Below are 263,999 nucleotides of genomic sequence, written 5' to 3'. Positions count from 1 at the left end.
ACGAAAGCAAAGAAATATTGCGTTTAATATGAGAAGTACTGTTCACAGCTTTTCTGTGCTCCTTAAGAAATATTACAGAGCTGATTTACTGGCCTCTTCCACTGAGTTGGCCCCAAGGCCCAGGGTGGAGGGGTGGGGACGGGCAGCAAGGACAGAGAAGGTGGTGGCAGGGGCGGCAGCAGCGCGCTAAATTGCCTGTTGCCTGTTTCCAACGTTCTCTCTCTGCAGCAGCAAATTTATCAATCTTTTCGTCTGACAATACTTGGAAATATATCATTGTCATCCGGAGTTGTTTGATAGATTATCTGCAGGCACACAGCCTTTTCCAAGGTCAAGTTGAAGATTCTTGTTTGCTGTTTAACTGGGTTGTTTAAAAACTCTGAACAATGCCCGCCTGTTAAATTTTCACTTGTTCTCATGGGCATTGGAAAACAAGTTTTCCTGTTGACCAGGGATGAGGGTCTTTCATCCTACTGAGCTTCAGCAACCAGGACTTGGCAATGAAATCCATAGGAGAAGAAATGAGATTTAACCTTAGCACTTGCAGATGCCAAGGAGATTAAGCCATCTTCACATCTCCTCAAAGTGTGTACTAATTTTTCTCTGCATGTCACGGGCTGGTTATAGCCACATGCATCTCATTTATTCCAGTGGGAAGCCTTTATTCCAGTGGGAAGCTGCAGACACTCCCCTAAAGTAGAAGTACAAAGAAATAGTCACTGCTGTCTTTGTCAGTGCTTTTAACCTGTTGCTCTAAGGACACTTTTAAAAATAAGGTCAGCCTCTAAGTTGTCATGTTTTCTGGACATATTTACTTATGTTTTTAATGGAAAGACTGGTTTCACAGTTTCCTCTATATCTGCGATGATTGATTTTTTTTAATTCAGCCAACTTTTATTTACCTTGCAAAAATGTTCTGGACCAATGTGATAAATTACAGATATGCAAATTCCTTTGAATGGTGTTGTAAGTGTGTCTAGCTGGAGCTGAATAACTCCTTGCAAGTCAGTCTGTGCGTGCTCAGGACCCCAGGGAGCTGATCAAAGCACCCATTCTCTTTCATCCCTGGTATTCTCCTCCAAACTATTTCGATACAATATGTTTCCATGATGCACTTAATGTGCTAGGGACATAGAACTCATTACAACCTAGCTAGTTCTGCCGACCTCTTTGTTCCGAGGCAGAAAGTCAAAGAAAAAAGGAAAAGCATTGCCAGTTGCCAGCTTTCTGAAATGCTAAAGCATGCGTCATTTTTCACCAGGTCTCGTCTTGATATCCTCAAAAGACAAACTATGAAACCGGCCTCAGCCCTTTCTGGCATTAATTACACTGCTGTCCAGCCGATCTGTTTTTCCTATTATATGCATTTCTCAGCAGGGACTTTTTTTTTTTTTTTTTTTTTGCAAGACTAATGCAGCTGCAAGTTAAACTATGAATGCATTTTTATCACTATGGAAAAAATTAGTGAAAAGGCTGAAAAACATACAACTAAGCCTTTTAAAGGCTTCTGGTAGATGATAGATTTAGTGAGAGACTCGCAAGATTTTTGCAACTTTTCTAAAACCTGAAATTGACTAAGAGCCCCACGCGTTTCCAATGCACCCTCAGTGTTTTGTGGCGACACTCTGTTGTGTCATTTGCAATTCTGCTTTGGTACCCAGAGGAATCTTGAAGGTGGAACCTTTCAAGGTTTGTGTGAAATTTTTGAAATGAAACAGCCTGTCCTGCACCCAAGCAGGATGCGGCTTCCAAGGGATTTCTAGGGATTTCTTGTCTAGGATAAGAGCACAGAGAATATAAGTTCTATTTCATTTCCTCTCTTGCTGGTAGGGTTGATTGGTTGGTGGAAATGGCTGGCAGCCAGTTCTGGGAAAGATTCCAGACCTGACTCCGATTAACCCTCTCTGGTGAAACTCTGCTGGAAACCAACTCACCAGCAATTGCCATTAATCTACTTACTAATTAAGCCAATTCATTTCTAAAGGAGAAAAATTCCTTTCTTTAGCCAAACTGATGGGAGGAAATTTGAAAGAAGCGCCAAACTGTGTAACTGTAATTCAGCCAAGGACTGCTAAAACAAGGTGTTGATATATAGCAGCAGATTTAAAACAAGTTTCTAGGGCAACACTCCTTTAGAGACGGTGGCATATAGTGCATAGTAGATGAAGCTCGAATAATGCTCCAGGGCGCCATGCCACCCCATGTACTTGCGTTGAATATAGCACGTTTCTCTCCAATTAAATCTTGTGTCTTTTACGCACAAATAAATCGCCTCTCCAGCTTTCTTTTGCACCAGAGTGTAACAACTTTATGTGACAGCTACCACAAATATATTTCTTGGGACTTAACAAATAGCTTTAGAAATCTGTAACCCAGGACCTATGATTCTGAAACTAGTCTACAGAGAGGACCTAACTTGTAGTTGGGGGAACTTGCCGGAGTTGAACATTACGCACGCGCGGAAGAAAGGGAAGCTGCCTCTCAGGAAATGGGTACCCCACATTCCAGAAAGAATAGATACCCGAATCTTCATCTTGAAACCTTCCGGAAAGCAAAACTCCAAAGAGTTTTCCCACTTACTGAAGAATTGTTTATGGCTTTTAAGATAAGGCCAGGAGCCTATGTCATGTAAGACAAGAGAAGACCTCTTTAGAGAACATTCTAAATCCCTTTCCAGTCTTTACCGTTTGCCTTCCTGGGGATCAGTGGACAGGCGAGACAGCCTATCAGTTTGCCTTGTGTTACAGAAAGACCGGAGGGATTCAACAGTTTAGTGCCCCAAACTTTTTAATTGAAGTTCATTCCTTCCCACCCTAAGGTGCCTGGGCACTCCGCTGAGCCCAGCAAACAAACAAACAAAAAAATTGCCAATCCCTCAAGTCTGTGTCGCTCCAACACCAGTGAGCAGTCTCCTTCAAGGGCTGGGAAAGGTGAGCCTAGCCCGAGCATTTCGCGTTCTCTTCCTGTTAGTAGACATAATCCCGAGAGACAGTAATTTTAGAAACATCGCGGAGATAGTATCCTTTGCCAGGGAGACAGCCCTCAGGCCAGGATGGTGAGGGGCCCCTTTCTGTGGTCCTGCTCTGGGCAGCCCAGTGGTCTACTCAGTAGCATCCGTATCCTTCACAGGGGTTTTCTGGATGTCGTTGGCCTCGCCTTTGCCACAGGGGCGCTCTGGGGTATGGAAGGCCTCTCCAAAGGGGCGCTCTGGGGTATGGAAGGCCTCTCCAAGGGGGAGTCCTCTGATGTCGATGGCCTCTCCAAGGGGGCGGCCTCCGGTGTCGACGGCCTCTCCAAAGGGTCATCCTTCTCCAAAGAGGCTTTCTGGGGCATCGAAGGCCTTCGCCAATACTCTTCTCTCTGTGACAACCTCGCTAAAAATAGGGAAAGAGGAAGAGACATTTAATTTGTTTTAATTACTATACACAAGCTGCTCCCCACTTTTCACCCTTTGCTTTGTGCATCACTGTGTGTGTGTGTGTGTAGGGGTTGGGGTTGGGGGCGGGGAGGTCAGGTGCTCAGATCCACCACTGCCTTCAACATAGCATGTGTCAGTCAAGTTTTCTGAGGCAGTTTCCCCTGCCCCAGGCCATAGAAATGGTCTTAGGTTCCTGTAAGTAACTTCTGCTGAGAGTGCCCTCCCTAGAATTAGGGGCCACTGTAACAGATTTTTTTTTTTTAAAGGGGAGGGGTTGTCTTGTGTTGGAGTCCAAGGAATCGAAGATTTAAATTTCCATTTGTGTACTCAATCTTCCCTTCATATGAAATAGAAAATTATGAATGGGAAGGAAAGAGACCAGATTGGCAGAGTTCTGAAGTTGAGGAAGGGGGGAGGTTTGGCCCTCCCCCCATCCCCACAGGCTGGGCTCCCTGCTCCGTAGGGAGGAACATTTACCTGGTGTGTAAATTGTGAGGAAAGCGTTGGGGGTCTGAGACAGGAAAGCCACAACATGGGGTGTGATGTTCCAGCTTTGAAGGGGAACAAAGGCCCTGAGCTAATCCCAGTGAAAGCCAGAGGCGTGGAGAAGGCGACAAAGAATTGCAGCCTGCGGTCACCGGTAGGTGTCAATGTGGACACTCCCAGCCTGGGTAGTGGGAGAGGGGAACACAGGACCAGGCTGTCATTTCAAGGCTTAACATGAACAAAGATAAAAACGTGACAACCTCGGCTTTCAATGGTTGGGAGGTTCAAAGTGGAACGCTAGGAGACTATCTGGGTTAAGTCTTTTCTGAAGCAGGGACTTCCTTTTTTCCAGTCAAGGATCAACCAGGCAAGTTTTGAAGGCCTTTTCTCAAGGTAACTTTTCTTACGAAAAGAAGAATTCTTTAAAAAATGATGTCCAGGTCCACCCACTGCCTAAGGTGAAGCGATGGAGCTTTGAAGATTCTGGACATCGTATAAAAGGCATTGTTTTCTGGACCCCCGAGACCCAGGGGGCTGCATTAAGCCTTTATGAACTTGGGCAGCCTGCCTCAACTTTTTGGATGAAGTTCATGTATTATTTACACATGAAATGAATAAGAAATAACCTTTCCCTTTTATGAAATGATGCCTACATGTAGACGAGTCTAATGGTACCATGATTTAGAATATATTCATCTGACAAAAAAGTTGAAAGAATAATGGAAACCTGGTAAGATTCAGCATGCCTGTGATTTCAGACTCACTAATAGAAATCAGCAGACAAGGCATTTACCTGCAAATGAAACTCCTTTATAATCTGGAAAAGATAACTGGAAATCTTCTGCTAATGCAACTGATTAGCGAAGACTCTCTTAGAGAATTAGTAGATGGAAATGACAAACCATGTTTATCCTAAGAACTCAGACACATGGTTTTCCTTAATTTCTACTATTAAAACCAAAATACATTTTATAAAATCATAATGTAATAAAATTCTAGTTTTCCTTAGTTGAAATAAGTCTCCTAAATAATTTTTTAAAAAAGGATGTAAATATCCTTAAAAGACTAATGACATTTCACAGGTAATGCAATTTAGAAAGAAACACTTCCATGTTTTCTTTTCCAACAATGTGCATTTTTGTAAACTGCTATAAATTGCAATTCAAAAGCACTGATCTCGCCATCCCCAATCATTTTTTATACTGATCAAATGAATGCAGATACTCCCATTTGGGAGGGGCGACATGACATTTCACTTGGCTGTTCTAAACAGGTCACAGACCTTTCACAGACCCTAAGGCAGTGGGAGGGAGCTCTTTACTAAACCGTGTAACCAAATCAAACCAATGGTTACCCCTTTTCAAAACCATTGGAATGGTTTGCACAATGCTATTCACATAGCAGCACAGAAACTGAAAGGATGGTCATCCAATGGAAATTTCTTTCCTTTTGTTTAAACTTGCAAGCTCAAAAAAGTAATACTTGAAGGAAAACAATTACATTTGCTATGATCAAAATCAACAATAAACATGCTTTTTTATTGACACCACACGGCATAGCTGTAGCCAACCATTGGTATGTATATATATATGCACACGTATGTATGTATATGTATGTCTATTTATTGGAGATGTTGCTTTGTTTGAAACCTTAAGCACAAAGACACAACATGGCTGCCCTGGAGATGACCTATTGCTTTCAAGTTGCTTGAACACATCAGAATTTCCATTGTTAAGGTTGATTAATTGAAACTGATAAGTTACCATGAATAAAGATTGTTTTTCTGTTTAATGTGGTGGGCCTGATTTGGTAAATGCCTCATTCATGTAGCTTTGCAGTGCAGCATATGGGCAAGAGTCATTCAGTATCACAAACATATACAATTTATTATGCTTGTATGGGCACAACCAAAAGGCCTTTCTATTTTAATGACAAAGTTTCAATGAAAAATTCCATTTAAAGAGTCACTAGTACATGAAATGTGATTTTGTAATTTACTTTTAGAGTTTCTATCTCTGCATTTCTGTGAATAGTTTAAAAGGTATACTATTTAAATACAGTAAGAAAAAATTCATATATCCAAATCAGACCTTAGTATTAGTCATGGGGATACAACAGACTTTCTTTTAAACGTTGGCAGACATATGAAGGAAAATACTTTATCATCTAATGCCACCCTGAGTGCCATACTATTGATAAAGTTACTATAATGATAGTTCGCACTGCCCAGTTTACAAAAGAAGTAAATAAAAACATGAAAGAGATTAGTGAATAGCATGTCAACTTCCTGGCATTTTTTTCTTAATGAAATCTGAAAACAATATTTAAAAATTATTTAGAGACTATTAAATGAAAAAAAGAATAGGTTTATTAATTTTCCCACAGTTTAATTATTGTTAGGCTCCTTTACCTGAAAACTGATGTCACATTTTAAAGACTGAACTACACAAAAACTGTCATGAATATTTACCAAAAAAGTAATGGTTATAATTTGTCATAATGATGTTGTACTGAAATGTTTTTCCCTTTCTTAAGCTGCTCATGTAATTACTGGAATAGTGATAACAAAAAATATGAAAGACATGCTAATTAACTAAATAAATGATTGTATCAAACCATCAAAGAGATAGTTACCATATTCAGCCTTTAATGTCTTATCAAATAAATTCTCTGGTTATTCATGTCCATGAAGTAGTTCAAGTTCACCCAACATTTCTCAATTAAATTAGATGGGTATTCTCAGTGCAGCTCTTCTGGAGAGTAATAAAGCACATTGGTCACAGCTGACCACAGCTAGTATGTGTTTCATAAAGGACTGGATGTCCATTGGAAAGCTAATCAGTGCACCATCACTTGTAAAATTCCCTCCTGTATTTTGAAGTGATAATCTGTATCTAATTTTTAAAGAAAAATTTACTCTCCTTTCACTCTTCTGAGGCCAATTTCTTTTCTAGACCTGAATAGAGATCATTGGTGAAACACTACCAAATAGCTTTGGTATGTGTATAACAAAAACCCACCTCTTTGTAGAACATAACAAATTATGCAATGTTCACAGATGCGTTTCACATTGTGCCTTTTGTGAGAAAATGAAGGCCCAACTCTGTTCCCTACCCCCTTCTCTATGAAAGACTAGGCTCCCAATGCAATCTGTTTTAATCATAGGGAAAAATAAGTAGACTTTAATATGAAAGTTTCAGATAGTTATTCTTAAGGGGATTTTAATTTGATCTATGTAATTTGCACAAGGATGAATTTGAAGTCATAGCACCTATACATTCCTATAAGCAAACAAACAACTTGTGTCCTAATGATTAAAGTTTTAACTGCTAACTGTAACCTACCTTTGATGTTTGAATATTTTGTAGAAGTGCTGTTTTTACATAATTTCATATTTGAGTTTATATGTTACCAAAGAAATACAGTAATTTTTCAGGTACAATTTTAAAAATATACACAATCAAACATTTTCGATTTTTGTTTCTACATTTTCATTTTTGATGGATCTTTCCCAGTTTTATTAAGCTATAATTGGTATGCAGCAGTGTGTAAATTTAAATATAAAATATAACTTGATTTACATACATGTGACATGATTACCATAATAAATTTAGTTAACATACATATCATACAAAAAAAGAGAAAAAATTTTTTTCCATTGTGATAAGAACTCTTAATATCTGCTCTCTTAACAACTTTCAAATATACCATACAGCAGTGTTACCTGTAGTCATCATGTTGTATATAACATTACTTATGTAACTGGAAGTTTGTATATTTTGACCACCTTCATCCAATTCCCCCACCTTCTAATGGGGGAAGAGGCTATTAAAAGATAATCCTGAGTAATGAGGTAGCAATTTCTGCAGTAATGTGAACAATGCAGAAAGGCCTCAGGCCCACCCTACTCGGAGACCTCTGTAAATCCTGGTATTACTTTTATTGAATGTGCTAGTCTTTGAGGGTCCATCTTAGAAAATAATTTCCAAGAACTGAGAAGTCTATCTTCAGTGCCTAGTGCAGGGCTTTGCTTCTGGTAGGTGTTCATAAAGTCTGTTGAACGAGTGGATGGATTAATAAAGAAAAGGTGAAACCAGAAGGTTATGTATTGTGGCCCTTTAGTATACATGACCTTTGCAATTCCCTTCCACAGGCTGAAACCACAGGCTGTTTGGCTTGTTTCAGAAATTCATACTGAGAGCCAGGAATAAAGCTCTTTGATAACAGAGGCTAAGCATGCTTCATGTTGGGTGAAGAACAAATTCACTCTTTGAAGCCAGAAGCTGAAATTAAAGGAAACTGAGGTAGGGGTAGCAAGAATAGTTTCTAATATGGGGCTATGGTTTTATAAAAAGCTATGAGACTAGGGAGGCTATAGGGCAAAAACTTACTTTACATTTAGGAACTGAGTCAAGCCCCTTGATGGCTTGGGGACTTCAAGACCCTAATGTTATAGCAGATCAGGCACCTTCAAGCTTATAAGAATGGGTTGTGGATTGGGAGTGAGACTGGCACAAAGAAGCAGTCACATAACTGTATTCAGGAGAGAGAGAGAGAGAGAGAGAGAGAGAGAGAGAGAGAGAGAAGAGAAGAGAAGTATATATTTAACATACATATATACTAAAACATATAGAATAGAATGAGAGATATTTGAGCCTGTAAAACAAGGTTTTAATATAAACAAAATAATAGAAAGCTTGGAAACACAATAAGATAAGCCATTAGAACATGAATTCACTCCAAATAAATGTAAGTTGATGAAATAGTCTCACTAAAATTTTTAAATGTCTGTGTTTAGTACTCAAATAAATAATTGATAATAATCCATTAAAAAAAGAAACATAAATTTTATATATAACAGGCCAGAATAAAATAAAGACTAGTGGCTATGAAAAAGAACCAACTAAAAAAAATCATTAAAGTAAAACATTAAAACATAGGATAAAGTGGGTACAACTGAAAAGAAAATTAGAAAATTAGAAGGTAGTATTTGAGGATTAATTTAGAAAATTTAGATTAGAGGCATAGAGAAGCTGACAAGAAAGAAGAAAATAATGTAGAGAATGTTGTACAAGCGATACTACAAAGGCAGTAGCTGAGAGACTTCTAGAAGTAAACTAATCATTAGATGCAAATTATACTCTGAATATTAATAAAGATAAATATACCATTGAATTCACTGTAATAAAACTACAGACATCAAGAATGAAAACTAAACTACTACTACTTTAAAAGCTACCATAAAGAAAACATAAAATGTTCACAAGTGATTGAAAAATTGATTTTAAACTTCACATAACCATGAGCAGAGGCTCACTTAATGGTACAATAACAAAATATGGAGGAAAAAATAACTGCCAATTTAGAATTTCATATCTTGCTAAACTACCATAAAAGTGTGGTAAAAATTAAAATAAACAATTTACCAATGATTGGTCCTCACTAAGCAAATTATCAAAGTAACAATATTTTTAACATACATATATACTAAAACATATACATATACTTATACATATGCACTAAAGGAACTAGAACTTGTAGCTTTCAATCCAGCAGAGGGGAAAATAAAGAAATACAGAACTAACAATCCAAAAGAAAGCATGAAAGAAAACAATAAGAAGTAAAGCTAAATATCAGAAAATAAAAAATGATGGCAAAAATAAGTCTAAAGTTATCAATAATTATAATGTTGTAAATAGAATAAATTCATATATAATAGAATAAACTCAGATAATTGTAAATTGAAGAAATTGTTGTAAATAGAATACATCATTATAAATAGAACAGTTAAAAATGTAGATCTTATCAAAGAGAACTAAAATAAAAATATCTAGTTTTAAGTTGTTAAAAGAGAAAAAGCAAATATAAAGAATCATAAAAAGATTGAAAATAGCCTGGCCAGGTAGATTAGTTGTTTGGAGTTTTGACCTATACACCAAAAAGGTTGTAGGCTCAATTCCTGGTCAGGGCAAAGATTGTTTACAGCAGAATTTAAAGCATTGAGGAATTACTAGAAATAAAGAGGAACACTGCATGCAATGATTCACCAAGATAAATATAATAAATTAGGATGCATTTATAACCTTAAAATAGGTAAAACAAATTTAGTTAACATACATATCATATCATAACAGTTACTAAGAGGAGCTGATAAATTCTTACACATAGTGAGATAGTTTTACATTCTTTCAGAAAATAAGATATTAAGGCAAAATAGTTTAGAATAATAGAAAATACTCAAATTAATACGATGACCTAATAGATGTGAAAATATGCACTGAAAACATAGAAAATAAAACCATTTTCAAGGTAATATAAATACTTACAAAATACTTCACAAAGGAAGTCTGTACAAATTTTCAATGTCTTACAAATCACAGCCTCTGACTTAAATGCAATTAAATTAGAATTTGTTAAAAGTAAAGCAATCCAATGGACCCGAATAGTGTTCTGCTTTCTCTGAGTAAGCCAGTCAGAGGAAGACAAGTACCATATGATTTTAATGAACAAAATGAGCTAACAAGTAAAATAGAAACAGACTCATAGAGACAGAGAACAGACTGACAGCTGTCAGAGGGGAAGGGGGTTGTGGGGGTCTGAGTGAAAAAGGTGAAGGTATTAAGGAAAAGAAAAAAAACTCTCATAGACACAGAAAATAGTACACTGGTGATTACCACAGGGAAAGAGGATGGGGGAGGTAGAAGAGGGTAAAAGGGGAGTAAATGGTGATGGAAGGAGACTTGACTTGGTGAACACACAATACAGTATAAAGACAATGTATTATAGAATTGTACACCTGAAACCTATATAATTTTATTAACCAATGTCACTCCAATAAATTCAATATAAAATAAAAAATTAATAAAATAAAATACACTACAAAAAATGTAAATCTATCTTTTTAATAAAGACAGTTTAAAAAGCTCACATGCTAAACAGGCAATCATGATGGTAATAAAATATTCAGAACTAAGCAACAATTGAAATACCATATGTCAAAATATATGGGATACAACTACAATAGTTTTTATAGTCATAAATGCATTTATTAAAATATAGTAAAAACAAAAAGAAATTAGTAAAATAGAGAAAAAGAACAGAAAAGTCTTTCAAAATAGAAGGAAATAATAGATAAATACATAAATTAAATCATAAAACCAAAAATATAGTAGATCAAATAAACCCAAAATTAGTACTTTAGAAAAACTAAAATTTATAAAATCTTTAGCTGGCATAAGAACAACAAATGGTAAATATATAAAATAATGTTAGGAGAGTAACCAAGATGGTGGTATAGGTAAATGCCTGTACCCAATGCCTCCCACAACCACATCAAAATTACAACTAAAATACAGAACAATCATCATCCAGAACTGTCTGAAAACTGGCTGAATGGAAGTCTTCCAACTAGAGAAGTAAAGGAGAAAGCACACTGAGACTGGTAAGAGCAAGGGGTCCCAGCCCCACACCAGACCCCCAGCCCAGGGTCTCATAGCTGGGAAAAGAAGTCCTACATGCAGTAAGAACTACAGAATGTAAAAACCAGTTCGGATTGGGGCTCAGTGACACAGAGGCTGCTGGAGACTTAGCTGTTCCTCTTAAAAGGCTAGCTAGTACCAGGAACTGAATTTACAAGGTCCCACTTCCTCCGAGCTCCAGCACCAGGGCGAGGCTAGGGAACACAGACACATACAAGGAGGAACTGGATTGTCTGGCATTGGGGCATGAATTAGAAGTGGATTTCTCCCAGATGGAGTTGCTTGCAGGGATCATTGTTCCTATGCTGGGATCTCCCCAGTCACAGGGCTGACTAGCAGCCATTTCTGTTTGCTCTGCCTCAGGGATTCCCTAAGACCTTACCTCATCCAATTTACAACCCCACCCAAGCTGTATGCAATGGCATTTGCATATAAATGGCCTGTCCTTGATCAGGCTAAAATCTCTCAAACAAGCTGCAGCTGGGTCAGGGAGCCACAAACCTATCAATAAAAGACCCAAGACCCAGCACTAGCACCAGCCTGCCTTGCTTCATTGCTGGCCCTCATCTGGTCACCTCCAAACATGATACAAAGAGGAGGAATCTGAAGATCTCTCTGTAGCTCCTACTGGGTGGTCCAGGCAGTGGTTGACTTTGCATCACCTTGGAGACCCAAGAGCCAGTGTACCCAGTGGTCAGTGTCAGATCATACCAGACATATCAACTCTAAACATCCATAAGTGACACACTCAAGGGGCAGACTCAGTGAGCAACAAAGTTCCACTGAAGCAAGTCCTGCTCCATAGGGGTGTCTCTTGCACAGCAGCTCTCCCACTGTAGTTGCAGGTGGTCCTCACAGCCAATTAGCCTGGAGGTCAATTCCTTCCAGTGACACCAACAGCAATCAAGTCTCAACTACAACAAGACTGCGCTTATAGCTCACCAAGGGGTGCACCTAGAGCTCCTAGCTCTGGTGACTGGTGAGGCTGAGTCACATGCTCTGTAAAACACCTACTACACAAGGCCATTCTACCAACTCAAGGAGACATAGCAGCTCTACCCAATACATAGAAACAAACACAGGGAAGCAGCCAAAATGTGGGGACAAAGAAACATGTCACAAATGAAAGAAATGGAAGAAAGCAAACCACTGGATATAGAGTTCAAAACCACAGTTATAAGGTTACTCAAGAATCTTCTAGAAACCTCCAAAAAAAAAAATGGAAAAGGACAAGTCAGAAATTAAACAAACACTGACTGAAATAAAGAATAATATACAGGGATTTAACAGTAGAGTAGAGGATTCTGAGATTCAAATCATAATTTGAAATATGAGGAAGCAAAAAACACCCAATCAGAAGAGGAAAAAGAAAAAAGAATAAAAAAATATGAAGATAGTGTAAGGAGCCTTTGGGACAACTTCAAGCATACCAACATTTGCATTATGGTGCTGCCAGAAGAAGAGAGAGAGCAAGATATTGAAAACCTATTTGAAGAAACAATGACAGAAAATTTCCCCTACCCAGTGAAAGAAATAGACTTACAAGTCCAGGAAGCACAGAAAGTCACAAACAAGAGGAACCCAAAGAGGCCTCTATCAAGACACATCAAAATTAAAATACCAAGGGCTAAAGACAAAGACAGAATCTTCAAAGCAGTAAGAGAAAAACAGTTACCTACAAAGGGAATGCCCATATGACTGTCAGCTGATTTCTCAACAGAAACTATGCAGGCCAGAGGGAGTGGCAAGAAATATTAAAAAGTGATGAACAGCAAGAACCTACAACCAAGATTACTCTACCCAGCAAAGCTATCATTTAGAATTGAAGGACAGATAAAGAGCTTCCCAGACAAGAAAAAGCTAAAGGAGTTTATCACCACCAAACCAGTATTATATGAAATGTTGAATGGTATTCTTAAGGAAGAGAAAGAAGAAGAAAAAAAATAAAAAATATGAACAACAAAATGGCAACAAATATATACTTATCAACAATTGAATCTAAAAATCAAAATAAATGAATGAGAAATCTGATTAACAGAATAAACTGATAAATAAAATAGAATCAGAGGCATGGAAATGGAACAAACAAGATTCTCAGAGGGAAAGGGTGTGGGAAGGCAGGAAGAGAATAAACAAAGAACTCATATGCATATATGCATTACCTATGGACACAGACAATAGGGTGGTGAAGGCCTGGGGTGAGGTGGGAACTGGGTGGAGGGGATAATGGGGGTACAAAAGAGGAACATCTGTAATAATCTCAATAATGAAGATTTAAAAAATATAAAACAAATTAAAAATAATGTTAGGAACAGAAAAGGGGACATAATTGCAGAGATTATCAAATTCATATCTGCAAATCGAAGATATCTTTGTTGACTTGATAAAGAAGAACTGACAAGCCTATATCATATTTAACGGTGACACTTTAGAAACTGCCCTACTATGAGAGAAGCAAGACAAGGTGCCACTGACTGCTCTATTCAGCATTCTACTGACAATGGTAAGCCAGTGCAACAAGAAAAGAAAAAATAAGCTGTACTTATAGATTGTAAGAGACAAGTGTTTTAAATTATAGAAATGACAAGAGACTTTTCAGACAAGCTATTAGAACCAATAGAGCTCAGGAAGTTTGCTGTAACCAAGATCAAAATACAAAATCCACAGTAATAGATATTTGGAATGTCATAGAAACACATTACATTCATAATAGTACAAAACTATGTTACTTATACCTAAAGTTACTTAGAAACAAATCTAATAAAAGATGTGCAAGACCTTGATAAAGATATTACAAAACACTGTTAAAGAAGATATAAGAATCTCCAAATCAATGGAATGTTATATTCATAGATGGGAGGACTCAATGACTTAAAATTTTTAATTCTTTCCAGATCAATCTTTAAAACAAAATACTGACAGATTTTTTCCATGGATCTTAAAATGATAAACCTAAAATTCTAAGACAATTTTGAAAAACAAGATGGAAGGACTTTCTATGCCAGATATCAAGTTTTATTTTATCTTTAAAAATTTAAAATTATAGTTGACATACAATATATTAGTTTCAGATGTACAATATAGTGATGACATTGATGTACTTTATGAAGTTATCACCACCATAAGTCTAGTAACTATGTTATATCATACATAGTTATTCTATTAGTGACTATCTTCCCTATATTGTACATTACATTCCTTTGACTTACTCTATAACTGGCAGGTTGTACTTTTTAATAAATCTTTATTGTTCAGATTATTACAATTGTTTCTCTTTTTCCCCCCATAGCTCCCCTCCACCAGGTTCCTACCCCACCCTCTGCCCTTACCCCCCCCCCAGTGTCCTCCTCCATAGGTGTACGCTTTTTGTTCAGTCTCATCCCGCAGCCCCACTCCCCTTTTCCCCCAAGAATTGTCAGTCCACTCCCTTTCTATGCCCCTGATTCTATTATAGTCACCAGTTAGTACTGTTCATCAGATTTTTTATTCCCTTGGTTTTTAGATTGACTTGTTGATAGTTACCTATTTGTTGTTCATAATTTTTATCTTTATCTTCTTCTTCCTCTTCTTAAAGAATACCTTTCAGCATTTCATATAATTCTGGTTTGGTGGTGATGAACTCCTTTAGCTTTTTCTTATTTGTGAAGTTCTTTATATGGCCTTCAATTCTGAATGATAGCTTTGCTGGGTAGAGTAATCTTGGTTGTAGGTTCTTGGAATTCATCACTTTGAATATTTCTTGCCATTCCTGTCTGGCCTGCATAGTTTCTGTTGAGAAATCAGCTGACAATCGTATGGGTGCTCCCTTATAGGTAACTAACTGCTTTTCTCTTGCTGCTTTTAATATTCTCTCTTTGTCTTTTGCTCTTGGAATTTTAATTATGATGTGTCTTGGTGTGGTCCTCTTTGGATTCCTTTTGTTTGGGGTTCTGTGTGCTTCCTGGACTTGTAAGTCTATTTCTTTCATCAGGTGGGGGAAGTTTTCAGTCATTATTTCTTCAAATAGGTTTTCAGTATCTTGCTCTCTCTCTTCTTCTGGGACCACCATAATTCTTATGTTGGTACACTTGAAGTTGTCCCAGAGGCTTCTTAAACTATCTTCAACTTTTTGTATTCTTTTTGCTTTTTGCTTTTTCAGAGGAGTGTTTTTTGCTTCTTGGTATTCCAAATCTTTGACTTGATTCTTGTGATCCTCTAGTCTGCTTTTAGGTCTCTGTATAATATTTTTTATTTCAGTCAGTGTATGCTTTATTTCTAGTTGATCCTTTTTTATGTCCTCGAGGTTCTCATTTAATTTATCGGCCTTTTCTAGGAAATTCTTGACAAACCTTATAACCGTGGTTTTGAACTCTATATTCAGTCTTTTGCTTTCCTCCATTTCCTTTAATTGTGGCCTGCCTCTTTGTCTCTGAATTTTAGCTGCTTCCCTGAGTTGATGGAGTTGCTTTGTGTGTTTGGTGTCTTAGCTGAGCCCAGTAGCTCAGCCTCCCCAGTTACCTGTGGTGGATCCTCTTGGTGTACCCCTTTGTGGGCTGTATGTGCAGTCTTGTTGTAGTTAAGCCTTGCTTGTTGTTGGTATCACTGGGGGGAATTGATCTCCAAGCTAATTGGCTGTGAGTATCAGCCGTGTCTCCGCTGGGAGGGCTTCTGTGCTCAGCTTGGATGGGGCGGAGTCTCAGGGTGGTGCAGACAAGCTTTGGTTTCCCGTCAGCCCTGCTCTAAGAGGGCCTTGTTTTCTGTATCCCGCAATAATGGCTGTGCGCACCTCTGAGAAGGCTGCTCTCGATTTTCACCTGCTGCCAGACAGGCTGGCCTCTCCCCGACCTGCGCTGGATATCAGTGCAATAGGGAGGCATTGTTTTCCTCCCGAACGAGAAAGCCAGCCGCGCACTTGGTGCCCACCCTCTCTGCGCCACAAGCAAGCCAGTGGTGTATTCAGCCGCCCACCCTCTCCGCGCTCACAGATCTCTGCACCTCCACAGCTCCCAAAGCTCAGCATCCCTTTCTCTTTTATTCTAGTTGTAGAGCATCTGCTCAGCCAGCTTTCCGGTGGTTTTGGACGATGTCTGCTCTGTTTTCCAGCTGTAGTTTCAGAATTGTTGTGGTAGGCAACAATTAGATGTTTACCCTATGCTGCCATCTTGGTTTCTCTGCAGTTTGTACTTTTTAGTGTCCCCCATCTTTTTCACCCATCTCCCAGTCCCATTTGGCAACCACAAGTTTGTTCTCTGTTATCTATGAGTTCGTGTATGTTTTGTTTTGTGTGGGTTTTTTTTATTCCACATATAAGTGAAATCATATGGTATTGGTCTTAGTAAAATACCCTCTACTCCTTCATATGTGGCAATATTTCATTCTTTTTTTTTTATGGCTGAGTAATATCCCACTATATATATGTATCACTTCTTCTTTAACCATAGATGGACACTTAGGTTGTTTCCACATCTTGACTATTGTAAATAATGCTGCAGTGAACATAGGGATGCATACATCTTTTCAAATTATTGTTTTTTTTTATTTCTTCCAATAAATACTCAGAGGTGGGATTTCTGGGTTATATGGTTGTTCTATTTTTAATTTTTTGAGAAATCACTTTACAGTTTTTCATAATGGATGTACCATCTTTGCAATCTCACCAAAAGTGCACAAGGATTCCTTTTTCTCCATATTGTTGGCAACACTTATTCTATGTTAACTTTTTTATAATAGCCACACTGACAGGTGTGAGGTGATCTTATTGTTGTTTTGATTTGCATTTCCCTTATTATTCAGTAATGTTCAGCATGTTTTCATGTGTCTGTTGGCCATCAAGTTTTATTTTTTAAAAAAAGTAATTAAAACTCTGGTATTAGAGCAGAAAAGACAAATAGGTTACTTGCATAGAATGAGAATGACAAGCCTGGAAAAAGTCCATACTGGCATGGAATCTTGGCATATGACAGAGATAGCATTTCAAATCATGAGGTGGGAGACATTAATGGTGCTAGGATAATTGGCTGTTCTAAAGAGAAGAAAAGTTAGGCTCCAAAAAAGCTTATAACATACAAAAACTAATTTCTGATGCAAACACAAAGTAGCTAAGTATGAAAATCAAACTGGTAATATTCTGAAAAGACAATGTAGGATGATATTTATAAGCTAGCGTAGGAAAATTTATCTAAAAAGGATAATAAAAGTATAATTCATAAATTAAAATATTGAGAAACATAACTTTATACAATGATTTTATGTTTGGTTAAACTAAAGACATCAAAAGCAAAGTTAAAATACATACTGCAGACAGTGAGAAGATATCTGTGAAATGTATAACTGACAAAGGGTTAATATCCTGAACTTATAAAAATTCCTACAAATTGATAAAAAAGAACAACTAAATAATATAAAAACCATCAATTGCTAATAATAAGCTATTCACAGAAAAGAAAACAAAAATGATGAATAAATATAAAAAATTATTTCACTAGGCACCAAGAAATTTTAAATATGAAAATGAGATAGAATTTCATACCCATCAGATTGGCAAAAAGTAAAAGTTTGGCTACTTCAAGTGTTAATAAGAATATGGAACAATTCAAATTCATAAACTACTCTGAGTGTAAATTAGTGTAACATTTAGTAGCACAATTTGACAGTATCTAGCAAAGTTAAAGATGTATATACTCTTCAACTCAGCAATTCCATTTGTAGGTATTTACTAGTGAAACACTTGCACATATGACTATGAGAAACATACAGGGATGTTTATAGCAGCTGTGTTTATGACTGCAAGAAATTAAAAATATTCTAAGTTCCCATCAACAGGAGAATGAATACACTGTAGTATATTCACGCAATGGAATATATTATACAACAGGCAAAATAAGTGAACTCAGGCTACATATAGCAAAATACTGTAATTAAACTTTAAGATGTAATATTTATGGGAAAAAAGTATATATATATTGCATTCCAATAGCATTGATATAATGCTTAAAAACATGCCTAATGATGTTATATATGTGTTATATAGCATAATTATACATATACTAGAGGCCCAGTGCACGAAATTCGGACAGAGAGGGGGTGTCCCTCAGCCAAGCCTGCACCCTCTCCAATCTAGGACCCCTAGAGGGATGTCTGACTGCCCATTTAGGCACACCGGGATCAGGCCTAAATGGGCAGTCAGACATCCCTCTCATAACCCAGGACTGCTGGCTCCTAACTGCTCATCTGCCTTCCTGATTGCCCCTAACCGCTTCTGCCTGCCAGCCTGATCACCCCCTAACCACTCCCCTGCCAGCCTGATCGAAGCCTAACTGCTCCCCTGCTGGCCCGATTGCCCCTACTGTCCTCTCTTTGCCAGCCTGATTGCCCCCAACTGCCCTCCCCTGCAGGCCTGGTCCCCTCCAACTGCCCCCCCTACAGGCCTGGTCCCCCCCAACTGCTCTCCCCTGCAGGCCTGGTTCCCCTCAAAACTCCCCCCCCCAGGCCTGGTTGCCCCCAACTGCTCTCCCCTGCAGGCCTGGTCCCCCTCAACTGCCCTCCCTGCTGGCCTGATTGCCCATAACTGCCCTCCCCTGCCAGCCATCTTGTGGCAGCCATCTTGTGTCCACATGGGGCTGGCCATTTTTGACCACATGGGGGTGGCCATCTTGTGTGTTGGAGTGATGGTCAATTTGCATATTACTCTTTTATTAGATAGGATATACATATGTCTATATGTATGCAGTATGTATGTGTGTATGTGTTTATGGAAATATTTAAAAATATGCAAGATTGACAAACACTAAAATCAGGGCAGTGGTTAACTCTGGGGAGGGTGGGAAAGATATGGTTATCAGGAAGCTTCAACTCTAGCTTCACTGCTTGACTTTTTTATGAATCATGGATGAGAAAATCTAACAGAGCCAGGTGGTATTCAAAAGTTTATTATGTATTTTCTGAATGTTTGAAATATTTCATAATAAAAATAGTTTCTACATTAAATATGTCTTTAAGGAAATTAAGCCTTTTCTCAATTTACTATTACTGATATAAAAACACAAATAATAAAATTATTTTATTTTTTTTGCCACTTCTAGCTTACATTTGTGTAGAATTTAGTAGTAGACAATGTAGTTCTTCCAATGACCTACTTTTTTCTATGTGATTGTTTATTTCAAGTTGAGAAACCTACATTAAAGAAATTGAACTAGCCAGGAATATGATAGGTAGAGGATTAAAGTCCAGTGACATTTCTGCACACTGAAATTTATAAACCCACTTTTATAATCTCAATTTATTCCCACAGGTTCCAAAGTTGGGGTTCCTCCAGTTGAAAGAAATAAATATATGGTATCTTTTATATACAAGGATGTCATTTCCAGCTCAATTAAGGATGCACTTGACATGTCCATGAATTTGCATGAATCCATACACAATAAATTGTGACATCTTGCCATTTCTAAAACAGAACCATTGCTAAATTTAAAAATTAATACCTACTTGTCTCTACAATAACTAAAACCTCTCTCAATATTTTGTTATCACCATAAAGGCTTATATGGTTTATGGTGCCTCTTAAATGAGTGGGCAGCAACAGGGAAGCTAATGTCTGGGAAGAAGTCAGTGGCTGCAAGATTCAGAGAGTCTACTGGATTCCAACTCATGGTCCAACAACTGAATAACAACATACACTAGAAAGCATTCTTCTCTCATTCTTCATACTTTGGATCACTCTAAGTATCAGTTATGAATATTGCTACCCCAGATTTTCTTTTTCATTCCCATTTGCATGAAAAAATATTTTTTCCATCCCTACACTCTCATTCTGTGAGAGTCTTTTGTTTTAAGGTTGGTCTCTTGTAGGCAGCATATATATGGGTCATGTTTTCTTATCCATTCAGCTACATTATGTCTTTTCATTGGAGCGTTTAATCCATTTACATTTAAGATTATTATTGATAGGTACTTACTTGTTGCCATTTTAATTTTTTATGCTTGTGTGCCTCTCTCTCTTGCTCTATTTCTTCATCTTATAGCTGCCCCTTTAGCATTTCTTGCAGTGCTGGTTTGGTGGTAATAAACATTTAGCTTTTTTTCTTTTGCCTTTATTTCACATTCCATTTTAAATGATAGCCTTGCTGGATAGAGTAGTCTTGGATTCAGTCTCTTCCTTTTCATTACTTTGTATACCTCATATCACTCTCTTTTGGCCTGATGTGTTTCTATTGAGAATTCAGCTGACAGTCTGTTGGGAACTTCCTTATAGATAACTTTGTCTCTCTATTGCAGCCTTTAAGATTCTTGCTTTGTCTTTAATGTTTGCCATTTTAATTATGATGGTCCTGGGTGTGGGTCTTTTGAGGTTCTTCTTGATTGGGACTCTCTGTGTCTCCTCAACTTGAGTGAATTTTTTCCTTCACCAGGCTAGGGAAATTTTCTGCCATTATTTCTTCAAATAGGTTCTCTATTCCTTGCTCAGATTCTTCTCCTTCTAGTATCCCTATAATGCAAATGTTGTTATGTTTCTTGTTGTCCCAAAACTCTCTTACATTCTCCTCCTGCTTTAAATTTTTTCTCCAATTGCTGCTCTGAATGGGTGTTTTTTTTCTGCCTTGTCTTCTAATTCGCCGATTTGGTCTTCTGCTTCTACTAATCTACTGTTGATTCCTTCCAGAATATTTTTATTTCAATTGTCATTCTTCATTTGTGTTTGATACTCATTGATGGTTTCTACCTCTTTTTTTAATGCTGCTGTAGTTCTCATTAAGTTCCATAATGTTCTCATTAAGTGGCTTGTAGTTCTCACTAAGTTGTTTGAGTACTCTTATAACCATTAGTTTAAATTTTTCTTTTTTTTAAAATATATTTTATTGATTTTTTTACAGAGAGGAAGGGAGAGGGATAGAGAGTTAGAAACATTGATGAGAGAGAAACATGGATTAGCTGCCTCCTGCACACCCCTTACTGGGGATGTGCCCACAACCAAGGTACATGCCCTTGTCCGGAATCGAACCTGGGACCCTTTAGTTGGCAGGCCGATGCTCTATCCACTGAGCCAAACCGGTTAGGGCTGTTTGAATTTTTCATCTGTCAAATTGCTTGCATCCATTTCATTTAGTTCCTTTTCTGGCGATTCCTCCTTTTCTTTCACTTTGGGGGTTGTTTCTTTGTCTCCACATTTTTACTGTCCCTTTGTATTTGTTTCTATGTATTAGATCAAACTGCTGTGCCTCCCAGACTTTATGGAGTGGTATTATGTAGTAGCTGCTTTGTGGGACCTGGTAGTGCAGTCTCTTAGATCTCCTGAGCTGGATACTCTAGGAATGCCCCTTGTTTGAGTTATATGGGTTCTCCTGTTTTAATTGGATCTTGAATGTTGTTGTTCTCTTTGTAGATGGAATTTTCTCTCAGGCTGGCTGACTATGAGGATCATCCCCAATCACATCATGAGAGCTGTTGTGGAGGTTCTGACAGAACAGAACAAAATACAACACAACAAAACACGAAACAAAGAAACAAAACATAAATGAGACCCATACAACAACAAAAATAACCACCAGAGAAGAGAAAATTAGGAAAAAGAGAGCAAGAATGATAGAAAGGAAAGAAAGAAAGAAATATGAGGAGAGAGAGAGAGAGAGAGAGAGAGAGAGAGAGAGAGAGAGAGAAGCCAAAAATAAATGGTATGGGGGAGGGGGAGGGAAAAATAAGAATATGAAGGGGCAGAGATAAAATAAAGAAAATAAGAAGAATAGGGGAATAGGGGAAGGAATACAGTTTAAAATAAAAGAGGAAGAAAATATTTATAAAGGAGAATAGAGGAGAAAGCAAATAGACCCAAAATAATAAAAGGGAAAATAAATATGAGAAAGCAAGAGACAAAGAAAAAATAAATGAGTAGGAAAATGGGAGAGATAAATTAAATATATGAACGAAACAGTAGAGATTAAAATAACAACAGATCAATGAAGCAGGTTAATGAAGATAAATGAACAGAGAAAGGGAAGAATGAAAAAGGAAAGAATACAGTGACATGGCGTTTGTCTCAGCAGAGTTTAGTGCCTCCTGGGAGCTCCATTGGATCTTGCTCCTCTGATGGCTGAGGCTGACTGTTCTGTCTGCCGATTCTGGGCTTCCCTGAGGTACCCAGCCATTAACCACCGTCAGGAACTGTCCTCCTCTGGCTCTCAGCAACCTGCTTGAAGCTCCAAGCGACCAACAGTGTGTGACTGTCTCCACAGGACCTGACTGCGTGTGGGAGGGCCCTGGGCTGGGTCAGTAAGCTTCCCCAGGTTCCCTGGGCTTTGCCTCGGCGGTCTTTACTTGCCAGCCAGCTGTCAATCTTAACCACTCAAACGTCTGTTTCTGAAAGGGCTTTAGATGGAATCTGGAGTCTAGACCCCTGTGTCTCCTTGAGGGGGAGGTGCTGTTCAGATTTCAGGGAAAGTGGTGGGTGAGTTTCCCTTCCCCGAGCTACTCCTCTGTGAGTGGCCCAGAATATTACTCTGCCCTCAGCTAGGCGGAGATCCTCATATGCAGTCCAGTGGGATCAGCTGGAAACCTGGAGTTTCTACCAGCTTTCCCGGTGCAAGGGAGGCACGAGTTAGGTTCCCAGGATAGTGGGGCAGACAGCCCCATCCGCAACTCAGATGCACTCTGAGACTGTTCTAACAGGCAGGCTTGGCCTCTATGGCTGAATCCTTTGCAAAGGTCAAGATGCCGGGTGGGCAGGCAGGTCTCCTGAGTGTGTGGTGGTCTGTATTACCGAGGGCAGGGTTTTTTCCTTTTCCTGAGCTGTGACTTCTGGGAGTGGCTAGATCCTCTCAGGACAAATGGCCGTTTCAGTTTGGAGGTTTACAGCTGAACCCAGGACTCCCAGCTGCTGCCTTTCCACAGCCTCCTCCAATGCTTCCCACCCCGGCCTCTCCTTAGGCATCTCGAGCCTGCACCACCCTCCTGCACCAAAGCCTCGGGTGAGTAGCTGCAAATGAAACTCCTGTGCCCTGGGTTAAAACAACAACAACAACAACAACAACACACACACACACACACACACACACACACACACACACACACACACACACACACACACAAACAAAAACCAGAAACTGAGGTTTTCTCTCCAACCAGCTCCAGTATACTGGCTCCAGACTACCTGATGGCAAACAACCCTGCCACCTTTCATGGCTGGATGTTATGTGTGCTGCTGGTCTCAGCTCTGGTTTCATATCTCATAGATGAATGTGGTGCCCAGCCTGGGTTCTAGGCCTCAAACTTTCTGAGGGAAAAGATCTTCCCGTAGCCAAGAGTTCCCTCCTCACTCTGGGCTTGCCGCCCGTGGAAGTTGGGTCAGCCCCTCTCACCGCCTCACCCTTCTTACCAGTCTCCAGGTAGTTTCTCTCCTTCCTGGATATAAGTTTCCTCCTCATCTGGACCTCACTTGGTAATCTTGACTCTTTTCTTTGCCATTGAATACTCCCTGTATTTGGAAAGGCATACTATGAGATATGGTGTTGATCTTCCAGGTTTTATCATCTAATATTTACATCTAATATTGTAAATTCCATGCCTCAAGTAGAAAATATCTTTAGAGATAAACGTATCCCTGTGTTCACTGCAGCATTATTTATTCATGGTAGCCAAGACATGGAAATAACGTGTCTTATGATGGAAAATCAGATAAAGAAGATGTGGTACATATATACAATGGAATACTATTCAGCCATATGGAAGAATGAAATGCTGCCATTTGCAACAACATGGATGAATCTTGAGAGTATTATACTAAGCAAAATAAGTCAAATGGAAAAGGATAAAAACCATATGACTTCATTCATCTGTGAGATATGAAACAGAAAGCAGTAAACAAACAAGCAAAACAAACTCATAGACACAGACAATAGTGTGGTGGTTACCTGAGAACAGAGGGCCAAACATATGGTAACAGAAAGAGACTAGACATTGGGTGGTGATCATATAATGCAATATACAGACAATATATTATAGAATGTATACTTGAAACTTATATAATGTTATTAACCAATATCACCCTAATAGATATAACTTAAATTTCAGAATTAAATGTTGGAAAATATTAAAAAAGAAAATATTTTTTAGAATCCTATATAATAAGATGTAATATGCAAATGGTCATTATGCTGTGAAGTGTAAAGACAGACCGTGTAATGACTGGATCACGCATCAGCAGGAGGGTGGGGCAGTGAGCTACAAGCAGGTGGCAGAGAGCTACAAGAGGGGCAGGGCAGTAAGCTATGAGGGGAGATGGGGGGAAGAGGAGATAGGGACGGGGGTGGGGGAAGCTACAGGAGGGCAGGATAACAGGTGGAGAGCTACTGGAGGGGGGCCAGCGAGCTACTGGTGAGCTACTAGCGCATGGATTTATGTGTAGGGCTAGTAGTATAGATATATAAAGAACAAGGAAATTCTTAGGAAAAGTTGGTTGAGAATCATTTTAAGTCTCAAAGACAAAAATGACATATATAGCTTAGAAATATACCATTTGAATAATAGGTAGTTGGTGACAATAAAAAAAGTAATAGACAAGTTGGTGGCAGTAATATTAACATTTACAAACACCTTAATAAATTGTATTTAGTCAATCAGATTAGTCCTGGTACTTAACTCATAATTCATTGATTAATTCCTTCTTCTATCATTTTTATACCATCAATTGCATACTAAATAATGTTATATATTATAGTATATGTAGTAATATTATTAAATATGCATTTGGATATGAATTTGAAAACCTTACTACATTATATTGATTATAGTTGAAGTCTAAAGCAATATGTCTTTTTCTTTTTATCTGCTAAGTTCCAATTTCTTGTTATTGTTAAAATTATTTTTGTGTTTAAAACAAAAACACTTTCAATCAATATTTATGTTTATACATTTTTAACTAAACTTAGTAAAAACAAAACAAAAATTTTCAGGTCCAAAATTTCAAAGGATGAAAAGAAAGAATTTAAAATGCTTTCATATATATTGAGATTGTCCTACTATTCTTTAAAAGCCTTTAAATCACCTCTTGGATGTTTCTTCCCTAATGTCTCAGAGAATTAACAACACAATGTAATCTAGGTTTGAATTTGGGTTCCTCCTGTGTTTAAGATATTTATGTTTGAGCTTTCCCTCACAGCCCAGCTACTTAAAGAGTCACTGTTACTTTGAGGTTTTATCTATGAGATTTGTGTCTTTGGGGCTCATTAAGGACATTTACAAAGATTACAATGTCAATAGCACCTAATTTCTGGACTGTGAGAAAGGTCTTCTTGAGTACATAAAATCTGTGGCTGTGCACAGTACACAATGGGCAGCTCAGATCCCAAATTTTATCACACTTAAGTAGCAAACAAATTAATAATGTTACCTGGGCTCTTTCAGGATAATTACGACTGAGTAAAAAACTGCTTTGAAATTTTGCAGATAGTATTGTACCTCATTTTTTATTCCCTGTGATTAACAAAGATTTATTTATCGCTTTATCTCTTTCTGTGTTGCATGACTCTCTGTTGTTCTCTTTAAAGATTTTTGAATTAGAACTTGTAACATACAAAGTTATTTTCAATCTGCTTAGGAAAGATATATTACCTGGTATAATGTTATTTTAAAATATATTTATGTTTTATTTCACTTTTTGCATAGCTACTATATGTATTAATACTAATGGTGTATTTTATTTTTATACTTACGTCTGGTGAAAAATTAGTTATTGAAGAACTAACAGAGAGAGTAGCTCCTTTAAATCATTAATCTACTGCTTAGGTCAAAACATAGACTTTATTTTGGGGACCGGGGATTCTATTATCAATAGCTTAGGGGAAAGGTAAGTGGTTAGCTAGGCACATCACGTATTATCTCACTTAATCCTCATCACAAAGCTGGGGTGAGGTCACCATCTCCATTTTATGCAGCAGAGAAAATTGAGCTGAAGTCACCCAGTGAGTAAGTGACTGGAACTGAGATGGGAACCAAAACTGTCCACTGTCGAAGCCTGAAAGGCATTTAGAATAGGACCTACACTTATTAAAAGTATTTTGTGAGGCCCTGGCTGGGTAGCTCAGTTAATTAGAGCATCGTCCCAATATTCCAAGGTTTTGGGCTCGATCCCGGTAAGGGTGCATACGAGAGGCAACCAATCGATCTCTCTCCCTCTCTCTCTCTAAACATCAGTAAAAACTTATCCTTGGGTGAGGATTAAAAAAAAATAGAATAAAATATTAATATTCTCTTTACATATTCTAAAAATGGAACTTAATACAATAGTGACTTTAAAGAGCTCAATTGCTTCTGTCACAAGATGGGTTATAGTAAACCATGCCCCTTACCCCTGTCTTGTAATAGAATGTAATGAAGATTTGTCTATAAGTCAGGTACATACTAACCACATTACTAGATACCTCTTTAATAATGTATTTGTGAATTAGTGCTTTTAATACATTTGTGAATAATGTATTAAACTATTTTCTAGGGGCCTAAGAGGGTACTCAATCTTCCCAAATATCTGAAAACCTTCCAGTGACTTGTGTAGTGAAGATAATTTGGTTCTTTGAATGTCTAGTGTGACTACCATTCAGTAGTCATAACCACTAAAAGCTGTGCTTTCTAATAAAAGATTCATTTCTCCACAAATTAGTAAATTTACAATTTATTTATTCCCTAAATTGGTAAATTTATAATAAAAATGTCCCCTGGAATTCATTTATTTGTTTATATTTATTAAGAACAAAAAAATTCATTTCTAGTAAACTTTAGATTAACTGGGAACCCAATTAACCAGAAACTTTTATTAACTGAGTTATTTCCTCTAATTTCGGAGGGAAAAACAAGACCTGTCAAAGTTGTATGTGAGATTTGGTAGAAAGAAATGCCAGGGTTATGTTCAGAGGCCATTGGTATGAACATTGTCACCTATGCCTTCTATGCAATGCTGATTCATATTCAGAATGATGAGCTTTGAGTATACTGCAAAATTATGAATCATAGAAATATTTACATTCAGTTTAATTAGTAAGGCAAAAAAGTGGACAAATGAATTTTAGGAGGGTTTTGAGTAGACCAGGTAGAAATAAGTCCACATTTTGCATTTTCAGGACTGAGAAAAGGGAGTGATATTTGTTTCAGCTATCGATTTGTACTACTTCAAATGAACCTTTGAAATATGGTTTGCTTGGCTGAAGAAAAATCAATTTTGGATGCGAACTCCTCAATTGATATTTTTGTGGGATGAAATGCTGCATTTAATTAAATTTTGTAATTAAAATTTCAGGCTAACCACAGAAATTTACTGTATGATTGGAATTTCCAATAACTCAACAGATCTAATAATTTATTTACATGCCAATACCTTTAAAAGGTAGTAGTCATGCACTATAGAGTCCAGCCTGAGCTTTACTGTAATTTAAATGCCAGCCCAGGAGGCAACCAGTGATTGCTGAAAGAGTCCTATGTAACCGGAGCCGGCACCTCTGGAATAGATCCTGCTGATACAATATAAGCACTACAGAAAATGCCTCTCCATTGCGTAGAGGCCCAGAATTAATCTCTAGCAGAGGTTTCTCTCTGCTAAAAAATAATTTAGCATACAAAAAAAAAATAGAAGATTTTAAAATTGGTGTCCAGGATTTAAACTCATATCACACACTTCTACCTTATATAAAGATTTACTATGAAAGCCCAGCTGGCATGGCTCAGTGGTTGAGCATCAACCTATGAACCAGGAGGTCACCGTTCCATTCAGGGCACATGCCCAGGTTTTCGGCTCCATCCCCACCCTTGGGGCGTGTAGGAGGCAGCTGGCCAATGATTCTTTCTCATCACTGATGTTTCTATCTCTCTCTCTCCTTTCCTCTCTGAAATTAATAAAAATATATTTAAGATAATAATTATTTGTATTCAGACTAATAAAGCCATATTTTGTTAACCTAACTTGTTTAATAGAGCATAGTAATACCTTTAAATGATGAATTTCTTTGATTTTACTTAATCACCCTGCCACTCAACACCCTCAGCTGGACTGCTTATAACATAGACAATTAAGGAAAGATGTAATCTTAGGGTTTGTATTTTGGTTTCCAAGTTTAAATAAAAGGAAGTATGGTTGTACCCTCAAAGAACTATATAAAGTTATGGACAAAACATACTTCCATTTTCAAAAGACTCCCATTTGAAGCCCTGTAAGGACTGAGGGGAGATAAAGTATGCTAGAAATAATCATATATTTTCTTAATTATTAAGTTGGAAAAATAGAAATTTAACAAGAGCATTAGGTTGTTGGGAAGTTAACTAATAAAAAATAAACAGGATTCCAATTGAGACAGTTTCTAGTTTTGAAATATGACAATCCATTTTCAAGTAAGAGCAATCAATATTCAGAAATACATACTAGCATTTTTCATTCAGCATATATATGTATTAGTTTTATAAATTATCTGAAAAAGTTATACATTCACCCAGAATACCAAACACCTCAAGTTAACAAAGAAAAACAATGTTATTCTAGACTAAGTAGCCATTCATTCTATGTGTGAAACTTTTTTCCAACAATAAAGATTTTTACCTTTTGATGATCTTGGAAAGGATCTCTGATAATTGCTTATGTCCATGTTTTCTGTCTGAAGAATATTAAACCAAAAAGCTTCATTATTGCAGCTGAATATTGACTGGTTAAATGTTTAATAGGGGAAAAATAATCTACCTACCGAAGAAGGATTATCACTTCCAGAAGATGTAGAATCTATTACCAAGTTCGTTTTAGACTGCACAAATAAAGGTTTTAATTTCTGAAAGACACAAAGGTATGTACTATGCTGTCAAAGGGAAATAATTATAAAATAAAATGAATGTAGAACGTTCTTCAGCTCTTAGTTAACCAAGATATGAAAACTATGTTCCTAACTTATTTGCTCAAATTATAGGTGAGAAATCCTTTATTTTAAGCCCATAGAATAGACCTTTTTCCTTATTCAGGGTCCTCTGAGAGAAAATTCAAGAAAATATTTAAAAACTCAAAAATAATTAAAAACAGACAAATTGATGGGGGTTGGGATTTGTTGTTTAATGGGCACAGAGTTTCAGTTTTATAAGCAAGAAAGGGTTTGGGGGATCTGTTCCACAACAATGTGAAAGTTCTTAAAATTACTGAACTGCACACTTAAAAATGGTTAAGATGGCAAATTTTATGTTATGTACATTTTACTACAATTTAAAAAAAATGTTGAATAGGCTTTTTACAGAAGAATATCCAAGAATGGCCAATAAGCACACAAAAAGATGCTCAAGAACATTAATTATCAGAATGTTAATTTTAATTTTTAACTTAATTTTAATGTTAATTTTTAACTTAATTTTAAGTTAAAACTTCAGTAAGATAGTGTTTTAACATGGCTCAAATTTAAAAACTGACAATATCAAGTTGGTACCAATGTGGAGCAAAAGAAACTCTTAAACATTGCTGGTAGGAGAGCAAAATGATACAACCGCTTTGGAATATTGCAATTTCTCATAAAGTTAAATATACACAATCTTATGTCCCAGCCTGAGAGTTACAAAAACATATTTCCCCAAATGACTTGTACAAGTATGTTTATAGCAACTTTTTTTTTTCAAAATAGCCATTAACTGGAAACAGCCCAGGTGCCCATCAACAAGAGAATGGGAAAACAAAGAATGGTTTATTCACTCAGTAGAATACTATTCAGCATTACAAAGAAACAGTTGCTAAAGATACACACAATAGCATGGATGAATCTTAAAAGCACTATATGAATAAAATAAGAGACATAAAAGAATACACACTGTATGATTATATCTATATATACTTTTTAAGAACAGGCAAAACTAACCTGTAGTGATAGAAATCAGAACAATGTTTGTTTAGTATGAGAATCTGGGTGAGCTACTATCTGGAAAGGGACATGAGGAGATTTTAGGGATGATTCTATGCTTTCATTTGGGTGATGGCTACCCAGGTCACAAGTCTTCAGAATGTTATATTTGTGTATTTTACTATATAAAAATATACCTCAATATTAAGAAAATACTAAGCCTTTTCTTCCACAGCATTTATTCAAATATGTAATTTAAAGTTTAATGTTTCCTTATTAATGTCTATCTTTTCTACACTGTAGGTTATTTTAACCTCTGTGAGAAAAACAATTTATAAGATAGACCAGGCAGTGATCTCATGAAATATATAGTCTATAAAGGAAGGAACCATATTTGTCACATATACTACCTTATTCCCAGCACAGAGCATGGTGCTTGGTATATATTTGTACTCAATAAGTATTTGTGGAGTGGATTAGTGACTAGAGTGTAGGGAACCAAGGGAAATGTTAGTGTACCCCAAACTCATTCACTCACTCATCACTCTCTCTCTTTCCCTCTCTTCCTTATTTTTCTTAAATACTAAAGGCCTGGTGCATAAATTCGTGCATGGGTGGGGTCCAGCTGGCCTGCCCCAATTGGGGCCAATTGGAGCCAGGCCTGCCACAGGAGATTGGCTGGCCAGCCTTGCCCCTCATCGGGGGACCGGGGAGGCCAATCGGGGGCGGGGCCAGCTTGGGGAGAGGGGCTGCGTGAGGTTGGGGGGGGGGGGCAATCGGGGTTCCCATCAGGCTGGTTGGCCGCCTCAGTGCACGTCATTCTGGTAGTGACCAGGTCATTCTGGTCATTCCATTCATTCTAGTCATTCCGATCGTTCTGGCATTTCAGTTGCTTGGCCTTTATATATATACTAGAGGCCCAGTGCATGAAATTTGTGCATGGGAGGGTCCCTCAGCCTGGCCTGCACCCTCTCCAATCTGGGACTCCTCGAGGGATATCCCTTTTGCAATCTGGGACCACTGGTTCCTAACCACTCACCTGCCTGCCTGCCTGACCACCCCTAACCACTCTGCCTGCTTGCCTGATCACCCCAACCACTCTGCCTGCCTGCCTGATGCCCCTAACTGCTCCCCTGCCGGCTTTATCCCCCTAACTCAGTGGTTCTCAACCTTTCTAATGCTGTGACCCTTTAACCTTTTGCACTCGGATGTCAAGTGTGACTCGACACAGTTAGCATTAGAATAAAGGAACTGAGAAAAAAGCAAGCGAGTGCAAAGGGTTAATACAGTTCCTCATGTTGTGGTGACCCCAACCATAAAATTATTTTGTTGCTACTTCATAACTGTAATTTTGCTACTGTTATGAATCGTAATGTAAATATCTGTGTTTTCCGATGGTCTTAGGCGACGCTGCTAGCAGTTCTCAACCTGTGGGTTGCATTACGATTCATTAACAGTAGCAAAATTACAGTTTCTGATGGTCTTAGGCTCTACAGCAGCGGTTCTCATCCTGTGGGTCTGATGGTCTTAGGCTCTACAGCAGCATCACCTAAGACCATCGGAAAACACAGATATTTACATTACGATTCATAACAGTAGCAACATTACAGTTATGAAGTAGCAACAAAAATAATTTTATGGTTGGGGGTACCACAACATGACGAACTGTATTAAAGGGTCACAGCATTAGAAAGGTTGAGAACCACTGACTTAACTGCTCTTCCCTGTCAGCCTGATCACCCCTAACTGCCTCTGCCTCAGCCCCACCACCGTGGCTTTGTCCGGAAGGATGTCTGGTCTAATTAGCATATTACCCTTTTTATTAGCATAGATTTGCTATCTACTCTGATGAGTATCTCAACCACCTACATATGGTATGGATGTCAAGGTAAGGAGTCAGAAGCCTGGAACCCCAGATAAGCAGTGATACATAGACATATTCTAAAGTCGATGGAGAACCATTTCACCTCCTTAGGAAGATAGATTGCATGAATATCTGAGGTCAGAGTCAAGATGATTCTCAAAAGAAATATGTGATCTATTAAAGTGCCTGGACTAGTATAATTTTGAGATTTTATTTTTTTAATTATATTTTACATTCAATATTATTTTGTATTAGTTTTACATGTAGAGCATAGTGGTTAGATAATCATATACTTTACAAAGTGTTCCCCCTGATATTTCTAGTACTCACCTGCCACCATGCATGGTTATTACAATACTATTAACTATGTTCTCTATGCTATAGTTTACATCCATATGGTATAATTTTTAGATTTTAGAAGTCTGTTTGATAAAGCTTAGGCAATTCAAATTTAGAGAAAATTTTATCAGATAATCCTAAAACAAGCCTGATTTTGAGCAGCATAGCACTCTCATTGGTCATCTAATATTTTATTATCCAGCTGTTTAAATATCTAAAAAGAGGATTATTCCACTTGTAAGTTAGGTGAGAAAAGGAAAAGAAAGAGACTATATATATTCCTATCTATATAGACCAGTTTTGGACCATTTTAAGGGAATCAATTACTAAAATCCTTAGCAAGGTTCAGATTACTATATAAATTTATTTAAAAACTAGAATTAGCCCTAGCTGATTTATCTCAGTGGATGGAGTGTCAGCCTGCAGACTGAAGGGCCCTGGATTCAATTCTGGTCAAGGGCTCTACCTTGATTGCAGGCTTGATCCCTGGCTCTAGTCGGGACGAGTATAGGAGGCAACTAATAGATTTGCCTCTCTCACATTGATGTTTCTTCTTTCTCTCCCTGTCCCTTCCACTCTCTCTAAAAATCAATGGAAAAATATCCTTGGGTGAGGATTAACAAACAAACAGACAAACAACCTTAGAATTAATGGTGGCATAGGTAAACATGATACTCAGAACCTCCACCACCACATTGAAATTGCTACTAAACTACAGAACACCATCATTCAAAACCACCTGAAATCTAGCCGAACAGAAACCCTATAACTTAGGATATAAAGAAAAACCTACATCAAGACTAGTAGGAAGGACGAAGACACAAAATGGCTGATCTCATACACACACGTGGCAGGTAAAAATCAGGAGAGAAATCTTAGAGGCAGAGAGGTTTCCCCTGAGGAGAGAGGCATCACAGTCCCACACCAGGCACCCTTACCACGGGTTCCAGTGCTGAGAAGAGAAGGCCTCATTACTTCTAGCTGTAAAAACCAGTAGGGACGGTAGCTGAGTGAGATGGATGGCTGCTGGAGTCCACAGTGTTCCTCTTAATTGTAACTTTTATATTATTTTTTAATTGCTTATTTTTATTGATTTTACGAGAGCGATGCATCAATTTGTTGTTCCACTTATTTATGTATTCATTGGTTAATTCTTGTATGTGCCCTGGCCAGGGATCAAACCCACAACCTGGGTGTATTGGGATAATGCTCTAATCAACTGAGTACCTGACCAGGGCCCAGGTGTTCCTCTTAAAGGGCCCATGTATGAACTTGGACTCACTTAGTCTGAGCTCCAGTACTGGGCAGCAGTTCAAAAGGCACCAGGGACATACAGGAAAGAACTGAATTGTCTGACTTTAGGATGATGGCTGGAGAACAGTTTTCTTCCAGATAGAATTGCTGGTAGAGACCATTGTTCCTTTTCTGAGCATCTGAGCAGGACCCTCTCTCCCCGCCACCCCCCACCACACACAAACAGAGCAGGCACCATATCTGAGTTTCCATTAACCTTGTTAACACTGTTTGCTTGGCTGTAGTGATTCACTGAGACCTGGCCCCACACAACTTGTGGGCCCATCCAAGCTACTTCCATTGGCCTTTCCATACAAATGCTCTTTATTGGCTCATTTTTTGGATTTTCCTAAAATCTCTTAAATAAGCAGTATCTAGCCTCTGCATACCTCGTATTTCTTGCTTAGTGGCCCCAGGCCTGGCACTAGAGTGAGCCAGCCTCAGTTTACAGCTTGGCCTCTACTAGGCACTTCTGAGTCCAACACAAGTAGCAGCATTTGCAGATTGCTCTGTAGCTTATACCTGGTGGCTCTGGGCCAGGCACAGGCAGTGGTTGACCTTAGCCTGCACCTCCTGGGAGGCCCCAGAGCCAGCAATGCATCCACTGAACAGCTTCATATCATACCAGGCTACAACTCAACCACCTCCATAAGCAATACACTCAAAGCGCAGACATGGCAGGCACCAAAGTCCCACTGAAGCGAGTCCTGGGGTCAGTTCCTGCACAGCAACTTCTCTGCTACAGTCTAAGCCAGTCCTTAAGTTGATCTGCCTATGGATCAATTCCTACCAGTGGGGTGCCAACAGCAATTAAGACTCATCTATAATGAGTACACACAGCCAACACAGGGTGTGTGTGTGTGTGGGGTGGTGTGGGGGAGGGGGGGGGCGCGGGAAGGGGTGTGCAAGCAGAGTACCCAGCTCAGGTGACCTGGGAGTCTGTGCCATTGGGGCCTACAGAATATCTACTACATAAGGCCACTCTACCAAGACTGGGAGACATAGCAGCTATACCTAATACATAGAAACAAACACATGGAAGCAGGCAAAAATGAGGAGACAAAGAAACAGGTCCCAAATGAAAGAACAGAAGAAATCTCCAGAAAAAAAAAAAAACAAAAAAACACTAAACAAAATGGCAGCAAGCAAAATACCAGATACAGAGTTCAAAACAATGCTTATAAGATGCTCAATGACCTCAGTGAGCACTTCAACAGCATAAAAAAGGACATAGAAACCATAAAAAAGAACCAGTCAAAAATGAAGAATACAGTAACTGAAATGAAAAATATATTACAGTCCTAGCTAGCTTGGCTCAGTGGATAGAGTATTGGCCTGCAGACTGAAGGGTCAAGGGTTCAATTCCAGTCAAGGGCACATACCTCAGTTGCAGATCCTCCCCAGCCCAGGCCTGGGTCAGGGGTATGCAGGAGGCAACCAATCGATGTTTTTATCTCACATCAATATTTCTGTCTGTCTTTCCCTTTCTCTTCCACTCTATCTAAAAATCAATGGAAAAATATCCTTGGGTGTGGATTAAAAAAACACACAAAACATTACAGAGAATCAACAGTATTGTAGATGAAGCATAGGATCAAATCAGCAATTTGGAAGATAAGGGAGCAGAAAACATCCAATAAGAAGAGCAAAAAGAAAAAATATCCTCCCCCCCCCAAAAAAAAAAATGAGGATAGTTTAAGGAGCCTCTGGGACAATTTCAAGCATATGAACATTCATATCATGGGGATATTGAAAGGAGAAGAGAGAGAGAGAGAGAGCAAGAAATTGAAAACCTATTTGAAAATATAATGACAAAACCCCCCATAACCTGGTAAAAGAGATATACATACAAGTTCAAGAATGCAGAGTCTCAAACAAGTTGAACCCAAAGAGGCCCATACCAAGACACATCATAATTAAAATGCCAAAGTTTAAAGACAAAGAGATAATCTTAAAAGTAGCAAGAGAAAAGCCATTAGTTACCTACCAGGGCACTCCCATAAGACTGTCAGCTGATTTTTCATCAGAAACTTCACAGGTAAAAAGGGAGTGGCAAGGAGTATTCAAAGTGATGAAAAGTAAGGAACTACAACCAAGATTAATCTACCCAGCACAGCTATCATTTAGAATCAAAGGACAGATAACAAGCTTCCCAGGCAAGAAAAAGATAATGAAGTTCATGACTATCAAACCAGTATTAAAAGAAATGTTAAAGGTGTTTTATTTTTAAAGAAGAAGAAGAAGAAGAAGAAGAAGAAGAAGAAGAAGAAGAAGAAGAAGAAGGAAGGAGGAGGAGGAGGAGGAGGAGGAGGAGGAGGAGGAGGAGGAGGAGGAGGAGGAGAAAAATGGCAGTGTATGTAAATGCAGTACTCACATCCTCTCATAACCACATAAAAATTACAACTAAACCAAAGAAATCTGGCAACTAGAGAATTAAAGAAGAAGCCACATTGAGACTAGTAGGAGGGCCAGAGGTGTGGAATAAGCTGGTCTCATACCCATGTGTGACTTTTATTTTTAATCAGGAGAAATATCTTGGCTATGAAGGCTCCTGTGAGGAGCAGGGGGTCCCAGTCCCTGCCAGACCCCCAGCCCAGGGTTTCTGTGCTGGGAAAAAAAGTTCTCTTAACTTCAGCCTGTAAAAACCAGCAGGGATTGTGGCACAGAAGGTTGCTGAAGTCCCAGGCAATTATTCTTAAAGGGCTGGTGTATGGGCTTACTTGAACTTATTCCCTCTGAGCTCCAGAGCTGGGGCAGCAGCTTGAAAGAATCCAAGGACATACAGGGAGAAACTAAATTTTCTGGCATCAGAGAAAAAACTGAGGGACAGCTTTCTCCCAGAAAAAGTGCTGACAGAGGCCATTGTTCCTTTGCTGAGACCTCCCTGCCAGAGAGTTGACAGGCAGTCGCCATATCTGAGACTCCATCAACCTGGCCCACACTTTTTACCCTTCATGGTGGCTCCTAGAAACTCCATCCCACTCAATCTGCAGCCCTGCCCGAGCTGTTTGCAGTGTCTTTTCCATATGAATGGTCTGTCCTGGCTCAGGCTTCAAACTTTCCTAAAATCTCTTAGAAAAGGAGAAGCTGGCCTCAGTGTGTCCATACCTCTTGTTAACTGGTCCCAGGCCCAGCACTGGTAGCAGCCTGTGTTGATTCATAGCGTTGACTCTTCTGGGCACTTCCAAGCCCAAAAAAAGTAGCAGCCATCTACAGATCATTCTGTAGCTTGTGCGGGGTGGCCCCAGGCAGAGCATAGGCAATAGCTGACTTTGCACCTCCAGGGAGGCCCCAGAGCCAGTACATCTGGCAGTCAGCTTCAGACAATACCAGATTACAACCCTATCACATCCACAAGTGACGAACTCAAGGGGAATACTTAGTAAGCATTAAAGCCCCAATGAAGCAAGTCTGGCTGCATAGGGGTGTCTCCAGCACAGCAGCTCTTCTTCTGTAATTGCAGCTGATCTGCACAGCTGTTTGGCCTGTCCCTCCTAGTGATGCCAATATCAATCAAGGCTCAATTACCATAGGATAGGGCACATAGGGACATACCTAGAGTTCCCAGAAGTTAAGCCACTGGGCCCTACAGGACATCTACTACATAAGGTCACTCTACTAATTCCAGGAGACATAGCAGCTCTATTTAGTAGAGAGAAGTAAACACAGGGAAGCAGCGAATATGCAAACAAAGAAACATGTCACAAATGAAAAACAAACAAAAAAAAAAACAAACAAAAAAGAAACAGAAGAAATCTCCAGAAAAAGAAATAAATGAAATGGCAACAAGCAAAATACCAGATACTGAGTTCAAAACAATGGATATAAGTATGCTCAAGGAACTTAATGAGAATTTCAAGGAACCTAGTGAGAACATCAACAATATAAAAAAGGACAAGTTAGAAATGATGGATACACTAACTGAAATGAAGACTAATTTACAGGGATCAACAGTAGAAGAGAGAACACTGACAAATCAGTGATTTGGACTATGAGGAAGCAAAACAAAACAAAAAAACACTCAATCAGAAGAGCAAAAAGAAAAAATAATCCAAAAATATGAAGATAGTGTAAGGAGCCTCTGGGACAACTTTAAGCATACCAACATTCACATAATAGGGGTGCTGGAAGGAAAAGTGAGGGAGCAAGAAATTGAAAACCTATTTGAAAAAATGACAGAAAACTCCCCTTACCTGGTAAAACAAAAACACATACAATTTCAGGAAGTGCAGAGAGTCCCAACAAGATGAACTCAAAGAGGCCCACAGCAATACACAGCATAATTAAAATACCAAAGGTTAAAGATAAAAGAGGGAATCTTAAAAACAACAAGAGAAAAGCAGTTAGTTACCTACAAGGGAGCTCCCATAAGACTGTCAACTGATTTCTCAACAGAAACTTTGAAGTCCAGAAGGGACTGACCAGAAATATTTAAAGTGATGGAAAGCGAAGACCTATAGCCAAGATTACTTTACCCAGGGAAGCCATCATTTAGAATTGAAGATCAGATAAAGAGCTTCACAGACAAAAAAAAAAAAAAAGCTAAAGGAGTTCATCACCACCAGACCAGTATTTTGTGAATTATTAAAGGGTCTTCTTTAAGAAGAAAGAGGAAAAAAAAAAAAAAAGGGATCAAAATGTGAACAATAAAATGGCAATAAATACATATCTATCAACAATTGAATCTAAAAATCAAAATAAATGAACAAGGAATCTAATTAACACAAGCTAATCAATACAATAAAACAGACATGGAAATATGGAACAGATTGATGAATCCTGGGGTGGTGGGGTGTGGGAAGAGATTAATCAAAGATCTTATATGCATACTAGAGGCCTGGTGCATGAATTTGCGCACGGGTGGGGTCCCTTGGCCTGGGCCCCACCCTGGCTGGCCTGGGGAAATAACTCTGGGAGGTTGGCTGGCCAGCCTGCTCTGATCAGGGCTGATTGGGGTCAGTCGTCTGGGGGAGGGACCACAGGAGGTTGGCTGCCACGGGAGGTTGACTGTGGAAGCACACTGACCACCAGGAGGCAGTTCCTGCATTGAACGTCTGCTCCCTGGTGGTCAGTGTTCGTCATAGCAATTGGTTGACTGGTCGTTCGGTTGATTAGATTTATATATATACTAGAGGCCCGTTGTAGGAAGATTCCTGCAATAGGGCTTCCTGCTGCAGGTTCCGCCCCCTCCTGCTTCCCTCCCTACTCCCCCGTCCCGCATGCTTCCCTCCCTTCTCCCCTGCCCCGCTTGCTTGCTTTTCCGCAGCTTTGCTCCCTTCTCCAGTGCTTGGCTTCTTTCTACACTGTCTTCAGTCTTCGCTCTCGCCTGGATATGCAAATTAACTAACATCTTGGTTGGGTTAATTTGCATACTCGTCCTGATTGTCTGGTGGGCGTGGCTTGTGGGCATAGTGAAGGTACGGTCAATTTGCATGGTTCTCTTTTATTAGAGAGGATAGATATGTGTGTGTATACACACACACACACACACACACACACACACACACACATATATATATATATATATATATATATATATAGAGAGAGAGAGAGAGAGAGAGAGAGAGAGAGAGAGAAAATTCATGCACTCGGGGGGGGGGGCAGTCTCTCAGCCTGGCCTGCACCTTCTCACAGTCCAGGAGTCCTTGGGGGATTTCTGATGGCAGTCGGACATCCTTAGTGCTACTACAGAGGTGGGACAGGCTCCCACCACCACTTCTGTGCTCGCCAGCCATCAGCCTGGCTTGTGATTGAGCGATACTATCCCTGTGGGAGTGCACTGACCACCAGGGGGCAGCTCTGGCCTTGCCCCCCATCACCCCACTGATGCCACCAGTGGCCTCCCTCTGTGGAAGGCGACTGGTGGGCTGATCAGGGGCTGCGGCTGGCTAGCGAGCCGCCAGCCCTGCCCCTTGATCACTCCTCTGCAGCCACCAGTTGCCGCCACCCCCTCAATCACTGTACCCTCCCTCTGCCTGCTGGCACCTGCCTTCGCTGGCCTGGCACCACCCACTCACTGTCCCTGCCCCCCGCCAACCAGTCATTCTGCCTGCTGGGGTTCTTGTTCCAGCATTAAAAAGGGTTCAGCAATCTGGAGAAAGGCTGTGCATAGACTAAATAAGAGTCCAAAGACGAAAGATAATTTTGAAAGGCACTGGGGGTCAGAGGAGCTTCAGCTAAAGGAGCTAAAGTTCTAGTTCTCCTTGTCTCAGGACCCCTGCTTTTTATTAACACAATTTGTCCTATGGCAAGGTGGAGATAATACACTTCAAAGGGTAGGGTACAGAAGCATTGTCAGATTGGGGAATAGCCTACAGCTGTTCAGGTGTTTGGCCAACAGGAGGCAATAACATGTAGATTAATATGCCCTGAGCTGTCTAGCAGCAAACAATCATCCTATTCAGGTTTGGGGGAAGTGCTTTTTAGCCATTCTAACAGGTGATTACATATGTGACTCAGCCCTTGTTGAGCCCCCAAGTTTCTTCAACTGTTTGATAAAACTCTTGTAATTATGACATGCTGGAATTGGCTTCCGGCATCTGCCAACCAGTCGATTTGCAACCTGTCAATTAGGCTTTTATTATATGGGATAGAGGCCCAGTGCACAAATATTGTGCACTGGGGTGGGGGGGGGTGTCCCTCAGCCTGGTGTGTGCCCTCCTCTCACAGTCTGGGAGCCCTGTGATTGATCGCACCAACGAGGTAGGGCCTGCCCACCCAGCTGGGGCTCTTCAAGAGATCATCAAAAAGAGGTAGGTCCTGCCCACCCAGCTGGAGCTATGCAATGAATTGCCCCCACAGAAGGAGGCCCTGCCCACCTGCCACAGCTCACTGGTTGGTGGCCTGGGCCTCCTTCTTTGGGGTGATCATAGAGCTCCCCTCTGCAGGGCGATCATGGGGCAATGGCCAGGCCCCTGCCCAATCACAATGTACCCGCCTTGGCTGGCCTGGCACCAGTGGGTGTCATAGCATGCTCATCCAGAAGTTCATTCTGCTGTTCAGTCATTCAGTCGATTTGCATATTATGCTTTTATTATTATAGACTAGAGGCCCAGTGCACAACATTCATGCACGGAGGGGGAGAGGTCCCTCAGCCTAGCCTGTGCAGGAAGTGGGCCTAAGCCAACAGTTGGACATTCCCCGTGGGGTCTTTAGCCACCACCACTGCGCTCACCAGCCATGAGCCCAGCTTCTGGCTGAGCAGTGCTCCCCCTATGGGAACACACTTGACCATCTTGGGGCAGCTCCTGTGTTGAACGTCTGCCTCCTGGTGGTCAGTGAGCATCATAGTGACCGGTTGTTCTGCTGTTCAGTTGATTTGCATATTAACCTTTTATTACATAGGATATGCATCACCTATGAACAGACAATAGGGTGGTGAAGGCCTGGGGCAGGGTGTGAACTGGGTGGAGGAAGGCAATGGAGGGGGAGAAAGGGGAGTATCTGTAATACTCTCAATAATAAAGAGTTAAAAAAGAAGAAATCAAATATATGAATAATAAAATGGCAATAAATACATATCTTTCAACAATTACTTTAAATGTAAATGGATTCAATGATCCAATCAAAAGACATTCAGTGACTGAATAAAAAACAAAACAAGACCTTTACATATGCTGTCTACAAGAAGACTCACTTCAGATTAAAAGACCACACAGACTGAAAGTGAAATAATAGAAGAAGATATTTCCTGAATATAGAAACAAATAAACAAAAAATCTGGGTAGCAAATAAATAAATAAATAAATAAAGGTGGGGTAGAAATTTTTATACCAGACAAATTGACTTTAAAACAAAGGCTATAAGAAAAGATGAATAAGACCCAGCCAATGTGGCTCAGTGGTTGCATGTTGACCTATGAACCAGGAGGTCATGGTTCGATTCCTGGTCTGGGCATATGCCCAAGTTGCAGGCTTGATCCCCAGTGTGGGGCATGCAGGAAGCGGTTGATCAATGATTCTCTGTCATCATTATTTCTCTCTCTCTGTCTCTCTCCCTCTCTGAAATAATTTTGTTTTTTTTTAAAGAAAGGTGAAGAAGGACCCAGCAACTCCACTTTTGTGGTATTTATCTGAACAAACCTAAAACACTAAATAGAAAAGATATATACACATGTATATGTTTATTGCAGAATTATTTATAACTAGAGGCCTGATGCGTGAATTCATGCACGGGTGGGGTCTCTCAGGGTGGCCTGTGGGGATCGAGCTGAAACCCGCAGTCCAATGTCGCCTGCCACTCCTGCCTGCTGCTCCCGCTCATCCTGGCCCCGCTGCACCTGCCGTGGGCTTGCACCGCTGCAGCAGCACTCGCCAGCCGTAAGCCCTGCATCTGGCATTTGTCTCGTGGGTGGTAGGGGGGGCCGGGATGCGACCAGCCCTCTAGACAGGCGGTGGGATGCCCTTGCCGGCCAGGGATCCGGACCTGTCCTGCCGATATTCGCGTTGGTTCTCAGGAGCCACCTAGCATCTGCTTTTACATCATTTCTTCCTTGCGGAGCGTCTAGGGAGGATAAGCGGCCGTGGTGCCCGAGGCCAACTTGCAGGAGGCCGGTGGCGGTGTTGAGATCATGCCGGCGGTGCCAGTTCATCAGTGCCCGGCCCCTTCTCCAGAGATTGGACCTGTCGGGCTACTAAGGGAGTGAGTGGCTGCCGCTGGGCCCAGGATGGGTCAGTCAGCTGAGCAGTGCTTCTGCTGTGGGAGCACACTGACCACCAGGGGGTAGCTCCTGCATTGAGCATCTGCCCCCTGGTGGTCAGTGCCAGTCATAGCCACTGGTCATTCGGTTGCTTAGGCTTTTATATATATAGATAGCTAAGATATGGAAGCAACCTAAGTGTCTATCAATAAATTAAGGGATAAAGAAGTTTTCAGTGCACATATACAATTAAATATTACTCAGCATAAAAAAGAATGACATGACATCTTGCTATCTGTAACAATATAGATAGACCTAAGGGTATTGTGCTTAGTGAAATAAGTCAGTCAGAGAAAGATAAATGTCAGATGATTTCACTTATATATGGAATCTAAAAAACAAAATAAACAAACAAGCAGAACAAAAACAGTCTCATAGATACAGAGAACATTTTGATAGATGGTTGCCTGGTGAGAGAGGGTTTGTGGTGATGGGTGAAAAAGGTGAAGGGATTAAGAAGTACAAATTAAAAGTTACAGAATAATCATGGGGATACAAAGTACAGCATAGGGAATATAGTCAAAAATATTTCAATAACTACATATGGTGTCAGATGGGTATAAGGTTTATTGGGGTGATTACTTCATAAGTTATATAAATGTCTAATCATGGGATTGTACACCCTTGAACTAATATATTGTGTCAGCTGTAATTTAAAAATTAAAAAACTCAAATTACTTCAATGTTAACTTGCCAATGGCTCTAAGTTCTTTGATCTCTTGCAGTTACATAAGTTTAGAAAATAGTCTTAAAATGAAAAAAAAAAGAGTTGAAAAATTTTAAAAGACAGTGATTTTAGATTGTAAATCTCTTAAAGCAAGAGATCATATTTTATTTATTTTTGTCCATTCCCAGAAACTTTACTTGTCCCCAGAATACTTAATATCATAGTATTTATAGCATGGTAATTTAGTTATTATTTGAAATTTATTAAACATATTTCTATACTGGGCATCATTTACCTTTATAATTACAATCCTCAAATGGAATCATTAAGGTAACAGGTTAAAAATTAGTCTATGCTAGAATTGGGCTTTATTTACAAGTGACTTTTAGTATAAAAATGAATTCCATGGTACTAGGGACAAATTCCTTACTCTCCTTTTTCCCTTTGGAAATGACTGACTACTTGGATCTTGAGCTTTGATATTTCCCAACAGTCTTCCATGCCCACAAATGGTCAGACTGAGTTACTTCTTTACTAGAATGAGTCATCACTCTTCTGAAATTTTTACTTTACTATATTATAGCTTAACTATATTGCGTTGTAACAATTTATTTACACATCTGTATCTCACACCAGATTGAGCTATTTGGGTTCAGGCCCTCATCGTATGCCCTTAGTATCCAGAATAATGACTGTCAGGTACTATCTCCAAGCCTGTAAGGGCAGGGGTTCAATAAATGTTAAATAAGAACAGAAAGACATATGCAGATATCAAAGAAACATACCATCTAAACATCATATGTACTTACAACATAATTAAAGGATGTATCAGCAACCACTGCAAACTGACGGTACAATGTGTGCCTAGTAAACATCTCATTCTTAAGGACATGAAAACTGGGGGGAAAAAGCAACAGTAAAATTAGAATATATAGAAATCATAGGATAAAGCAAATCAGTATGATGTTTATGTAGTTAGGAACTAAAATTCTCAGTGTTAGAGCAAAAAGATAGGAGTAAAAATTTTAAAATATGAGTATGAACTGATTTCTTCTTTTATTTTTAAAATTACATATTTTCCAGCTTTGAGAGACACTGAAGCAATAGCTACATTGTTTCAATGAGCCACCTGAGGGCCCAGGCTATGGTTTTAAAACATTTCACCCTAAAATGAATCAGGGCATCGTTCAGAAATTGCTCTTTCTAGAACTAAAGCAATAAATATCCAAGATGAGTCTGGAGCATTTTATTGTTAAGGGAGTCATAAAAAATTATGTAAAACACACACACAACAGAGTTGTTAATTATAAAGGGCTCCAATTAAGATTGGCGAAATTAAGCATAAAAATAATGATTATAATGTATTGAAGCAAATTTATATCTTAAAACTTTAAGAAATTCTCAGTCTATCTATATTGCAAATAAGGCTAAAATTAGGAGATTCACTATCAAGAAAGCATGATCTGTAGAGGAAGCCAAGTGTATGCTGGACAACCTTTGGCAAGCTAGTAGGAAGAAAAAAATTACAGTATTCATCACACAAGGCACTCTTAGAAGAGATTTCGGTTTGTGACTCCTGGATCAAAATCACTATGAGGTACCACTACAGAGTTTCAGGATTGACTAAAGCCAAAAAGACAGACAACAAATGTTGAAAAGGACAGAGAGAAGTTGGAACCCTCATTTATTGTGGAATGTAAAATGGTGTGGCCACTTTGGAAAACAGTTTGGTAGTTCCTCAAAATGGTAAACAGAATTATCATGTGACCCAGTAATTCCTTCCTATGTGTATACACAAGAGAATTTAAAACATATGTTCACACGAATGTTAACAGCAGCATTATTTATAGTAGCCAAAAAGTGGAAAAAATTCAAATGTCTAAAAAGGAATGCATAAAAATGTGGTATAATCATACAATAAAGTATTATTTGGCAGTCAAAAGTAGCAGAGTACTGATGTATTCTACAACATAGGGGAACTTGGAAACATGCCAAGTGAAAGAAGCTAGTCACAAAAGGCCACATATTTTATGATTCCACTTATATGAAATGTCCAGAATAGGCAAATCCTTAGTAACAGAAAACAGATTAGTGGTTGTTAGTGGTTGACAGGAAGGGGCATGGGAGGCGACTGCTAATGGGTATGGGGTTCCTTTTCGGGTTGATAAAAATGTTCTGATTTAGAAAGTGGTAATGGTTGCCCAACTCTGAATACACCAAATCCACATTTTAAAAAGGTAATTTTATGGAATGTAAACTATGCATCAATAGTTATTATACAGTAAGTTACTGTGTATGCTAAAAATGGAATCTTATGAATAAAGAAGAAAGAAAAAAGTAGAGAAACAAACAAGAACTTTAATATCATTATAATCTATACTAAAAAAAGAGTAATATGCTAATTAGACTGGGAGACCTTCCGGAGACCTTCCAGACGTCATTCTGGACAAAGCCAGGGGCTTGGCCAGCCTGCAAAACGTCCATCAGCCCTTCGCCCAAAGTGGCCATGCCCCTCAGTGGGGATCCCAAACAGCCCATCAGCCCCTCGCCCAGGCTGGCCATGCCCCTCAGTGGGGATCCCAACCCTGAAGGGGGTGTGGCCAGCCTGAAAACAGCCCTCAGCCTCTCCCCCAGGCCAGCCACACACCCCTGTGGGGACCCTCACCCCAATGCGGGTGAGCCAGCCTGCAAACAGCCATCAGCCCCTTGCCCATGCTGGCCACACACCCCAGCAGGGGCCCTCACCCCGGTGGAGGCATGGCCAGCCTGTGAACGGCCCTTAGCCCCTCACCCAGGCCAGCTCCACCCCCTAAGGGGATCCCCACCCTGATCCGTGACCCCCTTCAGGGCAGACCAGCCGGCCCTGACCCATGCACCAGACCTCTATCTAGACCAATAAAAGGGTAATATGCTAATTAGACCAGGAGACCTTCTGGGAGACTTTCTGGATGTCCTTCCAGACAAAGCCATGGTGGTGAGGCCGAGGCAGAGGCGGTTAGGGGTGGTCAGGCTAGGAAGGGAGGGCAGTTGGGGGTGAGCAGGCCATCAAGGGGGGGCAGTTGGGGGCAAGCAGGCCGGCAGTGGAGGGCAGTTGGGGGTGAGCAGGCTGGCAGTGGATGGCAGTTGGGGGTGAGCAGGCTGGCAGTGGAGGGCAGTTGGGAGTGATCAGGCTGGCAGGGGGGGCAGTTGGGGGCAAGCACGCTGGCAAGGGGTCAGTTGGGGGCAAGCAGGCTGGTGGGGGGCAGTTTGGGGCGAGCAGGCCAGCAGGGGGGCACTTGGGGGCAATCAGGCCGGTGGGGAGCAGTTGGGGTGAGCAGGATGGTGGGGGGTAGTTGGGGGTGAGCAGGCTGGCAGGGGGGGTAGTTGGGGGCAAGCAGGCTGGCAGGCAGAGTGATTAGTGGCAATCAGGCAGGCAGGCAGGTGAGCGGTTAGGAGTCAGCGGTCCCGGATTGAGAGAGGGATGTCTGACTGCTGGCTTAGGCCAGATAAGGCCTAAACCGGCAGTCGGACATCTCCCAAGGGTTCCCAGATTGGAGAGGGTACAGGCTGGGTTGAGGAACAACCCCCATGCATGAATTTCGTGCTCTGGCCACTAGTAAACATATAAAAGAAAATAGAGAAGGAGAGAATCAAGATGGTGGCATAGGTAAATGCCTGTACTCACTGCCTCCCACAACCACATCAAAATTACAACTAAAATACAGAGCAACTATCATCCAGAATCACTGGAAATCTGGCTGAGTGGAAGTACTACAACTAGAGAAGTAAAGACGAAAGCACACTGAGACTGGTAGGAGGTGCGGAGGCCCAGAAAGGGCTGGTCTGGCACCCGGGTGAGCCGCTTTTTTAATCCAGAGGGAGATCGCCTCTATGAAGGTCCCCCAGAGGAGTGAGAGGTCCCAGCCCCACACCAGACCCCCAGCCCAGGGTTCCAGAGCTCGGGAAAGAAGTCCCTATGGGAGTAAGAACTACGGGCTGTAAAAACCAGTGCAGATTGGGGCTGAGAGACACACAGGCTGCTGGAGACCCAGCTGCTCTTCTTAAAAAGCCAGCACCATGAACTGAACTTACAAGCTCCTGCAATCTCTGAGTTTCAGTGCCGGGGGAGGCTCTGGGAGACCCAGACACATATGGGGAGAAACTGGACTGTCTGGCATCGAGGCAGGAACTCCGGGGTGGCTTTTTTCCAGACAGAGGTGCTCACAGTGGTCATTGTTTCCATGCTGGGACCTCCCAGGTGCAGGGCTGACTGGCAGCCATTTCTGTTTGCTCCGCCCTGGTGATTCCCCCAAACCTTGCCCCATCCAATTTACATCCCCACCCAAGCTGTGCTCAATGGCATTTGCATATGAATGGCCTGTCCTTTCTCAGGCTAAAAGTCTATCAAACAAGCTGCAGCTGGGTCATGGGGCACCAAACCTATCAATAAAAGGCCCAAGACCTGGCACCAGCACCAGCCTGCTTTGCTTCACAGCTGGGCCTCATCTGGGCATTTCCAAACCCGATACAAAGAGGAGGAATCTGCAGATCTTTCTGTAGCTCCTGCTGGCTGGCTCCAGGCAGTGGCTGACTTTGCACCTCCTTGGAGACCCAAGAGCCAGTGTACACAGTGGTCAGTGTGAGACCATACCAGATTACAACTCTTCACATCTGTAAGTGACACACTCAAGGGGCAGACTCAGTGAGCACCAAAGCCCCACTGAAGCAAGTCCTTCTCCATAAGGGTGTCTCCTACACAGCAGCTCTCCCACTGTAGTCGCAGCTGGTCCCCACAGCCAATTGACCTGGAGGTCAATTCCTCCCAGTGACACCAAGAGTAATCAAGGCTCAACTACAACAAAACTGTGCACACAGCCCACAAAGGGGTGCACCAAGAGTGTCCGCCTCAGGTGATTGGGGAGGCTGAGCCACTGGGCCCTATAGGACACCTACTATACAAGGCTACTCTATCAACTCAAGGAGACTTCACAGCTACCTGATAAATACAAACAAACATAGGGAAGCAGCCAAAATGTGGAGACAAAGAAACATGTCACAAATGAAAGAAATGAAGGAAAGCAAAGTACTAGATATATAGTTCAAAATCACAGTCATAAGGCTACTCAGAATTTTCTAGAAACCTCTGAGGAACTTAGTGAGACTTTCAAGGATCTTAGTGAGAATGCCAAAAAAATGGAAAAGGACCCAGTCAGAAATTAAGCATACACTGACTGAAATAAAGAATAATATACAGGGATTTAACAGTAGACTAGAAGATCCTGAGAATCAAATCAATGATTTAAAATACAAGGAAGCAAAATACACCCAATCAGCAGAGCAAAAAGAAAAAAGAATCCCAAAATATAAAGATAGTGTAAGGAGCCTCTGGGACAACTTCAAGCGTACCAACATCCAAATTATAGGGGTGCCAGAAGAAGAGAGAGAGCAAGATATTGGAAACCTATTTGAAGAAATAATGACAGAAAACTTCCCCTACCTGATGAAAGAAATAGACTTACAAGTCCAAGAAGCGCAGAGAACCCCAAACAAGAGGAATCTAAAGAGGACCACACCAAGACACATCATAATTAAAATTCCAAGGGCAAAAGACAAAGAGAGAATCTTAAAAGCAGCAAGAGAAAAACAGTAGTTACCTACAAGGGAGTGGCCATACGACTGTCAGCTGATTTCTCAACAGAAACTATGCAGGCCAGAAGGGAGTGGCAAGAAATATTCAAAGTGATGAACAGCAAGAACCTACAACCAAGATTACTCTACCCAGCAAAGCTATCATTTAGAATTGAAGGTCAGATAAAGAGCTTCACAGATAAGAAAAAGCTAAAGGAGTTCATCACCACCAAACCAGTATTATATGAAATACTGAAGGGTATTCTTTAAGAAGAAGAGGAAGAAGAAAAAGATAAAGATAAGAAATATGAACAACAGCCCTAGCTGGTTTGGCTCAGGGGATAGAATGTCAGCCTGCAGACTGAAGGGTCCCAGGTTTGATTCCAGTCAAGTGCACATGCCCAGGTTGTGGGCTTGATTCACAGTGGGTGGCATGCAGGAGGCATCCAATCAATGATTCTGTCTCATCATTGATGTTTCTATCTCTCTCTCCCTCTGCCTTCCTCTCTGAAATCAATAAAAATATATTAACAAAAATAAAAATAAATAGGCCATTAATCAAACGTCACTGCTCTCAATCCATCCAGTACCCTCACACCCTCTTTTGTCTTTGGGCCCCCTCCCCGCCACCCCCCCCCCCCCCCCCACACTCTGCTGAGGTCTGTAAAATGGGGTCAGGATTTCTACTTCAACCAAGGGCCATGCTTCCGCATAGCCCTCCTTCCCCGCCCATCTCTGTCCCCAGTCCTGTGGGGTCTCTGCCTCCCTCTCCTCCATCTAACTTGGTGGGCCCTGCTCTGCCCCATCCTCCTGTGACCTCCTGTTTGCAGCCTCCCCCTTTCTCCTCCAGGGGTGGAGCTCCACAAAGGCTGTGCAGGGAGAGCCCAGATGGGGCCTTGAAGGAGAGCTGGGGTGACTAGTCACAGGGAGGAGAAGGGAGGGATGTGGAGCCTGTCCCATGGGAGAGGCACTGGGCTCCTTGGCTGCCCCCATCCAGCAGCTTTTCTAGGCCCCTGCACAGCTGTCACCCTCTCCCCCTCACTGCCTCCTGCTTCCTTTCAAGTTTTGGACTCGGTTTCTCCAACTCAGCTCCACCCCCCTTCTCTGCTACATCCCTGGGAGCCCGAAGCTGCCCCATTGGCCTCAGGCAGGCATGCCTGGCCTGTCTCCCCATAATGGTGCTACCTACTCTCCTGGAGTAGATAGTGAAACTTAACAAATAAAAAGAAGCAGCTCTGAAGATTATAAATTGTGCACTGAGAATGCCACAGGCTGTAGAGAGCTGTGCAGTCCATGGCTCTGGGATCAAGTGTAGCAGCCTCCTGCACCACCCAGTCCCTCCTGGCTTCTGCCCCTGCCTGTCTCCACCTGGGGCTCGGGCCAAACCCTGGGAGCTTCCAGACAGCTCTCATCTCACACCTCACTTTCCAATCCAGCCCACAAGCGCCCACAGCAAGTTAACCTATCAGTCAGAGCGTCTGCCTCCTGGTGGTTAGTGCACATCATAGCGACTGGTCGAGCTGTCAAACTCCCAGCCGAACTCCGGTGAAGGGCACAATTTACATATCAGGCTTTTATTATATAGGATTGTTTGTTTTTGTCATTTGTTGTTGTTGTTGTTGTTTTGCTATTGAGTTGTGTGAGTTCTTTTCTTTGCTTTTGTTAATCCTCACCTGAGGCTACTTTTCATTGATTGTTCTAGAGAGAGTGGAAGAAAGAGGGAGAGACACAGAGAAAGAAACACTGATGCGAGAGAGATGCAGAGATTGGTTACCTCCAGCACGTGCCTGGGGATGGAGCCTGCAATCCTTGACTGAAATGGAACCCCCTGCCCTTCAGTCACAGGCTGATGCTCTAACTACTGAGCAAAACTGGCTAGGGCTATGTGAGTTCTTTCTATATTTTTGGATATTAACCCTTTTTCATATATATGATTTCCAAGTATTTTCTCCCATTCTGTAAGTTGTCATTTACTTTTGATGATGATTTCCTTTGCTGTGCAGGAGCTTTTTAGTTTGATGTAGTCCCATTTGTTCAATTTTGGTATTGTGGCCTTTGCTTTTTGTTTCAAATCCAAAATATCATTGCCAAGACTAATGTCAAGAAGTTTACTTTTTGTTTTCTTCTAGGAATTTTAGTTTCAGATCTTAGATTTAAGACCTAATCCATTTTGAGTTTACTTTTGTGTACAGGGTAAGACAGGGTTCCAGTTCCATTCTTTTGGGTGTGGCTGTTCAATTTTCCCAACAACACAATTCATTGAGGAGACTGTCCTTTCCCTGCTGAGTGTTCTTGGCTTCTTTGTCATAAATTAATTGACCATATATGTGGGTTTACTTCTGGGTTCTCTCTTTTTTTTCCATTGATCTGAATGTCCATTTTTATGCCAAATACTTTATTGTTTTGATTATTATAGCTTTGTACTATAGTTTGAAATCAGGAAGCATGATGCTTCTAGCTTTGTTCTTTTTCAAGATTGTATTGGCTATTTGTGGGTGTGTTTTGTTTTGTGTGTGTGTGTGTGTGTGTGTGTGTGTGTGTTTCTACACACATTTTAGAATTGTTTTTCCTATTTCTTTGAAAAATTCCATTGGAATGTTGATAGGGATTGCATTGAATCTATAGATGGCTTTGGGTAGTATGGACATTTTAAGAATATTAAATCTTCCAATTCATGAGCACAGAGGATTTTTCCATTTATTTTCATCTTCTGCAATTTTATTCATCAATGAAATAATGTTCACTATACAGATCTTTCACTTTTTTGGTACATTTATTCATAAGTATTTCATTCTGTTTTTTATATAGTTTTTGTTTGTTTGTTTTTAAATATATTTTAATTGGTTTTGGAGAGAGAGGAAGGGAGATTGTAAGAGAGAAACATCAATGAGAAAGAAACATCAATTGGCTGCCTCCTGCATAATCCCTTACTGGGGATCAAGTCCACAACCCAGGCATGTGCCCTGATTGAGAATCATGAGGTGATGTTCAACCATCGAGCCACACCAGCCAGGCAGTATTTCACTCTTTTTGATGCAACTGTAAATGGGATTGTTTTTTCAATTTTTGGTAATTTGTTATTAGTGTATAGAAAGATGATTAAAAAAAGAAAGAAAAGTAACTGATTTTTGTAATTTGATTTTGTATCCTGGCTCAGAAGGGTTCCTATGGACCATCTCCTGGAGATGAGGTGGGAGTGGCTCCATCACAGTGACAACACCCAGGTGGTGAGCTATTCCTGAGCTGATGTGGCACACCTGTGCACCATTGTGCCAAGAGAAAAGGCAATGATGACATCAGCAGCAGAGCCAGGAGTGCCTTGTTAAGAAGAAGGACTATTCCCTGCTCTTGTCAGCACTGCTTAAGTTTGATGTTCCTGGAAATAGAGCTAATTCAGCAGAAACGAAAAAGGAGCTTGGAGAAGCTCTGAATTCAACTGGGACTGAATATAAATCATGAATTGTCTCAGAAATCATTGGATTAAACTTTCACCTGGACTAAGGTGAAGTTTTTCTTCTACTAAACAAAAATGATTGTTCCTGATCTCCGACCTGTTACTGTGAAATGAAATAACCATTTTAGCACACTTAATCTCCATACCACACCACAACACAGCACTTTCTATGTTGTTGCATGTATTACCTTGAATTAGCACTTGGTGATGCAACCAAACCATGATGGACAAATGCATTATGTCCCAACATTATGCTCTAGTTAGTTAATTAAATGAGGAAACATATAGAAAGTGTGTAATAATACTTCCTATTGTCCTAAATATTTAGATAACAACATAAAGTCTGCAGAGACCAAATTGATGAATATGATTGTTAACATCTTGGTTAACAGCAAATCAATTTGAAGTAAAACTGAGGTATTCTTGTAAATGGTCATTGAGTAGAGAAGGAATTCTATAGGAACAGATACACGGTAAATCTTAAGGATGAAAGTGAACCCCACAGAAATAAGTAAGAGAAAAACATTCTACTCGGTTTCAGAGATAGCTCCAATTCCATGTGTGGGGAAATTAAATTAAGTGGGTGTTTAAACTTTCCTTTGTTCTCATCCTCTAGTTTCACTTGTATCTATATGCTATCCTTATAATAACTCTGTGAGGGGTCAGGGAAAGCATTAATATGCAAATTTTTTCAGAGCACAAAATAATTATCATCACAGATGTGAAACACAAGCCAGAGTGGAAAGCAGAACGTTTTACCACAAGGAGGAGATCCTTCACTCATCATCTGGTGGTATTTCTGTTATGTAGATTCTCAACATGCCACCTGGGAGTTTTCAGTGCCAATAATACAGAAATGTTCAGAATTTTACAGACACACACACACACACACACACACACACACACACACACACTGTTTGTTTATGAAGTGCAGTGCAAATGTATGGCATTATCACCCCATGAAGTCAGGTATGAGCCTCAAGTGTGACCTAGGAGAGTGTTTAGCAAACTCATTAGTCAACAGAGCCAAATATCAACAGTATAATGATTGAAATTTCTTTTGAGAGCCAAATTTTTTAAACTTAAACTTCTTCTAACGCCACTTCTTCAAAATAGACTCGCCCAGGCCGTGGTATTTTGTGGAAGAGCCACACTCAAGGGGCCAAAGAGCCGCAAGTGGCTCGCGAGCCGCAGTTAGCCGACCACGGACCTAGGACATCAGACCAACATTGAATCTATCCTGTAGATGCTTCACTGTGAGAAAATCTTGAAAATAAATTTCCAACATGCGTAGAGACTCTAGTGGAAATTATGGCAGAAACCAAGAGAACAGAATGTAGAATTTTAATACTAACATGTTAGGACATGAAAAAAAAAAAAGCATTTTTTTCTAGTTGGCATTGCTTTCAGCTTTTTTAGAACTTTAGTGTCACTTTCTCCATTTCTTTTTACTTTCTCCATCTTTAAAAAGACAAAGATGACACGGTGAAGAGAAATTAAAAGAATTATCTGAATAAAAATTAGACCTGAGAATTAAAGAGTTGGTGTTGCCTGTCTGAAAATGGAAAGGCAATCTAGTATTTAAAGCAATTTTGCAAGAAGATATAGACCAGTTAAATATGAATATGTGCAAATGAGCAGGAAAACATTTTAATACCCTATGAAGAGAGATGACTATGCAGGTCTGATTAAACCAGGCATAAATAGGTACTGTCTGTCCTATTGACATTGGAAATGAAAGTTTTAAATTATTTTTTCTTTGAAGTGACTTGGACTACCATTATATTTTAGGCCAATTATTTTGAACTTCTTGTTAATATTAATTACTATATACAGAAAAATTTCCCCTTGTTTCTCTAGAAGATGATAGGTCACATTTCTATAACTAGAATTTTTATATATCACCACACTATACCTGTTCCTGAGAATAAGGAATTTCTTTTCCCACGTTTTGCTTATCCGTTCTGTTTCCTTCCTAAACCTGTAACAAATTTATAGATAGTTAAATTTTGTATTAGCTACAAATGAGTAGTTATGAATCATTATTTCCAGTACCTTTCTGTCAACTTTTTTTCATTCTCTAAACTTTCCTTTAACATTTCTATTTCCTTCTCCAAAGTATATTTCTCTTCAACCTTTCAATAGAAAATACATCACAAAGTTAATTACATGAACATTACACCCTGTTTCTCCATAAAGCTGAACGGTTTCTTTGAGTATGTCAGGGTTATACCCCAGAATCATATTATGGAGGCAATCATGTCCTCTGTCTCTTCATAAAACTAATTCTCGGAGATGGCGGCATAGGTAAACACCTATACTCACTGCCTCCCACAACCACATCAAAATTACAACTAAAATACAGAGCAACCATCATACAGAACCACCTGAAGCTGGATAAATGGAAGTCCTACCACTAGAGAAGTAAAGGAGAAAGCACACTGAGACTGGTAGGAGGGGCGGAGACAGCCTATTTTGCTGCTTCCCTGTGTTTGTTTCTATGTATTAGGTAGAGATGCTATGTTTCCTTCAATTGGTAGAATCCTTGTGTAGTAGGTGTCCTATAGGGCCCAGTGGCTCAGCCTCCCCAGTCACCTGAGCTGGGTCTTGGGCCTTTTATTGATAGGTTTGGGCCATATTGTCTCCAGCATGAAACAGGCTGGTCTGACACTCACATGTGCTGTTTTTTTAACTGGGAGTGAGTTGTCTCTGTGGAGGCTGCTGGTGAGGAACAAGGCCCCACACAAGACCCCTAGCATAGGATTCCAGAGCTGGGAAGAGAAGTCCCCATAACTACGGGCTGTAAAAACCAGCAGGGATTGTGGCTGAGTGACACAGAGGCTTCTGGAGACCCAGGTATTCCATTTAAAAGACCAGCACACAAACATACTCAGACTCATAACACTAGGAAGCTTTGGGGGACACAGACACATTCAGGGAAGCACTGGATTGTCTGGCATCAGGGCAGGAAATTGAGGGCAGCTTTCTCCCAGACAGGGATGCTCACAGGGGTCATTGTTCCTGTGCTGGACTTTCCCTGTCACAGGGCTGACTGGCAACCATATCTGAGTCTCCATCAGCCTGGGGCACACCGTTTGTTTTGTTCTGGAGATCCCCTGAGGCCCTGCCCCATTCAAGGTACAGTCCCACCTAAGCTGGTTGCAGGAGCTTTTCCATATTAATGGCCTGTCCTGGCTCAGGCTTCAGACTTTGCTTTGGGTATAGAGCTCAGAAGACAGACACCCTAGTTTCCTGTGCTGAGTCATTCCCTCACACTGCAGAGGTCACCTTTCTCATGCAGACATTTGCTATACAGGTGACCTTGCCTGGGGGGAAGACAGTTGATTCATCCTATTTGAAAACACCTTGCCCTAGGGTGCAGAGTTGCTCAGGACCATTAAGAGACTGGGAATAACAATTAGCCTCCAGGAACAAGAAATTGCCCCATCCTGTTGAAAAAAACTCTTGCCACACCTGTGAATGATTGCCTGAGGGCAACTCAAGACAAAATCCTATCAGTCTGTAGATAGAGGTGGTCTCTAAAGGCTTTGAATCTTTGCCTGACCTAATTAGTCAGAAACAGCATTTGACACTGTCTTGCATGAAGGATTGAGAGGTGTAGCAGATCTACCTAATATATAGTCACAAACCCAAACAGGCAGCCAAAATGAGGAGGCAAAGAAACAGCCCCCAAATGAAAGAACAAGCAAATTCTCCAGAAGAAGAGATAAATGAAATGGAGATAAGAAAATTTATCTGATATTGAGTTCAGAATAATGATGGTAGAGATACTCAACAGCATGAAAAAAGATATAGTAACTATAAAAACAGAAATAATGACATAGCATAAATAAAGAGCACATTGGAAGGAATACATAGCAGATTAGGGGAAGCTAAGGAGGGTAGCAGTGAATCAGAAGACAGAGTTGAAAAAAAATCACTCAATCAGAGAACCAAAAAGAAAAAACAATTAACAGGAGGACAGCTTTAGGAGCTGTGAGACAACATGAAACATAACAATATTTGAATAGGAGGGGAAACCAAGATGGCAGCATAGGTAAACACCTAAATTGCTGCCTCGCACAACAATTTAAAAACTACAGCTAAAAGACAAAATGTCTATCACCCAGAACCACAGAAAAGCTGGCTGAGTGGAAGTTCTACAACTAGAAGGAAAGAGGAAAGAGCATTGAGACGTGCACAAGCGCTGAAAAGCTGAGGTATGGAGGTGCGCGGATTGGGCTGGCAGAGGGCGACTGGGTGCGCTGCTTTTTTCAATAAGAAGGGAGACAAACTCCCAATTACTCTGAACTCCAGTTTCTGGGGAGATGCTGGGGACCCAAACTCCTACGGGGAGAAGCTGGACTTGGACTGTCTGCCATCGGGTCGGAAAGTGAGGGTGGCTTTCTTGCAGAGGTGCGTGCAGCAATCATTGTTTACTATGCTGGGGCACGAGACGCGGGGACGGGGAAACTCGGAGACACAGAGACGGCTGACTGGTAGCCATTGCTGTTTGCCACGTCCTAGCTTAGTGACTCCCTGAGACCCTGCCCCGCACAATCTACAAACCCATCCAAGCTCCGCGCAGTGGCTTTTGCATATGAATGGCCTGCCCTATCGCAGCTTAACCTAACAAACTGCAGCTCTGGTCAGACAGCTCCAAAACCTCCAAACCCCAAGCAAAAAGGAGAAAACTGTAGTTCTTGCTGTAGCTCCTGCTGGGTGGCCTCAGACAGTAGCTGACCTGCACCCTATTGGAGATCCAGAAGCTAGTGTATCTAGTGGTCAGTGTGAGACGACACCAGATTTCAACTCCTCATATCCATAAGTGACACATTCAAGAGGCAGACTCAGTGAGCACCAAAGCCCCACTGAAACAAGTCCTGCCCCATAAACGTGTCTCCAGCACAGCAGTTCTTCCATTATAGACATAGCAGGTCCTCACAGCCAATTGGCCTGGAGGTCAATTCCTCCCAGTGTACCAACAGCAATCAAGGCTTAACTACACCAAGACTTTGCACTCAGCCCACAAAGGGGTGCACCAAGAGTGTCCACCTCAGGTGATAGGGGAGGCTGAACCACTGGGCCCTATAGGTCACCTACCACAGAAAACCACTCCATCAACACAGGGAAGCAGCAAAATGCGGAGACAAAGAAACATGTCATGAATGAAAGAAATGAAGGAAAGCAAACTACTGGACATAGAGTTCAAAACCACGTTTATAAGGTTACTCAAGAATCTTCTGAAAACCTCCAAGAAACTTGATGAGACCTCTGAGGAGCTTAGTGAGACCTTCAAGGACCTTAATGAGAATGCCAAAAAAATGGAAAAGAACCAGTCAGAAATTAAGCATACACTGTCTGAAATAAAGAATATACAGAAATTCAACTGTAGATCAAAGGACCCCAAGAATCAAACCAAAGATCTGAAATATGAGGAAACAAAATACACCCAACCAGAAAAACAAAAAGAAAAAAGAAACAAAAAATATGAAGATAGTGTAAGGAGCCTCTGGGACAACTTGAAGCATACCAACATCTGAATTATGGGGGTGCCAGAAGAAGAGAGAGAGCAAAATATTGAAAACCTATTTGAAGAAATAATGACAGAAAACTTTCCCTACCTGGTGAAAGAAATAGACTTACAAGTCCAGGAAGCGCCCAGAACCCCAAACAAGAGGAATCCAAAGAGGACCACACCAGGACACATCATAATTAAAATGCCAAAGGGCAAAAGACAAAGAGAGAATCTTGAAAGCAGCAAGAGAAAAACAGTTAGTTCCCTACAAGGGAGTACCCATACGACTGTCAGCTGATTTCTCAACAGAAACTATGCAAGCCAGAAGGGAGTGGCAAGAAATATTCAAAGTGATAAATAGCAAGAACCTACAAACCAAGATTACTCTACCCAGCAAAGCTGTCATTCAGAATTGAAGGTCAGATGAAGAGCTTCACAGACAAGAAAAAGCTAAAGGAGTTCATCACCACCAAACCAGGATTATATGAAATGCTGAAGGGTATTCTTTAAGAAGAGGGAGAAGAAGAAAAAGGTAAATATAAAAATTATGAACAACAAAATGACAACAAATACATACCTACCAATAAATGAATCTAAAAATCAAGTGAATAAAAAATCTGATGAACAGAATGGACTGATGAATATAATAGAATCAGGGACATAGAAAGGGAGTGGACTGACAATTCTCAGGGGGAGGGGGGTGTGAGGGGTGCAGGAAGAGATTGGACAAAAATCTTACACCTATGGATGAAGACAGTGGCTGGGGGTAAAAGCATGGGGTGGGGTGGGGAATCAGGTGGAGGGGAGCTATGGGGGGAAAAAAAGAGGAACACTTGTAATAATCTGAACAATAAAGATTTATTTAAAAAAATAAAAAGAAAAACAACAATATTTGAATAGCAGGTGTGCCAGAAGAGGAAGAAAGGGATAGACAATGTGTTTGAAGAAATAATGGCAGAAAACTCCCTTAACCTGGTAAAGGAAAATGTCACACAAGTTCAGGAGGCACAGAGAACCCCAAGCAAGAAGTACCCAAGCAGGTCCACACCCAAATACATCATAATTAAAATGAACTTTTTTGAAAGGGAAGTAGGCTGACCTAAAAAAAAAAAAATCAACAATAAACTACTTAACTCTACAATTTAAAGAACCAGAAAGAGAACAACAAGAAAAGCCCAGAGTAAGTAGAAGGAAGAAAATAATAAAGGTTAGAGTAGAAATAAATGACATAAGAGACTAAAAAAAAAAAAATACAAAAAAATCAATGAAACCACGAGCTGTTTTTTTGAAAAAATAAGCAAAATTGGCTGTTAACCAGACTCATCAAGAAAAAAAGAGAGAGAACCCAAATAAATAAAATCAGAAATGAAAGCAGAGAAGTAACCACTGACACCACAGAAATACAAAGGATTCTTAGAAATACTATGAACAATTATATGCCAACAAGCTGGACAATGTGGATGAAATGGACAAATTCCTAAAAAAATACAATCTCCCAAAACTGAATCAGGAAGAATAAAAAAACCTGAATAGGCCAATAATAACTGATGAAATAGAAGCAGTAATCAAAAAACTCCTACCAAATAAAAGCCCAGGTCCAGATGGCTTCACCAGGAAGTTTTACCAAACATTCCAAGAAGAACTAAAACCTATCCTCCTCAGACTATTCCAAAAAACCCAAAGGCAGGAATATTTCCAAGCTCTTTTTATTAGGCCTGCATTACCCTAATTCCAAAACCAGATAAAGACACTACAAAGAAAGAGAATTATAGGCCAATTTCCCTGATGAACATAGATGCTAAAAGGCTAAAAAAAAAAAAATACTAGCAAATCACATCCAGCAATATATTAAAAAGATCATACACCATGACCAAGTGGGATTTATTCCAGGGATGCAAGGCTGGTACAATATTCACAAATCAATAAACGTGTTACATCACATAAACAAATTGAAAGACAAAAATCACATGATCATATCAATAAATGTAGAAAAAAACCATTTGACAAAATCCAACACCCATTTTTTATTAAAAACTCTCAGCAAATTGGGAATAGAGAAAGGCCACATGTGACAAACCTACAGCAAACATCATACTCAATGGACAAAAACTAAAACCATTTCCCCTAAGAACAGAAACAAGACAGGGATGACCGTTTTCACCATTCTTATTCAACATAGTCCTGGGAGTCCTAGTCCTTCAGATAAGAAGAAGAAATAAAAGGCATCCAAATTTGAAAGAAGGAAGTAAAACTCTCATTATTCACAGATGATATGATATTGTACATAGAAAACCCTAAAGACTCCACCAAAAAACTACTAGATTTAATAAATGAATTTGGCAATGTAGCAGGATACAAAATCAACACCCCAAAATAAATGGCTTTTTTAAACTCCAATAATGAATTCTCAGAATGAGAAACTAAACAAGCAATCTTATTTACCATTGCAACAAAACAATTAAAATACTTAGGAATAAACTTAACCAAGGAGGCAAAAGACTTATATTCAAAAAACTACAGGAAGTTGAAAAAAGAGATAGAAGAAGATATAAACAAGTGGATGAATATACTGTGTTCATGGATTGGTAGAATCAATATCATTAAAATGTCCATACTACCCAAGGCAATCTACAGATTCAATGTGATTCCTATTAAAATGCCAACAGCATATTTTACAGATCTAGAACAAATAATCCAAAAATGTATATGGAATAAAAAAAAAATAGCTGCAGCAATCTCGAGAAAGAAGAACAAAGTTGGAGGGATCACAATACCAGAATTCAAGTTATACTATAAAGCCACTGCAATCAAAACAGCCTGGTACTGGCACAAGAATAGGCATATAGACCAATGGAACAGAACAGAGAGCCCAGAAATCAACCCAAGCCATAATGCTCAATTAACATTTGACAAAAGAGGCAAGAGCATACAATGGATTCAAGACAGTCTCTTCAATAAATGGTATTGGGAAAATTTGACAGATACATGCAAAAAAATGAAACTAGAGCACCAACTTATACCATGCACAAGAATAAACACAAAATGGATAAAAGACTTAAATGTAAGTTGTGAAACCAGAAAAACCCTAGAAGAAACCATAGGCAGCAAAATTTCAGACATCTCTCAAAGCAATATGTTTACAGATACATCTCCTAGAGCAAAGAAAACTAAGGAGAAAATAAACAAATGGGACTACATCAAAACAAAGAGCTTCTGGCCTGGGTATGGTGGCTCAGTGAATGAGCATTGATCTATGAACCAAGAAGTCATGGTTCGATTCCCGGTCAGAGCACATGCCTGGGTTGCAGGCTCGATCTCCAGTAGGTGTGCAGGAGGCAGCCAATCAATGATTCTCTCTCATCATTGATTTTTCTATCTCTCCTCTCTTCCCCTCTGAAATCAATAACAATATTTAAAACAAACAAAAAAACACACAAACAATAAAAAGTTTCTGCACAGCAAAAGAAACCATCAACAAAACCAAAAGGGAGCCCTGTATGGGAGAACATATTTGGCAATGATACATCTGATAAAGAATTAATATCCAAAATATATAAGGAACTCATATAACTTAACAGAAGGAAGACAAACAATCTAATTAAAAATGGGCAAAGGGAAATTAACTGCAGCTCCAGTCAGACTGCTCCAAAACCGCCCAAGCAAAGGAGGAGAAAACTAGTTCTTGCTGTAGCTCCTGCTGGGGGACACACAGTACACAAGGGTACACCAAGAGTGTCCACCTCAAGTAACTGGGAGGCTGACCCATTGAACCAATAGGACACCTAGTACACAAAACTACCCTACCAACTCAGGGAAGCAGAGAAAATGAGGAGGCAAGGAAATAGATCACAAACCAAAGAAATGGAGGAGAACAAGCGACTGGACATAGAGTTCAAAACCACGGTTATAAGGTTTTTCAAGAATTTCATGGAAAAGGCCGATAAATTCAATGAGACCCTCGAGGATATGAAAAAGGACCAACTAGAAATTAAACATACACTGACTGAGATAAAAAATATTATACAGAGACCCAACAGCAGACTAGAGGATCACAAGAATCAACTCAAAGATTTGGAATACAGTGAGGCCAAGGACACTCATCCAGAGAAGCATGAAGAGAAGAGAATTCAGAAAGTTGAAGATAGTGTAAGAAGCCTCTGGGACAACTTCAAGCGAACTAACATCAGAATTATGGGGGTGCCAGAAGAAGAGAGAGAGCAAGATACTGAAAACCTATTTGAAGAAATAATGAACGAAAACTTCCCCCACCTGATGCAAGAAATAGACTTACAAGTCCAGGAAGCGCACAGAACCCCAAACAAAAGGAATCCAAAGAGGACCACACCAAGACACATCATAATTAAAATGCCAAGAGCAAAAGACAGAGAGAATCTTACAAGCAGCAAGAGAAAAACAGTTAGTTACCTACAAGGGAGCTCCCATACGATTATCAGCTAATTTCTCAACAGAAACCATGGAGGCCAGAAGGGAGTGGCAAGAAATATTCAAAGTGATGAATAGCAGGAACCTACAACCAAGACTACTCTACCCAGCAAAGTTATCATTCAGAATTGAAGGTCAGATAAAGAGCTTCACAGTTAAGAAAAAGCTAAAGGAGTTCACCACCACCAAACCAGTATTATATGAAATGCTGAAAGGTATTCTTTAAAAAGAGGAAAAAGAAGAAGAAAGATAAAAATTATGAACAACAAATACATATCTATCAACAAGTGAATCTAAAAGTCAAGTGAATTAAAAATCTGAGGAACAGAATAATCTGGTGAACTTAATAGAATCAGAGGCATAGAATGGGAGTGGATTGATAATTCTCAGGGGGAAAGGGGTGTCTATGTGGGGAGTATGGGAAGAGACTGGACAAAAATCATACACCTATGGATAAGGACAGCAGGGGGGAGGTAAGGGCAGAGGGGGGGTGGGAACTGGGTGGTGGGGAGATATGGGGGGAAAAAGGAGAAACAGTTGTAATCTGAACAATAAAGATTAATTAAAATAAAATAAAAAAGAAAAAAAAAGAAAAAATATATATATTTAAAAAGAAAAAGAGAAAAGAAAAATACACCCAGATGGAAAGAAACATTCCAAAAATGGGTGAATGACCTTGTTAAAAAAAAAAAAAATGGGCAAAGGATCTAATAGACACTTCTCCAAAGAGGCCATACAGATGGCCAAGAGACATATAAAAAAATGCTCAAATTCACTGATCATCAGAGAGATGCAAAGTAAAATGACAATGAGGTATCACCTCAGACCTGTCAGAATATCTACAATCAACAAATCAATAAATGACAAGTGTTGGTGAGGATGCGGAGAAAAGGGAACCCTAATACACTGTTAGTGGGAATGCAGACTGGTACATCCATTATAGAAAACAGTATGAAGTTTCCTCAAAAAATTAAATATGGAACTGCCATATATCCTAAGAAACACAAAATACTAATCAGAAAGAATGTATGCACCACTATGTTCATAGCAGCACAATTCACAATAGCAAAGATCTGGAAACAGCCCAAGTGCCCATCAGTAGATGAGTGGATAAAAATGTTGTGGTACATTTATACCATGGATTACTATGCAGCAGTAAAAAACAATATCTTACCCTTTGAGACAGCATGGAAGGACCTAGAGAGTATCATGCTAAGTGAAATAAGTCAATCAGAGAAAGTTAAGTATCACATGATCTCACTCATATGTGGAATCTAAGTCACAAAATAAACTGATGAATGGAGTGGATCCAGAGATATGGAAGCATGGACCAGAGTGTAGAATCTTGGAGGAAAGGGGGGAAAGAGGGTTGGGAGGTAACCAACCAAGGACTTTGTATGCATATATGCATGGCCCATGGACACAGACAATGGGGTGGTAAGGGCCTGGGTGGGGTGGGGGGGGGAGGGAAGCATGCTGGTAGGGGTCAATGAGGAAATAGTGGGACTTTCTACAAGAAAGAATTATTATTATTATTTTTAAAATATATTTTAATTTTTTACAGAGAGGAAGAGAGAGGGTAGAGAGTTAGAAACATCGATCACTGCCTCCTGCACACCCCCCACCGGGGATGTGCCCGCAACCAAGTAATGCCCTTGACCGGAATTGAACCCAGGACCCTTGAGTTCGCAGGCCGACGCTCTATCCACTAGCCAAACCGGTTTCGGCAAGAATTATTTTTTTTAAAAAGAATAATCTACAGGGAATCAACAGTAGAGTAGAGGATTCAGAGAATCAAAACAATGCTTTGGAATATGAGAAAGCAAAAAACACCCAAGCAGAAGAGCAAAAAGAAAAAAGAATCCAAAAATATGAAGATAGTATAAGAAGCCTCTAGGACAACTTAAAGCATACCAACATCCGAATTATGGGGTGCCAGAGAAGAAGAGAGAGAGAGCAAGAAAATCTATTTGAAGAAATAATGACAGAAAACTTCCCCTACCTGGTAAAAGAAATAGACTTAAAAGTCCAGAAAGCGCAGAGAACCCCAAACAAGAGGAACCCAAAGAGGCCCACACCAGGACACAACATAATTAAAATGCCAAGGATTAAAGACAAAGAGAGAATCTTAAAAGAAACATGAGAAAAGCAGTTAGTTACCTAGAAGGGAGTACCCATATGACTGTCAGCTGATTTCTCAAACAGAAACTTTGAAGGCCAGAAGGGAGTGGCAAGAAATATTTAAAGTGGTGAATAGCAAAGGCCTATAACCAAGATTACTCTACCCAGCAAAGATCTCATTTAGAATTGAGGGTCATATAAAGAGCTTCACAAATAGGAAAAAGTTAAAGGAGTTCATCACCACCAACCCAGTATTACATGAAATGTTGAAGGGCATTCTTTAAAAAGAGGAAGAAGAGAAGGAGGAGGAGGACAAGAGGAAGAAGAAGAGAGAAAAATATGAATAAAATGACAACAAATACATAACTATCAACAATTGAATCTAAAAATCAAAATAAGCGAACAAGAAATATAATAAACAAAATAAACTGGTGAGTAAAATGGAGTTAGAGGCATGGAACAGACTGACGAATCTCAGAGGGAAGGGGATGGGGGGGGGGGTCACAAGGAGATTAACCAAAGATCTTACCTATGGACACAGGCAGTAGGATGGTGAAGGCCTGAGGTGGGGTGGGAACTGGGTGGAGGGGGCAATGAGGGGAAAAAGGGGGACATTTGTAATACTCTCAACAATGAAGATTTTTTTTTAAAGAGGAAAAACAACAAACAAAACTAATTCTCCATCAAAGTCATTGTTACTTTCTAAGAATAGCCAGCATCAATATTAAGAATAATTAGTGTAATAATAATGGTCATAATAGTCATCTTATACCTGGTCCTCTGACATTTTCGCCTCTGCATCTTCATGTGTCTCAAGAGATAAGTCAGGTAAAACCTGGAAAGGAAATAAACCAAGGTAAATATAGGATGGGACAAAGTAGATTTACAGTTGTGAGTACATGAAACAGAGTTTATTCTTGTGTTATTATTTATTAATGATTGTATTACTTTCCATATGAACTCTAAACCTACCTTTGCCCTACCCTGTATAACATTTTAAATTAATGCATAAAGATGTGGCTTCTCTGCAGCTTAGAGAAAGGAAACTGAGACTTAAATATGTCAACCAGAGTCCCACAGGGATCTTCTCTGCCTTATCCAATTTATTAAGTTTGGTGTTTATATATTGCACTAGAGGCCTGGTGCACGAATTCATGCACAGGTGGGTTTCCTTGGGGTGGCCTGCAGGGATCAGGCCGAAACTAGCAGTCCAATGCTGCCTGCCGCTCCTGCTTGCCGCTCCTGCCTGTCGCTCCCACTCATCCCAGCCCGGCTGCGCCAGCTGCGGGCTTGCACTCAGTCAGTCCCAATTGGGAGAGGCTCGCACTCAGTCAGTCCCAATTGAGAGAGGCTCGCACTGCAGCAGCAGCACTCGCCAGCCATAAGCCCTGCATCTGGCGCTCATCCCAAGGGGGGGAGGGGTAGCTGGGACACAATTGGCCCTCTGGGTGGGCGGTGGGATGCCCTTGCCGGCCTGTGGTTCAGATCTCTGCTGCTGACGTTTGCGCAGTTTGTTGGGATCCACCTGGCAGCCACTTTTATATCGTTTCTTCCTTGCGAAGCATCTAGGGAGGGGAAGTGGCAGTGGTGCCCAAGGCCGACTTCCAGGAGAACTGCGGCACTGTTGGGATCATGCCAGCAGTGCTGGTCCATCAGTGCCTGGCCCATTCTCTGAAGATTGGACCTGCAGGCCTACTGAGTGAGTGAGTAGCTGCTGTTGGGCTGGTGGGCTGCTGGGATGGGTCAGTCAGCTGAGCAGTGCTCCTGCCGTGGGAGCACACTGACCACCAGGGGGCAGCTCCTACATTGAGCGTCTCCCCCTCGTAGTCAGTGCACGTCATAGCAACCAGGATATTGGTTGTTCGGTTGCTTAGGCTTTTATCCTATCTAATAAAAGAGTAATATGTAAATTAACCACCACTCCACTACACCTACAAGCCACACCCACCAGCAAGGCCCACCAGCCAATCAGGAGTGAGTATGCAAATTAACCCAGCCAAGATGGCTACGGCCACAGAGAGAGCAGGAGGGAGGCATGGGTTTCCCCAGCGATGGAGGAAGCCAAGCTTTCCGCACACCCTGGCTGGCCCAGGCCTCCGCTTAAGGCTACAAAGTTTCAATTATAGAAGATACATAAATCCCAACAGAAATGGCGGCAGCCACGGAGCTGAAGAGAGAGGAGGCTAGAGTTGCCCCCTGCGATGGAGGAAACCAAGCTTCTGCAGCCCTGGCCTGCTTTGACCTCTGCTTAAGGCTACAAAGTTTCAATTATAGAAGATAAATAAATTCCAACAGAATTTATTCCGCCACGGAGCGAGCAAAAGGCTTGGCTCTGCTCCAGGCTACAAAGTTTCAATTGTAGAAGATAAATAAATCCCAGATACCAGGGCCTCCGCTTGGGTCGCCGGGGGGCGTGGCTGGCCTGCAAACTGCCACAGGCCCCTCATCCAGGCCACCCCATGCCCCAAGGGAACCCCCACTCTGATCTGGGACACCCTTCAGGGCAAACCAGCTGGCCCCCACCCATGTACCAGGCCTCTATCCTATCTAATAAAAGAGTAAGATGCAGATTGACCATCACTCCAACACATAAGATGGCTGCCCCCATGTGGTCAAAGATCCTGCCTCTATGTGGACACAAGATGGCCACCACAAGATGGCCAGAAGGGGAGGGCAGTTGAGAGGGACCAGGCCTGCAAGGGAGGGCAGTTGTGGGTGATTCGGCAAACAGGGGAGGACAGTTGGGAGGGACCAGGCCTGCAAGGGAGGGAAGTTGGGGGCGATCAAGCCTGAAGGGGAGGGCAATTAGGGGTGATCAGGTCGGCAGAGGAGGGAAGTTGGGGGTAAACAGGCTGGCAGGGGAGCAGTTAGACATCAATCAGGCTGGCAGGAGAGTGGTTAGGGGGTGATCAGGCTGGCAGGCAGAAGCGGTTAGGGGCAATCAGGAAGGCAGGCAGGCGAGCAGTTGGGAGCCAGCAGTCCTGAATTGTAAGAGGGATGTCCAACTGCCCGTTTAGGCCATATCGGGTCTAAATGGGCAGTCGGACATCCCTTGAGGAGTCCCAGATTGGAGAAGGTGCAGGCTGGGCTGAGGGACACCATCCCCCCCTCGTGCATGAATTTTGTGCACCGGGCCTCTAGTATATATATAGATTTGCAATTGGGCAATTATAGTCCTTTAAAATGAACTTTCCCACTATAGTTTTTAAAAAATACATCACACTGCCATTATATAGTGGTCAAATTTTACCATTATATCTTTTAAAAATGAAATGGGCAGTTATTATCTGTGAAGACACAAGCTTTAAAACAATCTTTTATTTTAAACTAGTGGGTTTGTGCATGAAATTCGTGCACATTAAAAGAGGATTAATTAGAGGAAATATTTTAATATTGCTATTTGCCCTTTCTCTATAATAGAAGTGTCAGAGATGAAAGAAAATTAGTAAAATATATATGAAAATTTTCCTCCTGTCAGAGTCTGGGGTGCACCACGGGACCCAGAGTCAAGTCCTCGCCCACCCACATGAGCCTCAAAATCATGTGAGACCCAGACCCGGCTGGTCCCACCCCCACTGCGCTAGATCCAGACCTGGCCAGTCACACCCTTGTCAAGCCCTGCCAGGCATGGTCACAGCCTCCAGTCCCCCAGCCAGGGCTGGGGCAGAGGGCATGCCTTCTGGTCCCCTGTCAAGCCCTGCGGGGTGGGGGACACAGCTTGAGGTCCCCCATCAAGCCCCGCTGGGTGGGGAGCATGGCCTGAGGTTCCCTGGCCTGGGGTGAGGGGAGCAGCCTGAGGTCCCCCGTCCCAGCACTGGGGCAGGGCACTTTGAGGTCCCCTGTCAAGCCCTGCTCGGTGGGGGGTGTGGCCTGAGGTCCCCTGTCAAGCCCCACCAGGCAGGGGGTGTGGCCTCAGGTCCCCCGGCCTGGCGTCAAGGCAGGGGGTGTGGCCTGAGGTCCCCCGTCAAGCGCTGCCAGGTGGGTGGGCACGGCCTCAGGTCCCCTGGCCTGGTGCCAGGGCAGGGGCATGGCCTGAGGTCCCCCATCAAATCCAACCAGGCGGAGGGCACAGCCTCAGGTGCCCCGGCCTGGTGCCAGGGTAGGGGGCATGGCCTGAGGTCTCCTGGCCCAGCACCAGTGCAGGGCTGCACCTTGAGGTCCCCCATCAAGCCCTGCCAGGTGGGGTGGGCACGGCCTGAGGTCCCCTGACCTGGTGCCAAGGTGGGGGGTGCGGCCTAAGGTCCCCTGTCAAGCCCTGCTGGATGGGGGGTGTGGCCTGAGGTCCCCTGGCCTGGCACCAGGGTGGGGGGAGTGGCCTGAGGTCCCATCTAGCCCCTGGGGGAGGGGGAGGCGCAGCCTCAGGTCCCTGCTCGTTAAGGCTCGTTACGGGAACTCAGCCTCCACTGTGAGTGCAGCCATCTTGTGTTAGGGAAACACCCTCCCCTGCTCCCCACCTCCGCTGTGGGCGCCGCCATCTTTGTGGCAGAGTGATGGTCAATTTGCATATTCCCTCTTTATTATATAGGTGATACTCAGGATGAATTTTTGTTACTATCTCTTTCTCTGATGATAAGAAGAGTAGATGGCAGTGAGAAAATACTGAATATAAAAATCTGCTTGGTTAGTTATTGCTGTATTCCAAAACAATAGACAGAAAAAGTGCCCCTTATTGCCACCGCTAACTTCTCTAGTGGATTCTGTGACCCAAAAGTCCCTTGATCTGTTGCCCATCTTCATAGGGTAGGCTCTACCAAGTAGCATCTGGAGTCAGGTATGGGAGTAGGAGTCAGAGAGTCTTGCAGAATAAAATAAAAGGGACTTCAAGCTCCCCCAAGTAATCAGAAGTGGAAGCTGAGAAGAGAGATAGAGAAGGAGAAAATGGTCAGGCAAGGCCACAGAGCTAGAGATGCAGATATGTGGTGAAGTTGCAACTGATCATTTGTCAGGGGTGATGTGCAATATTCAATTTGAAATGGCATCTTAGTGATATAAACTGTCCCTGTCAGTTAACCTTCTTCAACCTCCTCAAACTTACAAATGCAAAGGTGTCATGTGAGTGGATGCTTTTAGTAGAAATCACAGAACTGGGTTGAATTCAGCATCTAATTAAACTAAGTGTGAACTGGGATGGCAAGCGGGGCACAATGAGACTCAGAATGTGCCTGAGTTCGGTGGAAGGAGCCCATTCACAGCAACAACCACCATGATACTGTGGCATCTGCAGACACCAGAGGACACACTCTAGGCTCCCACAAAGCACAAAATTGGTTTGATCCAAATTTATTTGTATCTGAAGGGACAGAGAGAACACAGCTGACATCAGCTACCACATATAAAAATAAAATTTTTAATAACAGCCATAAAAACTATAGTTGGGTGCCTACTTTGTGTCAGACACTTCACATACACTAAGCTACTGACTTCTTCATTCATATTATCTTAGATTTTTAAATGATAATATAGGTACATATTTAAAAAACAAACTGCAAATAAAATAGTATACATGAACATATAACTCTTCCCAGAAGCTAAGGCATTGTTGTTGTTTTTTTATTTTTAGTTTTTCTCATCATTATCATTATAAATAAACTAGAGGCCCAGTGCACAAATTCATGCACCAGTGAGATCCTTCAGCCTGACCTGTGGGAATAGGGCTGAAACCGGCTCTCTGACACCCCCTGAAGGGTCACAGATTGCAAGAGGGCACAAACCAGGCTGAGGGACCCCACTGATGCACGATCGGAGCTGGGGAGGGACCGTGGGAGGGCTCCATGGCATGTCAGGCCCATCTGGCCCAGTTCCAATTGGCTGGACCCCAGCAGCAAGCTAACCTACCGGTTGGAGCATCTGGCCCCTGGTGGTCAGTGCACATCATAGCAACTGGTCGAATGGTCAAACAAATGGTCAGACACTTAGCATATTAGGCTTTTATTATATAGGATTATATAGGATAATAGCCTTTATTGATTTGGGCTCCCCACAAATAAAGATTAAGATTTTAGAGCATTCTCATTACCTTCCACCTTCTCCCCCACCTGCCTGTTGTTGCTTTTATTATGATTTTGATATATAAAAACTTGTATACTTGATATATTAACTCCTCCCTGTGAAAAATTGGAAATTTATTTAGACTTTTATGTTTTCCAACATATTCACTCACCTAATTTCCAAGGTTTTAGAAACAATGTTATTTTTATATTGTCAATGTTTATAAGATTGTTCTCTAACTATAATTAAGTCCTCCATGCTTCATCTACACACTGACTCTAAAAAACTTAGATCTAGTAAATAACATTAACAGTGTGTTTATGCAAATACCAGTTATTACAGGCCTAAGTAATTGTAACTATCCATAGAGAAGGAAGTGTAAACCTGTTACTAAACTTTGCCACTGAAAAAAGTCTCTTCCAAGTGTTAATGTTTCAACTTTTAATTTTTTCTAGCTTCCCTCACTTCTGAGAAATACCTAGTTTCTCCTTTTTATTGTGTCCATATCATCCTGCATATCTTTTTTTTCATACTCAATTGAGATTTTAGCTGAATATAAGAATCAGGGTTCAAACATTTTTTCCTTTTGAATAATTTGCTTTATTTTCTTGTAGCAACTACTGTTTAACTTTCCTCATAATTTATGTCTGCTATTTTACACTATTTGAGACTTTTTTCCACTTTAATTAATTAGATCTTCAGCTGTGTCGATTTTATTATTCACGCTGCCCATTGCCATTTAAAAAAATTTGTTATCTCCAATAAATTATTCTTTTCCTCAGATGGTTTTGTTGTTTTTTTCATAGCAGCCTGTCCTGATTAATGGATAAAAGTTTCCCTTGAATATTTTCCAAAATGTATTTATTTTAAAATGTCTCTTAAGGTTGTCTCTGTTTCCTAAAGTAACTGTTTCCTACAGGGCTAATGGCTTTGTTTATTTTCTTTGTTCTTCAACTCACTAAATATTTGCTCAATTCCTACTTTGTGCCAGGAAACATTCAAAGCACTGAAGATACAATAGAAAACAAAACAGGGCTGAAGCAGAGAAAATATATTTGAGAGGAATTATGGAAGAGGTAGAATTTAGGGCACTTTTTGAGTGAGAAGAGAACTGCCTATAATTTCTTATTTGAGCAACTAGATGGAGAATGGTACTATTCACTATGATAAGAAAAAATAATAGAAATAGGGACAATTTTGTGTGCTAGTTTTCTCTCTCTCTCTCTCTCTCTCTCTCTCTCTCTCTCTCTCTGTCTCACTTTCTTTCTCTTCCTCCTCCCCCCTCCTCCTCCTCCCCTCCTCTTTTCCCCCTCCTCTTCCTCCTTCTCCTTTTATTAAGGAAGAATTTGGTAAATGCAGTTTCAGATACAGTTTGAGGTACCCATGGCACAATCAATCAAATAAAAACCCACGATAGGCAATTGGGACAAGGGCCTGGAATTTTTGAGTGGGGTCAGTTCTAGAGATAGTATTAGGAGTCACCAGCTAAAGGCTTGAATAAGGCCATTCATGAAATTTATAGAAATGGAAAAACATAAGGTCAGGGACAGAAGGCTATGCCTAGGCACAGCTGACCTGTAGTTCTGATTCATCCCTGGCTGATAGAATTCTCAGGACTGGCTTAATCCTGAACTTGGGCCCTAACCCATTACTCTTAGTTCTATAAACGCTAATTCCTACGCCATCAGTCCCTACAGTCCTGAAGAGCTCTTTGGTGACCCTAGAACTACCCCAATAATTTTTCCCTTAGTTGTCCACACTGTATCTCAGACTTCCTAGAGGAAACTGCCACCTACCACCACCAGTATAGTGACTGGCCTCCCAAGGCTCACATGACAGGAAGCTAGCCAAACAGAAAGTCTAAGGCACAACAACACCAATGTGACAAAAATAATGAAAAGTCTTCGTTATCATTAGCCTTCCTTGGCTTCAAAAACGTGGGGGTCACCACGGTCACTGAGGACATGCACTTTTGGGGGTCATTCCACCTATTTTTTCTCAAATAAAGGGCATGATCCACTTCAAATGCCTCGCTCCCAGGGCACAAGCTGAGAGTGAGTTCACTGCCATTTTGGTTAATATGAACCTAGGAAATCAGTGGGGACAGAGCCACAAGCTTTGGAGGGCATTTGCCAATATGGTATCAGAGAAAAAAATGACTCAAATTTTAAAAATTAATCCATGGAAAGTTAGAAAAACAAATTGGTAAAACAAAATAAGCTTTCATGTGGAAAGGCATTTATATTTATTTATTTCACTATATCTAAAGCCATATCAGTAATTGAAAGTTTATAAAAAACGACTCTGTGTTTAAATTCACATATAGTAAAAATTTTCAAGGGTCCCTTTTCCTGATTCTCATAAAATGTTGGCTTCTATGCTAGAGATAAGACTGTACTAAAGCATATTTTCTGTAAAGCAAACAATTATTCAATCTCTCCAAAAGACAATACTCTTGACAGTGATAATGACAAAGATAGCTTTTCTTTTCAGGAAAAAGAAAAAAAAAAAAGCACCACAGTAGACTAGAGTGTTTGCTCTCTAGTTTGACTTGAACTTTCAACTTTGCTATAGCATGTTATATTGAATACTGGCTCTGTCCACATTAAATTGTCATTTTGTTTTGTCAGCTGCTGACATTCCACTTTCTCTGGAATACACATGCTGGTCTTTATGTAGCTACTGCATTGACAGGTACAAATATTGGATTGCTGAACAATAGCTAGAGGTGAAAATGAATGGTAATATTAATATAAAAGTAGATAGCTTCCTAAGTAGGAAAATGTAAATTAACAACTATAAAGGTAATCAAAAGTTGTGATTAGAAATAATTTCTTACAAATATTTCTCACTTTCTTTTAAATTTATATATATTTATAACTAAAAATTCATAAAATTAAGAAATGACATTTCTTTATAACAGAAGTTATAATTCTTAAATTTGTTTCCCATTTTAAGCACTTAAAATTGTTTTAAAACATTTCATAAATATAAACATATAAATTAAGAATGAACAGCCAAGGTTTGTAATAACAGAAGAAGTACAATGATGCGTATTAACTAACACAGAGAAACCATATTCCTTATCATGTCTTCTTTCTCTTTTTCCTTGTCAATGAAGGAGTCATTACATTCTGTCATTTCTTCTAATTTCCACAAACATACCTCTTCTGAAACTTTGACCATTCTTTCTGGCCTTAATGCCTCTTTCTCCTTTAATCATCAATTATATTACTATCAAAACAATCTTCCTAACGCATTCTGAAAGTGATCTTGTCTCTAAAACTTCATTAATCTTGACTTTTAATTAACGTATTTTTTTCTTTTCAACTCCTAAGCAAACAACTCTTTTTGAACACCAGTATTGTGCCAATGGGTGGTGGTTAGTGGGAGGAGGGAGTGACAAAGCCACATGAAGAGAGGAGAGAAGAGACTTGAGAATTAGGAACATTGAGACTAAAACATAGGCTTTATGCAAGCAATCACTAAGCATTGTGTAGGCCAAAAGTCAAAACAAAATATTTGTCTACATATAACACTAGTAAATTCGCTTCTAACAAGAACATTAAGCTGAAGAACTTCTAAAAAAAAAATAGGACAAGACTTTCCTCATTTCATGTGCCTCAAGGGTGCTACTCCATGTCTGCCCAGGGCCTCAGAAACGTTTTGGCAGGTGACTGAGCTATGAAGCCTTATGGAATCCAGGTTGATCCAGGCCATATGCAAACTTCAGGCATATCTTCTCAAAGGCCTGGAAGCCCATCAAAGTCAAGGTGGGGCTTGGCCTCTTCACCTGGCTCCAGATTATCCTAGACTTTATGTTCACTGCAGGAAATCAGTATATAGAAGCAGCTTCACATCTTTATGAAATTATTCAATATAAAAAATTTGTAATCCAAACACTTCCATGATGGAAATACCTCTATTAAAGGTTATGAAACCATTGTTTATAACAGCAATAGAAGAGAAACAATATTTCAGGAAGGCATCAGCACATTGGTAGAAATTGGTTAACTAAATTTTGCTACTTCTATGGAGTGAAATACTGAACATGAGTGGTTATATATATTCAGTGGTATTGAATGAAGCTCCCCATATCTTGTTGTACATGCAAATCTTCATCAAGTTTTGTCTGAAAGGATGTTCACAAAGGATTTCAATGATTATCTCAAGGCGGCAGATTCTTTCTTTATTGAGCAAATTTTGAATAAGTATAAATCTGTTTTATATAACAAATTCAGACTTCTTGCTTTCCCATAGGATGAAAAAAAAATACCATCCCAAGATTAACAACAAGAAAAATTCAGATACACTACAAAACGGCAACTTTTCTTGAACCTATCAGAGAATTGAAGTCACAACCAGGAAACCTGCATTCTAGAGGAGTGAGTCTTTCCAAGGAGAGTTATGACCTATGAACAGTCTTACCAAGAGCAGAAGCAGTACCATACCAGTAGTAACACAAGCAGATACAAAAATAACAAGCTAAAATATAAAGAACTACTGAAGGGCATTATGGGTTAGTAGAGCAGTCTGAAGTAGCTGGGGGTACATGCTATAGAAGAGTTCATGCTCACAGCTTTATTCACTGTCTCCTACAAGATGCTCATGAGAAAAACTGAGGGCAGGGCAGGAGACTTATGATGGTGCAGGCTTGGGGAGGGGATCAGCTGCTGCTAAGAGAAAAGTATCTTCCCAAGCCCTTTTATCTTAAGAAACAAAAGACTGAAGTTCCTGGAAGAGGAAAAGCAAACTCTCTGGCCAATCACACTCAAAGAAGGTGATCAGTGGAGAAGTGTTGGGCACCACGCCCTGTCTACTTCACAAAAGGCTGGGAAAGCATCAGAGCTCTTACTAACATAGCACAGATGAACACATATGGCAAGGGCAAAAATAAAAGAAACACTCTCCTCCTCTGGGTGAGGGGTTGGTAATTATCTTATGCCTTAGAGACTGTACTAATACCAAGTGGAGTTTCCTACTATTGCAGCAGGGATAGGAACACCTAACCAAGGTCAAGTTTAGGCACAAGGCAAAGGTTGACTGCCACAGAGAAGAGGGACAGGAATCCTGAGAAAGATCACCTCTAAGGGCCAAGCATATAACACTTCCCAGAGACTGTGTTTTGATTAGAACAAGGAAAAAACATCTCTACCCTCACTTATGAAGTACCAGGCAATAGCAGTCTATTACCAAGGGAGGAATAGATACATAAAGAGAGAACCACTCTATGGCACAGGTGGACAGGTTCTGCTGAAAGCTAAGGGTGGAACAGCACACACTCCCACTCTATAGACACTTGCCTATCACAAAAGGAATATCTAGTCTGTGGTCCCCTAAAATGAACCACAGCAACAACCAAACTCAACACTTCTGGCTATATGGCTCAGTTCTTTATAGCCTGACATAAGGAGAGGTGTGTCACCCTGGTCAGATGGCTCAGTTGGTCGGAGCATCATTCTATACACCAAAAAGGTTGTGGGATTGATTCTGGAGAGGCACACAGCTAGGTTATGGGTTTGAGCCCTGGTTGGGGAGCATATGGGAGTCAACCTATCAATGTTTCTCTCTCACAAAGATGTATTTTGTCTCTATAATCAATAAACATATCCTTGGGTGGGGATAAAAAAGAAAAAAAAGAAGAGGCATGCCATTTCCAGGTATGAACACTATTTACTTCAGTCTCTACTAGTCTACACATGATGTCTGGCATTAAAAAAAATTATGAGACACACAAAAAAGCAAGGAGAGAAGAACCTATTGTCAGGAGACAAAGCAATCAACAAAAACAGATTCAAAGATGACCCAGATTTTGGAACTATGAGATGGGGACTTTAAAATAACTATAATTCAAATGTTCAAGAACTTAGGACCAAGGGTGAATAACATGCATGATACATGATAGGGAATTTCAGCATAGAGATGGAAAATATAAGAGTCAAATGGATCCCAGCCACTGTGGCTCAGTGGTTGAGCATCATCTTATGAACCAAGAAGTCATGGTTCAATTCCCGGTTAGGGCACATGCCCAGGTTGTAGGCATGGCACGTGGGAAGCAGCTGATGAATGATTCTCTCTCACTATTGATGTTTTTACTTCTCTCTCCCTCTCCCTTCTCCCTGGAAATCAATAAAAATATATTTTAAAAAATAATAATAAACAAAAAACAATGCAATGCAAAAAAAAAGTCAAATGAAAATGCTATAACTAAAAAAGACAATACCAAAAATGAAATATTTATTAGTTAGACTCATCAGTAGACTCAAAATTACTTTGTTATACTCATCAGTAGACTCAATACAGCTGAGGAAAACAATCAGTGAATTTGAAGGTAAGTCAACAGAAATTCCCCAAACTGAAACAAAGAGGAAAACAAAATTCAGAATTACTAAGCAGAACATCCAAGAGTTGTGGGACAATACCAAACAGTCGAACATAGGTGTACTTGGAGTCTCAGAAGGATAAGGGAGAGAGAATGGGGCAAAAGAGAAAAATGAAATAATGGTCAAAGGCTAACAAAAGACATCAAACCACAAATTCCAGAATTTCAAAGTTCACTCAGAAGAGAGAGAGAGAGAAGAGAGAGAGAGAGAGAGAGAGAGAGAGAGAGAGAGAAACAACAAACACCCGAAGAACATTATAATTTAATCTTGAAAAGCAAAGATAAAATCTTAAAAGCATTCCAAAGTAAAAGACACATTAGAGAAACAAAGTGAAAATTTACAGGAGGTTTTTTCTCAAAAACTATGCAAGACAAAAAGACAATGGAATTACATCTTCAAAGCATTAAAATAAAAATGTCAATCCAGACTTCTACACTTGGAATAGTTATATCAAAAATGAAGACAAAATAAATTTTTTTAGACAAACAAAAGTTGAGAGAATTCATTGCCAGCAGATCTGTACTATAAGAACTTGGGGGGGAAAAAGTTTTTCAGGAAGAAGGAATATGATACCACACGGAAACTTAGGTCTACATAAAGAAATGAAAGCTCCAGAAATGGTTTAAATGACGATATCAAATGCAAATCTTGCTGTAATAAATTATATCAGTTATTGTTACATGAAAATATCTACAGGGTGTCCCCCCAAGATGTATATTCCAATGGGTTAAATCTGAAAAGAAAGAAACATCAATTGAGCTATCAGCTGTTAAAGTGTGTCTACATCTTTATTATTAAACTTTACAATTTTGAAGGGTACAATGTGTCAGGAATTTAAAAAGCTGTACTTTTGTTGGAAACATTAGGAAGACTATGCAAAGACATTTAAATCAAGACCAATGAACTTGCTTATATGAATTTCATAGTGACTTTCTGAAGAGCATTCAATAAACACTCTCTTTACTGCTGAGACAAAGCTATTTGGTGGGAGATTTCAAAATACCTAAAATTGTACTGACTTCTTATTAATCTCTTATCAACCAGCTGCTTGGGTACTTTAACCTGAAATCTTTCTTGTTGTTTTCCTAACACTTATTCTTCTAGCTCTTCCAATGGTGGTATAAGAATCTGAAATCGTGTGTTGAAATCTTTCCAAGTTTAATATAAAAATTACCTTTCAAATATGCTTATGACTTATTTAATGTAAACTAGATAGAAATGCTACATATCTTAATCAAAATCCACTTGCATATTCTCAACTAGAGAAACAGACAAGCAGAATTACACTCTACGTTGCCTAGACACATGCTCACCAATTCTGGTGGCATAAAACCAAATATGGGTTTACCATATACTCTCACCCATCAGATTAGCTGGACTCCATAACATTGGTTGTAGGTAACTTGTCTTTCTATTCTTGATATTTATATATATTTATATATTCAACAAAGGAATGAATCCCACTTGAGATTGATGAAGAGGATCCTCAATCTATTTTCAAGGTTTTTAAAAGCCTAAATAAAAGAGCATCTTAATTCTGTAAGGGTTGCACAGGCTCAGAAAACTTAAGAACTCTTTAGATTTGGCTAGCATTAAATCAATTCAGTGAGATATCACTGATTAAGTTTAATTAGATATTCAAGTTAGGAGTGATATATAATACATGAGTAAATTTGAAAAAACTAATAACTTTGTTTTTGTTAATCCTCACCCGAGGATATGAGAGAGAGAGAGAGACTGGGAGAGAGAGAAACATGAATGTGAGAGAGACACATTGATCAGTTGCCTCCTGCATGGACCCTAACCAGGCTGGGGATTGAATCTGCAACCCAGGTACATGCACTTGACTAGGAATCGAACCTGAGACCCTTAGGTGCACGAGCTGATACTCAAACCATTAAGCCACATAGGACAGGGTCAATGAATTTTTTTGTTTTATTTAAGGTTTTCTTGATGAACAAGAAGAGATTACACTGAGGAAAAGAAAACAAAGGGTATCAAATGAGGAAAAGTTTAAATACCACCCTCCATGAAAATACATTCCTGAAAAAAATTGATAGGCGTTGTAACTTACATAAACATCCTTAGGGTTTGAAGAGAAAGCTGGGACCTGGAGACCCTAGGCCTGAAGAAATCAGGGCTGGAGAAACTAACAAGTCGCTAGTGTTGGATCCAAAAAGGGTAGATGACAGTCCAATGCCTGTGTCCAAAAGGGTGTAGGTACCTTGGGCTTGATTCTGGCCTTGAGCATGAGTACTGAAGCAGTACTATAATATAACTCATAGCACCAAGCAACAGAATTAATAATGGCAATTAGGATGAGTGACAGCAGTTCAAATTGTTCAGTCTTCTGGGAGTAAGACCCAGGTCTGGGCAGTGTCAGGACTCTGGCCGAATGACTTGGTATTCAAGACTGGCCTCAGCTCCCAATGGGAACTGGAGAGAAGACCACAGCTAAAGCCAGGCAGATGGAATGAAGCAACACCAAGCAGTCGGGGGTAAGATGGCTGCTTTGTGGGCTCCCAAAAGCCAAGGATGATGTCACACGTGGTCAGGACCTACCATCTGACCCCATGACTGAAAATGTCTAAGGAAGACTAGAAATTGATGCAAATCTCAAATTTATCTTTTCCTGATTTTCATGGTAATATCTTAGGTCCACAAGTCAAATGATACTGAAATATAAATTCTACAAATAAAATTTTATAATCATTCCCCAACAAATACACAATAAGAGACAAAGCATAAAACCCCTCAAGTGATTTTAGCAATAAAATTTCTTATTTGTGCAACAAGTATTAAATATTATTTTCACTAAAATATTTTTAGTTCCAAATACAAATGGAAGGTATTCAATTTGTCATTAAACTATTCAGAATAAAATGCTGTAGGAGCTGGTGCCATTTTGGGGCTCAGCCCATCTGGTTTTCCAGATGACCTAATAAATTTATAATCCCTTTAAAATGCTGTAGAAAGTAAAAGCCACCTTTCAGTTGAATTTTAAATAGGATATTACTCTATCTCAGTTGAATTTTAAATAGATTTTCTATTTCAGTTCTCTGAGAACAGAATCTAAAGTTGAACTCATTTTAATGGTAAATGAAAATTTTTATTTTAAAATAAAGCAAGTAATTGTAGTATATTACTTCAATTACCTCTGTATTTTAAAGTTATTCATAATATGAGATAAAGATACAGCATAAGGGGAATTATGTGTCAACACAATCTATCAAAATACAGTAAATATTCTTTGACAACATCTGAAGACCATGCACGTGTCCAGAATTGTCCTATCTCTGTATTTCTGCACCACCCCCTGGGGCCAGATCAACAATGAGCAAAATGCTGACTTTGCCACAATGCTCTGTAAACTATTAAATGTCTACTTTATCAAACCAAGCCAAGGGAAAAAAGAATGAAATAATGAAACAATTTTCTTCTCAGACGGTATTTATTTTAAACTTCATGTGCAAGTGAGTCAAATAAACAGGTTGTAAAGGAAAGGAATGGGAAGTTTCAGAAAGAAAGATTTTTCTTTCACCCACATAGCCTATGATACCTATAATAATAATAATAATAATAATAATAATAATTCTATATCCTATAATAATAACTTTTTAAAAAATACTAGCCTGAAGGGTCACTATGGTCACAATTGCAAAACTACTGCAAAAAATATTTCACTTAACAATTCTGGAATGAAAAGAAGAATGTTCTAGAGTTTTAATTAAAGTCTTGTATCAAGTACAAATTGCTTTGTGTTGCATGCACTTTAAGAATGGGAACATAACTGACCTTGTCCCATGTCCCATTTCCCACACAGAAGGGTCCTACTGCTTTCTGCGGATCTGAGCACACACCATATGTTCCGCCAGCATAGACCAGGTTACCCCACGGACGCTCAGAAATCTTCCAGGGAAGCATTCACTGGGTGCAACCTCAATTAACGAATTACCCTGGCTGTGGGGGTGGGGTAGGGGGACCTGGAAATCCAATTTAACCTTGTTCTGTGAAACCTTAATATTTGAAATGCTTTACAGATATCAAAAAATAAACTTTGCACAAAACACTGTACAAATACAAATTTTAAGTTGTGAAATCGCTCATAAATAGAAATCAGACAGCAATGTTCATATCGCGTTTTTCAGACTGGCTAAACACTCAGTTTATCACTGTGTACTCCAGAGTGAAACATGTGTGCTGTTCCCACCGAATGACACAGATTTCAAAAAATAAGTATGATTAATTGGATAAGTTAAATGACTGACTTAAAAGTTCCTGCAGCAAGCTCTCCGTTTGGTCATTTACACGTGGTAGTATTATCAAACCTTTAAAGATCATTTTTAAGGTGTCCAACTATCTCAACATAATAAAATATTTAAAAGAGAGAAACAGAAAAATTATAACCAGAGTGCCTATAGTTAACCTATGGTGAAGAATAGACTACATGGGAAGGTGATATAAGGGAGCCCTTATAATAACAGAATTATTAATAACAACAAAAGTACATATGCTAGTAATAACGGTGAACTAGAAAACTACATTACGCTGTAAAATCAAGTTAATTAATATAAAGATGGAATACCAGGTTACGTCATCTCTCCCCTCCCCCGGTCCAATTTTCACTTATTGTTACACATTAACTTCAGAGTCTACCCAGCTAACAAAACGTACTGTTATGTGTTGGCAACAGCAAGATAACCGTAATAGCAGTCAGAAGGAAAAACTGTTACACTAAGAGAAAATCCTATGGAAATGACTTCTTCTCAGAGATCCTGTCTACCTCTGTCTCTCCTTTATTGTGTGTGTTCTGTGTGAACAGGCAGTATGCCTGTCCCTTGTGGCTGCGATTTTGGAAACTCAGTTTTGATCTGTAAATTGAGGAGTTTCTAAACTGGAATTCTGGGGCTGACTTACAGCCCTGGGCTTGCTGTGGGAATGGGGGCAGCTCCCCCTGCTGCTGTCATCTCGGGCTCCAGGCCCCGTCACTCTGTCCAGTTGCTAACTCTGCTGGGCAGCCCTGTCCACGTTCATCTCAGAGCCTTGACACACAGAGCCGGCCCTTCAGCTTGATTTCTGGCAGCTGGCAGAGCCTCCTGGAACGGATGCTGGCTTGACCACAGGCTTACTAAGTCCAAGGCGTGGACTAGAGCCCCTCACCCAGAATGGCTGATCTTCCTGCCCCGTCAGCAGGCAGCATCACCTACTCAGGCAGGGTTCTTTCTTGCTTGTGTCTTTGTTTTGTTGTTCTTTTGTGAATCAAAATTAAAAGCTTCCCAAGACCTGGATTCTAAAAAAAATCTTCTAGAACCCAAACACTGGCCAGTCATGTGTCAAATTTCCCCCCAAATGTCATTCTCCTCCTTGAGAAATTACATCGTTTTCCAGCTGACTAGATTTCCTAACTTTCTGCAAAGTGAAAATATTTTTAGAAGACAATGCTTTTTCTCAACCCCTGGCCTCTCTCTACCTGTTGTCTCACTCCTCTGCTGGCTACGAGCAGTGAGCCATCTGCCTGGGAGTTGGCATGAGATGCCCAGATCTTTCTGTGCCCAGTGGAGCAAGGATGACGCAGGAGCAGGGTTCTGCTCTGTGCCTCCCTCTGTGCCTTGAGTGTTAGGGAGGCAGCTCTGCCCTCTGTGGGAGAAGGAGGAAGAACATGGGAACATGTGGAGAAAAAACTGCGTATGGGAAATCAAACATGCAGGCGGAGATCTGGGCATCTCATGCCAACTCCCAGGCAGATGGCTCATGAAGTGCTATGCGTTGGCTAGGTGACTCACCAAGTGACTTCTAAGTTTCCTGAGAGTCAGTGTGGAAGAGGAGCCTTGACTAGTTACACAATTCACAGTGCACAGAGGAAAGATCAATTGCTCAGAGAAATACAACCGGTCCCATAACGAAGGGCAGAAGAAAGTTCCCCAAAAGCCCACGTAAAGGGAGGCGCTGTGTAATGCCATGAGCAGTGCCTCAGCAATGTCCACCTAACAAGCCAACGTCGAACTGAACACCACAGAGCTACTTCTGGACATGCCCTTTATGGAGATGAATTGCACTGCCGCAGATCCAGCAAAAGTAATTCTGATCATTGGGGAAGGAGGCTGTGGAAACAGACAGCAATAGCAGATAATCCTTGCATGCACGCTTCTGATAGTGTGAGTTAGTCCAGGGGTCTATTGAGAATACTACGAGCAAATGCTCTGTATACTTGCGTGTCCTTTAGAGAAGCTTTGGTAAGCTTCTGATAGTTATTGGGCAGTAATGAGTTAGCGATTATACAGCCTAGAAAGTGCTTGGAATATGGATTCTCTATCTTGCTAATTTAATAGAGATCTACTAAGGCTTACTGACTAAGTTAAATAAACCATTGAGCTTGGGATAGCGGTGGCATCTTCTTGGGTAAGTTAAGGGACCTAACAAAGACATACTGGTGCTGAGAAAAGCAGGCAGAGCCCCTGCCCAGATGTGCGCAGGGAGTCAGGAGAATCAGGTGTGTTGAGACTGGCGACCTTGTTGATGCTGGGTGTGAGGTATGATTGTGGTTTCGATATTGCTAACAGCACAGGAGCCCCTGTGCAGATGAAGGTGTCACAGGGTGTGGCCATTTGAGCAGTGCTTACCTCAGGGTGCTTTTGCTTTAAAGACTTCCTTGAAGTCTTCCCTTTTTTTGTCTTAGACCCTGCACTGGTGGAGAAAGAAGATGGCTTCATCCTGGGTTGTGAGGCCCATGGCGACAATGTGGACTCTTTCCCCTTCACTGATCTCGATCTCTGGCACACAGAAAGAACCAACTTTGTTATTCTCACTTCCTTCTTTAGAGTCGTGTCCCTTTATTTTCCTCCCTTGCTCTGAAATAGCAGAGTCAAAGTGTTCAGTCCCAAAGGGCCTGGATCTGTTCTTGCTACCAGTCCCACAATCCCCTTCAGGCCTAATTTAATTTGCAAGTTGGACTTTCCCCCCACCCCTCCCATTGATGCTAGTGCACAAAGAAAAACATACCTTCAGATCAACGCTTTCTGGAAGCACCTGGAAAAGGAGTGGGGTATGGTATAGCTTGAGGATTGGAAAAGGAGTGGGGTATGGTATAGCTTGAGGATTGTATCTTAGTAAGAAGTCAGGGGAATAGAAGGTAGGAGAGAAGGGACAGGAATGTGGAGACAAGGCATTGAGACTGTGCATCAGTGTGCCAGGATGACACCTTTCACTCTCCTCATGCCAGGCTCGCTTTCTCCACTGCTTACACTCCATCTTCCCTTCTCCCCTCTCTCAACGTCAGTCTCCTGGCCTCCCATTCACACTTCTTGCCTCACTGATAAGCATCTTCTCTTTCAAACTCAAGATGCCAAAACAAGAGAAGCACAGAATAAAAGAAAGAAAAAAAAGAACTTAAATGCAAACCTTGCCACTTATGATGTCAAACTTTTTTGTCACTTCCATTTCTTCTTTATGTTTACTAATCTGTGAAATTAAAGGCCCATGTCATTTGTTATTGTTTGCAAAGATTAAAAGGAAGAATTTTCTATAAAATTACCTTTAGCAATGAAAGAGTAGCATCATAAACCATTTGACTGCCAAAACTATTATGGGAAAATAAGTTACAATGTTGAATATGAATTAGAAGAGAAAATAAATGTGTACCTAGAAAGAAAAGCATTTTAAAAAGTGAACAGAAATAGACAAAATTGTAAGTATTTATAATCATTAGCATTTATCTATGGCTTTAAGCATAATAGAGATTATAGAGAAACATGCACTGTTTGCTGGTGTGGTAATAATTTGTTTCATATGTTATTAAACTAGCTATAGATCTCAACCTTATAAGATTTTTTTTTGAGAAAATTCAGATAATTTAATAGTCAAACTTCAATAATGTAATGAACGTAATTTTATTTATTTTAATTATTATTCTCTTTAATCCTCACCTGAGGATATGTTTATTGATTTTAGAGAGAGAGAGGGATGGGAGTGGGGGGGAGAAATATTCACGTGAGAGAGAAACATGGATCAGTTGCCTCCCACGTGCACCACGACCAGGGGTCAAACCTGAAACCTAATTATGTGCCCTGACCAGGAACTGAGCCTGCAACCTGTAGTGGTAGGGGATGATGCTCCAACCAACTGAGCCACCCTGCCAGGCAATATGAATGTAATTTTAATTTTAAAAGTCTAGAGACCCTCATTTAGTAGTTTGCAAAACTAAAGCATTGAGTTAACTTAATGGAATTTTAAGGTTGTTGGAGAAGTATCTGTACTTCTACAGAAATTTAGCACCAAACCCACCTTCGTGCGCTTGCATCCAACTGTGATGAGCCCATGAATGCCAAGTTGGAGGCCCTTTGTCCTGAACACGAAATCAACCTAATTGAAATTGATGAAAACAAGAAACTAGGGGAACGGGTAGGCCTCTGTAAATTCAACAGAGAGGAAAAACCCTGTAAAGTGATTGGTTGCAGTTGTGTGGTAGTTAAGGACTTTGGCAAACAGTCTCAGGCAAAGGATGTCATTGAGGCGTATTTCCATGCAAGAAATGAGTAAATAAACTTGGATTTTGTTTCTCAAAAAAGAAAAAAAAAAGTCAATTTTCATTTCCAGGCATTTTATTAATATTTTTTTAAATTGAGGTGTAATTGACATATAACCTTGTATTAATTGTTGTACATCAATATTTGTATTTATTGAAAAATAATCACCACAAAAAGTCTAGTTAATATCTAACACTCCACAGTTACAATTTTTTTTCCTGTGAAAACTTTTAAGATCTACTCTCTTAGCAACTTTCAAATATATTATACAGTGGGGATGCTTTACATCGCCATGACTTACTTATCTTGTAACTTTAAGTTCATACCTTTGATTACCTTTACCCATTTAGCCCACCCTCACCTCCCACCTCTGGCTACCACCAATCTGTTCTCTGTATTTATGAGTTTTGTTTTTAGTTTTTATTTTAGATTGCACACAAAGTCAGATCATACAGTATTTGTCTTCCTCTGTCTGGCATTTCACTTTGCATAATTTCCTCAAAGACCATCCATGTTGTCACAAATGGCAAAAAATACATTATTAAAGCATGCTTCAATAATACAGTTTTAATAATATGAATTTGTAAGTATTGCCAGTGATTCTGAATCTGAGTAATCTTATTATGAAAGTAAACCATGATGAAAAGTACATCTAACCATTAATCTCATTCGTATCTAAACATCAGCTATAATGTATTTTCAAAAATATTTCTTCCCTCATGGACACAGACAATAGGGTGGTGAAGGCCTGGGGTTGGTGAGGGCTAGAAGGGGCCAAGGGGCGGGGAAGGGACATATGTTATACTTTCAACAATAAAGATTTTGTAAAAAATATCTCTTCCCTATTGATAGATCAGAATTCAATAAAATATAACTCTGTCTCATGAAATCTTAGGGTCTAGGAAGATAGTAACTGATGTCCATGAAGAACTGTGTTAGGTTATCTCAGTGGGTTTAAATTCAAGGCTAATGTTATAATTAACTTCCATTATAATAGTTTAAAAATAAATCCTAAAAAAGAAAAAAAATACAAAGCTGGAGGCATCACACTTCTTGATGTCAAACCATATTATAAAGCACAGTAATTAAAAGGTATGGTGCTGCCCTGGCCAGTGTTGCTCAGTAGTTAGAGTGTTGGCCAGAGCACTGAAGGATCACAGGTTTGATTCCTGTTCAAGGGCACATCCCTGGGTAACAGGTTTGGTCCCAGCCCTAGGTCAGGCAGAGTGGGGGAGACAACCGGTCCATGTGTCTCTCTCACATTGATGTTTCTCTGTCTCTCTCTCTGTCTCTCTCTCTCTCTCTCTCTCTCTCTCTCTCTCTCTCTCTCTCACACACACACACACACACACACACACACACACACACACACACACTGTCTCTCCCCCTCCTTCTCTCCCTTTCATTCTCTCTAAAAATCAATGAAAAAAATGTCCTTGGCTGAGGATTAACAAAAACAGCCCTAACTGGTTTGGCTCAGTGGATAGAGTATCGGCCTGCGGACTCAAGGGTCCCAGGTTTGATTCCGGTCAAGGGCATGTACCTTGGTTGCGGGCACATCCCCAGTAGGGGGTGTGCAGGAGGCAGCTGATTGATGTATCTCTCTCATCAATGTTTCTAACTCTCTATCCCTCTCTCTTCCTCTCTGTAAAAAATCAATAAATATATTTTTTTAAAAAAACAAACACAAAACAACAACAACAACAACAACAAAAGCCAGTATGGTTCTAGCATGAAAATAGACATATAGACCAATGGGATAGAATCAAGAGCCCAGAAATAAACCCATATATGTGTGGTCAACTAATATTTGACAAAGCAGCCAAGAATACTCAATGGAGAAAATGCTTTTCAATAAATGGTGCTGGGAAAATTGGATATTTACATTTAAAAGAATGAAACTAAACCCCTACTTTATACCACTCAAAAAAATTAAATTGAATGAATTAAAGACTTAAATGTAAGACCAGAAACCATAAAACTCCTAGAAGGAGACATTGAGAAAAATCTTTTTGACATAGGTGTTAGTAATAATTTTTTATATGATGCTCAAAACACAACAAAAGCAAAAATAAACAAGTAGGATTATATCAAACAAAAAAGCTTCTGCAACAAAATGAAAAAGCATCTATAGACTAGGAGAAAATACTTGGAAATTATATATTTCATAAGGAGTTAATATTCAAAATATACAGCTCAACAGCAAAAAAACAAAAACAATTCACAAACAACAACAGCTCAATAGCAAAAACAACAATCAATCCAATTAAAAATAGGCAGATGATCTGACATTTTTCCAGAAGATATTCAAATGGCCAACAGGTTCTCAACATCACAAATCATCAGGGAAATGTAAACCAAACCACACTTGTTAGAATGGTTATCACCAAGAAGGGACAAGAGATAACAACTATTGACAAGGATGTGAAGAAAAGCGAACTATTGCACACTATTGATGGGAATGTAAATTGGTGCAGTTACTACTGGAAACACTATGGAAATTCCTCAAAAAATTAAAAATAGAACTTCCATGTGACCCAGCAATTCCATTTCTGGGTATTTATCTAAAGGAATAAAAAAGCACTAACTTGAAAAGATATGTGCACTACCATGTTCACTGCAGCATTAGTTACAATAGCCAAGATATAAGTAACCTAAGTGTCCATCAATAGACAAATGGATAAAGATAATATGGTATATATATATGTAATGGAATATTACTCAGCCATAAAAAAGAATGAAATCTTGCTATTTGTGACAACATGGATGAAATTTAAGGGCATTATGCCAAGTGAAGTAAGTCAGGCAGAAAAAAAAATCGCATATCATCTTATTTATAGTAAAATCTTTAAAAAAAACACACACAAAAACCCACACTTCATAGCCCAGCAAGCATGGCACAGTGGTTGAGTGTCTGCCTATGAACCAGGAGGTCACAGTTCAATTACCCTTCAGGGCACATGTCCGGGTTCAGGCTTGATCCCTGATGGGGGGCTCGCAGGAGGCAGCCAATCAATGATTTTCTCTCACCATTGATTTCTTTCTCTCCCTTTCCCTTCCTCTCTGAAATCAATAAATATATTTTTTATAAAAACAAAAGACCTCATAGACACAAGGAGCAGATTGGTGGTTGCCAGAGGCAAGAAATGGAGGGGCGAAATGGTGAGGGTGGTCAACAGGTACAAACTTCCAGTTATAAAACAAATTAAGTCCTGGGGATGTGATGTACAGCATGGTGATTATAGTTAATGATACTGTATTATATATTTAAAGCTGCTAAGAGAATATATCTTAAAAGTTCTCATCATGAAATGAAGTTTATAACTGTGTGGCGATAGATGTTAACTAAACTCATCCTAGTAATATTTTGCAATACATATATATAATTGAATCATTTGTTGTACACCCAAAATACAATGTTATAGGACAATTACATGTAAAAATAAAAGTAAAAGAATGCCACTAAGTGTAGGCATCACAGGAAAATATAACATTTTTTCATATGCTTCCCTTAAAGCCAATCTAAGGATACAACCACTCCATATTTTATTGCTTATACTTACTGATCATGCCTCTTTACTACCAGCTCTATGACTTTTTAAACGAGGTTTTTAATAGGCCAGAAAATAAACTGTATAGGCAAGCATGGAACAAAACCCTTCAGTGAGAACGTTTTTTAAGTTTTACAAATTGACTCTGGTCCCTCTACCTTCTCCCGCTCTTCCATCTGGGCGCAATCACAAATCTTCATTTCTGGAAAAAAAGCACTCTGGCAAGAAACAAAGGAAGCCCAAGTAGCCACAAAGCCAGCAGCCTCCCTCCCAGTGAATAACAGAATGCCTGGTGGGGGGTGAGGGGTGCCAAACAGTGACCTTGCTGGGCCCAGCGGTATGCCATGGAAAGCTTGGTCATAAGAAGAACCCTAAGCTTACTGCCTCCGCTGAAGACATGGACCCCCAAACTAGTTCTGAGGGACTGAGGCTCTTGTGCTGTTGTGGGGTTTGTGATAAAAAATCTTGCTGCTTGGCAACAAGCGGGTGCTCAACAAACTTCTAAACAACGAAATAAAGGTGATTGCTTCCCCCGTGGGCAACAGAATAGCACCGGTTAACCGCAGACGGTTCAAATAAAGAGGGAAAGTGATTCAAAAACTATGGGGTCTGTTCTTAATATAGGCACAAGCTTCCTGATTGAGAAGTTTAATTTCTTGTCTAACATTGCTAACAAACGGGCAATATAACCTTTGCTTCCCGCTCTATCGTAGCACTTTCCATTTCAATGACAACATGCACATTTAGTTGTTTTCAGAAGCAACTCCTGGACTTTGGAAAGAAGAGGGTGGGGTGGGGCAGAAGAGATTCACCAAGGACTGGTATACGCAAATAATTAAGCCACTTTTTATATGCAGGTATTTAAAGGTAAAGAGTTCAAAATAACGTATTTGTTAACACATGGTTTCTGTGATTAGCTAACCATCATTTTTTTCCTTGCCTGCATTCACAAGTTGGTTTCATAGAAGGCTTTATTGTAGTCCGGGAGCATTGTTTTGCATTAATTTCTATGACAAGGAACCCAAAACACATGGTGCCGAGAGTAACAAAACAGAGTTAGGAAAACAGTCATGACTTGGCACAAAGTGTGACAAGCTGTAAAAAGGGGAATGTTTCAATATCTGAAGTGGTGTGGATTTCCTATGAACAACCTTTTCTCTTCTAAACAGTATCATATTCTTTTCAGGCACATTTAGAACGCAAGTCAAGCTGTGTTTTATTTTTGATTATAATAAACACAGTCAGTTTACTGTAACAAAGACATACTAGTGGTGATCAGTTGAAAGCCAAAGTACAACCCCATAAGCTGGGCGGGGGGTAGAATGGGGGGACCTGGGGGTGGGTAGTCAACTGATAAAATAAAAGACCAGCCGTCTGGAAAGTTCTCTTAAAAGAACATAAAAAGGCAGTGTTTTCTTATGGAACTAACACAGAATGCCAAAATATCTAACTGGGCTCTTTTTTTTTGTTGTCACTTAGGGCAATTTGTAACTAAAAATAGAAAATCCTTAAAAATACTGGGCTCTCCATAATAAAATTCAAAAATTTCATACACTACTTTAAATTATACTACTATTTCTTATGTAAAACTCTTCTACATAGTAAGTATATTTGTTATACTACTACTCTAATGATCATTTTAAAATGTTTATAATTATGCATGCACTTAGATTATTGATAAAGGGAAAATGAATAGTTCACAATAAACAGGCACAAAGACAGTTTATAAAACTTTCATGATTAAATTAAATTCCTTAATTCAAATTTATTAGGAAATAATGTAAATCACCTTACCATTTCTTGAACTAATACTTTTTCAGCATCAAGTTCAGCCCTTAATTTATCTCTACCCTCAGTTAACTGAAAGAGAAGAACATTACATTTTGATTATAAAAACAGAACGCCTGAATTTAATCCTCAAAAGAATTTAGTGAAATATATTTTGTTTCTGAATATGAGAAAAACAGACCCCAATATGATTTAAAAAAAAATTAAATGCCTAATGCTAAGTGAAATAAGCCAATCAGAGAAAGACAAACACCATATGATTTCACTTATATGTGGAATCTAATGAACAAAATAAACTAACAAACAAAACAGAAACAGATTCATAGCTGTCAGAGAGAAGAGGATAGGAGGCCTGGGTAAGAAAGGTGAAGGGATTAAGAAAAAAACATACAACCTCATAGACAGATAACAGTATGGTGATGACCAGAGGGAAATGGGGGTGGGAGAGGCAGGAAAGGGTAAAGGGGGATAAATGGTGATGGAAAGAGACATGACTTGGGGTGGTGAACACACAACATAATATATACGATGTATTATAGAATTGTATACCTGAAATCTATATAATTTTATTAACCAATATAACCCCTATAAATTCAATAAAAAATTAAATGTCTACAGATTACCATGTACTGATAACATATTACCATATAATTATTACTAGAAGCCCCGTGCACAAAAATCTGCATGGGGGATGTTGGGGGTCCCTCAGCCCGGCCTGCACCTTCTCCAATCCTGGACAACTCAGGGGATGTTCGACTGCCGGTTTAGGCCTGATCAGTGTGGGATCGGGCCTAAATCGGCAGTCGGACATCCCTCTCGCAATCCGGGACTGCTGGCTCCTAACAGCTCACCTGACAGCCTGCCTGATTACCCCTAACCACTCTGCATGCTGGCCTGATGCCCCTAACTGCTCCCCTGCCTGCCTGATTGCACTTAACTGCCTCTGCCGGCCTGCCTAATCACCCCTAACTGCTCCCCTGCCAGCCTGATCACCCCTAACTGCTCCTCCTGCTGGCCTGATTGACCCTAACCACCTCTGCCTGACCCTGCCACCATGGCTTTGTCCAGAAGAACATCTGGAAGGTCATCCAGAAGATGTCCAGTCTAATTAGCATATTACCCTTTTATTAGTATAGATACTTTTATTATATAAGCAAGCAAACTATACAGAGAAAATGTCAATTTATTTACAACCTTCTTCATCTCCAAAAATGTAATATCAATACATAATAAAGCAAGTCTTAATTAGTCAAAAAGAGCAATTTACTTTTTCTATAACCCATTTCTTATTTTAGGTTTTTCTGATATATATGTATACTAGAGGCCCGATGCACAAAATTCATGCAAGAGTAGACCTTCCTTCCCCCGGCTGCGAGCACCCAGGACCCAAGCTTCCCTCACAGCCCTGGCTTCATCTGGAAGGTCATTTGGAAGGACATTCAGAAGGACGTATGGTCTAATTACCATATTATGCTTTTATTATTATAGATATATATAGCCATATTTCATACCAATTAAAGACAGCCAGTGTGGCTCAGTGGTTGAGTATCAACCTATGAACCAGGAGGTCACGGTTTGATTAAGGGTCCAAGCACATGCCCGGGTTGTGGGTTTGATCCCCAGTGTGGGGCATGCAGAAGGCAGCCAATCAGTGATTCTCTCTCATCATTGATGCTTCTATCTCTCTCTCCCTCTCCCTTCCTCTCTGAAATCAATAAAATATATTTAAAAACAAAAAAGAAAGAAAGAAACATTAATGGAGAGAGACACATAAATTCGTTGCCTCCCACATGAGTCTGGACCGAGCCTGAGATCGAACCTGAAACCCTTCAGTGTGCAGGCTGACCACTGGTTTTGATATCCGTTCAATTCAATTAATTCATATATTCACTAATTTAATAAACACCTAGGGAACACCCTTTAGATGCCTAACATTTTGTTTGGCTATGGAAGTATAAAAATGAGCTAGAGCAGATCCCTTCCCCTGCAGCATCCAGTATGGTAGGAGAGTAATGTGAACCACTGTAGAATATAAGGACAAATGTTACATCAAATCTTCAGGTAGTCGAAAAGCATAAAAATCCACATAACACAGCAACTGTAATTATAATAAGGTCTGTTATTCCAGGTTTTAACTTCACAAGAGTAGTGCCACTGACAAGGGTCTTGAAGAAGATGCAGAAATTCAACAAGCTGGAGGAGGAGGAAGGTGGAGGAAACAGCCAACAAAACAGCAGTGTAGACGCAGGGAAGCACAGGGTAAGAGAGGAACTGGGAAACCTTTGGTGTCATATGACTCAGGTGCTTACACAGAGGAATGGCAGGAAATGAAGGCAGAAGGAGATTCAGGGTGATATTATGAGGTGCCTTGCTCACCACAGTTAGGAGGGGAAGGCAGAATGATGTAATGAATAGTAGTTGGTTCAAGTCAAAGCTCTGCTTCTTACTTCTGTGTGTGTAAGTTAATTCTACACTTTAAGCTTTAATTGTCTCATATAATAAAGAGTTATTGTGGAAGGAATTTGAGATAGCAAATATGAAAGTGCTTAGTTGCTGCTGACATTAAAAATCACTCAGTACATTTTAGGGTAGGCTGATTTTATACTGAAGGCGATGGGAAACCACTGAAGGTTTTAGCACATTAGGTTAGGGTACTAGATAACTATGGCAGCAGTGTGGAAGCTAGATTTAAACAGAAAAGAAAATGAAGACTCTATGGAAAGGATGAAAGCCTCAACTTAAATCTGTGCAATGCTGTTGCAGAGAAAGGAGATTTGAGATAAATGTTGAAAGGAAAGTCTACAGACCTAGTTACCAACTAGAAGTGAGAGATAAAGGAGAGAGTAGAGAATGACCCTAGATTTGCCATCTGACCCTCTGGATAGATGGCAGTGTCATTAATTTAAATGGGGAGCACAACGAGTCCAGATTTGAGGGGTAAAGGAGTTCAAGTTTTGATATTTTTTCAGCAAACATTTTTGAGGGATGATTAGAATACAAAGAAACAACAAGACATGGTTCATAACTTGAAAGGAGCAAATAGTCCTAAGAATGTGGGAGCACAGAGTGGGGTAGAAGGGGACATCAAAGAAGTCCTCTCAGTGCACGTACCATGGAAACTGAGGAAGTCCTGGCCGGGCAGCTCAGCTGGTTAGAGAGTCATCCTGATACATCAAGGTTGTGGGTTCAATCCCAGCCAGGGCACACACAAGAATCAACCACTGAATGTATGAGTAAGTACAACAAATTGACCCCTCTTTCTCCTTCTCTCCCTCCCTCCCTTCCTCCCTCCCTCCCTTCCTCTCTCTTTAAAATCAATAAATATTTTAAAAAAGAAATTGAGGATGAGGACAGAGTTAAAATTAAGAAGGTGGCATTTAGGGAACATCTAAAGCAGGAGAGAAAGGTTTAGAAGTCACTGGTAAACAGGTGTGCCAGTTATGGGAGCATCTGAGGTCAGCCTGAGAAATAAGAATAAAAGCAAGGCCCCAAGAATAGTATTTCAGTGGGAGATGGAGGAGGAGAAACTTCTGACAGACATTGCTTAGACAAGGATGAAGAAGTGTGTGAAAGATCAGAAATAAGCATTACTGCAGAAGACACCTGTGACGTGAGGCATAGTTCCGTCACATACAGTAGAAAATTCAAGAAAGAAAAAGATTGGAAAGGATTAAGGGCAATGTGGATCTCACTGTGACCTGATCAACAGGGAAACTAGCAGTGGGGGAGGGGAGAAGAGGCAGGTTTTCTTTTAACTGGGATTGAGACAAGTTGTGAAAATTGGAAGAGCTGTAGCAGGTAGGTAGTAAGAAAGGGTACTAATCAGATCCATGTGAGATGATAGACAGAGGAAGGGTGCAGCTACTCTGGATTAAAACCTCATCTATTTGTAATGTCGCCCAAAGGCAAGGATCGGGTTGTTTCCAGTAGCACAGGGCAGTCCCCAAACAGGGCTGGGGAACACTGGGGACTGGCTAGATGAGAGGCTCAGGAGGGAGGTGAGGGGTGCAGTTGAAGATGTGGGGGTAGACAGCAGATTTAGAGAAAATAAAAGAATGAGAAGGATGGAAGGCAAAGACTTTGTGTTGAGTCTTCATAACTGAGCCTGAAAAGAAGTGTCACCAAGTTTCCAGTGGGTGTCAACTACCAGCCAACACCAAGGACCTTAGCCCCAATCCTGCCGGCCCCCTATGATCTCTCCTCATCGATGATCTCCTCTTTATTGGTTTTTTTACCCTCATTCTCCTTTCCATTGACATTATTTAAAGATACTCCTTCAACTCCCCGTCGCCCTCCAACAACTCCCCACCACACCCTGGCCGTCCACAGCCAAACTTGGAGAGAGTGTCCATGCTCACTGCCTCCACTTTACCACTCACCCCTCTTCACAACTGCTTCTGCCATTCCAGGAAAACGACTCCCGCTAACAAGACCAGGGTTACCAAAGCTAAATGGTCCAGTCTTCCCCTGTTAGCCTTTAGCACTCCTGGCTTCTAAGCAGCATTTGACACACTGGGAGTGTGTCCTTCCTTCTTGAGACTTTCTTGGTGGCTTCTGAAGTGCCCTCTCCTGCTTCTCCCCCTGCTTTGCCACCCTGTTCTCATTTTCATCCAAATGCCATCCAGCCTTAACTCCTCCCTCTCCTTTATCATTTCACCTCCAACCTTATCAGTGACCAGAGCCATGGCTGCCTAGTCATCTTTTGAGTGCATCTCTTCCCATGATCCCCGATGTCACTGTCCTCATTTTGTTTCAGGATTGTAGTTTCCATGCTTCATCCAAATAACTCTGAACTCGATTCTCTCGCTCTGGATTTTCCTCCTTCCCATTTGTTTTCTTTAGGAGACACAAATCGGATCCTGCCCCAATGTTCAGAGCCCCCCACCCCCCACCCCGCCCCTGCCAATGCACAAGGAAGGTCATTCAAACCCCTTGGAATGAATAATAATCCTCTACCATGTGCCCTGCTTCTCAACACCCCTTATTCTCAGGTGCCCTTCAGTTATTGCAAACCACACACACTTACTTCCCTTTGGCATGTTTTGCCACCTCCCCCTCATCCTTGCCTGGAATTCTAACCTCTCTTTCAGGAGTTAGCTCAGTGCCCTTCCCCCAAGCTTCCCTGGCCCCTTACTCCTCAGGCTGGGTGTGCCCACTGTGCTCTCTGGGCCGCCTGCCTCCTGAAGCTGGTCACGCCCTGGGCCGTAATCTCTGACTGCTGGTCTGTCTCCCTCCCAGAAAGAAATTCTTATTGTGGCCACAGCTGAAAAACAGATTCAGATGTTATTAGATTATTGGAACTAAAACAGAAGCTACACAATTGATAGTTTTTAGCTCGGACAGACGGTAAGAGGTCAGCCTCCCCACGTTCAGTCCCATTTTCAACTTGCATTCAGTTGCAACCATGGCGAAAAAAGGGGGCATGTGACTTGTCCAGAGGTTTCCGAGCTGCCCTTTCCATTCTTCCATTTCCTGCATACCTCTTCCCCACACCCCAGTCTCCCCTCTTCCTGCCCCAACACAAATTCTCACCAGATTCCCGCCTCATACCTAGCCATAGCAAATCACGAACAGGTCCACAAACATCTCTCACTCATGATGTAATCACACTCTGTACCCAGCTCTTCTACCCTCTTACCTCCTGGAAAAATCAGCTCAAGTAAAAGAGTGTGAGACGGGTGTGGAACTGTTTGCAAACTCTTCATAGAACCTTCCAGGGATCCCTTCTCTATATGCAGACTTCTATTACAGTTTTTATCTCTACGTGACAGGTGGATGGAATAGCTTTGGGAAACATTTAAATGACCTTGTAGGTTCTTAAGTGACATTGGCAAGCTGAGATTTTATTTTCCACCTTAGAGCTTGATGCCAAGATTAGAGTTGTCTGTGTACAGACTCTGCTCTCTCTGTAAGAAGGGGATTTCACCGGTGAAGCACAAGAACGGGAAAGCACTTTGTGAAAAGGTCTGACAGATTCAGTTATCAGAGTAAACATCTCCCAAATCTGATCTGTCAGGGCAGCCATGTCTTTAAAATATAGTTCTTTGAAGTAATTTATCCTAAAACATAAGAATACCCTAAACTGCAAAACCAGGTTGAAATCTGAACCTAAACGTAGGCCCATGAGCCCTGGAAATGGGGTTAATGTGACTGAAGAAATGAATTTTAATTTTATCTAATTTTAATTAGAAACTGATACTCGATTCAGTTCATAGAAAGCAGGTATGTTCATTTAGAATAATTCAGGGAGGTAAACCCACTTTTCACCTGTAAGTTCTGTAAATTGTATGGATTCTAAGTACATTCTCACTCTGAGTGAATGGCTCCAGGAGTATTTGTAAGTGTGCCACGCGCTGTGCTCAGCACTGGGGCTGGGCCAGAGACGGAGAGTGCGCATTCTCTGCCCTCGTGGGGCCACGGTACCGCAGGGAAGACGGACCTCACAGAAAAGTGTTTCGGGAGCTGCAGTGGGGGCGGTACATTGGGCTAAGAAAACACAGAGCAGAGCCCCTGACCTGGGTCCTGCTGCACTGAATGCATTAGGAAATCTTGATCTTTATGACACCAAAGAATTCCCTGTTCCAAATGCAAATTTCCTGGGTAACATAAGCCCAGTTAATAAATGTACAGAAAAATGAACATAAAAATGAACATAAACCACCATCTGACCTGAGAATACGACTGCTCACTCTTAACAATATAATTTTTCCACAGACACACCTCTGCTCTCCCTGTCATGTAAGTTTTCAATTCCTTACAATCAACAAGAGAGGCTCTTAGTTATCCCAGATAAAACAAGTACGTATACATTAATTCAATACCTTATGCATTACTAAGACCTTACCCAAATAATGAGAAATGGACTTGACATCACAGGACAAGTGGGGCACAGCGTTATTTCACCAATTGGGCTGATATTTTAATTTAAAAGAGTCATTCATCAATGTTCAAAAGTTACAGTACCTTTTCAATGGTTCTATGATCCTTTTCTGCCATCTCTTTCAGATTCATAATTTCATCTTCTATAAACAAAAGGAGAGAGAGACCAACCATGAAATTACAAGTTTATGCCCTGTATTCAAACTTCCTGCTTCCAGGCAGGCTGTACACCACTGGCAGGCATAGTGGACGCAAGTCCTAGCAGGACTGTGACCTTCACAACTGCCCTTGACATTTACAGCCTTCTTCCTGCTGTTAAGAAGGCTGGTCAGATAGGGATTAAGAACTAAGTTCAAGATCCAAGTGTGGCCGAGGGCTGAAAGCTTTTCATCAATACTCGCAATGGAGTATTGCTGTTAGTCACAGCCTATACAAAGTGCTTCAGCAGGTGGCACTTTTTGACTCAGTCAGAACTACCAAAACCTAAAAGGGCACTATCATACCACATCAGAAGGAAAGCCAGACAGCACTGGCACGGTACAACTGTATATTTAAGGGACATTGCAATAGAAATGATTTCATCAATATTTTGTGAATTCTTTATTGCTTACTTGTTACCTTTCATACTGCAGATTAAGAGCAACATTATATAATTAACATAAATACAAAGATAACAGTAAGTGAAAAAATACTTAAAGCAATATAACTTTGGAGATTAAAATGAAACTCTTACCAATGTTTATGGTATGTAAAAAAGGGGGTTACAAAGAATATTTGTACTTAAAATCTGTACCAAAAATTGAAGATAATTAAGTAGTAAGTCAGAGCATATGTTACTGAAGGGCTAACCTTGTTTCTCCACAAACCATATCTCAATATGTATTTATATGTTTCAAAGGTTATAAATTTTACATAGCTAATTAAGCATAAGAAACAGAAATTGGCAAAAGTTTCTGTTTTATAATATTTCTAAGTAAAATAGAGCATGGATTAGCACATTTTTTTTCAAAGGTCAATGCTTGGCTTGAAAGAAAATACTTATAAAAGCCCTGAATTAAAATGACATGGCTCAGGAGTATAATTATAATATTTACGTATATTCCCTGTCCCAAGCAAGAAATGCCATTTTAAATGAAAATCAAAGATGGCTATCTTTTAAATGTAAACAACCAGACAAATGTGTGTTTGGAAAAGACAAACATAGCTTTGAATTTTATAAAGTGCCCAATATATAGATTTCCCTCAAAAACGACTTTAAAATATTACCTAAAAAGGCACTTTCTTTTAGATTGAGATGGGCTACTTCTTCGAGTTCTGCAATGACTTGAAGCAGTCTCTCGTTTTCCACTTTGTACTCCAAATGTTCCTTCTCAGGGCCGGCCTCCATTGCCAAAGCTTCCTGAAAGATGGGGAATTCCATATTTCTAAGCAGGGAGCCAAGAATTTAAATATGCAACACCAGACAAGACAGATACAGAAGAGCTATCATATAATTTTCTGAATTCTATTACACACTTATAATATGAATAGCAAAAAAAGGAAGGGGATTAAATAGAGCTTGCTGGAAGAAAGGCTGCAGTGCCTTCTGTACAAAGACCACGGCACATGGGGACAGTTTATTGACAGGAATAATGCATATCATACTGTTTGTGTGCCCTCATCATTCAGGTCAATTCACTATGGAGGCTATGTCCGGGGAGGCAGCTGGGGCCCCTCACCCACATTCCCCCCGTGTGCGTCTGAAGTGCTGTCTGCCTGTAACTAGGCAGGCTGGGAGACCACGGACGGGCAGCGGCAGGGGGTGGCAACGTGCTCCGGGCGGGAGGGGGCCTGTTGCCTTTGTGGCATTTCCCAGTGCCGGCGCTGCCAGTGTCAGGGGGAGCACATCACATGTCAAAGCGGTGACGTTTTCAGGCTGGGAGCCGCATGGCGTCCATCAGGCTCGCGGATAGCCACACAGTTGGTTCTCTGCTTGGTGGAGGAGCCACCCAGAGGCAATTCATATTCTGAACATTAACATGGCTTTGCATGCCTGTCACACGGGGGCTGTGCAGGCGTTTAACGCTATTGAAGACCTCGGTTTAAATCTCTGTGCACACAGTGATTACCTTGTAAGAAGGTTTCAGGATAACTTACAACAAAAGACGTTAAAGTTATAGTTTTAGTAAAGCAAACTCATTTACATTTTTATTATGTGAGTCTTTTGTTTAAATCTTGCCACGTCCATTATGGGAGAGGCTTTTTCTTACGGGACAGAAGCTTATTGGGACAGCGACGCTTCTTTTCTTCTTCTTCTTGTCTGTTTCAAAGCTATTGGAAACATCTGAATATACTCGCTTATGGCTGTCTACATTTTCCTGTCACACGTTATTTTAAAAATTAAGATGTGATGGAGTGGGGAAGCTGGTGCAGAAGTTTATGCTTCATGGTGGTAAAACATTAAACTGATTATGCCATCTCAAAATATTAAGGAGTATGCTTAAAGGTCATTATAGTAGACTAAAAGAGATAGAAGTTTCTATATGCCTTGCTTCAAAATTGATAGACTCTAGAAATACTTTTTGAACTTTAAAGTAATCTTTAGATGAATTCTAGCCTATCTTTCCATAGCAATGTCATGGTTGCAGATACACAAGGATAAAGTTTCCCCTCAAAACCAAAATCATTCCTTCCAATGTGCTGCTTTCCTTTCGGAATTGTATTTTTACTTAGCTTTAGAGATATCTGGGAGTAAACTATTAAAATAGTTTCAAAAAATATTTTCCTCTGTGATCATAATGGCCTAAAAGAAAAATAAGTGGGTATAATGTTTTGTGTAACAATAATTTCTTAAAAATCAAGTGACTTAGTAAAGTAGTTAGGTCAGAGTTAATATTTAAAATAATGTTAAGTTTTGCCCTAAGCACAATTACAAATCTTCATGAGTTTGTTTCACCATTTCATTTAAATTATTTGAGCTCGGTTAATTCTTAATTAACATATCTAATAGCTATGTTTTCTTTTTTTTCCCTTTATTATTTATTTAATTTTTTTTTACAAATCACTTTTTTTTTATTAAGGTATTATATGTGTACATATCTTACCATTGCACCCCCATCCCACTCCCATATATGCCCTCACCCCCCAGAGTTTTGAGTAGTTATGTTTTCTTATTAGCAGAGAAATCCAGTTATTAATGTCTTGTCCCACAGGGTTAAATTTGAAATGATTACAGAATGCATCTACAGACTAAAAAGGTATTTATTTATTTATTTGTTTATGGACTAAAAGGGTTTTTAAATAACAAACAAACAATATTTGCCTGGCTAGGCTTACGTATACGTTTCCTAACAGCGACAAAATATGAACATCCACAGTGGATTACATGAGCGCCGTTACCTTAAAATAAACAAGAACTATTTGAATTAATCAGGTGAAGTCTAAAATTTGTAAGACCTCAGTGTAAATCTCTATCTATGCAAAAAGTGATTACCTTGTAAGAAGGTTTCAGGATAACTTACAACAAAAGACTTTAAAGTTATAGTTTTAGTATAATTTGCTGGAAGAAAGGCTGCAGTACAAAGGCTGGTAGCAGCTAATACCTAAATTCATTTTCTAAAAAATCTTGTTTAAAAGTAGGAAACAAGGAAAACACATTTAACTCAGATTCATTTTCTCCACATAGCCATCCACAGCTCCTGCTCTTATCAGGTTAACCTTTAGCTCTGTCCCCACCATCTGTTAGCTGTAGGAACTGCAAGTAATTAACTATTCAGACTCAAACAGCAACGAGGACACTCATTAGCAAAATGAACAAAGGGATAGCTCTGGGCTGCACCGGTCATCTGTTACACTGAGTGGCAGGTTTTGTGATGGTGCTTCTTCTACCATCTGCCCACACCACTAGTTTTGGTTTACTTAAATCATGAGACTTATTTAAAATATACTGCATTAATAAACCAGGGTTAGGAAGATCATTAAAAGGTGGTTAACTAGATGTTGCTAATTTAAAGCCATGTTGTATAGATGAGAAATTGTGTGTGATTCATGACCATCCTGTCATTTTAAGTTTATAAAGGAACTTGCCAATTTAAAATGTTCCTATCATGTGAAAAGTAGGACTTCTGGTGGTGGCTTATGCACTATTTTGCTTGTAAACAGTCGCAAGATGTGCAGATTCACTGTTCCCAGGTTTTTTAATTCCAAACTATTTTTGAAAGAATAGTTTCTGAAAACTGGTATACTCTAGTGCCTTGCTACTCAAAGTGCAGTCCATGGACCAGGAGCCGAAGCATTACCTGGGAGCTTACTGGAAATGCAGAATCTCAGGCCCCAGCCCAGCCCGACTATCGGAAGCTGTATGTTAACAATTGCTGCAGGCGATCCGTATGCACAGTGAAGTCTGAGAAGTACTGTTCAGAGCAACGCCTGTGCCTTCTCAGCAGTCTCCCTTCTGCCGAGTTGGTGCCTCGATTCTGCAGGCTCCATGCACACTGCTCGGACATCTCAATTTGATGCTGGGGGTGGAGTCCGTTCTGATGCACGCCCCGGCTGCGTGACAGTCACAGAGCAAAGCAGGTGCTTTCCCAATGAGTGACAACCGGGAAGTGGCATGCTGGGGCAGTGAAGCCCTGCAGAGCTGCCACCCTTGAATGACAGCTCTGTTGTAGAACTGTCAGCAACAAGCAGTTATGTTCACCTACGGGAGTGGCGGCGGGGGGGGGGGGGGGGGGGTGTGCATGAGTGATGGTTGCACAGCTCATATGTGGTGGGGTAAGAAAAAAAAGGAAAGGTCTTTGCAAAGGAACTCAATTGCAATTAAAACACATATGTGGCAGGGCCGGGGTGGCTCAGTGGTTGAGCATCGACCTATGAACTAGGAGGTCAGGGTTAGAGTCCCAGTCAGCCCATATGCCCGGGTTGCGGGTTCCATCCCCAGTGGGGGCCATGCAGGAGGCAGCCAATCAATGATTCTCTCTCAAAATTGATGTTTCTATCTCTCTACCTCTCTCTTCCTCTCCAAAATCAATAAAAAAATTTTTTTCTTTATTGATTAAGGTATTACATATGTGTCCATATCCTCCCATTGCCTCCCCCCCCAATCCACCCTCAACCCCTATAGTCTGTGTCCATTGGTTAGGCTATGGTTGATCTCTCCTCATTACTTCAACCCTCCCCTACCTTCCCTCTGAGGTTTGAGCATCTGATCGATGCTTCTCTGTCTCTGGATTTGTTTTTGTTCATCAGTTTATATTGTTCATTATAATCCACAAATGAATGAGATCATGTGATATTTATCTTTCTCTGACTGACTTATTTCACTTAGCATAATGCTCTACAGGTCCCTCCATGCTGTTGCAAATGGTAGGAGTTCCTTCCTTTTTACAGCAGCATAGTATTCCATTGTGTTGATGTATCACAGTTTTTTAATGAAGATATATTTTTTAAAAAACACATATGCGCATGCACACATATCCATGCACCTGCACAAATACTCTGACAAACTAGCCTGCTTTAGTTTTCAAGGGGCTTTATCAATGTACAGCTTGGCAACCTGATAACTCCAAGGGCATGCAGTTAAGTCACAATGGTTTCCTACAGAACTAAACCTGAAAAGAAGCTCAGTCCCTGAATGAAGTTATTCTCAGGAAAATTCAACATTAAGGACGTGTGACCTGGAGAGTTAAGGCTGCTGTAACTTGAAGAGCTTCCTTTTCTAATTTTCATTTTGTTATAAATATAAATTAAACTGTTTATTAAACTTGCATTTTTCACTGTTCTAAGGTCATAATACTACATTTTTGACAGATGTCTCTCAAAAACAGCCCTGGAGAGAGATTAGGACTACTTATTAACGGTAAAGCTATCTATGTGATTTGACTATCAGTAAGAATTAATCAGAGTGTTTTCCCACTGTTTATTCAATTTCTTAGTTTCAAGTATTTTTTTTTCCAAGTTATTTCCATTGCTACTTTGGAACTTTCTAATTGTTTCTCTAAATTCTGTTTTCCAAATCTATTTTCATATCCTTGGCAACTCAAACTTTTTTATACCACTAGAGGGAGTAGGTGTATAAGATGAAATTTTAAATAAAAAGATGTATCCAGAATTTAAGTGGCATAGAGTTTTAGGAAAGCTAGTTTTTAGAGGATTATTTGAAAAGTATTTTTCCAGAGAGTTATTTTCTACAGTATGTGATCTGTTTTTGTGGCATTTATTCCGTGTTCTTGAAATGCACACTAGTCCTGGTGAAGCTGGGAAAACGTATGGACCCAGTTAATCAGATTTATCTCATCTTCCTCAAATCTTAGGGTGTTTACATGAATACGGATGTGATCTCCTTGGAGAAAAATTGAAGAAGATTAGCCAGGTCCCTGGGATGCCAACCTGAGCCAAAGAACACCCTGCTTACAGGGCAGCAGGGTGGAAACTCCCACCTCTTGTCCTCCTCACAAAGCCACCTCCATCCTTGTCCAGGACATTCAGACAGACCAGGTAACCAGCTGACAACACTTAGAGATGAAAACACTCCCAGTTAGACCTCATGTTTTAGTGGAATGAGTTCAATTAGCAAGTTGGGACCTTATCAACAGTCCAGAGGCCTGCTCAGTGCATTTCATGGAAGGTCAACCAGAAGGGCACATAAACTCAGAGCTTCCTCATAATGATAACTAGAATTCATAGACTTATCTTTTTTCAAAGAACTCAAAGCAATTCATATCCAGTACAACAGGTTCCCTTCTCATAACTCTCTCTTAGCCAGGCAGGTATCACTTTCCAGTTCACAAATGGAAAATAAATGAATCAAAATGGCCTTGTGAATTGATGCTGCATTTCTTTGGCCAAAGCAAAACTAACAGCCGAAACCCAAACATTTTTTTTAGCCTTTTATATTGAATAATTTTACCTAAAAAATAGGGGTAATATAGACCCATGAAAAGGTTCAGAAAAGTAAGTGCAAAAATTGGATCTTCCTTCACCTCCAAGGCCATCAGAACATGTAAAAAGACTTAATATTCAATTTTATTAGATCTGTGTTAATTAACAACAACAAATTACTTAGAAGATGCTCAAATTTTTTTTGTTTTTAGAGCATAAATAACTATAGTAAATTAAATAAAGCAAACATTCCTTCACCAACCTGAGCCAGTTAGTAAGCAAAGTCCTTTAGAAGGATACATGTTCAATTCCTTGTCTCTTCTAACTTCAAAGTTTTAAGTGTGGAATTTAAGATTATACTTAAAGGGACCACCAGCTCATAAGTGTTTCTTCCTAGTGATTTTATTTGTAACTTCTCATATTTTTATTAGTGTCTCAATATTTACATGTATATATACATGTGACATATTAATTATAATAATACTAGCTTTCCCGTTGCAGGAAAAATCCTGCAATAGGATTTCCTGCTGCACTCTACCCCGCCTCCGTTCCTCCCTTGTCCCCCGCCTCACCTTCTCCTCCAGCCCGCCCACGTTTCTGTTCGCCCCCGGCCCCGCCTCCGCTCCTCCCTTGTCACCTGCCCCGCCTTCTCCTCCAGCCCGCCCACGTTTCCGTTCGCCCCCGGCCCCGCCTCCACCCCGCCCTTGTCTCCCGCCCCGCCTTCTCCTCCAGCCCGCCCGCGTTTCTGTTCGCCCCCGGCCCCGCCTCCGCCCCGCCCTTGTCTCCCGCCCCGCCTTCTCCTCCAGCCCGCCTGCTTTTCCATTCGCCCCCGGCCCCGCCTCCGCTCCTCCCTTGTCACCTGCCCCGCCTTCTCCTCCAGCCCGCCTGCTTTTCCGTTCGCCCCCAGCCATGACTTCGCTCCTCCCTTCTCCTCCCCTCCCCCCCTTTCGACGCTGTCTTGATATGCAAATTAGCCGCCATCTTTGTTGGGGTAATTTGCATACTCGTCCTGATTGTTTGGTGGGCGTGGCTTGGCTGGTGGGCGTGGCTTAGGTGTAGCGAAGGTGCGGTCAATTTGCATATTTGTCTATTATTAGATTAGATACATTATAATAGAAATATACATTATCCTATATAATAAAAGGCTAATATGCAAATTGTCCCCTTGACCGGGAGTTCGATCAGGGGGCAGGGCCGACCTGCCAACTACCCGTGGCTCCTCCCACCAGCCGGCCCTGCCCCCGATTGGTCCCCCTACCCCTATCGGGGGTGGGGTTGGCCAGCCAACCTCCCGCATCTCCTCCCTCTGGCCAGCCTGGCCCGATCGGCCCAGATCGGGCGGGCTGGCCAGACCCCACTCATGCACGAATTTGTGAACCAGGCCTCTAGTAATAATATAATCATATACTAGTATATGTGTTTATACTAGAGGCCCAGTGCATGAAATTTGTGCATGGGTAGGGTCCCTAGGCCTGGCAGATCAGGGCTGATTGGGGCTTTCCGGCTGCTGGCTTGGGCTTTCCTTCCAGCTGCCAGCTGGGGCCTTCCTTCATTCCGTGCCGCACCCTGGTGGTCAGCACACGTCATAGTGAGGGATCGGTCTCCCAGTTGAACTTCCGTGGGGACAATTTGTATAGGCTTTTATATATATAGATATATGTATATGTATATATAAAACAACCCTTAATCCTTACTGTAGAGCACAGAGCTCCACTTTCTTCTGTAGGCTGTGGATTCAGCTGGACCTCAGGCTCATATGCCATTTACTAGCTGTATGTCTAGTGGGAAGGTACTTAACCACTCTGTCTCTGCTTCCTCATTTGTAAACTGATCTGTGAGATAAGAAGAGGTACCAGTTTACACCATTCCATGTTCTTGCCTCCTTTGTCAAATATTAATTGACCATAAAGGCATGGGTTTATTTCTCTGCTCTATATTCTGTTCCATTGACCTATATATCTGTTGTTATGCCAGTACCATGCTGTTTTGAGTACTATGGCTTTGTAGTATAGCTTTATTATCAGGTAGTGTGATACCTCCAACTTTGTTTTTCTTTCTCAAGACTACTGAGGCCATTCGGGGTTTTTCGTTGTTCTGTATAAGTTTTTGAAATATTTGTTCTAGATCTGTGAGCTATGCCATTGGTATTTTAATAGCAATTGTGTTAAATTTGTAGATTGGGTTGGATAGTATGGAAATTTTAATGGTGTTAATTTTTCCTATCCATGAATATGGTATATGCTTCAACTTATTTATATCCTCCTCAATTTCTTTCTTCAGTATCTTATAATTTTCCAAGTACAGATCTTTTACCTCCTTGGCTAAATTTATTCCTAGGTACCGTTTTTGTTGTTGTTGTTGCAATAGTAAATGAGATTGTTTTTTTTTTAACTTCTCTCTGTAATAGTTTATTATTGATGTATAAAAATGCCACTGATTTCTTTTTTTTTTAAATTATTTATTGTTGAAAGTATTACATATGTCTCTTTTTTCCCCATTGACCTCTCCCAGCTCACTCCTGTCAATTTCTGAATATTAACTTTATATCTTACTACTTTGCCAAATTCATTTATCAGGTTTAGTAATTTTTGGTGGAGTCTCAGTCTCTTCAATAAATGGCATTGGAAAAATTGGACAAATACATGCAAAAAAAAAAAATGAAACTAGACCACCAACTTATACTATACACAAGAATAAACTCAAATTGGACTAAAGAGTGAAATATAAGTCACAAAACCATAAAAATCCTAGAAGAAGCCAGAGGCAGTAAAATCTCATAAATTTCTAGTAGCAATATTTTTGCAGATATATTTCCTTAGGCAAGGGAAACAAAAGAAAAAAATAAACAATAGGACTACATCAAACTAAAAAGCTTTTGTATAGCAGAAGAAACAATCAACAAAATGAAAAGGGATCCCACTGAATGGGAGACCATATTTACTAATGGCACATCTGATAAGGCGGTTAACTTCCAAAATGTATAAAAAACTTATGCTACTCAACACCAAGAGGACAAACAACCCAATTTAAAAATGGGCAAAGGACCTGAATAGACACTTCTCTAAAGAGGACATACAGATGGCCAAGAGACATATGAAAAAAATGCTCAACATCACTAATCATCAGAGAGATGCAAATTAAAACCACAATACAGTAAGACATCTCCTCATGCCTGTCAGAATGGCTATCAATAAATCAACAAACAAGTGCTGGCAAGGATGTGAAGAAAAGGGAACCCTCGTACATTATTAGTGGAAATGCAGACTGGTGCAGTCACCATGGAAAACAGTATGGCGTTTGCTCAAAAATTTTAAAATGGAATTGCCTTTTAATCCAGTGATCCCACTTCTGGAAGGCGCCTGCCCCATCACACCTCTGCTGTAGCCACTGCCAGTCACCACAGCCGCCCAGGTATTTTCATCACCACAGACCTCAGTCCCTTCACCATGAAAAAATGACAACTTTCTTTAAGCATTTTCAAGATGTGTCTTTCATAGAATATGACATTTCGTTGTTGTTCTTTTTATCCTCACCCGAGGATATGTTTCCATTGATTTTTTCCCCTTCCCTCTGATCCCAAGCTCAGCCCCTTCCCAAGCCAAAAGCCTCCTCCCCAGGCTTTAGGCTTGGGAAGGGGTCCCCCCTCCCCCAGAACCTCTGATCACAGGCTCAGCCCCTACCAAAGCCTAAAGCCTCCACCCCAGGTTTATGCTTGGGAAGGAGTCCCTCCCCACCTCCTGCACCTCCGATAATAGGCTTGGCCCCTTCCTAAGCCTGAAGCCTCCACCCCAGGCTTTAGGCTTGGGAAGGGGTCCCCGCCCTCCTCCAGCACCTCTGATCATAGGCTTGGCCCCTTCCTAAGCCTAAAGCCTCCGCTCCAGGTTTAGGCTTGGGAAGTGGTTGTCCCCACCCCCACCACCCCCTGCTCAGAACCTCCGATTGCAGGCTCAGCCCCTTCCCAAGCCTAAAGCCTCTGCCCCAGGTTTAGGCTTGGGAAGGGGTCATCCCCCCCACCCCCCGCCCGGAACCTCCGATCGCAGGCTCGGCCCCTTCCCAAGCCTAAAGCCTCTGCCCCAGGCTTTATGCTTGGGAAGAGGTTCCCCCTACCACCTCTGATTGCGGCTTGGCCCCTGCCCAAGCTTAAAGCCTCTGCCCCAGGTTTAGGCTTGGGAAGGGGTTTCCCACCCGCACCTCCGATCGCTGGCTTGGCCCCTTCCCAAGCCTAAAGCCTCTGTCCCAGGTTTAGGCTTAGGAAGTGGTTCCCCCCACCCCTAACCCCCTCAGCCCCTCCCATCACAGGCTCAGCCCCTTCCCAAGCCTAAAGCCTCTGCCTGATGGCCAGCTGGGAGTGACCTGGGTGCCAAGGAGGTTCCCTGGACCCAGGTATGTATGCAAATTAACTGCCATCTTGGTTGGGTTAATTTGCATACTTGCCCTGATTGGCTGGTGGGCATGGCTTGGGTGTAGCGAAGGTGTGGTCAATTTGCATATTACTCTTTTATTAGGTAGGATAACTAGAGGCCTAGTGCACGAATTTGTGCATGGGTGGGGTCCAGCCAGCCCACCTCTATCGGTCAAGGGAACAATTTGCATATTAGCTTTTTATTATATAGGATAGCCAAGATATGGTAACAGCCCAAGTGCCCATCAATAGATGAGTGGATAGGAAAGCTGTGGTACATTTACTCAATAAAATACTACTTAGCCGTAAAAAAGAAAATCTTACCTTTTGTGACAGCATGAATGCACCTGGAGATTATTATGCTAAGTGAAATAAGCCAGTCAGAGAAAGACAAATACCAGATTATCTCACTTACATGTGGAATCTAATGAACAAAATAAAATGACAAACAAAATAGAAACAGATGGACACATGGAACAGAATGACAGCTGCCAGAGGGGAAAGGGTTTGGGGGACTGGATGAAAGAAGAAGGGATTAAGCAAAATATAACACATAGACACAGACAATAGTGTGGTGATAGCCAGAGGGAAAGGGGGCTGGGGCAGGTGGAGGTGGGCAAAGGGGGATGGGAATTGGGATAGAAAGAGAGTTTGCTTGGGGCGATGGGCACACAATGCAGTGTGCGGATGATGTTTGGTTGAGTTGTACACTTGAAGCCTTGTATGATTTTGTGAACCAAGCTCATCCCAACAAATTCAATTGGAAAAGCAAAAAGATGTCCCACTGATGAGGCACCTAGCATCTGCCAGTTGATATTCAATAGATTGTTATTCCTTCAGCCTCTCTGCAAGCCGTGCCTACTCATCTGATCAGCTTCTTGCTCTTAGACGTAAGAATAAAACCCCTCTATAGCTTGGACTGTGGTTGAGCCAGTGGCTCAGAGCTGACTTGATATGAAAATGAATTCATCTTCAGGGTCCACACTTTCCACAGCCCTTAAAATTCTTCTCCTTGACAGGAGTATAGGCTCTCTTTTTTGCTCTCTCTCTTTCCAGTTTGTTCCCATCAGTCTTTTGAGCAGTAAAGCGGCTCTTGGCTCCCACTTCAACAGAAAGAACTGGGGGAAAACCCTCTGAGAAGTTTCTTCTTGATATTTCTCCTTAAGGTCATCCTGTTCCAAGCTGGCTTCAGGGAAGCCTCTGACTTGGGGAGATAGTTTTGTGTCTTTCAAACTATCTGGTCTGTAAAAAAGGATGGGGATCTTCAGAATTAAAACAAAAGTCTATTTAAAGGCTCCTCTAGAGTGGAAACATTTTTTTTGCAGTGGAAGACAAGTTATTTTATTGCCATTATTTTAAAAATCGAGAACAATTTTATTGCTCTTATTTATAACTATTATGGGTTTTCTAGAATGTGCCATTGATCAGAAAAGGGTTGGACTCGCTTATGTTGTGGAGAGATACATTACCTGTATTTCCTTGATTCTTAAGCCGAGCTTTTAGATAGTTATAATTTTATTTACAGATACTTAAATTAATTATTCTTTGCTTTGAAACTTACTTTATAATGTTCTAATTCTGCTTTTAATTCCTTAATCACTTCTTCCTGGTCCTTCAGTTTTAGTAACAAAATATTTACTTTGTCAGTAGTTAAGTCATGCATAGAAGGAATCTCTTCTTCTACCTCAAAGAATTGCTGCAGGGAGAAAAGGGAATAAGCAGAATTAAAAATCAGACATCTACCACCACCAGAAACCATTTCATGTTTTATTTAAGTTACAGCCTTGTAAGTTATTTTATTTTTGTAATGTGTACACAATTTTTAGTAAAAATATTTATATTGACTGATATGCTGAAGTATTGTAGACTATAGCACAGTATTATTCTGGTCAGGGCACATACCCAGGTTGTGGGTTCAATCCCCAGTCGGGTATGTATGGAAGGCAACCAATTGATTTTTCTCTCTCACATATGTTTCTCTCCCTCTCCCCCTCCCTCCCCTCTCCCCCTCCCCCTCCCTCTCCCTCTCCCTCTCCCCCTCCCCCCCTCTTCCCCTCCCCCTCCCTCTCCCTCTCCCTCTCCCCCTCCCCCTCCCTCTCCCTCTTCCTCTCTCTCTCCCTGAAAACAATAAGAACATGTCATTGGGTGAGGATTTAAACAAATAAATAAATAACTTGCTCTATATTATGAATACCAGTAGACTGAGAAGAAGAATATTTTGAGGTGGAATTAAGAGTTCAGCCAGGAACAAAACACTGACATAGTCTATACAGCCACTAATTAAAAAAATCAGTATATAAATATGCAGTAGACATAAAAAAAGTAAAAACAATAACCTACATGGTAATAACAGCTTTTTTAATTAGGTGATTTTTTTTTTTTTAATCTGCACCTGAGGATATTTTTTCCATTGCTTTTCAGAGAGAGTAGAAGGGAGGGGAGGAGGGAGAGACAGAAACATGGATGTGAGAGAGACACATCAACTGGCTGCCTCCCATACTCACCCCAACTCGGGGTGAGGAGCTAATCTGCAACCCAGGAATTGAACCTGCAACCCTTCTGTGTGTGGGCTGACGCTCTAATTACTGAGAAACACTGTCCAGGGCTAAATTGGGTGACTTTTAAAGAACAGCACTGATTATGTAACCTATTCTTCCCATCTATTCATAGCTAAGCCTACACATAAAACACTTTGCAGAGGCCAAGACACAGGACCCCACTAGTGCCCTGGGTGTTACAAAGGCATCTCAAACACAACAGGTCCAAACACAGGTCACCATCTTCACGGTCACCCATTCTGTCTCCCCCCATGAACAGCAGCACGAGCCTGAAACTTATTTTCTGTCATTTTAAGCCTTTCTACTCACTCACCATTTCACCAAATCTATTCAGTCCACTCCTCAATGTCTCCTAAACCCACCCTCTCCTTCCCTGTCCCACTACCTTGTTTGCCTGGGCTATTGTAACAGCCTGCTAACGTGCCTCCCTCCCTCCCCTTTGGTGCTCTCCAACCAATCTCCACACTGTGACCAAAATGATCTTTCTAAAATGCAACTCTCTCCATCTCTAACAGGCTAAAATCCAACTCCCTTTGTAGGGTGCACAAAATAGCACCGTTCACGATCTGCTCCAGCTTACCCGGCCACTAACTCATGTTAGTCTTCTCTTCCCTCTCTCCCGTCCAAACTGGGCATTTTACCAGTACTTATACTCAGCATGCAAGTTCTCAGGCACACCATGCTGCCAGGTCTCTATGCCCTTGCACTTGGAGGTCCTACCCCACTCAACAATTTCTACTTGTCAATCAAACAGAATAGCATTAGAGTAGGCTAGCCTGAGTCTGCAGACCAGCTCTGCAGTCACTTAGTAGCTTTGTGACCCTGAACAAGTTTCTCAGACCCTCTTTATCTCGGTGTTATCATCTGTAATATTAATAGTACCTGAATCATTAAGAATTTTAAAAGGTAATGAACAGTGTCTATAACACACTCAGCTCCCAATAAGTTTTATATCTTAGCATTTATGAATGCTGTTATTGTTTATCATTCCAATCCAGATGTTACCTGCTCTGGGAAACCTTAAACTCATACATACACCTTCAATTCCAAGCCCAAACCACCTCTCTCCTGCCCACCTGCCTTCCACCACTGTGTTCTGACAGGCTGGCCAAGTCATCTTCAAAACACAGCACAAACCACCCAGGGGAGCTCACTTCAAATCCCACCAGGAGCTACTGCACAGCTCAGCCAGCCTGCCTTTCGGTTGTGCCCGATCTCTGTGGACTTCAGGACAGAGAGGGTCACAGTTCTTCAAAACAAAAAGTTTTACTTCTGACATTTCATAAAGTAACTGTGAGGCCCAAACACATTGGCTTCATTTCTCTTCCTCTCCAGGAATGTTTCTGATGTCTTTCTGTTGTTTATGGAACCATCTGGACTCAGGACAAGATGAGTGGAAAACAGTTCTATTTTCCTTCCCACCTCTTCAAATCAGGTCTCCAGTCTCCTATCTCCTAACTCCTCAAAAAATTCTCAGGAATGTGCTCTGGCTTTTTTTTTTTACTTTTAGACAATAACAAAAAATAAATTTATAAAGGAAATAAAGATTGGAAGAAAGCACAAGCCAAAACAAAAACAAAAACAAAAACACCCAAATCCTAATCCAGCCTACTCCTACCCATAAAAGCTCCTGTCTTTCCCCAGCTCTGGCCTCCCTTACACTTACTTGGCAGCCTGTGGGAGATAAGGGATTGAGCCTGATTTTTCTAGTATCCAGAGATTTGGTTAAATCTAACTGTGGCTGTGAAGGTATTTTTTTTTTTTTAATATGACATAAACATTTGAATCAGTAGACTGAGTAAAGCAGATTACCTTCCATAATGTGGGTGGGCCTCATCCAATCAGTTTAAAGCCCTCAGAGAAAGACTGCGATCCCCAGAGGAAGAGGGGATGCTGTCAGCAGACTTGAGCTGTAACATCAACTCTTCCGTTAGTCTTTAGCCTGCTGGCCTACCTTACAAATTTCAGATTTGTCAGCCCCTAGAATCACATGAGCCAATGCCTTAAAATTTCCCTCTCTCTCTCTTTCTCTCTCTCTCTCTTCCTCATGTCCTCTTGGTTCTGTTTCTTTGGAGAATCCTAACTAACAATATCTATATCTAAAGATCCTAAACTCACACATACACCTTCAATTCCGAGCCAAAACCACAGTGTTTATTTATTTACTAGAGGCCCAGTGCACGAAATTCTTGTACTTGGGGGGTGCGGTCCCTCAGCCCGGCCTGCGCCCTCTTGCTGTCCAGGGGCCCTAGCAGGGAGCAGGTCTAAACCAGCAGTCAGACATCGTTAGTGCTGCCTCGGAGGTGGGAGAGGCTCCCGCCACCACCGCTGCGCTCACCAGTCGTGAGCCCAGCTCAGGGCTTCTGGCTGAGCGGGCCTCCCCCTGTGGGAGTGCACTGACCACCAGGGGCTATCTCCTGTGTTGAGCGTCTGCCCCCTGATGGTCAGTGTGCGTCACAGCAACCAGTCATTCCGCCATTTGGTCAATTTGCATATTAGACTTTTATTATATAGGATGGAATTACCTGACAGTCAATGTGCCCCCCTGAGGGGACCCGTATTGCAAGAGGGAGCAGGGCAGGCCGAGGGACCCCACTGGTGCATGATCAGGGCTGGGGAGGGACACAGGAGGTTGGCCAGCTGGGGAGGGACCACGGGAGGCTCCAGGGTGTATCTGGCCCGTCTCGCTCATTTCTGATCAGCTGGATCCCAGCAGCAAGCTAACCTACCAGTTGGAGCATTTGCCCCTTGGTGGTCAGTGCACGTCATAATGAGCAGTTGAGCTGCCTTAGCATGTCATTAGCATATTATGCTTTGATTGGTTGAATGGACGACCAGACACTTAGCATATTGGGCTTTTATTATATAGAATTTTAAAAAATATTTTTATTGATTTCAGAGAGGAAGGGAGAGAGAGAGAGAGATAGAAACACCAATAATGAGAGAGAATAATTGATCGGCTGCCACCTGCACACTCCATACTGGGGATTGAACTTGCACCTGGGCATATGCCCTAACCAGGAATTGAATATGACCTCTTGGTTCATAGGTCAACACTCAGCCACTGAGCCACATGTCTGGCCACAGTGTTTAGTATAGCCTATCTCCTTTCCATAGTAAACTGGTTCCTGTTTTGCTCAATGCACTGATGTATTTATTTGTTGGCATTCTCTTCATGTAACTGATCTCTTGACCACACTCTGCTACTGACAGCGTGGCTAGAATACAGGAGAAGAGAAAGGAGCATGAGCATATCTTTGGTCTTTTCATTCACAATAGCAAGAATTATTTATTTTGGACTTTAATTTCTTTGGTCTTGCAAGAAGAATTAATATTTATCTTTTAATTTTGCCATTGGCATTTGAAAATGGAAGGGGTTAATATTCCCATCTGGGGCATAACTGTCAGCTTTTTCTTATTATAATAATTTTGTGCTGTCTTTTGATATTATGGGCAAAACCTCTTTTTTAAAATAAAAATCTTTATTTTTGAAAGTATTACAGATATCTCCCTTTCCTCCCCATTGCCTCCCTCCACCCAGTTCCCACCCCACCCCAGGCCTTTACCACCCTATTATCTGTGTCCATATGTAATGCATATCTGTATATATAAAAGCCTAACATGCTAAGTGTCTGACTGTTCAACCGTTCGACCTTTCGACAGGTAGCTGTGACCACCAGGGGGCAGATGGATTCATGCACTGGTGGGATCCCTCAGCCTGGCCTGCGGTGATCTGACTAAAACTGGCAGTCTAACAACCCCCAAAAGGTCCTGAATTGCAAGAGGGCGCAGGTCAGGCTGAGGGCCTCTAGTATGCATATAGGACTAGAGGCCCAGTGCACGAAATTTGTGCACAGGGTGGGGGTGTCCCCTCAGCCCAGCCTGCACCCTCTCCAATCCAGGATCCCTCAGGGAATGTCTGACTGCCAGTTTAGGCCCGATCTTGCAGATCAGGCCTAAACCGGCAATTGGACATCCCTCTCACAATTTGGGACCACTGGCTCCTAACTGCTCACCTGCCTGCCTGCCTGATCGCACCTAACTGCACCCCCCCCCCCGCTGGCCTGGTACTCCCAACGGCCCCCCTGCAGGCATAGTCACCCCCAACTGCCCCCCCACTGGCCTGGTTTCCCCCAACTGCCCCCTCCCGCCAGCCTGCTCACCCTTTAGTGCCCCCCCCGCTGGCCTGGTCACCCCTTACTGCACCCCCTGCTGGTGTGGTTGCCCCCAACTGCCACCCCCCCGCCAACCTGGTTGCCCCTCACTGCTCCTCTCTGCCAGCCTGGTTATCCCTCACTGCCACCCCTGCCAATCTGGTCGCCCCCAACTGCCCCCCCTGTGGGCCTAGTAGCCCCATGCCGCCTGCTGCTCAGTCGTTTGGTCACATCTCACTGCCACCCCTGTCGGCCTGGTCACCCCACACAGCCTGCTGCTTGGTTGTTTGGTCACCCCTCACTGCCACCCCTGTCGGCCTGGTCACCCCTTATCCTTATAACATTGTTTTGAACTCTGTAACTCTATAGCTTGCTTGCTTCCATTTCATTTATTTCTCTTTCTGGAGATTTCTTCTGTTCTTTCATTTATGACATGTTTCTTTGTCTCCGCATTTTTGCTGCTTCTCTGTGTTTGTTCCCATATATTATGTAGAGCTGTTATGCCTCCTGGAATTAGTAGAGTGCCCTTATGTATGTAGTAGGGCCCAGTGGTTCAGCCTTCCCAGTCACCTGAGCTGGGCACTCTAGGTGCACCCCTGTGTAGGCTATGTGCACCATCTTGTTGTAGTTGAGCTTTGATTGCTGTTGGTGCCACTGGGAGGAGTTGACCTACAGGCCAATTTGCTGTGAGGACCAGCTGTGACTACATTGGAAGAGTAGCTGTGCAGGAGACACCCCTATGGAGCAGGATTAGCTTCAGTGGGGCTTTGGTGCTCACTGAGTCTTCCCCTTGAGTGTGTCACTTGTGGATATGCCAAGTTATAATCTGGTATGTTCTGAAGCTGTCTACCAGGTGCACTGGCTCTGGGGCCTCCTGAGAGATGCAAAGTCAGCCACTGCCTGGGGCCACCTGGGAGGAGATTCCAAGCTATCTGCAGATGGCTGCTATTTGTATTAGGCTTAGAAGTGCCCAACAAGGCCAAGCTGTGAAGCAAGGCAGGCTGGAGCTAGCGCTGGGTCTTGGGCTCTTATCAATAGGTATATGGCATGCTGATGCCAGCTGCTGCTTGTTTAAGACATTTTAGGAAACTCTGAAGTCTGAGCCAGTATTGGCCATTCATATGGAAAAGAAGCTGCAAGCAGCTTGGGTAGGACTGCAAGCTGGATGAGGTAAGGTCTCAGGGAATCACCAGGATGGAGCAAACAGTGTGAGGCACACTGATGGAAACTCAGATATGGCTGCCAGTCAGCTCTGGGACAGGGGAGGTTTCAGCACAGGAACAAGACACCTGCAAGCACCTCCATCTGGGAGAAAGCCGCCCCCGAGTTCCTGCCCCTATGCCAGACAATCCAGTTTTTCCTCATAAGTCCCTGATTCCCCTAATGCCTCCAGTTCAGAGGGAGCTGGACTGTGTAAGTTCATGTGCTGGCCCTTTAAGAGGGACTGCCTGAGTCTCCAGCAGCCTCTGTCACTCAGCCATTATTCCAGCTGGTTTTTACAGCCCAGAGTTACAGGAATTTCTCTTCCCGGCTCTGGAACCATGGGCTGGGGGTCTGGTGTGGGACTGCGATTAAGAGAAAAAGAAAAATCCAGAAATACTATTTTCCTTCCATGTGGAGTGATATCCTCCACTCAATTACCTGATTATGATCTTGAAAGAAGAAAGGTGGTCACATCCTGGCCATCCCCTTCTTTTCCCTTCTCTTTGGGATAAGCACTGCAGGAGCATACGCCCTGCCCTGGCAGGAAGAGATCTACCCAGCCACTGCTGCCTGTGATGGGAGTCAAGTCGGCCCGATTCTGGGGTTTGGCACTGAGTAGCCTGTTTTATCAGTACAACAGATGATCTTTATTTATTTTATTAGAGGCCTGGTGCATGAAATTTGTGCCCGGGGTTTGGAGGGGGTGCCCTCAGCCCAGCCTGCACCCTCTCCAATCTGGGACCCCTTGGGGGACGTCTGACTGCTAGTTTAAGCCTGATCCTGCGGATGGGGCCTAAACCGGCAGTTGGACATCCCTCTCACAATTTGGGCCCACTGGCTCCTCACTGCTCAACTGCCTGCCTGCCTGATCACCCCTAACTGCACCCCCTGCTGGCCTGGTCACCCCCAATTACACCCCTGCTGGCCTAGTTGCCCCCAACTGCCAACCCCCCACCAGCCTGGTTGCCCCTTACTGCCCCCCCCCCTGCCAGCTTTGTGGCCCCCAACTGCCTCCCCCGCTGGCCTGGTCACCCCTAACTCCCCCTCTAGCCTGGTCAACCCTTACTGCCCCCCTGCTGGCCTGGTTGCCCCCCACTGCCTCCCCTGTGGGCCTGGTTGCCCCACGCAGCAGCCTGCTATTCAGTCATTTGGTTGCCCCTCCCTAACCCCCCTGCCAGCCTGTTCGCCCCACGCAGCCTGTTCAGTTGCGATGGTCGCTTAGGCTTTTACATATATAGATTTTATTTTTCAACTGGCCTAGAACCTGGGTGGGAAAGCGGGGAGTTATTTATCAAGTGTCATCACCACTCCAAATATTTATCTTTCAAGTTTGCAAATCTGAGCATGTTGTGAAAACTGCTTAGAAGTCTTCGATGTCTTCAAGATAAAATATTAATTCCTTAGCTTCACTTTCCTGTGTCACTTCTCACCACTTTCTCCAGCCCTCTCATCTTCCAAACATACCCAACCATTTACAGTTGCCTGACTTGACCTTGCACTTTATGCCTCTATACTGTTAAATAGGACACTTCCTTATCTTCCTCCCATCTTCCTTCAGCTAGCCAAATATTCATCTCTGCCTTCCTCTCTCTTTAAAAAGTCAATCTACACTAATAAAAGAGAAAGATGCAAATTGACTGTACCTCAGTAAGGGGGAGAGATCAACCAAGGGACTTGTGTGCATACATATGAGCCTAATCAATGGACACAGATAACAGGGGGGCGGGGCATGACTGGGGGGTAGGGGATGATGGGGGGATAAGGACACATATGTAAAATAATAATAATAATAAAATAAAATAAAATAAAATAAAATAAAAAGAAAGTGTGAGATAACCGGAACCACGAGAACACCTGAGAACGTCTTTCCTGCCATGCTAGCAGTCATCAGCAAGACGGTAAGATTAACTGGGGTAGCCGAAACCGGTTTGGTTCAGTGGATAGAGCGTCGGCCTGCGGACTCAAGGGTCCCAGGTTCGATTCCGGTCAAGGGCATGTACCTTGGTTGCAGGCACATCCCCAGTAGGGGGTGTGCAAGAGGCAGCTGATCGATGTTTCTCTCTCATCGATGTTTCTAACTCTCTATCCCTTTCTCTTCCTCTCTGTAAAAAAATCAATAAAATATACAAAAAAAAAAAGAGATTAACTGGGGCTAAAGGGGAAGTATTTTGGACTTATGTTTCTAATCCTTCATGGGTTGGAGCCTTTAGATGGGCTAACAGCAAGAAACCCGTGAAAAATACACATGGTGTCAAAACAAGCCAGAGGAAAAGCATTTGGGCAAAAAAAAAAAAAAAAAAAAAAAATGAAAAAGGACTCCAAGTCAAATTTATAGAAAATATTCCTTTACTAACTTTTGGTCGAGAATATGTTTGTATATTTTCAGAAAATAACTCCAAGACCATGTGGATTCCTGCAATAGAGAGGAATTGACAGGACTGCTCCAGCCATGAAGACAGAAGAGAAACACTCCAGAGATGGAAGACACTGACAATGCCTTGCCATACTAGCAGACAGCAGTTGTGCACCGCTGAAGGATGCCCAGGACTAAACCAGAGACGGTCAGACCTGCATCACTACCATTTGTCCACCACCCAGAACTGAAATATCATTGCTGACATGTACACATAAGGAAATGTTCGACATTGAAATTGAGACTCAAAAGAACTGTTGGCCCAGAAAGAAACTCACTACAGACTGATTCATTTGCCTCCCAGCAAATAACCATTATGGCTTGTCTCATTTTTGGTTCTTATAAGTATATTTCCTGTATCACATGATCTCACGCATCTAAGGGAAATAATGAACAACATAAGCTGAAGAACAAAAACTGACCTGGCAACAGGGAAGCATCAACCAGACTGTCAAACCTCAGAGGGAAGGCAGGGGAGGGTGGGGGAAAGGGGGAGAGATCAACCAAAGGACTTGTATGCATACATATAAGCCTAACCAGTGGTCATAGACAACAGGGGGGTGGGGGCATACGTGAGGAGGGGTTCGGGATGGGAACAGGGGGATGAGGACAATTATGTGACACCATAACCAATAAAGAAATTTTAAAAACAAACAAACAAAAAAACATTTTTAAAAAAGTCAATCTACACTAATAAAAGAGAAAGATGCAAATTGAGTGTACCTCTGCTATGCCCACCAGCCAATCAGGAATGAGTATGCAAATTAACCTGAAAAGATGGCAACAGCCCCGCCCCCCAGTCGCTCCGAGCCTGTGGGAGAAGCCACCCACCCCGCAGTCCCCGGGCACCAGTACCTGGGGCTGGCTATGGCCCGGGAGACGAAGACGCCTCTCACCCCGTGGCCCCAGGTGCCAGCACTTGCAGCTGCAGCCCAGACGAAGCCACCTGCCCACCATCCCCTGCGGCTGCAGTTAGCCTGGACGCCTATGGCTGACCAGAGGGAGGGAATCCTGGGTCCCGGGTGTGCGGCCGAGGCAGAGGTGGTTAGGGACAATCAAGCCAGCAGGGGAGCAGTTAGGGATGATCAGGCTGGCAGGCAGTCCAGTTTGTGTGCTCAGTACCCAGTAGGAGTTGTGCAGGAGGCAGCCAATCAATGATTCTCTCTCCTTTTCCCTTCCTCTCTGAAATCAATAAAAAAAAAAAAAAAAAAATAATATATATATATATAAATATATAAATATATATATATATAAAAGCAAAGATATTTTTGAGAGACATAATGAAAAAAACTTAAACTTATTAGATACTAAAATGTTATAATTCTAAAGAAAAACATAATTCTAAAAATATTAAATACAAAAATGCAATGGAGGGTCACAACACTGCATAGATAATGTTAACATAGAGCAACAAAATAGCACAAGTAGCCTGGAGATAACCCTTATTGTTGATATATGATGAGGAGGCCATTAGGCTGAGGTGGTTCTAGTACCTTAGCAGTCTAACCAAACCAAAGCCAGCAAATGCCTTAAAGTTAAGAAATAAAAAAACTAAGGACAACCAGTCACAAACAGGCAACTAGGCTTTTTCAAATAAGGTAAATACTCAAGTTCTTGCCAAAGTTCCCTTGATTTGCTCCCACCTTTTCTCTATGTGGGTCCTCCCCATAGCTCCTATTTGTGGAGCACTCCTAGCCCCTCCCCACTGGGCACTGCCATACTCAGATAGCTTGGTGCTCAGTAAACTCCTAAAAATTTTAATATGCCCAACTCGACTTATCTTTAAACATGAGAAAAACATCATAAATCAATAAAAAATGCAACGATATTCACTAAATGATGTTGGAAAAATTGGTTATTAATTTGAAAGCTAGCAACAGTTCTCCCTGACTTTTACTCCTTCTTTCCAAGAGATTTTTATAAGCTCTTAAATCCCCTTATTAAATCCTTGTTTGAGATACTTAGAGTATTTTCTGTTATCTTATTTGAATCTAAACTGATACATTTCTAGAAAAATATCTTAGTTTATCTGTAAATGTAAATATTATAATACCACACAAGAAATTGCTTTTAAAGTTAAATGGATTTAGACACTTGCTCCATAGCTGAAAAAGTACGTGTACCTGTATCCTTAACTGGACTCTAGGGGGCAGCAGAGATTTATTCACACAATCAAAAGTTACATCTTTTTTAAAAAACTTACCTTTATTGTTGAAAGTATTACAGAGGTCCCTCCTTTTCCCCGATTGACCTCTTCTAGCCTGCACCCCAAAGCTGCATCTTAACCAAAAGTGTACACTGTGGTTGTTCTTTTCAATGCTCTTCTGCTCTTTCTTATGACTAAGCCTTAATTAACAAACTGGGTGGCCAGGATTAGGAAGGTTGTCTGAGGCCATGCCAAAAAGCCAAAGCAAAGATTCAAATAATCACGTTTGTGTCATTAAACCAATTCTTAAAGTAGATAAGCCAACTAACCACAACTAACATTCTGTTGGCTAAGCATACTTAACCAGCACATATTAGTATGAAAAACTGATGACTATAAAGCACTTAAATCATTTTAGGACTTTCTACTCCTGTAAGTACAAAAAGTATAAATAAAGAACCAAAGTCACTTAGCCACATTTTTAGAACATTTCATTCACATTAGAAGTATACTAGTATCCCAGAAATGGTTGAAGACAAAAGACTATGAAAGCATGTTCAAAAATTCATGGAACTCTGACTCACCCTCCCACTGTAAACAACAAAAATTCTGGGTAAGGTAAGTAAAATGCACCTAGAAGCTGACAAAGTAAGGGATGCTTGGGCCAAAATTAAGTGAATGTAGAAATCCAGGGAAGTATGAACAACATTGACAGAAACTGGCCTTCACTCTAGAGCCCTGGTTGGCAAACTGCGGCTTGCGAGCCACATGTGGCTCTTTGGCCTCTTGAGTGTGGCTCTTCCACAAAATACCACGGCCTGGACGAGTCTATTTTGAAGAAGTGGCGTTAGAAGAAGTTTAAGTTTAAAAAATTTGGCCCTCAAAAGAAATTTCAACCGTTGTACTGTTGATATTTGGCTCTGTTGACTAATGAGTTTGCCGACCACTGCTCTAGAGCATTGCTAAACGAGGTAAATTTCAACTTTGGTTTACACCTCTTTACCGGCACAGGGAAGATAAATTACCCAGGTCCTCCTCAGCATGTCAGTTCTAAGTAAGATTGAGACACCTAAGGGCTACCCTTCAATGTAAAAACAAACTAGAAGTAACCACTTTGAATGCTGTATCCCTCCTCCTCCATTGAAAGTGAAATTGCCTCTGTTGGAAAGTTGGGTCCAAATATAGGGAGGGAAAAAATCTCTTGAGTTTTATAAGCATAAGATGGCCCACACAGTTTTGAGGCCCAACTTCATACCTCTGGGTGGTTTAAAATACCTCAGGCTGAGGATTAGATTAAAATGGTTACAGATTCAGAAGCCTCACAAAGGCAAATATAAATATTCTCTAAACTATAACTCACTTCTATTCCAGGCCTCCAATAAATTCCCACAAAAATATGAGTTCACAAAAATCATGAAACCCAAAAGTAAAAGACATATCATGAATGACAGCCAGCACTTATCAGACACTCAAAGATGGAAGTTATGGAAATTGTGAAACACAGAATATAAATAAAAAATATTAAAAATGTTTATAGAAATAACCACACTGAAATTATGAGCAAAGAGTATGAGCCATAAAAAGAGAGTCAAATAGAATTTCTAGTAATAAAAAACGTAAGTGATATTTAAAAATTCAGTGAAAATGGATAAAATAGTAATAAAAATATTAAGGGGGTTTAAAATATAGGACAGCAACAAGGCATATATTATTAAGCCTTTATTCCAACTAATTCTTGAGTTTAAATGAAACAGACAAGGCCCTGGACAAATGTCTCACTATATCTAAATCAAAAGGAATAGAAAACCCAAATAGTCTTATAACCTTTAAGGAAATTGAATAAGTCCAAAATATGTCAATCAATCAATCTCTCCAGGCCCAGCTGGCTCCTCTGGCAGAAAAATTTCTAATCTTACACAAATGCTCCTAAGGAACAAAATGGGCATAACATTCCCAACTCATTTTGTGAAGCTGCCAGAACCCTGACAACAAACCCAATAAAGATGGGGGCGGGGGGGGGGGGGGCGGGCTGGGGGAGACTGAGGTGACCTCACTGATAAATGTAGATTTAAATTATCCTAAGCAAAATATTAACACACTAAATTCAACAACAAAGTTGTGTGTGTGTGTGTGTGTGTGTGTGTGTGTGTGTGTGTGTGTAAAGCCCTGGCCAGATAGCTCAGTCGGTTAGAGCACTGTCCCCATACACCAAGGTTTTGGAGTCAGGGCACATACAATTATCAACCAATGAATGCATAAATAAGTGGAACACCAAACTGATGTTTCTCTCTCTCTCTCTCCCTCTCCCTTTTTTTCCTCTCCCTCTAAAATCAATTTTAAAAATTAATAAAAAAGACATATTATGACCAAGTTGGGCTTATACAAAGAAAGGTTGATTTAACATTAAAAAATCAATTCATTTCACCACATTATTAATTATAAATAGGTTAAGAAAAAAATAATATGGCCTCTCAGTAGATGCATAAAACTCACATTTTATAAAATGAAAATGTAGTCATGATTTTCTTTAAAAGTCTCTTAGCAAAAGAAATAGCCAGAGAGTATCTACAGCAAGTACTATGCATAATGTTGAAACATTGTATTCATTCCCTGTAAGAGTAGATATAAAATAAGTATGCTTTCTGTCATCACTTTTATGAAATTGCTGACATTTGACCTTTTTGGCTCCCAAAGTGTCAATATTATAAGGTTCAACGTAATAAAATTTGATAATAATGACAGATGTCTTAAGGGCACTTTATCATATCTGAAATTTGCAATCAAGAGACAGAAAGCTATACACTTAAATACTAAGATAGGATAATTAAGGGAGAGAAAAAGATACCAACACCAAGGAGTATTATGAATAGGTGGAAGTGTTTACTTAACAAATGCTAATAATGCAATATCATGTGCCAGGCACTCTTTAAATGCTCCACAAAGATCAATTCATTTAATCCTCAGAACAAGCCTATGAGGCAGGTACTTTTGTGATCCTCATTTGACAGATAAGGAAACTGAGGCAGAGAGAGTCAATACTTTGCCTGAGGTCACATAGCAATTAAGTGCAGTGTCAGGATTTGAACCCATATGTTCTGACTCTGGAGTTCTTTTTCTAAAACTTACACCATGCTGCCAACCACAATGCTGTAACTGTTCTGCCAGAACCATTAGAGAAGAACTTATCCAACAAATGTACTTAAGGCATTGCTTGTTGGTGTGAGTGTAGGGATACTGTCCTGACTATCTATTTATTGCTGCTTAACACATCTCCCCAAACCTATCAGCTTAAACAACAACTATTTATTATGTTCATAAACACTGTGGGTCAGGGGATTAGGGCAGGCACCGCAGATGGCTTCTCTCTGCTTCATAATGTCTGGGTGGGAAGAATGAATGGTTGGAGACTGGATGACTTAAAGGCTGGACTCAGCTGGGCCTGTGCACCCAGTACCCCATGTAGACCCTCCAAACAGCTAGAGAGTCTCACACCATGGCAGCTGGAATCAGAGAGGGGAATCCAGGGAGCAAACATTCCAAAGGTATAAGGATGCATTTGCAAGGCTTCTTGCAACCTGGCCTCCGAAGTCGTGCAGCATCACTTCCTCCACACTCTGTGCTTATGACAAGTCACTGGGTCCAGCGGGATTCTGGGGAGGGGAATTATGCTCCACCTCTGGTGGGAGAGGAGCAAGGTGCATTGCAGAAGAGCAGGTGTGGGAAGACAGTGTCAAGGCCATCTTTGGAAACACAATTGGGCATAGACTCAGAATGCTGACAGAGCAGTCTTCCACTCTGCCATCCTTAGCACATCCAAAGGAGTAATCTATCCCAAAATGTATTTAAGAAATGGCTTGTTGGTGTGAGTGTCTCAGTCCTTGGTTTTAGGTTGGCTGCATCAATTCCAAGCATCAGAAGGAGATGTAACAAGGTCACACAAAGAAAAAGAAGGGTGTTTCCTCCTATGAGTCTTCTTTAATGAGAGGACACAACCTGCTCCCAAATGCCACAGCCAACTTACCTTCAGGTCCCATTGTTCAGGTGTCATGGGCAAGTGACCTTGTCCATGCGTATACCATAGCTGAAAAGGAAGTTGAGAAAGAAATTATTTAGCATTTTGTCTTGTACAGTAAGAAGGGCTTCTGCTGATTTAAAAAAAAAAAAAAAAAAAAAAGGAGATTCAGAGTGCAGAATCTCAGAGGGAAGCGGGGGAAAGGGGGAATAGAGGTAATCAACCAAAGAACTTGTATGCATATATGCATAACCCAGGGACACAGACAATAGAGTGGTGAAGGCCTGGGAGGGGGTTGGGGTAAGGGTGGGGATCAATGGGGGACATATATATTATTTTCAACAATAAAGATTTAAATAAATTAATTAATTATAATAAATAAATAAATAAATAAATAAATGGAGGAGGGAAAATGACTGTTGAGTGACCAACATCTGTCACAAATATAGGCAACCGTACATACATTTTGCAATTCTTCTTAAGTTATTTAAGAGAAAATAGCCAGGTTTATTACATATGTACATACTAGGATCCCATTGCAGGAAGATTCCTGCAAGTGGCTGCTGCCGCCACCGCCGCCCACCCTGCCTGCAGTTTCCCTCTGGCAGCCGCCTTGCTTTCTGCTTTCCCTCCCTCTTCTTTCTATGCTGTCTTCAGTCTTCACTCCTCCCTCCCTCAGCGTATGCAAATTAACTGCCATATTTGTTGAGTTAATTTGCATACTCGCTCTGATTGGCTGCGGGCATAGCGAAGGTACGGTCAATTAGCATTTTTCTCTTTTATTAGTGTAGATGGAAGTTCCATGAGAGTATGAGACCAGAGGGCAAATTGGGCAATTAAGGCTTATATGCCATTTTGAGCTGATTGCTAATTATGTACCAGGCACACTGCTAAGAGGCAGGGCATAGCAGTGAATAAGATAGACAACATCTGGCCCTCATAAGGCTTACAGTCTGGCACAGAACAGAGATTTATAATAAGCAATTATACAATTAAACACAAATGTGTTGTGCTATGAGAAATGCACAATTTGCTGTAAATAAATGTTTCTTTATAGAAACATATTGAAATGAAAGAAAAGATTAATAACTACTCTAAGAGGTACAAGGTCTTTACTAAACCTAAAGAGTAATCACTGAAAAATCATGATTTTTCCATTACGAAGGGGAGTGAAGCACTAGTGTGGCAGACAGTGTCCTTGTCATTAGAAAAGTTACTCTATCAAGAGTCAGAGACTGTTCACTGGGATTTACCATGGACCGATGAACTCTCTCTTAAGACCATCTGACCTGCTTCTATCCAAATGCAAGCTCACCATGCAATCTGGATTACTTCATCACCTGTCCAGGCACTTTGGATAACAGATTGGAATTCTCCAGTCTCTGAAAAGTTTTATCTGCTACCCCAAAGTGTTGTTTTGTTAAATTTAATGTGAGCATGAACAATCTTAGGCCTAATCCCTCTTCAGGAGCCTGAAAACTGAGAAAACAGATCTTCAAAGTAAAAACTGGACAACAAAAGGGGTTTTTATGGAAAGTAACCTCACAGGGTGATCTAATCATAACTTCCTAACTGGGCAGGGCATAGAGATAGTCACACCCAGGCTTTTATAACTTTTTAGTAAAGGGTTTATCTTTGCCTTAAGCAAGCCCTGGCCATTGTTTCTATGCATCTTGGTTAACACACCTTTGAAATAAACTTGAATCACCCTCAAGAAAGTACATAATCTCGTTAACTATCCTGCAATCCAATCCCCACCTTGCTTTTTCCCACCTCCAATAAATGCATAAATGAAGTTGCAAAACTGTTATGCTGCAGAGCATTTGAGATCTTGCTCCCCGGCATATGTCATCAATTTTGCTCAAATAAACCCTTATAAAAACTATCTACAGGTTTGAACTTTTTTACGTTGACATAATTCAGGCTGGGAAGCCAAAGTGAGCCCCACTCTATGCACTTCCAAGATATAAAGCTGGTCCTGCCCAGGACAGCACTAAGACCCACCTTGTACATTCCTCGGACTACAGCTATGGCATCTGACAACTGCTGATGGCAACATTTTCTAATTAATTCTTCATTCTGAAAACCAGAAATAAGTACAAGGAGCACCATGATATATTTCCAAAAACAACTCTCACACCTACTAGGGAGGAGCTCAATATAAAAATCATTCAAATCATCACAATCTCTTAAGAAATTCATTTTATTATTATTTCTCCTATGGTATAGCTCTTACAGCACATTCCATTTTTACTTACACTTAACCAAAAGCAATAATGTCCTTCTGGATAATTTGAAGATTTCATTTCATTTTACATATCAAAGTCTTTTTCGTATCTTCCTAGAACTGCTTTTAAAAGTAGTGAAATCTGCCGGAACCGGTTTGGCTCAGTGGATAGAGCGTCGGCCTGCGGACTCAAGGGTCCTGGGTTCGATTCCGGTCAAGGGCATGTGCCTTGGTTGTGGGCGCATCCCCGGTAGGGGGTGTGCAAGAGGCAGCTGATCGATGTTTCTCTCTCATCGATGTTTCCAACTCTCTGTCCCTCTCTCTTCCTCTCTGTAAAAAAATCAATAAAATATTAAAAAAAAAAAATTTAAAAGTAGTGAAATCTGCCCAACCAGTGTGGGTCAGCAGTTGAGCCTTGAACCAAGAAGCAAGAGGTCATGGGTTTGATTACCTGTCAGGGCACATGCCAGGGATGCAGGCTCTATGCCCAGTAGGGGGCATGCAGGAGGCAGCTGAATGATGATGTGTCTCACCTCATGATGTTTCTATCTCTCTATCACTCTCCCTTCCTCTCTCTCTAAAAATCAATAAAAAACATATTTCTTAAAAGTAGTAAAATCTGTTATCAATTCATATCCTCTTTTGCTCCTTCTACTTTTTGAATGAGACAAACTCATGGAAAAAAAAAATCTAGAGCAGCTAATCCATAAACTACTTATTTTCTGATCAAATAATTTAACCAGCTCTATTTAGGATAACAATGAAAGATACCAACTCTGATTCCAGCATGGACTATAAACAACAATAGGGTTTAGAATCAGGCAGAATTAGATTTCAATATCATTGTGCCATTTACTATTATCTGTCTGCCCTTAAGCAAGTTACTTAACCTTGGTAGCTCAGTTTCCATATTTGTAGATCAGGGATAAAAGTATTTCCATTTAGGGCTGAAACCGGTTTGGCTCAGTGGATAGAGCGTCGGTCTGAGGACTGAAGGGTCCCAGGTTCGATTCCGGTCAAGGGCATGTATCTCGGTTGCGGGCACATCCCCGGTAGGGGGTGTGCAGGAGGCAGCTGGTCGATGTTTCTCTATCATCGATGTTTCTAGCTCTCTATCCCTCTCCCTTCCTCTCTGTAAAAAATCAATAAAATATATTTAAAAAAAAAAAAGTATTTCCATTTAGGATTGTTAAGGGACTTGTGCTTAAAGGCTTAGTATGGTACTTAGAATGGTGTGGTCATCAATAGATGGAGAGCAGTGAGTGAAGGTCTGGGGGGTTGGTTAGAGGGAGGGGGTAGAGGGGGAAAAAGGGGAAACATCTGTAATACTTTCAACAATAAAGATAAAAATTTTAGCCGAAACCGGTTTGGCTCAGTGGATAGAGCGTCGGCCTTCGGACTGAAAGGTCCCAGGTTCGATTCTGGTCAAGGGCATGTACCTTGGTTGCGGGCACATCCCCGGTATGGGGTGTGCAAGAGGCAGCTGATCAATATTTCTAACTCTCTATCCCTCTCTCTTCCTCTCTGTAGAAAATCAATAAAATAAAATAAAAAGATAAAAATTTTAAAAATAAATAAAATCATTATCAGAAAAATTTTAAAAAACACCACAAAACAATAGATGGAGATGGGATTTTTGTTTTATAACAAATAAATAAGAGGGATTGATAATGACAGATAAGTATGCAGATTAATTTGACCATAGATTTTAAGAAATTCCTCAAAGCAGCAGAGTTTTCATGCCTTTATCTCCAAATGAGCCATTAAAGCACAAACAAGATCATATAAAATTGTGGCTAAGAGTCAAATCTCAATCATCAAGCTCTCTGGCTTGGAACCCAAACTGGTGATCCTGAGCAAGTCAATTAACATTTCTGTGCCTCAGTTTCCTCATCTATAAAAAAGGAATAATAATAATGCCTATTTCATAAGATTAATGTGAGGATTAAATAAATTTGTATACAGAGCACTTAGAAAAGTTCCTGACACATGGTAAAGCTACATGTATTATACGGCTATATGTAGCTCTGTGAAACTGTTATATGGGACACAACATATACAAATTATGTTGCCGTCAAAAATTGCTAAGTTCAAAATTGTAGTACATACATGTCTAAGCATAAGATCAGTCTACACAGAAAATGAAGGTAATGAAACAAACAAACAAACAAACAACAAAAAACACAAAGGAAATTAGAGACATTCTACCTGTTGATAGTGTCTTTCGATTGTTAGGATCCTGTCATGTAGAACAGCAAAGAGATTGAAAGACTCCTCTTTAATCCGGTCCTCAAACTTCAACTGAAGCAATTCTTTCAGGAACCCAAAATCTACCTGAAGGGATCTAATAGTCTAAAAACAGAAAAACATACATTATTGTAAAGAGTAAGGGATTGTGATGCCATGCCGGGTTCTGGGCATATAACCTTGGTACCTGACCTGGTCAGGAGATTGTCCTGCCTTTTAAGATTATCTGTCAAATACCCTTTATATTGGGAATTCCAATTAATCTGCTAAAGGAATATAAACTAATGGAATAAAGGAGAAGAAGTTCCTAGTGTTATAATAAGAGACTAGGAAAATTCTGGAACAAGTGGAATAGGGAAACTAAGATAATTAAACAGCAGTTTGCAGCCACCTAGTAAATCCTATCTTCCCTAAACCAAGGATACTTCTCCCCAAACAGAGGGTTAAATCACCATACTCAGGGAAACTCAAAAACAGAAATCCAATTAACTGCCATTTGCCAACCACACCCAAGGACAAACAAATTAAGAGAATAAATCCCCTATTGGTACAACAGCATAAAGCTGATGAATGTTCCATTGCTCCACCCCTAGGACCTGCCCTAAACACCCAGCCTTTAAAACCCCTGAAAATGAAGGTCCCAGCGTGCTCTCTCTCAGGAGAACACTCTGTGTCATTCCCCTCCTGCTGGGGTTCTTGTTCTGTCATCTAGAAGGGTTCAGGAATCTGGAGAAAGGCTATGTGTAACTTAAGTAAGAATCTAGAGATGAAAGATAATTTTGAAAGACATTGGGGGTCAGAGGAGCCTAGCTAAAGAAACTAAGTTCTCCTTGTCTCAGAACCCCTTGCTTTTTATTAACACAATTTGTCCTAAGGCAAGGTGAAGATATACACTTTAAAGGGTAGGGTTTCGTCTACAGAGTCCATTGTCAGATTGGAAGAATTACCTGCGGCTGTTCAGGGGTTTGGCCAACAGGAGGCAATAACATGTAGATTAAGATGCCCTGAGCTGTCTGGCAGCAAACAATCAATTTAATGCATCCTTTCCAGGTTTGGGGAAATGCCTTTAGCCATTCCAGCAGGCGATAACATATGTGACTCAGCCCTTGTTGAGTCCCCAAGTTCCATCAACCATTCAATGAAACTCTTGCAGTTATGACATGCTGGAATTGGCTTCCGGCACCCTCCCCTTCTCCTTCCCCCACAAGCATGTATCTCCTAAACTCTAAGGGACCCCACAAGACTTGCAGTCAGGGGAGCAATGAGCAGCAGCAGCTCATCCCATGCTACCCCCCTGAACCTGTCTCCAAGGCTCCCTTTTCTCAGACTTCCCAGTGAGCCAAGGCAGCTCAGCCTAGGCCAGTGATGGCGAACCTATGACACGCATGTCAGCACTGACACGCGTAGCCATTTCTGATGACACGCGGCCGCTGAGGCAGCCGCATGCCGAGTATGAAACATTTGCTGCTCCTGAGGATGAAACATTTGCAAAATAATGTTTTTTCCTCAAAGTGACACACTTCCCGAGTTATGCTCAGTTTTTTGGCGAAGTTTGACACACCAAGCTCAAAAGGTTGCCCATCACTGGCCTAGGTTCTCCTTCTTTCTTTCACTGTAGCCCTTCCTTCTTTCACTGTCTTAAGTATATTTTTTGCTGTGGTCAGTAAATTCATGCTTGTTTTTCTATACTTTGTCTCTTGATTGAAATCTTTCCTTCAAGAAGACTAGAACCACCCCAGCCAGTTTAGCTCAGTGGATAGAGCTGTGGACTGAAGGGTCCTTCCTCAGTTGCAGGCTCAATCCCTGGCTCTGGTCCTGTCCTGGGCATTTGTGGGAGGCAACCAATCGATGTGTCTCCATGTTTCTCTCTGTCTTTCCCTTTCACTCTCTCTAAAAATCAATGGAAAAATATCCTCGGGTGAGGATTAACAGAAAAATAAAAAGACTAGAACCAAGGCCTCCACGTCCCACAGGTAACACTAGTAATTTACTCTCATACAGAATAAAGTACAATGATCCTCTGTCATACCTCAAAGGTATAATAATTCTCAAGATGTGATTTTCAGATCAGAAAATCACATTTGTTATGAATCCACTAGCCAACCACTTAAATATATAACCAGTATATTGATTAGTTTCCATTTCGGGTTTTTTGTTGTTGTTGTTTGGGTTTTTTATTGTTAATCCTCACCCGAGGGTATTTTTTTCCATTGATTTCTTTTTTAGAGAGAGTGGAAGGAAAGGGGAGAGACACACAAAGAGAAACATCGATTGGTTGCCTCCTGCCCTGATGGGGCCAGGGATTGAACCTGCAACCCAGATATGTGACTGAGGGAAGGGGGGGACACACGATGCTCTTACCATTGGGCAAAACCGGCTAGGGCTAATTACGATATGTGATCATCAAAACACAATGTGTTTTTGTTTTCCACCATTCATTTGAATATATCCCTAGGTCATCTGCTCCTGAATAAAAACTTTAGGCAAGTCCATGACTTTTTGTTCATCCTTGGGAACAGAAAGTCCTACCATCACCCAAATCACAGCCTCAAAGTAGCTTTTGAAATATGACCACTATGAGTTAACATGACCACTTCAACTTCACTCATAGACAAGGCTTCTTTCTCCCTGTACTCCAAGCTAAAGACAGTCATTGGCAGCTAGCTGCCTGTCTTCAAGGAAAGGAGGTGAGAGTTCTCCCTCACCTCTTCTCCCACACTCAGCTGCTGTGTCTCCAACATGGACAAGGCAGAAGGGATAAAGGAGCATGGCCGCTCCTACCTGGTGGGGTGGCTGGCAGGTCACCAAGGACTGGCAGGTAGGGGGAACTAACTCTTCTTCCCTTGGGCACTGACATAGCTTCTCTAGAGACGGCCAGGACCCTCTCCTGTGGATGCATGTTGACTTAAGCAAATGCTTCTCTACTCTGGTGACCATTGTTACTCCTTCTTCAGCTCCTATGAATCTGGGGTTCTCCTTTCCCCTCTCTCTGCTATTGGGTGTCCTCTGTCCTTCTAGATCACTCTTCTGGATAGGACCCAGAATGACCTCACATTAGCTAACATCCTCTCTCTCTCTCTCATAGACCACATATGGTCTATGGAAAAAAGTCACACATCCCTCACCTCAACCACTCTGAAGTGTAGACTGATCCCAACTTAGCCATGCCATCTTCTTGTCACAGCCCACGTTAACTTCCTTGCACACGGATCAAGCACAATACAGCAAACACTTCAAGTTCCATTGAAGCCTGCCTTACTAGCTGTCAGTTGAGGAAGATCACATCTGCTACCCTCTCCCCGACAAAGATCATAGCAATAGTGTTTTCTTAAGAAACCACTTCAACGATTTTTCCTCTTCATCTCCTGATCCCCTTTTTCATTACCCTTGATCTGATTCAAGAGCTAAGAGTCACTGGTCTTATGTGCAACACTTCCTTTGAAAAGTCTACAAATGGGATCTAACTCACACTCACTTTGGAATTTGACACGTGGTATTAGCATCTTGGGAAGAATCTCATTTTAGTATCCTCATACTCTGTGCAGGGTTTCATTTTACAGGTGAAGATATCAAGGCTTTGAGAGGTTAAGTGACTAACTAGTCTAACTTTATGTGGCCAGTAAGTGGAAGGCCCAGATCTGGACAGACACTGACTCATATTCCTTTCTCTTTATATCATGCTGTCAACTTATAAAGCACTTGGTCTGGCCCTGCCAAGGCATTAGGGGTGAGTTAATGAAATGTTTGACCAAATATAGCAGGCTAATTTTTAAGTTGATAATTTTGTATGACCCGCAAATGATATTATAAACATCCAAATGGCCTGTGGCAGAGGAATGGTTCCCCACCCCTGTTATAAAGAGTACTATGCTGAGGAATCATTAAAAAAATATATCCTAGAGCAAGTGAAGTCTTAAGAAACTCCTTAAATTGCAGGAACAAGCTGGGATGACTTTGTCTTAAGAACCAGCCCAGGTGTGCTCTTCTGAATAATAAATTTAATTAAGAAATAAGTTTATGCCGAAACCAGTTTGGCTCAGTGGATAGAGCGTCGGCCTGCGGACTCAAAGGTCCCGGGTTTGATTCCGGTCAAGGGCATGTACCTTGGTTGCGGGCACGTCCCTAGTAGGGGGTGTGCAGGAGGCAGCTGGTCGATGTTTCTCTCTCATCGATGTTTCTAACTTTCTATCCCTCTCTCTTCCTCTCTGTAAAAAATCAATAAAATATATTTTAAAAAAAAAAGAAATAAGTTTAAAAAAACCCAGCCCTTATAGACTACTTGTTCTGAAGAAAGGAGGCACAGGGATCCTGGTGTGGTCAGACAAACTGCTGCTGAACCACAGACTCCCACAGATACTGTAAACTCAGATACAATATGAGCAAAACACAACAACTCGAAGATGCTGGAGAATAAAAAGGAAGGGGGTGGGCGGGAGAAGGAGGAAGAAGTGAAGTGGTAGACAGTGCATGTGAACTGTGTCTTTAAGAAGGTGCCCAAAAGCTGCCACACAACATTTCCATCTAAATTCTACTGATCAGAACTTAGTCGTTTGGACATTCCTAGTTGCAAGAGAATACAGTTATAAACTTTCCTGAAGGCATTAAAAAAGACAACAAATTGGCAAGTATGTAGAAAAAGGGACAGCCTCAGAAATTACTAGTGGGAGTGCAAATAGGTGCAATCTCTGCAGAACAGTTTGGCAATATCCTTAAAATGACTAATGCATACATCCTCTGATTCAGAAATTCCACTTTGCAGAATTTACACCACATGCCTGGCCAGCATGGCTTAGTGGTTGAGCATCGACCTATTAACCAGGAGGTCATGGTTTGATTCCCGGTCAGGGCATATGCTGGGATTGTGTGGGGTGTGCAGGATGTAGCCATCAGTGATTCCCTCTCATCATTGATACTTCTATCTCTCCTTATCTTTTCCTCTCTGAAATCAATAAAAACATATATATATTTTTAAAATGTCCATGCCCGGCTGGTTTGGCTCAGTGGATAGAGCATCAGCCTGCAGACTGAAGGGTCCCAGGTTCGATTCCAGTCAAGGGCACATGCCCAGGAGGCAGCTAATTAGTGATTCTCTCTCATCATTGATGTTTCTATCGCTCTCTCCCTTCCTCTCTCTGAAATCAATAAAAATATATTTTTTTAAAATGTCTATCAATAGGGGGATAGCTAAATAAATTATGCATTTTATGATATGATGTACTTGTGAATATGGAATGATTTTCAAGTTCTATTGTTAAGTGAAAAACCAGAAACAAAATACATGAGTATTTATAGTAGTAGTATGCTATCCCATGTGACAGTTTTATTGACTAGCGATTTTAATATTAACCCTTGATATCTGATATATATGAAATGTTTTATTTCTTTTTTGTTTGTTTTTTAAATATATTTTTATTGATTTCAGAGAGGAAGGGGGAGGGACAGAGAGATAGAATAGAAACATCAATGATGAGAGAGAATCATTACTTGGCTGCCTCCTGCAGGCCCCCTAATGGGGACTGAGCCCACAACCCAGGCATGTGCCCTTGACCAGAATCAAACTCAGGACCCTTCAGTCTGCAGGCTGATGCTCTGTCCACTGAGCCAAACCATCTAGGGCAAATGTTTTATTTCTTTACAATCAAAAAAGGTCCCCCCAAAAAATGGGTCCAAAGGCACTATTTCACAAAACTGTATGTTGGGTAACACAGTTATTCATTATATTGTTCTCTACATTCTACAATTTTTAAAAAGTATTATACATAGAGAATGTTCACAGATGTCAAAAGAATTCCAAAGAGAGTAACAAAACATCTCATTAAACAACATATATAAGCACAACATTAATATTACATAATTATAAGTTTTGGTTCATATCGATAATTTTTAAAAGCACAACTGTCATCTAATTCAGTTTGTAAAAGATGCTAATATTTTAAATTTTTTGATCATTTCAATTCTGTCACGGAAAGAGACCTAAAGGCAATGAATACTTTTAAAAATCATTCCAGAAGTTTCAAATTAATCCAGATTACCTGCACTAGTTTTTGTGTAGATGAGCTTAGCTCTTTTAATGGCAAAATTTCACTGGAATCCGTTTGAGTAGCACGGTCTGTGCTGAAAAAGCCAACTTTCAAATCATCTGATATGTTACGTCTGAAAAAAAAAAGAATATTAAATGTGTTTTATGTAGTAGATATTTTCTTAAAATATGTATTAGTGAGTATATTTTTGTGTAAGTCACATTATGTTTTAAAGATTCAAAGGGGTTGATAAAGTGAGGAAACCTCTGAATTATCTATTGATAATTTGAGGTTTCACCAGGACTCTGCTGGATTATCCAATTCTCTGGACTGTGGCATTTTGCTCCACTGATACTCATTTCCATTTTATGAGATATTGTTATAATTGTAATTAGCTAATCCTATATAATAAAGAGGTAATATGCAAATTGACCCTCACGCCCTCACAAGATGGCTGCCTACAACTAGGCTGGCAGGGGGGTTAGTGAGGTATGACCAAATGACTGAACAGCAGGCTGCATGGGGTGACCAGGCCAATGGGGGGCAGTTAGGGGTGACCAGGCTGGCAGAGGGGGATAGTTGGGGGCAACCAGGCTGGCAGAGGGCACAGTAAGAGGTGACCAGGCCAGCGGGAGGGGTTAGTTAGAGGTGAGTGGGCTGGCAGGGTGTGGTGCAGTTGGGGGTGACCAGGACAGCCGGAGGGGCAGTTGGGGCAATTAGGCTGGCAGGGGGGGCAGTGAGGGGCAACTGGGCCGGCAGGGGGGCAGTTGGGGGCAACCTGGCTGTCAGCGAGAGGCAGTTAGGGGTGACCAGACCAGCAGGGGGGAGCAGTTAGGGGTGATCAGGCTGGCATGCAGAGGCAGTGAGGGATGATCAGGCAGGCAGGGGGGGCAGTTAGGGATGACCAGGAAGGCAGGCAGGTGAGCAATTAGGAGCCAGTGGTCCAGGATTGTGAGAGGGATGTCCGACTGCTGGTTTAGGCCCGATCCTTGGGATCCTGGATTGGAAAGGGTGCAGGCTAAGCTTAGGGGACCCGCCCCACCATGCATGAATTTCATGCACTGGGCCTCTAGTTTATTAATATTAATAATAGGAAGAGAGCAAAGGGAAGGCTAGACATTATAAACATGGCCATCTGGGCAGCTTCACGCTCCTCAGGGAACCCCCCGGTCCACTCCATGAAGATCACTGGGGAAAGGGGTCCAGCAAAGGTGCTTGTTTGTCAGTCTAGCCTGAGGAACAATGAATTGGCTAGGGTGTGGGCCCCATCAGAAGTGCATAAAAACTAGTTAAAATCCCCAAAGAGTTCACTCTCTCTTGGTTGGTTCTTGTTCTTGCTTGCTCTGTGACCTGTACTTGTCCATTGGCTCACCCGTTCTTCCTCCATAGCCATGTGGCCTTATGCAGCCACATGACCCAGGGCCATGCAGACCCCACCCACAGGATGCTGCGCTGGACTAGACTTTAATATGGAGCAGAAACTATGGGCAGTGGCCTTTATTCCAGCCCTGCTCAAGACACAGTTGGACTTCCTCCATGGTGAGAGGGAGTGAGATGGGACCTTGGAGGGGAACCCCCTTAACTTTACATCATCAGTAAAGCTTTACTGAAACCCCATCCTGTTGTGGCAGCCTCAGGACATTATTTTATTTGCGGCACTCTAAGAACTCCACTTCCAACGATAACAATTTCTATTTAAAAGCCCCATTTTAGTATATCACCTACTGTTTTGTGTGTGCTACCACTTGAAGTCATTATAAATTATGCACAGGAATGTCAAGTGAAAATACTTTAAGACAGTGGTTCTGTGATCTGAGGTCCCCTGGGGCTCCAAGACACTCAGAGAATCCACAAGGTCAAAATTATTTTCATAAAAACATTAAGATTTTGTTTGCTTCTTCCACTTTTATTCTCTCACAGGTGATGAGTGGAGTTTCCCAGGCTACAGGTTATGTGACTGCATGGCAGATTGAATGAGAATTCAGCTATCTTTCCTTAAGCCAGATATTGAAAAGACTTTCAAAAATGTAAAAAAAAAAAAAAAAAAAAAAAAAAAGTGACACTAGTTTCATTAAAGTCTTGTTTTGAAAAATACAGTTTGTTTTCCTTTAAAATGTGTTACTTATATTAACACAGAATTGACTTATCATTATTTTAAATAAATTTCTCCTTTTAGATGTGTAATATGATAACTGAATAAAGAGAACCTAAATTTTAAAGCTCTTTGAGGTCCCTAATAATTTTTAAGATCGTAAAGAGGTCCTGAAACCAAAACTTTGAGAACTGCTTCTTTGCAATGATCATGTAACTGTACTGTATTTGATTTTCAAACTCAATTCTTGAAAAATCTGAGCAGGGCAGAAGCAAGTATTTGTATACTCCTCCTACAGAGCTTTAACAACAGGCATCTCAAACAGTAACCAGAAGGCCAATATTCTGGATGCAACCTCTCTTTTAGAGATTGATCAAACTTACCACAGCTATCAATTTCTAAAATGTCAGCTAGCCCTGACAGTGTGGCTTAGTGTTTGAGCATCAGTCTAAGAACCGGAGGCCAGGTTTCAATTCATGGTCAAGGCACATACCTTGTAGGGAGTGTGGGGCATGCAGGAGGCAGCCAATCAATGATTCTCTCTCATAAGTGTTGTTTCTATCTCTCTCCCTCTCCCTTCCTCTCTGAAATCAATAAAAATATATTAAAAAATAAAATAAAACGTCAGCTAAAAAAGAAATCCATAAGAGCCCAGTAGAATTATCAGACTTTCAGTGCCAGCTCCGAAGACAGGGTGTCTGCGCTTCTGTCCTACACGGGGGTAAGAGGGAAGAGGCTTCCCGTGTGACTCTGGACATTGCCACACGTGGAAATGATGCCAAGAACTGCCATGGTCATCTAGTGACCACAGGAGGGTACAGCCAGAGGGGCAATGCCAGTGCATAGATGAGTTTTTTAAAAGATGGAAATAATTTTGACTGTTGACTTTTTTTAGCCATTGACTCAACTCTCTCTCTGTAAAAATCAATAAAAATATATCCTTAGGTGAGAATTATATATATACATAGTGTCCCCAAATAGGTATACACACATTTTGAATGCTTATAAAGGCAGTGTTTATTAAAATACACTTCACTTTAAAAATTGCGCTATCAGCTATTATAGTATGCATACATTTTGGGGGACACCCTGTATACGTACTGATGCTAGACCTCATCAACAGTATCATCTGGGCAGGGAGGGAGCATCAGCAATGTACCTCTTAATGTCAATGAAAATTTCTAGTGTTTTTCCACAGAAAACTGTATTTTAGATTTGGTTTAATTCATTGCAGGGGCCTGAGTGTCTCTGCACATTCTTTCTGGCCATGCCAAGAATGCAAAGCCCTGGCGGTGCTTTCCGCAGCCATTCTCCAGCGTGTGTTCACAGTGAGCACCCTTGAAAGAGGACATGACATTTTCCTTCTGCAAAACAAAATGTCTATGGTGTCAGGGATGGAGCTCAGCAACACGGTCTTCCCCTTTTCAAGGCAGGCCTGGCTGAGGCGAGCATTAAGTGTCTAATCGGTCAACAGCAAAGATCAATGCTGAGTCCCTACTAAGCCCCCAATATGGCAGTATTAACCAGTGCGGGGGTGGGGTGGGTGGCCAGCCCCCAGGTGGCAGGTTGATTCCTGGACCCACATTATAGGTCCTAGTAATCAAAGAGCAGAAGTGGAAGTGGTTTCTCTTGCCAACACACCTAGTAACCGACTCCTGGAATTGTTGCTTCCTGTCCCAACATCTTTATGATCTGCTAGTTTGGAGGTCTTAATTCTCGAGGGAAGAATGATTCCTCCCAGAAACACTTAACCAAAGGCAGAGAAAGTGGTCACTCCAAGGGCTGAAGTGAGTGCTTCCTATTACCAAGGGGCAAGTGGGTGACTGGTAGACAGTGGAGTCAGGGGAACGATGTTTGGAACCCAGGAGAATCTCTGGGATGCCTCCAATCATTTCCATGCTGAAGGGGAACAGAATGTGCTGCCCCCAAAATATGACTCTTGGGCATAACTCTTGGGCATTATCTTGGGCTGGTTGTTTTTAAGAAACAGCAGGCACAGGAGAAGCTCTGATAACTGAGTAGAAGTTGCCCTTTTGTAAGGGACATTTGCATTTATAAGAAAATCTCCATCTGCAAGGGTATCTCTAGGTACCGCATAGAAATGGGTGATTCAATATCTAGAAATTCACCAATAGAAAAGGCTCAGGCTAAAATCTGCATAACAACCATACCTAATTACCTCCCATAATTGGCTCCCCACTTCCCCCAACATCTTCTTTAGTCTTTAGCTGTAAATGGAATTGAAGGTGTTGACTTGGACTATTTTGGGGAATTACTTAGTTTTCCTGGGTATTGCCCATGTACTAGTATACAGAAGAAGGTATATATGTTTTTAATTTTTTTTTTTTCAAACAACAGAAACAAACTGGCAGAGCAACTTACAGCAGATACAGAAGGTCACCTTCCTAGAGATAACATCTGGGCCTCAATTGTATTTCAGCTCCAAGCCCAGAAAAGCATGTGACACCAGGACCAGTTGCAAGGACTAACAAACCCCCTGCCCTGTCACTGACCAATCAGTGGAGACCACGAACCAGAAGAGACACACCTAGAAAACTGATGAATATTCTGCTGAACCCTCCCCTAAGACTCCCAGAAGATCCCCACCAGCTAGAAAGAGATAAAAGCCTCAAGACACAGTACCCAGCATGTGCTCTCCCTCCGGGGAGCAGCTCACTCCATTCCCTTTTTCCTCTTCCCTCTCTTCTTCCCTCACAGGCATACATCTCCTAAACTCTAAGAATCCCCAGGACACTTGCAATGAGGGGAACAATGGTCAGCAGCAGCTGGTCCCAGGCTAATCCCCTGAACCTGTTCCTAAGACTTCCCAGAGAGGTAGGGCAGCCCAGCCTAGGCTGTCCCATTGCTTCTTCCATGCTAAACAATTCCTTGTTTTGCTGGCCCCAGTTTGAATAAACTTTCCCTCAGAGTCACCTGGATTCATGCTGAGAAATGTTTCCTGCACAAAGTCAGGAACCCACACACTCCCAGCCCTGTAGACAGACCCACTCAGGGCTAGGTCCTCTGTCTGGTAACACTCTTTCAGGAGGTCTTAATCTCAGCCTTTTGGGGTCACAACTACATTCTGCATTTGCAACTACAATACTGCGTAAGTCTTCTTTTACCATCTTACTTCCTTTTATTTCTTTATTATTTATTTATTTACTCCTTCTGCCTATTTTCAGATGGAGCAGCCTGCACTGCGTTCCATGTCACATCAAAATGACTATAGCTTGGAGCGCTGCTGCTCGGGGAAGACTCCAGAAAGGTCCTCACGAACCAACAAAAGATGGGCTGGAAGGTGCTCGTGTTCCTGAACTGAGATGTGTTTTCCATGTTTCTTTTAAAAAAAAGTTTTTTAAGAAAAAAATGTTAAAAGCATCAAGAAGAAAAACAAGTTACATGTATACATATATGTACATGTACGTGTGCATGCGCATGTACAAACACTCAAAAATGGGTTCCATTCTAACTGCCTTCTTTCACTTAATATCTGATCTTGACTATCTTCCACTTTCACTAAATAAACTTCAAGTACATCTGTTTCATTAGTTTCATAAAAAAATCTTACCTAATAAAACAGTAATATGCAAATTGACCGCACCTTCGCTACACCCATAAGCCAGCCCACCGGCCACGCCCACCGGCCACGCCCACCGGCCAATCAGAAGCAAATATACACGTTAAACCAGCAAAGATGGCGGGGGGAGAGGGCAGCACCCATGCCAGTGAGATCCAGCCATGATGGTTGACTGGGGCAGGCGGTTAATGCCCGCAGCCGTCTGCCTAGGTCCGCCATCACCGATCACAGACCGGGGCCCGCAGCCGCCTGCCCAGGTCCACGATCAGGGATCACGGACCAGGGCAGCTGCCTAACCAGGTCCATCACCGATCATGGACCTGGGCAGGCGGCGTGGGTTAACGCCCGCCGCCGGCTGCCCATGTCCGCCATCACCGATCGTGGACCGGGGCAGGAGGCATGGGCAGGCCGCATGGGTTAAGGCCCGCAGCGCCTGTCCAGGTCTACGATCAGGGATCACGGACCAGGGCAGCTGCCTAACCAGGTCCATCACCGATCATGGACTGGGGCAGGCGGCGTGGGTTAACGCCCGCAGCCGCCTGCCCAGGTCCGCCATCACCGATCGCAGACCGGGGCCCACAGCCGGCTGCCCAGGTCCGCCATCACCGATCGCGGACCGGGGCAGGCGGCGTGGGTTAAGGCCTGCAGCCGCCTGCCCAGGTCCACGATCAGGGATCACGGACCAGGGCAGCTGCCTAACCAGGTCCATCACCGATCATGGGTTAATGCCTGCAGCCGCCTGACCAGGTCCCGGATAAGGGCTTCAAGTCAGCCATCCTCAGTGGCAGCTGACTCAAAGCTCCTATCAGGGATCATGGACCAGGGCAGGCAGCGTGGGTTAATGCCTGCAGCAGGCTGCCCAGGTCCCCAATCACAGATCCAGGTGGCGTGGGTTAGCATCCACAGCCATCTGACCAGGTCCCCGATAGGGACTTGGAGTCTAGCATAACGAAAAGAATAGTCAGCAAAAGCAGGAGACAAGGTTTCATAAGTTCTCCCCCAGGTCACCACTGTTCTCTTATACATTTTAATTATCCCAGACTTTGCATGATGGGATTTGATTTGAATTATGCCTGATAGAGATTACATGGCATGAATTGTAGGCTCATTCTTTCTTTTTGTAGTTGCCTGACTGAGAAAGGCCTTGGAATGAGAGAAGGCACTTTTATTTTCCTTTTTCATTCTTTAGAGGCTGAGGAATTACAGTTATATGAAGAACTTAGTGAGAGAATGAAAGTCTCATGCTGTATTTTTTTGTAAGTTTTATCATGTGGACTATCAAAAACTTGGTGGGATCCTTTTTAAGAGGTGTTACAAAAATTATGTTGGAATTAACATTCAAGAATAAAAGTAGAGAAGTGAGTGGTGGGTAAAGGAAAGAACTTTGTCCTAGAAACCAAATAGAAGCCACATAAACCTTCAGATTCTTACTCATTGTGCTTTGGAGGTATTAAAGGATAATTTTTAAAAAAGTTAAAATCATGACTTATAATCTGTATAGATAAAAGGCTAAGTGACCGACATTTGTCCATCCATCTGACCAACTGGTACATATGACGCACTGGAAATATAAAAATAAACTTTGACTCGCACACGTACCATACATATAAAGCTCTCGCTGGCGCTAATTTGAATGTTGCATTTGGTGGGAAAGTTCTTTTCAGAGGGGATTTTTGTGCTGCCATGCTATACGATTGGCCATAGTGCAAATAAGTTTTAAAGTACTGTAGTGTTTGGGGATGTTTCAGACAGTTGTCTCTTAAAGCAAATATGAGATCAGAGGATTCTGCTTATAGTGAATGGTTAGTAAAACTTGGAGATGGCAAACTTGATAGCAGTTTTCATTTAGGAATGGATATTATTGAAATTCCCCATGAAATGATTTTTAATGGATCTATTATTTAAGCCATCTTTGGAAATAGTATATCTATAGATAATATTAAAAATATATCTAAACATGCAATTCTTTGTTCAAAAAATGAGCACGTTCAAAAATTAAATGAAGAAATTTTGGATATACTTGATGGAGATTTTCACGCCTATTTGAGTGATGATTCCATTGACTCAACAGATGATGCTGAAAAGGAAAATAGGAAAAATTCAATTTTCCTATTGAATTTCTTAATAGTATTACTCCTTCTGGAATGCCGTGTCATAAATTAAAATTGAAAGTGGGTGCAATCATCATGCTATTGAGAAATCTTAATAGTAAATGGGGTCTTTGTAATGGTACCAGATTTATTATCAAAAGATTGCAACCTAATATTATCAAAGCTGAAATATTAACAGGATCTGCAGAGGGAGAGATTGTTCTGATTCTAAGAATTGATTTGTCCCCATTTGACACTGGCCACCCATTTAAATTAATTCGAAGATATTTTCCTGTTATGCCAGCATTTGTGATGACTATTAATAAATCACAAGGACAAACTCTAGACAGAGTAGGAATATTCCTACCTGAACCCATTTTTGGACATGGTCAGTTATATGTTGCTTTCTCTCTCACTTTTTTTTAAAGTATTTTTAAAAAATATTTTATTGATTTTTTTTACAGAGAAGAAGGGAGAGGGATAGATAGTTAGGAACGTCGATGAGAGAGAAATATCGATCAGCTGCCTCCTGCACACCTCCTATGGGGGATGTGCCCGCAACCAAGGTACATGCCCTTGACCGGAATAGAATCTGGAATCTTTCAGTCCACAGGGCGATGCTCTATCCACTGAGCCAAACCAGTTACGGCTGTTGCTTTCTCTTGAGTTCAAAGAGCATGTTACGTTAAAGTTAAAGCTGTAAATACTTTATCTCAAGGGAAATTAGTCAAGCACTCTGAAAGTGTTTTTACTCTTAATGTGGTATACAGGAAGATATTAGAATAAATTTAATCACTTTATCAATCATTATTTGCATCAATGTTGTTTTTATATTATGAGTTTGTTATTGTTATATCAGTTTGTTATTGTTATATCAGTTTGTTATTGTTTACTTATAAATAAATTTATGTATTATTTTCATATACATTGTACTCATTTCCTTTTATCTCTCACACTTTTATTATAGAGAAAGGGCAAATAGCAATATTAAAATATTTCATCTAATTAATTCCCTTTCAATGTGCACGAATTTCGTGCACCGGGCTACTAGTATCCAATAAAACTAGAATCCGATGCTGCACACTGCTCTAAACATTCTCATGTCTGCATGCCTTTAATCCTCATTTCAGACCTATGAGGTAAATTCTATTATCTCCCGCTCCAATTTATTTTTATTATTATTATTTTAATAATTTATTGTTGGAAGTATTACATATGTCCCCCTTTTTACCCCTTTGACCCCCTCCAGCCTTCCCCCACCACTTACTTCCTTTTACTAGTTAAAAATACTCGTTAATGTTTAGTATAGAAAAGGAAATATTCTGTGTTCAAATACTGGTGAGGTTTTTTGCCTCCTGTCTGGACCCTGAGTGCGGCTACATCAATATAAAAAACATGGGAGGGGGGTACCACTACTGATGCAATGTGCATACTTACAAACAGCCACCTTAACTTTACCTGCTTCTTTTTATCTAAGTGCTGCACATTTGACAGAGCTCTGTTATTCACCTTCCTGTCTGTGAATGCAATCCTCTGCCTCCCCAGTGCCAAATAGCGCCTTTTTACTATTCTTTTTTTTTTTTTTATAGTATGTTTATTAAAGCTGGGGACAGTGAAACAAGGAAGGGCTTGGGATAGAAGAAGCAAGGAGAGAGAGAGAGAGAGAGAGAGAGAGCATAGGTGGGGCTGCTTTATCTCTAGAAACGTTATGGGGAAAAGTGAGCCAAGATGGGGCTGCTGTCAACTCACTAGAAAGTCAGAGAAAAGGGGGCCTTGGAGACAGGTCCGGGATTAGCCTGGGAGGAGTTGTGGCTGTCCTTTGCTCCCCTGAATGCAAGTCTCATGGGGACTTGCATGAGTTCAGGAGAAAGAAAATTCACTGGAAAAGGAGAGTCAAGTGGGCGTGCCCTAGGAGGACTCACTCAACTTCATTTTTTTATTAAGCTTGAACATGTGTGTTCTATCTTTCCTTTCCTTTCCTTTATAAGCAAAAAATCTGTTGTGGGCAGTAGGTATATGAAATGTGGGTAGTTAATGTTACAAATATATAATGTTATATATCAATTATATCTCAAAAAAGCTTGAAATAATAAAAATACAAAAAACTCCCAAAATATTTTCAGGATATGATTTTGAAATGTGAAATAATGTTTTCAGTTTTCCTTTTGGTGCTATAATACTATAATGCTACAATACAATATTTTTAAATTAAGTTCAAAAATTTTACAGATACCTCCTCTAGAGTGTCCAAAAATAATATTAGTGCCTATTTATTGAGTACTTAATTTATTCAATGTGCTTTGTTAAGATATATGCATCAACACACACATATTCCCTGCAGTTTATCCTCCCAATAATCTCTTAAGAGAGATATTAACTTCCTTGTTTTGAAGATATGGAAACTGAGGCTCAAAGAGAGTAAATAACTTATCCTATATAATAAAAGGCTAACATGCAAATCGACCGAACAGTGGAATGACTGGTCACTATGATGCACACTGACCACCAGGGGGCAGACGCTCAAGCAGAAGCTGCCTCCTGGTGGTCAGTGCACTCAGCCAGAAGCTGGGCTCACGGCTGTCGAGCACAAGGGCGGTGGTGGGAGCCTCTCCTGCCTCCGCGGCATTGCTAAGGACCCCTCAGGGAACATCCCCTGAGGGGTCCCAGACTGTGAGAGGGTGCAGGCCAGCCTGAGGGACCCCTTACCCCCAGTGCACGAATGTCATGCACCGGGCCTCTAGTCTAACATAATAAGCCTGGAGTGACAGGTTCCTAATCTCCATACCTAGTGAGAACAAATCTGTAGCTCTAAGGTCCCTTGGGTCCTAACTTACTGTATGATTGATTCAGAAAGATATGGCTCATTCAGAATCTAAGTGAGACAGAAAGGGTCATTCTTCAGTTTCCCACTAAATCTCAATGTCTCTAATTATAGATGACAACCCCGCTGCCTAGAATTAAAACCCACATCACAACAAATTTAGTAAGTGCTTCCTTCACAGTCCTTATTTATAGTCTCAGTGATTTAATTTCTAAATTATAGCTTGGCTGTTATGCATAAAATACAGTCTTGGAAAATATAACAATTATAGTTTTTTTTAATAAACTAGATACAAAATTAATGTGTTTATTGTAGAAAACAGATCAATGAATATTTACTAATAGACTGACATGGCACTTCTCACTGAATCCTAGAAAATTCTATCCTAATAAATACTCATTAATGAATGAGTCAAAGAAAATGGCATTAGTGTAATCACAGAACCAGCTCAAAATTGTCCTATCCTGTTTAACAAGATACTGAGTTACTTCTCAGAGACAACAGGCCAGCCGAAACCAACGCTTGTGCAGAGGAGAGAACGTTGACCTCCAGCTGCTGCACCAGGAACCTCTCCCCAAAAAGAAAGGCCAGGAAGGTCAGGGACAAAGCAGCACTTGAACACCAGAACCCTTTCAGAAGTGAAGGAAGAGCCACTGCTGACGCCCCTTTAACATAATTGGCCACGTTCCAAGGTCTTCCAATTAAGACTTGCCCTGCCAGCACTTTCGCATACGTATCACATGTATTCCTCCAATCCCTAAAAGCCCTTAAGGTAGTCCAATGAGCAAGATGGATTTGAGGCACTATTAAGTCTCCCATGTTCTCAGTTGGCACCTTCTCAATCAATAAATCTTTCCTTACTCCATGCTCTGGTATTCTGAGTTTTGGCCTTTTTTTATTTTTATTTTTTTATTGATTTCAGAGAGGAAGGGAGAGGGAGAGAGAGAGATAGAAACATCAATGGTGAGAGAAAATCATTTATGGGCTGCCTCCTGCACACCCCCCACTGCGGATCAAGCCCACAAACCAGGTATGTGCCCTTGACAGAAATTGAACCCAGGACCCTTCAATCTGCAGGCAGATGCTCTATCCACTGAGCCAAAAACGGCTAGGGCTGAATTTTGGCCTTTTGAAGCATCAGGCACACAAACTTGGGTTTAGTAACATTAGGTGTGCTAAATTTTCACTGCTCAATTTTAAATAAGAAAAACATTGTTTCCCTTTTTGCCTCTTTAAGAACACACAGTTTTGATGTACCCCAAGGCTCAAAGAGACTTTTCTTTGTATGCTCATTTCCTTAGGTTGTCTCACCAAGTCTCCCAGCTCTAGATCCATCATTGTGCCAATTACTCCCAAGTTGATATAGCCAGTGTAGACATCTTTTTTGAACTTTAGAAGAGTAGTTAGATGGCACCCAAAATATGCCTCTTTAGCATCAGGATTTTCCCCCCATCTAATTATTTTGAGTAATTGCATACACAGGAGAAGCTCTAAAAACAGTAGAGGTTGCCCTTTTGTAAGAGAAATTTACATATATAAAGGAAACCTCCAATTTTAGGGTCTCCTTCTCTGTACCAGAAAGAGAAGGATGACTAGATCACGGGAAGAGGACCTTATCAATGGAGAAAGCACTGACTTAATCAGTGGAGAAAGCACTGACTTTCATCAAAGCACTGACTTTCAACAATACTTTCATCAATGGAGAAAGCACTGACTTAAATCTGCATGACAATACTTGTCTCAGTTTATTACACTTTCCCTGCTAACCTCCCATAACACCTTTTTTTAAGTCTTCTAAAATTGTTATTACTATTCATTATTATTGTTATTATTATAATTATTCAATACATTAATTGATAACATGCATTCCACAGGGGATAGCCAAAGCTAGACCCTGAAACAAACAGTTACAAATTTTTTTTATGTTTACATTAATTCATTAATCTGGGCCTTTGGCTAGAGTTATAAGATGGATTATTTTTCTTTTTCTTTTTTTTAAATAATTCTTTATTGTTGAAAGTATTACATATGTCCCCCTTTTTCCCCCATTGGCCCCCTCTAGCCCCCCTCCCCCATAACATCTTCTTTTGTCTTTAGCTGGGCTGGGCTGAATTTTGGCCTTTTGAAGCATCAGGCACACAAACTTGGATTTGGTAACATTAGGTGTGCTGAATTAGGTGTGGGGATGGTATTTAAGGTGGTGGCTTTAGCTATTTCAGGGATTTACTTAGTTTTGCTAGGCATCTTCCATGTATACAGGAAGTATATATGTTATTAAACTTCTGTTTTTCTCCTGTTAATCTGTCTTTTATTATGGGGTGTAGGTAATGGGGGATGTTCAGCCAAGATCCTAAAAGAGTCAATAAAAATTATTTCCTCCCCTACAACTCGTTTTCCCCATTTCAGCCCTTATTCTCATTATAATCTATAATCAAAACAGCAACCAGAGAAATCCTACTGAAAGATTAGTTACATCACCCTGGTGGTTGTGCATCATGCACTGAGTCTTAACTGAGAGGTCACTGGTTCAATTCCCAGTCAGGGCACATGCCTGGGTTGCAGGCTTGATTCCTGGTAAGGAGCCTGTAGGAGGCAGCCAATCAATGTTTCTCTCTCCCTTCCTCTCTCTGTAAAAGTAATCAAAACATATCTTAAGAAAAAAAAAATTAGTCAGGTCATGTGATTCCTCTGCTCCAATCCCCTCTTGGCTTCCTATCTGTGATAGTGTGATTTAAAATAAATAGATATTTTGGTCTTCATGCCTCACAGCTCCCAATACTCTTGTAATTTCCTATACAACAACAGCAATGGGGACATGTTTTGCTATATTTGGTCTTTGGTCCTCAGTTCCTAAATAGCTTCAGCATGGAAAAGGTAAATGGGGTCTTTTGTCATTCATAACAAACTCTTTTCAACAACACCTGAGTTTGTTAGGGAGGTGACTTTTTAAAAAAAATAAATCTTTATTGTTCAGATTATTGCAATTGTTCCTCTTTCCCCCCCCCATAGCTCCCCTCCACCCGGTTCCAACCCCAACCTCTGCCCTTACCCCCCGCCACTGTCGTCATCCATAAGTATGATTTTTATCCAGTCTCTTCCCACACCCCCACACCCTTTTCCCCTGGAGAATTGTCAGTGCACTCCCTTTCTATGCCCCTGATTCTATTATATTCACCAGTTTATTCTGTTCCTCAGATTTTTTTATTCACTTGACTTTTAGATTCACTTGTTGATAGATATGTATTTGTTGTTCATAATTTTTATCTTTACCTTTTTCTTCTTCTTCCTCTTCTTAAAGAATACCTTTCAGCATTTCATATAATCCTGGTTTGGTGGTGATGAACTTCTTTAGCTTTTTCTTATCTGTGAAGCTCTTTATCTGACCTTCAATTCTGAATGATAGCTTTGCTGGGTAGAGTAATCTTGGTTGTAGGTTCTTGCTGTTCATCACTTTGAATATTTCTTGCCACTCACGTCTGGCCTGCATAGTTTCTGTTGAGAAATCAGCTGACAATCATATGGGTGCTCCCTTGTAGGTAACTAACTGTTTTTCCCTTGCTGCTTTTAAGATTCTCTCTTTGTCTTTTGCTCTTGGCATTTTAATTATGATGTGTCTTGGTGTGGTCCTCTTTGGATTCCTTTTGTTTGGGGTTCTCTGTGCTTCCTGGACTTGTAAGTCTATTTCTTTCACCAGGTGGGGGAAGTTTTCTGTCATTATTTCTTCAAATAGGTTTTCAGTATCTTGCTCTTTCTCTTGTTCTGGCACCTCCATAATTCGGATGTTGGTATGCTTGAAGTTGTCCCAGAGGCTCCTTACACTATCTTCATATTTTTGGATTCTTTTTTCTTTTTTCTTTTCCGGTTGGATGTGTTTTGTTTCTTTGTATTTCAAATCTTTGACTTGATTCTTGCGATCCTCTAGTCTGCTGTTGGATCTTTGTATATTATTTTTTATTTCAGTCAGTGTATACTTAATTTCTAGTTGGTCCTTTTTCATATCCTCGAGGGTCTCGCTAAATTTATCAACCTTTTCTAGAAAATTCTTGAAAAACCTTATAACTGTGGTTTTGAACTCTATATCCAGTCATTTGCTTTCCTCCATTTCTTTCATCTGTGACCTGTTTCTTTGTTTCCACATTTTGGCTGCTTCTCTGAGTTGATAGAGTGGCTTTGTGTTCTAGGTGTCCTATAGGGCCCAGTGGCTCAGCCTCCCCAGTTACCTGAGGTGGACACTCTTGGTGCACCCTTTTGTGGGCTGTGTGAACAGTCTTGTTGTAGTTAAGCCTTGATTGTTGTTGGTATCACTGGGAGGAATTGACCCCCAGGCCAATTGGCTGTGATGATCAGCTGTGTCTATGATGGGAGAACTTCTGTGCTGGAGACACCCTTATGAGACAAGACTTGCTTCAGTGGGGCTTTGGTGCTCACTGAGTCTGCCTCCTGAGTGTGTCCCTTATGGATCTGAGGAGTTGTAATCTGGATGGTCCTACTCTGACCCCTGGGTACACTGGCTCTTGGATCTCCAAGGAGGTGCTAATTTAGCCTCTGCTTGAGGCCACCCAACAGGAGCTACGGAGAGATCTGCAGATTCCTCTTCTTTGTTTGGGTTTTGGAGGTGCCCAGATGAGGCCCAGCTGTGAAGCAATGCAAGCTGCTGCAGGGCCTTGGGCCTTCTTTTGGATGTTCTGGGTCTTACTGACTCAGCTGCAGTTTGTTAGGTAAGTTTAGAATTCAAAGGACCAGGCCATTCATATGCAAAAGCCTCTGCGCTCAGCTTGGATGGGACAGGATCTCAGGGCGGAGCAAACAGCAATGGCTTCCTGTCAGCCCTACCCTAAGAGGCCCCTGGCTCTCAGTGTCCCTCGGTAATTGCTGCAAGCACCTCTGAGAGAAAGCTGCCCTCGAGTTTCGCCCGCTGCCAGACAGTCCAGTTTCTCCCCGTATGAATCTGGGTCCCCAGAGTCTCGCACGGAACTGGAGTTCAGAGCAGTCAGGAGCTTTTGTCTCCCTCCCGATTGAGAAAGCCAGTCTCGTACTTAGTTGCCAGCCCTCTCCGCACGCGCGCCTCCAAACCTCTGCCTTCTGCAGCTCCTATGAGTCTCAGTGTGCTTTTCTCTTTCCTTATAGTTGTAGAATTTCCACTCAGCCAGCCTTCCTTTGGTTCTGGGTGATGTCTATTTTGTCTTTTAGTTGTAGTTTTGAAGTTGTTGTGCGAGGCAGCAGTTTAGGTGTTTACTTATGCTGCCATCTTGGTTTCTCCTAGTGAGGCGACAGACCTTAAGGATGGGGGCAATTAGCAGAGGAACCAGCCACTATAAGAGGGTTGAACCTTTCAATCCCACGCTCCACTCCCACCTCCAGAAAGGAGGTAGAGGATAAATTAATCACCAAAAGGGAATGATTTACTCAATCTCGCCTACATGATGAAGCTTCCATAAAATCTCTAATGTATGGGGTTTAGAGAGCTTACAGGTTGGTGAATAAGAACGTATCCATGCCCTAGCCGATTTGGCTCAGTGGATAGAGAGTCGGCCTGCAGACTGAAGGGTCCCAGGTTCCATTTCAGTCAAGGACACATGCCCAGGTTGTGGGCTCAATCCCCAGCAGGGGGTGTGCAGAAGGCAGCCAATCAATGAATCTCTCTGATCTTTGATGTTTCTCTCTCTCCCTTTCTCTCCGAAATGAAGAAAAATCTATTTTAATTTTTTTTTTAAAGAATGTATCCATGCACAGAGAGGGTGGTATACCTCAAACTCCACGGGGACAGAAGCTCCTGTGCCAGAGAACCTTCTGGACCTCGCCCTATGTGTCTCTTCATCTGGCTATTCATATGATATTTAATATTCTTTGTAATAAGCAAATAACCTAGTAAGAAAACTTGTTTCCTGATTCATGTGAGCTGTTCTAGCACATTAATCAAACCTGTGGAAGGGGTCATGGAAACCTCCAATTTATAGCTGGTGGTCAGAAGCACAGATGGCAACCTGGACTTGCAATTGGCATCTGAAGACGACGAAGAAAGGCAGGCCTGTGGGACTGAGCCCCTAACCTGTGGCATCTGATGCCACCTCCAGGTAGCCAGTGTCAGAATTGAACTAAACTGTAGAACAACCAGTCAGGGTCCACTGAGAATTTGGAGAATTTCTTGGTGGTATTGAAAAAACACATTGTATTGTTACTGTTATAATTGGCTAGTTATTATTAATAGGAAAGGGACAAACAGCCAGATATTATAAGCATGGCCATCAGGGCAGCTTTACTAGGAAGCTGCAACTTTGCCCTCCCCAGGGAACCACTGGTCCATTCCCTACGGATCACTTGGGGGGAGGGGTCCAACAAAGGAAAGATGAACAGATGAGCAGTACGTTGGGGTGAGGTAGGGAAAATACTTGCCTGTCAGTCTAGCCTGGAACAAAGATAATTGACTAGAGGGGGTGGAGCCACTGCAAGCACATGGAATTTGAGAGAGTTAAAATCTTCAGACAAAAAAAAAAAATTTGCTCTCTCTTGTTCCTCTGGCTTTGCTCCTGTTTTCTTGCACTTGCCCGTGGTCCCTCCATAGCCATGTAGCCCTAGAAACCCCACATGTGATGGACTATAGCTGGGAACACAAGCTAAGGTAGCCTGATAGTAGATTGGACTGTGCAGATATGTAACAGAAACTCTGAGCAACAGTTCTAATCCTCGCTCCGCTGAAGCCACAACTGGGCTTCTTCAGTGGTGGAACGCAGGGAGAGGGGACCTTGGAAACTCAGGGATTTCATTCCATGCGAATAAATACCACTCATTGTCCTGTGCAAGTCACAAAATTCCTTTTCTCCTGACATCACAAGAAGCCCACTTCCACCGGCAACTGGTGGGATACAGGGAGCTCCCCACTGAAAACAGAACCATCTCATTCGAAGTCAAAGCTGAAGTCCTTTCAGTAATCTAGGTTCCAACACCATCTGGTACCATCCTCTTACCTCTGACCTCACCTCCAGTGCTCTCCCCTCTCACTCTGCTTCAGCCACACTGACCTCCTCGATGGTCCTGGAACACCCAGGCCCACTCCTTCCCGCTTCCTGCACTCTGTCCGGAACACGCTGTCCCAATATATGCACATGGTTCCCTCTCAAGCCAGCGGTATTCACCTCAATGTCATCTCGGCCAAATCTTCCTTGACCACGTATCTGAGAGTACATTCTACACACAATTCCCCCTGCTCTCTCCTGCCGTTTCTGCTTTAGCAGTCACCGCCATTATCTAACTTACTTATTGTATAGTTTCCTTTTTGTCATTGGTTTCCTGAGTGGAGTGCAAACTTCACAAAGGCAGGTCTTTTGTCCATGGGTAGACAGGCTGCTGTCTCCCAGTGCCTAACTCTGCCTTAATCCCAGGACTGCAGTCAGTGCTGGAGCCCGGCTCACTCACACGCTCATACCAGGGCACCAGCAGCGTGTCCCCAGCCCTGTGGGTGAAGAGACATGAACATGGCCATCAGTGGCTCCTTTGTTCAGGCAACATGCACTCGCTGAGCACCTGGCATTTGTCGGTCTGTTCGCTGAGCCCAGCCGGTGCGTTTTGTGGGAGAACTACCCACCACAGAATGCCAAGGAGTCCGGGGCAGGGAGTCATTCCTATCGGTAAACAGCTGGAACAGGCTAGACACTGTGTGCCGAGGGTGCTTACCACGCACTACCGCCTACTTGTGCTTTTCGCAACCACCAATGAACCAGGTCCTGTGTGCAGCCTGATTCAGCTAAAAAGCGCACCCACCAATACAGTGGAGCTGGGAGGACTGACCTGGCAGCGGCGTCTCACTCGCTGGATCAGCCCCCAGGTTTGGGCCGCCAGTACAGCTGTGGCATCTTTTCTCTCTCTCTCTCTCTCTCTCTCTCTCTCCTTTAGTGAGAGGGGCTAGGCCATCTGACACCATGTGGCCCTTGTCTTAGAGAATTGTTAAGTATTCCCATAGAGGCTAACCTATTGCTGGCCACCTGCCGATTTTAAAGATTTAAAAAAGAAAAAAAAAAAATTTTTTTCCCCAGAAACATCAGCTCTGCATTATCCAAATAAACAAAACTGGAGGAGAGGAGGCAAAGCAGCGTGAAGGATAGAAACTGAAACAAGGATCCAAGAGTAACAGATGGTGCTATGGATAAGGTACGCTTCTGAACACCTTAACCAGGTGGGCTCGGTCCCTGTTCCCGGAGGCAAGCAGCCCCGTTCATCACCATCAGGCTGTTCCCACGGGGTGACCGCGGCCCCGGGCAGTAATTGGCCCAACTCAGGGGCCCTGTGCGCGGGTCGTCAGGCTTGAAGCCAGGCAGTCTGGCTCCACAGCCCGCGCTCTCGGTGTTCAGTGATAGATTTAAGGAATCAAAGCACAGCCCCGAGGCGTCCAGCGCGGGCGGGGCCGGGGCGGCGGGGCCGGGGCGGCGGGCGGGACCCCGCGGAAGGGAAGGCGGCGCCGCGCGGGCGCAGCAGCCCGCGCCGTCACCTGGAGCAGATCTGGAATTGTTCAATCGCGGACTCGAGGTTCTCCAGGTTCTTCCAGCACTCCTCGCTCTCGGACGTGTCCTCCCAGTTCTCCATCGGAGCCTGGGAGTTTGCCGCCGGGTCGTGCGCCTCCCGCGCGATTCCCGCCGGAGGGTCTGGGGGGCCCGAACCTGCGTCCGTTGCCATGGCGACTCCTAGGGAACCGGCGGGCGCGGGAATTGTTGGGCTGGGGGCGCGGCGGGGCGTGGAGGGCGCGGCGGGGCGGCCTCTGGGGTCGCCTCCGCGCGACTTCCACTGCCCGCCACACTCAGGGCTTTCCAACCAGGCGCTGTCCTCCCGGGGCGCCCCCGAGCCAGGCCCTGTCCCCACAGGCTGGACTCCGCAGTCTCACCCCCCCAGCCCGCCGTGCCTTCTCCGCCCCTAAGGCTGTGAGCGCAGCCCCCGTGAGGCCCGCGCACGTGGGGAGTGAGGCGGGTGCGGGTTCCTGCTGTCTTCCTACAACACCTGTAGTTCGGTGGCCCTTGGTTTCCTGGCCTCTGCCCTAGGCTGAAAGTCACCCTCAGGGAGGATGGGAAATAGTGCACCCATCGAGGAAGGATGCTCATGCCCTCCTGGGCCCTGGGCTCTCAGAGCAAGGCCATCTTAAGAAGGAAGCAGGAGGTCTGCTGAAGTGCCTACACTTGCCACTTGACCACAGACATAAGTGTCTGTGGACAAAAAAAATTATTTGCAGAGATTAAATAGGCCTACATTCCTAAAAATGAAGGTTGGAACTAAAATGTTAGGTTTTAAGCAGTACCGTGCAGTGTGTAATTCATTTTTTACTGTTTGTACAATAAGAGATATTTTTAAACCGGAAAACTATTGTTCAGCCTTTGTTTTATTTTTATTGATTCCAGAGAGGAAGGGAGAGGAAGAGACAGAAACATCAATGATGAGAAAGAATCATTGATTGGCTTACTCCGGCATGCTCCACTGGGGACTGAGCCACAACCCAGGCATGTGTCCCCACTGGAATCCAACTGTGACCACCTGGTTCATAGATCGAGCCCAATCACTGAACCACACCACTGGAGCTAGTATCTTTGTTTTAAACTATGTGTCACTCATTGACAGTTAATAGGAGACATTGATCCTAATATCATCAATATATCATTGCCTGGTTTTAGAACTAAGTATACTGCATTTCCATTTCAGTATATTATCAATAGGAAAACAAAATATTTTCTTCTCTTCCTTATAATAACTACTAGAGGCCCGGTGCACGAAATTAGTGCACAGGGCGGGGGGAGGTGGGCGTCCCCTCAGCCCAGCCTGCACCCTCTCCAATCCGGGACCCCTAGGGGGATGTCCGACTGCTGGTGGGGATCAGGCCTAAACCAGCAGTCGGACATCCCTCTCACAATCCGGGACCACTGGCTCCTAACTGCTCACCTGCCTGCCTGCCTGATTGCCCCTAACTGCCCCCCTTGCTGGCCTAGTCACCCCCAACTGCCCCCCCAGCCAGCATGGTCACCCCAAACGCACCCCCCCCCCACCAGCCTGGTGGCCCCCAACTGCCCCCCACGCAGCCTGCTGCTTGGTCGTTTGTTCGCCCCTCACTGACCCCCCTGCTGGCCGGGTCGCCCCACACAGCCTGCTGCTCAGTCATTTGGTCGTCCCTCACTAACCCCCCTGCCAGCTTAGTCGCCCCACTCAGCCTGTGTGGGCATCCGTTCGGTTGCGATGGTCACTTAGGCTTTTATATATATAGATGTGAAAAATAAGTTATTTTGATATGAGAAGCCCAAAGTAGAAAAAGGAAATCATTGTAGCAATCATCACCATTCATATTTAAATACAGAGAGAAAAAGCCACAAATAGCAAACAAAAATCATAACCAATGCCTAAATAATCTTTTCTGAAGGATTGTTTTCCTTTAAAGAGATGAACAGAGAAGTTACTTATACTCCACAGAGGTTTTTATTATTTAAATCTAACTTCTAAGCTTACTTTGGAAAATTTTATTATTTAATCAGAAAGTATATTTAAGCCCCAGCTGGTTTGGCTCAGTGGATAGAACGCCGTACTGCGAACTGAAGTGTCCCAGGTTCTATTCTGGTTTGATGCCCGGGTTCTGGGCTGGATCCCCAGTGGGGGCATGCAGGAGGCAGCCAATCAATAATTTTCTCTCATCATTGATGTTTCTCTCTCCCATCCTCTCTGAAATAAATTTTTAAAAATATTTTTTTAAAAACATATTTTTAAAAAGGAAATGTATATACCTATAATATATTATTTTCTTTTTTAAAAGTATATTTTTATTGACTTCAGAGAGAGAGAGAAACATCATGATGAGAGAATCATTGACTGGCTGCCTCCTGCACGCCCCCTACTGGGGATCTAGCCTGAAACCCAGGCATGTGCCCTGACCAGGAATGGAACAGCGACTTCCTGGTTCATAGGTCGATGCTCAACCACTGAGCACACCAGCCAGGCATTGTCTTTCCTTAAGTGCTTTTTTTATACAACAATGCAGATAAAATTTTAAATTTAAAGAGTAACATTCCAAGTTAAAATTAAAAATCTGATCTGTTTAGAATCATGCCAAGATAGTGAAAAGACTGTGATAAGTTGTTGGATATTTTACTAATGCAATGCTAAATGAATATTTTGAAACTGAGCAGGGAGATCTCACAGTAGATTTCATGAGTCATCGGTCAGCGCTGGGCGGTGTTTGTTGACCGGTATGGACTGCATAGTTACACCATCCCACAAAAACAGGTACTGAACAAAGCCTCTTTGTTTGAAACCTTGCTATAGCATATCAACAAGGTCAGATTTCAGTGTCTAGGAGACCACGTAATGAGGATGATTGTTTTGTTGTTGTTGTTTTGCAAAAGTTTATTTACAGAAGTAGAAACAGCGAGCCAGTTGTGCTTTGTGGGCTCAGAAAACAAGTTACAGAGGCAAAAGAAGGGCCTTTGTAGCTTAGGAGAAAGAAAGAAAGGCAAGGAAAACGTGCCGTAGGGAAGGAGAGGGAGGAAAGTGCAGGGAGAGGTGAGAGAGAGAGAGAGAGAGAGATAAATGAGGTGGGGGGGGGGAGAGGGGAGGCAGGGCATACCTGTTTTTGAAAGTATTAACTCCATAATTCTTCTCTTCTTGTCAGTTACTTACATTTATTGCTCAGGTATATTCCTTATAAACTTGTTCATTTCAGATCATATTGCCAACTATAAAAAGTGGGGTTGGCACTGCCAAAGCATTTGTCAGAGTAAATCCAAGCTGCTTGTATGACATGTTGAATAAATTGGTGGTTTTTAGTGGTAGCCTCATGAAGCTTTGGAGTTAATATTTTTAAAAAACCACAACTTACTTTGAAACTTACTTGCTTTAGAACAGCAATTTTCAAACTTTTTCATCTCATGGCACATATAAACTAATGACTAAAATTCCGCAGCACACTAAAAAAATATATATATTTTTGTCAATCTGACGAAAAATAGGTATAATTTTGATTCATTCACACTGGATGGCTATTGTTGGCAGTTTCCATTTTTTTATTTGACAATCTAAGGATAAACAGGTCAGAGCCCTGACTAAATAGTCAGGTATTGCATGTTTTAAAAATTCTTGTGGCACACCGGTTAAAAATTGCTGCTTTAGAACTTTGGGGAAACATCTCTGAGCTTCTCTTTTCTCACCAGTAAACTCTGGATAATGAACCTTTCAGGGCGGTTGGGAGGAGCACTCTATACTGTGAGAAAAGCAAGCAGCATCCTGGGAGACAAATACTAACCTGGCCTTCAAGGACTGTGTTTCTCCCTTCTAAACCTCAACTAAGGAACACATTGTTGGAAATTTTCTATTTTGAAAAATTTGAATATTTCAGAAGCTAAAATATTTTTTACTGGGTAAATTAATAGGACTTAGGGCACAATTTTCAAATTTTCAAATGAAACACACTCATGTATGTGTGTGCATATATATATATATATATATATCTAGTGTGTGTGTGTGTGTTTATATGAAAATATTACCTACCAATTATTAAAAATGATAACATCTTAGATTAAATAGCATGAAGATTTGATTAAGAGTCAAGTGATGACTCTAAACAGTAATTTATATATTCCAGTTGGATATTATCAGTTCTAGAGTCTAATAAAAGCCAAGAGGCTTCCGTTTAGGTTTGTAATTTAAATTCTTTTTAGAGTCATCATATGTAAAGTGCTTATTTTTCTTTTATCACCAGCTGTAATCTATGATTATGTGGTGCAGCTGTTATGTAAACTTGTTTTATGCCATACTTTATCCATAACCAAAGTTCTTAAATAAAGGGTTGGAAAAGGAGATGCAAGGCCCTTCGCCAGGACAATATTACATTACTAAATCCTTTATGGAAAAACTCCTGAGATTAGATCATTTTAATGTCTTACATTTTGCTGCAATGAGATTACATATCCATTCTTGTAAAAAAAAAAAAAAAAAAGAAAAAGAAAAGTCCATCTACAAGTGTTTGTCACTCAGCTAAAGCTGAAAATCAAGATAAGCTCAACAGGGAATTTGGTCAGGAGCACCCTTGATACAGAATTTGTTTTTAATATATTTTATTGATTTTTTATAGAGAGGAAGGGAGAGGGATAGAGTTAGAAACATCGATGAGAGAGAAACATTGATCAGCTGCCTCCTGCACACTCCCTACTGGGGATGTGCCCGCAACCAAGGTACATGCCCTTGACCGGAATCGAACCTGGGACCCTTCAGTCCGAAGGCCAACGCTCTATCCACTGAGCCAAACCGGTTTTGGCTAGAATTTGGATCTTACTGCCAAATGTCTTTGAATGCTGTAATAGGGGGTTTCATCTATTTGGAATTAAGTTTTAGATCTTTAAAAGGAAGATAGTAAAAATGGGAAGAAAATGGTACAGCTTAGCCATGTGCAAAAGTGAGTCCACCCAAGGGAAGACTTGTGAACCTGCTGCTGAGGGAAATTTGGGGACTTTCCAGGTCTGGTCAAGTGACCAGAGTGGATCTTCATGCGTGGAACATGACCTAGGAAATCTGTAACACATACATTTCAATGCGTAGTGAGGTGGCTCAGGAAAAGCACAGCCCTGACAGTAATAAAAGGGCAATTACCATATTTCATGCCATCTAAGATTTCATCCAATAATGTTAAAAATGTGAATCTTACAATCAGCGAAATAAGGTAGATAATAAGAATTAATCAGCCCTGGCCAATGTGGTTGGTTGGATACTGTCCCATGCCCTGAAAGGTTGCTGGTTCAAATCCCATCAGGGCACATGCCCTGGGTTTGGGGCTTGATCACCAGTTGGGGTGTGTGTGGGAGACAACCAATCAATGTTTCTCTTTCTCATATTCTCAGGTGAGGGTGAAAAGAAAAACATGAAAAAAAAAAAGAATTTATCAGACAAAAACCTTTTCAGGGAGTTTCCATTTCATCAGACCATAGAGATATCTCAGGCTTTTCCATAACTTGCACAAAGTGCTCACATAGGACCATCTGGTTCTCTTTGTTCTTTTTCCAGTGTCACAAGGCAGTTTGTCAATAACTAATTCAAATTCTCAGGTACATAGATTCCCAAGTAAGTCTTGATCTAGACAGCAAACGTGTGATTTTGGTTAGTGTGAGAATTATCCTGTAGCCTGATGTAAACAAATTGATAAATACAACATTTAGACCTGCCTGTAGAGGACTAGACTTAGAGGCAAGGTATTCCCCACAAAGAATCACCAACTCAGGCTTTGCCTGGGCAGTCAGCTCAGCTCTCTCTTTAACATTCTGTAGCTGTAATATTAGGCAGCTTTCATTGTCCTTCAGCTTCGAATCCAATCCTGGAAATGTGATACAAAAATATTCTACTTTAACAATTTTGAGAACTAATGGGGAATATTGCACATAGGAGAATACGGTAGTGTGAAAACCAGGTTTATTAGTATTATTTTTATTTACTTGGTATTACCTCAGTGTACACTGAGAATTATTATGGGTATGTTTCAGAGGCTATACTAGAACCAAGCATATAGCCAAGGTGCTGATCAGGAGTACATAGTCCAGGGATGGTCCACCCTCATTGCTCAAATCAGAAAGTCAAAACACAGAAGAGACTACTTACTCCAATCTCTACTGCTAATGGTTCTTGGTCAACAAGCCACACTGTGTCAGTTAATATACTGAATATTAGCAATGTGTTTTTATTGGCGAATGTGGTGGCCTGTTGACTAGATATTAGACATGGACTCGAATGGGTACATTTAAAGCTGTTCAATACATGTAAATCAGCCTGGCCGGTGTGGATCAGTGCTTGAGCATCAACCCATGAACCAAGAGGTCCCTGGTTCCATTCCCAGTCAGGGCACATGCCCAGGTTGCAGGATCGATCCCCAGCAGGGGGCATGCAAGAGGCAGCCGATAGATGATGTTTCTCTCTCGTGGACATTTCTCTCTCTCTATCCCTCTCCCTTCCTCTCTCTCTAAAAATCAACTTAAAAAATATATCTTTTTAAAGATATGTAGGTCAGCTAAATCACCTCAGAAATCCTTCCACCATTGCAGAAACAGTAAAAATTCCCATAAAGGCTGTAACTTAAACCTCGAGGGACAGGGCTTGGGACTTGACCCTCTAACAATCCTGTTCTGCTTTTTGCTTTAGAGTTGCCTGATGCCTACTGAAAGGATCTAGGATCTGGCTTATGAAATGTTATTACATCTGCTTTAAAAGAACCCCTCACCCCTGGTGGTAGTCAGAACACCTGAAAAGATAGAAAGGTGGGATCTTGTCTACCTCACTGAGTAGGTTGCATAAACTGCAGCCTGTAGGAAGCGGTTATAGGGTTAAGCCTCAGACTGACCTGCTGGCAAAGTCACAAACAAGTCCCAGCTTGGAGGGCACAGTCCTCTAAGCATAATTAAGCTTGATCTTGTGACTGCTCCCTAGATCTTTCCTGGGTAGCTAGTGGGCTGTGGGAGGGGCAGCAAGTGCTGCCAAAACAAGTGAAACTTACAAGAACATTGTCAATTACCTTGTTTGTCCCTGACAATAAATAAAGCATCAGCTTTGCAGTCTGGATTGGTTCTGTGGCCTCAGCAAGGCACAGAAAGATCCACCTAGACCCAGCTTTTACTCTTTGTCTATCATTTCTCCATCCTTCACCACCTCCCTCAGGCTCGCCGAACCCTTGGCTGTGCTGGCGCAGCACAGGGGCCTGTTTGCTAATGAGTGTTTTTTAAAATAAATGTCTGAGACTTGCTTTCATTATAAGCTGAGAGCAAGATTGTGGGGAAATAGCTCATCTTCATCTTCATCAAACTTCTTTAAAGGATACAACATCGATCCAAAGAAACCTAAGAATTGTGTTTGGCCAATTAGGTCAGTTTTCTGAGAAGCCAGAAGAAATAATAAAAGCTTCCATAATATAACTGACTTCAATGTACAAAATCTGTATATGTCTTATTAATCCGTGTATCCCCAGCCCCACTCATGTCACCCACATAGTAGGTGTTCAATAAGTAATTATCAAGTGAGTCAATGACTAGCCCTAAATAAGTTCTTTAAGAGAGCTTTTCCTAAAGAGCTGTGGGCCTCAGTAGTTAGAACTAGAGGACTAGGAAAGAAAATTCTCTGTGCTTACTAGAGGGGAGACTGAGAGATTAATCCACGCTGTCAATACTTGATGCTTCGGGAAACCATGCCTTCCTTGGAAGAGGCAGATATTTCAGACCTAATGCTCTGCTGTCACATTCTTTATGAAGAAGGAATCTTCCATTAGTGAAGTGAGAAGGAGTACAAGTAAGAATTTCCCATCAGGATATTCTGGATCTAGTTTCAAGCCACCAACGAATGAAGAGATTTGCCTAGTTAGGAAGTTATATGTGACTGGGATGGTTGATTTTATGTGTCAACTAGGCTGGACCATGGTGCCCAGACATGTAGGCAAACGTTAGTCTGGATGTTTCTGTGGGAGTGTTTTTGGATCAGATTAATTTTTATTTATTTTTAAAAGGCCTCACTTACTTATTGCTGAACTAACCTACTACTGCAGAAAAATATTAACAAAGATAAAAATCAGCCCTGGCCAGTTTGGCTCAGTGGATAGAGCGTCAGCCTGCAGACTAAAGGGTCCTAGGTTCGATTCTGGCCAAGGGCACATGTCCGGGTTGTGAGCTTGATCCCCCCCAGTAGAGGATATGCAGGAGGCAGCCAATCAATGATTCTCTCTCATCATTGATGTTTCTATCTATCTCTCTCCCTTCCTCTCTGAATTAATAAAAAATATTTTTAAAAAGATAAAAATCATTCTTCCAATAATTTCCAGATAAAACACATCCAACTGTCCAGATAGTGATATTTTCAGTGATATAAGATGCAGGCAACCCAGATACTGCATTAATATGTGAGCCATCTCATGCGTGATTCCTGACCCAGCTTATGCTTCTCCAATGTCTCCTCTTGCAGTTCTACCTGATTTTGTTACTAGTTTTCAACCAAATCCATTGGGGAATGGGCTGACTCTGCGCTTGTTTCATTTTTTATTTTAAAAAATATTTTTATTGATTTCAGAGAGGAACGGGGGGGGGGGGGGCGGGGGAGAGAGAGAAACATCAAAGATGAGAGAGAATCATTGATCAGCTGCCTCCTGTACATCCCCCATCAGGACTGAGCCCACAACCCAGGCATGTGCCCTGACTGAGAATCAAACCATGACCTCCTGGTTCAAAGGTCAAAGTTCAATCACTGAGCCACACTAGTTGGCCTTGTTTCTTCTTCTTCTTTTTTTTATTATTATTGATTGATTTTGGAGAAAAATGATTATTTGTTGTTCCATCTATTTATGCATTCATTGGTTGATTACTTAAGAAAAATTTTTAATCCTTGCCCAAAGATATCTTTTCCATTGAATTTTATTTTTTTTTTTTTAAAAATTTTAAAATATATTTTATTGATCTTTTACAGAGAGGAAGGGAGAGGGATAGAGAGTTAGAAACATCAATGAGAGAGAAACATCAACCAGCTGCCTCCTGCACACGTGCCACCAGGGATGTGCCCGCAACCAATGTACATGCCCTTAACCAGAATCGAACCTGGGACCCCTCAGTCCGCAGACGGACGCTCTATCCACTGAGCCAAACCGGTTTCGGCTCCATTGAATTTTAGAGAGAGTAGAAGGGAGGGAATGAGGAGGAGGAAGAGGGGGAGAGAGAGAGAGAAACATTGATGTGAGAGAGACACATCTATTGGTCGCCTCCTGAACAAGACCCAATTGGGGTTGGGGATCAAACCTGCAACCCAAGTACATAATCAAATCTATGACCCTTTGGTGCATGAACTGACACTCTAGCCACTGAGCTACACTGGCCAGGGCCATTGGTTGATTCTTGTAGGTGTCCTAACTGGGGGATCAAACCTGCAGCCCTGGCATATAGGGAAGAAGGTCTAACCAACTGACCTATTCAGCCAGGTTGTCCAGGAACCTCTTGATCTTGAAAGTCTTGTGAGGAGACATGGTTAAGAAGAGTCAACCTCATGTACCATGATGGTGGAGAAAGAAAGCAAGATTAACTTTTGAATTGGTGAATTCTGAATAAAGCAGATAACCTTCTATAATGTGAATGGGCCTCTTCCAATCTGTTGAATGCTATACAGTCATAGCACTGCTTAAGGACAGAAACCTACTCTGAAAAAAGGCATCATTAGGCAATTTCATCATTATGGGAATGTCATTACACAAACCTAGATAGTGTAGCCTAGTACACAGATTGACTATGTGGTATAGTCTATTGCTCTGTTATAGGATAGTAAGAAGCTAGGAAAAATTCCAGGGCAGGAGCATAAGGTAAACTGAGATAAGAAAATTAAACAAGGTCAGTTTGGCAGACTGCAGCCAGCTCGTATATAGGAATCCCCTACCTCCCCCCAGCCAAGGACACTTGAGAGCAAATGGTTAATGTCTCTCCAAAGACAGCAGGAGAGGAGGAGAAAGGGGGGAAGAGGAATCTTAATGCAACTAGAGAATACATAGCATAAACCACCCTAAAACTTAACTAAAAGACAGCAGAGAGGAGGGAGGAGGGGGAAGGAAGAGTCCAGTCTATCTCATCCCACTGTTTAAACAGAGAAGCCAGCAGTCTCAAGATTTAATTGCCATGTGTTTCTCAGAAATTCTGGAAAAGCCATAACAAAGTAAGAGGGAGAGAGACCTTCAGAGTTAACCTGTACCAGGATATCTAGCAAAGGAATGTTTAAATGTATAGACAGAAAAGTATATAAACGCTAGCTACACCCCCACTCCACTTGCTCCTCAGATTAACCAAGAGAGCCCATCCGCATGTTATGCCAGATGATAAATTTGCTTGCCTTGCTTCTTTAATAAATGTGCATGCTTCAGTTTTTTTTTAAATGAATTGGCTTTACCACAACACAATCATCTGGAGCCGCTCATTTGAACTCATTTGTATGAGGTGGGGATAGCCCTTTCCCCCTGACTCAGGGGACGGTCTGGTGTCTATGAGAGGAGCCTGTAACACTCCTAGGCTGCCAACCTGTACAGCATGTTTCTGTAGTGCATACTGTAGGCATTTGTAACACAATGGTAAGTATTTGTGTATCTAAACACATCTAAACATAGAAAGGTATAGTATAAATACTGGTAAAATATTTTTTAAAAATGGTACACATGTATGGGGAGGACATTTACCAACAATGGAACTGGCAGGACTGGAAATTGTATTGGGTGCGTCAGTGAGTGAGTTGGCAGTGACTATGAAGGCCAAGGATATTATCATTCACTACTGTACCTTTTATACACACTGTACACTTAGGTGTCACTACATTTATTTTAAAAATTATTTCTTCAATAATTTGACCTTAGCTTACTAGAATTTAACTTATAAACTTTTTAGTTTTCTAAAAACTTTTGAGTCTTGTAATACCACCTAGCTTAAAACACAAAAACCTTGTAAAGCTGTACACAAATATTACCTTTCTTTATATCTTTATTCTACAACCTTTTATTCCCATTAAAAATTGTTTATAATGTCTTTTTTGTTTTTGTTACAAACAAGGACAAACATACACACATTAGCCTAAGCCTACACAGGGTGAGGGTGGTCGATATCACTGTGGTCTTTCACATCCATATTTTTTCCCACTGGAAAGTATTCAAGGGTAGTAACACACATGAAGCTGTCATATCCTATGATAACAATGCCTTCTTCTGGAATACCTCCTCACAGACCTGCCTGAGGCCCTGAGGAGGTGTCACTCTTTTCAGAAATATGTCCACATGATTTGCTTGAGTCCTTCCTTCCTTCCTTCCTTCCTTCCTTCCTTCCTTCCTTCCTTCCTTCCTTCCTTCCTTCCTTCCTTCCTTTCTTTCTTTTCTTCCTTTTTCTTCTTTTTAAAAAAATCATAGATGTGCTTGTAAGCAGATGTACCATGAATACTTCTCTCTGTTAATGTAAAGCTTTCTGTATTGAGGGTCCATGTTTTCAGACTTTTTAAAGACCTTGTTAAGATCTCCAAAGTTGCTGCTAAACCCTTCACTATGTATTTTCTTGGGAGTTCTTTTTTCTTCTCCTTCAGTTTCCTTTTCTCTTGACTTTTCTTCAACTATGCATGTTACTAGCCAGGGACTGGCCCAGCCTGGGTCTGCTTTGGGCTGGCTGGTCGTGTGTGGATTCTTGACTTCATGCAGGGAAGATTTCACAACTTGAATCCAGGTGATTTTGAGAGCATGTTTATTAAAGCTGGGGACAATGAAACAAGGAAAGGGCTTAGGATAGAAGAAGCAACAGGGGGGAGCCTAGATGGGCTGCTTTGGCTCACTGAAAAATAAGTCACAGAAGTGAGCCAAGGTAGAGCTTTCATTAGCTCACTGGAAAGTCAGAGAAAAGGGGGCCTTGAAGATAGGTTCTGGGATGAGCTGCTGCTGCCTGCCACTCCCCTGATTGCAAGTCTTATGAGGACCCTTAGAGTTTAGGAGAAAGAGAGCAGAGATACAGGGTGTAAGTGTGCTCTAGGCACTGCGGGTCCTTGTCTTGAGTCTTTTTATCTTTCTTTAGCTGCCAAGAATCCTAGGGAAGTTCTCAGGGGAGGGTCTCAACAGAATATTGACTAGCTTTCCAAGTGTGTCCTTTGATATGTTGATTTATCAAAGTGTGCCTGTAGAGGGGTCAGTGTTTTTTACTGGTTAATTTTATTTTCAAAGAACATCATCAAAGAAGGTTGGGAACTAAGGCCAATCTGTCCCAGGGTGGTCTGAAGTGTGTTAACCATTTGCCCCTATCTTTGGTTAGGGAAGATAAAACCTTGTGATTTATTAGCTGACTAAATTGCTCAAATTCTTTGGCATTGTTTAATTATTTTGTCTCAGTTTCCCTTATTCCACTTGTCAAGGAATTTCCCTAGCTTCTTACTATCTGCCTCATGCATTCCTGTTCCAATTCCATCAACTCCTCATTAGTTAATTCTCCAGGAACCACTTCGAGGAGCTCCTCAGTGTCATTCTCAGCCACACCCAGGTTAAAGTTGTTTGTCATTTTAACCATTGACATTGATTTTTGCAACCTTTGTGCTATGCTGTTACAACTACATCATTAGACAATAGAACTTTTCAGCTCTATTATTATCTTATGGGACCATCTTCCTATTTGTGCATCAGTATGAGGTGCATGAATGTAAATCATTGGTTATGCTATAGAGTGGGTGCTGATGGGGAATTAAAGGCTGTCCTCACCCAAGCAAGAGGAAACTCTGCAGCAAATGGCCTTCAGACTTGAACTGCAATTTTGGCTCTCTCTAGCCTGATGACCCTCAGATTATAACTGCAGCACTGGCAGTCCCTTGGGTCTCAGCCTGCCCACCCGCACTGCAGATTTGGGACTTTCCAGCCTTTATAATCATCTGAACCAATTCCTTAAAATAAACCTGTCTCTCATCTATCTATCTAACATAATCCCATTGGTTCTATTTCTCTGACAAATCCTGACTAACAAAGTGACCAATGGAAAATTAATAAATTAATCAGAAGATACCATTATATTCTTGCAGCTTTTGTTATCTTATTAACAACTACAGGCCAGGTGCATGAGAATTGTGCACTGGGGGGGGGGTGGGAGGGGGCGTGTTTCCTCAGCCCAGCCTGTGCCCTCTCACAGTCCAGGACCCTTCGGGGGATGTCCGCCTGCCAGCTTAGACCCGATCCCCCTAAGCTGGCAGTCAGACATCCTCTTTTAGTCTGGGGCTCTCGCAGTCTGGGACCCCTTGTTTCTTTTCTTTTTTTTTTTTTAAATATATTTTATTGACTTTTTTACAGAGAGGAAGGGAGAGAGATAGAGAGTTAGAAACATCAATGAGAGAGAAACATCAATCAGCTGCCTCCTGCACACTCCCTACTGGGGATGTGCCCGCAACCAAGGTACATGCCCTTGACCTTTCAGTCCGCAGGCTGACACTCTATCCACTGAGCCAAACCGGTTTCAGCAGACCCCTTGCTTCTTACAACCTGTCTGCAGCGGAGGTGGGAGAAGCTCCTGCCACCACTGCTGCACTTGCCAGCCGTGAGCCCGGCTTCTGGCTGAGCGGCGCTCCCTCTGTGGGAGCGCACTGACCACCAGGGGGCAGCTCCCCCCTGGTGGTCAGTGCACGTCCTGATGGAATTTGAACCAGAAACTTTTCAGGGCATAAGACAATATCCAACCAACCACACTGGCCAGGGCTGATTAATTCTTATTATCTACCTTATTTCACTGATTGTAAGATTCACATTTTTAACATTATTGGATGAAATCTTAGATGGCATGAAATATGGTAATTACCCTTTTATTAAAAAAAGCTGGAGTAGCAATACTCATATCTGATAAAACAGACTTCAAAATGAAGGCCATCACAAAAGCCAACAAAGGTCACTACGTAATACTAAAAGGATTGATCTAATAAGAAGATATAATCCTGGTAAATATATATATATACACCCAATATAGGAGCACCTAAATATAATAAAGCTTCTAGAGGACTTTAAGGGAGAGATCGACAATACAGTCATAGTAGGGGACTTTAACACCCCACTGACTTCACTGAATAGATCTTCCAGACAAAAAATTAACAAGGAAACAGTGACTGTAAAGGACACACTGGACCAGATGGATTTAATTGACATTTATAGAACATTTCACCCCAAAACTGCAGAATATACATTCTTATCAAATGCACATGGGTCATTCTCAAAGATAGACCATACGTTAGGACACAAAACAAGTCTTTACAAGTTTAAGGAGACTGAAATCATATCAAGCATTTTCTCAGACCACAATGGAATGAAATCATAAATAAAGTACAGTAAAAACACCCCAAAACATTCAAACACATTGAGACTAAATAGCATGCTATTAAACAATGAATGGGTTACCAATGAGATCAAGAAAGAAATCAAAACTTCCTGGAAACAAATGAAAATGAACACAACAACCCAAAACCTCTGGGACACAGCAAAAGCAGTCCTGAGAGGGAAGTTCATAGCACTACAGGTATACTGAAAAAAAAACAAGAAAAAATTGATGATAAAATACCTACCCCTTCAACTTAACCCTTTGCACTCGCTTGCTTTTTTCTCGATTCCTTTATTCCAATGCTAACCATGTCGAGTCACACTCGACATCCGAGTGCAAAAGGTTAAAGAATTAGAAAGAGAACAACAATAAAAGCCCAGAGTAAGTAGAAGGAAGGAAATAATAAAGATTAGAGCAGAAACAAATGACACAGAGACTGAAAAAACAAAAATAAAATATCAATGAAACTAAGAGCTGATTCTTTAAAAAGATAGATAAGAATGATGAAATGTTAGCCAGACTCATCAAGAAACAAGGAGCAAGGACCCAAATAAATAAAATCAGAAACGAAAGTGGAGAAGTAACAATTAGCATCACAGAAATTAAAAGAGTGTAAGAAAATACTAACATCTATATGCCAACAAGCTGGACAATTTGGATGAAATGGACAAATTCCTAGGCAAATGAGAAAATGCAGATACCAAGAAATTGACTTACGTGTCCAAGTTCACACAGATGGCAAGGGATAAAACTGGGTTCAGAACATGCTATTGTGCCAGAGCCTACACACTTAATCATTATACTGCATTGCCTCAGCAAACTGTCATGAGACAAATTGCAAAGTTAGTTTTGGCAATGACCTAAGAAATATTTTAAAGTTATCAGATACTTATTAGCAACTTAATTATGATTCTGTATTGGTGTGGTTGCTGTACCAAATTAAACACATTACCACACTGTCTAACCAGAGCCCAATTATCAGGAATATTCACCTTTGTGCAACACTTGTGAGAACAAGAAATTAAGGAAAAAGATATGTACCCATAGAGGCTACATAGTTCATGGCTAAACTCTATTTGTTTTAATCTTAGGAAAGTTTCTTAACCTCTTACCTGGACCCTATATATCCTAACCATGATTATAGAGTAAAGCCTCAATATAATGGACTAATTCAGGTGAGGGGTATCCATTAAAGCCAAAATTCTGTTATATAATAAAGTAGGTTTTCCAAACGGGTACATCAAAAAATTGACAAATTAGTTTACCTCTTTTTACTTTTGCAGACACATTTGTATAATTAAAATTAAGTATGTATGAAAAATTTAATTTCACAGATAAGGTTTCTATATGTATTACTGTAACTTTATATTTATACTGAATAGGTCTAGTAAATGTGTGATTCACCAGTCCCCGTGGGTAAACAAATGCACATGGCTAGGGTTTGGCTTAGTGCATGTAGGCTATGTGGTGTGATTACCTGCTAATCATTTGCCAAACATTGTTTATGAGCCGTGATGCATTTAAATAAATAGACTATAGTGGTAGATATGTAATATTTATGTCAGCAAAATTACTGCAGTCTTTTTTCCAACATGTGGCCTAGTTGCTAAAATTTGTTAAAAATAACAGTGAATTAATAACAGAATATAACATGTTAATCTATACTAATAAAAGTGAAACATGCAAATTGACCACCACTCCGCTATGCCCACCAGTCAATCAGGAGCGAGTATGCAAATTAACCCAACAAAGATGGTGGCGGCCATGAAGCTGGAGTGAGCAGGAGGCTTGGGTTGCCCCTGGCAATGGAGGAAGCCAAGCTTCCTGCCCGCCCTGGCTGCCGCTCAAGGAGGGGCTGGAGAAAAATAAAAAGGGTTGCTGGGGGCGTGGTCAGCCTGAAAATGGCCCTCAGTCCCTTACCCTCACTGGCCAGGCACCCTAGCAGGGACCCCCACCCTGAAGGGGGTGTGGCCAGCCTGAAAACAGCCCTCAGCCCCTCACCCAGGCTGGCCACACCCCCATGGAGTAAGAGTCCCCACTGGGGTGCCTGGCCAGCCTGCAAACAGCCATCAGCCCCTCACCCAGGCTGGCCATGCCCCCCAGCAGGGACCCTCACCCCATGGGGGTGTGGTCGGCCTGCAAACCACCACAGGCCCCTCACCCAGGCTGCCCACGCTCCAAGGGAACCCCCACCCTGATCCAGGACACCCTTCAGGGCAAACCAGCCAGCCCCCACCCATGCACCAGGCCTCTATCTATACTAATAAAAGGGTAATATGCTAATTAGACTGGGAGACCTTCCAGGAGACCTTCCAGATGTTCTTTTGGACAAAGCCATGGTGGCAGGGCCGAGTTAGAGGCCAAGAGGGGAGGGCAGTTGTGGGTGATCAGGCCAGTGGGGGGGGGCAGTTGGGGGTGAGCAAACCAGCAGGGTGGCCAGTTGGGGGCAAGCAGGCCATCAGTGGGGGTCAGTTGGGGGTGATCAGGACATTGGGGGGGCAGTTTGGAGTGAGGAGGCCAGCAGGGGAGCAGTTGGGGGCAAGCAGGCCGGTAGGGGGGGCAGTAGGGGGGGGAGCACACTGGCACGGAGGGCAGTTGGGGGTGATCAGGCTAGCAGGCAGGTGAGCGGTTAGGAGCCAGCAGTCCCGGATTGCGAGAGGGATATCTGACTGCCGGTTTAGGCCCGTTCCCTGTAAACCAGCAGTAGGACATCCTTCGAGGGGTCCCAGATTGGAGAGGGTGCAGGCCGGGCTGAGGGACACCCCCCCCATACATGAATTTCATGCACCAGGCCACTAGTTTAATTATAAACAAATCTTGGTTAAAAGCATTTTAAAATTAACAGGGCGCTAATTCTCAGTTATGACATATAGACTGGAAATTTTGTCCGTTAAAACGGAAGTTTAAATCGAGGTCTGTGAAATCAAGGGTTTACTGTAATTCTAACAGATTTTGAAATCTGCTTCCTTTCTCTTCAGCCAATACAAGTGACGAGATGGGCTTCTGAGGATAAGTAGCACGCTGACAGCAATGGAACGTTGGCACAAGGGCATAGAAAGACTGAAAATCCAAAACAAAAGGTCAGGCCATTGGGAGGACCAAAGTAGATCTATACTCATCACTGGCCCTGAGAACATCACTGCAGAATAGCTGCGTTTCACAATAATGACCACGAATCATTGATCATGTTTAATGCAACTATGTCCAACACACGCTCTTTAAAGGGCAGGTAAATGTATAAAACAACTGAAAAATATTGTCTTGATTCTCACAGTTATTCTAGCTTAATTCATTCTCTTAAAGTGGTTTGATATAGCTGAAATTTTATTTCATCCTTTAAGCAAAGGGCAATATTTGTTTGTCACTTGAATGGGATCATTTTGTGTTGTTGTAACATCAGAGTTTTCAAGGCTGGAGGGACCTTAGAGATGGTATACCTTAGTTCACCCATTCAAGGGTCTCTGGGTGGGTAGGCCATTGCTAGGGCTAGGATATTTTTATCCTTCGGTCCATCACAGTGTATTAGTCCTGTCAGGCTATGCTGCAAGTAATCAACAGCCCCAAATCTCAATACAACAAAAGCCAATTTCTCACTTACACTGCAAGTCTCACATAGCTGCCAGGAAGGTCTGCTCCACACAACTCTTTAGGCATCCAGCTGATAGAGGCTTTGTCTTGTAGCAGCAGCAAAAGGCCTCTTGACCCACTTTACCAAGAAGAAGAAGGAGAAGGAGTCAGCACCATCAATTAAATATGCTTCCACTCACTCCGTTGATCGGGAAGTCACATGGCTTTACCACTCCAAAGGAAGCTAGAAACTCTATTCTTTCAAGCGCTTGGGAAGGAAGGGAACTAACATTGGTGAACACTAGTATTACCTACCATATCCTTTCCTTCCTATCATCCTTCTGAAACAACCTTGTAACTTACGAGACCATGATGTAGATAGTAACAATGATAACGACGATGATGATATCTGAAATCTGCACAGGTCCTGAAGGTCCAGAAAACACTTCTCTCATGTACACTATGACCTCCACTTTGTACAATAATATTATCTTCATTCTTTATATGAGAAAATTAAGCTCAAGGAAAGTTCAATTGGAGTGATTTGCTTAGGATAGCACAAATGAGTCTCTCTAAGTCCGGCAGCCGGCGCTCTAAGAGCCAAGCTGCAGGGCAGCGCTGGAGATGCAAACACTTACTGTGTAGAGGTTTAGTCAGTCTATACAGTAAATGTGTAGACAGCCTTGTTTTTTTATTGTTGAAAATATTATAGATGTCCCCCACTTCCCCTCCCAATGACCCCCTTCTCTCCACCCTGCCTCCTCCCCAGACCTTCACTACACTATGGCAGTCTCCTTTTTTTTTTTTTTTTTTTTTTTTAGTACAAGAACCACCCCCAACTATGCCCGGAGTCCCCTGGGTCAGACATTCTTTTACCCTCCCCAAGAATTAATCTCGAGTTTCTGACAAAGTATGGAAGTGCCAGCGTCCCATCTGTATGGCCTAGCACAGAAGATTTGGAGGTCTAACTGCTTCTGAAGTGAATGTCCAGCATTGTCTCTTCACTCCCACCGCCTCTGCTCTGCCAACGCCTGCACTGTTTGAAGGCTCTCAGTCACAACTATCTTGCTTCTCGGGTTTTTCCCGGTCCTGGTTTGAGGTTTAGCTTTGTCATGTCTTCTAAGTCAGTTACCACTTGTCCTCCTGCTAGGAGACGATACTGGAAGTCTAGTCAAAGCTGAAGAGGACCTGAGGAGAAAGGTGAAATAGGAGTCTAATCCAGGGACAGGCCAACGTGAGAAAACCATTCTCAGAATTCACTGCAAGAGTGCTTTAAAGCACAAGGGTTAATAAAAGTAAAGAAAATAGTGCAACTGGTTTCTAATTGTGATTCCCTACTTATAACCAAATGCACGCTTTATTTTACAACACAACATGCTTGGTGCACTAAGTATAGATACTTGGTATTTATTGTATTGTGGATGGGGGGAAGGAGGGTTCTGTGGAAGGTAACCTCACAGAGTGGTTTGATCAGAAATTCCTAACTGGGCAGGTCATAGTAGGTAGTCATGACCCAGCCATATAACTGTTTAGTAAAAGCTTTATCTTTGCCTTCAGCAAGCCCTGTCCATTGTTTCTGTGGTTCTAGGTTAACACACCTTTGAAGTAACCACTCTCCAGAAAGCACACCTTGTTAACTCTCCAGTCATCCAATCTCCACCTTGCTCTTCCCCACCTCCATGTAATTTCTCCTTCATTTCAAATGCATAAAAGAAGCTGCAAAACTTATTTTGCAGAGCATTTGAGATCTTGCTCCACAGCATACTAGTATTTCATCCATTTGGCTCAAATGAACTGTTGTAAAAATTCTCTACAGGTTTGAACATTTCTTATATCAACAGTATTAATGTAAAAAAAAAAAACAATGTAAAAACCACATGTTCCTCACAGAATGTCTTAGGTGGTATGTATTTGAATTATATATAGGCTAGAAATTTAAGGCATCAACTCACTGAATCTATATGTGAAAAAATAAATGACAATCGTGTGATAAGTTGACCCTGTTTGATCTATGGGATAACTTAACAATTAGGATTTTAGAAGCAAGGTAACCAAATGAGAATGGCAGACCCAATCACACAAGTAGTGTTTCGTGTTAAACTAGGCGCAGGACAGAATACAAATGCAAGTGTTATTGGAGGAACTTCTCTGATGCTAGTGGGAGTGGGGTATCCCTTTCCCCACCGGGAGCTGCGGGTTGGGTTCTTGCGCTATCTTGAGAAAAAGAATTTTCTAAGACTCACAGGGGAAAATGAATGATTTTTATTTGCATGAAATTATATCCCTCAGTTTCCAAAGTCCCATATCCCTTAAACCAGGCCTGGAAAAATGTGCAGCTGGGGATTCAGCAGAGCCAAAAGCAAGGCCAGTGTCCAGAGTTTCCATTCCGTGGTGGAGTTCAGTCTGGCACGGCATCAGGCTGGTTGTAGTCCATTATTCCATTGTGTGGGCCATGTGGGCAAGTGCAGAGTGTGAGAGCACACCCCTGGCAACAAGGGTCCCAAGGGAGCCAGAGAGCCGAGAGAGAGAACTCCCTTCATTTAGGAGTTTAAGTATCCAGTCTTCCCTTGCTTGCAGTGGCCACGCCTATTCTGGCCACTGGCTTGTTCCCACGTGTGACTGACATAACAGCACTTTCCCACGTCCCCCAGACTTTACTGGGCATGTGTCTAAATGGCAGCTTCCCTTTGCTCCTTTCCAGTTACTAATTAATTACCAGGTCATTATAATGGTATCAAATGGTTTGGTCTTCTGGAAACATACGTTAGTCGAGAAGACAAAACAAATGAATGTAAAATGACAGGTTCTTACAAAAGTCTATCATAAAGAGCTATTTTTTTTAAAAAAAAACTTCAAATGATGTTGGAAATGTGAAGACCAGAAGGAAAAGGGGAGACAACAGAAGGAGGAATACCCAGTGAGTATTTCATGCAAAAAGCTGAGCCAGGACTGGAAGCCTGAATATGATCTGGGTAAATGGAGAGGAAGAGTCCGTTCGGGAAGCAGCATGAGCGAAGGCTGGGTGTGCCGTGGTCCTGGAAAAGCGCCTCCCCCGGTTGTGCACACCAGGCTGCGTCATCCTTAGTTGAGCTGTGTACCTCCATCCCATCAGGTCATAATCGTGGAAAGACCAGTCGGGAGCCGAAAACCAGGATTACAGGGTTTATTAGGGGAAAGAGACCAGCTGGGCTGTCCCGCAAGGGGAGAGCAGCAACCCGTGCAGAGGTGAGCACTCCTTTTGAGGGGAGAAATGGGAAGGAATGGGGGCTTAGGGTACTCGGCACGCACTGATTGGTGGCTTAATGTATGGTCATATAGGGACAAGGGCTTAGGGTATTTGGCAGGTTTTGATTGGTGGTTCAATGTATAGTCCATATACGGTACATGGTTAGGCACTCAGGTATTTCCGGGCTGCAGGTAACGTCATACTCCGCCCACCAGTTGGGGGAAGGGAGAATCTATCAATTGTCTGGAGCAGTGGTCGGCAAACCGTGGCTCGCGAGCCACATGCGGCTCTTTGGCCCCTTGAGTGTGGCTCTTCCAGAAAATACCACGTGCGGGCGCGCACGTACAGTGCGATTGAAACTTCGTGGCCCATGAGCAGAAGTCGGTTTTCGGCCTGGGCGAGTCTATTTTGAAGAAGTGGTGTTAGAACACTCAAGGGGCCAAAGAGCCGCATGTGGCTCGAGAGCCGCGGTTTGCCGACCACTGGTCTGGAGGAAAGGGCCTTATTTTTCTTCGTATAAGTGGAGCAGACATTGCATTTGGCACAGAAGAGGTGCTTAAAACTGTTTAGCTGATAGAGTTTAAACTTTTTGCTTAGAATAGTAGGAAAAAAAACACCTACATGGTTCCACACATTTTCTTGAACCTCTTTGTTATTCATTTTAAAACAAAAAATTACATTCCTAATGTTCTTTTTCCTGGGCGACGGTGAAAGATACAGACTGTAATAGAAGGGCTAAGGCCAAGCATTTGTACTGCAGGCAAGTAAGTACTCATGTAACAATTGAACATGCTTCTTTGTTACTTTTTGTTATACTATTACCTGGGGAGAAAGTTTTAACTAAGTCTGAACTATTGCCACACCAAGAGAGGATTCCCTTATTCCCTCATTTCTCCTTGAATGATGCATTGGCACAGTCCCTTTTACTTGCAACAAGCCTAGACTAATGTTTCTTATTGTGTCTTAATGAATTTTAATTGTATCCCTCCTTATCTTGATATCACACTGTCCTTTTCATTACTGTATTTTGATTGCTTTTAATAATTATTCAGCCTTCAAAACTTGCAACAGTTTTAGTTTATATTTTTATTTTTTTATCCCTTTTGTTTTTTAGAGAGAGAAAGGGAGAGAAAGATTGATTTGTTGTTTTACCTCTTTAGCACTCATGTGCCCTAGGGATCGAACCCGCAACCTTTTGTATGAGGACTGTGGACGAAAGGAGCCACGTGCTAACCTGACAAGCTCAGGGGAGGCCTGCATGGCAATCTTGCAAATTCAGAGACCCAAAGTAACCACAAAGGATAGTCTGAAATTAAACTTTAACTAAAAGCAGTTATGGTGGGCAGTTACGTCCTAGGCCGGTATCTTCACTGACAAGGTCAACCTTTACCTTAACTGAGACTACCTGTCTTTTTGCATCTATAATAACATACCCTTTGAAATGTCTAGGTAACTTGTAACTTCCCTTTTTCTGGACCCCTTGGGGCACAACCTAATGTGCTGAGCGCCAGGATAGTTACCACAAATTACTCCATTATCATGTTAATTGTTCCTGCACCCACCTAAGTATGTGTCCATCATTTTACTTTTAATCCAATCCCAGGGGTTTCCCAGCTTTGCTTTCTCCCACCTCTCTAGTCTATCACCAGTGGATTTCATGTAACCCACCTACGTCTCTCCCTTTGATGGCAATGTATAAATACAGATGTAACCCGCCATTCTCCAGAGCATTATCTCAATTCGTTGAGGTTCTGCTTCCAGGCATATGTCGACAGTTTGGCTCAAATAAACTCACAAAAATTCTTTACAGGTTTCAATGGTTTTTGTTTTGTTTTTGTTTTTGTTTTTTTTTACATTGACAGGACGATGCTACAACCAACTGAGCTACCTGACCAGGGCATGTAGTTTTGTTTTATGTTTTGTCTTTTCAGACTGCTTAGCTCAGTGAATAAGCTAATGAGAAAAATGTGTTCAAGATCATGGGCTTAGCTTGTGCTGCTTTCTCTCTTCCTTGGCCACAGACTACCCCTCTGACCCGCCAAGATATTGTCCACATATATATTTTGGTCTTCACCTCTTTTTTGGCAATTTCTAAAACCCATGGAATTTCCTAAGTGATAAGAATAACAAAGGTACCTTTTGTTAGTCATAACAAGCCCCTTTCAACCACACCAGTGTTTGTTACTGAGGTGGTTTTGGAAAGCCCCAAGGATAGGGGCTTGTTGCCAGGGGAACAAATCAAGATTAGAAGGCTGGAACTTTCAGCCCCACCCCCTAACTTCCAGGGAGCGGAGAGGGGCTGGAGGTCCAATTAATCACCAAGGCCAGGGAATTAATCCATCACGCCTATGAAATGAAGCCTTCACAAATACCCAGAAAGAGGTGTATAGAGCTTCCGGGTTGGTGAACCTGTGGAGATGCCGGGAGGACGATGCTGGTGAAGAGATCATGGGGCCTCCACACCCCTTTTCCCATACTTTGCCCTATCTACTCCATCTGGCTGTTATACCCTTCTATAATAAATCAGAAATCCAGTAAGTAACTTGTTGTTCTGAGTTTTGTGAACTGCTTTAGCCAATTATTTGGGGGTTGCAGGAACCTCTGATTTACAGCGGGTTGGTTGGTCAGGAGCCCAGGTGAGAGCCTGGTCTCAAGCTTGGCGTTTGCAGGGGAGTAGTCCTGTGGGGCTGAGCTCTTACCCTGGGCTCTGATGCCGCCTCCAGGTGCATAGTGTCAGAATGGAGTTAAACCGTAGGGCACACAGCTGGTGTTGCAGAATGGCCTGATGTGTAGAAAACCCACACAACTTGTGTCGGAGGTGAAGTGCTCTTGGGTAGTTGTGAGAATGGAGGAGGCACACAGAAGTGTGTTTTTCCTATAGACCTCCTACCTCCCATCTCTAAATGTCCGTACATGATCTTGTCGTTACCGAGGGCTTCTGCTCGGGGGCCTTTTGGGTGTCAGGTGTCCTGCAGGTGCTTGACTCACCCAGGAAAGATGTTTCAAGGACGAATCTGAGTGAGAATAAAGCAAGTTGTTCAAGTAGAGGAAAAGAAAGAGGCCAGGGCGCGGGCACCCCTATGGAAGGAGCGGCAAGCACAGCGTGGTCTGTCAGGGTGGGTGTGGGCCAACCTGGGAGTGAATTGCGCTCCTGGTCAGTTAGTTATAGGCAGTTTGTTTCCAAGGGTGTGGGTGGGGGATTGTCTCCAAACATTGTGGTGTCAAATTCTGACTCCGCCTTCTGGTTGGGAGGGGGCATTGTTGTTGTCGACTCTCCAGTCCAAGCAGGAGCCTCCTGCCATTAACTCTTTCCCTTTGATCATTCCTGGAAGTAGGATGTCAGCTCCTACTTCCTCATCCCACTTGTCCGGATTTTCTCCTAACTTCTCCTCCTCCTCCTCCAATTTTTTTAGAGAGAAAGAGAAGAGAGAGAGAGAGAGGGAGAGCAGAGAGAGAGAGAGAGAGAGAGAGAGAGAATAATATTGATTTGTTGTTCCACTTTTTTATACATTTATTGGTTGATCCCTGTATGTGTCCTGACTGGGGATCGAACCTGCAACCTGAGTTGCCATGCCAGGGTTTTCCTAACTTCTTTCTATCCTGCCTCAATGTGGCTGAAGTGCTAGGTTAGTTGAAGGGATGAAGTGCAACTACTGACTTCTCCACTCCAAGGACTTGCCTTTCTGACAAAGGGCCATTAGCCTTTATAGTCATACTAGTGGCCCAGTGCATGAAATTCATGCACATTAAAAGGGAATTAATTAGAGGAAATATTTTAATATTGCTATTTGCCCTTTCTCTATAATAGAAGTGTCAGAGATGAAAGAAAATTAGTAAAATGTATATGAAAATCTTCCTCCTGTCAGAGTCTGAGGCGCACCACGGGAACCAGAGTCAAGTCCCCACCCACCCACGTGCACCTCGAAATTGCGTGAGACCCAGACCCAGCCGGCCCCACCCCATTGGGCTAGATCCAGACCCGGCTGACCCCACCCCCATCAAGCCACGCCAGGTGGGAGGTGGGGCCTCAGGTCGCCTGGCCCGGTGCCAGGCCAGGGGAGGGGGGGCACCTTGATGTCTCCTGGCCCGGGCCAGGGGGTGCAGCCTCAGGTCCCCGGCCCAGCACCAGGCGGGGTGCGAAGCCTGAGGTCCCCCAGCCCAGGCCAAGGCAAGGGGCACACCTTGAGGTCCCCGTCAAACCCTGAATGGCAGGGGCGTGGCCTCAGGTCCCCCAGCCTGGCACTGGGGCAGGGAGCACGGCCTCAGGTCCTCCGGCCTGGCGCCGGGGCAGGGGTCACAGCCTGAGGTCCCCTGTCAATTCCCGCTGGGCGGGGAGTGCGCCCTGAGGTCCCCCGTCAAGCCCCGCTGAGTGGAGGGCATGGCCTGAGGTCCCCAGTCAAGCCCTGCCGGGCGTGGGGCATGGCTTCAGGTCCCCTGGTCCCATGTCGGGGCGGGGGGCTGGGCCTGAAGTCCCTGAAAAGTCCCACCAGGTGGGGGGGCTCAGCCTCAGGTCCCTGCTGATTGCTCGTTAAGGCTCATTACAGGAACTTGGCCTCTGCTGTGGGCACAGCCATCTTGTGTTACAGAATCCCTGCCTCCGCTGTGGGTGCAGCCATCTTGTTACAGTGTGATGGTCAATTTGCATATTCCCTCTTTATTAGATAGGATGTTGAGTAATGATGGGGATACATTCTGAGAAATGGGTTGTTAGGGGATTCCATTGGGTGAAACTCCCAGAATGCACTTATACAAACCTATAATGTGTATACTGCCATACACCTAGGCTACTAGTATATGGAAGAGGCTATTTTTCCTAGGACTCAAGCCTGTATAGCTTGTTACTGTGCTGAATACTGCAGGCAACTGTAACACAATGGTAAGTACAGCCTGCGGCCAAAGTAGGCTTACAGTTGTTCATATGAAAAATAATACAATAATTAATAAATAGTAACACAAGAATAAACTGTGTTTCACAGACTCACAACATACAATAATTAATAAATAGTAACACAAGAATAAACTGTGTTTCATGGCCTCAGGTCCCCTGGTCCTGTGTCGGGGTGGGGAGCACGGCCTGAGGTCCCCCTGCCCGGTGAAACACAGTTTATTCTTGTGTTACTATTTATTAATTATTGTATTATTTTTCATATGAACAACTGTAAGCCTACTTTGGCCCCATCCTGCACTTGTTTATGTAAACATATCTAAACATAGAAAAAAAGCACTGAAAATACAGTTAAGAGACAGGAATTGGTGTACCTTTATGGGGCACTTACTGTAAATGGAGTTTACAGGACTGAAAATTGCTTTGGGTGAGTCAGTGAGTAAGTGGTAAGTGAATGTGAAGGCTCAGGGCATCACTGTACACTACTGTAGGCTTTCTACTCACTGTCCCACAACTTCCAACGCGGTCAGAAATACAGTATCAAAGCTGTCAGTGCTGCTCCATGAACGGGGACGCGGGCTGGATTAACTGGAAATATTGAGAAGAAACTGGCTGGGTAAGGAGTAGATTATCATGGTAGTGACTTTCAGGAGGGAGTGAAAGGTGGCCTGCAGATCAGTAGGAATAAGAAATCAAGACAGAGATCAAGGAACATAGGGGATTGTCATAGCAATGTGGTTTTGGGTATTGCATGTTGGAGCAGTGGTCGGATTAAGGGACTTTGTTAAAAAGGAGGGTGTTTAGCATGGAGAGGGTAGAACTGAGGACTCAATATTTTGATTTTAGAAATTCATTTTTGGTTCTATTGACCTTATCCATCACGCCTATGTAATGAAGACTTCACAAATACCCAGAAAGAGGTTTATAGAGCTTCCGGGTTGGTGAACCTGTGGAGATGCCGGGAGGATGGTGCTGGTGAAGAGGGCATGGGGCCTCCACATCCCTTTCCCCATACTTTGCCCTATCTACTCCATCTGGCTGTTATAGCCGTCTATAATAAATCAGAAATCCAGTAAGTAAATTGTTGTTCTGAGTTTTGTGAACTGCTTTAGCAAATTATTTGGGGGTTGCAGGAACCTCTGATTTATAGAGGCCTGGGGGTGGGGGTCGGGGGGCGGATCCCTCAGCCTGGCCTGCGCCCTCTTGCAATCCGGGACCCCTTAGGGGATGCAGCAGTGGGCCAAGCGGCAGGCGACCAGGGAGGAGCCCGAGCCTACGGGGTGCAGTGCCATTAGCTCTCGGTAGTGCTGCTGCGGAGTCAGGAGCCAGGTGCAAACATTTCACACTTTACCCAAATGTCTGTGAAGCGTTTTCCCGTGCCTCATCTTATCTGATCCTCACAGAAGTCCTGGAGTAGGTAGATAAGAGACTTGGTGGAATCCTATTTTCTATTCATTAGCCGGAAAATGGAGATTTAGAAAGCTTAGAAACTTGACCTGACTGAAAAGAAGTAAAAAATGGTGGAACTTGAAAATGACTTCAGGTTTTCTCACTGAGCAGAATATAGTCAAACACTGCTGCAGTTAAATATTTTACCCTTTGTTCTCCCTGTGTGATCTACAATAATAATCTGCTTCGTGTTGATATTTACTGCTGTGTTGCTGACAATTACCTGAAAGAGAAGTTGGGGTGCATCACTGGGCTGGAAAAAGTTTAGTTACATCAGAAAGCAGGTCTAATATAAGCAAGTTTATTCTCTATATATAAAAGGCTAAGTTGACTCGTGCATGCCCAATACATATAAAGCTCTCGCTGGCGCTAATCACACGCATGTGTTTTCATCTGTCATTGTTGATTGTGAATTTGGTTGGCACTTCTATTATAGAGAAAGGACAAATAGCGATATTAAAATATTTCTTCTAATTAATTTCCTTTCAATGTGCACAAATTCGTGCTCTGGGCCACTAGTTATTAAATAATTCAATTAAAAGGATATGAGCAGAGAAAAATTCAAAGCAAGCATTTATTAAAGCTTCTTACAAGCCCAGGCTTGGAGAAGGCCGCAAAAGACCATGGAGGTCATTTCACACAGCACAGTGGTGGTGGTTGTAAACTTTGGGGTCACTGAGGTAAGTTAGCCCGGAAGTACCCCTGCTCTGACTTCGGCCAATTTTCTGGAGTGGCCCCTGCTTCGTGGTTCGGGGAAGCAGCAGCAACCAAAGTATACAATGTCACTATCTAAGTGCACCTGTGACTCATTAAAAAATAAAAATAGAATAGAATATTTTATGCACACCCAGATCAACTCATGTGCTTTCTTTTTCCCTGTGACTTGGCAAGAAATGTGGTGTTTTTTTTTTGTATTTTTTTTTTTTAGTGTTTGGTGCCAAGGCTCACTGAGCAGGCACTTTGCCTGAAGGATCTATGCAGCTATCTCCCTCAGAGGTCCCACTGCCGCCCACGGGGCAGGTACAGCCCTTAGATCACCTGACTCTAAGAGCAAAGTCTTGGGAACGTGTTCTCTAACTAGAACTTTTGTTACTAAATCCTTGTGAGAAAAAGGACTGAGAAAGATCCACAGAACACAGCTGTGGTGAGACTAATTAGGTGTTTTGATTCCTAAAGCAGAGGTGCTCTCTTTTAAGAAAAAAAGAAAAGCTCGAGTACTCTGCGCTCACTAGTTTCTAAATAAGAATGAAACGCACCCATTGGTGCTTTGAGCCCCTTGACTGTGATCACTTCTCTCCACTCCTTACCTTTTTTTGGCTTTTTTTTTTTTTTTTGTTTTTTGCGTTCTCTTTCTTTTTTCCTTTTGTGATTCATTTAGTAGCACTACACAAACCAGCAAGGCCACATTCAGGATGCTGGCTAACTGATACAACTTGAGGTTTTTGGAAACAAAACAGCTGAGCATTTCCTTCGTGCCAAAGGAAAGGAAGTAGAGGTTGGCCGGGGCCCTGTGCTTTATTAAGAAAGCCATTCAGTCAGAATGATTTCCTGACTGGGAGGTAAATTACCCATTCAGTCTTTCCCCTATTGATCTGCCCAAAGACCATTAAAATACAGATTTTATCTCAGAAAACTGGATGCAGAGGTAAAAGTTTATTAAGCTAACACTTAACGAGCAAGGCGAGAGTAACGCCTACAGCACTGCCTCGGAGAAGACATCTTCTCCGGTCTGTGAGGTGACACTACTCACAACTCCTGTCATGTTTGAATAAACTCTCAGATGTTGTTGTTATTTTCTGGTCTCCCTCATCAAATTTAATAGAACATTTGAAAAACAAACTTTTTTGATGACAATAGTGACATGTATTTATCATAGAAAATTTGTGAAATACAGAAAAGTTCAAGAAAGAAAATAAAACCACCCATTATTTTACCGTGCAAATATAACAACAGTATTGTTAATGTTAGGTAAGTATCCTTCTCGTCATTCTGTGGATATACACAAGTAAGCTGTAGAGACATTTGAGGCAGATGCTGTTGTTCAAGGTTAATTCTTGAAGTCCATGGTTTGACTGAAGGAGGAGAAAATGACCAAGATGTCTGCTGGATTTGGTACCTGGTACCTGTGTCATTTAGGAAACTTTCAGTAGCAGGTAACTGACCATCACAATTAAATCACAAATAAATGCACTGGCTCATGAATTTGGGAACTGAGAGATAAAATACAAAGTGCCCCCCAGGACTGGCTCCATCCAGTAGTCCCAGCTCCATGTCTCTGCAGTTCTCTCAGCTCATGCTCAGGCCAGTGGCAAGATGGCCATAGCCATGCTGCCTCAGTTACATCACATGCAGAGGGAGAGGGGGCCACATGCAAGAGTTCTCTCAAAAGAGCACAGACAACCCACAGACGGGGGAGAATATTTTCAAATCATAGGTCTGGGATCCAGAATATATAAAGAACTCTTACAACTCAACATTTAAAAGACAAATAGCCCAGACCTGGCTGGTGTGGCTCAGTTGGTTGAGCATCGTCCTGTGTGCTAAAAGGTTGCCAGTTCGATTCCAGGTCAAAGCACATGCCCAGGGTGTGGGCTTGATCCCAGGTAGAACACATGCAGGAGGCAGCCAGTCAAAGTTTTGCTCTCACAATAATGTTTCTAATTCTCTCTCCCTCTCCCTATCTCTCTCTCTAAAAATAAATTTAAAAAATCTAAAAAAAAAAAAAAAAAAAAAAGGGAAATAGCCCAATTTAAAAAGTGGAAAAAATATTTGAATAGACATTTATCCCAAAGTATAGAGATGGCCAATAGGCACATAAAAAGAAGCCTAACACCATTGGTCATTAGGGAAATGCAAATTAAAACCACAATGAGACATCACATTACACACACTAGGATAATTATATTTAAAAAGACAAATAATAGCAAGTGTTGCTGAGAATGTGGAGAAATTAGACATGGCTGGTGGGGATGTATAGTTTCTTTGTAAAACCAGTATGGCAGTTCTTCAAATAGTTAAATATAGATTTACCATATAACCCAGCAATTCTACTCCTAGGTATTTACCCAAGAAAATTGAAAACAGTCTGGCCGGCGTGGCTCAGTGGTTGAGCATCAACCTATGAACCAGGAGGTCACAGTTTGATTCCCCGTCAGGGCACATACCCGGGTTGCAAGGTCAATCCCCAGTAAGGGGCGTGCAGGAGGCAGCCAATCAATGATTCTCTCTCATCATTGATATTTCCCTCTCTCTCTCCCTTTCCCTTCCTCTATGAAATAAATTAAAAAAATATATTTTTTAAAAAGAAAACTTATGTGCACACAAAAACTTGTGCACAAGTGTTCATAGCAGCATTATTCATAATAGGTAAAAAGTGAAAACAACCCCAAATCTATAAACTGATGAATGGGCAAAAAAAAAAAAAAAAAAAAAAAAAAAGTGGTATATCCACATAATGGAATATTGTTCCACCATAAAAAGAAATGAACTATTGCTCTGCCTGGGTGGCTTGGTTGGTTGGAGCATCATCCTGTACATCAAAAAGGTTGTGGGTTTGATATCTGGTCAGGGTCTGTATGGGAGGCAACCAATCAATGTTTCTCTCGCACATTGATGTTTCTCTCTCTCTCCCTCTCCCTATTTCTTTCTTTCTAAAAAAAAAGTCAATAAAAAAATAAAAGAACTACTGATACTCACACAACATGGGTTAACCTTGAACGCATTATACTAAACAAAAGAGGTCAGACACAAAGAGCCCTGGATCAGATGGCTTCAAAGGTGAATTTTACCAAACAGTCAAAGAAGAACTAGCATCTATCCTTCTCAAACTATTCCAAACATTCAAGATGAGGGAAGACTCCCAAGCTCACTTTACAAGACCAGACTTACCTGATTCTAAACCAAATAAAAACGCTATAAAATGCCTTAGCCAGTTTTGCTCAGTGGATAGAGCATCGTCCTGCAAACTGAAAGGTCCCAGGTTCGATTCTGGTCAAGGGCACATGCCCAGGTTGTGGGCTCGATCCCCAGTGGGGGTCTTGCAGGAGGCAGTTGATCAATGATTCTCTCTTATCATTGATGTTTCTATCTCTCTCCCTCTTCCTTCCTCCTTGAAAGCAATAAAAATATATTAAAAAAAACACAAATGTAAAAAACACAAATGTATAAAAAATGCTACAAAATATGAAAAGTAGAGGCTAATATCCCTGATGAAAATAGATGCTTCAATCTCCAACAAAATATTTGCAAACAGGATCCAGCAATACATTAAAAAGGTCAGACACCATGATCAGGTTTGATTTTTCCAGAGATGCAAGGTTGGTACACTATTTGCAAATCAATAAACATGATATCTCACATACACAAAATGAAGGATAAAAATGACATGATTATATCAATAGATGCAGAAAAAGCAGTTGATAAAATCCAGCTCATATTCATGATAAAAACTGTCATTAACATGGTAATAGAGAGAGCATACCTCAATGTAATAAAGGTCATATATGACAGACCCACAGCCAACATCATACTCAATGAGCAAAAACTAAAAGCGTTTCTCTTAAGATCGGGTGTCTGATTTCACCACTTTTATTCATAGTACTAGAGGTCCTAGCCATTGCAATCAGACAAGAAGAAGATATAAAAGGCATTCAAATTGGAAAGAAAGAAGTAAACTTGTCATTTGCAGATGCCATGATACTGTATATAGAGAACTGTAAAGATTCTACCAAAAAGCTATCGGAAGTGATAATGAATTTAGTGAAGTAGCAGGATACAAAATAAGTATCCAGAAATCAGTTGCATTTTTATATGCCAACTAGTGGCCCAGTGCATGGATTTATGCACATTGAAAGAAAATTAATTAGAAGAAATATTTTAATATTGCTATTCACCCTTTCTCTATAATAGAAGAGTCAGAGATGAAAGAAAATTAGTAAAATGTATCCTATCTAATAAAAGGGTAATATGCAAATTAACCATCACTCTGTCACAAAGATGGTGGTGCCCATAGCCACAAGATGGTGGCGCCCAGTCCCCTCAGCCCCGCCTCTGGAGTGTTTGGGCCTGTTGGCCCGGCCAGGGGTCAGGGGGACCAAGCGGAGAGGCAGGATCCGCCCACTCCGGCAGCGGATCCTCACTACTCCCCAGCCTCTGGAAGTGTCCGGGCCTGTCAGCTGGGCCAGGGGCCTCAGCGGGCTTCGCTCCCTTCTCTGCTTCGCTCAGTCCGCAGGAAGCCCTATTCTTGCAGGAATCTTCTTGCAACTGGCCTCTAGTATGAAAATAATATAGAAATTGATTAAAAAATAAACAATAATATGATATAACAACAACAAAGAACTGAAATGAAAACAACAAAAACATGATATAAAAACAACATTGATAAAAAAATGATAAATTGATTAAACTTATTCTAATATCTCCCTGTATACGTGTGATTGGCGCCAGGAAGAGCTTTATATGTATCGCGCATGTGCTAGTCAACATTTATTTTTAAATTGCCATTGTGTGTCATATGTACTGGCCAGTCAGCCAGTTGGCCAGTCGGCCAGACGTATGGTCAGTCACTTAGCCTTTTGTATATATAGATTATTTTTTAGTTTCTTTTTCTGATGGTTCATTATCTATGTTAATAGCAGTGTTATTTACAGTAGCGAAGATTTGAAAGCAGCTGAAGAGCCATCCATACGTAGATGAGTGGATAAAAAAAAGTTGTAGGACATTTACACAACAGAATACTACTCAACTGTTAAAAAGAAGGAAATCTTACCTTTTGCAACAGTATGGATGGACAAGGAGAGTATTATGCTAGTAATACTCTAGCAATAAGTTAGTCAGAGAAAGACAAGTACCATATAATTTCATTTATGTGTGGAATCTAATAAACAAAATAAACTAGCAAAGTGGAGACAGACTCATGGATACCGAGAACAGACTGACAGCTGTCAGAGGGCTGGGGGTTGGTGGCTGGGTGAGAAGTGTGAAGGTATTAAGCAAAGAAAAAGAAGACTTAAGAACAGAGACCACAGTATGGTGATTCCAGAGGGGCAGGGTGGGGGAGGTGGGAGAGGGTCAAGGGGGGATAAATGGGGATGGAGACTTGATTTGGGGTGGTAAACACCCAATACAATATACAGATGATGTATTATAGAATTTATATCTAGAGCCTATATAATTTTTATTAACCAATGTCACTGCCATAGATTCAATTTACAAAAATTTCGATGCTTGAGCTTCTCTTATCTTGACATCTCATATCTTAGGCCTATTTTTTTACCTGATTTTTTCCTATTATAATGTATATAATTGTCTTGCTGTCTGCCCTACTGTCACCGGAACAGCGGTAGTGTTCTGAGGACCTCAGTTCTTGTCTTCTGGAAAGAAAACTTTCAGAGAGAGACACAGATGGCAAAGCAGGCAGCGGTTTATTGGCAAAGAGAAAGTACACTTGGAAGATTTCCAAGAGGGGGACTCAGAGGGAACTGAGTGCCCCTCTCGATTACAAGTAGGGTTTTCTGCTTGCTCGAAGTTCCCACCAGACTCATGGCTCCTTAACCCCTTAGCCTCACTCCCCCACCTCCACCTGTGTTCCTGCCCATCAAATATGAACATCTCTACCAGTAGTGGGCGGTCATATGCCTGGGCTGTTCATGTTTTGAGGCCCTGTGCATGTTCTGTTTATCTTTTTTGCCCTTTTACATCTAGCATCCCCAGTGTTAGGTCATATGGTGGTCATTACCCTATTTGTTAGCCTCTAGGCCTCATGCTCCTCATGGGTGTGTAACTGCCCTAGACCGTATCAGGAACTTGAAACCACAGTCAGCCATCTGGTTATCAGCTGACGGTTATGTTTAAGGTTGGTATTTGCTTTCCCTGTCTGTTCCCTCATTATGTTTAATATCAATATTTCTTTTTCCTATCTGTCCCTTCATCAGGCTCATGTCTAGCTAGCTACCTACTCTAATACTACTAAATCACAAGTTCCTTGAATGCAAGGGCTTCTGGGTATCCTCAACAGTTAGTAGAGTGTCTAGCCATAAAGGTAATCAATAAATGCTTATTGAATTAATGACTGACATGAAACTTGGAAATACCTCCTATTCTGGCCAATGGCCCAATTTCCAGTATCAGCAAGTCATCATTTGTATGAAGACGTGCTTTCTGACACATCCTCCCTCATACTGAATCACTCACAGCTTTGTGTGAGTTTGTCAGCTTCTCTATGACCCAGGGAACAGAACTAGTCCAGGTTCCTCGGTAGACAAACTTGAAGAGGAACTAGTCTAGCTGACTTTTGAGTTTGGAGCCAGATCATGTGACAAGATCACGGCATAAAACAAGTGGCATAAAGCATTTGCATTTCTTAAGTACTTGGAAATTCGTACTTTAAACAATATACTTTAATTGTTTAATATATTTTTATTGTTTAAAATACGAATTTCCAAGTACTTAAGAAATGCAAATGCTTTATGCCACTTGTTACATCAAATACACACACACACACACACACACACACACACACACACACACACACACACAGTTACATCCTCAGAGATAACTCCACTTTGTGAAATGGAAAAGGGGCATTTGGCCTCTTGAAGCAAAGATAAGGGAAAATCAGGTCTTAATAATTTAAAGCAGTTCTTTGAGATGGTAAGTAAGTGTGGACAAAGGAGAAATGATAGAGATAATTTATCTTTTGTCTGAATCCCAGGGGCCTCTAGTAAGGAGCTTGTGATAAGATCTGTAAGAATCCCTTAAGCTAGAGTGCCTTATCGCTGTAGGATTCATCACAGAGGATTGTGTGTTTTAGAAAGCACTTAGTCAATAGAGGCCATAGAAAATAATCTACAGCTTCAGTTCTTTAGCTAAAAACTTCAATAGTGTTATAGTGGATTTGAAAGAGCCAGTATACCATGATCTCTGAAGTTTGTGGGCATAGTAAACTCACTCAGCAGAGAATTAACAAATCAATAAAGGGAGAAACTTTTGAGGCCACATTTGTAGGCAGAAAAGTGACAGATCACCTTTATTAAGGGCAAATGACAAGTAATATAATTAGAGGAAAAGAATCTAATATAAGTCTATAAACTGACAAATTTTGAGTTATCAGATACAACCTGGGAGAAAGTTTAAACATTATCATAGGCACAAAAAAGATATTCTTTATATTTTATAGAATATAGAGAAAAATATGTGAAAATATATCTATTAGATATATTTTAATATATTCTAATATATTAGAAATACATATACAATTGGATGTTTACATCCATCCTATCTAATAATAGACAAATATGCAAATTGACCATACCTCCGACACACCTACAAGCCATGCCCACAAGCCACACCCACCATCCAATCAGAGTGAGCATGCAAATTAACCCAAACCAAGATGGCTACAGCCACAGAGAGCAAGGTTTCCTAGGTAACAGAGGAAGCCAAGCTTTCCACCTGCCCTTGCCAGGCCTAAGCCTCCACTCAAGCTACAAAGTTTCAATTATAGAAGGTAAACAAATTCAAACAAATGGCGGCAGAATGGAGCTTGAGAGAGCAGGCCAGGGTTGCCGCCAGCAACAGGGGAAGCAAAGCTTTCCGCACACCCTGGCCGGGCCCACACACTTAAGGCAACAAAGTTTCAATTATAACCCTAACACAAATGGCTTCGGGCCTCGGAGGGAGCCCCAGGCTTGGCTCCGCTCCAGGCTACAAAGTTTCAATTGTAGAAGGAAAATAAATTCCAGATACCAGGGCCTCCGCTTGGGTTACTAGGGGGCGTGGCTGGCCTGCAAATCAACACAGGCCCCTCGCTCAGGCCGCCCCACACCCCAAGGGAACCCTCATCCTGATCCGGGACACCCTTCAGGGCAAACCAGCTGGCCCCCACCCCTGTACCAGGCTTCTATCCTATCTAATAAAAGAGTAATCTGCAGATTGATCATCACTGCAACACACAATATAGCTGCCCCCATGTGGTCAAAGATCCTGCCCCCATGTGGACACAAGATGGCCACCACAAGATGGCCAGCAGGAGAGGGCAGTTGGGAGGCACCCGGCCTACAAGGGAGGGCAGTTGAGAGGGACCACGCCTGCAAGGGAGGGCAGTTGGAGGTGATCAACCCTGCAGGAGAGGGCAGTTAGGGGTGACCAGGCCGGCAGAGGAGGGAAGTTGGGGGCAAAAGGCTGGCAGCAGAGTGGTTAGGGGGTGATCAGGCTGGCAGGCAGAAGCAGTTAGGGGCAATCAGGAAGGCAGGCAGGCAAGCAGTTGGGAGCCAGCAGTCCTGGATTGTGAGAGGGATGTCCGACTGCCCATTTAGGGATCCGACTGCCCACCGGGATCGGGCCTAAACAGGCAGTCGGACATCCCTCAAGGGGTCCCATATTGGAGAGGGTACAGGCTGGGCTGAGGGACAACCCCCCTCCGTGCACGAATTTCATGCACCGGGCCTCAGGTATTGTTTATAAGATTAAAAAAACTAGAATCCCAATTGTTTTAAAAAATGAAATTGCATTGTACCTCTTGCCCATGAATAACATATAGGTATTACAATGATTTTGTTACAGTGAAAAAATATTCATAGTGTTAGGACTTACAAGGCAATATAATTCTTAATGGCCATTTTGTAAGCTGCCCTGCCACATGGGAACAAAGACCAAGGAAGACTTGTCGGACAGGAAATCAAACCATATAAGGAACTAAAACTGCCAAGAAGCACCTGATTGCACATCTGCATTCCTGTTGACCCGACCCCACTGCCCAAGCCCACCATCCAAGCCCCCAAGCCCACCTATGACAAAAGCTACCCACAGGAGCTGCAGAAAAGGACAAGACGCCAGTTTCTAGGAACTGCCATCATTGACCTAATACTCCTTGGCTCAGTGCTGTGTAGCCCTTCTCTTTGGATAACTCCGTCCTCATATCCTTTTCTTCAAATAAATTCAAGTTTTCTTTATTCATCATTTAAGATTGCTATTTAGCCTACCCGCACACCACCAGCTTTAACCTTTCACATACCATAGAGTTAAAGTAAATGAGGCTGCACAGTAATATGTATATTTAATTCCAGTTTTGGAAAAAGAGGACCATATGTATGCAAAGGAGAGAAAAAACGAGTGGAAGGTAGTGACAGTCATCTCTGGGATTACAGGTAATTTTTTGCGTGTGTGCCAAATTTTTAGTTAAAGATACTTTGTATTTACTTTTCCTTTTTAATTACAAAAGCATAAAGACCTTTACATTTTAGGGGAAACAAAGTGACAAACAATGTTATTGGACAAGATACTAAGTGCTCTACATACAGAGACCCTTAATCCTCACAACAACCCTATCTGGTCAAGACTTAGTATTCCCATTTTACAGATGAGGAAACTGAGGCACACAGTTGTATAAGAAAATGAAAATGGGATTCAAATCCAGACAGTCTGGCATCAGGGCCTGTGCTCTTAGTATTTATTTATTTATTTATTATTATTTTTTTAAATTTAATTTTATTGTTTAAAGTATTACGTATAGTAGTACAAATATCCCCTTTTTTTTCCCCATTGACCTTCCCCCAGCCTCCCCTATCCCCTGTCACATGCCCTCATCCCACCCCCCCAGTGTCTTGTGTCCATTGGTGTGCTTATATGCATGCATACAAGTCCTTTGGTTGATCTCTTTCCCCCCCTCCCCAACACTCCCCAGCCTTCCCACTGTAATTTGACAGTCTGTTCAATGCTTCTCTGCCTCTGTATCTATCTTTTTGTTCATCAGGTTATAATGTTCTTTATTTTCCATAAATGAGTGAGATCATGTGGTATTTTTCTTTCGTTGCCTGGCTTATTTCACTTAGCATAATGCTCTCCAATTTCAGAAAGGGAGGAAGAAGGAGAAAGCAAGAGCATGAGCAAGAGTGAGAGTGAGAGCGAGAGAGAGAGAGAGAGAGAGATCAATTTATTGTTCCACTTATTTACCAGTATGGGCCCTGACCAGGGATCAAACCTGCAACCTTAGCATATTGGGATGACACTCTAACCAACTGAACTACTTCTCCAGGGCAGGTCTCTCTTTCTTCCACCAAGGACAATGTCCAGAAATGACTCAGTCCTGAAATGGTGGGCAGGACACCATAGCATCCACTATTCCCCAGTGCTTGGAAATGATACATTTTTTAAAATGGAATTATTATTATTCTCTGAATGGTCCTAGAATAAGAGGAACAGCACTGTTCTAATAATTATCTGGAGGTGCTCTGGGAACTTGATGAATTACATTTATGTGTAAAATGTTGCCTCTGATTCCATGAAGTTAATCTAAGTGGCAGGTATTGTCTTAAAAAATAACATCTTAAAATGTGTGTGGTTACTTGAGGTTTTAGTGGATTGTCTGGGGCCAGCAATGGTAGTGCGGGGGGACTGTTTGAGGACACAGAAAAAGGCCTCTTGCAAAACCAGATGGGAGGTGAAAGAATAGGTGTGAAGAGGAGGAAGAAACTTTCTGTTCATTTACATCTTCCTTCTGGATTCATCCCTGAGTCCACAAGGAATCTAGACAGAAGGGCCAGGGCTGACATTCAGAAAATGCTTCAGGACCAGGGGACTCGAGTTGGGGGCAATAATGCCTTTAGCAAGTTTTTATGTTAGAAATCCAGCTCAGGGTTTTTCAAAACATAGTTTATAATTCTGATTAAATAGAAAACAACCCGTTTTTAAGAACATAGATAAAACGTTTCCTCCAGAGGCCTTCCAGTGGGCCCATGTGGATTGCCAGTTGAGTCACTTCTGAGCATTTCCTGCAGCCTCAGAAATTCAGTAGCCAACTGCTTTCACAGGATACAAAGTTCAAAGTGAAAGGAGCAAGGGAAGGAAGGGGTGTTTCACTTGTTCATAAGTAATCAGAATGAAATGAAAGTGGTTCCGAGGGGTACCAGAGTGATTGTATCCTGCTCTGCCTTCGTCTCAGTTGTCCAGGCAACACATTTTACTTGGAATTTAATTGTCCTTCACTCTCTCATTCCTTCTCCTCCTAATAATTAATAATCAATAACTTTTATTGAGGCCTTCCTATATACAAGGTAGTGTATAAGATTCTCTGATAAAGACAATCTATATATATATATATAGATATATAAATAGATATAGATATAGATTAGATATAGATATAGATATAGATATAGATATAGATATAGATATAGATATATAAAACCCTAATGTGCAAATAGACCGAATGGCAGAACAACCATTCAACCGAACAACTGGTCACTATGACGTGCGCTGACCACCAGGGGGTGCATGTGGAACATCGCAGGTGTCGGCAGCAGGCAGCAGAGCGTGGAACATGGCAGGCATTGGCCACAGTGGGATGGTGGAGCAGGTAAGCGGGGGCGCCAGACCAAGGTGGGGCACTGGTCGCTGTCATTGGGGCGAGCCTCTGTGGTTAACTGAAAATTATTTGCTCCTGCGCACTGTGGTCCTGCCCTGTGCTTACACCTGCTGCCAGTGCCCGGTGCTGGCCCCAATTGCTCGGCACTGTCAGCAGGTGCGAGCGGCAGCTGCTGGCCCCAATCGCCCCTCAGGGGTTCTCCACCTCCCCCTGCTCCTGAGGAGCGATCGGGGCAGCAGCTGCTGTTTGCACCCACTGATGGCACTGGCCCTGCTTGCACCTGCTGCTGGCGCCAGTCTTAATCACTCTGGGCCATCAGCAGGTGCGAGTGGGGCTGGTGCCATCAGCACGTGGGAGCAGTGGCAGCCGGCGGCGGGAATGGGGCTGCCAGCAGACAGGGGACTGAGGGCTGTGGCAGAGGGGGCATGGCAGGAGGGGCCAGGCAGGGGTGCGGAGGATGGGCCAAGACCTGTCCCTGTGCCTACTGCAGCCTCACAGCCCACAGTTCCTTTCAAGGTGCACGAATTCATGCACTGGGACCCTAGTATTGCATAAAACATGACAAGGGGATGTACATTACATTTGGGGAAATACAAGTGCTGTGACTCCTTCTGAGTTGTTCTTAATCAACTACTGTGAAATTGACTCTTGTGGGGAAATGATCAATGAATGAACTGATTCCTTGCAACCTTTCAATGCAATAACAAAACCTGATGTGGGCAAGGGTGGCCCTTTCTGAACATATTTCTGTGCAAAATTGTTCTGATCCATATCATTTATTACATACTAGTGGCCTGGTGCATGAAATTTGTGCACAGTGGGGGGTTCCCTCAGCCCAGCCTGCACCCTCTCCAATCAGACATCCCTCTCGCAATCTGGGACTGCTGGCTCCTAACTGCTCACCTGCCTGCCTGATTGCCCCTAACTGCCTCTGCCTGCCTGCCTGATCACCCCTAACTGCCCTCCCCTGCCAGCCTGATCTTGCCCACAACGGCCCTCCCCTGCAGGCCTGATCTCGCCCCCAACTGCCCTCCTCTGCCAGCCAATTTGGTTCTGACTGGTCAGTTTCTATGCCAGTCAGCATCAAAAGCTCTACCTCCTAGGCAGCCATTGGCTTCTCACAGTTGACACAGATTTGGTTCTGATTGGTCTGTTTCTATGCCAGTCAGCATCTCTGGGTCTATCAACAGGGCCTGATCAGAAAAGTGGGGCTGAACAGCAGCCCCGGTGGAGGCCTGGAGAGAAATGGAGGCACAGCTGCTGGCCAGACTGGGAGAGAAAGAGAGAGGCAAGTGCTGGTCAAAAGCTGCCACAGAGACAATGGATCAGTCCCTGCTTCTCTCTTCAGGCCTCTCTCTGGCCCTGTTTTGCAACCCCCTTTGCAGTCAGTGCTGGGGCACTGTGCCTGCAGTAATAATTGATTGACAGCTCTGTGTAAGTTTAATATAGACCACATAATGATGACATACATGTATTATGAAATAATTTAGTACTATGGCAACCTAGCGCTGACTACAGTACTGACTTCCAGTTGGTCGAGCCTCGGTCGTTACCGGTCCTTACAACTCAGGGTTTTTATATATTAGGATATTGCCACATATTATCATATATTACATATATTATGTAACAAATGATTAGCTACAAACATATCCATGGCACAATCCTTGATTTTACCCAGAAAGAAAGTACATTATAATTACTAGGTTTTTCTTTGGTGATTAATCTGAGACCTTTGAACTTGCCTTGCAGAAAACATAGAACATTCCCATGCTATTGTAGAATATCTTGCCTCTCATTGCAAGAATAGGTTGCATGCCTCAAAATGTTTAAAACTTATAGTATAACACAAAATAATTTGACAATTGTTTTAATAATAACTGCTTCATTAGAAATCTTGTAACATGAATATCACAAGGAAAAAGTCAACAGCCCATTTATTCAGCCTGGTGTGAGATAAGCACATCACAGTTGCTCTGATTCATGCCTCAAGCCTGTTCTACCTAATCAGGCTCTCAAGATTCAACAAGTCATCTGATGACTCAGGCAACTACCAAGCAGAAAACAAAATGCTCTATCCAACCTGTGTTTCTGAAGCATTTACTGGGTGTAGCCCTTTATGATCCAGCTGAATCCTTTTTTGATTCAACAAAGAATTCAATCAACAAAGCAAAACATGTCTGCAGCATTCCAGAAGGATTTTCTCATCTAAAATATCAAATATGCAAGTTACAACTAATCTGGCAGATCACAAATGAACAGAGGGAAGATAGTAATAGACCAAATTTGAATCAAATTTGCTACAGTTTCATCAATTATTTATACTTCACAAAATCAGAACATAAAGATATTTAAAAATTGTGACAGTTTAGATTAATATAACCAACTCAATGGATAATTTTCTTAAGTAAACTTCAGGCACCATTAAGGTTATTAAAGAAAATTATAGCCTATGGTCTATAGTCTAATATCTTGAAGAATAGGAATTTAAAGCATTTTTATAATAATGCCATTACTCACTTTTTTCACTATTAGATATGATTACAAAGGCAAACACAGGTGGAATTTCTGAAAACTTGGTGATAGGAAGAATTGTGAATCACAAGACAATGGTTATACATTTTAATTTCTATAGTACTTATTTTTTCCAATTTTATTAAGATATAATTGATTGATAGCTCTGTATAAGTTTAATATAGACCACATAATGATGACATACATATATTATGAAATAATTTAGTACTTTAAAAAAATATATATTTTATTGATTTTTTACAGAGAGGAAGGGAGAGGGATAGAGAGTTAGAAACATCGATGAGAGAGAAACATTGACCAGCTGCCTCCTGCACACCTCCTACTGGGGATGTGCCCGCAACCAATGTACATGCCCTTGACTGGAATCAAACCTGGCACCTTTCAGTCCACAGACCGATGCTCTATCCACTGAGCCAAACTGGTTTTGGCAAAATAATTTAGTACTTACTGTTTTGTATTTAATTTCTACAGCACTTAATTACTTAGCTGTGTAAGTTTTTATATCTAAAGCAACTACTTCTTTGTTTATATACTAATTTAGACCTTATTTTATTTATTTATTTTTGTTAATCCTCACCCAAGGATATTTTTATTGATTTTTAGAGAGAGTGGAAGGGAGGGGGAGGAAGAGGGAGAGAAAGAATCATCAGTGTGAAAGAGACACTTCAATCGATTGCCTTCCATACGCACCCTGATAAGGAGCCAGGGATCAAGTTGCAACCAGGTGTGTGCCCTTGACTGGGAATCAAACCTGAGACCCTTTGGTGATGGGCTGATGCTCTAACCACCAGCCAGGGCTAAAGCAAATACTTCTGTTTTGTTTTTTAATTTTTTATTGATTTCAGAGAGGAAGGGAGAGGGAGAGAGAGAGATCGAAACATCAATGATGAGAGAATCATTTATCAGCTGCCTTCTGCACACCCCCTACTAGGGATTGAGCCCGCAACCTGGGCAAATGCCCTGACTAGTAATCAAACTGTGATCTCCTGGTTCATAGATTGATGCTCAACTACTGAACCATGTTGGTTGGGCTAAAGCAAATACTTCTTAATGGCATTCATTAAATTGAGAGGCTACAAGAAAATAATGACCACCAAAAATTCACTTCCTTTTTTATTTCAAATACTATGTGGGCTCTTAATTATATAATGGCGTTTGTTAACTGAACCACATCCAGCATGGCCAGAGGTGAACCTGAGGAGGGGTGGTGAAGGATTAAAGAAGACAGACAAGAGAATACAGTTGGGGCCAGGTAGGATCACTGTGCCTGGATGAGGAAACAGTGACCCAGCCTGTAAGCCGAAGCTTTATTTTATAGTCAGAGCACACAAAGCAAAGCAAGGGGAGTGGTTAACATGTTTACAATGTTCTTTCGAGTTTCAGATCTATTTTGTTACTCAAGCTTTGTTTTGGCAGCACTTGCTGCACCTCCCACAGCCCATTAGCTACCTAGGAACAAGAGAGGACTATAAGGTCAAGCTTAATTGTGCTAGGAGGGATCTGCCCTCTAATCTGGGACTTGTATGTGGCTCTGCCACAGGTCAGTCCGAGGCTTGACCCTATAGCTGCTCCCTACAGTTAACTGCACTGTTTTGAAGCAATTCCATACTTCTCCCCACTATTTTTATTTTGAAAATTTTTTTAAAAATCTGCCCATCCAGTGTAGCTCAGTGGTTGAGCACTGAGTTATGAACCAGGAGGTCAGAATTTGATTCCTGTCAGGGCACATGCCTGGGTTTCAGTCCCCGGTAGGGGACATGCAGGAGGCAGCTGATCAATAATTCTCTCTCATTGATGTTTCTATCTCTCTTCCTTTCTGAAATCAATAAAAATAAATTTTTAAAAAACCATCTACAGAAAGGTTGAAAGAATGGGGCAATAAACATATATATTCTTTACTTAAATTTACCACTTTTTAATATTTTGTCACATATGCTTAATCTATCTATCTATGTACATATACATGCAAATATATATCTGGAATATTTTGGACTTGTTAATTAAATTCTTTGTTTCATGTTTAGCAAAAAAAGTCTTCAGGTGGCTATTCATACATATGTACACATATGGAGTGAAAGAGGGAGGAAGATTCGCAAAAGAATAAGGCCTTCTTTTATATAATTAATCACAATAGGATGATCACATTTAAGAAAATGAACTGTATAATACCATTTAATACACAGTTCATATTTGAATTTCCTCAATTGTTTCAAAAAATGTCTTATAGCTGGGCTTTTTGTTTTCCTAATCTGGGTCCTAACCGAGATTTGTACATTACATTTGGTTATTCTCCTTTAGCTCTTAATTTAGAGCAATTTCCTTGCCTTAAAGAAAAATGACTTTTCCCCCATTAATCTTGAACAATATTCCACCTTCTTTACTTGTTTTTTCATTATTAGATTTAGGCTAATAAAGTTTGGCAAATATACTTAAGTTGCTGTCAAAGCAATATTTAAAACCAAAAATCTTAAATTTACTTGATATTATGGCTTCTCCAAAATTCTGGTGTATAAATACTTTAAACCAGTTTGGTTTAAAAAATTATTTTATGTAATAAATAACATGATCTTACTAGCCAACACAGCATATGTTTCTTTAGTATATTTTGTTTTTGTGAGGATAACGGATGTGTCTTGCAAACTTTCATTTTAAACCTTCCTAATACGAAGCAAATGCTCAGTATACATAGTTCCTAACTCTTGTGGGCATATTTATACAGCTTATCATCTGTACCTGGGTCAGTTTACAAAGTTCTTGAGAGTGTCCATGGTCAAAATAAATATCACGTAAAGAATTCTATAGCACTGGCTGGTAGCTCAGTTTGTTAGAGTGTCGTCCTGATATACCAAATTGAAATTTTTCTCTCTCTTTCTCTCAAATCAATCAATAAATTTTTTAAAAAAAGAGTTCTACAGATAACGGTACATGTTTGCTTATGATGTTCTGATCTTAACCAATTTTTCTCAATTATTAAAACTTCCATGTAAGTGCATTTGAGTTATGTCTTCACAATTAAGCCTAATATTAAATAAGCAAAATTCTCTATGATTCCCCCCCCCCACACACACACACCCACACACATTTCTAGAGTTATCAATGAAGCAAGGTTGTAGTTAGGAACATTCTATCTTCTAATACTTCATGAATTGGTCTACACATCAACAGAATTGGATTCCTACCTTCATCAATAATGTTATTATAATTATTGAGTCACATTTCCTGATTTACCAAGAGATTTATTATTCATCCAGACCATCAGGGTCTGATTGAGATCTTAAACACAACTTTAAGGTTGACATCTCACCATTTGTGACTTAACACTAGCTATTTGCTTACAGAAACAGAAATGATCCTAGGATCACGAGACAGGAAGAAATTTCCAAAGGACGTTGTATACATTTCTTATCACTAGGTAGGCCCAAACTCACCCATCTGGCAATTGAAAATATAACCTACTTGTGATAGCCCTTTGCACAGGGGTTTTCTATGGCCTTGTGGCCTTACCTTTGCCTTCCTAGTGTCAGGATATTTCGCATTTAACTTAAGTTCTTTCTGTATGGTAAATTAGAGACAATAGTTGTCCTTCAGTTAAAATCTTTTCTCTGAGCAGTCTCTTCAGTCTTTCCTCATGGGCTTTGTTTCCCAAGCTCTTAGTCATTTTTATGGCTTTCCTTTAAACTCTCTCCAAGTCTCCTTTTAAGTACAAAAACCCAAATTAAATATAATATTTAAAAAGATAATTAGTATCAAATTTAGAGGACATTTACTGCATAGTTCCTACATTCTGTGCTCTAAGATTTGCTAATAGTTAAAAAAATTACTACTTTTCAAACAAAAAGATTCTGAGTAGTCTTGAATATAATTCTTTTCATGTTTTAAAACTCTTTTGACTGGTCGACTTGAGTGGCACAAAGACCTCAAAGCTCACCTAGTCTCACTTTTAGTGGGATATGTTCTCAAAACGGCAGAAACAGCTTAGAAAGAAGTGTAGGGAATTTATATTTGAACCACAATGCATTCATGTCTTAAGGTTTAGTTATTACAAAGTTATGGCCCAAAATATCTGATGCAAATTTATATTACTGCTTACTCTAGAGTTACCACAACAACATCACTCATTCTGATGAAGCTACACTAAACTATTTTATATTCAGAAGGAAGATGACTAGAAAGTAAACATCACAGTAACTCCAAATTCTGATCATGGCTTAACAACAAATTCATCTGAAAATTGTGAAAATTCCAATTACCTGCAAGTAAATATTGCAGTGGGAACTTTTGCATCATGGCCATGCATTTCATAGCATGGTTAACTGAGGACTTTCTTTGGCAAACTCTAACATTATGTTAATTTTCCTTGTAATAATATTAGCCAAGCTATCGTTTATTGACTGCTTACTATGTGGCCAGGCAGTCAATTATACACTCTCTGCAGATTTTCTCCTTTGATTGGTATCAACTTTGTGAGGGACATGTTATCATTTTAGCCAATTTATCGATAAGTAAACTGAGGTCCAAAGTCATGTGCTTTGGCAGAGTGAAGATTCACATCCAGGTATTTTTGACCAAGTATAACTACTATGTTATACTGACTTATAAATGTTAAATTTCAGCAATCTTATAGTTTATAAAAGTAGAACTCATCTTTATTTTAAAATGAAGTTCTCTGAAGATGGATAGCATTCACATGTAAAGTCAGAAGAAAGAACCAGTATTTTTAGATAGGTTCTGGCTCAGGAGAACCCCTTAAAAACCATTGCTCTGCAGCACTTAGAACTCTATGTGATGACACAGCAGTAGAACCACATACTGACCAAACCTCGCCTCCCCTTTTTCTTAGGCTTGCATTAAGCAGCCTTTCCTACAGTTAACTCTGGCCATGTGACTAAGTTCTCACTGGTGCAATGGGGCTGACGTGACATTTGCCCTCCTTTCCAAGCCCTTCTCCCTGCTGACTGACTGGGAACCATACCCGGGGTGACCTTGGAGTTCAATTGTTGCCAACGACCATCAGCCCAAGTCCTTAAATGACTTCATGAAGGCCGAAGCTGTGTCCTTCCTTCCCTCCCCCCAAACCTGGAACTCTTATGTGAGTGAGAATTAAAAAAAAAAATTATTTAAGCCACTTTATAGTAGTCTCTTCTTATATTAGGGGAAATGTTCTGAGACTGCCCAGTGGATGCCTGAAACCACAGATGGTCCTGAACCCTATAGTTACTATATTTTTTTCCTATATCTACATACCTATGATAAAGTTCAGTTTATAAATTAGGTACAGTAAGAGATTAACAACAATAAGCAACAATAAAATAGAACAATTATAACAATGTACTACAATAAAAGTTAAGTGAATGTGGTTTGTCGCTCTTAAAATATCTTATTGTCCTCTAGTCACCCTTCTTCTCTCCCTGTTGTGTAGCTGGCAATATGTACATCAGTTGCCCAGGTGTTGCATTCTGAAGAATTAGGGGTACATCTGGCTTTCAAAAATGATTTTTCTGATGTAATTTTATTTATTTATTTAATTTATTATTATTATTTTTTATTGTCTAAAGTTTTACATATGTCTCATTTTTCCCCCAATTGACCCCCTCCCCCATTCCTTCCCAGCCCGGGCAAGCCCCCACCACCCCAGTGTCTGTGTCCATTGGTTATGCTAATATGCACGCATATAAGTCCTTTGGTTGCTCTCTACACCATCCCTACCATTTGTCTCTAGATCGATCTATTCTTGTTCATCAAATTATGTTGATCATTATATCCCACATATGAGTGAGAACATGTGGTATTTATCTTTCACTGACTGGCTTATTTCACTTAGCATAATGCTCTCCAGTTCCATCCATGCTGTTGCAAATGGTAAAAGTTCCTTCTTTTTAATAGCGGCGTAGTATTCCATTGTGTAGATGTACCACAGTTTTTTAATCCACTCATCTGCTGATGGGCACTTAGGCTGTTTCCAAAGCTTAGCTATTGTAAATTATTCTGCTATGAACAGAGGGGTACATATATCATTTCTGATTGGTGTTTCCAGTTTCTTAGGCTATATTCCTAGAAGTGGGATTCACTGGGTCAAATGGGAGTTCCATTTTTAACTTTTTGAGGAAACTCCGTACTGTCCAGCTTCCTCTTTGGGTCCCATTTCTCAAGCACAGATAGTGAGCCAGGTGTGCACCCAGAGCCCCGGGGGTGATGCAGAGCCCACAGAGCTCCAGGGGACCAGCAGCACAGCACGAGAGCCTTCACTGTGTGGGTCGAGAAGGGCCAAGCATCGGCCGCTGTGCAGTCATCCTCCGGCTTCTAGTGCTAAGGTGTCAGAGAATCTGAAATGAAATCTGGCCTTTCAGATTATCATAAAGACATATCCTCTAAGTAGAAAGATGGGACATGATTTGAACGATGTACTTCATCTGCATAAAAATCCATTTTTAGAAGCTGTATGGTCTGGAGTCAGACTGACATTCTGGGTTCAAACCCCACTGTCATATCCCTTACCTGCTTGACCTTGGGCAAGCTTCTCAACCTCTCTAAGCCTCATCTGGAAACTGGTCTACGTAGAACTAAATAGGAACATCCATGAAAAGTGTTTTGCCTTGTGCCTGTTACATAACAAACAGTGACAGTGGTGGGACAAGTGGCTCGTAAGTCCACAATTGTCTTTGACCTATTTTTAGGGCCAAAGGCTGTAGAATAATTGAGCTGAAAGACTATGTAATCATTATATAGAACCTAATATTTAGTTTAGGAGACCAACCTTGGGAGACAAACAGACCTGAGTTCTGGTCTCCTTACCCTCTCTCAGGTGTGGAATTGAGAGCAAGTCCTCTCTTTGACACTCAGTGTCCCCCACTATAAAATAACAATAATAATACTGACTAGTTCATTGCATCATTATAAGGATTAAATGAAAAAAAAAAAAAGGAAAAACGCTGTCACATAATAAGTTATCTTCTTAAAGTTATACCTCAAACATATTGATTTCATTAACATAATATTACTTTATTGAATTTTATTCATAGGAAATGTCTCTAAATTACTGATATATTTTGAATACTGATGAGGTTTGCCAAATGAAAATCAAATTTGTGTGTAACCATTTGGTACATTTAGGACACTTATTTTCTAAATTTGTTGTTGTTATATAATTGGTTTTATTTTTACTGGAGAGTGGTATTAGCTTTTGCTTTGATTCCACTTATACTGCTGACAGATGCTTATCTTTCATACTTGGGCCTTCAAATGTAAGATAACTATCACTCAAACAAAAATCATAAAATGCCGTATCATTTCTGGCACTTTTTAAAAGCCTGAGAGGATAGCAATCAGAGTTGAAGAGCAGTGATCCTGAGTTCACTCAAAGGGTGACTCAGCCCATAAGAATTCTGCCCAGGCACCAAGCCGCAGACACGCAGATTCCAAGAACCAAAGCTACGGGGACACCAGCTGACACTACATTTGGATTGTGACTAGTACAGTTTGGAGAGAGAAAGTGCCAGGGACTGCGATTCACTTTTCCTTTTCTCCGTCCTCTTCCAAGGGGATTATTTAATAGTCTGTTTATACGTCTAACATTTGCTTGCTCTAATAATAGCCCATGGACCTGAATCATCCTGCGTCACCGCATGTCACATAGAGTCCTCAGCTGTTTCCACGACTTGCGTGGTTGGCTTTCAGCACTCATTACCTGGAAAACTCTAGGAATGTGCAGGGTAATCAGTGACTTTAATTTTAACCATGCATGACGTGATAGATCTATTTGTCTCTATTGACCTGTCTTTAAAATACACAGTGTAACAGTGAAGGAAATTCAGGAGAAAACTTCAGTAGGAACCCCTATACAATAATATATGTAGGTAGATACAAATGTATTTTAAATATCTATACTAATAAAAGGGCAATATGCTAATTAGACCGGGAGACCTTCTGGACATCCTTCCAGACAAAGCCATGGTGGCGGGGCCGAGGCAGAGGCAGTTGGGGGTAAGCAGGCTGGCAGGGGGGGCAGTTGGGGATGAGCATGCAGGCAGGGCGGGGAGGCAGTTAGGGGTGATCAGGCAGGAAGGGAAGGCAGTTTGGGGCGATCAGGCCAGCAGGTAGAGTGGTTAGGGGCAATCAGGCAGGCAGGCAGGTGAGCAGTTAGGAGCCAGCAGTCCCAGATTGTGAGAGGGATGTCCGACTGCTGGTTTAGGCCTGATCCCTGAGGGGTCCCAGATTGGAGAGGGTGCAGGCTGGGCTGAGGGACGAATTTCATGCACTGGGCCACTAGTATTAATATAAAAAGCATATTACTACTATTACTACTGTACATACAGTCAGTTTACTGACAAAATTAGATGAATACTGGTATTCAATGGGCTTTTGGAGTGCTGATAATGTTCAGGTTTGTTTGTTTTTTATCTGAATGCTAGTTACATGAGTATATTTAGTTTGTGAAATTCCATTGAAAAGAAGGAATTCCTACCATTTGCAGCAGCATGATGGAACTGGAGAGCATTATGCTAAGTGAAATAAGCCAGGCAATGAAAGGAAAATACCACATGATCTCACTCATTTATGGAAAATAAAGAACATTATAATCTGATGAACAAAAAGATAGATACAGAGGCAGTAAAGCATCAAACAGACTGTCAAATTACACCAGGAAGCCTGGGGAGTGTTGGGGAGTGGGGGAAAGAGATCAACCAAAGGACTTGTATGCATGCATATAAGCACAACCAATGGACACAAGACACTGGGAAGGTAGAATGAGGACATGCGAAAGGGGGTAGGGGAGGCTGGGGGAAGGTCAACGGAGAAAAAAAAAGGAGATATATGTACTACTATATGTAATACTTCAAACAATAAAATAAAATTAAAAAAAAAAGAAATTCCATTGACCTGAAAACTTATGATATGCACATTTTCTGTATTATTTTATATTTCAATAAACAGTTCTAAATATTTAAAATATTTAATCTTATTTTTTGAGGAAAAAATTGAGCAATTGCAATAGCATGCCATAGACATATGAATACATATTTGAGGTGGATCAAAGGTCAACTAATGTTTAGAAATTTTACAAAGTCCAATACACTTAAATCTCTCATTTAAAGGAGGCTCTCTTTTATCTTTGAAAAATTTCCCCCAAAGCGGGGGGGGGGTGTGGGAGAGGGGAACATCTGTAATACTTTCAACAATAAAGATTTTAAAAAATTAAAAAAATTTTCCCAAAAGCAAAAATAGCATTTCTCATTCCTCACAATGATAAAGATGTAATAAATTGATATAAAATAACTCCTTTCTGCTCTTATGTGTTTTTTATTGTCAAATCACCACATTTTTTTGAAAGTGTGGGAAAATACTCCCTCTCATTCTTTATTGATGGGAGTATGAACTGGTACAAACTCTTTGCAAGGCAATTTGACAATATCTATAAAAATACAAAATGCTTATGAATTTGATAAGCAACTCTGCTTTATGAATTATCCTAGAAACACACTGAGAAGTCTGCAACGTTTTTGAAATTGAGTCATTCATACACTCACCATTCAATTGACATACATTTATTGAGGATCGACTTTATAGTAGGTGCAGGGCTGGGCTCTGGGGACAGATTAGTGAACAAGACAGCTGCAGTCCCAGCATTGATGGAGGACTCTCACAAAGTTTATGTGCCCGAAGAGCACATAGATATTAAACAGGTCACCCTATTCGTGATTTTTTACACTTTAATTTAAAATTGCAAAAAAAGGACACATTTTTTAATTTATTTAATTAAGTGTTATATAATCCCGCCAAAAGAAGAAGTACAGGACAGTCTGAGAACATGTAATGAAAGGTGTGGATTAGTCTGGAGAAGTGAAATAGAAAAAAATTTGGAACAAGATAAAGTTCATGACGTAAGTTAAAAGTTTAGGGATCAGTAAATACATTATGGCCATCTGTAAGTGAAATCATACATAGCCATCATAAAGAATTAGCTAGCTGTCCAGCTGGTGTGGCTCAGTGGTTGAGCATTGACCTATGAACCAAGAGGTTCGACTCCCGGTCAGGACACATGCCCAGGTTGCAGGCTCGATCCCCAGTGTGGGGTGTGCAGGATGCAGCTGATCGATGATTCTCTCTCATCATTAATGTTTCTCTCTTTCCCTCTTCCCTTCCTCTCTGAAACCAATAAAAATATATTAAAAACCAACAACAATAGACAAAAAGAGAATTAGGTAGCGGAAAAGGGTGTAAATATGTCCCAGTTAAATTCTAAATTTGAAAAACAAGTTGCAAAATAGTATCTTCTGTGGCATTATCCTATATTTTTGTAAATAAAAATAATTATAACATACAATCTCTCTATATAAAACCCTAATATGAAAATAGACCGAACAGTGGAACAACCAAACAACCGAACAACCAGTCACTATGACGTGTGCTGACCACCAGGGGGCACACGTGGAACATGACGGGCGTTGGCAGCAGGTGGCAGAGTGCAGAACATGGCACATGTCGGCCGCAGTGGGACGGTGGAGCAGGTGAGCGGGGGCGCCAGATCAAGGCAGGGTGCCGGTCGCTGTCATCGGGGCGAGCCTCTGGTGGTTACTGAAATTCTTTGCTCCCACGTGCTACGGTCCCGTCCAGTGCTCGCACCTGCTGCCGGCGCCAGTCCCACTCACACCCGCTGCTGGCACCCGGAGCCGGTCCAGACCACTCGGTGCTGTCAGCAGGTGCGAGCTGCCCTGATAACCCTCGAGGGCTTCTCCACCCTCCCTGCTCTGAGGGGCGATTGGGGCAGCAGCCGCCGCTTGCACCCGCTGCTGGCACCGGTCCGTCGCTCCATGCGTGGCGGCGGGACCAGGGCTGCAGGCAGACAGGGGACGAGGGTCCACAGCTGGAGGGGAGCGGTGGCACGGAGGATGGGCCAAGACCCGCTTCTGTGCCCACTGCAGCCTTGCGGCCCACAGTTCCTTTCAAGGTGCACAAATTTGTGCACTGGGCCCCTAGTTATATATAATACATAATAAAATATAAAATATGAATATGTGTGTATTTGTGTATGGCTGGCTGTTCACCAAAACCTATTCTTACCTTCTTCCTGGGAACCTTTGTAGGTATTTTTCAGCTTTCCCTATAGTTAGAAATAATCAACTGACTAATTTCTTTAAACAGAATGTCATGGCATTGGAATCATGCAGCAGATAGTCTTTTCTCACATTAGCATTTTTAGGCGAGAGTAAAATAAGCCTCTGTGTTTTTATAGTCACTCAATCCCTTTGTAGTAGCAGTTTTTAATCTTTATCCAAATGAAGTTAGAATAGGCATAGAGCAAATTCAGAAGACTGTACACTACATTAATAGAGACTTTGCCCCTGGGTGGGGTTATGGGAGTCTGTTACTTTAGAACAGTGGTTGGCAAACCGCGGCTTGCGAGCCACATGCGGCTCTTTGGCCCCTCGAGTGTGGCTCTTCCACAAAATACCACGGCCTGGGCGAGTCTATTTTGAAGAAGTAGCGTTAGAAGAAGTTTAAGTTTAAAAAATTTGGCTCTCAAAAGAAATTTCAATCATTGTACTGTTGATATTTGGCTCTGTTGACTCATGAGTTTGCCGACCACTGCTTTAGAATGTTTACTTCTACTATCAAAGGTCCTCTCCTGGGCTTAAATTTAATCAGGACTCCTCTAAGCCTCTGTTCACCTAAGCCTGATCTTGGGTTTTCCTCTCTGTCCTTGCAGAATCCAGTTTAAATAAGAACGCTGCTAAAGTTAGTTTTTTATTTATTTTATTTTATTTTTTAAAAATACATTTTTATTGATTTCAGAAAGGAAGTGGGAGGGAGAGAGAGATAAAAACATCAATGATGAGATAGAATCATTGATCTGCTGCCTCCTGCACATCCCCTACTGGGCACTGAGCAGCAACTAGGGCATGTGCCCTGACAGGGAATAGGACCTGTGACCTCTTGGTTCCTGGGTCGACGCTCAAGCACTGAGCCACACCAGCCGGGCTAAAGTTAGTTTTTTTAAAAAGCATCCACCCTTGGTTATCAGATCAAATTCTTCATGCACAACCCTCAATATCTTATCATTCTGTCCTGTCTTCACTCAGAATTCTGTTGGGTCCAGTAAGAATCCCCCTTACCCTAGATGTTTCCTCTTACTAATTTTCCATCCAGCGGGCTCCTTGCATATAAATCCCCACCTTGTCTTTGTTGGAGTGGAGTCTCCCCTACTATAAAGTCCCATCTTAGTAGCCCCCTCCTTGAAAAAAGTCTGCCTTGACTAATGTAGTTACCAATAATACCAAACACCCTGGACATATAGGAGGTCCATGGGTGGGGCAAGAAAGTATAAATACACAGGGGTCTCCACCCAGCTTCCCTTTTGTAGGACACGAAATCAAAACAATGCCCCTTTGTGTATACAATTAAAGAGAGGTTTCTGGGTTGTGTGGATACCAAAGAAAGGGTGTCACTACTATCACTACGTGCCCCTGGTAGAGGTGCAAAAAATGTAACTAAGACCTTGTCTACATAAAAAGAAATGGACAGCCAGTTTGAAAGGGAATTCCCATGGATGAGAACAAAGAATATCCTTGCATGATATTATTCTACACTATCATTAAAATTTATCCCCAGATTTGGATCACCCCCAATACTTATAATAGTTCCTCGCACCCTTGGGAATAAAAAAAAAAAAAAAGTCATCTGTTTGGTGCTTGGAGACAAACTTAACACATCTCTTGATACTTTAGAATTACTAAAGCACAATATATAATTATCCCAAGCAAACGTACAAACTAATTCTTGGAATGTCTGGCAGCAATTTAAAAAGGACATGTAAGGATTTAACCCTTTTCGTTGTGTGGAGGGCCTCCTGGGAGGGCACCTGAGCACTCTATATTGGTCCCTCTTACCCTTTAGGCCAAGAGAGACCCTCTTGACACAATTCAATTGCTCACAGCTGTTGCATGAGCTCTCTGTTCATGTCGAGGTTGAAGTCTCGTTATGGCTGGTGCCATGGATCTGTCTCTCACCCAGTAGGGCGAACTGAGCCCCCCCTGGAGAAGAAACCCGGGTTCCAAAAGATATGTGATCAGGGCTGGGGCCCCGCCAGCAGGCGAGGGGATCCCAAGACAGGAGCTGGGCATGGAGGCCACGGGGTCATAGGCTACCAAGGAGACAAAACTGAACCTCATGTCACCCTGCTTGGCCCCGGAGGATGGCTGGTTAGCCAGAGACGGGTAAGATTCCTCAAGGAAGGAACAACCTAAGACAGGCACAGTCGCAGAGGGGCCATCAGGAGAGAATGTGGGGATCAACAGAGGTGGGGCACAGACCCTCACCCCCCCAACATTGCAGGGGCCTGAATCCTAGCCCCTTCTGAGGGAGGTCTCCTGCCCCCATGGATGCTTCGTGCTTCCCATGCCCAGCTCAGATCAGGACCCAGGTGACCGACAGAGACTTGGCCGACAGCAGCTGCCCTCTCACTCCAACAAGAATTGTTTGAGTTGTCTTGTACCCATGTTGTGGGGAAGGGGGTTTATGCTATCTAAATCCAGCCTACCACCAGGAATGCTCAGGACCTACTCAAGAAGGCAAAAAATCCCTTCCACCAATATTTACAGGGTAAAACAAGATTATTGTTAGAGTAATAAATTTGACAGTAAAATAGTAGTCAAGTTTTCAGGCAAATTTAAATTGGCCAGTTGAAACAAGTGAATATTCTAGAAAAATAACTGTACTGGACAAAAAGGTGTTCCTAAAGTATCAACTAAAATCTTTATTGGTACTTCATCTCACGATAAAATTGTGCACAATGTAATGAACCTAAAACAGTAATATTATAGTACAAAAAATTAAAATTTAAAAGCCATCAAGACTACATTATAAAATTTTCAAAAGCCTCCTAACATTTAAATCAAAAAAGGAGGGGATAGTAGAGTAATATCATGTAAGGAAAAATATCCTGTAAGTAAATTACATCTAGAAAATTAATACTTTAGAAAATTAATTGTAAGGCTAAAAGCAAGACACCCATGAAAAACACACAAGGTGATAAAACAAGCCAGAGGAAAATCATTTGGGCAAAAATTGAAAAAGGATCCCCAGTCAAATTTATAGAAAATATTCCTTTATTAACTTTTGGTCGAGAATATGTTTGTATATTTTCAGAAAACAACTCCGAGACCATGTGGATTCTAGCAAGAGAAGAATCGACAGGACTACTCCAGCCATGAATACAGAAGAGAAGCAGTCCAGAGACAGAAGACGCTGATGTGGCCTTCCCATAATAGCAGTTAGCAGCTGTGCATCACTGCAGATTGCCCAGGACCAAACCAGACAGAGTCGGACCTGCATTACCACCAGTTGTCCACCATCCAGAACTGAAATGTCAGTGCTGACATGTACACATAAGGAACTGTTGGACATTGAAATTGGGTCTCAAAAGAACTGTTGGCCCAGAAAGAAACTCACTACAGACTGATTCATTTGCCTGTCACCATAACCATTATTGCTTGTCTCATTTTCGGTTCTTATAAGTGTATTTCTAAGAGCACATGATCTCACTCATCTAGGGGAAATAATGAACAACATAGACTGATGAACAAGAACAGACCCAGAAACAAGGAGGCATGGATCAGACTGTCGGGCCTCGGGGGGAGGGTAGGGAAGGGTGGGGATAAAGGGAGAGATCAACCAAAGGACTTGTGTGCAGACATATGAGCCCAACCAGTGGTTAAGGACAACAGGGGGGTGGGGGCATGTGTGGGGAGGGGGGTGGGATGGAAATGGGGGGACGAGGACAAATATGTGATACCTTAATCAATAAAGAAATTAAAAAAAAAAAAGTCTGCCTTACAATCTCTAACAAGTGTCATGAATCATTTTTTCTTTAACACTACACTTTTTGAATTTTTAATCATTACTTATAATTTTGTGACTTGATAAATAATATATACACATGTAGATTTTTAAATTGTCTTCTTAAATTAAATTCAGAGGGATCAAAAGTAATCATGATACTAATATGAGTTTAACATAGAGTGCTATTATACTAGTAACTGATTGACAGGCAATATACAACTGAGGTCAAAACAAATATGACTTCATCCATGTGTGCAGCTAACTTAGTGCAGGAGAGTGATGCAGACAGAAGGACGCTTTTAGAAAACTATTCAGTAAGATTAAGATATCGAGTAAAAACGGGCGAGCCTGGCAGGTAAACCTTCACTTACCAGAGGCGATTTAGCTTGAAAAGGCACAGACCTTGGATACAGCACAGAGAGCAATTTTGTTAAATGGCTATGCAGACAGCCATTTGACCCTGAAACCCGGGCCTGAATCATCCCAATGGTGGGCTTAGAGGTACGAATCAGTTAGCTTGAGGAAATGGATGCTAAATTATTTCAAGATAGTCCCAGGAATGTGAATATGCATCACAATTTTGCAAATGCTCTGTAACTCAAGACATTATTATTTTATCCTAAAGCTTTTTTGTTTGTATATTTTTAATTCTACATGGCTGGCAGACTGTGCCTGAAGGATACTCTAAATGCTTTAGAGTTATTGATATTTGTTAATGTTTACTGTTTGTTTTTGATGCGTCAAGTATAATACTAAGTAAGTTTTATGTGTATTATCTCATATAATCCACATAACATATGAGGTAGATGCTAATATTAAACTCATGTCAATCTTCCAACAATCCTATGACGCAGTTACTATTATAAGATCCATTTCACAAGTAAGAAACCTTCCCAAGAGCACATAGCAAGTGGGCAGAGCCAGGGTTTGGACTCAGGTTTGTTTACATTCCGAGCTTGAACTCTTAGCCATGCTGCTGTATCTACTAGTATAAAGAAATACAAAGGAAGGTTCTTAAAGAACAGCCTCAAAAAGGAAAACCCCCTAATCACAGAAGCATGAAGCTTGATATTTCACAGAATATCAAACTCAGCTCGGCTCAGCTCGGCCAGTATGCTCAGTGGTGAGCGTTGACCTCAGCTATCTCTAGACCAGCCTCCTCACTGTCCAGACAGGGAAGCTGAGGCACACAGCATTTAGTCACATGCTTAGTAGCTGAGCTAGAGTGTGGAACCGGGGTTTCCAGACTCACAGGCCAGTTGTTTCCCACTCGTCTGTATACTTTAGACATTGGTGTGGTGGCGGTGGACAGTGTATCTGCCAACAGGAGATGTTTGTAAACCTTCTGTTTTTGGGGAAAGACACAGTTTTTCTTCATAAGCATCTTCATTTATCTCTCACTAACTTTTAATTTTGTGGCTCTCAGAGCAAGAATTCTGCGTCTAAAGTTATTACTTTAGAGATAGACCCATCATTTTAAGCATTATTTTAAAAACTAGTAAGTGTATAATCTAGACATCAAACACGTGACTAAGAACAAGTTGTTGCCATGGCAGTCAAGACAGCATTCACGGCACACAAACATCTTAATATAGTTTTTCTCATAAAAAGAAAAGAAAAAGCTGAGAGAGCAGTGAGCTTAAGTAGGGTAGGAGATTGAGAAAATAAAACATACTTCATTGCATTTTTTTTTTGCTGTCTTCAACGCCATCATTTAAACTCCAGTCACTATCACAGCAGTCATCATAGGCAGTCATACTATTGGCATTGCCTCTGTTTAATTAGGCCTGTATTACTGGGAGCTTTAATAGATGATCCTTAAAATGGTTTATTGATTAGTTATACAGGGCCACAACTTGGTCACTGAAGAGGCATGTGTTGTCTTGTCAGGGGCCCAGAAGAGAATACCACAGATTAGCTGAGCTAAAAGGACTTTCAAATCACCTAGCCCAGATCCTTCAACACAAGTGCGCGTGCATACACACACACACACACACACACACACACACACACACACACACACACTGCCTCTTTCTACAAGACATGAAGAGATACCCAATTGTATCACTAACTAATGTGTCTTTTTAGAAGCCCCTCTACACTTTCCTCATGATACAGTTCTGAGGAAGATAATAGCAACCTCTGAACACCCCCAATAAATACAGATTTCTCTCCTGTTGTCTGCTGTTGCAGTCTTTTCTTTGTTTCCCTTGAGAAAAGAAAAAAGGAAGAGAGAGAGAGAAGCCACTGACATTCACAAGTTGTGCTGGCACTCACAACTAGACTATGTTATTTGCTCTGAGACATAAATAATTTCACAGAACATCAAACTCAGCCCAGTCAGTGTGACTAAGTGGTTGAGTATTGACCTATAAACCAGGAGGAAACGGTTCAATTCCCGGTCAGGGCACATGCCCAAATTGTGGGCTCGATTCCCAGTAGGGGGTGCACAGGAGGCAGCTGATGGATGATTCTTTCTCATCATTGGTGTTTCTATCTCTCTATCCCTCTCTCTTCCTCTCTGAAATCAATAAAAATATATTTATTAAAAAAATCAAACTCAGACAAGATTACTCTGAGACCATGATAAAATGAGTCAAAGCGAGGCCACTTCATCATTTTGTCTAAGCAGATAAAATCAGGCCACATACAAGCCACAAAGCACCAAACTTTTCCATCTGGTACTAAATGAGTGACTACTGCTTCTGTACTGGATCATAGAATTGCCCCTCCTCCTTTCTGACAGTGTCCAACATGGAGCAAACCCCCACTTCCTTATGTCCTCCCCCAAGTCACCCAACCAAGCTCATCCTAACACCTTCTCATGGAGATGCCCACAATTCCATGTGGTGTGTGTTCTCCTCGCTGCAATTAGTAATAAAATAACTGGTTCAACTCGAATGCGTTCCTGGTGGTTTTTGGCTGGAGGGACTTGACACCCCCCCACCCCCCCATAGCATGGACTAAATGTTTTAATTATTTTATATGTTTACTTTTTCTCCTATCTCTTCCACTAGACTTTAGGTTTCCAGGGGACAGAGACCGAGTCTATTCTGTCCTCTTGTATATTCAAAGTACTTGGTATTTATCTGAAATATAATAGATGCTCAGTATTTGCTGAACAAATAAATGAATATGGATGAAAATTGGGACTGACTTCCTGGATTTCTCACACCTCTCTTATCTATCAAGGAAGCCAACATTTAGGTGGAAACCTGTGGGGAGGAACTTGGCCTTTCTTAATTGCTAACATTCACTGGAAAATGCATGTAAAAGCACTTTGTAAATTATACTTATCATAATATTGCTCTTAGTGGTAATGAAAATCTTCTTCCAAAGTTTGGATTTCGACTGTTCCTCAGAACTGCTGTGAAGGTATTTGCTTACTTGCCCGCTTCTATAGTCTATTTCTTTTTAATGACTTATTGTTTTGTTCTCTAATTACAAAAGTGATACCTATCTATTTCAGTATATAGAATTTGGTATTTTGAAACTTTGGAAAATGTAGACAAATACAAAGAAGAAAATAAACCCATGTCCTGTTCTCAAAGCAGGTTCTCTTCCCCCAAATTCCAGTTTATATCACCTCATGGTTTGGAGATTGAAACTCAGTATTCAAGTATTTAGTGATTTAAAGAGCAATACAAGTTAGGGTATGTTAGATGGTTAAGAAAGGAATTTTTTTTAAGAAAGGAATTTAGTGAAAGGACCCAGGCATGCCAGAGTCCTGCCCTGCCAATCAGCCCATCACCTTTTCTGCTCATCCTGTTATTGTTGAAGAGCTCTCTGTGTCCCCACCTGTTGCTGGTGGAAGTGGGCTTCTTGCGATGGGATGTCATGAGAAAAGGAATTTTCTGAGACTCAAATGGGAGAATGAGTGGATTTATTTGCGTGGAATTAAACCCCTGACTTTCTAAGGCCCCTCTCCCTCCATCCTGCCATGAAGAAGTCCAGCTGTGCCTTCAGCAGAGCTAGGAGTAAAGGAACTACCCACAGCCCCTACTCCGTATTTACACAGTCCAGTCCAGCATCTGGCGAGGTGAGCTTGTGTCCCCAGCTGTAGTCCATCAGTCCATTGCAGGTGGGGTCTGCATGATGCGGCTTGTATGGAGGGAACACCGGTGTCTGCAAGGAAGCAGGAGCAAAGCCAGAGGAGTGAAAGAGAGAAAATTCTTTTGTCTGGGGATTTTAACCTTCTAAGATTTCCTGTGCTTGCAGTGGCTCCACCCCCTCCAGCCAATTATCTTTGTTTCAGGCTAGACTGACAGTCAACTACCTTCCCTGTGTCACCCCGACTTTACTGTGATGCGTCCATCTTCCCCTCCCCGCAGTGACCGTCAGGCAGGGAATGGACCGGTGGTTCCCCGGGGAGTGCAAAGTTGCAGCTTCCTGGTGAAGCAGCCCAGATGGCTTATAATGTCTGGCCTCCCTCTTGCTCCTTTCCTATTATTAATATTAACTAGCTAGTTACAACAGCAACATTTCCACTTTTAATATTGGCCATGGGAAACAAGCTTTCTCTTTATTACTGGATCTAAACTCTGAAGAAACTGGATAAAGCTGGGTTTGAGTGTGCAGTCAGGAGTGCAGGGATGAGGGGGACAAGAATGGTGGTGGAGGGGTGGAGGAAGTGGGTGGTGCTTCCTCTCTCTGGCTTTGCTCCAAGTCTTGGGACCAGCCTTATAGTGCAGAACAGTTATCCATGACCAGCAGGCTCAGAAATATATTTTTATATTTATAAACACTTCTCTCTCTCTCTCTCTCTCTCTCTCTCTCTCTCTCTCTATATATATATATATATATATATATATATATACACACACACACACACTGAGTGGCCAGATTATTATACATTCAGAGATCATAATAATCTGGCCACTCAGTGTATATATTAGAGACCCGGTGCATGAATTCATGCATGGGTGGGGTCCGGCCAGCCTGGCCAGGGGGGGAAGAGACATGCATTCAGAGATCACAATAATCTGGCCACTCAGTGTATATTATGTATTATAAAATATATTTATTTAAGAATATAAATATATTTTATTGATAAATCTATTTAATAATATACTTATTGACATAAATATATTATACATAATAATATATAAATATATAGTTATTTATTTCCACCCCAGAATTTTTACCACCTTTCACCACCAAAGATTCCTTTTCCACTCTTGATAATTCCTTTCATTATTTTTCCCAATGAATTGCAATCCTTTGGATGAGTTCATCTTGCTTAAACATATACATTGGGAGAACATTGGTTTCAATTCTGTATCTTTTTTTTTTTTGTCTTACAAAATCAAGTCATGGTTGATCTGGTCCTAGAACTTCACTAAAAATAAATAAATAAAAGCACAAAAAAGAACTTCAGTATCAGCACCAAATAGATTCGTCCTCATCACAAAGATTGATTCATGGAACCAAATGGAATTTCCTTTTTCCCCAGGAAAGACTTTGGACCTAAAAGGCAATAGGTTCAGCAGCAGAGTGTTTGCTCTGGAGTGGGACTGCCCTGGGATCAAGTTTCTACCCTGAATATTCTGCCTTGATTTCCTCATCTGTAAAGTGGTTAAAATGATAATGCCTATCTCATAAAATGACTGTGAGGTTGAAGTGGACAAATACATTAAAAACTCCTTAAATAGTGTCTGGAATGCACTATAGGACCAATAATATTAGTCATTACTATGTGGTTTTATTCAAAAGTATTGTTAAAAATATCTTGTGAGGTTTAGGTAAGTTCTCAAGCAGTGGCTTGAGAAGAGGTGGACTCACTGGCCTTCATACCCCCTTGAAGTTTTTATAAAATTTGTTTGTTTTTAAAATAAAGGCCATTTGATTTCGGTGTATTATTGAGTAAACAGAGATCCAACCAAGAATGCCCTTCTTCCTACAAGGTTTTTCAGTAATGCAAAAATTGCTATGTGCTGAAAATTTTGTTTCCTGAGTCTAGTATTTTATGTACATGTCAAATAATGATGGATAGACTTTAATGATACACTAAGAACATTCTGCCTACGTTCTTACTATCATACTCAGAAAGAATCCATTAATGTATGCTTATGGTTGCCAAGCTGCAAAGAAATCCAATATTCAGGTTGTAGTGCAGGCCCCACAGTTTTAGCAACTGACTCATCTGTTATTTCTCTAACTCATTTGTAACCAACCAAACTGTTCCCCACGTTAATCCTCTTCTGAGGAAATGTCCAAATAAATGATAGTTTTTGAGGCTCTGATCTTGCTTCAAAAGCCAGAGATAGAGGAACTTTCTCTCTGAAAAAAAAAAAAAAATAAGTAAGAGAAAGAAAAAGGAAAGGTACAGTTAAACACAGCCCTCTGGAAAAAGAGAAGTTGCTATTTTCCACCAACTATTTTGAGATTGTGCAGTTTCCTTATCCTGGTGTTCTTTTGTTTTCTATGCTTAGCTCAGGAGGAGCGTGAGTGGAAATGAGAAGTGGAGATCAGACTTTAAAAAAAAAAAATAGGTTAGCAACCCAAAAATGTTTAACCAGCAGTTATTTTAATGAGTGGTGAATCCTTACATTAGGGAGATTTACAGAGGGACAAGGGAAGTTTTGAAGTACAAGCAAGTTTAATCCAGTGTACATTAGGGAGTCTTAGGAAACGATCGTAAGAATAACTTCTCCATACTTGGGGGATTACTCAAAATTCTCTCTGGAGATTGCTTCCTTCAGATGTGAAATTTTAAAATGGTAATTCCTGACACCAGAAAGAGGAAGAAGCAGCATGACAATTTAGTTATTTGGTTTTTATGATAAAAAAATAGAAAATGTTCAACTCAATTTATTCAGGTAAGGGGGACATACTGTGATGGGCAGTTAGACAGACATGAGCAGAGCAAGGATGATGGGCCAGGTCCAGAAGGTCACCAGGGTAGAAAGCCCCAGGTGCCTAGCAAAGGGCAATTGTAGGGGAGGACCTCGCCTCCAGGTTGACTTCCTCCCCCAGCATAGTGCTGTCATAAGGTTTGGACCCCCTGACCTTTCCTCCCTAGAGATAACATCTAGGCCTCAGTTGTGCTTCAGCTTCAGGTCCAGATAAGCAACACAACCAGATCAGTGACCCCATGGCTGACCTTAGGACCAGCTCCATTGAATAATGACCCCCCCCTGCCCTGGGGGCGGCCAATCAATCAGTGGAGACCTAGACCCTAAAAGGACGTGCCTGGAAAACTGCTGAATATTCTATTGAGATCTTCCCCTGGGACCTCCCCTAAAATCTCCACCCTTAAAACCCTTAGGATGGAGGACTCAGCATGCTCTCCCTTCTGGGAGCATGCCAGAGCCTTTCCTTTTCCCTGTCCCTGTCCCTGTCCCTGTCCCTTTCCCTTCTCTCCCTCCCCGCCCCCCCCCCCCCCCCCCCCCCGCTTGTTACCATTAGCTTTCTCACTCCCAAGCTCCAAGGGCCCTTCATTGGCCTATAAACTCCTAAGCCCATTTCTTCTAGGGTTTACTTTTTCTACCTCTGTGATTTTATAAATAAGTGTTCTCTTATAGTTGGAGTCTTGGCTCTGAATTCTTTCCTGGACAGAACCCAAGAACCGAGGTTGCTGAGCCCAGGTTCAGTATGATCCCGCTGGTCTAACACCCGGTGCTGTACCCGCCACCTACAACAATACATTTTATTCAAGAAATATGAACAATTAAAGGAATGAACACACTTTGAAAAAGAAAAGTAAAGAGGATAAAAACGTAATGCTGATAATATGCCTAGTAATTCATTCTTTTGTAGCAGCTTTATTGAGGTATTAATTCACAAGTTCACCAGCTTGAGGCATACATTCAATGTTTAAAAATATATTTAGAGTTGTGCATCCATCACCATCATTTAATTTTAGAATATCTTCATCATCCCCAAAGGAAACCTTGTACTCATTAGCAGTCACTCCCACTTCTTCATTCCCCTTCCTCCCAGGATCCCAGACCTAATCTGCTTTCTGTCTCTCTAGATGTGTTTATTTTTATTAAAGACTGTCCGGCAGTGAGAAGTTTTATCTAACTGTGGTTTTCACTTACATTTCCCTAAAGACCAAGGGGGTTGATATCTTTTCAGGTGTTTATTAACCACTCCTATATTTCCTTTGGATAAATGTTTATTAAACTCCTTTGCCTATTTAAAAAATTGTGTTGTCTTTTTTGTTGTTGAGTTTAGGAGTTCTTTGCACATTCTGGATAAGTCCCTTATTACATATGTGATTTGCAAACATTTCCTCCCATTCTGTGAGTTTGGTCTTTTCACTTAGTAACTTATTCTTTTGTCCACACCTTCTTCCTGAAAACTCCATGTCTTCAATCCAGTTTGAGGTTACATCTGCAGACCTGACTCCACTTCCTTCATCTAACTCCAGCACCTTTACTTGCAACCCTTCACATTTATTTTCAAGCAGAAAGTCAAATAATCCATTCCCATACTTATTCCCCCCCGCCGCCCCCCCAAAAAAAAAGAGGTAAAGAGAAAGTGGTTCTGGTCAGTTTGCCTGCTCTAAACCATAGCTTCCTTCAGAAAATGTAATCTCAGATCAAAGTGTGAAACATATTCTAAAGGCAACACACTTCTTTATTTGTAACAAGGAATTTATTCAATTTTCTGCTTGGGAAAGGGTTCCAAATATTGGTTCCAAATATTTTTAGAAGGCTGAGGGCCCCTTTCTGCTTTTCAAGCTTTAATTTTGAGCTAAGTCATTATTTGAGTGCTTTTAACACTGTTTTCATCAAGAATTCACAATAATATTTACCATTCTAGAGTAGAAATCTAATTCTATGTATGGTATATATGAGTTAATTCAAAGAAGATTCTTAATTAAACATAATATACCATAATTAATTATGTAGTTATTAGAATTTATTTTAAGGTTTAAGATTCATTTGCTCCTTTTAGTTCTAAATGTACATATGACTATGTCTCTCTCTTATGACAAGATAGATTTGAGTACAGGTTCCTTGGTTTAAAAAATATCTACATAAAAATTAATTAAGTATATTTATAATCATAACATTTACGGAAGAGGTAAAGGACATATGGATTTTTGTTCTTGTTAATCCTCACCTGAGGATGTTTTTCCATTGATTTTTAGGGAGAGTAGAAGAGAGAGGGAAAGACACAGAGGAACATCAATGTGAGAGAAACACATAGATTGGTTGCCTCCTGCATGAGCCCTGACCAGGGCCGTGGCAGGGAGGAGCCTGCAACGGAGGTACGTGCCCTTGACTGAAATCAAACCCAGAGACCCTTCAGTCTGCAGATGGACATCCTATCCACTAAGCCTAGGGCTGGATCATTTTTTAAAATATAATTCAGTCATATTTTGGGCATTTTTAAAGAAATAAGTTTTATTGATTTCAGAGAGGAAGGGAGAGAGAAAGATGGAAACATCACTGATGAGAGGGGTCCCCTGCATGCCCCCTACTTGGGATTGAGCCCAAAACCGGGGCATATGCCCAGACCAGAATTGAACTGCCATCTCCTGGTTCATGGTCTGAAGCTCAACCACTGAGCCACACCAGCCGGGCTACTTTGAGTATTTTTTAATCTTAAAAACATTTGTTGAAGATGTGCTCAATTAGAGAAAGGACATAAAATTTATATAACTAGATGCCTATTAACTTAGTATTAAAATTAATTATAATAACACAGTATTTATAATCTCGTTTTTGTTCCACAATCCTAAGGGTCATTACAGTTGAGTAAATATCATTTCCCCATTTTATAGGCCATGAAATTAAAACATAGGCTGCAGTCTAAGATGCAGAGGCATGCATATGTTTATACATAGTAATTAAATATAAATACAGATTTCTGTTTTTATTTTAGTCTTTTTAGATGTATGTGAATTCCTCAACCTAAAAGAATTTGTTATTTTTATGAGGAAAGCCCATGTTCCTCTTTAAACATTAATTTAATCAACAATCATAGCATTAATAATCTAAATGGATATTCAACAGGGAAAGGGCCCTATTATTTCCTTACCTTCACAGAGCTAGTAAACCAGGAAGTGTGTAAATAACCACAAAGTACATTAGTGCAATGGGGCACAGGCTACTGTGAATGCATAGGGAAGAGGCACTGAACTCAGACTTGCATGGGAGAAGCATCATCTAAATTGAGACCTTATGGATGAATAAGAGTTACCCAGGTGAAGTGGTCAAGCAAAGGGAGCAATATGTGCACAAGCCTAGAGATTAGAGAGACAGAGTCCAGGGAGGGGACTTAACATAGTTCCCTATGACTGGAACACAAAGGGGAAGCAAATCATGAGTGCTGGGAGATGAGGGCAGAAAAGGAAGCCAAAGCCTGATGACCAAGCCCACTAAACTGTGTTAAGAAAAGCAATGCGGAGCCACACAGGATCTTAAGCAGAGGAAGTTAACAGGATGATACTTGCAGACTGATAATAATAATGATAACAACAATACTCACGATTGCAAATATTTATTGTATTGCTAACACACCAGACAGTATTATAAATGTTTTTTATCATCCACTTTCCAGTATATTTTTCAAGTATGATTACTGTAGCTGACAATCAAAGCTACATATGTTATGTTATGACTGTCAGAAAAATGGAAAGGAAAAATATTTTCATTTACTTAAACAGGGCTTTGTTCCATAATTACCAGTGCAAGGGTAGCTTTATGTAAAACGTGGACCTCAGCTTTAGAGAACATAATCTGACAGAATAAACAAGATACTTTTCACTTGGAGAATATAGAATTATTTGGGGAAGTGGTTAAACTGCAGAGTAGTTTTAAATAAAAAGTTTGAATTACATTTAATTTATTTCCCCACAGCACAGTTTTGTATTAGCTTAATAATTGTGTGTGTGTGTGTGTGTGTGTGTGTGTGTGTGTGTGTGTGAATACTGTGTGTGTACTGAGGTAAGTGGGAATTTGGTGGAAAGGCCTTGAAAGAATGTTACAAATGTGGGCCTTGAATTATGGAAGTATAGGTAAAGTTTTTGAAAAGACATAAAACTATCAAGAGGATAGCACATTTATACTGATAGGTTTCCAAAGGCATTGCTATATAAACTATCACTAAGCTACTTTGCAAGCCCTAGGCTGGACATGCTTCTGGAAGATACAAGCACAGGCCTTAGAGGTGAAAGCTTCCTCAGCAGTTTCCTGGCTGCTGGGGATATGCAGGGATGCTAACGGAGGGACCACAGGTGCTAGACCCGCTGGGAGACGTCAGGGGCCATACGGTGTTGGCTGTTTACCGAAGAATATGGAACTATTTCAGTATTTTATTACCAACCACTATGACCTTACCAATAGATATTGGCTTAATTTTAGCTGTATGTATATATATATATTTTTAGTCTGAATAGGAAGAGCTATATAAAGATGGCAAGATGGTAGGCATCTGTATAAGGTACAGGAATAACATGCTCAGAGAACACTGAATGGGAAAACAATGCAAATTTAACATCCCTCAAATAGCCATATGTTCCAAAGAAAATGAGTCAGAACCTCAAGATAGAGCATAAGCAAAACCCAACTACTAAACGTATTACATTCATCTTAACGGAGATAGATTGTGCTCAACATTGGGGGATCCATAGTTTTGGCTCTTCACTGAATAAGAACAAAATTGTCAGAATGAACTCCCATTTTCAAAATATATTTGAATAGATAGTTGAACTCTTAGAATACACAAGAGCATCGAGGATAAAAATAACATTCTCCTTTAATAAGGAATCTTCCTTGTCAAAGTCTATGACGGGAGGTGATAGAGTGGAAGCTGGAAAGTGAGGATCTTTCAAGTTTACCACTTGCTGCTGGATGTTCTCTGACAAATTAACATATTGGAATACTGGTTTAATCACTTTAGCCGAGATCAAAATAACAGTGGCTTAAATAAAATACATTGCTTTATTTCTCTCGCACTTAAAAGTCCAAGCTGGTAGGCAGTCTGTGCTGGTAGACAGCTTCACTGATCACCTGATGACTTGAGTTTTGCTGTGTCATGAGGTATTGTCTTATCTGCATTGTAGAAGCTGACTCAACACTACACCTATGTTCCTGCCTGCTGGGAATGGGGAAAATATAGGGCAGTAGAAGGCACTCCTTTAAAAGGCATGACTTACAAGTTGCACATATCAATTTTAGGTACATTCCATTGATGATTATTGAATCACTTGGCCATACTTAGCTGCAAGGGAAGCTGAAAATTGTAGCCTCCAGTTAGCCAGCCATGCACCCAGCTAAAAACAATGGCAGTTCTAGCATAAAAGAGAAAAAGGGAAAAATGGATATTGGGGGGAAATTAGGAGACCCTGCCACTTTTAACTACACTGAGCCTCAGTTTCACTTTTGTGAAATGCGGAGAATTGTATTAAATGATCAGTGTGTAGTAAACACCTAGCCTGGTGTCTGGCACATGTTAAATGCTCAACAGTAATTAGTTTCTGCCCTCCCTGTCTTCATTGTAGTGGTGGCCCGGGTAGTTCATAGGATTCTTGTTTATAGAGAACCCAACTAGGTAACAATGCAGACCTGTATAAGAAATAGTCATGTGGTGTCAGTCCAGTTACTGCTCTTCATCCTGTGCCACAGCCATGAAGATGTGTTCACAAGTTTTGCTATTAAATAGTATCTTCCTTGAGCCCCTGGTTCTCTTTCTATTTTAATGAAATGAGCTTAATGACATAAAGAAAGCATCTCTAAGAAATGTGAAGGGTCCCTTTGGGCTCTAAGCTCTGAGCAAGAGCCTAATACAAATCCTACATTACTGCCCTTCAGCTATTTCTCCTCCAGTCTACTTTCCTAAAATATATTTAAAGGAGCTAGGCTCTACTGGGGCCATCATCCTTTTTCTTCTACCCAGATCTAGGTCCTAGATTCCTGATACACTTTCTTTATAATTATTTCTCCACTCTTCCTAACAGTCTCAATATACCAGTCTTAAAGATTCTGTCATCTCTCATTCCTTAAAGGAGAATTACTGCTCCTTTCCTAATGTTGTCTCCTTTATTTTTATAGTGTGTAGACTTCAAGATGGCCCCCAATAATCCTTACCTAATGGCACTCAGTCTCTAGTCTACTGTCACATTCAGCCAGGGCTGATCCATGTGATCCACAGAGGGCAAAGGTAATGGTGAGTGACATCAAGGCTACGTCATAAAGGCCACTGAAGTGTTTGCTTTGCTTCTTTTTGGATTCCCTGTTCTGGGGGACACAAGCCACCACGTCACAGACATGCAGAAGCCTTCTGGGAAAAGCCCATGTGGCAACAGCCAGCAACAATGGCCACTCCTGTGCGTGAGCCTACGGAGAAGCAGGTCCTCCAAACCCACTCCTCAGAGGACTACAGCCCCCACTGACATCTGACTCGGACCTAGTGAACCACTAAGCCAAGCTATTTCTGAATTTATTATCTATTTTCTATTTGTTGGTTGTCTTTCTTTTTTTTTTTTCTTTTGTGAATTTATGATCTGTATACACTGTCAGGCCCAATAAATGTTGGTTTAAACCATTATGTTTTGGGGTTATTTGTTATACAGCAATAGATCTTTATATTTTGGGGGATTGTAATGCATTTCTCTTCTCAAATCTTTTCTCACTGTATTTGTCATGAATTTTCTTTTTTAAAAAATTATATGTTATTGATTTTTTTTTACAGAGAGGAAGGGAGAGGGATAGAGAGTTAGAAACATCGATGAGAGAGAAACATCTATCAGCTGCCTCCTGCACACTCCCTACTGGGTATGTGCCTGCAACCAAGGTACATGCCCTTGACCAGAATCAAACCTGGGACCCTTGAGTCCACAGGCCAATGCTCTATCCACTGAGCCAAACCGGTTAGGGCTGTCATGCATTTTCCTGAGTGAATCATTATGATTCTTCAGTCAGGGTGAGTGTCGTGCATAGCAGTTCTCAACTGACAGATGATACACACTGATGTATTGTAATCACCTGTTAATACTATTACATTGCTTTAGCTTAGGAATTATTTCTTTTAAAATATAAATTAGAGTGAATTAAAAGTTAGTCATATAATTCTCTTAATTCATCCCAATTTGCTTTTATTAATGGGAGGGAAAGGACCCTTGTTACAGGCTGCAGACAGAGTCCTCTTGAGCTGTGTCCTACCTGGTCAACAAGAACAGTTGTAGGTGCATCATTAATAGTTGTAAGGATAGCCAAGACCGGTTTGGCTCAGTGGATAGAGCGTCGGCCTGCGGACTCAAGGGTCCCAGGTTTGATTCCGGTCAAGGGCATGTACCTTGGTTGCGGGCACCTCCCCAGTAGGGGGTGTGCAAGAGGCAGCTGATCGATGTTTCTCTCTCATCGATGTTTCTAACTCTCTATCCGTCTCTCTTCCTCTCTGTAAAAAATCAATAAAATATATATATTTTAAAAAAACTGAAAAAAAATAGTTGTAAGGATAAAAAGTTTATGTCCATGTTTTACTTCCTCACATCTCCACCCCACCCTCCAAAAAAATCTCAGTATATATCTGGGAGTGTAACACTTGTGAAAGTTATATATGCCAAGATAGATAGATAGATAGATAGATAGATAGATAGATAGATAGATGTGATTGAGAATCCATTCTCAGAACAAATGGGTTAAATTTTGCATACAAAATGTACTTTCTCCTGTATGCCTTTTATCTTTTCCATCTATAGTGAGTCATCATGCACGGACAGTATGTGTATAAGATCAATAAACCAGACTGTAGGCATCCTAGTAATATCATAAGCATCAGTTATAGAGTTGAAACAATCATTTGATGATACATGTTATTAACACAGTCAAATAATCAGCTTGGTCATGACAGTTTTACACGCAGATCTAATTGCACAACGCAATGGCCTATATCTGAATTTCTAAAAATTCTTTTTCTTTCTTTTGCTTTTCTTCCCAACATCCTCTTTATTCCCAAAATATTATTATTTATTTTATTTCCTTCTAGCTATATCCTTCTGGAATTCTAATGAAGTGATAATATTAAGACCACTGAAGTTAAGTGGAAATGTGCAAGTCTTTGCTGCTAAAATCCACTCTAACCTCTTCACATTTAAGAAAATCTCTACAATGACTCATTTCTGCTCTCCAAATCACAAACATGTACCTAGACTTCAGTTGCAAAGTCTTACACTGGCAGGCCCCTCTCACTACTCTGTGTCTGCAGTGGCCACTTTCCCACAGCAAGTCCCCTTCCTCTCCCGCTTCCACCGTATTTCACATCCGGAATAGGGTCTTCATGGTCTCAGACAAAATTAACCCTTATCACCTTAACAAAACTTCACTAGAGCAAATAGACTCTAGGTATGGTGTCCCTCTGTTCTTAGTTGCAAAAAACAGCTTTTGCAGTAGTTTACAAATACATTAAATAGCCTTAGAGGGTTAGAGAACACCTGAGGAGAGTCAGATTGAGCTGGAATAATCGACATTGTTATGGGTGGCTTTTCCCGGGAAGATATCAATCCCCGCCAGCGCTCACACCAAACATCACAGCTTGCATGACATGCTGGGGACCCTGGCAGATGGTGGCTTCACTCTGCACGTGCTTGTTCCTGTTACCTCCTTCAGAATTTAAGTCATGGGCTGTGGGTGTGTTTGATGTCTGGAGCCTAGGTCAAATCCTGGACCTCATTTCAAGGGAGGCTGGGAGAATGAATCCTGGTTTCTAGCTAGGAAGGAAGGACTTTTCATGGAGGGAAAGGGTGTTTAAAAGATTCTGGGCAGTGAAAACCATGAAACCTGCCCTCTATAGTCAGTAACTCTTAAAACTATGTGTGCTGTTTCATTCAACTTGAGTAAACTTATGAATATTAACTTATTTTGCAACCATGATATTAAACAGAAACTGTTAACAAAATTGTGGTTTTTAACCTCTCGCTTAACCTCTTAGCATAGTTTTCTTCAATCCCAGGCCCTTTCTCTCTATATAAGTTTTCTGTGTTTCATCTGAGAAACTTACTCTTACCTAATCACCTTATCTTTTTTGGAATTGTGGCTGGGTGGAGAGAAGAAGGGCACCTCTTTCTTTAAAAGATATATTTTTATTGATTTCCGAGAGGAAGGGAGAGGGAGAGAGAGATAGAAACATCAGTGATGAGAGAGAATCATTGATCGGCTGCCTCCTGCACATGCCCCACCAAGATCAAACCCACAGCCCAGGCATACGCCCTGACTGGGAATCCAATCGTGACCTCCTGGATAATAGGTGGACGCTCAACCACTGAGCCATGTCGGTCAGGCCAGAAGGGCACCTCTGGAGATCTCCAAGTCTGTTATGGATTTGCTACTCACTCTTTGAGCCCAGTTCCGGTATTTCTATTCAGGCATTTGTATTGAAATGGTCTAAGAAACTGTATTTGCGGGGGTGGAGGCTAGGGTATTACAAATTTTAATTTAATTATTAAATTTTAATAAATTTAATTACATTTATACTGTAAGTTTTTAAAGGCTTTTTGCATCTTTCCTCCTATGGCATAAAGCCATATAATTTTAAGGGTTTTTTTTTTTTTTTTTTTTTGGTTTTATTTTATTTTATTTTTTTATTCCAGAGAGGAAGGGAGGGGGAGAGAGATGGAAGATAGAAACATCAATGATGAGAGAGAATCATGGATTGGCTGCCTCCTGCACACCCCCAACTGGGGATTGAGCCCACAACCTAGGCATGTGCCCCTGGCCAGAACCGAACCTGGGACCCTTCGGTCTGCAGTCCGATGCTCTATCCACTGAGCCAAACCAGCTAGGGCTATAATTTTAAGTTTTGAAAGAAATTGTATGCCCTGGCTGGTTGAGCATAGTCCCAATGCACCAAGGTTGCAGGTTCGATCCTCAGTCAGGGCACATACAAGATGGTGTAAATAAGTGGAACAACTAATCTCTCTCTCTCTCTCTCTCTCTCTCTCTCCTCCTCCCTCTCTCTCCCTTCCTTTCTCTCTCTAAAATCAATCAATAAATACAAATTTGAAAGAATTGTAATGATCATTGAATACATTTTACAGATGAAGCAGTTAAGGGAAGGGAGATGTAAAGATTTGTTCAAAGGCAATCATTTAGTTTTGAAGTTCATAGTAGAATCCAGAGCTCCTGATTCTAGCATATACTAGTATTAGTAAATTGTAAGATTCATATGTCAAATATAAGAGATGCTAGATTTTCATGGGTATGATAGAGAAATGGATAGGAGTCAGCAAAAAAATAAAATAAAATAAAATAAAATAAAATAAAATAAATAAATAAAAGATATTAAATACAGGGTGTCCCCAAAAATGTATACATACTTTGAAGGCAATGTTCATTAAAATACATTTCAATTTCAAAACATAATAGAATCTACATCTATTGGCTGTTAGTGTATACATTTTTGGGGGGAACACTCTGATATTTGTAAATACAGTATTTCCAAAGCAAATCAGGTTCATTGGCATTCAAAACTTCCTCAAGTTGGTAAGCCTTTTCATAGATCACCTTCTAAAATGTTTGGAAGAAATTGTCTTGGGTACCCTCACATAAAGGTGAAAATATGTGTACAAAGATGCTCGCTGTGACATTGCTTGACTAGTGGTGAAGTTTAAACAATCTAAATATCATTAAAATATATTATCACACATCCATACTTTGAAATTCTTTTGTAGACATTGAAAGAATGAAGTTGAGCGATATAGTGTGACATCAAAAATTTTCAGTTTATACTAGTAAAGGAAAAAAGCATAGAGCAAAGAAAAGGTGCACAATATAATATTATAAAAGTTTTTATACACACATATGCACAGGAAATATATAATGTATATATAATGTATATATGTTTATAAAAGTTCTAGAGCTATTTATAATAAACTAGAGGCCCGGTGCACAAATTTGTGCATGGGTGGGGTCTGGCCAGCCAGCCCCAATCACAGCTGATTGGGCATGCCAGCCAGGGGGAGGGGACACTGAAGGTTGGCTGGCCAGCCCCACCCCGGATTGGGGTGCGAGGGCTGATCCGGGGTGAGGCTGGCTGGGAGGAGGGGCTGCAGGCAGTTGGCCAGCCGGCCCCCTGGTCGAACTCCCGGTCGAACTCCTGGTAGAGGGGACAATTTGCATATTAGTCTTTTATTATATAGGATTGTTAACAGTGTTTACCTCTGGAGTGAGAGATGGGGAAATGAGATGAAAGGAAATATCACTTTAATTTTTATGTTTGCATTGCTTTAATATTTTCCAAAACACATTTAAAAGAAATAAGAAGGGACTTTTAAGTAACTTAATGTCTATCCCCCATCTTTCGGGTGTTCTTAAGTCTTGGCAAAACACTTATGTTTTGTAATGGCTGAGCATTTTTACACTTTAGTCATTAAGGGTGTGTCTCTGGGCCTGGCCTTCTACCCATATAGAGGGAGAGGAGGGGGAAGTGCCTCCTCGCACCCTATCTGTCTCTAGGAGGCGTAACTGTGTTGTTATGTTTACTTATTTGAAGATATTTAACTACTATGTCAATGTTTGAAGATTACGGATATTTAAAATGCTGGCATACAGACAACTGAATTATGTGAGAACCACCCATGGCAACAGATTACTACATCGACTGCATTGTTAATGTGAGAGCCAGACTGTGTGTGTTGCGGTGTGTTTTGATTTTCCTACTTTATAAACAGGGGCTGTTTTAGTCCATTATGGCTGCTGTGACAAAATACCACAGACCAGGAAGCTTAGAAACCACAGAAATGTATTTGTCACAGTTCTGGAGGCTGGAAGTCCAAGCTCAGGGTGCCAGTATGGTTGGGTTTGGTGGGAGCCCTCTTCGGGGTTGCAGACATCTCCTTGTGATCTCACATGGTGGGAGGGCTAGAGACCTATTCCATTCATGAGGGCCCCACCCCTGTGACTTAAGCACTTCTCAAAGCCCCCACCTCTTAATACCATCATCTTTGAAGATTAGGATTTCAATACATGAATTTGGGGGAGACACAAACATTCAAATTATAGCAGGGGCTGTAGACTATATTTCAATTCTCCTTTGCAAAGGAGCAGGCCTAGTTACTATTAGTAGACCTGATCATCCATCACATTGGTTCAGGCAACCAGAAGCAGGCAACAGAGCACAAAATGTTTCTGGTCTACCCACACTCTTTTTTCAATATAATACAAATCTGATGAACAGAATTCAGGGAGCAGGTGAGGTTTTCAGGCTCCTGCCCTTCATGCTAGAATGATTCAAAATTGTGTACGGGAATGGATTATTCTGTTCAAATCATGTCATCTGAACCTCCCAGTGAATAACAGCCCTAACTTTAATTCCTTACTCTCAGTTGTTCATTAAATCCCTAAGATGAAAAATGCCATTGCCTAAGCAGGGACTTGAATCATATTCTAATCACTAGGGAAACTGTTGGGCTAGTCATCAGAAGGATCTGAACATTTTCTAAGCCTAATTGTAGGAGTCAATGATTACACGTTATTTCCCAGCCTTTTCTCCATTCTTTGTCCTATTTTTTTTTTCCTACAAAAAGCAAAAAAAAACTACTGGTTATTTGATCTAGTTATCATAAATTAATTTAGATTTCCTGGAATTAAGAGACCTTTAGATAATAGGATTTTCAGTGATACTGATGACTACAATTTCAGAAGAACCGTAAGATTTAAATAATTAAGAGGAGCTTTCACTGCTGCCTGGAAATTTCACTTCCAGTCAGTGATATGTCAGCAGTGTGGTAAATGTACCAGAGAAAGAATATTGAATTGTTTGCATAATGTGGCAGCTTTTATTTATTTATTTTGTTCACTTAAAATTGTCCATTTAGTAGACTAAATAGCAATCAATCCACAATACTTCCCAAGATTTTTGCCTTTATTACTTACATTTCAATTTTACTTGATAAAATTCAGAAAATATTTATTGAGAGTCTGCTATGTCTGAGGCCCTTTTCAGAATCCTTTTTCCACAACATATCATATATTTAAATTTGGTTCTATATATGTTTAAGCTGGAACACATTCTTATACGCTTTTGGCATAGTTATACTCAATAAATGTTTGCTGAACAGAATGTCAAATTATTTTTATATCATTATGATTATACAAAAAGTTTAAGTAATTACATTATAAATTTAAAAAGCATTTCACTAGCCCCGCTCTTCAAATATCCCTTTCATCTGGTATAAATAATTTGTTTTTAGTAAGCTTCTGCTTTCTTTCACTTAGGCTAATGTTTTCAAGGTTCACCCATGTAGAATGTGTCAGTGCCTCACTCTTTTTATGGCTAAATAATATTTCATTGTGTAGATATATCACATATTTGTTTATTCATTCATCAGTTGAAGGGTAGCCTGTTTGTTTCCCTTTTTGACTGTTATGAATAATGCTACTATGAACATTGATGTACGAGTTTTTGTGTGGCCATTGTTTTAATATCTCCTGATTATATACCTATGAGTAGAATTGCCGGATCATATGGTAAGTATAAGGGCAATCTTTTGAGAAACTGCCAAATTGTTTTACAAAGTATCTGTATCATTTCAAAATCCCACAGCAATGTCCAAGGCTTTTAATTTCTCTCCATTTTCATCAGCACTTGGTATTGTCTGTCTTTTTTATTATAGCCATTCTATTGGGTGTGAAGTGTATCTCACTGTGAGTTTTGATTTGCATTTCCCTAATGACTAATGATCTTGAGTATCTTTTCATGTGCTTATTGGTTATTTGTATATCTTCTTTGGAGAAATGTCAATTCAAATTATTTGTCTATTTTATAAATTGGGTTGTCTTTTTATTGTTCAACTGTAAGATTTCTTTACAAATTCTTTATATATTTCAAAGTCCCTTAACATATATATAATTTTTAAATATAGTCTCTCAATCTTCAGTTTGTCTTTTCACTTTACAGTGTCCTTTGAAGCACCAAGTTTTTAATTTTAGTCAAGTCCAATTTAGCTACTTTTTTTTCTTTTGTAATTTGTGCTTTTGGTGTCACACCTAAGAATCGTTGCCTAATCCATGGGCATTGAGATTTCTGTCTCTAATTTATTCGAAGGATTCGATAGTTTTAGCTCATTTTGAGTTAGCTTTTGTATAAATTGTGAAGTGGGGTCTACTTCATTCTTTTGTATGCAGACACATAGTTGCCCCAGCACCATTTGTTAAAAAGACTTTTCTTTCCCCCCACTGAATTGTCTCAGCACCCTGTCAAAGTCAACTGACCATAACTGCATGGATTAATTTCTGGGCTCTCAATTCTATCCCACTGACCTATATGTTTATCTTTATGCCAGTATCACATGGTCTTGATGACTGTAGTTTTATAGTAAGTTTTGAAATTGGGAAGTATGAGTTCTCCATACTTCTTTTTCAATATTGTTTTTCATATTAGGTTTATATAAAAATGATTCTTTAATGAGTGGATAAATGGATAAATGTTTGTATTTTTTAAAGTTTTATTGTGGGAGAGGTGAGAAGGTTGGGAATTTTAGTATCTTTAAAGGGATGGTAACTAAGAGAAAGTGGTATTTAGATAAATGTACCTTCAAAAAACATACCAGGATTGGTCCGATCTTAAAATATATTTTTATTGACTTCAGAGAGGAAAAGAGAGATAGAAACATCAATGATGAGAGAGAATCATTGATCAGCTGCTGCCTCCTGCACACCCCCCACTGGGGAATGAGCCTGCACATGCCCTGACCAGGAATCAAACCGTGACCTCCTGGTTCATAGGTCGATGCTAACCACTGAGCAACACTGGCCGGGCTGGTCTTCTTTTATAAAGATGTCTTAGGTTTCTGCTGTCTGGGTTGCAGGACAGAATCTGCTTCTGAATTTTCTATAATTGGCATTATGCTGGGAGCATAGCAGGTACTCAATAAATATTCATACATTAAATACCTGTCCTTTTCTAAAAATATGTCTTAGAGAGAGAGGAAGGGTTAGGGATAGAGAGATAGAAAACATTGATGAGATAGAAACTTCATTGGATCCTGCCCCCTACTGGGGATTGAGCCTGCACCCCAGGCATCTGCCCTGACTGGAAATCAAACCAGTGACCTTTTGGTTCCTGGGTCATTGCTCAACCACTGGCCCACACTGGCCAGGCCATCCTTTTTGTTTTAAACATTGGTTGTCTTGCCCCTACTGTTTGGTTGATAACTGCTGAATTCTCTCTTTTTCTAGCCTATTCAATAACTCTGCAACTTTGGTTTAGAATCCTGTTTTTCTAAAGTTCTGCCAAATTTCTGCACACCACCAAAATATGCTGGACAGATGATTTTCCAGAATGGGATCGTTAGTAATTCTTTTCAGATGGAGTATTAAAGAATCGGATTTCCTCTCTCTCGCTTTCTCATTCTAATCTCTTTGCTATCACGTGTAAAGCTTTGTCTTCTTTTAGACTCCAAGGGCAGGAAACAACTCCCCGGTCCAAGGCTGGCGACACATTACTTTGAGTTTCCTGAACTATCATTTCCTCCAGAAGGACTCTTCAGATTAAGATATAGGGTGGACACTGATTCTCATAGTGAATGTGCAGTTTTACATAGTCCACGTCCCCCACACAATCTAAAAGCATGGGAAGCCTTAAAGTATGTTAAAGTTTTGAATCTTCACGTTTTTGTTTATATCTGTCTGTGACCCATTTGTTACATCAGACCTAGTCTGTCCTCTGTGCATGTAATGCTAATTTTTTTTCTGTGATGATTCCAACCTGTTAAAATGACTTCTTGCTTTAGAATTTAAATATTTATAATAGTTTATTTATCTCCCTCCAGGCTCCCGTTATGCTAGCTCTGCTGGGCACACAATGGATACTCAGGAAATATTATTTGGGGATTATTTTATTGTTAATTGTCATGTCTTCTGTTTCAGAACACCAGGTACAGAAAGACTAAAGGAGGCCGAAACTGGTTTGGCTCAGTGGATAGAGCGTCGGTCTGTGGACTGAAAGGTCCCAGGTTCGATTCCGGTCAAGGGCATGTACCCTGGTTGCGGGCACATCCCCAGTAGGGGGTGTGCAGGAGGCAGCTGGTAGATGTTTCTCTCTCATCAATGTTTCTAGCTCTCTGTCCCTCTCCCTTCCTCTCTGTAAAAAATCAATAAAGTATATTAAAAAAAAAAGAAATACTAAAGGAAGAGTTCGTTTTCAGTGCTTAATCAGAGAGCAACAGATACCCCCCAAAGGAGCGATGAAATCTAATATTCCTATCTAGTTAGCCAAGGGGGCTAAAAAGCTCCCAATAGGGTAGTCACCAGAAGTTGAAATGACAGTGTTTTATCTTCTGAGTTGACTTACCTAACAGGTTGGAGTGACCTACGCAAGGGGCTACTGGTGGGGTCCTGCCAGTCACACCCCACCCCTCAGGCAAATTAAAAGCCCTGGTTAGGATCAGGAGGCTGGGATTCATCATTCTGGCTTCTCTACCGCTGTCTGAGAAACCTTGGGAACTCATTTTCCATTAATTCGTTCAGTAAATAGTAATCAGCTCCAGCTATGAGTGCCTGGCACTGTGCTAGGAGATGTAACTATAATAGGGGACAAGACAAAATCTTTTAATCCGTGGAATTTACATTTCAGCTGAAGGGTGGAGAAAGGTGTACACCATAACTTACAGCTATTTCTCCATCTCTAACATGGTGGGATAAGACCTGCTAATTTAGCATGTGATCACCGCTCAGAATGTCGCAAAAGCTGCTCGATTCTATATAGTCGACACATGGTTGAGCACATGAACAGTCTGGCTTTCCCTTACAAGTAAGGTGCAGTTCATACAGTTGGACCCGGCCTTGGCGTGCAGCACGACCCTCTGACCCCCTCTACATGGCCATTGACATAAGGTTACAGCCGCACCTCTTCTCAAAAGGCTGGAGGTCGTGAGACACTTGGTATTTCTAAAGGCTGTCTGAAAGGCTCGCTTCCTCCCATGTCATAGACATGCCGGTCACATAGACGAGGGGGTGCAAACGTTTCGGTTTAGCAGGGCAGCAAGGTGCTGGGGACAATGGGTGGTGTCACAGGACTTTAACACTCTGATCCTAACAATGGAAATGAAGACCGCAGTGGCAAAAGGGAACGGTGGGTCAGGCAGGTTTTAAGGCAGCGCTGCGACCTCCCACACGGCGCCCGAAAGCTTCCCTGGAAACTCAAGCTTGCAAAGCGTCCTAGCTCGTCCCAAGCAGCGCCCCACCTGCCACAAGCCCGGCAGCAGCGCGCGGAAGCGCGGCGCGGACACCTGTGGCTGCGGAACAGGAAGCGGCCGCGGAGTCCCGCCGGCCAGGGCCAGGAATTCCTTGACTGCGCAGGCGCCCGAGCCTCCGCGCTCTCCCCGGGGGCGCCCCACCCGCGCGCCAGCGCTAGCGCCCAGGTCCAAGGCCTAGACAACGCCCGAACGGGGCGGGGCTTGAGCGGGGGGCGGGGCTTGAGCGGGGGCGGGGCGAGCCCGCGCGGCTGAATGGGCGCCGGGACCAGCCGCACATTCCAGCGGGCCCACGTGACGCGGCCGCGCGGCCTGAGGTAAACAACCGCGGCCCCGCCTCCCTGCCCCTCCGCGCGCCCTGCACGGCTCTTCGCGGGCGGGACACGCTCCTGCGGGGCGGGCGGCTTCCTCCGAGTCGCCAGCGGCCGCCCGGGCCGGAGCAGCGGCAGCGGGCGCGGCGCCCCGAGTCTGCTGGCCGAGCACACCGGCAGGGGTCGGGCGCGCGTTCCCTCCCCGCCCCCACCGCGCGCTGTGGCGCAGCAGGAATTTGGCGGGGACCCGGGCGCTATTTGCGGCTCTTCACGCGCGGGCGTCCGGCGGCTCTTGGATAATTCCTATTCTAGGGGCACTGGGTCATCGCGCCCGACCGGCCCCCTCCCCCGGGCCTGGAGGGTGTGTCCCCCGCACCCGGGCTCGCCGCGCCTATAAGGGGCCGCGCGGCGGGCAGGGACATGCAGCTCTACAGCAGCGTCTGCACCCACTACCCAGCTGGGGGCCCGGGTCCCACGGCCGCCGCGCCTGCACCGCCGCCCGCCGCCGCCCCCTTCAGGGTCTCCGTGCAGCCCCCGGGGCCCGCCAGCGGCGCGCCCGAGCCCGAGACCGGTGAGTGCCAGCCCGCCGCGGCCGCCGAGCCCCGGGAAGCCGCCGCCGCCGCCCCCGCCGCCAAGATGCCCGCCTTCTCCTGCTTCGAAATGGTGTCGGGGGCCGCCGCGCCCTCCTCCTCCGCCTCCGCCGCCGCCGCCGGCCCGCCCGGCGGGTCCTGCAAGCCGCCTCTGCCCCCGCACTACACGTCCACGGCGCAGATCACCGTGCGGGCCCTGGGCGCCGACCGGCTCCTGCTGCACGGGCCCGAGCCCGCCGCCGCGGCGCCCGCCCAGCGCGGCCGCTGCCTCCTGCTGGCCCCCGCGCCCGGCGCCCCGGTCCCGCCGCGGCGGGGCTCCTCGGCCTGGCTCCTGGAGGAGCTGCTGAGGCCCGACGGCCCCGAGCCCGCGGGCCTGGACGCAGCCCGGGAGGGCCCCGACCGAAACTTCCGACTGAGCGAGCACCGCCAGGCCCTGGCCGCCGCCAAGCACCGCGGTCCCGCGCCGCTCCCGGGAAGCCCGGAGCCCAGCCCCGGCCCGTGGGGCGAGGAGCACCCGGCCGAGAGGAGCCTTCGGGGCTGGGAGCGGGCCGGCGACCGCAGCGACCCTCCCAGCGCGGACGCGGCGCGGAGGCCTGCCCCCGAGCCCGAGACACCCGCGGCCCGGAGCGGCGAGGCCGCCCAGCACGGCGCTGCCGAGGCGGCACTCGTCCCCCGACCGGATGCCAGAGACGAGAAGCTGGCCCTGTACCTGGCGGAGGTGGAGAGGCAGGACAAGTACCTGCGGCAGAGGAGCAAGTACCGATTCCACATCATTCCCGACGGCAACTGCCTCTACCGGGCGGTCAGCAAGACCATGTACGGGCACCAGAGCCTTCATCAGGAGCTGAGGGAACAGACGGTGCACTACATCGCCGATCATCTCGACCACTTTGGGCCCCTGATTGAGGGCGACGTGGGGGAGTTCATCATCGCTGCTGCTCAGGACGGGGCGTGGGCCGGGTACCCCGAGTTGCTGGCCATGGGGCAGATGCTGAATGTGAACATACACTTAACTACTGGAGGGAGGTTGGAGAGCCCCACGGTGTCTACTATGATTCACTACTTGGGCCCAGAGGATTCTCTAAGGCCTAGTATTTGGCTCAGCTGGCTCAGCAATGGACATTATGATGCAGTGTTTGATCACTCCTATCCTAACCCAGAGTATGACAACTGGTGCAAACAGACTCAAGTGCAAAGAAAACGCGATGAAGAACTTGCCAAATCCATGGCCATATCCCTCTCCAAAATGTATATCGAACAAAATGCATGCTCTTGAAGTGTCTGAAAACCTACACCCTGGGAAAGTGCATACGTAATTTGTGTTTGGAGAATTATATGAACTCTAATCAGGGTAATAGCACTTTTAAAATTAATAGTAGGTTACTGTAGGTGTAATGCCTTAACCTTTTTTTAATTTTGAATGTTTTCTCAGAGCTGAAGGTTGCTGGGCACCGAAATGATGCTTCACGATAGCTTTGTACGATCCTACTGCTATTTATAATTTGCTGTATAAAGTCAGCACTACTTAATTTGCAAGTTAATTTCTCACAGTGTATATATTTGTTCATTCCTGGTAATCTATTTTCTATAAAAAGGTATTTTTGCACAACATTTAAGAAAATTGGTGTAACTTCATCTATGACGTGTTCCATTTTGACAGCTTTCCGGCATAAACCCAGAAAAGTGCTTTATATGAAGCTTATTTGAATCAAGTTTGTGATTTAGTAGTTATTTTATGTTGACGAATTTGAATTTTACAATTCTTAGATACTTTTTCAAATGGAGATTGATACGTTCATGTTATCAGATGATTGGCCCATTCCATTTTGATGAAACATATGTTTTCATTATTTTTTTAGAAATGGTCAACCTTTTAAAGAGAAATAATATGTAAGGGGAGATTGTGGGAAGATTTTTTTTTTCTTTAAGAGATAGTGCCAGCTCTTACTTGAATGAAAGTCTGATATTTGCTGATGGCAGAGTGGTAAATTATTCTGGTTAATGTTTAGAGTAGATTGGTGCTCTCAATCGTTTTTATTTATATTTGTCATTTTGTTGTAAAAGAATTTTAACATGGTGTAAAACTTTGTGATAAGCCTCCTGCTTTATATAGCTTTTGGATTAAACAGATTTGAAAACGAATAGGATGGATGCCTCGAACCAACCTTTGCAGTTATTTTATAGCAGGAGACTGTTGTCTTAATATTCTAAATATTAAGTCCTTTTAAATTCTTTCAAAAGGAAAAATAGGATTGCCCTTTATTATGTACAAATAAAAATGTCTGTAAACCGAGCTTGTACAGTTTGCTGGGTCAAACAATGTTCCCAACCTAAAATCTATCTCATTTCCACTTAACTACTTTTAGTCATATTTATTAAGTAATGCAGTTTGTACTTTTTTATTTTGTAACATTTTGTGATTTTTTTGTACAATACTGTATTTGTACAATAGAGCAATTCTCAGCTGGGTGGAATGAATGAATAAAATGCATAGTTTTACTTACATGTTTGGCTAAAGTTGTTTTTATATAAAGTCATATCTGTAGGAAACTTTTTTGTATCTACACAATTTTTTTCATGTGTAAAGATGTCACAGATATGAGAGAGGTTTTCTTAAGTTCTCACGTGAACAGGATAGGATAATCATTAGTAATTTCAAAGAATAAGTCTACATATTTTAAAGGTACAGTAACTCAAAAAAATGCTCTCATTATTTCTAATTATAATTCCTGTCTAAAACTTTAGGTGTACCTATTGAGTAATGAACAGGGAAGTGCAAGTATTGTTAACCAGCACAATGTTTAATTATGGTTTTGTGTTCCATTCACTCTTAGCATAGGTTTTAATGTTTGAAAGCATAGCTAAAGCAGTGCCCTAATCTATTTAGTCTGGCCTTTTGAGACCATGGGAAACTACAAATTTTAAGATACGTTACCAGATTTAGTTGAGAAGTGCACCTGTATACATAATCCTGGGTATGTTATTGCAGAATAAAAACAGCTTGTGATGTTTTTACTTTTCAGTTGATTGTTTAGGTGTCATGGTTACAGACACAATTGAATAGAGTTTGAGTTCATTGCTTAACCACATTTTTGGAATGATGCCATTGATCATCAAGGAAAGATAATTTGTCGAAGGTTTAAATGTTAACTATTCATGCATTTTTGGTTGTTTAGGGAAGATAAAGTTTACTTCATGGCTTCACTAATTATGTAACTTGATAAGAAAAATTATTTTATATGAATCACCTGGCTAATTACGGTTCTTACACTTTTCTCCACTTTATTTAGAGCTGTATAAAGTCAGCACTACTGGGTCTGTCAAAACTTTCCAAAATTTGGGGATACTTAAAATGTACACACAAAGAGCCAGAGATTAATTAGGTATAATTTCCTAAAGAGCATTAATATTTTAAATAGGTTCTTTTGTTCTTTTTCATTTTAAAATTAGGATCCTAAGTCCTTGATTTAAATTCTCAAGGTGATGTTTTTAAATAAAATTAAATGGGTCCTAAGTTTGTATTGTATGGCAGCATGTTTTTTTAGTTGTCTTTCCTGAATGGTCTTTCCCGTCCTCTTTCTATGGCTTAGTTTTTTTGAAGAAAAAACGTAGTATGGGCCAGGCCTGGCCGGTGTGGCCTCGTGGTTCACGGACCAGTGAACCGGGAGGTGGTGGTTTGATTCCAAGTAGGGGCTCAGTTCCTGGCCGGGGAGGCGGCGGTGGAGGGGGGTGGTGGGTGGGGGGTAGGGGGATAGGGGGGTAGGGGGCGTTATGGAAGCAGCTGATCCATGATTCTCTCTCATCATTGATGTTTTTGTCCATCTCTTCCTCTCTGAAATCAAAAATAAATTTTAAAAAAGAAATGTATGCATTATTCCCTTATACTTAATATTTATTCTCTACTGCTATACTGGTTTTACATGTTTAGCAGTAGCAGTCTTGGGTCACTGAAGACTTGAGCAGTCAAAGAAGTGGAAATGTGAGCTATTACTTTGAACAAACAGGTTTATTCCTTCATTTACTTCTGTTTGCTAAAAGTAAATAGCTCACATTTAAAAACTAAAATGGCATAGTACTTCCAACATTTTGGCAAAAACCTAATTTCTTGAATTTTGTTCATTTTCCACTCAAATTTTTTCTCTAAGATAAAATTACTAATTTTAGTCATATTTAATTGAGCAGTAAACCACTAATTGATAAGGGGACATATACATGTGATACTTTATATTTTATGTACTTGTAGTTCATATGCTTGGTCTAGGCACAAAACAAAACCTTTTATCAGAAGCCACATTTTATAGAGGAGAGGAAATGCCTTAAGATCCCTTGAACATCAGAATTAGCCTCAGCTTGGGTAAATATTTTTGTTGCAATGTTTTCTTCATAATTTCTGTACTGGAAAAAAAAAAAAAAAGATCCTGAAATAATCCTGAGGACACAGAAGAAAGCTAGGTAGACAGGGACAGGGACCATGGCGGGGAGGGGAACCGAATAAATCCAGGAACCCAACTAGGTGGAGTTACTGAGATACCCCAACTGGGCGCGGATTGAAGGGCGCACCTGGGAGACATGAGCTTTAAAATGTATGGATGTTGCTAAGACAGGCAGCTTGCAGATAACCAGTCACAGGTAGTAAGGCGTATAAACTAACCCCAGGGATGTTGCTAATGCGAAATTATTTGAAAGGACCAGTCAGGAACTAACAAGCATATATACAACAAAGCTTGGGTGCTTCTCTCTCCCCGAGTGCTAGATTCTTGGGTTAATGGCAGGAGATGCGCTCCCCCTCGCTCATGTGGCTTATGGCCATGTGGGCCTCCACACATGGACTAATAGACTTTAATTAGCTTGAATGCTGAACCCTCAACTGTAAGATGGAAAGGAAGTTTTGGACACTGGCCTGTTTCTGGAACCTCAGATGCCCCCTTTCCAGGACCGGCTTCTCTCTACACTTTGGTTCTGCTAACAGTTTTTGTTCACAACGTCATCCTTTGATTTCACAAGACAATGAATTCGGACTCAGTACCCCACATTTCAGTTTCAATCCCACTACTTTAGTAATTTTACTTTATATATTTTTCCAAAAAAATGAGAAAAGTAAACTCTAAAATTCTATCATGGTTTTCATATGTAGGAAAAGCATTAGAGAAGAAAAATTTCAAATCTTTTGACATGATAATTTGATAGGTAAATGTATGGAAAAAATTCAAGAGTATATGTACTTCAAATGAGTAATGTTCACATTTAATAGACAGTTATTTGTCATGAAAATTTTTTGGACATCTCTAGTACGTCTATAACTATCTCAGTGGCTTCATTAATCTGTTAGTTGGTGGGAACAGTATACTTGGGAACATCTATATATATAAAAGGCTAATATGCTAACTGTCCCTCTGGCCGTCTGACCAGTTGCTATGGCACCCACTGACCACCAGGGGGCAGATGCTCAATGCAGGAGCTGCCGTAATGCACACTGGCCATTTACAAAGAAATGGCACTGCGTACCTGGCACCCACAAAGCAACACTTGGCTTTCCCCAAGTGGGACACAGGCCTCACCACCACCCTGGGGTGACACCCCACCAAATCGCAGCCAGTGCTGCCAAGACCCCATAGCACAAAATGTGGCCCACAGCCCAGACCAGCCCAGAAACGGTGGCTATGGGCACCAGGTAATGATGTCATGTAGCAACACCCAGCTTCCTTTCCCTAGCGACTAGCAGCCTTGGAGCTTCTTCAGCCCAGGAACACAACTTGCTTTATAGTCAGGTGCAAACATTTTACACTTTAACCAAATGTCTGTGAAGTGTTTTCCCACCCCTCATCTCATTTGATTCTCACAGAAGTCCTGGAGTAGGTAGATAGGAGACTCGGTAGAATCCTATTTTCTTTTCATTAGCTGGAAAATGGAGATTTAGAAAGTTTAGAAACTTGACCCGACTGAAAAGAAGTAAGAAATGGTGGACCTTGAAAATGACTTCAGGTTTTCTCACTTCGTAGAATATAGTCAAACACTGCTGCAGTTAAATATTTTACCCTTTGTTCTCCCTGTGTGATCTACAATAATAATCTGCTTCGTGTTGATATTTACTGCTGTGTTGCTGACAATTACCTGAAAGAGAAGTTGGGGTGCTTTCACTGGGCTGGAAAAAGTTTAGCTAAATCAGAAAGCAGTTCTAATATAAGCAAGTTTATCCTATATAATAAAGAGGTAATATGCAAATTGACTCTCCATCATGCCTTCACAAGATGGCTGCGCCCACAGTGAAGACTGGTTCCCATAACACAAGATGGCTGCACCCACAGCAGAGGCGGGATTCCTGTAAGGAGCCGTAATGAGCAATCAGCAGGTACCTGAGGCTGCGTGGCACTGGGCCAGGGTGGGGGACCTGAGGCTGCACCCCCTGCCTGGCGGGGCTTGATGGGAGACCTGAGGCTGTGCCCCCCACTGGCGGGGCTTGATGGGGGTGGGGCCGGCTGGGTCTGGATCTCGCCCAATGGGGATGGGGCCAGCCGGGTCTGGGTCTCACATGATTTTGAGGTGCACACGGTGGGCGGGGACTTGACTTTGGGTCCCACGGCATGCCCCAGACTCTGACAGGAGGAAGATTTTCATATACATTTTACTAATTTTCTTTCATCTCTGACACTTCTATTATAGAGAAAGGGCAAATAACAATATTAAAATATTTCCTCTAATTTCCTTTTAATGTGCACGAATTTTGTGCACCAGGCCACTAGTTCTATATATAAAAGGCTAAGTTGACTTGTGCATGCACGATACATATAAAGCTCTCTCTGGCTCCAATCGCACGCATGTGTTTCGATCTGTCATTGTTGATCATGAATTTGGTTGACACTTCTATTATAGAGAAAGGGCAAATAGCGATATTAAAATATTTCTTCTAATTAATTTGCTTTCAATGTGCAAGAATCCATGCACTGGGCCATCGTAATAGTTAGAATGACAACAGGTAATCCTATTAGAGAAACTAGATGGTATTTAATTGTTTAATTCCCTAAATAAGCTCACTAGGCATAGACTTTATTATGTTTCCTGTTGAATCCCTGGGTTCCAACACAGTACCTAGCAGTAGATGCTTAGTAAATATTTGCTGAATGAAGGAATAAATTAAAGGAAAATAAGAACTTTGGAAATACTTAGTTGGTCAATGTGAAATTAAATGAAAATTATTTTACTATAAAATTACTGGGAATTATAACTGACAGAAATTCTGAGCATTTTAAACTGAAATAAAAAGACATTAAAATATTGAGTTCTATAATGGAAAACTAGGTTTTGAAACCAAAAATTAGACTTTACTGATTTTATTTTTGTGTTATCTTTCAGAAATCTTAAGAACTGAACCAAGAAAAATTATTTACAAGTATTACTTCCATTAATCTGAAGCAGTTTTGAAGGTGTTGCCTTGTCCAAAGGGATTTGCTCTGACTTGCTTAGGGGTTACACCAATCCCAATTCCATTCTACTCCATTCCTAGTTTTGCTATGTTATCTTTCTATAACCTGGTTGGGAAGAAAGTGTATAGATTTCAAGCATGTTTTAGGACTGTTTTGCTTAATGATACTGACTACATGTTTATACAGTTGATCCATAGGCTTGGACAAGTACCATGGATCAGATCAAAACAGATCTATAAGGGGGAAATATCAGTGCATTTCCTCTTACTGTAAATAGGTCAGTGACAATTATTCTATGATAGTTTTGATAAAATTATTTAAGAAGCAATCTATGGTACATTTATTTGATTTTTTATAACCTAACTGAATATAATTGAATGTTCCCTTAATAACTTGGGGTTCTCCTGATGACATGGGTATAAAGCCTTGAAGCCTTAGCAAATTGCTGATATGTGACAGTTTCTATGTACTTTAAAGGATCTCAGAGTGCTAGGACTTTTATCTTGGTGTTTTATACTTTCCTGTCTCTCCCTCACATTCTGATTTTTTTCTCATTGTCACTTTCTAGCCCTGATTCACATATGAATTCCTATGTTGAATTAGAGACACCAACAACCATGCTTGTCAGTATTGACTCTATGATAGGAAATGGGTTACTAGAATGCTCTGCTATGAGTGCTTCAGCTATAATTTTTGATCACCCTGAGAACTTTTTTCCCTTCATCTTTACTTTTTACTAGAGGCCTGGTGCACGAAATTCATGCACGGGGCGGGGGAGGGGGGTCCCTCAACCCGGCCTGCACCCTCTCCAATCGGGGACCCCTCGGGGATGTCTGACTGCTGGTTTAGGCCCCATCCCTCTCAGAATCCGGGACCACTGGCTCCTAACCGCTCGCCTGTCTGCCTGCCTGCCTGATCGCCCCTAACTGCCTCTGCTTGCTGGCCTGGCCACTTCCTAACTGCCCCCCTGACAGCCTGGCCACCCGTCTAACTGCCCCCCTGCTGGCCTGGCCTCCAATAACTGCTTCCCTGCCAGCTGGCCTGATCACCCCTAACTACTCTACCTGCCTGCCTGATTGCCCCCTAACTGACCCCTGCCAGCCTGGTTGCCCCCTAACTGCCCCCCCCCCCAGCCAGCCTGGTCACCCCCTAATTGTCTGGAAAGAAGTCGGTCGTCCGGAAGATGTTTGGTCGACCTGGTCTAATTAGCAGATTACCCTTTTATTAGTATAGATTTTTTCCCTTCCTGGAAATATTGAATTTGTCTGATTAAGGGACCTTTAAATGTGTGTATTGGTATATTAAAACAAAACAATGTCAAAATTGGGGTTGATTTGTCATTGTCTGGTTAATGTTTTGCTTCCTCTCTGCCATTTGTAATCCTTTATAGTATGTATGTGTCTGCCACTGTTTTCTTTTTGCTTATGCATTTTTGTAGTTAGTTTTCTGGTCCACCAACATGTGCTAATTATGAGGTAATTCAAATATCTGGTTTTCATTGAAGACTCCAAATTACAGTGCACATAGACAGGTTCAGTACAAATATTACTGCTCTTTTGAATTTCTTCTCCCTCATACTTCTTTAATGAATGTGTATTATGTCTACATGGAATAAATAGGTTTATCTTCTTTATCCTGGCCTTCCCTTTCCATGAAAGAAGAGTATTTCCCCCTCATATTGATTAGAGTGGTTGAATAGAGTCAGTAGACACTCTGCATTAATATGCTATCAAATAGAAAATGACAACTTGAAATAATTCCATTGATATTTATGCACTTTATATTTTAAAGCAGTTAAAGTAGAACCTCTCTCCCCCAGCATTTTATATTTTTAACTTTAACTGGAATGATTTTAGCAAGTGTTGAGGCCAAATAGGTTGGCAATATATATAGAGGTAGCCTCAGTGATGTATGTGTTCAGTAATAATTGGATTTACACAAATGTTCCACTTAGAAGTTATCTGAATAATTTTAGGACTGGACAACGTGGCTGTATTTCTTAGATTATCAAGGTACTAAACAGTAGTGTACAGAATAGGTAACTGTGAAGGGAATTCATACTAATGTGTCATGTAACAAGTGTGCAGCCAATTTGTAAAATAAACTCAAATAAGGCTTTCAGTTTAATGACAGTTGGGTAACATTTACTTTTTGTTTCTTACAGTGAAATATGAGCTCTACTGGTGAGGTAATAGGAATGAAAGAAGTGAAAGAATTTGGTCAGGAAATTCTTAGCTGTCACTTCACTGGCTTTACCATCTTGCTGAAAAGTGCCAGACCTAGGGCACAATTATGTTTTACTTATTAATTAATTACTTAATTAATTAATATTGTTGAGAGTATTACAGATGTCCCCAAATTTTCCCCATTGCCCCCCTCTGCCTGGCTCTCACCCCACCCTAGGCCTTCACCTCACTATTGTCTGTGTCCATGAGCTATGCATATAGACATATAAGTTCTTTGGTTAATCTTGTCCCACTCCCTTTCTCCCTTCCTTGGGAGATCTGTCAGTCTGCTCCATGCTTCCATGTCTCATCTAAACAATGCTTATGTCTCAAACAGCAGATGCTGAAATAGAAACCTCAGTAATTGCTTATACAGAATTCCAAGACAAAGAAGAAAGAGATTTCAGATGTATGTCAAACTTTTCAATATAAAATAGTTCTTGGATAGATTTTTCATTACCTTTTTGTAGGGAGCGGCTATAGGGTCAAGCCTCAGACTGACCTGTGGCAGGGCCACAAACAAGTCCCAGGTTGGAGGGCAGAGCCCTCTTAGCATAATTAAGCTTAACCTTATAGCCCTCCCTAATTCCTTCCTAGGTAGCTAATGGGCTGTGAGCGGTGCAGCAAGTGCTGCCAATACAAGTGAAACTCACAAGAACATTGTAAACATGTTGACCACCACCCTTGTTTTGATCTGACTATAAAATAAAGCCTGGACTTGCAGGCTGGGTCTTTCTGTGTCCTCATCCAGGCATGGGAGATCTGCTGAGCCCCAGCTGTGTTCTCTTGTCTGTCTTTTCTTTAATCCTTCACTGCCCCTCCTCAGGCTCACCGAACCTGGCCGTGCTGGCATGGCACACCTTTTCATTTTCTTGACAGTGGCTGTTGGCAGAGACCACACTACTCACAATTGTGGTAATTTGAAAAGTGATGGCTATATTGATTGAGAAGGCAACTTGCCCTTACAAGAATAGACAGTACAGTTTTAATAGTTAAACTGTTGTAACAAAAATAAGCTTATTTTTCCTCACTCATCTGTTCCAAAGGGAATGGCTTAGGTTGGAAGGGCGGCTCTGCTCCCATAGTCATTCACCAGGACACTTATTGTGTGCAAGATCTAAGCTGAGTCATCACCATGTCTGAATTGTAGCTGATTAGAAAGGGAAGACTAAAAAAGTGAAGTACACCTGAGGTGATATACTTCACTTCAGCTGTCTGTTTGACAAACTTCTTCACCTTCTCACTGGAAAGGGACCTGGCTGGAGCAGGTCTGCCTCTGCCCAACCTGTAGTGTGTGGGTTCTTGCCTTTGTGCAGGAAAGATTTCAAAACACGAGTCCAGGTGATTTTGAGAGTACATTTATTAAAGCTGGGGACAGTGAAACAAAGGAAGGACTTAGGGTAGAAGAAGAAACAGGAGAGAGCCTAGGCAGGGCTGCTTTGGCTCTCTAGAAATGTTACAGGGAAGACGGGAGCCACACTGAACAGCATGAATTCACTGAGAAGTAAAAGTCACAGGGACAGGAGTGAGCTAAGTCAGGGCTGCTGTCAGCTTACGGGAAAGTCAGAGCAAAAGGGCCGTGGAAACAGGTTCAGGGGGTTAGCCTGGGACGAGCTACTGCTGCCTGCTGCTCCCCTGCTTGCAAGTCTTGTGGGGACCCTTAGAGTTTAGGAGAGAAAAATAAAGATGCACACCTGAGAGGGAAGAAAGGCGTGGGCATGCTCCAGAGGGCCCATGTTTACATCCTTTGTCTGGAGGGCTTTATGTCTTTTCTGTGGGTAGGAATCCTAGGTGAGATCTCAGGAGTGGGTCTTAATAGAATATTCATTAGTTTTCCAAGTGTGTCCCTCAATATATTGTTTCGTCAAAATAAGCGTATAAGGGAGTTTGGGATCATCCTCTGGTCAGTTTCACTGCTTTATTTTTATCATGGGTCTGTCTGGCTCTAATCAGGTTTTTTGTTATTTGTTCCCATGACTTCATCCGTCCTTGGGTTTGGCTGGCACAAATGGCACTAATCGGGTCTCTGTTACCTATCTCCCTGACCAAGGTGACTCAAGCTATTTATTCTCTGGCTAGGGAAGAGAGGTATAAACCATTTGCTCTCAAGTGTCCTTGGTTGGTGGAGATAAAGACTTGTGATTCAGTAGCTGTCTGTGAATTGTTCAAATTGTTTGGCCTTATTTAATTATCTTGTATCAGTTTCCCCACTCCACTTGCCAAGGAATTTTCATAGCTTCTTACTATCCTGCCTCAACATGGGCCCATTTAACAGGCAAATATTATCTAGACTGTTCCCATGAAGAAAGGTAAGTGGATTTTGGCAAAACTATAGCAATTTTTTCCAAATATTTATTAGAAATGGTTTAGGATTAAAATATTTTAAAAATAAAATTATAATATTGAAGTATATGAGAATAAAGTGAGTAAAATATCTATTAACTTAATTCTCATTACAAAAATATAAAAGTAGAATTAATAGTTACCATAATATAGGGTTAGTTTTTAGTGCCTCAAAAATGTATTTGCCACAAGTTAAATATATACATATGCAAATCCTTCCATGTTTTGAGAAGGCAGCCATTTTTTCAGTTTCTTTCCATGCTTAATTGCTCTTTAGTATATCAGAAATATCTTGAAAATCCATCTGTCAATACAAGCCTGCATTTTTTTCAGAAAGAAGAATATAGAAAACATTTTTCTTTTTAGATTTTTACTAGTATACAACATGCTTCTTTAGGATATTGCTAGTTTCATTTTTCCATCTTTATTTTCTAATTATTTTTCTTTTAATTGTTCTACTTGGTTTTCTTTTAGAATAGTTTCATGTATCTGATCTGCTTAAAATTAGGTGATTCTTACTAAGTTTTATTAAATTATTATTTTTAAAGGAAAATGTCTGTACCTCACCCCACCATTAAAAAAGGAGGAGAAACATTATTAATGGGTCTATAGTGGGCTAGAGGCTCTACCAACAAGGGTCATATTTAGAACTTAAGGGTGAGGCTTACTCTTTGAAGTTAAAGTTAATAAGAATCATCATAAATGGGGAGATTACAAATGGCAGCAGAGTAAGTGGAAGCTACACAGACATTCTGCCAGGACCAAACTGGAAATACAACTAAAATACAGAAAAACCACCCTGAAAAATCAACTGAAGACAATTTGGAGCGAACCCTGATAACCAAGGGTGGAAAGTGGAGACTGCATAGAGATTGATAGGAAGTGAGGATGAGCGAAAGGGCTGGCTGGGTTCCCACAAACAACAGCCGAAGGTCTGGAGGGATATCTCAGCTGTAGGGGGTTTCCACTGAGAACTCTGGGTGTAAACACCAGGCTGGGCTCCCCAGCCCAGAGAACCAGAACTAAGAAAGGAGCCCACAGAATATCTGGCTGTGAAAAGCAGCAGGGTTGCTGTCTGCCAGCCAGAGATGGCTGGAAATGCAGGCACCCTATTAAAGGACCAACAACAACATTTTGTGTGCAGCCACTCACCTTGAGCTCTGGCAGAGACAAGGCAGAGTAGATTGGAGCTCTGTGAGGAGATTCCAGGGTCTGGGGCTCTGGGGTTGGAGCTCTGAGGGTAGGCAACCTGGTTTACTGTGCTGAGTTATTCCCTCATGCTGAGGAGGGCATCTTTCTTCTGCAGACCTTTGTTATCCCGGTGGTTTTTGCCTGGAGGGAAGCCAGTTACACCACCCTGTGGGAAGACCTCTCGCCCTATCCTATGGTCTATAGCGTGAGACAAATTAAGACTCTGAGAATAACAATCAGATTGCAGGCAAAGGCGGATCTCTAAAGGGTTTGAGTCTTTGCCTGATCTCCTTCTGGGGCTGGGGCTAGGAAAAGCAGAGCCTTGTGCACAGTTTCATCCATTCCAAAGGCACCCAAATGCAGCAGAGGGAGCCACAATCTGTGGAGCCACTGGCCCTGTTTGGCATTATTGCTGATAGTGCCAAACAGGGCCAGTCAGAAGTAGTGCCTGACATTATCCTGCACTAGAAATTGGAAGTCATAGTAGTTCTACCTAATATATAGACACAAACCCAAACAGGCAGCAAAAATGGGGAGACAAAAAAACAACCCTCACATGAAAGAACAAGAAAATTCTCTAGAAAAAGAGTAAATGAAATGGAGATAAGAAATTTTTTTTTTATTGAGGTATTATATGTGTACATAGCTTACCATTACCCTCCCCCACCCCACACCCACTCATGCCCTCACCCCCCAGAGTTTTGCGTCCAGTGTTTATGCTTATATGCATGCATACAAGTCCTTCGTTTGATTTCATAACTCCCCCACCTCTCCCTAACTTTCCCCATGTAATTTGAAAGTCTGTTTGATGCTTTACTGTCTCTGTATCTATCTTTTTGTTCATCACTTTATAATGTTCTTTACTATCCATAAATGAGTGAGATCATGTGGTATTTTTCTTTCATTGACTGGCTTATTTCACTTAGCATTATGTTCTCCAATTCCATCCAGGTTGCTGCAAATGATGAGAATTCCTTCTTTTTTATGGCAGCATAGTATTCCATTGTGTAGATGTACCACAGTTTTCTGATCCAGTCATCTGCTGATGGGCACCTAGGCTGTTTCCAAATCTTAGCTATTGTAAATTGTGCTGCTATGAACATAGTGGTGCATATATCCTTTCTGATTGGTGTTTCTAGTTTCTTCGGATATATTCCCAGGAGTGGGATTACTGGGTCAAATGGGAGTTCCATTTTCAGTTTTTTGAGGAAACTCCATACTGTTCTCCACAGTGGCTGCACCAGTCTGCATTCCCACCAGCAGTGCACGAGGGTTCCTTTTTCTCCGCATCCTCGCCAACACTTGTTGTTTGTTGATTTGTTGATGCTAGCCATTCTGAAAGGTGTGAGATGGTACCTCATTGTTGTTTTGATTTGCATCTCTCGGATAATAAGTGACTTTGAACATGTTTTCATGTGTCTCTTGGCCTTCCTTCTGTCTTCTTTTGAAAAGATTCTATTTAGGTCTGTTGCCCATTTTTTTTATTGGATCATTTATCTTCCTTTTATTAAGTTGCATAAGCTGCCTGTAGATGTTGGAGATTAAACCTTTATCAGTGATAGCATTTGCAAATATGTTCTCCCATGCAGTGGGCTTTCTTGTTGTTTTGTTGATTGTTTCTTTTGCTGTAAAAAAGCTTTTTATTTTGATGTAGTCCCATTTGTTAATTTTCTCTTTAGCTTCCATTGCCCTAGGGGCAGTGTCAGTGAAGAAGTTCTTTTGGCATATGTCTGAGATTTTGTTGCCTGTGGATTCCTCTAGTATTTTTATGGTTTCCCGTCTTATGTTTAAGTCCTGTATCCATTTTGAGTTTATTTTTGTGTATGGTGTAAGTTGGTGATCTAGTTTCATTTTTTGCATGTATCTGTCCAATTTTCCCAACACCATTTATTGAAGAGACTGTCTTGACTCCATTGTATGTTCATGCCTCCTTTGTCAAATATTAATTGAGCATAGTGGTTTGGGTCGATATCTGGGTTCTCTATTCTGTTCCATTGGTCAATATGTCTGTTCTTGTGCCAGTACCAGGCTGTTTTGAGAACAGTGGCTTTGTAATACAGCTTGAAATCTGGTATGGAGATCCCACCTACTTTATTCTTCTTTCTCAGGATTGCTGTGGCTATTCGGGGTCTTTTTTTATTCCAGATGAATTTTTGGAGAGTTCTTTCTAGGTCTGTGAAATATGCTGTTGGTATTTTGATGGGGAGTGCATTGAATCTGTAGATTGCTTTGGGTAGTATGGACATTTTAATGATGTTGATTCTACCAATCCATGAACATGGTATGTTCTCCCATCTGTTTACGTCTTCCTCTATCTCTTTTTTCAGTGTCCTGTAGTTTTCTGTGTATAGGTCTTTTACCTCCTTAGTTAAGTTTATTCCTAGGTATCTTAATTTTTTTGGTGAGATGGTAAATGGAATTGCTTTTTTAGTCTCTCTTTCTGTGAGTTCATTATTGGTGTATAGAAAAGCCATAGATTTCTTGGCGTTAATTTTGTATCCCGCTACATTGCCGAATTCATTTATTAAGTCTATTAGTTTTTTTATGGAATCTTTTGGGTTTTTTATGTACAATATCATGTCATCTACAAATAAGGACAGCTTCACTTCTTCTTTTCCAATTTGGATGCCTCTTATTTCTTCTTCTTGCCTAATTGCGATAGCTAATACTTCCAGTACTATGTCAAACAGGAGTGGTGAGAGTGGGTATCCCTGTCTTGTTCCTGTTCTTAGGGGAAATGGTTTTAGTTTTTGCCCATTGAGTATGATGTTTGCTGTGGGTTTATCAAAAAATATGGAACGCTTCACGAATTTGCGTGTCATCCTTGCGCAGGGGCCATGCTAATCTTCTCTGTATCGTTCCAATTTTAGTATATGTGCTGCCGAAGCGAGCACGAGATAAGAAATTTATCAGATATAGAGTTTAGAATAATGATAGCAAAGATGCTCAGCAGCATGAGAAAAGATATAATAACTATGAAAAAAGACCAGTTGAAAATAAAGGATCACATAGCACTAATAACACTTTTAAAGGAATACACAGCAGATTAGGGGTAGCTGAGGATCGGATCAGTGAATTAGAAGACAGGGTAGAAAAAAAAAATCACTCAACCAGAGAACTAAAAAGAAAAAACAATTAACAGGAGGACAGCTTAAGGGAGCTGTGGGACAACATGAAATGTAACAATATTCACATAATAGGTGTGCCAGAAGGAGAAGAAAGTGAGCAAGGGGTAGAGAATATATTTGAAGAAATAATGGCAGAAAACTTCCCTAACCTGGTGAAGAAAAAAGTCACAGGAGGCATAGAGAGTCCCAAGTAAGAAGAACCCAGTCCGGCTGGTGTGGCTCAGTGGTTGAGCATCGACCTAAGAACCAGGAGGTATTGGTTTGATTCACAGTCAGGGTATATGCCCAGGTTGCGGACTCTATCCCCTGCCTGGGTCTTGCAGGAGGCAGCTAAACAATGATTTTCTCTCATCACTGATGTTTCTCTCTCTCTCTCTCTCTCTCCCTCTCTCTCTCTCTCCCTTCTTCTCTGAATTAAAAAATATATTAAAAAAAAGAAAAAGAAAAAGGGAAAAAAAAAAGAACCCAAACAGGTCAATGCTCAGACACATCATAATTAAATTGCCAAAAATTAAAGACAAAGAGAGAATCTTAAAGGCAGCAAGAGAAAAGCAAACTGTTATCAACAAAGGAGCTCCTATAAGGCTGTCAGCTTATTTCTCATCAGAAATCTACAGGACAGAAGGGAATGGCATGTGTGAATATTTCTCTCTTTTCCAGCTAGAGAGTGATCCGGTTCTTGCATAGGGGCTGCTGGGGATTGAGAAAATGAAAGAAAGAGACTGACACAGAGATAGAAGGAAAAAGCTGGGGCCAGGTGGGACCACTGTCCTCTGACAGGGACAGGGACAGGGACCCAGAGCCAATACAGTGTGTTTATTTTATACAGCAAAAAAAAACAAAAAACGAAGTTTTACTAAAAGTCAAGACAAAGGAGATTATGTGCATTCTTGGGTGGGCCCAAGTCGTATTCATTCCTGGTGCTTGGCTGGATTTAAATAACAAAACCCACCCCCTGGCACCTGGGCTGAAGGTCAAGCTGACAACACTTCTGCCTCTGGCAAAGCGTGTTTCTAGGATGTGGCTTTGCCAATGCCACTGGATTCAGCTGACAATAATTAAAGAAATGCCCATGTGCCTTCCCAGGCGCTCTCTATACATGAAGTATTCAAGGTAATGAAAAGCAGGGATCTGAAATCAAGATTACTATATCCAGCAAGGCTATCATTTAATATAGATAGTGAAATAAAGAGCTTCCTGTCCTAACTGGTTTGGCGCAATGGATAGAGCCTTGGCCTGCAGACTGAAGGGTCCCAGGTTCAATTCCAGTCAAGGGCACATGCCCCAGGTTGTAGGCTTGTTCCCCACTAGGGGGTGTGCAGGAGGCAGTCGATCAATTATTCTCTCTCATCATTGATGTTTCTATCTTCTCTCCTTCTCCCTTCCTATCTGAAATCAATAAAAATAAATTTTAAAAAATAAATAAAATAAAAATAAATAAGTAGCTTCCTACACACACAAAAAAGGCCAAAGGAATATATCACCAGCAAACCAGCATTGCAAGAAATGTTAAAGAGACTGCTGTAATGAGAAGAAAAAAAAATATATAGAAAAAAAAATATATAGAAAGAAACATAGACAATACAGAGTTAAAATGGCAATAAATAAGTACCTATCAATAATAGTCTTGAATGTGAATGGATTAAATGCTCCAATCAAAAGACATAGTGTAGCTGAAAATATACAAAAGCATGACCCAATTTTTATATGCTGTCCACAAGAGTCCCACTACAGAACAAAAGATACACACAGGATGAGAGTGAAGGGATGGAAAAAAATTTCCATGCAAATGGAAATGAAAAATAAGCTGGCGTAGCAATACTCATATCCAACACAATAGACTTCAAAATGGGCTACCACAAGAGCCAACAAAGGTCACTACATAATACCAAAGTGACCGATCCAACAAAAGAATATAACCCTGGTAAATATATATGCATCCAATATAGGAGCCCTTAACCTTTTGCACTCGGATGTCGAGTGTGACTCGACATGGTTAGCATTAGAATAAAGGAATCGAGAAAAAAGCAAGAGAGTGCAAAGGGTTAAATATATTAAAAAGTTTCTAGAATACTTTAAGGGAGAGATCAACAGCAATACAGTTATAGTAGGGGACTTAACACTCTGCTGACTTCACTGGATAGATCTTTCAGACAAAAATTAACAGGGAAACAGTGACTCTAAATGACACACTGGATCAGATGGCTTTAATTGACATTTATAGAACATTTCACTCCAAAGCTGCAGAATATACATTTTTCTCAAGTGCACATGTGTCACTCTCAAAGATAAACCACATGTTGGGATACAAAACAAGATTGAAATTATTTTCTCAGATCACAATGGAATTAAATTAGAAATCAACTACAGTAAAAACATTAAAAAACACACAAACAAATGGAGGCTAAATAGCATGTTACTAAACAATGAATGGGTTACCAATGAGATCAAGAAAAAAATTAAAAACTTTCTGGAAACAAATGAACCAATACACAACAATCCCAAGTCTCTGGGACACAACAAAAGCAGTCCTGAGAGAGAAGTTCATAGCACTACAGTCCTCCCTAAAGAAACAAGAAAAATGAATAACAAACTATTAACCCTACAACTTAAAGAATTAAAAATAGAACAACAAGAAAAGCCCAAAGTAAGTAGAAGGAAGAAAATAATAAAGATTAGAGCAAAAATAAATAATAGAGAGACTAAAAACACAATACAAAAAATTAGTAAAATCAAGAGCTGGTTCTTTGAAAAGATAAACAAGATTGATGAACTGTTAGCCAAGCTCATCAAGAAATGAAGAGAAAGGACCCAAATAAATAAATCAGAAATGAAAGCAGAGAAGTAACAACTGATACCACAGAAATACAAAGGATTATAAGAAAATACTATGGACAACTATATGCCAACAAGCTGAACAATATGGATGAAATGGACAAATTCCTAGAAAAATACAATTTCCCAAAACTGAATTAGGAAGAATCAGAAAACCTGAATAGGCCAATAACTGATGAAATAGAAGAAGTAATAATAATAATAATAATAATAAAACTCCCAGCAAACAAAATGTCCTGATAGCTTCATGGGAGTTTTACCAAACATTCAAGAAAACTAACACCTATCCTCAAGTTATTCCAAAAAATCCAAGAGGAGGGGGCACTTCCAAGCTCTTTTTATGAGGCCAGTATTATCCTAATTCCAAAACCAGATAAACTACATAGAAAGAGAATTACTGGCCAATATCCTTGATTAACATAGATGCTAAAATCCTCAACAAAATATTAGCAAATCCAATCTAGCACTATATTAAAGAGGTCATATAACATGACCAAGTGGGATTTATTCCAGGGATGCAAGACTGGTACAATATTCACAAATCAATAAACATGATTCATCACATAAACAAATTGAAAGGCAAAAATTACATAATCATATCAATAGATGCAGGAAAAGCATTAGACAAAATCCAACACCCATTTTTGATAAAAACTCTCAGCAAAGTGGGAATAGAGGGATCATACCTCAACATGATTAAAGCCATATATGACAACATTGTACTCAATGGCAAAAATTAACACCATTTCTCCTAAGAACAGGAACAAGACAGGATGGTCCATTTTCACCACTTGTATTCAACATAGTACTGGATGAGACAAGAAGAAAACATAAAAGGTATCCAATTTGGAAAGGACAAAATAAAACTGTCATTATTCGCGGTTACATGATATTGTACTAGAAAACCCTAAAGACTCCACCAAAAACTACTAGATTTAATAAATGAATTTGGCAATGTAGCAGGATATAAAATTAACACCTAGAAATCAATGGCATTTATATACACCAATAATGAATTCTCAGGAAGAGAAATGAAACAAACAATCCCATTTACCATTCCAACAAAAAATGAAGAGGCTTAGGAATAAACTAAACAAAGGAAGTAAAACTCTTGTATTTGGAAAAATACAGGAATTTGAAAAAAGAGATAGAGGAAGATATAAACAAGTGGAAGAATATACTGGGTTCATATTTTGGTAGAATTAACATCATTAAAATGTCCATACTATCCCAAAGCAATCTACAGATTCAATGCAATACCTATTAAAATACCAACAGTATATTTCACAGATCTAGAACAAATTCTCCAAAAATTTATATGGAACCAAATAAGAACCCAAGTAGCTGCAGCAATCTTGAGAAAGAAGAACAAAGTTGGAGGAATACAATACCAGATATCAAGCTATACTACAAAGCCACTGTAATCAAAACAGCCTGGTACTGGCACAAGAACAGGCATATAGATCAATGGAACAGAACAGAGACCCCAGAAATCAACCCAAGCCATTACACTGAATTAATATTTGACAAAGGAGGCAAGAGCATACAATGGAGTCAAGATTCTTCAATAAATGGTGTTAGGAAAATTGGACAGATACATGCAAAAAATTAAACTAGACCACCAACTTACATCATACACAAGAATAAACCCAAAATGGATAAAATACTTAAATGTAAGTCACAAAACCATAAAAATCCTAGAAGAAACTATAGGCAGCAAAATCTCAGACATCTCTCGTGGCAATATGTTTACAGATACATTTCCTAGGGCATAGAATACTAAGGAGAAAGTAAACAAATGGACTACATCAAAATAAAAAGCTTCTGCACAGCAAAAGGAACCATTAACAAAGTGAAAATGGAGCCCACAGTATGGGAGAACATATTTGACAATGATACATCTGATAAATAATACCCCAAATATAGAAGGAACTCACACAACTTAATAAAAGGAAGACAAACAATCAAATTAAAAAATGGGCTAAGGACCTAAATAGACACTTCTCCAAAGGGGACATAGAGATGGCAAATATACATATGAAAAAATTATCAACCTCACTGATCATCAGAGAGATGCAAATTAAAACAACAATGGAGTATCACCTCACAACTGTCAGAATGGCTACCATCAATAAATCAACAAATGATAAGTGCTGACGAGGATGTGGAGAAAAGGGAACCCTAGTACATTGCTGGTGGGAATGCAAACTGGTGCAGCCACTGTGAAAAACAGTATGGAGTTTCCTAAAAAATTTAATATGGAATTGCCATTTGACCTAGTGATCCCACTTCTAGGACTATATCCTAAGAAACCTGAAACACTAATCAGAAAAAAATGTATGCACCTCTTTGTTCATAGCAGCACAATTTACAATAGCTAAGATCTGGAAATAGTCCAAGTGCCCATCAGTAGATGAGTGGATATAAAAGCTGTGGTATAGTTCTAGCCGGTTTGGTTCAGTGGATAGAGCGTTGGCCTGAGGACTGAAGGGTCCCAGGTTTGATTCCTGGTCAAGGCACATGCCGGGGTTGTGGGCTCGATCCCCAGTAAGGGACATGTAGTAGGTGGCCAATCAATGATTCTCTCTCATCATTGATGTTTCTTATCTCTCCCTTCCTCTCTTAAATCAATAAAAAATATATTTTAAAAAAAGCTGTGGTACATTTATACCATGGAATACTGATGCAGCATTAAAAAAGATGCCGAAACCGGTTTGGCTCAGTGGATAGAGCGTCGGCCTGCGGACTGGAAGGTCCCGGGTTCGATTCCGGTCAAGGGCATATACCTTGGTTGCGGGCACATCCCCAGTGGGGGGTGTGCAGGAGGCAGCTGGTCGATGTTTCTCTCTCATCGACGTTTCAAGCTCTCTATCCCTCTCCCTTCCTCCCTGTAAAGATCAATAAAATATATTTAAAAAAAAAAAAAAAAAAAAGAAGAATTTCTTACCCTTTGAGACAGCATGGAGGGACCTGGAAAGTATTATGCTGAGTGAAATAAGCCAGTCACAGAAAGAAAAGTATCACATGATCTCATTCATATGTGGAATCTAATGAACAAAATAAACTGATGAACAAGCAGATGTGTGGATTAAAAAAACTGTGGTACATCTACACAATGTAATACTACGCTTCTGTAAAAAAGAAGGAATTTTACCATTTGCAACAGCATGGATGGACCTGGAGAGCATTATGCTAAGTGAAATAAGCCAGTCAGAGAAAGATAATTATCACATGATCTCACTCATTTGTGGAATATAATGAACAACATAAATTGATGAACAAAAATAGATCCAGAGACAGAGAAGCATCCAACCTCAGAGGGAAGGCAGGGGAGAGGGAGTGGTGGTAAGAGAGCAACCAAAGCACTCATATGCATGCATATAAGCACAACCCATGGACACAGACAGTAGGAGAGTGAGGGCATGTGCTGGGGTGTGGGAATGGCCAGGGAGAGGTTAATGGGGGGAAAGAGAGACATATGCAATACCTTAAACAATAAAGAATTTAAAAAACAACAACAACAAACACACACACACACACACACACACACACACACACACACACACAAAACAACTGATGAACAAAATGAATCCAGAGACATAGAAGCATGGAACAGACTGACGAATCTCAGAGGGAAGGCAGGGGAGGGTGGGTGGGTGGGAACTTGTATGGGTATATACATAACCCATGGACACAGACAATGGGGTGGTGAGGACCTGGGGAGGGCAATGGGAACGGGCTGCAAGAGGTCAATGGGGGAGAAAGGGGGCTTATGTAATACTTTCAACAATAAAGATATAATTAAAAGAAAAGAATCATCATAAATGCATTAGAGAAGACAATTGTAAAGGTAGCCCATGCCAAGAAATGCTTACTAAAGTTCTGGGTGAGGAAAAGACGGTCCTCCCAGGTGAGTCAGTACAGCTGTAAGCATATCCTTAGTTGGAGTAAATCAAAAGTAATTGATGTAAAGAAATCCATAGCTGTCCCAAATACCTATTTGCAAATATCTACCAGTCTATCTACCTATCCTGTTACAGAAATGCATATCCGCAAGAGGAGGGCGGTGGTCTGTATGATGCCTAGAGAAAAGGGAGTCATGGAATAATACATTAGTCAATGTGTCCCTCCTTTCATTTACCAGAGAAGGTGCCACTGGCAAACCACAATACTATGCTGAATAGATAAGAAAGATAAAGGAAGGAAAACACATTTTGGAAATAGGAAGTAATATTCAACAAATATTACCTTCCTGGAGAGGAGGAGGTACTGTGCTAAGTACTGTGTACACTCACAGGCTGTATAAATAAATTTTTAATAACTGGGGGCTCTACAGTACTAATAATATGTTGCTCACAGATTATTTTGTTTATGGAAGGTTTTTGTAGTCAAGTCGGCTGGGGTTCAAATCTGAGCTGAACCACTTACTGAAAGTATGACCTTGAGTAAATTAGTTAATTTCTTTTATCCTGCTTTATCATTTTATATGAAAACTGTTATTTGTACTTATTTCACAAGGTTGATGTAAGGATTACATTAGAAACAATATGTAAGATATCAGGCAAAGAAATAGCACTTTGTATATGTTAGCTACTGCTATAATTATCAGTAGAATCATAGAACTAGTTAGTATACATGCATTGCACCTGGTTTATAGGTTTGCTTTCAGATTTAATTCAGATTTTCTATTTTATGCTTACTTTGTTTTATTTTTTTTAAATTTCTTTATTGATTAAGGTGTCACATATTTGTCCTCATCCCCCCATTCCCATCCCCCACCCCTCCCCACGGATGCCCCCACCCCCCTGTTGTCTTTAACCATTGGTTAGGCTTGTATGCATGCACACAAGTCCTTTGGTTGATCTCTCCCCCCTACCCCCACCCTCCCCTTCCCTCCCTCTGAGGCCCGACAGTCCGATCGATGTCTCCTTGTTTCTGGGTCTGTTCTTGTTCATCAGTCTATGTTGTTCATCATTTCCCCTAGATGAGTGAGATCATGTGTTACTAGAAATATACTTATAAGAACCGAATGTGAGACGAGCAATAATAGTTATGCTGACAGGCAGATGAATCAGTCTGTAGTGAGTTTCTTTCTGGACCAACAGTTCTTTTGAGACCCAATTTCAATGTCCACCAGTTCCTTATGTGTACATGTCAGCACTGACTTTTCAGCTCTGGATGGTGGACAAATGGTGGTAATGCAGGTCCGACTCCCTCTGGTTTGGTCTCGGCCGGACCCAGGGGCGCGGCTTCACCCGGACTCAGGGGCGCGCGGCCTCACCCGGACCTGGGACCCAGCATCACCCAGGCCCCGGGGCGTTTATGCTTACTTTGATTTAAATTATTTTTTAGTATGGATTGCTCAGCTGGTACTGTGTTTCATTACTTATTAGTAGATTTTTGCCCTTTATTCATGCAAATATTTTAATATTTTTGCATCGCTTTATTTAATGCCAAAATATTATTTTGAAACTTGAAAAATATAAATAGTTTTGAGAACAGTTTTTATGGAGTAGCTTCCATTTTGACACATATATATTTTCTTATAGTACCTGTTGATAGCTTCAATTTGCCTAAAAATATCAAAACTATGAACCAAACAACTTATTTATTTTTGACGGGGGAATTTTAAGTGGGATTTTGATCATCCTTGGTTCATGTGCTTAAAAAAAGAACTATGGGGCTCTTTCCTTTGATTCAATATTCTGCTTTGGTTGACTCATCTTTAGTATAATGCCTCATCTACCAAATTTGATCTTCTATTTGGGGAACACCATTTTTAATTTTCTAGATTCATGAATCTCATTTTCCTCATCACATTTGTATAGGAAGAAATGATAGAGGTTATCTCTGATTTACAGAAGATGAAATGGACAGAGAAGTCTAGTTTTCATAGCCAGTGGTAGTGTTGGGACTACTACCCAGGTCTCTTTATTATTTTATTAAAAATTTTTTCATTGATTTTTAGAGAGAGAGGAGAGGAGAGAGAAAGAGAGAAACATCGATAGTCTGCCTCCTGCACACCCCCCACCAGGGATTGAGCCCACAACTGGAGCATGTGCCGTGACTGGGAATTGAACCAGCAACCCCTTGGTGCCCAAGATGACTGAACCACAAGGGCCAGAGTGGGGCCTCTTTATTTTAAATCCAGAAGTTTTAGGTTACAGCATATGTGTTTTCCCCAGTGGATTGACAGTGCCTGCCAGCAGCCCTGTATTTGAGAGTCATGCCCAGACTTGGTAGCAGAGTCCATAGTCCATGGGAGCAGAAGGAAGTGGTAAATCATGTGACAGATATTTGTTGTTTGTTGTTAGAACATGTTGTCTACATGCCCTTTCTATGGATGCTTTGCAGAGTTGGGGAGAGCTTTATTTATAATGATTTCCTAGGAAAATTGAGATTTAATTTTATAACTCTTAGCAAAAATCTCTGTGCTTCAAATTTCACTGTTACAATGAAATTCTTGCTGTTCAGAAAACAATTTCAGGGCATTGCAAAGCTACAAAAATGGGGATCATTAGTTTCAGCAGGGGATTTGTGTGTATGTATTCATATATATATATATGTTTTTTAATATGTATGCAGATGTATATATATCTTTAGTGTATGTGTGTGTGTGTGTGTGTGTGTGTGTGTGTGTGTGTAGAAAATGGCCCAGAGAGATTCAGTAGGTCTGTAGTAGAGTATGGGCATTATATGTTGAAAAGTCTCCATAGGTGGTTTTGATGATCAGCAAAGGTTTAGGAGCCCTTGAACTACAGAAAGATCTTATGAATCTCACTCAGTGAATGAGCTCTATGAAATTTAGTAAGATTAGGAGAGACAAGATAAAGAATAAGGAGTATGATGAAAATTCATAAGACCATGAATGTTCTGAACAGGATGAACAACTTCTTACCATACCAAGAATTTGATTTTTGAACGTGTAAATGGACTCTATTTGTCCACCGTAGGTAAGCAGAGAAGACGCTGAATTCAGAGCGTGGTGGAACTTGTCAGTGATAGAGATGGTTGGCAGCTTCCTTTGGGAGCTGCCCTTTGCCAGTCCTCTGAGAGTGTAGGTGGTCAACAGGAAATGGTCAGGTTTCCTCAGCTTCTTAAAGCAAGCGTTAACGTAAAAAAAACCATTGAAACCTGTAAAAATTTTTGTGAGTTTATTTGAGCCAAACTGTCGACATATGCCGGGAAGCAGAACCTCAATGAAGAATGGCGGGTTACATCTGTATTTATACATTGTAGTCAAAGGAGGGATATAGGTGGGTTACATGAAATCCATTGGTGATAGATTAAGGAGGTGGGATAAAGCAAATTGGGGGGGGGGCAGGGGGGACCCTTGGGATTGGATAAAAAGTAAAATGATGGAGGACACATCAGGAACAATTAACATGATAATGAAGAAATTTGTGGTATCTGTCCTGGCACCCAGCACATTTGGTTGTGCCCCAAGGGGTCCAGAAAAAGGGAATTTACAAGCTATCTAGACACTTCAAGGGTATGTTATCCTAGATCAGTGATGGCGAACCTATGACACGCATGTCAGCACTGACACGCGTAGCCATTTCTGATGACATGCGGCCGCATGCCGAGGATGAAACATTTGCTGCTCCTGAGGATGAAACATTTGCGAAATAATGTTTTGTCTTCAAAGTGACACACTTCCCGAATTATGCTCAGTTTTTTGGCGAAGTTTGACACACCAAGCTCAAAAGGTTGCCCATCACTGACCTAGATGCAAAAAGACAGATAGGCTCAGTTAAGGTAAAGGTTGGCCTTGTCAGTGAAGATACTGGCCTAGGACATAACTGCCCACCATAACTGCGTTTAGTTAAAGTTTAATTTCAGACCATCCTTTGTTGTGACTTTAGGTCTCTGAGTTTGCAAGACTGCCATGCAGGCCTCCCCTGAGCTTGTCAGGTCAGCATGTGGCCCCTTTCGTCCATACAAGCATGTCAAACTCAAAGGCTAACACGGACCATATAAACAAGGTTTAAGTTTATGTGGGCCACAAAAAAACA

At 41.4% G+C, this 263,999-nt stretch overlaps 2 protein-coding genes and 1 non-coding gene across 3 annotated transcripts; 1 reads left to right on the top strand and 2 right to left on the bottom strand.

Annotated features, from left to right (window-relative positions):
- Positions 1-41,823: 41,823 nt before the first annotated feature.
- Positions 41,824-154,799, bottom strand: C2H10orf67 (chromosome 2 C10orf67 homolog). Its single transcript, XM_054724761.1, has 17 exons — positions 154,615-154,799; positions 135,562-135,682; positions 129,491-129,634; positions 127,060-127,134; positions 125,065-125,124; positions 110,131-110,265; positions 98,576-98,708; positions 97,394-97,452; positions 90,437-90,502; positions 83,968-84,027; positions 83,569-83,595; positions 83,190-83,339; positions 64,971-65,033; positions 54,172-54,251; positions 54,032-54,097; positions 43,865-43,952; positions 41,824-42,319 (listed from the first exon to the last, which is right to left on the bottom strand). The coding sequence occupies exons 1-17, from the start codon at positions 154,797-154,799 to the stop codon at positions 41,855-41,857; spliced, it is 1,977 nt and encodes a 658-aa protein (XP_054580736.1). The 3' UTR covers positions 41,824-41,854.
- An 81,489-nt stretch (positions 154,800-236,288) lies between these two features.
- On the top strand, positions 236,289-239,346 carry OTUD1 (OTU deubiquitinase 1). The gene has a single exon (XM_028156619.2). The coding sequence runs from the start codon at positions 236,672-236,674 to the stop codon at positions 238,115-238,117; it is 1,446 nt and encodes a 481-aa protein (XP_028012420.2). The 5' UTR covers positions 236,289-236,671; the 3' UTR covers positions 238,118-239,346.
- A 13,462-nt stretch (positions 239,347-252,808) lies between these two features.
- On the bottom strand, positions 252,809-252,915 carry LOC129147425 (U6 spliceosomal RNA). Its single transcript, XR_008554780.1, has one exon. It is a non-coding gene; the product is annotated as a U6 spliceosomal RNA (small nuclear RNA).
- Positions 252,916-263,999: the final 11,084 nt, after the last annotated feature.

This window comes from Eptesicus fuscus, chromosome 2 (assembly GCF_027574615.1).
Source record: "Eptesicus fuscus isolate TK198812 chromosome 2, DD_ASM_mEF_20220401, whole genome shotgun sequence".
NCBI lineage: Eukaryota > Metazoa > Chordata > Mammalia > Chiroptera > Vespertilionidae > Eptesicus > Eptesicus fuscus.
The sequence above is the reverse complement of the archived record's forward strand: the minus strand, read 5'-3'. Positions and strand labels throughout refer to the sequence as shown.

Coding starts and splice junctions, on each gene's coding strand:
- OTUD1 (XM_028156619.2), top strand. CDS start 236,672: ATGCAGCTCTACAGCAGCGTCTGCACCCACTACCCAGCTGGGGGCCCG.
- C2H10orf67 (XM_054724761.1), bottom strand. CDS start 154,799: ATGGCAACGGACGCAGGTTCGGGCCCCCCAGACCCTCCGGCGGGAATC. Junction 65,034..83,189: donor TAAAGCAAAAGCACCCTGAG/GTAAGCACTGCT, acceptor TTTCCTTTCCAG/GTTTTACCTGACTTATCTCT. Junction 43,953..54,031: donor TTCCTTATTCTCAGGAACAG/GTATAGTGTGGT, acceptor TTTTCCCCCCAG/TTTTCATGTCCTTAAGAATG.